This window comes from Rhineura floridana, chromosome 16 (genome assembly GCF_030035675.1).
Source record: "Rhineura floridana isolate rRhiFlo1 chromosome 16, rRhiFlo1.hap2, whole genome shotgun sequence".
Classification (NCBI taxonomy): Eukaryota; Metazoa; Chordata; class Lepidosauria; order Squamata; family Rhineuridae; genus Rhineura; species Rhineura floridana.
Genome location: NC_084495.1, coordinates 33,748,746 through 34,037,103, shown reverse-complemented (window position 1 = coordinate 34,037,103; position 288,358 = coordinate 33,748,746). Strand labels below are relative to the sequence as shown.

The 288,358-nt window shown below is 43.8% G+C and overlaps 1 protein-coding gene across 6 annotated transcripts; it reads right to left on the bottom strand.

Moving 5' to 3' along the window:
* Positions 1 to 91,072: 91,072 nt before the first annotated feature.
* On the bottom strand, positions 91,073 to 274,479 carry FGF13 (fibroblast growth factor 13). 6 transcript variants are annotated; one of them, XM_061598690.1, is made up of 7 exons: positions 274,166 to 274,479; positions 265,418 to 265,624; positions 181,992 to 182,159; positions 119,750 to 119,860; positions 112,732 to 112,835; positions 95,523 to 95,721; positions 91,073 to 93,392 (listed from the first exon to the last, which is right to left on the bottom strand). In XM_061598690.1, the coding sequence occupies exons 2-7, from the start codon at positions 265,464 to 265,466 to the stop codon at positions 93,256 to 93,258; spliced, it is 768 nt and encodes a 255-aa protein (XP_061454674.1). In that variant the 5' UTR covers positions 265,467 to 265,624; positions 274,166 to 274,479; the 3' UTR covers positions 91,073 to 93,255. The 6 variants fall into 6 exon arrangements, with proteins under 6 accessions (XP_061454674.1, XP_061454673.1, XP_061454675.1 ...); XM_061598689.1 differs by lacking the exon at positions 274,166 to 274,479 and adding an exon at positions 266,113 to 266,297; XM_061598691.1 differs by lacking the exon at positions 265,418 to 265,624.
* Positions 274,480 to 288,358: the final 13,879 nt, after the last annotated feature.

Genomic DNA, 288,358 nt, shown 5'->3' with positions numbered 1-288,358 from the left:
CTGAAATCAATGGATTGTATGACTAACACCCAGTCCTATCTGGTTTTTAAGGTGAGTCACTTTGGGCCATTTTAGTGATAAAAGTGTATAATAAGCATTTCAGTTTGCAATGCTCTTCTGCTAAGCTGGAGACAGCCCATGAATGACTGGAAGGGGCCATCTAGTTGACAAAGGGTACCTTGAGATTCAAGGCTGAGTAAAGCACTCCTTTTGAAGACCCTTCACTGTCAGCCAATTACAATTCTGGTTATTACCTACAAAGTCTTAAATGGCTTGGGACCAGGTCATCAGAAGGATCACCTCCTCCAGCATGAACTGGTTAACTGCAGTCTTTTGAGAAGCTCTGCTTTGTGTTCTGCCACCAAAACAGATCCCAAGGAAGCCTAGCCCTTTTCAGTGGAAGTGCTATGGTTGTGAAAGGTCCATAGGAAGGAAGGCAAGACTGGCCTCTTCTCTGTTGTCCTTAAGGTGCCTGACCTTGGGCCAGTCACTGCCTCTCAGCCTCAGTGGAAGGCAATGGTAAACCCCCTCTGAATACCACTTACCATGAAAACCCTATTTATAGGGTTGCCATAAATCGGAATTGACTTGAAGGCAGTACAATTCCATTTTTCATCCTAATACCAAGGACACCCCAGTTCTCACAGAGCTACAGTTTGTCATAGTGATTCAACAGACAGCCTCTCTTCCCAGAGATTTCTGTGATTGTAGCTCTGTTAGGGCAACAGGAGTCCTCTAACAGCTTTTAGCACCCTTTGCAAACTACACTTCCCAGGATTTGTTGAGGGAAGCCATGGCTGTTTAAAGTGGAATAATAGTGGATTAAATGTCTGGTGTGAATGTGGCCTGAGTCTTAGCAAGTGGAGGAAGTAACTCCTATTGAGTTCTATGGGGCTTAGTTCCTTAATAAGCATGCTTACAGTTGCTGCCTTCAGGGGCATCTATCTGTGCTCCCATCTAACCTCTCTGCAACACTAAGCTCCTTTCTTCCAATAATGGCCTGGCCTGAGGGCATGTAAACCCTTCTTGCCAGAAGCAAGTAGGCTAGATTAAATGTTCCCTAAAGGTGTTGAACTGTGACCTGGCAGACCAGGGTTTGAATCCCCACACAGCCATGAAGCTCCTTGGGTGACCTTGGGCCAGTCACTGCCTCTCAGACTCAGAGGAAGGCAATAGTAAACCACCTCTGTCTGAATATTGCTTACCATGAAGACCCTACCTGGGATCAACTTGAAGGCAGTCCATTTCCATTTTGCATCACCCTAAGCTTGTGAGAAAGAATGACCTTGTCACTTCAGATGGACCTAGGAACACCCTATTTTAGGTAAGATTTCTATTTTAATCTCCAGAGAATTTTTTTTTGAATGGTATGCTCCAAGCAACTGTGGTTGATACAATGTATCATGTTTAATGATGTCACTAGGGCCCGCCCCATGATGTCACTAGGGCCCGCCCCATGATGTCACTAGGGCCCACCCCGTGATGTCACTAGGGCCCACCCCATGATGTCACTAGGGCCCGCCCACATTTTCTCAGGTTTTTGGATGGTTCCGACCTGGCAACTCTATCCGCCGACTGGCTTGCAATGTAATGAGGACCTTCTGCACACTTTTAAAAATGGAAGCTTCAGAACTTTGCCACACAAAGAAATCCCTCGTGTTACAGAATTGTTTAAATTCTGGATATTTTCTATCCTTGAACCAATTTGGAAATGATTTTGATATCCTCAGAGCTCAGGGTTCTTTCGCTTCCCCCACCCACACCTCCTTTCCCCATTCCCTTCATATAAAAATGTCTATTCTCTGTGATTCTTCTTAAAGCGTTAGGAATGTAAATGTCACAGACTTAAAAGCTGTCATACAATAAGGCGGCCTCACTAAATTGATTTCAGGGTTATGTGGGATGTTCTCAGCATGGTTAGACAACAGCAAATTGGAAGTTAGACAGGGAAAACATTTAGGGAAGGGACTTCAAGCAGAACTGGAGCAGGCTAAGGAAATGGATTTCTATGCAGGTGAGACACCTAGCTGTCCAATTTAATTATATTCCATGGGTGGAACATATTTATACCTTGTGAAATGACGCAAAGTGTTTTTATACCAGTACGATCATAATACCATTCTATAAGCAACTAGTAGCCTCATAGCCAGCGTTAATCAGGAATTCTAAGAAACAAACATTCACCAGAAAAGACAATAAGGCTGGGAAAACCAGAAGGGAGTAGAAAAAGAGGAAGGCCAAACAAGAGATGGATTGACTCCATAAAGGGAGCCACAGACCTGAACTTACAAGATCTGAACAGGGTGGTTCAGGACAGATGCTCTTGGAGGTCGATGATTCATAGGGTCGCCATAAGTCGTAATCGACTTGAAGGCACGTAACAACAACAAAGAAACAAACAAATGAAAAACACGACCGAAAACAAAATCAGGGCAGTTTTGAAAGTTCACCATCTTGATTCAAAATGGTAACCGATTGTATTCAAACATACATGAAAAACTGCTCCTTGATTGGTTCAACTCGCTCATTATCATCTACACTGACTGGAAGCATCTCTCCAGGTTTTCAGGAAAGGGTCTTTCGTAGCCCTAGCTGGAGATGTTGGAGACTGAAGCTGCAGTCTTGTGGGTGCAAAGCTGACGTTCTACCACTGAGCTATGTCCCTCCCCCAGTTACAGAGTTTGAGCCCTCTGTTTGCAGAGACTATGAAACTGTTCACAATGGCAGTGTCTGAGAAACAAAGCTATGAAAAAATACTTCTAAATTAAGATAAATGCTAGTGTTTTTATTATTATTTGACGCTGCAAAGAGTCTCTTTCAGGAAGAGTCTTGCATCCCATTGGCACTTCCTGGGTGAACAGAAGTTCCTATTGTGGCCTGTCTTTGAGTGTGTGGAGAAGGCCAGCAGTTTTTAAGAAACAGGAAATAAATACATTGGAGAGTGCAAAAATAGCCTTACTAATGAGTTAATCAGCATATTTAAATGAGAATAGGCACAATTTAGAAACTGGAGCCTTTCTTCCCCCCTCATTGTCCATCAGAAAAATAGTACTTACCAAATCCAACAAATATTCTTGTTTTCTCCATTATCTCAATGCATTTTTAAGTGTGATGGTTAAATCTTTTGGGCAGTGTTGCTATTCAAGTCCTATCTTTCTCTCACTTTGTCTGCACTAGTAACTGCTGCACATTTAATAAATAAGAGGACAAAAAACCCCCACTAATTCTGAATTTAGGCACAGCCTGCAAAGTACCTCATTAAAGCCAGTGATCCATGTTTTGTTCTTTAAGTAAATGCCTTCACATTCTGAAGATTCTTTTCTTTTTTTTACTATTTGAGTGAGCACAATCCTGCTCTTGATACCTCTCTATTAGGAATCGCTCTTACTGCCTGGCGTTAAATCCTGAGCAATGGCCAATGTGAATTTGTGGGGAAGAGTCGTGGCTCAGTGGCAGAGAATCTGCCTTGCATGCAGAAGGTCCCCAGGTTCAATCCCCAGCATCTCCAGGCAGGGCTGGGATAGACTCCTGTTTGAAACCCTGGCAAGCTGCTGCCTGTCAGTGTAGCCAATGCTGAGCACAATGGATCTATGGTCTGCCTTGGTATAACCAAGCTTCCTAGGTTCCTATAAATTTAACGTATATGGGGTGGCTACACTTCCACTCCAGTCAGGGCTGGCACCAGGCATGACTGGGCTCTTGGGCACCAGCCTGCCCTGGGCCCATGGTGCTGTAGCCCCACCCCTCCATACAGGTGGTGTGGGGCTAATAAGGCCGCACGCACACTCCACCTACCTCTCCTATCCCTGATGTGCATGCTGCATGGACACGCCTGCCATCAACCAAGATGGCGGGTGTGTGTGTCAGCCCCTTGGGAAAAACTCCACCACCATCTTGGCTGATGGCAGGCATGTGCGTACAATGCACACTTCATTCACAGGGATGGGAGAGGTAGGCGGGGTGTGTGTGCAGGCTTATACACCCCTCTGATTGTGTGTGTGTGTGTGTGTGTGTGTAGGAGCTCCCTCTCCATGATCCGTGGCAAGGTTAGGAGCTCCGTGATCCGTGGCGAGGTTCCACGACCCATGGCATGGGAATGCTACCCTCCCACCCTAAGGAGGGGCCCTTCAGGGGCCCCTCTGGACCACAGGGGCCCTTGGCTAGGGCCCAACCTGGCCACCATCTGGCACTGGCCCTGCCTCCTGTTCCAGCCTCTACCCAGAGAGTGGCACACAGCCTGAAAAACATAGGGGTGGGGTTTTTTTTGGATGTTTTATCTTTTTATTGAATTATTGTATTGCGCTTTATTTACTGCAATTGTATTATATATTGATTTGTTTATTGCTTTGGGAGCTTTGGCCAAAAAGCAGTAGAGAAATCAACCAATGATGATGGTGATATAAATCTAAACCCTCTGCTGCACTGCTGTCAAACAGACATACATTTGCATGCACATACCCTTCCCCCCTCCACATTCTGTTTTATGTTCACCGCCCAGAGAGCTATTGCTAGTCGGGCGGTATATAAATTTAATAAATAAATAAATAAATAAATAAATTCCAGTGCAGCTGGTGAACCCGCATACCTACGCATGGCAGATTGGTGCATCCATATTTTAAGAACAGTGCCAAACAGCAGCCCATCCTGCTCTGTGCCTACTTCACTCTTTCCCCTCTGCATCCTCCAGCCCCCTCCCCAGCAGGAAAACAATGTCGCTTTGCCACTTAATGTTGTTGATGCCATTAAAAGCAATACTGCATTGAATGTTATATCAAACCCAATTACTTCAGCTTGCTGCTTTCTCTGTGCGTCCCCCCCTTTTCCCCCTGCTATGGCATTTCCTTTCCCTTGCAAACACTCCTTCACTCTGTCTAGCAATTAACTGCTTGAACAGTATAATAAGGAAGCAATTAAGAGGTGACAGAAAAAAAATTAACACTCCATTTCACATTAAAGGCCAAGTGAGTACCCGTGCCATTGTGAGTTAAATGTGTCTTTGAAAACCTGTAGTTTTGAATGTATTTTTTCCTTTTGAATAAGAAGCTGGCTCTATGGCATCCCTCCACCTCTCTCTTTTCTCTCTTTTTTGTGTGTCTTGAATCCCAGTCTGAAAATGGATGATAACTAATTGGGTGCTGTCTGCTTAAACGAGCTGTATTAATTGCAGTTTGCTCTCCTGTTAAAGTGTCAGGGAAAACAAAATCTTTGTAATGTGTAGGAAGGTTTGTACCCAACCATACTTGGAAGCTGTGCTGTGTATACCAGGGGAAAATAAAAGACCCCCCCTCCCTGAAAAGCTGGAGTGATGTTGCCTTGGTAGGAATGCTTGCATCATAACTAGCAGAGCCGCAAGCCCTCATGGAATCCTGGCTCCTGGTTGTAGTGCCAGCTTCAGATACCACACTGCAAGGACGCAGGCCACAGCTTTGGAAATGGGTCCTTTATGGGTCATGCAGACAGGTGGTTAGCATGATTCCACCAGTGTAGGCACAGAATGCACGTGTTTCCTTGGGATTTGTTCGATGGCGCTGGTTTTTTAAGACAGCAGTTTCCCTATTGGATTCTGCATAGGGGTGGGTGAATCTGTCATTCCTGGTTTCTCTCAGTCCCTCATTTTTTCTAATCTTAAACCCAGCTCTCCTTTTCATATCAGTTTGCTTATTTTTTTTAAAAAAATAAGCCCTCATGAAAATCCATCAGTGAATTTATCCTAATATGCACATGTCTGTATGCAATTTTGCCTAATATACACATTTTTGCAAAGCAGTTTCCCTGAATATCCTGCATGTAATCATGCTAGTAGCCTTCTCCCCCATGAATTTGTCCAATCTTCTTAATTGCTGGCCATCACTGCCCCTTGGGGGAGCGAGTCCCACAGTTTACCTCTGTGCTCTGTGAAGAAGTCCTTTCTTTTCTCTGTCCTGAATCTTCCAGCATTTAGTTTCATTGGATGTCCATGAGTTCTAGTGTTATGTGAGGGGGGGGGACTTTTCTTTACCCCCTTTCTCTGGGTCTTGCATAATTTTATATTATCATGTCTCCTCTTAACTCGCCTTTTCTCTAAAACAAATAGGCCCAAATGCTGCAACCTTCCCTCGCAGGAAAGGAGATGGTCTTCAAAGTCCCTTCCGACTCTAAAATCCTTTGATTGAGCAATATGATAAGGAAAGCAGTGGTGAAATCTTGGTCCCTTCTCTTGCCTCAGTCAGTGCATACCATAACCCAGCCTGGCTGGGGCTGATGGGAATTGCAGCCCAAAAGATCTGGAGGGCACCAGGTTGGCAGAGGCTGCCATAAACCTTTTGGCCACATCATCCCTTGTTCCTGAATAAAGTTATATAAGCAGGTTGGTTCTATTCAGTAGTGTAGTGGCAAATTCAGAAGTGCAGGGTCCCTTCACAATAGTCATGCCACACCCCCTCACACTTTTTCTTCATCTCCCTTGCTCTCCCTGTCGTCTCGTGAGTCCGCATTCCACTACAACAGGCGTCCCTAGGAGCTAATCAGCATGAAAGGGGAGGCTGTGTGTTAGCTACTGAGAAGAGTCTTCTCAGTGGCTGGCTCACCTGCTTTCAGTCTGTTTGGCTATGATCAGCATGAAAGGACAAGGACTCTTCGTGGTGGATAACACTCTCCCTTTTCATGCTGATTGGTTCATACATAGGGAACTGACTGGGACCCTGCTCCTCCAAAAGTAAGGGGTCTATGACCCTCTGGAATCCTGGATGACTACATTCCTGGTTCTATTTCACTCATGCAGCAAGGGTGGTAACTGTAATGAAGGGTCCTGATTTCTTGTTCTCCATTCTGCTTAGTAGAGAAGTCATGTCTGTACCCCAATACAGACCAAGATAGCCATCTCTCCAACTTCCAAAAGGTGGCAAACAGTCTATCTGACCAATGTGACGTGACTTGTCATTGGCTGGGCTGGACACAGCCAGCTGTCAGTCAACACCCGCCTGGGTCCCAAACTCTTAAAACTGGACTGGGTTCCTCACCCTCCATCAACTGACCGTCTACTCTGCTTCTATCCTGTGCATCCACTTCTAACCTGACTGCCATATGTCCAGCCACCGTCCAGCAACAACCTCTTTAACACACTTGAGGAGACCAGAAGCCAGTCTGTACGCTTCATTAAATGTCACTGAGTTCTAGTGTTATGAGAGAGCGAGAAAAACTTTTCTTGAGCCACTTTTTCCACACCATGCATCATTTTATATCAATCAATCAATCAATCAATCAATCAATCAATCAATCAATCAATCAATCAATCAATCAATCAATCAATCAATCAATCAATCAATCACTTGTGTCATGTCTCCTCTCTTTCGCCTTTTCTCTAAGCTAGAAAGCTCCAAATGCTGCAACCTTTCCTCACAGGGGAGTCACTTCAACCCGTTGATCATCTTGGTTGCCCTTTTCTGAACCGTTTCCAGCTCTACAATATGCTTTTCGAGGTGAGGCAACCAGAACTGGACACAGCATTACAAATGGAGTCACCCCACAGATGTATACAACTGCATTATGATATCAGCAGTTTTATTTCCAAGAAGAGCCTGCTGGATCAGGCCAGTGGCCTACCTAGTCCAGCATCCTGTTCTCACAATGGCCAACCAGATGCCCCAATGGGAAGCCCACAAGTAGGACATGAGTGCAGAAGCATCTTCCCCTCCTGTAGTTGCCAACACCTGGTATTTGGAAGTATATCATCTCCAGCTATGGAGGCAGAGCTAGTAGCCACTGATAACCTTACATTCCATGAATTTTTCTAAACCTCTTTTAAAACCATCCAAGTTGGTGGTCATCACTGCCTCTTGTGGGAATGAATTCCGTAGTTTAACTATGTGTGAAGAAGGACTTTCTTTTGTCTATCCTGAATCTTCCAACATCCAGCTTCATTGGATATTCATTGGAATTTCTCTCTCTCTCTCCACTTTTTCCATGCCATGCATCATTTTATACACCTCTATGATGTCACCTTTGACTGACTCACCTTTTCTCTAAACTAAAAAGCCCCAAAAGTAATTGGACTGTGATGATACCTCTTGCTTATAAGGATGGACACTACGGTGCATCTGGCAGGCCACATCCACCATTGGCATGTGGCCCCCAGAACATGACCACAAGGAAATGTGGCCCTTCAGCTGAAAGACGTTCACCACCTCTAATGTAACAGACTCATGCCAGTTTTGACATCATCATTTGCTGCGCCTTGGTAAGCGATGACCAACCCACCTGAATACATTTGCTGATGGATCAGCTCACGAAAGGATAGCCTATCAGTGGCATAAACCCTTGGCATATATCTGCTATCTTTCCTTTTATTTAAGCAATGAGAGATCTAATGCAACAGCACAGCGTGTGTCTGTTCACACACTGGGTCATGTGACCGAGGAATTGCTTAATACAACCTGACTTAAGGTGGTGCTGGCATTGTGTGTGCAGAGCACCGAATCAAGAAATAGCACTTGCTCTGACAAGTGAGTAATTATCTTTGCCAGTTGATAGTGTTTTGTTATTTGCAGGTCAAAATGGAAAACAGGTGCTCTTTAGCAGGTGTCTTTCTCGAAACAGTACCAGGGCGAAGGGGGGGAGGAGCGAGAGAGGTGTCTAACTGCCGACTGCGAAGGGTGGTGAGCGAACAGGCCAGAGGAGCAGAATAAATGGTTGTGTCAGGGAAGAGGATGCTTGCAATATAGGTTGCTGGAAAGAGCTTGAACTTGGCATAAAGGAAAGCAAGAGAGGGAGGCTATAGCAACTGAAAACCTGCCCGTGCTCGAGTCTGGCTGAGCTAAAAGGCATCCAAGAGGGATTTCTTTCTTTTTCTTTTCTTAATGCAGAAGAGAACACATGAGAAAACTGGAATTTCAAAATATCTACGGCGTTACACATAGGAACATAGGAAGTGGCCTTATACGGAGTGAGACCAAGGGCCCATCTAGTTCTATATTGTCTGCACTGACTGGAAGCAGCTCTCCATGTTTTCAGGCAGCAGCCTCTCCTAGCAACCTGCTCATGCATTCTCTTGCGCAATCATGTTCTTCTAGTGCAAAAGTTTTCAGGCAGGAGCCTCTCGCAGCCCTTCCTGGAGATCAGTGGTGGCTGGTGGCTCCATGTCAATGGGAGAGTGGAATCCGCTCTGGGTTTTAGTCTGAACTTTCAAGGAGCTGTCCGAGGTGCTTTCAACTTGGACTAAAACCCGGAGTGGATTTCACTGCCCCACTGACATAAAGCCACCAGCCACCACGGCTGGAAATGCTGGGGACTGGACCTGGGACCTCTTGCATGTAAGTCATGTGGTCTAGCATTAAGCTAGGGCCTGTTCCCTAAAATTAAAATGAAGATTCCAGTCCTCACAATTCTAAATAAAGGGCTGGTTTAAACAGGAACATAGGAAACTGCCTTATACTAAGTCAGACCATTGGTCTCTCTAGCTCAGTATTGTCTGCACTGACTGGCAGCAGCTCTCCATGTTTTCAGGCAGCAGCCTCTCCCAGCAACCTGCTCATGCATTCGCATGTGCAGTCATGTTCCTCTAGCGCAAAAGATTTCACCAGCAGAACAAATATACCACTAAGTGACTTTAATTTAACGTTATATTGGATGCAACCGCTTGTGTTCATATAGGATCAAAGCCAGCGCACACAGCCATACAATCAGAGCGCATTTCTCTACCCCCCCAAAGCAGCAACCATTTTGGCCCGGCCTGTGAAACAAAACCCACTTGGCAGGCCTCACTTTCCCCGTCTCCACCTCCCTTTCCCACAGACTGGCTAAGATTCCGAGCACCCCATTCAACGGGGGCTGTGTCACCAAACCAAGCACTTCAGCTGACTGCTGCTGGCCTGCCAAGTGTCATGCCTTTCTGAGTGATCCTTTTGTTGCATCCCCGTTTCTCAGTCATGCATCCTCCCCGGAATAATTCATATATGGCTGCAGAAATAAATAAACAGTAATAAAAAAAGAGCAGGAAATGGTTTGGCTGGGCTCGAGGGCTCATTTTTATTCTTTCTCCTAAGGACAGGGAAGAATTCCTTAAGGTATGAGTCCCAAGGCAAATTCACTCATCTCAGAGAGAAATCTGTCTAGGATGTGAATGTTTCCCAAGTGTCACCTTCACATCAGATTTCTAGTAGGAAGAGAGAGGATCCACCAGCCTACCCCCCCAAGATGATGCCATCCAGATGCTTTGGAGCCCTCTCTTGTTGGCTCTCAACCAACTAGTAGAGGGAATGGGTTGATTTGGGCTGCATTCAGACAGCAGTTTATTCCGTTTTCCTGACTTTCCTTACCTGATAATTTCCATACTTTATTTGATCTTTCACATGACCTGTAAAAGCCACTTCTAGAAATCTAGTGGAATCTAGTGGAAGTTTAGCACTCATCTGCGTGTTAATTGCTTCCAGAGAAAAAACCTGTTGCAACCCCATTAACCATGAAAATCACGGGAGTAAAGTGGTGAAACTTGGGGCAGTATGCCAGCATATAGTTCCTTCCTCCCATTTTCATGGGGGGGGGGTCATGGCCAGGAAGAGAAGTGCACAAATGCGGAAAGGGTGGGGGCTAGTGAGATGTTGAATGACATTTATTGTTGTGTCACATCAAGCCCACTGGTGTATATGAGTCAAAAAGCCACAGTTCCATAATGCAACAGGAACTGCAGTGTGAAAGGAATGTTAGAAATTGGGATTGAAGTGCAACCACTTTAGTAAGTAAAACTAACCTAATAAACCCCATGTCTGAATGCAGCTCTGGTAGCCGACATGTACTATAGCTGTTGTTTTTATAGCCTTTGATAGGTAACATGCAAAGGTAATTGATATCTGGCAATTGCCAGCTTATTTTTCTTAGGCTGTGTAAACACACTGACCCATTTATAGCAGGAAAATGGAGTTTTTCTTAATCCAGAATTGTTCATGTTTGTCTTCAACATGCTGCTTTCCATCTAGATTGATTCTATATCCTGCTGTCCACAAGGATAGGTGAGGTTACTTGATATGTGTTTTAGAAACCCTGCCCTTGATTGTTTATGCCTTTTCCTCCCAGCACATGACCCAGGTGAATGAAGAAAAAGTGGTACATGTCCACCTGAAACGTCATTGGGTAGGTGTTATAACATCCGTTTTCAAATGGACACACTGTGGGGTAATGTATGCAGTGAGCTTTCATTTTCAGACGAAAACCAATTTCTCAAGAAGTGCTTTTCAGGGGCAAAAATTATGCAATAGATCTAGACTGTGTGTGGACTACATAGAAAAAAGAAGCATTTTGTCTCCATTAATTCTAGAATAAAATGTCGTGTGTATGCAGCCTGAAACTCCAAGTCTGCCAAAATCAAACCAACCAGCCAAACAAGAGAGGCCAGGAAATCTTAATCATTCAGACTGTGAGTTGCATTTTTCCATTGGGAGCTGGTGGCCCCATGTCAGTGGGGCAGTGGAATCTGCTCCTGGTTTTAGCCTGAACTTTCCAGGAACTGTCCAAGGTGCTCTTTGACAGTTCAGACTAAAACCCGGAGTGGATTCCACTGCCCCACTGACATGGAGCCACCAGTCACCACTGCATCCCCCCTCCATAACGTGGAAATACAAATTTGAATGTTGCAAATTCTCACATTGGCTTTAAGGATTACTTTGCCTGAAACACTGACACACCAGCTAGGATCAGGAAAAAAAGTGTGTGTATGTGTGTGGGGGGAAGCAAACCAAACAAGAATCAGTGAGCGAGGGTCACATGACGGCCTCCCAATTTGTTTCCAGCTGTTTCCTAGTCATTAGCTTTTAATTTCAACAGCTGCCTCTTTGTGCCTCTCTCTCTCTCTCCCCCCCCCCCGCCCTGTTCAGGTATTTTGTGCTGTTACAGTGATTGTCAGTTCTGTTCTGCTTGAAAGGTTTCAGTGTATGTTGCCATGACCACGGGTGCCAGAATTGGAAATAGATGAAGGGGGGGAAATCTAGGAATCGACATGGTGCCGATGGGGAGCTGAGAGCCAAAAGGTTGCCTATTACCTTGGCAGATTCTGCAGTGTCTGCTGGCAAATCTGTTTTAACAGAATATCTAAATGCTTCCATGGAACGCAGATGACATCCGAATGGATTTATAATAAATGCATATGCTTACGAAGAAAAGGGTCTATAATTTATGGGAGGGGTGAGGAGCCTCAGGGCTGGTGTGTGTGTGATTGTGGCCCTCCAGGCCCCTCTAACTGGTCCTCAGAACTCTCACACTATGCCCCTCACAGACCCTTCTTTGCACCCTCCCTGAGTGTTTTTGCTTGGCTGGAACTCTGATAACACTTCTTGCTTGCTTGAATGGAAGACAGAAAAAGGGGTGTGGGTCTGTGTAAAAACCAGCTGACTGTAAAATGTACATTTGCTATCCCGCCCACTTTTGCCTCTGGCCCCGCCCACCACCCCGGAAGGTTGCCTAAAAGGGAATGCAGCCCTTGGGCTGGAAAATGGTCCCTCCCCTCTGATCTATGGTGACGACATGAACAAATTTCCACAGGCACGTCCCTGTGCAGAATCACTATCTTAGCCTGATAGCATGGGCAGACCCACAAGATTGTTTGGGCAGTGAAGGTGATATGGCTGGTTCATTGCTATCTGCTTTGCTATGGATAAACTTTCAAGCCTGTGCCTTTGCTTTTAGGTGAAACTGACGATCACGTGTCTTTGCTTTGCTACCAATAGACTGATAATCCTGTGCCTTTGCTTTGCTAGGGTGAAACTGACAACCCTGTCTTTGCTTTGCCTTAGAAGAGATCTCTTGCTTTCTCCCAGGGCTGGGGAGAGAAGGATCCAATACGATTCAGAGGAGGAGAAGGAGGGGGAGTAGGTGGGTGTTGGGTAGGGTGAGTGAGAGGGGGAGTGGGTGCCCTATAAAGCTCCTGTTGAAGCTGCCCCCACCATCTATGAGTGGGTGTAGGAGCCTGTCCTTATTCTTTCCATGTTATTCCTACCTCTGGTACCAAAGTGTCTGTTAAAGGGGTAATGTCCAGGAACGCATCTACTTTATTAACTGAGGTATTACTGCATTGCCTCTGACCATATGGGCTTCTAGAACAGGGTGGTTCATGACAGATGCTCTTGGAGGTCACTGATTCATAGGGTTGCCATAAGTCATAATCGACTTGAAGGCACATAACAACAACAGCAAAGAAGCCCCAAAGCCCCCTTAGACCTGAAAAAGTAGTGGGGATGAAAGGGTTCTACCAGGAATGCCTCAGTGGCTGAGTCCAGCTACAGTCCACATGATTCTTTGGGAGAAGCCACCGTGGCAGTTAAAATGCACAAAAGTGATATACATTTGTAGTGTAGATAGAGTAGAGGCTACATTGTGGGGCCTGAGGCCCTTTAATGACTCTGGCTGAAGCACAAAAGCTGGGTCTCAGGCAATAGTGTAGTGGCAAATTCAAAAGTGCAGGGTCCCTTCATGTTAGCAGTCACCCCCTTTTTTGCTGCTGGGTTGAGAATGAGATCCTTGTTAATGCCTTCTCCCACAACAACAGACATCCCTATGAGCCAATCAGCATGAAACAGGAGAGTGTCAGCTACTGAAAAGAATCTTCTCAGTGGTTGACTCACCTTCTTTCACTCCAGCTGGCTGCAGTCAGCAGGAAAAGACAAGGAAGCATGTTAGAAGACTCTTCCCAGGGGCTAACACACTCTCCTTTCATGTTGATTGGCTCATAGGATGACATAGGGACCCTGCTGGGACCCTGCTCCCAGAAAAGTAAGGGGTCTAAGACCCTCTGAGACCCTGGACGATCACACCACTGCTCTCAGGTATCAATCTCCTCCTTACTAGCATCTGATTGGCATGGCATGTCTGGAGGTTGGACTACAGCCTTTTATAAGGAGGCTTCTCCACCAGCAAGGGCAGTATTACGAGTGCTAGAGTATGCTTTGAAGTGGATGGCTGAATAAAGAAAACTAAATAGACATCTGTTTCCCCATTTTTGTGTTGTGTGAACTTGTTTTCACATCTAATTCTTTTTGAAATTCTCTAGCATCTATTCCAAGGAATCCCTGCACCCTCCCTTCAGCCAGAACGATGTATGGCCCAACTTCTTGACTCTTTCTCTCTGAGGCATCCCTTAGACTTCAATTAATCAGAGCATTGGTCCATCTACTCCAGCTTTGTCTGCTGTGACTGGCAGCAGCTCTCCAGGTTTTCAGGCAGAGAAAAATCTTTCCAGTCACCTGCTAACTGTCAGTTTAATTGGAGCTTCTAAGAGCTGGATCTGGGACCTTCTGGTTTCAAAGCTTGTCCTCTGTCACTGAGCAATGCAATTAGATTGACACTCCCTTCAAACCGTCCTACTCAACACATGAAGGTTGAAAGTAGACCCGGTATAGGCTGGGATATTAGGGGCAGGACCTGAATGCACACCCTCCCCTCTCTACTTTGAGGCCACTCCTATTCATGCAGTCTTGAATTGGGCTGTTGAGAAACTGCCCTGCCTTCTGGAAAGGTGTTTAGGCTGCAGTCCAGTGCATATCTACTCAGAAGTAAGTTCCATTGGGTTCAATGGGACTTACTCCCAGATAAATATGTATTGGATTGCAGCCGTAGTCCTTTTAAGATAGTGAATGGCCATCACCAAATCTTATGGTAGGGAATTACACAAGTAAATCAATCACTGCAGGAAGAAATACATCCTCTGGTCAGCCCTCAAGCTACTATCCATTTCAACGCCTGACACTGAGTCCTGGAACTGTTTGGAATTGAGCTTTGGAACTGTTTGACTAGGAACCAGACTTCCTAATTGGGGAAATAGAAATGTTGTTGGAAGGTCAACAGCGACCACTTGTGGAAGAAAATATCTTGACAAGAAGGAGGAGGAGGAGAAATGTGTCAGGTGTGCACTTCCAGTCACTATTTTCAGGTGGGATTCAACCACATACCAGCAAATCCAGGTTGCACAATTAAAGTTGCTCTTGCTCAAGAGATCTGCTCAGCCCTCCAGTGAGGGCCAACCCAATGCACCCACTGAAAAAACTGGGTGGAAGCTACTGGCAGGGGCATCCCTGCTGGGAATACCTAGCAGTTTATTATTATTATTATTATTATTATTATTAATATTATTATTATTATTATCATCATCATCATCATCATTTATTCATTTATTGATTAGTTTTTATCCTGCCTTCCTCCCAGTAGGAGCCCATAACAACAACAACAATAATAATAACAATTTTTCCCACCCTTCACCCTAAAGTCCCAGGGCACATCCTGACAATTTGAAGCACAACTTTAAAAGTCTAAAAACAAATTTCAATCACAAGAAAAGGGTAGCTCTGAAAAATATCCATTTCCTGTCAAAGGCCAGGGTAAAGAGGTGTCAGAGTAGCTGTGCTGTACATCAACATATACAACAGGCCCCAACTCTTCTGCATCAAGAGAATCTTGGCCTAAGAGCAGATCGTACTGTGGTGGACCTATAGCAGGAAAGGGTCTGCTTAAGGGGCATGAGGTGAAGGAGGTCCAAAGGGCTCTTCCTGTCTGTATCAGAGCAAGTGGTAAATCTTGGCAGTTTGTAACTGAAGGGAAGGCAAATGCATGGAGCCAATGGAAAGAGGGAAACATGATGGTTGCCACTTTCCCAATGGCTCGGCAGCTGCTAACTGGGAGTTTCAGGAAGTCATAAATATGCAAAGATCAGCGGCACCATTTTTGTGTGGGTGGGTACATAACAGTGTCAAATCCTGCCTGTCTGCTGCAGCATATTATTTTTTGACATCCGCACTCAGCCCTTTAAAATCCAGAACCAGCAGTAACGTAACATGTGGAACACTTTGTAGATCTTGTGACTAAGCCAGCCTAGAAAGCAGGAAATGGCCTAGGGCTGCTTCATATCTAACAGACGAGACTCAACAAATTGCATTCTCTGTAATGCTTTAGTGATGCCTCCCACTCTTCGAAAATGGAAAGGGAGATGATTTTGCAGGCTCTTATGCCAGGAACACAAAGCCTTCTTGTTGCACAACTGTCTGGTGCCCAGACTGGTGGAGCCCCATAGCCCCTGACATGAATAAGCTATGGGAAGGGCTGCTGTAGCTCAGTGGTAGGGCACCTGCTTTGCATGCAGAAAGTGGCAGGTTCAATCCCCGCCGTCTCCAGCTAGGGCTAGGAGAGACTCCTGCCTGAAACCCTGGAACCACGGTGCAGATAACACTTAGCTAGATGGTCCAATGGTCCAATTTGGAATACAACACTTTCCTATGTTTCCTATGTTCCACCTGTCCCTATCAGCACTCTCCTCTGTGCGTTCCAGACCCAGGTGCTCTGGGGCCAGGAAACCTCCTGTCAAGAGCAGAAGAACATAACAGAAAGACATAAGAAGAGCTGGAACAAGTCATCTAGTCCAGCATTCTGTCCTCACAGTGGCCAACCCATAGGAATGTAGGAAGCTAATTTATACCGAGTCAGGCTGGAGAGCTGCCAGTCAGTGTAAACAATACTGAGCTAGATGGACTGATGGCCTAACTTGCAATCAGGAAGATTCCTGTGTCAGTGTCTCGGGGCTCAAGAGGGAGAATTAGAGAATGCTGCTTCTGCCCACCCCAGCACCTGCCGCCTCAGGCAGTCACTTCACTCTCCCCCAAAGTAGGGCTGGACCTGTAAATGTTGGAGCGTGTACCTGAGTGAGCCAGCCCTCAAATATGGCAGCAGCTGTGATATCAGAAGAGCCAATCTGGGCATTTATTTTTGAGGGCTTTAGACTTATTATCTTCAGATACCACCCACTCACTTCTGCACGCCGCAAGGCAATCTTCTTTTGAGATTATAGGGGAGTTTCACAAGCGGCCTGCTAAACAGCGTGAGTATTGCATGTTTCATTTTTACACCTCCACCCCCGAAAGCAAAAAATCCCACTAGTTCAAACTGCTCGAATCAGTCTAAGCAGTTCTTTGGATCCTGGTCAAGATTACTATTTATGAAGGGTAACTGATATATGTGGTGCTTTTCTTTTTAAATTTAGTATTCTTTATTAAGAGAAAAATTAAAAATACATATATTACCAACTCAGGGGAAAAAAGGCATAAAGCAAACATATTTTGACTGCATTCAGACAGCAGTTTCTTCTGTTTTCCCGATGTTTCCTTACTTGATAATTTCCACATTTAATTTGATCTTCCACACGATGTGAAAACCACTTTTGGAAATCTGGTGGAATATAGTGGAAATTTAATGCTCATTTCCATGTTAATTACTTCCAGAAAAAATGAATTTGCAACCCCATTAACCCAGAAAACCAGGGAAGTAAAGTGACAAAATTTCCTGGCATTTTGAACCAGAGCTTGGAAAAGTTACTTTTTTGAACTACAACTCCCATGAGCCCAATCCAGTGGCCATGCTGGCTGGGGCTGATGGGAGTTGTAGTTCAAAAAAGTAACTTTTCCAAGCTCTGGCATTTTCATGAGGGAATCATGGGGAAAAAGAAGTTCTCATATGTGGAAAGGGTGGAGGAGTAGCAACATGTCCAATGATGTTCATTGCTGTGTCACATCATGCCCACTGATGTGAATGAAATTTAGAGCGACATGGCAGTATATCGGTCAAAAAGCCACAATTCCATAATGCAATAGATACTGCAGTATGAAAGGAATGTTTGAAATCAGGACAGAAACACTACCGTTATAATAAGTAAAACCAACGTAATAAACCCCATGCACTTTATTCCATTATTCCAATGATTTCTTACTTGGTAATTTGTGCATTTCATTTGATCTTTCACATGACGTAAAAGCCACTTCTGGAAATTTGGCAGAATATAGCGATAGTTTCTTGCTCAGTTCTGTGATGAATGATTCTAGAAATAATCTGTTTGCATGCTTGGGGACCTGGAAAATCATGAGCATTTTGCACTGGCTGCAGCAGCTCATGTGACAGGCATCCCAGAATGCAATGTGTTCTTGTTCTTTAGGCGCGCATCAATTTTGTTTTGCCTGTGGAAAATTGTACTGGTATTATGCCATAGGTGCTGATACCAGCTTCCTCTTCTTCCTTTTCCCACACACACCCCTGTGTCCAGACACCCCACAACAATAATGTCAGATGCTAAAGGGAGAGGGGTTTGCATGAAGACAGGAAAGATCTCAGATCTCCTACACTTATGGGGGGAGGAAAAAATCAGCTTCAGTTAAGGAGCAGTCACAGCAACAGTGATATACTTGAAGACTTTTCGAAAGAAATGATAAAGGTCTGCTCATGACTGCAGACTGCTAATTTGAGCAGTGAATTATGGGGGAACTACAGTGCACATGAGTGTAACGGGTGAGGGACGAAAACCAGATGCTGTTGTTGCAGTTGTGTGAAAGACATTTGCATGAAATGCTGGTAGATCAGCCAAAAAAGCCACGGTCCCTTAATGCAACAGGCACTGAAGTGTGAAAGGAATTTTAGAAATTGGGACAGAAGCGCTACCATTTTAATCAATTAAACCAGTGTTTCCCAAACTTTGTTTATTTTTGTTGTTGCTGGACTACAACTCCCATCAGCCTCAGCCAGCATGGCCAATGGTCAGGAATTATGGGAACTGTAGTCCAGCAACAAAAAAATAAAAAAAAGTTTGGGAAACACTGCATTAAAGTAATGCAATCAGCCCCATGTGTGAAAGCAGCCTTAGTGATTGCACACACTGAATTAAGTAAAGAAACTAATTTATATAGATACTTCTCCTGACGAAGGGCTGTAATTTAGTGGTAGAGCATCTGCCTTGTATGCAGAAGGTCCCAGGTTCAATCCCCAGCATCTCCAGATAGGGCTGGGAGAGACCCCAGTCTGAAAACCTGGAGAGCCACTGCCAGTCAGTGTAGACAATACTGAGCTAGGCGGACCAATGGTCTGACTCTGTATAAGGCAACTTCCTATGTTCCTATGATGTATTTAGTGCTTTACAGTAGCAACAAACATAGCATATCCCTGCATCAAGAGACTTCCTATTTGAAGTTTGACAAGGAGGACAAAATAGAAGTTAAAAGTAAGAGAGTAATTGCATTTGTTTTATTTGTTACGTTGATATACTGATCATCCAAGCAAGTTCCCTTCGTGGTTATATAGACATAATATAGTATGAAGAAAGAAAAGAAAAAACTGCTATTAGTCTCTGTGGTCATTTTACAGACCTTCTGCATATGATTGCTTGGAATTAGGTCTCGGGGAGAAATTTGGTTCAGTCTGCATTTAACTACAACCAATTTTTTCAAATTTGCACTTTCTGGAACAATATGAGAATCCAAACACAGCCATCCTTCAAAATTCACACTTATCTAAATTTTGTGATGCAGTTCTCCAACAAGCAACATTTACACAAATGCATATATAAGGGGGAAATGTGCATAAAATGAATATATTGCCAAAAATAACATAAAAATGCCATGTATTAGGAAAAATTGCTTGCAAAATTTGTACATCGCTCAAAACTGCATATAAAAATTGATACTAAAATGTTGAAAAAATTTCATTTGTTTTTCTTGAAAAAAATGCAAATTGCTTCAGAAATGTGGAGAACTGAATTTAAGATTGGAAAACTGAGAAACTTGACAGATCTTTCCATCCCTACTTGGAATATGCCAGTTTCAGAAAGTATGGCATTATGCTGTTGTTGCAGTGATGTTGCACCAATACCACAGGCTGATAACAGAGAAGACAGACATAACTGAGTGGGTTATATTCAGCTCATTTATACTGAGAGTAAACCCACTGAAATTAATGGACCTAAGTTAATCATGGCCATTAATTTCAAACAGTCTACTTTGAGTCTGACTAACATTGGATAAAACTCCAAACTCTTTTACCCACCTGCAAACAGATGGGTTTGGGGAGGCTTTTGGTGACAACTGTCAGCCAGCTATTGTATTTTGGTGGGCCTTTTCTGCTGCTGTGATGGGACTAAGTCCCATTTTATTGCTAATTTCTTTATCTGATGATGATTTATCTCTTTGGTCTGTATCCAATATTAAGAATATAAGAACATAAGAACATAAGAAGAGACAGCTGGATCAGGCCAATGGTCTACCTAGTCCAGCATCCTGTTCTCACAGTGGCTGACCAGATGCCACAATGGGAAACCTGCAAGCAGGACCTGAATGCAAGACCATTCTCTCCTCCTGCGGTTTCCAGCAACTGGTATTTAGAAGCATTCTGCCTCCTTCTATAGAGACAGAGCAAAGCCATCATAGCTAGCAGCCACTGATAGCATTTTCCTCCATGAATTTGTGTAATCCTCTTTTAAAGCCATCCTCTTTTGAGAGTGAATTCCATAGTTTAATACACTGCTATGTGAAGAAGTACTTCCTTTTGTCTGTCCTGAATCTTCCAACATTCAGTTTCATTGGATGCCCATGAATTTTGGTGTTACGAGAGAGGGAGAAAAGATTTTCCCTATCCATATTCTCCATGCCATGCAGTTTTATAGACTTCCATCATGCCACCTCTGACTCACCTTGTCTGTAAACTAAAAAGCCACAAATGCAGCAACCTTTCCTCACAGTGGAGTTGCTCTACCCCTTGATCATTTTGGTTGTCCTTTTCTGAACCTTTTCTAGCTCTACAATATCCTTTTTGAGATGAGGTGACCAGAACTGTACACAGTATTCCAAATGCTGCCACACCATAGATTTATATAACAGCATTATGATATCAGTAGTTTTATTTTCAAAACCTTTCCTAATGATCCCCAGCATGGAATTTGCCTTTTTCACAGCTGCTGCACACTGGGTCAATATCTTCATTGAGCTATCCACTACGACCCTGAGGTCTCATTCCTGGTCGCTCACTGCCAGTTCATACTCCATGAGTGAATATGTGAAATTAAGGTTTTTTTGCTGCAATACGCATAACTTTATACTCGTTTACATTGAATTGCATTTGCCACTTTACCACCCATTCACTCAGTTTGGAGAGGTCCTTTTGGAGCTCTACGCAAACCCTTTTTGTTCTAACAACCTTGAACAATTTAGTATCATCAGCAAACTTGGCCACCTTACTGCTCCCCCATAACTATAGATCACTTATGAACATGTTAAAAAGTAGAGGTTCCAATACCAATCCTTGGGAACTCCACTTTCTATAGCCTTCGATTGGGAGAACTGTCCATTTATTTCTACTCTCTGCTTCCTGCTACTTAACCAGTTCTTGATCCACAAGTGGACCTCTTCTCTTTTTCCATGACTACTAAGCTTACTCAGGAGTCTTTGGTGAAGTACCTTCTTGAAAGCTTTTTGAAAGTCCAAGCACACCATGTCAACTGGATCACCTGTATTTATAGGCTTGTTGGCACTCTTGAAGAACTCTAATAGGACAGGACTTACCCTTGCAGAAGCCATGCTGGCTCTGTTTCATGTTCCAGTCATGACAAAGAAGCAAAGTTTCTAGATATTCTAAATGACTATTCCCTAGACCAGTTGGTCATGGAACCGACCAGAGGAACGGCAACCCTGGACTTAATCCTCAGTGGGGACCGGGACCTGGTGCGAGATGTAAGTGTTGTTGAACCGATTGGGAGCAGTGACCACAGTGCTATTAAATTAAACATACATGTAACTGGCCAATTGCCAAGAAAATCCAACATAGTCACATTTGACTTCAAAAGAGGAAACTTCACAAAAATGAGGGGATTGGTAAAAAGAAAGCTGAAAAACAAAATCCAGAGGGTCACATCACTCGAAAATGCTTGGAAGTTGTTTAAAAACACTATATTAGAAGCTCAACTGGAGTGCATACCGCAGATCAGAAAAGGTACCGCCAGGGCCAAGAAGATGCCAGCATGGTTAACGAGCAAAGTCAAGGAAGCTCTTAGAGGCAAAAAGTCTTCCTTCAAAAAATGGAAGTCTTGTCCGAATGAAGAAAATAAAAAAGAACACAAACTCTGGCAAAAGAAATGCAAGAAGACAATAAGGGATGCTAAAAAAGAATTTGAGGAGCACATTGCTAAGAACATAAAAACCAACAACAAAAAATTCTATAAATACATTCAAAGCAGGAGACCATCTAGGGAGACGATTGGACCCTTGGATGATAAGGGAGTCAAAGGTGTACTAAAGAACGATAAGGAGATTGCAGAGAAGCTAAATGAATTCTTTGCATCTGTCTTCACAGTGGAAGATATAGGGCAGATCCCTGAACCTGAACTAACATTTGCAGGAAGGGATTCTGAGGAACTGAGACAAATAGTGGTAACGAGAGAGGAAGTTCTAAGCTTAATGGACAATATAAAAACTGACAAATCACCGGGCCCGGATGGCATCCACCCGAGAGTTCTCAAAGAACTCAAATGTGAAATTGCTGATCTGCTAACTAAAATATGTAACTTGTCCCTTGGGTCCTCCTCCGTGCCTGAGGACTGGAAAGTGGCAAATGTAACGCCAATCTTCAAAAAGGGATCCAGAGGGGATCCCGGAAATTACAGGCCAGTTAGCTTAACTTCTGTCCCTGAAAAACTGGTAGAAAGTATTATTAAAGCTAGATTAACGAAGCACATAGAAGAACAAGCCTTGCTGAAGCAGAGCCAGCATGGCTTCTGCAAGGGAAAGTCCTGTCTCAGTAACCTATTAGAATTCTTTGAGAGTGTCAACAAGCATATAGATAGAGGTGATCCAGTGGACATAGTGTACTTAGACTTTCAAAAAGCGTTTGACAAGGTACCTCACCAAAGGCTTCTGAGGAAGCTTAGCAGTCATGGAATAAGAGGAGAGGTCCTCTTGTGGATAAGGAATTGGTTAAGAAACAGAAAGCAGAGAGTAGGAATAAACGGACAGTTCTCCCAATGGAGGGCTGTAGAAAGTGGAGTCCCTCAAGGATTGGTATTGGGACCTGTACTTTTGAACTTGTTCATTAATGACCTAGAATTAGGAGTGAGCAGTGAAGTGGCCAAGTTTGCTGATGACACTAAATTGTTCAGGGTTGTTAAAACAAAAAGGGATTGCGAAGAGCTCCAAAAAGACCTCTCCAAACTGAGTGAATGGGCAGAAAAATGGCAAATGCAATTCAATATAAACAAGTGTAAAATTATGCATATTGGAGCAAAAAATCTGAATTTCACATATACGCTCATGGGGTCTGAACTGGCGGTGACCGACCAGGAGAGAGACCTCGGGGTTGTAGTGGACAGCACGATGAAAATGTCGACCCAGTGTGCGGCAGCTGTGAAAAAGGCAAATTCCATGCTAGCGATAATTAGGAAAGGTATTGAAAATAAAACAGCCGATATCATAATGCCGTTGTATAAATCTATGGTGCGGCCACATTTGGAGTACTGTGTACAGTTCTGGTCGCCTCATCTCAAAAAGGATATTATAGAGTTGGAGAAGGTTCAGAGGAGGGCAACCAGAATGATCAAGGGGATGGAGCGACTCCCTTACGAGGAAAGGTTGCAGCATTTGGGGCTTTTTAGTTTAGAGAAAAGGCGGGTCAGAGGAGACATGATAGAAGTGTATAAAATTAGGCATGGCATTGAGAAAGTGGATAGAGAAAAGTTCTTCTCCCTCTCTCATAATACTAGAACTCGTGGACATTCAAAGAAGCTGAATGTTGGAAGATTCAGGACAGACAAAAGGAAGTACTTCTTTACTCAGCGCATAGTTAAACTATGGAATTTGCTCCCACAAGATGCAGTAATGGCCACCAGCTTGGATGGCTTTAAAAGAAGGTTAGACAAATTCATGGAGGACAGGGCTATCAATGGCTACTAGCCGTGATGGCTGTGCTCTGCCACCCTAGTCAGAGGCAGCATGCTTCTGAAAACCAGTTGCTGGAAGCCTCAGGAGGGGAGAGTGTTCTTGCAGTCGGGTCCTGCTTGCGGGCTTCCCCCAGGCACCTGGTTGGCCACTGTGAGAACAGGATGCTGGACTAGATGGGCCACTGGTCTGATCCAGCAGGCTCTTCTTATGTTCTTATGTTCTTAAGGTGTGCTCTTCTATATGCCTGGTTATTTGATCTTTAACAAAATTTCCTACTGGTTTTCCAAGGACAGAAGCTAACTGGCCTGTAATTTCCAGGATCCCCCTTCCTGCTGGAGCCTTTTTTAAAGATTGGCATTACACTGGCCACTTTCCATTCCTTCTTAATGTTCTCTGTCTGCTAGTGCAAGGAATCTTGTACTAGTGGCCAGGTGAATTTTAATGTTGTGCAGCAGAAGAATTCAGTGTATCACTGGTGCTAGCAGAAACTCATTTCATAATAACAGATTGTGAAATCTATTGTGTAACACAGCTTCCAGTAACCTGCTTATGAATTCTTTTGTGCGACTACATTCCAATGGCGCAAAATATTTGAGCAGCAGAACAAGTATACCATTAAGTGACTTCGACTTAGCACTGCACTGAATGCACTCCTCTCTGTTTTTTTTAAATGTTACACCATAGTTTTTATTGTGTAATTTTTATTTGCTTTGGTTTTGTTTCTTTGTTTACAGAAAAGTGGAATGTACATAAAATAAAAATAAAATAAGGTAGTATCCGAAGTATCTGACTCCCTTTTATCACTGGGGAAAAAAAAAAGAGGCTCAACATTTTTGGCACTGATGCTCCATGTTAAGTAGGTGGCAGCATTGAGCCATTTTTTCAAGTTCAGTAACAAGCCGAAAGAAACCCTATCCTGTAAGAACTTAATAGGCCTCACAGACTCTATTCTCAATCACATTGGTATTTTTACAAATTTGGTGCTTGATTAGTGGCATTCACTCATTAGCTGGGGGAAATTTGAAATGACCAGGCTATTCAGGGGAGAACTGGTTCACCTCAAGACCACTTCCCATTACACCCTCCTCCAGCAACTGGTATTCAGAGACAATATCCGTTTTCCAGGAATTTGTCTAATTTCCTTTGAATAAACCTGAAACATGCTGTAAATGTCCCCCTTGCTCAGATATGCCATTCTGTGCTGACGCTGTGAAATGTAAGACTCTCTCCAGGGTTTAATGACAAGAAGCAACATTGCTAAAAGTTGATTGCTAGTAATAAGGAGCTCAGTGCAGTCCTCAGAACTAGGACCCAATCCAGCTAAGAGGAATTGTAACCTACAATGCCGTCTGAGGCATGTTTACTCAGAAGTAGGTCCCTCTCAGGTATAGTGAACTTACTGTTTAACGAGTGTGTTTAAGGTCACAGTCTAAGAGTTGTAGCCAACAAAGTTCTGCTCAGAGCAGACCCATTGAAATTAATGAACCTAAATTAGTCATGTCCATTAATTTCAATGGATCTACTCTGAGTAGCACTAACACTGGATACAACCCCACTGAAATCTGTGGGAGGTAAGTCATGACTAACTGCTCTATTAGCTTCAATAAGATTTAAGTCATGAGCAATTTTAGCTACACTGGGGCCGCTGCAATTCCCACCCCTGCGCCATGTCTGAGATCAAATATAACTTTCTGGTTTTATTTGAATGTGGTCATTTCAGGTGCATATGACCCTTTGGCATATTAGAAGTGAATTCACATACTTTGGATTTAGACATCATCATTTACGTATGGCAGAAGTGGTTCCCAAGAGGTCTCCCATCCAGGCATCAACTAGACCCGCTTAGCTTTAGCAGTGCCTCATGTGCCTTCAGACCATACCCTGAGATGTATAGGACACACATTCTAGGCACATTCTAGGCACAATTGGCCCTTGTAGCAAGCCTCCAAGATTATAGGTTAGATGTAGGGATGCAGCTCAGTGGTAGAGCATTTACTTTGAATGCAGAAGGTTGCTGGTTCAATCCCTAGCACTTCTAGGTAGGGTTGGGAGACAGCCCTGCCTGAAACCCTGCAGCACTGCTGCTAGTCAGTAAAGGCAATACTGAGCTAGATAGACCGAGGGTCTGACTCAAGAGAAGATAACTTCCTGTGTTCCTACTTCAGATTAGAATTCCCAATCCTATGCTGGGTTTGATGGGTTTACTTTCAAATTAGGAAACAGAGGATAAGGTTTTTTTGGTACTTATTTATTTATTTTAGAAGGAAAGAAAAACAGATTGGGATGCAATGACACTAACTTCCCCAATACACAATACTGCATGTACTGCGTCCATGGTAAGTCAAGTCTCTGTCATCATCCAGTATCTGTTGTCACACTCCTGGTTTTGTAGACTTGCCCTTCATTCAGTTTGATGCTCCTGCCCATTTCCACCGGAGTCTGCTATATGAAGAAGGGCAAGATCTTCCTAACAGCCTCTTTCCCAGAGCCCCCCCCACAGAGGATACTTCAAAGACCCTCTGAAGTTGGTTTGTGTACTATATAAAGCTATACTACATGGATTGCCATAAATCTTTCTCCTGCCTGGCAAATGGTTCTTCTAAATAGGTACCCAGGTAAGCAATGAGCATTAACACCAGATGTGCTAACTTAATGGTTTATTAGTTAGCAGTGGCACCACAGCTCAACACTACAGATATACTTCAGCTTCTCATAGACTTAACCCTACCAAACAGATTTTATATAAGCCGATTCTGTTACTGAATCCCCCTTATAGATGGTGTCATTAGCAGTTGCTGGTTCACACATTCCCGCCTGCCTGGTCTCTTAACAGTGGTATGTGGAATCTCAACAGTAACATATGGAGTCTCAATTAAGCAATGGACTGTCAGCCCTGTTTACACCCACTGTGCGGTCCCCACTTCCCAGGGGCTGGCCTCCTCTCCATTGGTTGCTTCACAGGGGTACGCCCAGCCATCTGTCATTCTGGAAGCCCTTATATGGGCCTTCCTGCCTGACACTGCCCAGCAACATGAGTAATTGCTTCATAGTCAGCCCATCAAAATCAGCACACACAGGAATTTCCGGGCATGCGGTCAAAGGAGATATGGCTTCCTGTCTCACAGATCCAAGGCTTGCCCATATTGGTGCTTCCTGTTGACACTCCTTATATGGTTCTTCCTGTCAGATGTTCGTGACGATGACATGGAGCCTCTAACTCCTCCCAGTCTATTCTAATTAGACTCCTTTTACCCACCCCAACTTATGACATCAGGTGACATCATCCATTCTTACACAGAATCAATAAGCTTCTACTTATTACCAAGACATATGCCTATATCATATAAAAGCATATTATTAAGCCATTTCAGACCCTTATCTAGGCCCCAATAAGGGCATTAAAGGGGCAACTTCTGGATTCCACATAACTCAATGAGACACACTCCATATGGCATTACACCATATTGCAGAAACTAGTTTTTACTAGTTTTAGGAAGCAAGTGAAAGTAATTCCTTTCTGACTTTAGTGTGCACTATTCACACTTGGCAGAAGGCTATGCATTTGTGGCCAACCTGCAGCCTGGGAGCTGCTTGCAGCCTCTTACCTCATTTTATGTGGCCCCCAATGCTTCCTGAAATTGTCCCTTCCTTTGATCCTATCAGAGTTCTTATTATTCCTGGCTTTTAAGTTTTTAAAGTATTTTTCCACCTCCTCTTTTTATGTAATTTCAGAACAACTGGAAGGGACAATTCCACTCTGAAGTACCCATGGTGAAGACTGAAGTATTGTTATTGTTCTCGTTGTCATCATCATCATTAAATTTATTACCCACCCTTCACCAGTAGGTTCCAGGGCGGGTCACAACAATATAAAATACATTACCAAAAACAGTTTAAACCAAATTACATTCACCACTAGAAGGGGTCTTAAAATATACATCTCAAGTGTCAAAAGCCAGAGGAGCATGGCTGTTTTTATTCTGGATTAGCTAATCCAGAACACTTTTCAACTCTGGTTCCACCCATCATCTGCCCCGGCTCCACCTACTGCTTGCATGAAGTTCTTGAGCAGAAAAAAAAAGGTTGCCCATCCTGATGTACCAATATGTGTCCACGTGAAAGTTCTACATGTTGGCCATAATCTGTCAAAATTATTGGTGTTTATCGAATTTAAAGGTCTGATTTGTTTCAACAGCATTTAAGAATAATGACTTTTTCTGGACTGGGGTGGGGGATGTCTGATATCCAGTGTGCACCAAATTTATTACACAGTTTTTGACATTTTTGCTCCATGTTGCAAAAGAGAAATCTGTCCCCCCTCTTTTACTTTCCTCTGTTAGACATTTTATGCTTGCTATTAGGACAGGATAATAAATCTAGGATGACATAATCAATTGGTCAATAACAAAGGGAGTTTGCATCCAAAAGCATCAACAGCTATCCCTTCCTAATGTTGTGCTACTGACAGAACCATTTGAGAAGGCCTGAATCACACCTCCTTCAGGTGGAATTCTAAAAATAAACCCAGTGAAGTAGAAAAGGGCAGGGCAGCTCTGCAAGAATCATCTACTCCTCTGATTAAGCGTTAAGTCAAAGTCCCTCTGGACATTAATTGGCTGAAAACAGCTCCCACAATAAACAAGTTTTATTCCCACCTTCACTGAATGGTGAATAGAAAGGATATCTTCAGCACAGTCAGGATATCTCTGACGTTCTGCCCACATCTTCCACTAGCTGTGACGGCTGGTGGCTCATGTCAGTGGGGCAGTGGAATATGCTTTGGGTTTTACTCCAGACTTTCAAGGAGCTGTCTGAGGTGCTGAAGCTTGAACTAAGTTTGGCCTAAAACCCAGAGTAGATTCCACTTCTCCACTCACTTGGAGCCACCAGAAGCCACTGTCCACTAGGAATGGGTGTGTGTGTGTTGAAATTGAGTTTGGTTCACATTTAAGGTGAACACAATTTATACTTTCTGAAAAAATATTTGATAGAAACATAGCTACCCTTTGATGCAGTTTTCCAGACAAAAAAAAGAGGGTACCAAAATGTTAATATTAGGGGAAATTGTTCATTAAAAATAATATATTCACCTAGCCTTTGACAGCCAAGATATGTATTTTTAGGACCCACCCTATTTTTGTGATAGAAATTTGTTTTAAAGGGCTTTCGGTGCTTTATTTTAAGTTGTTCTAAGCCTCCCGGGGACCTTAGGGAGAAAGACAGATAATAAATAAATAAATAAATAAATAATAAAGTGCTACAAATTGCTTGCAAAATGTGTATATTATGCAAAATGTCTATTAGGGGAAATGTGTACTACCTTATAAGGTGGTTGTGAGAGTAAAATGAAGGGCAACCATGCTAAACCACCCTGAGGTCCTTGGAGGAAAAGCAAGATACAAATGAAACTAATACTTCTGGGGAATGGGTGCAACTGCATCTCCTGTATGCTTCCACTGGCCCTATTTCCTTAGCACTTTCTGATTCTTGACCCAGGAAATTTACTTGTCCTATTTTTGCCTGTAGAAGATGCTTTCTATTTGTTTTGCAGTGTGAGTTGCTTGAGCTGTCATTCCTCACACACACATGCACATGCACACACACACACGCCTTCCCCAGTTTCTTATGAGAGAGAATGCATTCTGTCTCTAGCGCACATACATGTAACAAGCAAATGAACAGAAAGGCATTCTCGCAGTGTGCATTCTGCCATTTCACACACTGCAGCTGCTGAGATATGCTCTGAATTGTCAGCAACATTATGTCTTTCTAGTATAGCTTTAACCAGAATAGTCACTACTTTCTTGGCTCTAAAACAGATGGAAGACTAGTGATTGCAGAATATACAGAAGAGACCATAGCCTTCAGCAATGGGTAATGTTGGAGGGAGGAGAGAGTCAGGCAAGGCTCTTTGGCATGAGAATTGAGAACTGCTTGCTTGCCTGTTGTTTCAACACTTATGCAGTGTCTAGTTTTTCCTACATGATTTACAGAGATGAAAAGATAAGACAATCCATCCCCAAAGGCTCACAATCTATTAGATGTGGGTGACATAAAAGGAAAAAAGAAACGAGGGCAGAGGAGAGCAAGCACTGGAGAAGTCACATCTTCACTAGATGGAGCCAGGATGGTCTCCCCCTTCCTATGAATGATGCCCTTCCATGGACGGAGGGGTGTGTCTCTGTCTCTGGCCAATAGCAGAGGCCAGAGTGTGCCTGCAAAATATGGAAGAGTATGATACTCGCCCCCTTATCCTTACCCCCTATTTCTTACTCTTTCCTCTCTGTGGGTCCTCTACTGTCAAAATTTAGATTGTGAGATTACATGGGCAGGGACTTGTTGCCATGGCTATCTGTGGTGCTATGAAAATACTAATAATATTAACAATACTAATATTACTACTATTACTAATGCAGAATTCTCAACAGAGGACTTTTCAAACCATGTTTGTGCAGTAATTCTATGCAGACCCTCCCTATGTATTCGGTGAGGGAACATCATCCCACGTTCCTCCAGCTTTTCTTTTTATTCTGCTGTCATGATGATTTGTGCTCATGGTGCTATTGGGGCAGTCACACACGTGATCCCGCTTTCAATACTATTTGCGCCTGCAAAAGTTTTGGGCGGTCGCACTGCTTCATTTCCACTCAGTGCCTATCCTATAACTTCCTGCTGAAATCTGTAACTTGTTATACCAGTTTATTTTTGTCCCACTTTTGTTGCATGATAGCCCTTCAGCAGAGCTTGGAAAAGTTACTTTTTTGAACTACAACTCCCATCAGCCCTAGGCAACATGGCCACTGGATTAGACTGATGGGAGCTGTAGTTCAAAAAAGTAACTTTTCCAAGCTCTGCCCTTCAGACAACAATGGCATGGTAGCATTGGGGAAGCATTGCAGAACAACTAACAAAGCAGAATAAATCCACCACGGATGTGCTGTCATGGTGTCAAAAGCAGAGCTTGGAAAACTTACTTTTTTGAACTACAACTCCCATCAGCCCCAGCCAGCATGGCCACTGGATTGGGCTGATGGGAATTGTAGTTCAAAAAAGTAACTTTTCCAAGGTCTGGTTAAAAGCATGTTGCAGAATACACCTGCGGTAAAACACTGGCCTGGAGAGGCCTTCACTCTTTGCCCTGCAGGCTCTGCCAGCAGTGCATTCAGCAGTAGCGAGAAAGTGGGTCTATGCATGTGAACTGAATAACCTGCTGGATCAGGCCAAAGGACCATCCAGCATCCTGCTCTCATAGTGGTCAACCAGATGCCCTAATGGGAAAGCTGCAAGCAGGACATGAGCATAACTGCGCTCTCCCTACTTGTGATTCAAGACACATACAGCCTCCAACAGTTGAGGTAGGACATAGCCATTGTGGCTAGTTGTTACTGATAGCCTTATCCTCCATGAATTTGCTAAGCCTATTTTAAAGCCACCTACGTGTACAGACATGTCTCCTTCCAGCTAATTAGGAGTTCTGTTTGTGCGGAAGAGACCTACGTGGGTTGATCTGCACCTACCTAGGCCACCTTTCATGCTTCTGCAGAATGTGTGGCTGTCAAGGGGGCGTGGGTAGATCAGCTTTGGAAGAGGGCATGGCTAGCAGGCACAATGCCACCCCCGCTTGATGTGCTTGCTGAAATCGCAGGGGTGGGGGTTCTGCACTTCCTGAGTATTGTTTCAGAATAAGTTTCTTGGAGGTGCTCAATGCCGAAATTTCTGCACTCCTCCCTTTTTTTGCTATCCAGCCCAGACTAATTGCTCAGCAATCAATGCCTTTCCTTTGTATTCTCCTCTGTCTTGATTTGCAAATGGATTTCTATTCTGCAGCCATTGTCTAACTGAGATTGGCATGTCTGCTCATTTAAGCAAAATATTCATATTAATCTGTCCTAACCGTATTAAGCAATGAACTTTGATAATGCTAATACATTGTGATAATTTTGTGGAAGGCTGGTGAAGAGGAGAGGAGTGCAAAGTACCTCTGGATAAATATTTAATGCCAAATTATTGATTTGATGTTACTGGAGAATGTTATCGTAAGCACTCTGAAGCTACCCGCAGGTTGGGCAGCAGCTCGGCAGAGCCATTTTCAGCCAGAGGTGGGTCCATTTCATCAACACCCTTCTGGGAAATCTTCTTTTCAAGTGATAAAACTTTATGGTTGGGAGTGAGAGGGAAGAAACTGATTTCTGCAGTCACGAGCAAGGATAGTTGGATAATCCCTCTTTTCCTCTCCCTTGCTGAAAATGAAAAGGGCAAGTATTTTAGTATAGCTGTTCTAATACAACTGGAATCACCAACCTTTTATAGGCATCTGTAATGTAGGCACACCCCCTCTGGTCACGTTCAGTAATCTGAGCCTTGAAAAAGACATAGAGCGGAAAGAGGAAGTGGGAAAGACAGTCACTCTGGCCACTTCCACACCATACATTTAAATCACTAGACCTCTTTAACAGTCAATATTGCTTCCCCCAAAGAATCCTGGGAACTGTAGATTGTTAAGGGTGCTGAGAGTTGTTAGGAGACCACAATTCCCCTCACATAGTGACAATTCCCAGAGTTCCCTGGGAAAAGGGTTTTATTGTTAAACCACTCTGGGAACTGTAGCTTTGTGACGGGAATGCAGTTCTAAGGGTATACTGTTAAGATGATACCTGCTAATTAATCCAATAACTATGGCATCCCTAATAAAGAGTTTTGCTTATCTCTAGAATAGGATATGGGCTTTTTAAAAAAAATCCCTGTATCTAAGGCATTGGGGTGTGTGTGTGTGTGTGTGTGTGTGAAACCATGGCTTTCAGAATTTAACCTCTGGTGCCTCATCTCCTGCGCCACCAGTGTTCTGATTCTTCAGCAAATCAGCCAGACCAAATTCTGTGGGTCAAAGGTTCCCTGTAGACTTCTGCAACAGGCTATTGTCAGCTGGCTGCCGCAAGCCAATCAGGACACACCAGGCCCTATAGAGCCCTAATGTCTGAGTCAGTTCATCAATTGCTGTTTTGGAGGATTTCAGAGTGTTTCATCTAAAAGGGCAGCAGAGACAAGTCAGTCTCTTTAGAGTCCTAATGGGGCATTGCACACTTCTGAGTGGCTTGTACAAGGTTGGAAGACCTTGAGACCTTCTGAGTGTTGTGAGCTTTGCAGAGTGATGGACACAGCAGATCGCACCATTTGGGATTGCAGAAGGTATGTGGAAGATAGCAAGCATCTCCTTCATAGATTTAGTGACTTGGGGATTCCAAAGTTGTCTGTGGAATCGGCCCTTTGAGACAAGAAACTTTGGGGCTTGGCGTTGGAGATTCTTTGGCAGTTTGTTAAGGCTACAAAGCTCTATGAAAGGCTGTGAGTGAGGTATGCTAATTTTTTCTGCCAGTAGCTGGTGATAATGGGGCCTTTCCTTGGCCTTGATTCACCATTAAACCTGAAAAGAAGAAGCTCATCAGTCTGATCAACCTGTCCTTTGGAGAAGGCATCCCTCCAACTTTATTGGCTCTGGCCCCTGACCACCAGCCCATCTTTGGCCATCTCCCTCAAGTGATCTCATCTTCCCCATCACTGATCATCTTCCTCTGGCTTGCCTATGCTGAAATCAGACCCAAGCTATGGCCTGGCTCTGAACACTGTGCTTCTGAGAATGTTCAGTGGTTTAAGATGGATGCTCACCCTCCACTGTCTGAGGCAGTATGCTTCCATATACCAGTTACTAGAAACCTCAGAAGGGGAGAGTGCTCTTCTGCTCAGGTCCTGCTTGTGGGCTTCCCATGGACATCTGGTTGGCCACTGTGATAACAGGATGCTGGACCAGATGGGCCACTGGCCTGATCCAGTGGGCTCTTCCTATGTTCTCACATTCTTATGTTTAAGAGATGGTTACTTTTCTTGAAAACACTCTTCTCTTTCCATAAACTGAACCAACTATTGCTCCTGTAGACTGGGGGGAGAGGGAAGTAAGATGATTTTATTGCTCTTAAAATCCATCCATGAAGTTCAGAAAGGTTGTCTTCGAAGAGCCTATTGTGCTTTGATGTATCCTGTAAGTGTCTATTTTGGAGTTTCTATTATTATCTTATTCCAGAAGAGTACACTGGTACATGAACACCTGCTCAGTGGAAGTGGACCATCCCATCACTAGAAAGATGATGCATTTGCCGATAAGACACCTGCACTCCCATCTACATCTGTACTTTTGTTGACATCATCTGACTTTAAAACAGGAATCAGAAACCTAAGGTTTCAGGATATTTGGGGCCTAAGTCATTTAGGGCTTTAAATACTAATGTAAGCACCTTGAATTGGGACTGAAAATGAACTGGCAACCAATGCTGCTCTTTTAAAACAGAGTTATGAGAGTTCTAGATGGAACTCTAGCCAGTAATCTGGTTGCTCATTTTGGACCAGTTGAAAATTCGGAATCATCTTTAAGGACAGTCCCATATGGAGCACATTGCAGTAGTCTAGTCTAGGACCCCATGCTTCTGTTGTTACTACCTATCTGCTTGCTGACTCCCTTTGGGTCCAATCTGTCCAGAGGGAGAGGAAGAGGTGAACAGAGGCTGTAGGTATTCAGAGCGTCCTTTGAGCTGATCCTGATAAAGTTGTGATTAAAAAATGGCTTCCCCCAAAGAGTCCTGGAAGCTGTAGTATGTTAAGGGTTAATTTATTTTAATGGTTTTGTGATTTTATCGTTTACAATTTTATTATGTACGTGTTTGATTTTATTTTTGTAAGCCGCCCTGAGTGCCCTGTTATAGGGTAGAAGGGCGGGATAGAAATATTATATATATATATATATATATATAAAATTACCTCTTTTGCTCAGCTTTCCCCAAAAATCAGTGCCTGTTTGCAGCTGCCCTCAGTGCCATTTTGATGGTGTTTTACTGTCTTCTTGTGTTTTAGCTTGGTTGCTTTATGGCATTGATATGTTTTAATCCACTGTTGCAAACTGCTTTGGTTTTTTGTTTTTTTTTTAATGAAAAGCAATCCAGAAATGATTTTAAATAAACAAATGCTTCTCCTGAAATTGTAAATTTGCAGGATAGGAGGCCATTTCCTCTAAGTAGTATCAGTAATAGTAGTTTATTCAATTTATGAGTCACTTGACACATAGGGAGACTCCAAGCAACTTACACAATTTAAAAAGCATAAAGCATGGCATAAAATCACAGAAAAGAACAACATATTCCAGTTAAAGCCATACAGTAACCTATAAAACAAACAGAAGCACAAACCTCAGCACCAAAACACACAGTCAACAGAAAGCAAAATCATCATTGGAAATTGAAGTTTGGACCTGAAATGTCCAATCCAGGGGATTGACTGGGATTCAATTATTGTGCATTTCCCCCACTTGTTCAGTTTTTTTAAAAAATGCAACATGTGCAAGAAGAAACCAGTGGTGGCTGGTGCCCATTGGGACTGGCGGAGCAGAACACAGGGAGCCCAACAGTAGGTGGCGCTAGGGCCAACGACACGCAAAGACAACTCATTCTAATTTTGTCTTCATCCTCCTCCCTGCTGAGTTCTACAAAGGGAACACTGAGACAAAGGAGGAGAAAGCAGGCAAGCAGGGCTAGTTCTAAGAGAGAAGGCAGGCCGGTGGGGGCTGGTTGAGGGCAGGCTGAGTTGGGTGGGGCAGAGCCCCATCAGCCCTTATGGACCAGCCTCCACAAAAAAATCATTTCATAATCTGTGTGCTTTCAAACTGGAGGACTGTGCTTGCTTGTGTTTTTTCCCCCTTTGCTGGTGCCTCTGCCAAGCTTGCAAAGAGGAAGCTCTTTATCTATCATCTGCTAAATTCATTACAGTCCACAGTGACACTTGCTTTTTTATCCCCCTCCCCCAACAATTTTTAAATAAAGGGAGAAAGGAGCCGCTTTCCAAACATTGTTATTCATCAATGTTATTAAATTGCTGTCCCATTTCCCTCCTCCTCCTTCTGGTCCTTGACTCCTGAAGCTACAAATGGCAAATATATAAAATTGTTCAGGAAGAACACGATTTAAATCAGGCTGTCAAGCAGAGACACTCTGAAAAGCATTTGTGTGTGTGTGTGTGTGTGTGTAGGGTAATGGCTCATAAATCAACAAAACAGAGCACTGTGGAGGGTGTTGGGTGTTGGTGTTGTTATACTTGTAATAAGTAAGCTGAACCAGTGGGGGGAGATAGACAGAAAGGCAACCTATTCTTCCCTCCTCCTTCTTTGTTATCCTCAGGCTTCTTTCCTTTCCCTTTCTTTGTTCATCTGAGAGATAGTGGCTGACTGCAAGCCTCATGCCTCTACAATGGCCACATGTATGTCGGTAGTCAGAATGACTTTATTTCCCAGTAGTAATAAACCTTATGTCTCTTTATTCTTTCATCTACCAGTGTTACCAGACTATTCATTTCTGCACTCCGGTGCTATATATACCAAACTCTAGAACTCTAAAGATATGTCTTTTTGCACAGGCTTTCCCTGATCCGTAAGACTTGAATTGCTTTACTAGTTTTCAAGTTGTTTCTGTTTTTATATTACCATTTTCTTGTTTTTATGCTGTGACATTGAATACTGCTTAGAGAGGTTTTAAAATTAAGTGGTGTAGAAATGCTTTAAAATAAATTAATAAAGAAGTAAAGCCTCTCTGGTGATCTCAGGGGCCGGAGCAGCTGATAAAACAAGCACCATCACAGAGGGTGGTTCCAAGATGTATATTTTATTTATTTATTTATTCGGAGTTCTTGAATGATTTTTTTTTTGGTTGTGTTCGACCCCCAAAGCAGTTTACAAAAAACCCAACAGCAATAACCATTACAAGATTCATAAAAGGCAATTAAAACCAGCGATAACGCCATGCCAATCAATATGAAATGCAAAAGAGACTAGAGGCTGAAATAGTCAAAAGATGGCCTCTGAAAACTTTGAAAAACAATATATATGCATATATTCAGGGAAAGTGTGCACAAATTGGTGAAAAGTACACACAAAAATGCATTATATTCAGATAAACTGCTTGCAGAAATGTGTACATAAGTCAAAACTGCATAAAAATGTATTTTAGGAGAAATTTGCACTAAAATGCTGAAAAAATTTCATAAAGGTTTTTTTTAAAAAAAAAAATAGTGCACTGCTGCAGAAATGTGGAGAACTGGATTTAAGATTGGAAAAATGAGAAACTGAGAGAAAAAGTTGACAGATCATTCCATTCCTAATATACACATACTTTAAAAGCACATTTAAAGTGCATCATTATGGGTGCTGAGTATTGTAGCTCTGTGAGGGGTAAACTACTGTTCCCAGGATTCGCTGGGGGAAGCCATGTGTTTAAAATGTATGGTGTGTATGCACAGCCTCTCTTTTTATGGCTGAAGGCCTGGGTAAAAATGCTTTAAATGCAAGTGTTTCTGTGGGGAGCACCTCTCAGGGCCCCTGATCAGCTTTGAACACTGAAAGGAGTTAACCTGACTGGAGGGACATCTGGGCACTTTTTATTCAGGTCTCTCTTTTATTTATCTCCTCCTTTCAAGAAGGCACACAATGTTACATGGTGCAGCCTTTGCTTCGTGCTGAGATAGTGCTTTTGCCCCATCTTACATCAAACACTAATGCAGACAAATTATTCTGTCTGGAAATGCATCAAACGCTACCTTCAAAGTATGATACATCACGCCTGCATATGCACCCGCACATTCTTTTGAGGCCGTCACAGAGTCATTAGACTTTAATGATGTGATTGATGATGTTACTTCCACCAACAGTTGCTAAAGGTTTTGGTTTCTTAAAAAGAAAGAAAGATTTTGCAAGCATATTGCATGGCTTCAGATATCCTAAACATGCCCTTCAACATCTATGGCCATCACTTTCTTTTCCTAGCACATCTTCTGTAAATTCACTTAGTGGCACAATTTGTGCATTGGCAGGGCCAGAAAGAGCTACCTTTTAAGAGCAGCATATTGTCTGGAAACAAGATACCTTAAGGACCACCTCTTTCCGTATGGACTTTCCCATGCATTCTGATCAATTTCTTGCTGCCTGCAAAGATGCATTTGAAGTCACGTGTCATTTGACCCTCAGCCTGGCAGGTAAGAACACAAGAGCAAACTTTCTAGGCACCAAGAAAGGATTCTCTCTCTCTCTCTCTCCTCCACCCTCCAATTCTAGCTTCAGAAGAGGGATTTTCCTCAAGATAGCAGAGATGTAAAAGATTAAATTCCTCCCTCATGCCTGTTTCTATTCTGATTCATCCCTTCCTAGCTGATACAATGTACATGTTTGAAAAAAAAAGAGAGGCTGCATATTAAATGCAAAGATGTTAATGTTGCCTATCATTTGAACCTTAGTACAGGGTGCTGTTAGGGGGTGGCCCAAGGACCCTGTGTCCTTCAGATCTCCTGTCCATTTCCATTCCTGTTTAAAAACTTAACAATTCCCCAGGAACAGGGATTGATTGTTAAACCATTCCGGGAACTGCAGCTCTGTGGGGGAATAAGGATCTCCTAACAACTCTCAGCACCCTTAACAAACTACAGTTCTCAAGATTCTTGGAGGGGGGGGAATCATGAGTATTTAAAGTGTTCTAAGAGTGCTTTAATGTATAGTACAGATTGGGCCTGAGCCTGTGCAGTTTCTTGGAGGGGACTGAGGGGACAGTGCAGGCTGGTGGTTCTGAAGTCAGCGGGCTAGTGAATCTGCTGAGAGCACCTTGGACAGCTCCTTGAATGGTAAAAGCTGAGACACCAGGCTAAGATGCATCCAGACTCAGAGAAAGGCAATGGTAAACCACCTCCGAATACCTCTTACCATGAAAACCCTATGAACAGAGTATCCAAAATGCAACAGGAGATAGTGCTGGAAGATGAGACCCCTCCAGGTCAGATGGCCCTCAGCCAGCTACTGGGGAAGAACAATTGACAAGTACAAGTAGCACGGTGACTAATGATGTCACTGTGTCAAAGCTGAAAGGAAGCCAGAGGCCGAGGCGCACAGATGTGAAAGGAGAGTCTGGAGTTGAATGATGTACACAATAGAAACATGAAACCTGAGAAGCATGAACCAGCGAAATCATACTTTGGACACATCATGAGAAAACATGATTCTCTAGAAAAGACAATAATGCTGGGAAAAACAGAAGGGAGTAGAAAAAGAGGAAGGGCAAACAAGAGATGGATTGATTCCATAAAGGAAGCCACAGACCTAAACTTACAAGATCTGAACAGGGTGGTTTATAACGGATGCTATTGGAGGTTGCTGATTCATAGGGTCGCCACAAGTCGTAATCAACTTGAAGGCACATAACAACAAGGAAGGAGAAGGAAGGAGCAGTGAAGGCTGGCCCATTTGGGCAAGTGGGGCATCGCCCACCAACCTCAGCCTGCCCCCCTTCCTTCCTATTTACAACCAATCCAGAGGGTGGCCCTGATGCTCAGCTTCCTCCTCCTCCTCCATCTCAGTGTTACCCTTGTAGAGCTCAGCAGGAAGAAGTCTGGGGGCAACATTAGAATGAGTTCTCTCTCTCTGTCATTGGCTCTGGCCCTGCCCATCATTGGCTCTGGCTCCACCTACTGTTGGACTCCCTGCCTTCCTCTCTGCCAGTACCAGTGGGCACCAGCCACCACTGGGAAGGAGAAATCTGGAGACTTCACAGTTAATCCGCTGCACCTGAATACAGCCCAGAGAAAATGTTGTGATTCTGGTTTGAAGAATCATGTGTAAATGAGTGAGTGGAATATGCCAAATCCTTTAGATCCAGAACACTCTTATGAACCATAGTTGGCAAAGTTGACTGTCTCCAGTGGAGCCCTTAATGACAAAGCAGGAAACAAAACAGCTGGGCGTATGGATTTTCTGTGACCTACAGCACCCAACATTGGGAGGTGACATGCAATTCCTTAATGAGATCCTGCCTGAGGAGGATACGGTAGCTGAATGAGACAGCTGCAGCAATTCTGGTGAGACTTAATCCCATGCAAAATGATTTGGATATGAAAGATGAAGCAGCCTACTGGATTCAAGTCACCACTAAAGAGTTTGTGGGCTTTTTATTTATAAGTTGTCAGAGGTTTTAACCCGTCTCCTGCCCTCCCTCCATGGGATAGGTAACTTGGAGTAACATTGATGGAAACAACTCATAACTATCTTCTTGGGGGTCTGAATTTCCCTCTCAGGTGGAAACCATCGATGTTGTGGAGTGCTCAGCCCCAACTGGGCTTCTTTAACTCATTCCCTATGCCATTCCTTGCAGGTGCACAAGTCAGTGGCCTATAGCTGGGGGGGGCTTGTTCACTTCCTCCCCCATAGTTCTTTTTCAGTGAGTTTGGGCTTCTTCTCGCTCACATCTCATGTACAGTTGTAAGAACATGAGAGGAGCTCGACTACTGGCCCCTCATAGTCTGGCATCCTGTTCTCATAGTGGCTAGCTAGTTGTATATCAGAAGTCCATAAGCAGGACCTGCGTGCACCTGTGATTCCTGGCAACTGGCATATTGCCTTTGACAATGGAGGATTGTACAAGACTAAAAACAAAACTAAAAATATTCGTTTTATTAAAACGCAGATCCTCAGGTTGCTGTTAGGGGTAACATCACAATATGTACCTGGAAATGCTTGGGTAAACAAAAATGTCTTCCATTGATATCTAAATCCCAGCAACAAAGGGGATCATTTCAAGGGGAGATCATCCCACTATAAAGAATGTTATTCTGAATGTCCCCTTGCAACAAATCCTCATGGGGACCACATGCAAAGCACCCCCTACTGATCTTAGGGATCGAGTTGGTCAGTATTGCAACTACAGGACAGGCCATAGCTCTGTGGCAGAGCCTCAGCTTTGCATGCAGAAGGTCCCAGTTTCAATCCCTGGCATCTCCAGGGAGGACTGAGGGAGCTTCCCTGTCTGAAACTCTGGAGAACATTTGCCAGTCAGTATAGATAATACAGAGTAGATGGACCTCTCATCTGACTCAATATTAGGCAGCTTCCTATTGAGCAGGGGGTTGGACTCAATGGCCTTATAGGCCCCTTCCAACTCTACTATTCTATGATTCTATACCAGCTCTTTATTCAGAAACATGAGGACTGGAATCTTATTTTATTTTTAAGGGACGGGCCATAATTCAGTGGTAGAACATCTGCCTTGCACACAGAAGGCCCCAGGTTCAATCCCCGGCATCTCCAGGTAGGGCCTGGGATTGTCCCCTGCACACAGTTTATTCAAAAACCCTCTGTTGTTTTTGTGACAATGCTTTCATGGACCGGTTATTCAGCATCCCAAACAGAAGCTTGCAATCTCTTGAAATTCTGGCCCCGGCTTTGAAGTGGAGGATGTTTTGGAAAATCTGGCTTAAAGAGTATATGAATAATTAATACATTCAAATGTCACAAAATTATCATTTCTCCCCTAAACAGCTTAATTCACCCTTGTATCAAATGTGCACCCCCCCATCCCACTTCCTACATGTTCTAATTAAAATCAAAATCTGGGGAAGAGGGGAGGGAGGAGACTCATGATGTATGATATTGATTATGCGTTTGGCTTGCAAAAGTGAAATTGGAGGTGGGGGGTGGAATTAGCTGGTTTTAATGCTGTCCTGGACAGTAAGTGGGGAATGATTAATGCTTACTAACACTTGTTGCCATTAATCCCCATTAACCTAAAATCTTTGTCATTTGTTCTCAAACGGTATTGCATCCCGTTGTTTTTAATGAAAATTCATTGTGTTAGATGTGGCAATGGCTCTTCCTCCCTTTAAGGGTTGCGTGGGCAGGAAATATCCTCCAGGTTCAGCTTCTCCAACCCCATGGGGCCAGCATACGGAGCTGGGCAGTAGCCCAGGGTGGCCACTGTGTCATGTTCCTGACAAAGAGGAAATGTGTCACTACCACTCCAAAAAGTACACCGATTTCTATACAATTTGGCATGCACTAATTTATGTGTATAAATGCAAGTTTAGAAAGAGTAGCTGCGAGCTAAATAGAAAAGCAATCCATTTCACCATAGTGGGGAAGACTGTGACCAGGTGACCTGAGGCCTAATCAGTCTTCTGCCCAGGTGCTCACTATGGATGGGCAACTTTAAGGCTCCCCTATGTTCTCCCTTCTTAGGATTCTCTCTATATAAACTGGACTTGGACTGGACATCCCTTCAAGCAGAGGACTCCAAGTGGAGGATTGTCTTATGATAGTCTTTTGGAAAAAAGGACTGTTCTCTTTCATGTAGGATACATGGACAACCTAGAGCAGTAGCAAGGGCCCCCCCACTCAGGAATAAGAGCACCCTGACAACATCTTGACTCTGGGCCCCCCAAAACCTGGAATCCTTGCTCTCTTCCCCATCACAGACAAAGCTATGGAAGGCCCATTCTGCTTTCTGTGCAACTCTTTGAGGTACAGGAGCTCTCTTGGTACTGTAGCCGGCAAAACCATGTTCCACATGCACATTAGCTGTGATGTGGTGGAGTTGCTACAATGCTCTGTTTACCATGTTGGTGTGCCTGCTCTGTGTGTCCCTAAGCAGTGAGGACATAGGAAAAGGGGAAGACTCTTAATATTGAGTCAGACCATTTATACAGAGCTTGGAAAAGTTACTTTTTTGGACTACAGCTCCCATCAGCCCCAGCCAGCATGGCCACTGGATTGGGCTGATGCAAGTTGTAGTTCAAAAAAGTAACTTTTCCAAGCTCTGCATCTAGCTCAGTATTGGCAACATGAGCTGGCAGAAGCTTCCCAGGGTTTCAGGCAGGGAGTCTTTCCCAGACCTGCCTGGAAATGCTGGGGATTGAACCTGGGACCTCCTGTATGCAGAGCAGATTCTCCACCACTGAGTGACAGCCCTTCCCCATCTAGACATATGCCTCTAGATTTCAGTTGCTGGGGAACAATAGCAGGAGAGGCCCCATGTGTGGTCTTCCTAAGAGGCATCTGATTGGTACAGGACCCTGGACCAGAATGGCCTTTGGTCTGATCCAGCAGGGCTTCTTCTTACATCCACAGCTAATGCTGCTCAGGTTTTTGGATGAGAGCACACTGGAAACTTCAGCTGCCTCTCTAATATTTGCTTTATTTATGAATATACCAGCTGAGCCTAAGCAGAAGGGTCTCATGTGAGTGTATACAGGACAGCAGTTTTTATGTGGGGTCCCTACAGTGATTGCTCTTGTTCCTGTGGAGACCTGTCCTTTTTATTGTTTCATTGAACCTGCAATGTTGTGCCATTTGGATTTGTAATGTAAAGACTCCTTGGGCCAACTATGACGTTAAGTGTGTGAGTCATCAGCTCAGTAACCTATCACTCCCAGACGTTATTGATATTATTGGATTTAGTGGGGGATCTCTTTGGTTGAAGAACACTGAAGCTTTAGCAGCTGTATGTACCACGAATGCGAGTAAGGTGGCTGATGTGCTGTGCGGCTTGCAAGGGCGAGAAGGCAGGGGGAGGGTGTGTAGCTGGGCAGCTAGGCTAAGAGGTACAGATGGACAAATCTGTCAGTTTCAGTTTCTCATTTTTCTAATCTTAAATCCAGTTCTTCACATATCCACATCAGTTGGGGATTTTTTTTTAAAAAAATGTCCTCATGAAAATTCATCAGAATTTTAGTGCAAATTTATCCTCATAATATGCACAGTTTTGCAAAGCAATGCCCCCCTACAATAATGCATTTTTGTATGCATTTATGTGGACACCTGCTTAATCTACACAATTTTGCAAAGCAATATTCCTTAATATAAAGCACATTTGTATCTTTTTTCATGAATATATGCATTTTTATGCACACTTTTATCCAGGTGTATGCATTTAATGTACACATTACCTGGCTGGAAAACTGCACTGCAAAATCTGGAGAAGTGCAAATTTCAAAGGACAGCTATGCTTTGGTTCTCATATTGTTTCAGAAAGTGCAAATTCAGTAGATTTGCCTTTAAATGCAAACCAAGTCACATTTCTTCCCATCCCTACAAAGAAGGTCCCAAGCTTGCCAGACTGTCTACTTTCCTCTTCCACCAGAGTTCACCTGTGGAACCAGCTTTCCTGCTGTATTAAGAGGAACAGGTTAGGCCCTTTTAGTGGTCCCACTACCAGGCAAAGCATGTGATCTGGGCTTCAGTCCTGGTACCTGCTTGAGGGCTACCTAACTCTGATGATATGACTGTTTGCACTGGAGTTAAATACTGACAGAAGCTGAACTGTAACAGAATCCCTGCTGAAGAAGACACTTTACCCTGGATATAATCCCTCTGGGTTTCAGAAAACAAGAAAGCTTATTTTTATTGTAAGAAATACATACTGGATAGGAAAGATCCTAGTTTTGGCTAACTAAAGTTAACTAAAGATGCTCAGGTTGCAGCGGTGGCCAGGAGTGCATTGGCACAGTTAAGCACACTCGACATGGGACTGCCTTTGAAGAATGTTCAGACACTTCAGCTGGTCCAAGGAGCTTCAGCCAGATTGTTAGCTGCTTACAAAAAGCACATGGCTCCCTTGTTATAACAGCTCCACTGGCTCTACTGGTCTGAGCACAATTCAAAGTGCTGGTTATGACCTATATGTCTCGGGTCCAGGCTATCTCAAGGACCAGATCTTCCCAGATGAGCCTGTCTGAGCCCTGAGATCATCAGGGGAGGCCCTTCTCTCAGTCTTGCCACCTTCACAGGCACGTCTGGTGGTAACATGGGAAAGAGCCTTCTTGGTGACTGCCCCCAGACTCTGGAACTCCCTTTCTCAGGAGGTTAGACTGGCTCCCTTCTTGCTGTCCTTCCATTGGCAGGTGAAGACTTTCCTGTTCTGACAGGCTTTGCGGAACTGACTGCAAGGGGTATTAAATAGGCGGCTGTTTTTACTGATTTGTATTTTGCAGGGTTTTTTAATTGGTATTTTTAAATTGGTTTTAATTTTATAGCTAGTTTAATTACATTTTAATTAAATCCTGTATGTTTTATTTATATGTTTTAACTGTATTTATTTTAAATTTTGTAAGCTGTTGAGTCCCAGTTCTGGGGAAAAGGCAGGATATAAATGAACAGTCTAGGAAGCATGGAGGTTCCCCTTTCCCTGTGCAGGCCCCAATAATCTGAGTTGCATCCCAACATTTCCAACAATGACACGGAGGGCTTGAAAATCACCAGGACAATGCCGGGAGGGGGGGAAGCATAGCTCAGCGTTAGAGCATCTGCTTTTCATGCTGAAGGTCCTAGATTCATTCACTGGCATCTCCAGGTAGCAATGGAGAGACTCCTTTCTGAAACCCTTGCTAGCTGCTGCCAGGCGGTGGAGACAATGGGTCTGACTCATTATAAGGCAGGATCCTATGTTGGATACCAACCATCCATGCCAACAATGTTGACTTCAGGATATATTTTTTTAAAAATGGATTGCAACAATCCTCACGTGGGCACTTCTAGGATGCTGTGCTGCAACAACACTTGGACAACAACATTTCTCCATGTTCTGGTAATCCCCTTTTCCCCTGGAGACCTTGAGCAAGCAAAATCTAAGGAACAAGAGCCAGCACATTGTTCACCACAGGGAGTTTAAATGAGGATTTGGCTTCCCCTCTTAATGAGGAGAATCAGCTTTTGTCATGTTAAGCTCTTCAAATGGTCATCCTATGAGAGAGAGAGGCTGAAATCCTAAGGGTGATTACATGGAAGTTAGTCTTCCAAATCCAAGGGACGTTTAGCCATATTCATACATTACTCATGGGTAGAGCATTACTGTGGTTGCTTTGGGGTGAGAGTGTGATTTTAGCCTCATCCCAACATCATGTCTCCTTCCTCGAAACAACCACGGGCTGCCCTACGGTTATCTGAAATGAAGGCTCAGGCTAGAAATATTCCACAATACAAAAATAAATACATATATTAAAATCATCTCCCTGGTGGGGAGAAAATCAAGTGGGGCATGTGATTTTATTTGTTTTGTAAATGTCTGTTCCACTCTCCTCCCACTGGACTAAGAGCAAAACAGATATAATCATCAAGACCATGTAATTGTCTAGTGTGATGAGTACATAGAATTCAGCAAGCAGGACAGATAATTGGTTCAGCTCCCTCCCACAGGCCTTTTTTAACACCAGACATCAGAAGGTGTACAATGATGGGATCATGTGGGCCTTTCTAGAGAGGGCATTCTAGAGCATTGGCACCACAACCAAAAAGGACCTACTACTTGCGCCTACCTACTGAACCATATTTGGCAGAGGGTTCTGAAGCAAGACCTGAGATGTTGCACAGTTCCTATGGGTGGGCATGTATTAGAGAAGGTGTTCCTTAAAGTGTGGGAATGGACCAGTGGTAAAACAAATGATTTCCACGCAGAAAGTCCCAGATTCAGTCCTTGGCATCTCCACTTTAAAAGATGAGGTAGCAGACCTCTGCCTCAGACCCTGCAGAACCACTACCAGTCAGAATAGCCTAGCAGTGGGAACCCTCTGGCCTGCAGGCCTAATTGGACCTGCCTAACCTCTGAATTTGGCCTGCAGGGCCAATTTGGGCAAACCACACCCACCTGCCAGTCACCTGACAAGAAGTGTGGAAATCTGCTCTCTCTGACCTAAGCATTAAGTGCTTAGGGATCTCTGATCTTAGTGCTAAGCACCCTAGCACTAGACGAAGAGCAAAAAAAACCCTGTGACATATATAAGGAGGAGCACATCTCTATTCAGGCTGTACACCTAACCCTGGATACTATTTTTGTTTACATTTTGTGGATTTGTATACCACCCTTCGCTATCCTCCCACGGCGGTTCACAAAGAAAAGAGATGAAATACCTAATCAAACAATGCCAATGCAACAGCAGATTTAAAAACAGCAGTACAGAAGCATAAAAGAGAAGAAGTTGATTAGCATCAAGCAGTTGCCCTTCCCCGATTTGTATTCTTCCCTTGCTAATAAATGGTCCCCAGGTTCATGATCTAGAAATTGTCATTAGGAGACTAGTTCCAGTAGGCATGTGGATGTTATTTCCCCGGCAGCTCCATCAGTTCCCAGCAATGCTTTCACGCCTCCTAGCTTTCTCTGTCTCTCTTCCCATCTCACAATGGTTCTGTTGGTTTCCATCGGCATGGATTAGGAGCTATTTATTTCCTTTTTCTTTCCATTTTTTTAAAAAATAAATGGCTTCTGAATTATTAGGAGAGTTAGCAAGGGAATGCGTACATTTTGCAAGCTCAAATTGGTGAGGAAGTTTGAATCCTCTGTGGGGAAGCTTTATGTACACAGGGCTTAGTTTGAGGGCCATTTTACACAGCAGGTGTGAGCAATTTTGGCCCTCCAGATGTTGCTGAACTACAAGCCTCACCAGCCCCAGCAAACAGAACCAATGGCAATGGATGATGGAAGCTGTGCTTCCGCAATATCTAAAAGGCCAACGCTATACCTGTTATACAATTTGCAACCTGCTCCCAGTCTCCCAGCCTAACCTACCCCACAGGGCTGTGGTGAGGATAAAATGGGGAGGAGGAGAACTGTTTATGCTACCTTGAGCTTCTTGGAGGAAAGGTAGGATATAAATGAAATGAATAAATAAATATTTTTTTAAAAAAATATTGGGGGCACAAAAAGCCTAGTGGCATCACAGCAAGGGCAGTCAATAAATGGGAAAACATGTATTTTTATTTTTTAAAATGACAATTGGGGAGGGAAATCTTGGTGGGACACAGAAATCCTTTTGGGATGGCCAGATACGGCCCATGAGCTGCAGTTAGCAATCACTGCTGTAATTCTTATTTTTGATGGCTGAGAATTATTTTGCCAACTCTAGCTGTCATTCCTTCCCTACCACCATCCCTCAATGTTCTGTTCTTTGTGGCATATTCTTAAGAACAAACAAGAGCAGAACAGTCAGGATTTTGTTTTTTAAAAAGATATTTTTAAGCTGTGCTTTCTAATCAGAAGTTGGAGTTTCCTCTGGCAGGCCCCTTGTGGTGATCTTGGGGAGCTAATGGGCAGGCAGAGAGCTTCTTCCAGAGATATGGCCCCCATATGTAAGATGATCACCTTGCAGAAAACAATGGCTTATATCCTGGAATATTTTTTTTTTGCGTTTGTCTACATCTGGAATAGAAGTGGTCAAATAGCTTGCAGACTTCTAAAAACAGGACATAAACAGCTAACCACAACGTTTTAGAAATCATTAGACAGTATGCAAGAACCGAGGTACACAATCCTGGTGCTATTTTTAAGCCGGGGAATGGATTTCGAATACCATGGAGCAGATTTAATAAACTTGCTCTTGTGTCCATTTATAAGGAGAGTCAGCTGAAACTAGGAAAACCAGGCTATTCCACAAGAGCTGAAAGGGAAGAGAGTGAACCAGCAGAGGTAGCAAAGCATTGAGGAGAATACACGACATACAAAAATAGGGATCCAAATACACAATGCATAAACCAAAAACATCCATTCACAACAGGAAGCTTGCTACCAAAGAATTAGCTGGTTAGTCTCTTTGCTTCTACAAGTACCAGAGACTTTAACACAAATGAAAGCTAGGAATCCAGGCCATATAATGGGGCAAACAGGTGCCGTGTGGTGTGGCCAGACTATAGGGAAAACCAACTGAATTGGACAGTATGGCAATCTTACCCTGTGTTAAGACTTTTTCCCAGTCTTAAACCTTCCCATATACGGTATTAATTGCTGTCAAACTGATAGTTTTCCATTCCCCCACAGAAGCTGGACCACAAACTGCTCTGTTCTTGGAGCAACAAAGCATTCCATGACATCACATAAGCTCTCTGCCAATCAGCATCAAAAGCTTCACCACAACAAATGTGATAAAATTTATGTGGAAGATAAAAGCTGTTGAAAATGCCTTTCATGAGGTACCAAAAGTTCAGTAATGACATTAGAATAACAAAGTGGTTAGTGGATACCTAGCTCATATGAGAGGATTCTTTCTTATGTCCCAGAGCACGGGATATGAAGGAATATGAGGCTACTACTTTGCTGAAGCTAAGCAGCTCTGGATGGGTGACCATTTTGGAACCACATGTATTATTAACAACAGATTTATATACCACTTATTTGCCAAAATGGCTTCTAAGCAGTTTACAGCACAAAATCAATTATAAAATACATACATTATTAAAATGCCCAATTACAAGTCAATCAGAACATTAAAAGATACAGTACTTAATTAAAATATACAATTGTTGGCAGCCCAGGCAGGCACCTGTGGACTTGTCGCTGTCATCTGTCAGCAGGTGCAGGTCATTATTCAGCCACTGGAGCTGCACAAAGGCAAGAGAGCTTTGACAGGATCGATCAGCCCAGCCCTTGCAGCAACACATCTGAGTCTACTCTAGGGCCAACTACGATAAAAGCAGGCTGGGAGAGCAAGGAGGGGCTCTTCTACAGGGACTCAGCCATGGGTGAGGACCGAAACAACAGCCCAGGATGACAGAGGGGGTGGTTGTCCCCCCTGGCTCACCATCACACCCACCGGCTCTTCGCCTAGAGAGACACCGGGGTGAGAGGAGGAAGAGGAGGAAGAGGAGGAAGAGCAGATCCCCAGCCTTTATGGGAGCTGGTTGAGGGCAAGGCCAGTGGCTGACAGCGGAGAAGGGCTTGTAGAGAAAGGAGCAGGTCCACTGGATAGGTTGAGGTTGACACGGACTAGCTGTGGGAGCTGCCTGAGGGCAGTGGAAGGGAACAGGACTCCAAGGACTGCTAGGGGCCAGACCCCAAATTGTATAGCACAGCCAATAAAAGAGCAATTGTAGATGGCAACTGGGGTTTGGTGTCTTTTTGGTGGGAACCAGAATGGAGTGTGCCCCTCCCCCCAGAAGCCACCACAAAAATAAAGCATGACAAATTAAACCAGTTAAGAACAAACAATCAAACCAGTTACTAAAATCAGAAGTTGAAGTGCAGGGGGATGCTTGCCTAAACAGGTGTGGCTTCAGGAGCTGGCAGAATGCCAGTACCAACGGGGTCTCTCTTATTTCAGCAGGGAGGGCATTCCACAGCACCGTTGCCACCAATGAAAAAGCCCACCTCCATTTACCTCAAGCTGCCTTGGGTTCCATGATGGAAAAGAAGCAAAGTACAAATGTAAGAAAACGATGATACATTTCCAAAACTTTAGCAATGTATAATCAGATATTATCATAAAAAGTGCATCCCTCACAAGGGGAAAATGTGAACGAGTGGATTTACAGACCTCTATTACATTTTTTTGGTGGAGTACCTTTGAAAGTGCTCCTGCAAAGCCAGCATAGTGTTTCCTAGTATTACATTCTCAAGGTTATTTTCATCAGCCTTGCCTGCTCTCCACCGTCAGTGAGGCTTTTCCTTTAGTGTTGTTCTTTCCAGTTTAATCAAGGATCCAGGGAAAAGGTTTTCTTGCCCATAATCAATCCATCAGTCATGTCTAGCTTGTCACATCTCAAAACGATAGTAGCTTCAGAATCCATCCATAGCTGCAATATTTTCCAAATTAGCCTTTGGTTATATCATAAAGCATAAGAGAGGTGTTAAAAGTGAGAATGTTGTTGGTTTTCAGCATGTTTATATGACACCTTATTTATTCATAAATATCCTGCATTTCAAATAAATTTCCCAAAGAATGTGGCGTTAAAAACAACACAAAACATAACTATATAAAATTCACATGAGAAATTAAAAGTATACAGCAGTATTTTTTAAAAAAAACTTATAAAAACAACAGAAAATCAGGAAAAAAAGCTAGCCTAGTCATAGAATGCCTTCTGGCAGAATAATAATAAAATCTTTAAAATGCCATCTATGAATGAGGAGAGAGGGAGCTTGCTGGACTTCCCCAGGGGAGAGATTTCTACAAATGTGGAGTCACCACTGAGAAGACCCTGTGTCTAATACCCTGCAGCTGGCTTTTAGCTAAAGGCAGGCCTCTGATGTCAATCTTAAGGCTTGGACAGGTTCATATGGGCAAAGATGGTCCCTGCAATAACATTCCTCCGCCAGCAGCCTGCTTGTGCATGTGTGTGTTGGTCACCAGCATCCAGTGGAAACTGGTACGTAAGGGCATGTGGGGCACTGCCTCACCAACCTGAGTCTGCCCTCTGCCAACCCTCACCTGTCTTCCTGTCCAGGGCACGGCACTTCCTGTCAGCTTCCTCCTCCTTAGTCTCAGTGTTGCCCTTGCAGGAGGGAGGAGGACAAAACTAGAGTGAGTTGGCCTTGCTTGTCATCGGCTCTGGCTCCACCTACTGTTGGTCTCCCTGCCTGCTACCCAAAGGGCACCAGCCACCTCTCCCAGCATCTCCCTGCAGGCCTCGTGTCCTTTCTCTCTCTCCATGTGGGTTTGGTGGCCGAGGAATCTTCCACTTCATTGAAGCTAATCAGCAATTGATGTGCTCCTCCACCCCTCCCCCAAAGTTTCTGCTGCCATCTGTCTCATCCATATTCATAAATCTGATAGCTTCACACTCTCCAAAATTGAATTGCCAAGTCTCGCAACCTTAGCTAGATATGGCATGCAGTACTGTTTGATTTTAACAAGGCTGATAAGACACAACGTGCTTCTGGTAGCACTCGGTCTGCTTTTCATTCTAAATAATTTTTATGCTTCCCTTTTGACAACTTAGCTCATCCTAGGGTGATAATTAAAACGCCCAGTGTTTTTTTTATTCTGTTGCATGAAGTCTTGAGAGGGCAAAATACAGTCAAAATTCCGTACCAGCGAAATCCAGGAAAGCTATTGGTAACCTAGTTTTATATCATTTGGCAATTAAACTGATCTATAAAAAGAAAGACATAGTGAACTCAAGTAACATTGGGGCAGAAAGAACATCATTGGGTGCTTTAATTAGTAACCCTCCCCCCCCCAAAAAAAATCTGCCACTTTTTACAGTTTATGATTACAAGATACCTAGCTGAAACGGCCAAAACTGGAATGTGAGCTGAATGTCTCCTTTCAGATTTTGCCAAGAAATTCACATTCTGCCTCAAACATTTGACTACCATACTGGAATTTGCTGTGGTTTGACAAAGTCTGTCAAGCCCTGTCTTCTCTCTTTATTTTATATTGTTCAGATACCTTCATATACTGAGGTTGGGTCAGATGTGATTAAGGTGTTTTCACTGGCTGAGGTTAACATAAGAATGTAAGAAGAGCCTGCTGGATCAGGCCAGTGGCCCATCTAGTCCAGCATCCTGTTCTCACAGTGGCCAGCAAGATGCCCATGGGAAGCCTACAAGCAGGATCTGAGCACTATAGCACTCTCCCCTCCTGCGGCTACCAGGAACTGGTTTTCAGAAGCATGCTGTGTCTGACTGTGGTGGCAGAGCACAGCCATCATGGCTAGTAGCCATTGATAGCCTTATCATCCTGAGTCAAACAGCATCTGGAAGGCCAAAGGTTACCTGCCTTAGGCAGTAAAAACAGAGAGTTTATTGAGCCCTGCTGGGTTTCTGTACATAACAGGTGGGCTGCGTTGGACAGATCGTAAGCCAAGTAAACTAGGTTAGTTTCCAGACTGCCTATTTATTGAGCATTCATTCTGATTTCTCTGCAGGGAGCAGAGCTTGGAAAAGTTACTTTTTTTTAAAGTACAACTCCCATCAGCCCCAGCCAGCATGGCCACTGGATTGGACTGATGGGAGTTGTAGTTCAAAAAAGTAACTTTTCCAAGCTCTGGCAGGGAGGTTAGATGAAGTTGCATCAAGCAAATGATAACCCACACTTTCCTTATCACAAAACATCCAGTTTGGTGCTGGTGGTGGGGAGCAGGTTTGTTGCACAAGAGCCCCAAATCAACTTTAATTGTATAACCTGGACATGAATCCGACCCCAAAATAGCGAGAGACTGGAAGCAATTATGCCTTGCTTACCTTTTCCAGAATTGCCCCTGGTTTTGTTCTTTTGCAGCATCCCACACTCCATTTTGTCTTTTTTTTCTGACTTGAAAAACTCACAATCTTTTTACCATCCCCTTGTACCCAAGGGATTTCGTTCTCCATTGTGTTCTTGGTGCTATTCTCTAAGCTGGTATTTGCTGACCTGAGGTCCTCCAGATGCTATGGCTGGGGCTGATGGGAGTTGCAGTCCAACATATCTGGGGGGCACTAGGTAGGTGAAGGCTACTTTAGTCTCTTTTCTTGCTCTACACCAGTGGTTCCCAAACTTGTTTTCCCATGGACCATTTGAAAATTACTGATGTTGGTGGACCTTTTAATGATTTTTCTGCCAATTGTAGCAATTGTTTAGCCTTGAGAAAAGAAGACTGAGGGAAGATAGGATAGCACTCTTTAAGTACAGAGGAAGGCCAGGATCTCTTCTCGATCATCCCAGAGTGTAGGACACAGAATAATGGGCTCAAGTTACAGGAAGCCAGATTTAGACTGAACTTCAGTAAAAACGTCCTAACTGTTAGAGCAGTGCGACAATGGAGCCAATGACCCAGGGAGGTGGTGGGCTCTCCAGCACTGGAGGCATTCAAGAGGCCGCTGGACAGCCACCTGTCGGGTATGCTTTAATTTCGATTTCTGCATTGAGCAGGGGGTTGGGCTCGATAGCCTGATAAGACCCTTCCAACTCTACTGTACTATGATTCTGTGATTATGCTGTGCTAGATGCTGTGTGATTTTTAATTGTATTTTTATTGCTTCTTTTATGTCTTATATTGTATTTTCATTGTATTACAATTTTCATTCCATACAGGTCAGAGTTTGATACAACAAAATACACAATTGAAAAAGTAAAAGAAGCAATACAGAAGCAGTTAAAAATCAATATGAATATTTCATGTGTACATGTCGCAGACCGCCTGAATGAAGCTCAGGGACCACTGGTGGTCCAAGAACCACAGTTTGGAAATCCCTGATCTACACCAAAGGCACACAGAGACAAGTGTCAGAACGTCTTCTGTTTTTCACTTGCAAAGCTGCACAAGTCAGCCTGAATCTCAGTTTGCCGGGAATGGGCAGGAAAGGACAAAGCAACAATGTTGTTGCATGGCATGTGGTTCGCAAACAAAGAAATTGGAAAAAATCTGTTGACACTGATTTTTAGGGTTTTTCTTTTTCTTTTCTTTCTTTCTTTCTTTCTTTCTTTCTTTTTTTTTTAAAAAAACACCTGTCTGATAAAATTCGACTACTGGTACCTGCTTTTTGCCAGTCTTTCTTTTTCAATGCACTTCAAATGTCCCTGTTAAAATGAATCTGTTTCTCATAAGAATGTTGCCGGCCTAGCCTCAGAGCTTGCTCCTCAGTCATGGTTAACTCATCTCTTGGGTGAAGGAACTGCCTAGTCTCCTTGTCATGACCCCCGAATCCTGCAGCAATCTGGATACAAGGTTGAAGGCTGCAGAGGCACCAGCTGAGGAGCCAGATCAAGTTCAGGGCTCTGAGCTGGCTGCTAGAGATCAGGCAGCCACTGTGACTGCAGCTGGCAGACAGAAGCCCCCAGAGGAACCTCCTGGATTGCCAGAGCCCAGATGCTGGCAGGCGCCTTCCCCTGAGGAACCAGATGCTTCCCACCACACTTAACCAGCCCAGCGGTGCAGGGACGCAGCAGGAAGGAGGCTGTGGAAGAAAGGAGGAGTGCCTGTCCTCAGGCCTGAGGGCTGCCCCTTGAAGGTCCTGAAGTTCCCCACCAGAGGGCGGAGGCTGGAGGATGTAATCCGGAGGCAGAGGCTTTAAAAACCTCACTCTGCTCCTAACTGTTGTTGGAACAAGTTGCTCACTCAGACATATCTGCAGTCCTGCGGCTTCTGACCAGCTTTGTCCTGCCTTGTATCCAACCTTCTCTGTGGGATCCAGAATCAGCCTGGAACATGACACTCCTCCGCTGCCTTGATTGTTTCCCTTGGATCTTGACCCCTGCCTGGCTCTTGGCTATGCACCAGCCTCTGGCCCTCCAGATCTTCAAGCACTGCTCTGTAAATTGATCCCTGCCCGTGTTGTACTATTGCCCACTTGGGATGCCATCCAGCTTCTCTGGAACCAGACAGCCTGGAGCCTGGTTGTTGCCGAGACCTGACAAATCCAGCAGTTGGCAAACATTGGTGGCAACTGAGGGCTAGCCCGCAAGGACTTCTGCTATGCTAAATGTGTTAGTTTTTAAGGTGGCTGCTGGAACTTACTGTTTCCAACTCTACTATTTGATGATTCTATGATTCTCTTGGGGCATCTGGTTGGCCACTGTGAGGACAGGATGCTGGCCCATATTGGCCTTTGATTTGATCCAGCAGGGTTCCTGTGATGTGTGTGGGTTTTATCTGTCTTGTGCCATCACTACACGTGGTACTTGATCAAGGAACATAAAACAGAGCCACCCTTCTTTTCCCAAGAAGCTTCCAGAGTCAAATTTGTCATTGCTCCCATGCCTTGTAACTGTTTTTTTAAAAAAAATCCTTCTTATTTCTGTTTATTTTTTATTTTATTAAATTTATATCCCGCTCTTCCTCCTAGAAGGAGCCCAGGGCGGCACACTGGAAATTGTGGAAACCAGTCCTCCTTAATCTAGTCTACACAGCAGGGTTGTGTGTGTTTTTTAGGGGTGTGTGAAGCTAGATGAGATAAGAATGGGAAGGAAGGTTGTACACCGCAAAGTTCGGTAGAAGAGCAATCATTTTTACTCTGCACTGAAAAAATAAATTCACAGTTAAAGCTAGCAATTCAAATAAGGCAGCACGAGGCACACAGAAAAATCTTCACAGGGAGAACTCTGTGGGATTCTGCACCCGGCATAACAAGCAGGTTCTGCTGACATCCCCCATTCATTTACAGCACACTGCTGGCAGTCGCAGGTGCCGTTGCCATGGCAACATACTAACTCTAGCCTATATCTGAGGAGGTCCCCTCAGCCGGCATCCCAAGGTTTCCCCCGAATGCTTGTAGGGAAGCGGACATGGCTTCTGAATGCCAATGAACAATCTGCTACTGGTCGGGTGAGGGGAGAGGAAAATAGAGCGAAACAGTGCAAAGTGACTCGAATAATAATTTTGGATGGGGAAAAAAAATCCCCCAGTGTCACGACACATGCATCAACATTCCTCTGTCCTCCTGCAGGATCATAAACCCTGGAAGAGCATCCGTTAATTCAGAGCCATCTTGGTGTACAGCTGGGTGGGCTGCAATCGCAGCCATGCCTACAGACTCTTGCCTCCTTCCAAGGAGGGAGCTGTTATTTTTAATTGCCCCAAAATGCAACCATGAATGCAGCTCAGTGCGGCAGAGAAGACTTGTTCTGGGGAGAACCTCTTGCCAACCTCCTGCGCAAAGCATATTCAAGCATGCTCCCCATGTCGATACAGAGACTTTGCTGTTAATCTTTTTCCTTATATGCTTGGATTGTTTTTTTGACAACACCCCCTCCTTGTGCTGCAACTCCAGTTACTCACCAAGGGAGTTCCCTGCTTCTTGGTTTCTGCCTTGCAACAAATTTGCGGGGGGGGGGATGTGTCCCTTCAGCATCACCTCAGCGACACTGGTAAGCTTGCTTCCAGGGGGGTGGAGAAAAGGGCTGCGGAAGTCCTTAAGTGTTGGAACTCTTGTGTGTGATGTGATAAACATCTGGGGTCAGGTTACCTTGGGGGCATAGGAAACTGCCTTATGCCAGGTCAGACTCTTTGTGCATTGATCCCAGTGTTGTGTACTCTGACTGGCAGCTGGTCTCCAGGTTTTTGGGCAGAGAAGAGTCTTTCCCATCACTTTTAGGCCAGGAGTAGGGAGCCTTTCTTCAACCTGAGGACCACCTTCCTTTCTGAGCGCCCCTCTGGGGACCACATGCCAGTGGTGGGCAGGGCCACAGGCAAAAGTAGGCAGAGCGATGCATGCCATTTTTTTTTACCTTTGCACAGTAGGCTAGTTTCTGTGCACACTCACACCCCCGTCTCTCCATCCAGGCAAGCCAGAGGCATAGCCAGAGGTCAAGGGCACATGTCAGCCAGGCAAAAACATTCAAGGAGGGTGCAAAGCTGGTCTGGTCAGGGGTCTGTCCTGGGGAGGGGATGTGGCCCAGATGGAGAGGAATGGAGGACTGCATTTGGTTCCCCGGCCTGAGGTTCCCTAACCTGTTTTAGGTGGAGGTTGAACCTAGGACCTTCTGCACAGTAGAGGCTAGTCCATAAAGCAGCCTTTCCCAACCAGTGTGCCTCTGGATGCTGTTGGACCACAACTCCCATCAGCCTCAGCCAGCATTGCCAATGGTCAGGAAAGATGGGAATTGTGGTCCAACACCATCTGGAGGCACACTGGTTGGGAAAGGCTGCCATAAGGGCTGATGGGGCTGTGCCCCACCAGCCTCACTCTGCCTTCAGACAGCACCCACCTGCCTGCCTTCTTCCTTACAACCAGTGCAGAGCGTGACGTTGCTTGCCAGAGTCCTCCTCCCTGTTAGTTCCAGTGTTCCCTTTGTAGAACTCAGCAGGGAGAAGGAAGATTGGGACAAAATTAGAATGAGCTGGCTCTGCCTCTCATTGGCTCTGGTGCCATCTGCTGTTGGGCTCCCTCCCCGTCAGTCCCAATTGGCACCAGCCACCGTTGCTTCTGCATGCAAACAAATCACATGCTTTCCTACTGAACTGTGGCCCCTCTGTATGAAATTATCACCATCCATTTATTTGTGTGCCACTTCCCCCCAAATTGTGTCCAAATTGGCTTACAGTATGTTATGTGAACAACAGTAACTATAACAACTAAAAAAGAGCAATTAGAAATAATTAAGGGGTTGTATCTAATCTAGTACTAAGTTAAAATCACCCTAGTGGTATACTTGTTCTGGTAGTGAAATGTTTTGTACCAGCAAAATGTTGTTGTGCAAGAGACTGCACAAGTAGTTTCCTGGTAACTTCTCATTATGAGTCCAAAGTCAGATAACCTCAGTTTCATCATTTTAGCTTTTACTCTTCATCAAATGGCCCTTCCAGCACAGGTGAGATTCTATTAAGAAAGAACAGCTAACATGTGATTAACTCACAGGGAACTGTCCAGGGTCCTGATGTCTAATTCTGACCTTCCTTGTATCCATGGACCATCCTTGTATCCATGGATGTGATGAACTGGTGTCACAGACTGAATTTGAGACTGTCCATACACCAAGCATGCAGGTGATGGTTTATATCCATTTTTTTCCAGAAGTGCCAGAGCCAATTGTTTCTTGGCCCTGGTCAAAAGCAGCCTTGAACCAAGAGCTTAAAATATAGGAAAACTCAACCTCTGAGTAGCTTCTTATTCTGAATTAGACAACTGACAGACAGCGGCTCTCCAGAGTTCCATACAGGAATCTCTCCTAGCCCTATCTGGAGATGCCAGGGGCCTTTTCCCTGCAACACAGATGCTCTACCACAGGTACTTCACCATCTGTACCTGACTCTTAGCTGCTGTTCAAGGCCCAGGTCAAGATAATTCCAGTGGTGTCCTTCTTTATGATCCCTGTGCTTCAGAGTATGTGCAGAGTGCCATTCAAGGATGTTGTGTGTGTGTGTGTTTAAAAACACAACTTATGGAAAACAGGGGCATAACAGCAAACACATTCATTTTCCCTCCTGACTTTATATCCTGACAACTATCTAAGAGGCTAAATATTTGGCTGGCCCTCCCATCCAGTACTGGTTTGCTGGCAATCTTACATCTATTGTGTGTTCCATTTTCTTCTCAATCACAATCAAAGCCTAATCAGGGAGGACAATTTGCTGCCATATTACACATTTCTGGGAGGCAGAGCCTTGACATAAGGTAGCATAGGGTTGCTCTATATACTGATGAATATGATAAATGAAATAGTTGTCTTGCTCGAGGGCACTTATGGGAAAGCTGTTTTTTAAAATAAAAAATGCCATATCATGGAATGTAAGTTAATGATGAACCTCTTTTCCTCATGCCCCCCCATAGGTTTGTTTGTTTAATTTACTGGGGTGTGGTTGGGGAAGTGATACTGGTCAAATTTTACTATGAACATTAAATTAATGCTGAAGCCCCATCTGCATTACACATTTGGAGCAGTATCCAGAGCTTGGAAAAGTTACTTTTTTTGAACTACAACTCCCATCAGCCCCAGTCAGCATGGCCACTGTATTGGCTCATGGGAGCTGTAGTTCAAAAAAGTAACTTTTCCAAGCTCTGTATCATACCACTTTAAACAGTTATGCCTTACCCCAAAGAGTCCTGAGAACTGTAGTTTGTTAAGGTTGCTGAGGTTTGTTAGAAGACTGAATTCTCCCCACAGAGCTACAATTCCCAGAGTGGTTTAACAATTAATCCCTCTTCCCAGGGAACTCTGGGGATTGTAGCTTTGTGAGGGGAATGGGGTGTCCTAGAAACTGCCAGCACCCTTCATAAACTGTAGTTCCCAGGATTCTTTGGGGGAAGCCATGCCTGTTTAACGTGGTATGACACTGCTTTAAATATGTAGTGCAGATGGCGCCCAAGTCTATATCAAAATAGGAGCTGTTTGAAGCCAAGGTACACAAGACAGAATTAAGGTCATGAACATAAAAAAAGATAGACATCCCATTACTCTGATGCTCTGTCCCTCTTACATATGCATTTACTGTATCTATTCATACATGGATGTGCAACAGAGATGCAAAACACAGTGGTGAGGAACCTGTGGCCACCCATACGTTGTTGGAGCATAGCCAATAGTCAGGGATGATGGGAGTTGGAGGCCAACAACATCTGTAGGCTCACAGGTCCCCCAGTTCATGCATGAATGTATCTGTATTATATGTCTGTATTGATGTGTAGTTGTAAGCCGGGACTTTGTGGTGAAGGCAGGCTAACCTCAATAAATAAATCCCATAAATAAATAAATAAATAAATGTGAAAGGGTCTAAACCTTGTTGAATTTACCTTGTTGAGGTCTTAAGGTCTCAGGGAGCCAGAGATAATGACCTTGGTAAGTGGCCAGATTTCACCTTTGTTGCTATCATATAGTGGTAAAAGACATCATTTACAACGACCTATATGTAAATGGTGAAAATATACCTTGCGAAACAATCATTTATAAGGTTTATTTCTTGAGTGCCACCAAAGGCCTCCAGTAAATGGCTCAATTTCACCCTCATTTCTCTCACTTACCAGAAAACATATCATGCTCAGCTTCTGATATTCCTTCCTCATTCTGGTCTGTACACCAGCAGGCTACTAGAACACCAGTGTTAGGGCAGGAAGCAGAAGATGATGCACATATCTAAAACCTCAGAAGAGCCCAGTTGCTGGATCAGGCCAAAGGCACATATGATCCAACGTCCTGTCCTCACAGTGACCAACCAGATGCCCCCAAGGGAAGCCCATAAGCAGGACCTGAGTGGAATAGCACTTTTCCACTTGGGTTCACCAGCAAGTGGTATTATCACGGCATCGCAAAGCAGGGCACTGATGTTGGAGGGAATCTACTGAACCATTTCTGTCAAATCAGTGCAGAACCGGGGTGTGTGTGTGGAGCTAAGAAATTGGCGTACAATGTTTGGTTGATTATTCAGCTGATTATTTCTTGATTGCAACCCTTTTGATTAAAAATGTGTTCCCAATTAATCATGCTTCATATTAAAAAAAAGCTGTATTTAATATAAGTACTTATAAAAACTGCAGATAGCAAGTGCCAGAAGCAGGTGGAATATCTTGTCTAATTGGAGACTGCAGTGGCTGATAGGTACATAATCTAAAACAGGGATCAGGAACCTCAGGCCTGGGGGGCCAAATGAAGCCTTCCATATCTGTCCAGCCCCTGTTGCAGCCCCTTTCCCCAGGCTACCCTCCTCAGTAGCCCTGCTCCACACCCTCCTTGAGTGCTTTTGCCTGGCTGAAATGCTTTCTTGAACTGTGATCATGCCTCTTGCCTGGATGGGGATGGAGAGAATTGTGTGTGTCTAATCCTCTGACTTTTGCATGGCTGGGCTATAGCCAACTGTACAAAGATCAGAGTCACATCTATAGCTTCACCAACTTTTGCTTCTGGCTTCACCCACTTTTGCTCTGGCCCTGCCCACCACTGGCATGCGGCCCCTGGATAGTTGCCTATGAGGAAGTGTGGCCCTCAGGCTTAAAAAGGTCTGTACGCATGAACTAAAAAGAAAAATGTTTTTCTTTGAAACTATTGTTCTTTCTCATGTGCAAAATCATGCAGATTTAATGGATCACAACCGTACACAGTTAAACGACTGCAAATTTTTTGATCAGGTGATAGCCTTGCTGACAACTGTTCAACATTTCATATCCCATACAAAGTCATTCAGTCAATATTCTGCTAAGATCAGGCATTCCTTCCCTCACTCCCTTTCCATCTATAGGCCTATAAATTGTCGGAAAGGGACATGCAAAGTTACTGCCGAGCTAATGCACGGAGTTATTCTCCTCATTATTTGGCATGTGAGCAAAGATAAAAAACTCAAGTTCAATCAATGGGAAACATTCTTGTATCTTAGAAATTCGAGCATATATCAAAGTCAAACAATATTTGAAATAATGAGCTCTTCAAAGCTGGAACAATTCAGATTTCCATATGCCTTTGCAGCAAGCATGCAAGCAATCAATGGCCTCAATTTTCCCGGGGAAGAGCGTCGGAAAATCTGAAATAATTTCAGAGCACAGGAGTAAACAACTGCAGTCAGACAAGAGGATGCAAGCCTTTCATTGCAGACTCTTTGGCCAATGCGTGCATCCCATTGTTCATGGAGAGATGTGCTTTTTAAATATATACATATATACATATATATGGAAATGGCATTCAGCTAATGCTCAGATAGATGGCTAAGGTGAATAGCAAGCACAACTATCTGAAATAACAATGTCCTACACATCTGGAACTCTGTCTCCTCAGCTTCTCCTGATCCATTTGCTGGAGCAGACAGGAAAGGTATCACCTAAGAGTTTGGAGGGAGAGGGTTCTAATAGACTGGATTTGTGAATCCTGCAACTTTTCATTTGGGAGACAATCTTCCCCTGCCTCAAATTACCCTCCTCCAAGAAACTGCAAAGGGAACAGACACTGCTTATTCCTCATTTATAGAACCATTGCAACAAATCCTATCTCCTCTTAGACCTATTTGCATCCTTAGAAACTAACATGGCACAATCAGGAGCAGAGACTTGAAACAGAATGTGGGCAAAGGAGGCGAGCACTAGTCCACTTAGCTGTGTCAGATACACCGCTACAAGTGATGGCTGTTTTGCTGACTGTAAGTTAAGTTTCAGACAGCTCTGATGTTTATTTGTGGGAAAGGATGAGAGAGAGAGAGAGAGAGAGAGACAGAGAGAGAGAGAGAGAGAGAGGAGTGTGTTCTCCAATTGGAGTCAACCTCTTTCTGAGTTGTTCACATCATGCATTAGTAACTTTGTCTTCTTTCCTCTAAGGCATGAATGGGGAACCTGCGGCCCTCCAGATATTGCTGGACTACAATTCCCATCATCCCTGACCATTGACCATGCTGCCTGGGGCTGATGGCTGGGGCAAATGGGAGTCCAGCACCTTCTCAATCCTGGTCTAAGGGCTTGGGAGTCAACTGAGCCAAGCATTTTAGGATGATGATCCTGATTAGAGTTTCATTGAATGTTTTCCAGATTCATTGTTCACACTGATAATAGAGCAAAGGTGGGTGGACAGAGGGACATTCCCCCACCTCAAACAAACTTTTGACTGTCAGAATATTCATCTTTTTGAAATCACTGTTTTATGCCATTGCTTCCCTTCTCTGCTATGCTTTCTGCACCATCCTCCTCTCGCCACACATACTTTCCAGTTGAGAACTTCAGAAAAGTCTGCTGGATCAGGCCAGTGGACCATCTAGTCCAGCATCCTGTTCTCACAGTGGCCAGCCAGATACCCCAGTGGGAAGTCCATAGCAGGACCTGAGTGCAGGAGCATCTTCCCCTCCTGTTGTTTCCAGCAACTGGTATCTGGAAATATATCACCTCATGCTAGTAGCCATTAATAGCCTTCATTTGTCTAATGGCTTTTAAAGCCATTCAAGTTGGTGGCCATCACTGCCTTTTGTGGGAGCAATTCCATAGCTTAACTATGTGCTGTGTGAAGGACTTTCTTTTGTCTATTCCGAATCTTCCAACATTCAGCTTCATTGGATGTCTGTGAGTTCTAGTGTTATGAGGGAGATAAATGTTTCTCCACCCACATTCTCCACAACGTGCATAACGTTATACACTTCTATCATGTCATCTCTTACTCTCCTTTTCTCTAAACTAAAAAGCCCCAAATACTGCAACCTTTCCTCATAGTGGAGTCACTCCACCCCCTTGATCGTTCTGGTTGCCATTTTCTGAACCTTTTCCAGCTCTACAACATGCTTTTTGAAGTGAGGTGATCAGAACTGTACGAAGTATTCCACAGTTACTGTACAGAGTTACTGCTTCTTTCTTTTTCTGGATTTATATACACATTACCAGCCAATCAGGGATCATGTCATGGATGGGATGATGCCACAACAATATGTAGCAGATCTAGTTTAGCTGCAAGATGATATCCAGTGTGTGTGTGGGGAGCCAGTTAAGCATGAGGAAGCAATGCCTCTTGCATCAGTTACCTTGGCTGTCCTAGCCAATCAGGGATTATTTCATGACTGGGATGATGTACCTGCACCACATATCTAATCAGTTTGGCTAGGGGATACTATTGAAAGGAAATAGAGCAGAGAGAGAGAGAGAATACAATATACTGTAAATGCAAAGGCAAACCCTTTTGTAGCCTTTGTGGGAAAGAGGGGGCACTTTTTGACACAACCAAAAATGTTCCAGTGCAATGTTTGGGCTCTGGCCTAACTTGCTCATAACATAAAGCTGGGGGAAGGGGGGAATCCACTGAAAGTGAGATGTGAAAAGCTTAACAAAATGCATGGCTCTTCCTCCTGCCCTCTGACCATTAGTGTGCAAAATGCAATTTAAAAATCATTCAGCAAGTACATAGATGATTTCCATCGGATAACAAAGGGAAATGAAAGCCCCAGTGCTCTTATCTCCATTTGCCCATGGAAGGAAAGGAAAGGAAATCTCACATTTTCACCCCAGCATCACAGCCGCAGCCTTGTAAACAAAAGTCAATAGAAGGTTTCATTTGATTACAGGCTTTGATCCATCAGCACTGGATTCTGATTTGCTCTTAACGCTGGCCAGATTGCTTTCATCTTATAAAATATATGAGGAAGCAAGATGACCCAAACAGATTTGCTGAAATTGGATGCTCCCTCCCCTAAACCCCCCACTGTGCCCCCCTCCTCTTCACAAAAATGTTGTTTACATGAATAATACTATGAGACACAGTATGCTATGAGCTAAAAGGGAAAGTCATCTCAGTGAATTTGGAACAGAATGTTAAAATTCTTGGTGATGATTTGAGATGGAAGGATCTGTCCATTTCAGTTTCTCTCTCTCATTTTTCCGTCTTGAATACAGTTCTCCACATTTCTGCTGCAATTTGTGTTTTTTTAATATATGTGCATGGTTCCCCCCTCTCCATTTTATCCTTACAGCAACCCTGTGAGGTTAGGCTAAGAGACAGTGATTGACAGTGAGCTTCATGTCTGTGTGGGGATTTGAACTCTGGTCTCCCAGGTTCTAGTCCAACACTCTAATCATTACACCACGCAGGCTCTCACTATTTTAGGCTGGCTACAGGAGCTGCAAATGAAAAAGAAAATATTCTTCCCTTCAGTATCTCAAAAAGGGCATTATATTGAGGTTTAGGGTAATACGTGCTTATCTGCAAATTTAATCAATCTGTTGAGAGCATATAACATTTTTTAAAGATCATCAGTTTGACAGTCTCAATTGTTTCCTGCAAATGCTCAAGGTGGTAGAAGGAAATCTCTCTCCTTTCCACTCTGGTACTGCAGATAGCTATGTTCAGAGAGAGGAAACATTGGATGGGGTGGAATTCTACTCCTCCTGGGTGCCATGGTCTAACTCAGGTGTGGGGAACCTGTGGCCCTCCAGATGTTGCTGAACCACAACCCCCATCATTCCTGGCCATTGGCCATGCTGGCTGGGGCTGATGGGAGTTGTAGTTCAGCAACGTCTGAAGGGCCACAGGTTCCTGACACCTGGTCTAGCCGACTGTCCTTTTGGAGTTAGGAAGGACTATTCTTGTTCCTAGTTATTCTGTGAGTTCTATGAGAGAGGAGGCAGTTTGGAATTCTTCTTCTTCTTCTTCTTCTTCTTCTTCACCATCATCATTAGGCTTCTTTTGTCGCATGTGTCATGGTCTCTTGGTTTGCACATCAAACTGAAGCCACATATCATGGTGAATACAAATGAACTTGAATTCTAATGACTTGAAATTAGCAAAGGTCCCCTGCTGATGAGAAGACAGTCTATTTTGGGCAGATTGTGTGGGCAAATCAATTCTGAGGTGGAAGTGGAATCAGTGATGCGGGCAGCTTGAGATATAATTACCATGGAGATAACATTTGTATCTCATGTGAAGCTGCCTAGCCCAGACTACAGTAATAATATTGTGGCAGGCAGTGTGTGTGTGTGTAGTCCCGTAATGCTAAGAAACTGAAATTTTATCGGCAGTAGATTAAACTCCTTCTTCGCACCACACACAATTATTTTATGGAATTTGCTACCTACAAAATATGGTGATGGAGCCATTAGTTCCGATGGCTTTAAAAGAGGATTAGACAAGTACATGGAGGATAAAGCTATCAATGGCTACTGGACATGATGCCTGTGTTCTCCCTCCATTGTCAGAGGCAGTAAGTCTCTGCATATCAGTTGCTGGGAATCACAAGTGGAGAGAGCACTGTTGCGCACAAGTCCTGCCTATGGGCTTTCCACAGGGATCTGGTTGGCCGCTGTGAGCAGAGGATGCTAGACTGGATGGGCCTTTGGCCTGATCTAGCAGGTGGGCGCTTCTTATCTTCTCCAAAAATGGTCAGGCCAGAGATGAGGAGCCTGTGACCCTCTAGCAGATGTTGTAATCCACCTCCCATCTTCCCTGACCATTGGTCATTCTGGCTGTTGGGCTGCTGGGAGTTGGAGCCTAACAGCATCTGGAGGGCCACAGGTTTCCCATGCCTGGTTTAGATATCTGAAATATCACCTTATCCATTACATGCCCAGTCAAAACAGAGCCTCCTGCAGATACCATCTGATCAGGAGGTCCATTCCGCACAACATAGGAAGCGGACCTTTAGTATTGTGGCACCGAAGCCTTTTAAGCTGAGACATTATTCCGGTCTGCATCTGTGTTGGAATTGCTTTTTAATATGTTTTTTAAACCTTTTCTTTTTTTAAAAAAATGATGTCTTTAAAGCTTTTAAAAATGTTTTTAAAGATGTTTTGTTTTAATATATTTTAAAGTCTGTTTTTATGATGTTTTAAAGTGTTGTAGTGCTTTTGTTTGCCACCCTGGGCTCCTACTGGGAGGAGGGGCAAGATATAAATATAATAACAGATATATAAATAATAAGAGAACAGTGGTTCCCAAACTTTTTTCCCCACATGAACCACCTGAAAATTGTTGATGGTCTGGGCAGACCGCTCAATGATTTTTCTGCCTGTTGTAGCAATTGTAATGTGCTGTGCTAGATGATGCACACTTTTGAATTCCATGGAACTCAAACTGTAATGCGATAAAACACAATATAAGAAATAAAAGGAGCAATAAAAATATAATTACAACCAATATGGATATTTAATATGGTCATGCCGTGGACCACCTGTAGAAAGCTCATGGACCGTGGGTGATCCACGGACCAGTGTGAGAACCCTGCCCTGGAATATAGCCCTGGTGGCTAGGAGCCATTGATAATCTTATCCTCCATGAATTTGTCTCATCCTCTTTTAAAGCCATCGAAGTTGGTGACAGAGCTTGGAAAAGTTACTCTTTTGAACTACAACTCCCATCAGCCCCAGCCAGCATGGCCACTGGATTGGGCTGATGGGAGTTGTAGTTCAAAAAAATAACTTTTCCAAGCTCTGGTTGGTGGCCATCACTGCTTCCGGTGCGAGCAAACGGCATAGTTTAATGATGCCCTGAGTGAAGTTCTTCTATTTGTCTGCCTTGAATCTTCCAACGTTCAGCTTCATTGGACGGCCATGAGAGAAGAAGAAAAAGTCTCCCTATACATCATACATAATTTTGTGCACTTCTATCTTGCCTCCATTTTGCTTGCTTTTTTCCTACACTTAAAATGGCCCAACTGGTGTAACCTGTCCTCACAGTGGAATTGCCCTGACCCCTTGATGTTGCACTGGCAAGAGTCAGGCAACAAATGAACCGCTTTATTGCTGGCCATGCCACCTTATCACTTTGTGGAGCCTCAGTGAGGCCCTGGTTTGGAGGTCATCTGGATTTATGTGTTCTCCTCCTGAGTAGGCCTCAGACACAGAAGGCCTTGTGCTGCCTGCCATCTGCTGCTGGCCTGGGCTTCAGTTCAGACTAATTGCTTCAGGGGTACCTCCACTGTCAGAGACACTACACCCCTGAACACCAGCTGCTGGGAATCACAAGTGGGGGGACGCTGTCACACTCGGGTCCTTCTGGTAGGCTTCACATAATGGGCACCCGATTGACTGCTGAGAACATGAGGCTGGACTAGATGGACCTTTAGCCTGGCCCAGCAGGGCTCTTCTTATGTCCCAGGCTGATTCTGGCAAGCCTGGAACTGGTAAATGTGGCCCATCTTGGTGCACTGTATCTCCTTACTCTGCAGACTCTCTGGGTAGGTCCTAGGACCAGTATCCCCCCCCCGAGTGTGTTGGTTTCTTTTGGCCCTGTAGTTTCTGAGGTTTGTGATCAGGTCTTCCTCCACAATCCAACCTATGGGGTCCACACCGGTGTACAAGGACTTCTGCATCAGGCTCTGGATGATATGACATTATATCAGCTGCGCAACTACTGCAGAGCAGAGCTATCAGCTTCTAGACTATTTGTGGGCTTCCCAGAGGCATCTGGTTTGCCCCTGTGGTAAGCAGGATGCTAGAGGAGAGAGACTCTTGATTTGACCCAGCAGGACTAGTCCTACATTTTTATTAGCCTTGATAGTTAGGAATAGAACTTCCATGTATAAGGGCAGTATATTTCTGAATATTAGATGCTGGAGACTTTTGAAGGAGAAGGGCTGTTGCTTTCAAGGCCTGCTTTTGGATTCCCAGTTGGTCACTCTGATTGGCAGACACCTGGTTCTTCCCTGTCAGAAAGAGGACACCGTACTTGATGGACCCTTGATTTAATCCAGCAATCTTATCAATCTTTATACATTTTTTAAAATTTTATTTGCAGTGTCCAAACTTGAAATATAGTTTTTCTCCCCATCAACTTCAAATAGGAAAAAAAAAAAAACTTACCAGCACACATAATCTTGTTGTGAGCCAAAATTAGGCAAACATGTCACCTTGCACCTAAGTTTTATAGACAGGAAGTTACAACGTTTTTGTAGACCATGTAAATATTGCGGGCTGACCCAGTGGCAGCTGGTGCCCATTGGAAATGGTAGGGAGCCCAAGAGTGGGTGGAGCCAAAGCCAATGATGGGCAGAGGCAGAACCAAGGAGAGGCGGAGCAACTAATTCGGGTTTTGTCTTCATTCTCCTTCCTGCGGAATTCCACAAGGGCGGCAGTGAGATGAAGGAGGAGGCTGACAGGTGTGCCATCACGGGACTGGAAATCAGAAGGCAGGCAGGTGGGGGCTGGCTGAGGGCAGACTAAGATTAGGGGGCACTGCCCCCTTTGCCCTAATGGAGCAGCCTTCACTGGGCTGACCCACGCAGAGCACTAAGCACCAGTAGTTGTATCTTGGTAGGGGAAGAGAAGGGCCGGCAGGTGGTGAGAGGAGAGGGGATGCTATGGAGCTTCAAGGTTGTGATTGCAGTCTCACCCTGCGAATGTGAACAGGTGGCCGTTTGACACATAATGACACACACTCGAGGAATGTTCGGCCCCTGCACGGCATAAAAAGAACAATCAGAATATGCTATTATGGGTGCCAGAATCTCATTTAAAACCTAATTAGGTCTAGTCGAAAGCTAGAGTAGACTTGTCGTAGGATAAAGAGATTGATGTGTCTGCATGAAATGTGTGGTGCCTATTCATTCCTCTTCTCTGAAAAGAAAAAAAAAGGTTGGTTAAGAAAGTAGCATTCCTTTTTGTGAACTTTTCAGTTGGATGTTCCTATTATTCCTCTGTTGGGTGCTAGAGCTCTTGATGAAAAGGATAATAGCATTTGTCTAGAGCCAGTGTGGTGTAATGGTCAGACTGCTGGACTAGGACCTGGGAGACCAGAATTCAAATCCCTGCTTGGCCGTGAAGCTCATTGGGTGGCCTTGGGCCAGTCACTGTCTCTTAGCCTAACCTAACTTGCAGGGCTGTTGTGAGGATAAATGGGGAGGGAGAGAACCTTGAGCTCCTTGGAGAAAAGGTGGTATATAAATGAAAATGATGATAATGATGTTTTCCCCTTCCTAAGCCAGAGGTATCTAAAGTGGTGCCTTCCATATGTTTTAAACTCCAGATCTCATCAGACCCAGCTAACAAGGTCAATGAGATGATGAGAGTCAGCAATGATTATGAAGGTCCATAGCTCAGTGGCAGAGCATCTGCTTTGCATGCCGAGGTCCCTGGTTCAATCCCTGGCATATCCAGGTAGGACTGAGAATGTCCTCTGCCTGAATCTCTGGAGAGCTGCTGCCTGTCAGTGCAGACAACACTGAGCTATACATGGACCAATGGTCTGACAAGCATAGGGATGGGTGAGAATTTTGATTCAGTTCACATTTCACGCAGAATTTATCAAAGTTGCAATTTCCAAAACAATATGAGAACCAAAACACAGCCATCCTTCGAAATTCACATTTCTTAGAATTTTGGGATGCAGTTTGCCAACTAAACAACATTTACAGGAATGCATATGTGAGGGGAACGTGTGCATAAAAATGAATACCTGAATGAAAATAACATGCAAAAGGCATGACATGATGAGAAATGGCTTGCAAAAATGTGTACCTTTGTCCAAACTGCCTACAAAAATGTCTTTATTTGGAGAAATTCGCACTAAAATGGTGGAGAATTTTCATGAGGATTTTTTTTTTAAATTGCAGATCACTGCAGAAATGTAGAGAGAGACCTCAATTTAACACTGGAAAAATGAGAAACTGAGAGAACTGAAACAGGCAAATCTTTCCATCCCTAGTATAAGGCAGGTTCCTCACTTCGGTTCTACAAGGCCAAGGTAGGACTGCAATAATGGGATACAGGAAGCTGCTTTAGACAGACCATCAGGCTACCCCCGTGGAAGTGACCCTGGGCGCCAGTCTTTGCTGTGACAGTTTGTCTATTATAGGCAAATAGACCAACGTTCCAGGTAAGTGTTTAATTTCCCTTTTGATTGTGCATTCTCACTGTTTCTCCCACTTTCCCCTTTTTATAATTTTCCTATGTAAACTTCTTAATTGGCTGTCTGGGCAGTACTGGTTTATTCAGCTAAGTCCTATTCAGAGCAGACCCATGGAAATGAATGAACCTACGTTGGTCATGCCCACCAACTTCAAAGGGTCTACTCAGAGTAGGACAGCAATGAATGCTACCCATAAGAAGCTGCCATATACTGTGTCAGAACATTGGACCACAAGCTCAGTACTGTCTACCCTGAATGGCAGTTGCTCTCCAAGGTTTCATGCAGGGTTTCTTTCTCCCAACTTTACCTGGAGATGCTGGGGATTGAACCTGGGACCTTCTGCATGCAAGGCAGGTGCTCTGCCATGGAGCTATGGGCAGAGAAACCCCTGTACACATACACATACCTCACCTGTTTCATAAATAATCCAGCAAAACCTCGTAAATTGCCCAGGAGCCCAAAAGATATTTGGAAACTAATATGCTTTCCCCCAGATGCGTTGTGAATTGGCCAAGTCATACTCTCAATGTCGCCAGGCGCTGAAAGAGGCCCAGAGGCTTTCTTTCACCCTGCACCTTTCCAGGCAAATGAGGCCCTCCCTGTTGCACCCTGAAATGAAAATCTGTAGTGACTCTCTCCCACTGCCAGGTGATGCTTTCTTGAGAACAAGCCAGCCAGCATGTACTCAATTTCAAGTGAGGAGAGACAGACAGACAGTCAGGCAATCAATCTTTAGTCTAATGGCTGCTTGAGCAGTATTTCTTTATGGATTGAAACAGTTACGATGCCCAATTAATTAACAATGATAATGATGAATAAACGAAGTCACAAAAGAACCCAACCTGAAATCACTGTTGGTTACATGACAAGGATGTCACAGATTTGCCACTAATTGGATTGCACTCTCTTGTCAGAGCAAGTTCCTTTTAGTACTGTTGCTATGCACCCACTTTCCCTCATCTTTGCTGACTACTTTTCTCTTTTTCTTCCTCTTTTCCCTCAGGTCTCTCTTTACCAATTTATTTTTTCTCCCCTTGATTTTTCTCAACGTGTACTTGCATACACTCAACGTGCTTGCCACATGAGCATTACAGCTATGCAGACAAGCATCAGTCTCTCTCTCTCTCTCTCTCTCTCTCTCTCTCTCTCTCTCTCTCTCCTTACAGTCTAAATTTATATCACTCCCAAAATGTGCATGGTACGTAAGGTCCTGGGTTCAACCCCCAGCACATCCAAGGAAGGCTGGGAGAGATCTCTTTCTGAGAATGGCTGTCAGTCAGTATGGACAATACTAAACAAGACTGACCAATGGACTGGCTCAGTATATTTCAGCTTCCTGTATTCCCCTACCACTTTGTAGGCTCGGTGGTAGAGCATCTGCTTTATAATAAATTTACAATAATAAGTCTGAAATCCTGGAAAACTGCTGCTAATCACTGTAGACAATACTTAGATCAATGAGCCAATGGTCTGACTTATTGTAAGGTTGCTTCCTAGGTTCCTAGTTAAATCAGCCCTTTATTCAGAACAATGAGGACTGGACTCTTATTTTAATTTTAGGGGACAGGCCATAGCTTAGTGCTAGACTACATGATTTGCATGCAGAAGGTCCTGGGTTCAGTCCTCAACATCTCCAGATCGGAGAAATTCCTTTCTGATCATCTGGAGAGCTGCTGACAGTCAGTCCAGGAAATAATGCGCTAGATGGTCCAGTGGTCTGACTCAGTGCATGGCAGCTTTCTACATCCATATGCTTCTGTGTTCCAGTCACACAGGAATAGAGAGCTCCTAACCCTGGGAATTATACAGTCTATTCCCAGTGATAAAGTCTATTCCCAGCAACTGGAACTGTAAACAGCATTCTAAGTGTGGTCCCATTATAGATTTGTACAAAGATATTAGGATATAGTTGTCAATATCATGGAGGTCTGATCAAACCGAAAGCCTGATCACCATACTGTATACAGTTCTGTTCACCGCATCTCAAAAAGAATACCGTAGAGGTAGAAAAGGTGTCGGGAAACAGCAACCGAAATAATCAAGGGAATGCAACAGCTCCCTTGTGAGGAACGAATGTAATGTTTGGAGCATCTTTAAACAAGGCGAGTAGGTGGGAACAGTACTAAAATGATGCATAGTATGGAGAAAGTGGATACAGGGCAGTTCTCTCTCGTTCATAATAGTAGAACTTGGGGCCATTGGAGATTCAGGACAGACGAAAGGAAGAACTTTTTCACACCGTGGCACATTGTTAAGCTGTAGAAAGGCTTTGACAACCTGTTGCTTTCCAGATGTTTTGGGCAAGTTTCCCCAGCAAATTTCCTATGGGGAGCACCCTGGCAAAGAAGACCCTTGCAGCCAGCAGGATTGCACCCTTCTCTCACCAGCAAGTGAACAGAGGGTTCAGTCCTGCTCAGTTTGACTGCATATGTGTGTTCCTCTGCTGGGAACAGGTGCATGCAGGTAAACCTTCTTCCCACCTGCCACCTGAGAGCCCTGGATCACTCCAATCTGGGGCTATCTCCACCTGACTCAGCCAAAGCCAAGATCCACCCAAACCAGCCCAATTTGGTTCAGGCTTCAGCCAAATCCAGTGCGCAGCCTTACACATTCGCATTAGAATGAGACCCTTCTCCTAAATTCTAACCATGTGAGGCAGGATGTGGTTGCTTGGTGGGGAAAGAAACTCTACTAATCCATTTGTTTCTGTTTGGGGGCATCTCCAAAACCAGGATGGATGGGGTTTAAAGGTCCCCAACCAACCAGTACCTGCATGAGAAATGGAACGGAAATGCTTCTGTCAATTTCAGCAGGGCTCTGATTGAAGCTGCAAAAGGGCATTTTAATTCACAAGTTAACATTTTGACACCCCCAAAACTCTGCCCAAATGAAAATAGTAAGAGCCAGAAAAGATCATGCTGCTTCTCTTTATGATAACCTCAAGCAACCACTCACAAATCTTGGGCCGCCATGGAACTGGTAATGCCTCAATGCTTGTTTAGATAAGAGAGATAAGAGAAGTGTCCGCAGACTGCATCCTTCCATGGGTAGGGAAGAGGGGCCTTCTTTCCAGAGGTTGTCTTTATTCACTCATTCTACGGTGTAAGGAAATTCCCCCTCTACCCTTCAGCCCTAGCTAGCATGGCCAACAGAAAGGCATGATGTGAGTTGGAATCCAGTTACATCTGGAGTGGCACAGGTTCCCTGTTTCTGATGCAGTATTTAATCTGATGGCTCACTGCTCTTGGGGGAGTCTTTTTCATTCCAAAGGCAGAATATAATATTTTAATACATTGCAATTTTAAATGGCATTTGCTCTTTCAAAACTTTGCAATGTTGCGATGTGCCCATTTCGGCATTTCATCACATTCTGTTCTTCATCTGACTTGGAATCAATATATTTTAAATGTCAAAGTGGGAATGAATTCAGATCAAAGGAGGGCAAGATAAATATGAACATAGAAAGTTGCCATATACCACGTCAGCCCACTGGTGTACCTCCCCCAATACTGTCTACTCTGACAGGCAGCACCTTTCCAGGGCCTCAGGCAGAGAGACTTCTCTTCTAGCCCCACTGTCTGAGTTCCTTTTTAATGGAGGAACCTTTTACATGCAAAGCATTCACTTGACTACTGTGTAGGAATGAGTGTTATCTGGAAAAATAGCCTGGGAAGAATGTGCATATTAGGGTGCAGGGCACTCTAATCCCAGAGTGCAGGACACGGATTAATGGGTTTAAATGACAGAAAGACAGATTTCTCTGTTTTTTATTGTCCAGTTCTTCAGTTCTTCATGTACCCACATCACCATGATTTTTTTAAAAAAAGTCTTCATGAAAATTCATCACCATTTTAATGCTTTCTCCCAATATACAGATTTGTGCCTAATATGCAGATTTTTACAAAGCAATTTCCCCTGATACAATGCATTTGGTATGTTATTTTCACTAATATCTATCTTGTTATGCACAGTGTCCCTTCATAGATGCATTTTTGTATACATTACTTGACCAGAGAACTGCACTGCAAAATTCAGAGGAGTGCAAATTTCAAAGGATGTCTGTTTTGGTTCTCATATAGTTTTTGAAAGTGCAAATTAGGGCTGCAATCCAATACGTGTCTACTCAGAAATAAGCTCCCTTGGGTTCAATGGGACTTACTCCCAGGTAATTGTGTATTGGATTGCAGCCTAGGTCAATTTGCTTTTGCATGCAAACGGAATCGAATTTCTCCCCTGCTGAGCTATACCCCTTCCTTTTGATGTTAAAAAAGATTCAATCCTGCCCCCTAGGGATGGGAGAGAAATTTATTGGGTTTACATTTTAATATGAATCTGCCTAATTTGCAATTCCTGAACTAATACGGCAACCAAAATCCAGGTATCCTTCAACATTCCCACTTTTTAATGTTGTGATGCAGTTCTCCAACCAACCAAAAAAAAAGAGTATAGCAAGAAGCATATATTAGGAGAAAGTGTACAGTGAAATGCATGTTTGTAGAAATATAACATGCAAAATTGCATTGTATTAGGGAAAATGGCTTAGGAAGAGTACAGGACACTCTAATCCCAGAGTGCAGGACACGGAATAATGGGCTCAAATGACAGGAAGCCAGATTTTGGCTGAACATCAGGAAAAACTTCCTAAATGTTAGAGTAGTATGGCAATGGAATCAATGACCTAGGGAGGTCATGGGCTCTCCAGCACTGGAGGCCTTCAGGAGGCAGCTGGACAGCCACCAGTCAGGTTTGCTTTAGATTGGATTCCTGCACTGAGCAGGGGGTTGGACTCAATGACCTTATAGGCCCCTTCTAACTCTATTGTCCATGATTCTAGGCAAAAATGCATACTTAAATATGTATATTAGGAGAAATACATATGAAAATGTATACACATTTTGTGCATATATAGCATTCCTTCTGATTTGTTCACTGTCCCTCCACTCATGGGTTCTCCTGTTCTTTTTACCTGAATGTGAAGATAAAAGAAGAAATGTGGCTTGCTTATCCCCTCCACACCTTTGAAAGCACTTTGTGGGGTTGAAGCCACCAGCATTTTATTTGGGATGTGCGTGCATGTGGGGGGGGATTTTTTGTTCCTTAAGCTTGCTTGAGGAAATTAGCTAACTTCACTGTTGCTAGTCCTCATGAGGTAGGAACACAGGTGAATAAGTGGGCCACTGCTCAGTATCTGAGTACATGTGTTGCATGCAGAACAGAAGGTTCCAGGATTAGGCAGCCGGTGATGGGAAAGATCCCTACCTCAGACCTCAGTCAGCCATTTTTAGCCAGTGTATACTATACTGGGCTCAACTTGCAAATAAACTGACATAACACAAGGTAGTTTTCTATCTTGTCTTACAGATCTGACCAAGGCATGGTGACCAAGATGATGTCACCTTTAGGGTTTCTGCTTCATGAAATTTACATACCTAATGCCATCCTGGAGGTTCGACTCCAGCAGCACCAGATGATGATGATGATGATGATGATAGGATTTATATACCACTTAATATTTCAAAATCCTCTAAGTGGTGTAAATTGGCTTGGATGTTCAATTCAATGGCACATGCATTTCTGGGGCTTTTGCATTTGCAAAGCTGCCTTCTCAACCAATTTTCACAAGGTAGGTTGGTTATTCCCATTTTACAGCTGGGTAGATGCAACTTGCGCAAAGCCACAGCACAACAGCCTTCATCCAATTTTGTGGGCAAAAACCTGGTGCAATTTTCATTGTGCAGTTTGCACATAAGTAGACCTACAGGGCCGTCCTTCTAGGACATTGATATAATTTGTTACCCGTACAACATCCCCAAATTTCAGGTAGTTACTACTTACCATTTTTCTTCTGGGGAAAAAGAACCCCAAAATCTTGGACATAAAATGCCCCAGAAATGCATCGCAGTGTATTTGCTACCCCAGCTAATGCTAGCGGATTGGGATAGTGAAAACACCCCATCATTTTCTCATAGAAAAATGGTCAGGGACAGGTCAACAAAGAGCAACGTTCTACCTCCTCTGAATGTTTCTTCTCTGGCTCTGGGTATTTGGGGTTTTCAAGCATGCTTGTTCTGTCACCACAGACAACAATGTTATCTGGGGTCAAGATTTCAGCCCACCATACATTGAAAATCTCACTGGGGCAGAAAGCACATCCCCAAAAATGTTAGCGTGATATTTTTCTTGACGTTGGTGAAGGTTACAGATGGCGTACTTTGGATACAATTTGCAGCACCAAATCCTTTTTCTTTTCTCTGTTTTTCCCTCTTTGCAATGTTCAGCTGAACATTAAGTTGGCAGCAAAATCCATCACCAGACCCTTACAGAGACTCATTAAAGGCCCAGATAACTCTAGCAATGGCTCCTGCTTGGTTGGCTGTGCCAATTTCTCAGATATATGGAAGGTAAGATGAGAAACTTATTTCTTATTAGGGCACTCATGCAACGAGGCAATTGCTAAAATACTCTGTACACGTCTACCTATGAGATGTTTCTTGGCATATGACTTCTTGTGACCAAGTGGGCTTCAGCTCAAGGGAGAACAAATGGACATTTCAGCATGGGAAGTTGCCTATGCTGAGTCAGACCATTGGTCCATTGAGCTCAGTACTATCTACACTGACTGGCAGCAACTCTACAGGTTTTTGGACAGGGTTCTCTCACACCCCTACCTGGAGATGCTGGGGATTGAACCTGGGACCTTCTGCACGCAAAGCAGATGCTCTGCCGCTGAGCTGTGGTCCTTCCCTAAAAAGTGGTTGGTGAGTATAGGAAGCTGTTTTATATTGAGCCAGACCATTGGTCCATCTAGCTGAGTGTTATCTACACTGACTGGCAGCAGCTCCGGATGAGTTCCAGAGAGGAGTCTTTCCCAAACCCACCTGGAGATGCTTGGGACTGAATCTGTGACCTTCTTCCTGCAAAGAAGATGCTCTGCCTCTGAGCTTCCTGTAGACAGGGAGAAGGCTTGTGATCCACTTAGTGATCACTCCCCAAAGGGAAGCCACATTCTCCTGTTACAAAAGCAACAGCAAAATCTAGCAGTCACCTTTAAGATTAACACGTTGAACCTGGGACCTTCTGCATGCAAAGCAGATGCTCTGCCACTGAGCTACGGCCTTTCCTCTGTTGATATTGGTAGCAATTAAACATGTGACCCAATTAAAATTCCATGCTTTCAAAGGTCCAGGTCCTATGGCAAAAATGGCCGGTTTGCACGTTGATGTGCTTTCTGTGCTTTTGGGGCTTCATTGTGCATGCATGAAGTTTAGCAGTTGAGCTCAGCTAAAGCAGAGGTTGGAATATAATCGTTACTTTTTATTCAGCTGGGTGGTTGTTTATTTCTTTTTAAAAAGTCAAGTTTCTAGCACTCTTGATTGCAGGGGAAAACCTTTGAAAAGTGTAAGCAGTTTCTGATGAAGGCTCAGAGGCTACGCAGAGGCATTCCACGGGTCAGAAGCCAGAAATTCTGTGCCAGGGATAGACCCATGAGAAAGGGCTGTAGCTCACTGGGAGAGTGTTTGTTTTGCATCCAGAAGGTCAATCCTCCACATTTCCAGAGAGGGCTGGAAGAGAGCCCTGTCTGAAATCCTAGAGAGCCGCTGCCAGTCAGTGCTAACGATAGTGAGCAAGATGGACTAATGGCCTGACTTGGTATAAAGCAGCTTCCTTTCCTCTTCTTCCATAGCTCATGGAAACTGAGCCAGGCGCTCACAGACTGTTTCCATCTCGTCGGCCACTTATATCCCTGCATCCCTCTTAGAATGTCTGCTCAAACAGAAAAATATTTAATTTCGATGCAGGGAAAACAAATGCAATTTTTCCCCCTTCCTCCTTCCTTCTCTCAAAATGGTATCTGAATCCCCCGATAGCCATCTGCTTCTGTCTCCCATCTGGGATGGATATAGTGGTATAATTGGACACACGCTTTTGACACCTACTAAGAGAAGCTGCCGGTTTCTGTTGCCAACTTTAAGCCGAGACTTCTTCGTCATCTTCCCATCCAGGCACCTTATTAAGGGGTTGTCAAAAGGCAAGGTAAAAGAATGGTTATTGAGGATTCTTGTCTGGGCTGAGAAGAGAAGAAACAATTGTCCCCACCAACACCAACACCACCAGTCCAACATTTATTGTGATAGACCCTCTTGGCGGCTCCTCTTGCCAAAGAAGAGTATGGAGTGGGGAGTGTTCCTGCTTAAGCCCCATTGAAATTAATGGGGCACTACTGCATTGACTCACAGCGAATGGCTGCAAAATAACCGGGAATTATGACTACTATTTAGCAAGGAAGTAAGGAGAAATCATTTTCTGTTCTGCCCTGCATTTGTCACATGCAGCACTGTTTCCGTTCTGCTGCAGTTTGTCTTCTGATGAAAACTATGTTATCCGTCTCGCTGCCCACTGTGGTGAAATTATGTCCCTGACACAATTTACGTGATGAATTACATAAATTACATTGTCAAGACATTATCCCACCCTGTTCATTTCAAAGGCAAGGCAATGCAAATGCGAGGAAAAAGGTAATCAATTATGTGTTGTTTGGGGGCTAGAAATGACAACAGCGAATACTGATCATATTCACTGGACTGATTTCCATTCCAGACTTGAGGTGAATAAGCGAGCATTTGCAATTTGTGCTCCCATTTCCATTTTTGTCGGAATTTACTGACATCCCTACTCATTTGTTGTTGTTGTTATGTGCCTTCAAGTCAATTATGACTTATGGCAACCCTATGAATCAGTGACCTCCAATAGCATCTGTCGTGAACCACCCTGTTCGGATCATGTAAGTTCAGGTCTGTGGCTTCCTTTATGCAAGCCATCCAACTCTTGTTTGGCCTTACTCTTTTTCTACTCCCTTCTGTTTTTCCCAGCATTATTATCTTTTCTAATGAATCGTGTCTTCTCATGATGTGTCCAAAGTATGATAACCTCAGTTTCATCATTTTAGATTCTAGTGATAGTTCTGGTTTAATTTGTTCTGACACCCAATTATTTGTCTTTTTCGCAGTCCATGGTATGCACAAAGTTCTCCTCCAACACCACATTTCAAATGAGTTGATTTTTCTATTGTTCACTTTTTTCACTGTCCAACTTTCACATCCATACATAGAGATTGGGAATACCATGGTCTATAGACCACACACACAAAAATCCATTGTCCCAAGCTTGTGAGAGCCTGGGGCGTAGATCTGTATGAGGCATCAAATGCCCTGAGTTGTCTGCCATACTCAGAAGGCCTTAAAACAGCCCTATCGATTGTGGCGTACAACATCCTGGCTGGGAAGGCAAGTGCTGATGGAGCTCCAGCCTGCGTTACCAGGAGAGCAGGAAACCAGCTTTTAATATGGTGTGCTTGGCCGACTCCCTTCATGTAATATTGAAAGGGCGCTCTCAGCAGTGCATCACCAGCTGGGCTGTGGCCCATAATGGATTACTGATCTCTCTTAAATGCGACAACTTTGCTCCCATGTTCTATTATGCAGTGGCTGGTTCCCAGACAGTTCAGGTTCACCAGTGGGCTTGGTTTAATTACAGGATGTGAGCTTTGCCAAGCGCAAAGACTTTTTGGCACGGGAATATTCATGCTGGGCCAAGGTAGTACTTGTTAATTTATTGATCCATTAATTTGAAGACTAGGAGGGGAGGGGCAATGTGTGCAATACCTATTACTGGGCACTTTGCATTCCTAAAAGTAAATATGCTGTAGCTAGATCGAGTAAAACCCTGGCATGCAGAATCTGTATCTGGACATTTCCTCCTCCCCCCTTCCAGTTTGAGTGGCAACTGGATTTTGTCTTCACTTGGAGGGGCCCCAGATTTTGTAACGCAAGCTGGAATGGTTCAAAGCTTAGGCTGATTTTCAGAGCCAAGCTTCACAATCAGGAAAATCATGTGATGCTAATCTGGCAGGACTGTACCGCTTCAGACTGTAGACGGTGAATTATTTATTTATTTATTAAATTTATTAGTTGCCCATCTGGCTGGCTGTCCAGCCACTCTGGGCAACGTACAAAATAAAAACATACAAATACATTAAAACATTAAACATCTCAACAATCTCAACAATAAAATCTAACCCACCCCAAAAGCCTGCCTGAAGAGCCAGGTCTTCAAGGCCCGGTGGAGGCTCATCATAGAGGGGGCATGTTGCATGTTAGAATGCTCCCTGCATGTAGAAAAGCAGTATTTCAGGGAGATGGCTAGGCTACAACCCTTCTCCTTGACAGGAGTTCCTCTTGGTGAATGGAGGGAGCTATGGGTTGATGTCATTTAGACAGGTATTTTCACCCATCTGCAATTCAAAATGTGAGGGGTCTAAAGGGGTACTCACAGGCATTGACTTTTTGCTTCATGTGACTGATCCCCATCGCTGCAAGCAAAGCTCCTGGCTGGTATTTTACACTGTGTTTCCCAGCCATCATTGACTGGGCAGAATTGTGGGGCATTGATTTCATGAATATTTATTTTATTATTTATTTATTTATTACATTTATATACCGCCCCATAGCTGAAGCTGTCTGGGCAGTTTACAGCAATTAAAAACAATAAAAACAAATATACAGATTTTAAAACACACACATAAAACAATTTAAAAACACAATTAAAAAAATAAATAAAAACAATTAGAAACAATTTAAAATGTATCTCAGCATTGCTTGAGTTTCTCTACAGCACCCAGTGTTTGAACAATGGGGCAGGGGGCAGGAGCATAGAGGACTGCCCCCCTTATCTTTAGGCCAAGACATCTTGCCTCCACCCACTTCCAAATAAGAGATGCAGATTAGCCATAGTGCATGTGTCTTGCATGAAGAAGACCCCAGGTTCAATTCTCACCTTCTCCAGGGAGGCCTTGGAAAGATTCTCTGTCTGAAACCTTGGAAAGCCACTGCCAGTCAGTAATGGCAATACTGAGCGAGATAGACCAATGGGTTGACTCGATGCAAGGCAGCTTACTGTGATCCTGTGATCAATATTGATTAGATCAGAGGCAAAACAGCTGAACTGGGTCTGTATTGAGTCTGAACGCTGAAAGTAACTCATGAGCTTGAAGCTCAATTATTAGCAGATGAAAGAGGTAGATGCTCTGTGGTAGAGCATCTGCTTTTGTGCAGAAGGCCTGAGGTTCAGTCCCTGGTATGTCCAGGTAGGACTGGAAGGGACCCCTGTCTCAAAACCTGGAGAGCTGTTGTCTGTCAGTATGGACAATATAGAGCTGACTCAGTAAGAAGGCAGCTATCTGTGTTTCTACAGAAACTGACCAGACTGTCAGTGGAATCTTACTTCAACTCTGGTGATGTGTCAAAACCCTCCACTGTACCCAAGGGCAGCCCTCAAGCTTCAGGGGTACCAGGCAGGCCAAAAGGAATCACAGTCTTGTCCCCCAATATCTTCCCACTTCTACTGCTCTCCCTTTAAGATACAGCCACCCCCACCAAGTCCTAGACATGGGGCTTGTGTATTTCATTCAGCTCTCCACTCTTCCCCACCCATAACCTGGGCAATGATTCCACCCTGCTTATGCACACCACCTAACCGCAGACTGGAAGGATCTGTGTGTTTCTGTTGTCTCCATTTCCCATTTTTCCAATCTTAAATTCGGTTCTCCACATTTCTGCAGCAATCTGCATTTGAAACAAAACTCATGAAAATTCTCCAGCATTTTATTGAGAATTTCTCTTAATAGACACATTTTTGTATTCAGTTTTGAATAATGTGCACCTTTTTGCAAGCAATTTCTCTGAATGGCATGCATTTTTGTATGATGTTTTTACTAACATATTCATTTTTGTGCACACTTTCCCCTAATATATGCATTTTTGCAAACATTGCTTAGATAGAAAACTGCATCGCAAAATTCGGATATGTGTGAATTTTGAAGGAGGACTATGTTTCGGCTTTCATCTTCTTTCGGAAAGTGAGGATCTGATCAATTTGGCTTCAATGCAAACTGAATCAAATTTGTCTCCCATCCCTACTATATATAACCCCCCGGCATTTAAAGCACATCTTCCCCTTAAAGAATACTGGGAACTGTAGTTTCTTAAGGTTGTTGGGATTTGTAGCTCTCAGAGAGGTAAATTACAAAGCTCAGGATTCTTGGTGGTGGCAGTGGGAATGTGTTTTGAATGTATGGTATGTACACAGCCTCTGTATGTGTGCGCATGTGTGTGTGCACTTGCACGGGGGAACTGAGATTAATATGCTGACCAGTCATTATCAAAGGCAAAAATGACACCAGTCTTTTCCAGTATGAATATGATGGTTTGGGAGACATGCATTCTCCTGCTCCATGAGCTTTTATCACCTGTTTCTTAAAGGGAGCTTAACATATGATAACAATGAAACTATGATGCTAGAAAAACAAGCCAGATTATCTCCCCCACACACACACACTTATTCTCAGACCATGAGGAGTGCGTAGGTTGAGGTCTGCTGCATTGCCGAAAGGGGCTTGTTTCTGCTGCTTTCATTTAACTTGTTATGTTTCCCCAATTGCCTCAAAATACCCTATTAAAAATACCCTTGCAACTTTGGTTGTTGTTGCTGCAGGGTGAGTAAATGTTCTGAACCATTTAGGATTTGGGATGGCTGGTGGCTCTGATGGGGAATAACCAAAGTCTAAGCAAGGAGCCTTTTAAAAAAAAAGAATATAAAAACAAGGACACTCATCAGAGAAGCTAAACTGCTCTGTTCTGGAAAAAAACACACAAGCAGTTCCCTTCAATATGAAGGCAGTTTGTAAAGGTTTGGGATATCCTAACAAGGCAGTTTCTAAAGGTTTGGGATATTCTAACAATATCCTAACAATTAGGGAAGGATGAATCTGTCAGTTCTGGTTCTCTACGTTTCTCATTGTTTTCCAAATCTTAACATTCAGTTCCCCACATTTCTGCAGCAAAGATTCTTCAGTATTGTAGTGCCAATTTCTCCTAATAAACACATTTTTGTATACTAACAATGGATAAGATCTCTCCCAGGAGAAAGAGAATGTCAAACCCCAGATATTCTGACCACTCCCTAGAAAAACAACACCCATTCTTAACATACACAGATTCAGCAAAACCGTTTAGTAAACAGAGAAGTTTAGCGGAGTCTGTGATGTCTTATAGGATATATGTTTTTTATTTATGCATATTCACAACCTTTTAAAAAGGCATCCCCACCCTCCAAAGGGACAGCAAGGAGACAGGAGCTGCGGCAGCATCTGGTGCAGGTTCTACTGACTTGCCTGTCCCCGTGCCATGTTTCATTGTTGGAAAAGTGACTGTCCTGCCAACCTTGTTGCATCACCTTCTCCCCACTCCTACTTTTGTTTCACTGGCTGCCTTCCTCCATCTGTTTTGGACTCGGACTCCCCATGACTGTCCAGTTTGGAAGCAATAGAATGTACCACTTCAGGGTCAATGTTGGCTGTGTGTGGAGGTCTGTGAATAGATCTCTTGAGACCTTTTTGTTTGTTTAAAGGCATCTGGGGAGGGTGGAGTGGGAGAAACTGGGGCTGAGTTAATCCTAGTTTCTTGCTTCTGACTGAAATTTCTCTCTCTCTCTCTCTCATACACACATACACTCTCATACACAGACACATGCACTCACAAACACAAGAGAGACCAACTCTCACCTACAAAATCTCTCTCTCTCTCTCTCTCTCTCTCTCTCTCTCTCTCTCTCACACACACACACACACACACACACGGGGTGTAGTTGCCCAGGGTCTTGGGGGATCTTAGACCCATACTTTTTTGGGAGCAGGGTCCCTATGTCTCCAGCATCCTATGAACCAATTAGCATGAAAGGGTTGTATGTTAGACACTGAGAAGCATGTCTTCTAACATGCTTGCTTGTCTTTTCCTGCTGATTAGAGCCAATCAGAGTGAAAGAAGGTGAGTCACCCACTGAGAAGACTCTTTTCAGCATCCCTGCCTTAGACTGACAAGGGCAAAGAGGCAGATGAGTTTGCGTGGAATGGCTTAATAGAAGGATGGGAAACATCTGGGGCCCTCCAGATGTTGTTGGGCTCCAGCTCCCAGCCAGCATGGCCAGTGGTCAGGGATGATGGGAGTTTCAATCTAGCAACAATCGAGCAAGCCACGGGATCCCCACTCCTCGCACAGACCAATCCTCACAAACAACCAATGTAATGGTAAGCCTGTTTTGTGACTGTAACACTTCCAGAAGCAGTGCAGGAAAATCCCTGCACACAGAAACCTAGCATGCTAAGGATAAGGCTAGGTTAGACACCTTCTTCCTGACAGGCTTGTTCTTAATGGGCAGGGAACTTGTCTTGATTCTTGGTTTAAAATGTTCCTTTTTTGCTTTTAAACATGCATGCCTGTGTATTCCCTCCCCGGATACACAACCATCTCCTACACACACACACACACACACACAGAGGGGGGGGGACTGACAATCCAACAAGCTTTTCTGATTATTTTCCCCTCAACTCACACACCACCAATTAAATTTGCCTAAAAATAAAACCTCCAATCAAAACCCAACCTCTTATGCAATTAACCCGGCTGCCTGCCTCCTCTCTCCCACAGAATGCCAAATGAAACCAAAGGGTGTTGTGAATCTTCTGGAAAGGGCAGCGAGTAAGCACAAAGCCAGTCTTTTGTGGTCCTGGAAGTGCTGAGTTACCTCCTGCTTGTAACCTGGTCAACCCTAGCCAGACCAAAGCTCACGAAAAGGAAATACAGTGTGTCACATTTTCCCTGTAGAATTATGAAATGTTGACAACTGTAAGATCCTGACATACACCCTTTGCAGGGTTCATTGCCTCTTTTTTTTATCCAAAGCCAGCTTGGGTGGCTTTAACAGAGGGTTCTGAAAGAGTATGCTTCCAAAGACCAGTTGCTGGAAACCACAAGAGGAGCGAGAGTCCTGCTTGTGCGTTCCCCATAGGCACTGGGTTGGCCATTGTGAGAACAAGATGCTGGACTAGATGGGCCATTGGCTTGATCCAACAGGCTCTCCTGATATCCTTGGGTGCTGAAGCAAATGGACCCTCTAAGCATAACCTCTTAAGCCAGACTCCCACAAACCCTTTCTCCTTTAGCCTAGAAAAGAAGTCTGTCGTCCTTTCTTTCCAACTAAACTATCTGTATATTTGCTCCTTAAAAAAGCACAAACAACCCACCCAGTCTTTTGTCACCTACCTCACTAAGAAATTCCCTGTACATAGATTTTATATCACCTGCTCAGGGCTTTTGAATGCACATCTGTTTGGACCCCTCCCCCCGCCCCCTCTCTGGGAAGTCAGCTAGAAGAAACTTATGCATTGGGAAAGATGCTCAGAAAGATATCCCTTTTAAAAAGCAAAATTAAACTCACACATCTGTTTCTATGGAAACCGCTTCCCTCGTGCCCTTTCAGAAGTACCCATTCAACAGCCACACAGGTGTCAGCAGAGATGCTATCATTATGCCAAAACAAACAAAATAACAGCAAAGGCCAGGGAACCTTTGCAAGAATATATTGTTGGTACTGCTATTATTAGTAGTAGCCACTTTTTTAATATTGAAAACTCAAAGCAACCTACATTAAAAAACAAATATAAAAATGAATAAAAACATCCTAAAATACGTAAACTACACAAAAACAAAATCCAGCTTCTGAGTACTGAGCATGAGTACTGGCACCTCACTTTGTATCTAGAAAACAGAAAAATCCAAACAAAAACCATGTCTACTGGATTTTTCTGTTTTTGAAATAAGTAGGTACACATCCTTTGCCTTTAATTGTCTTCAGATTCTATAGAAAACTAATTTATATTTCAGATTTCATTATGTTTCTTTGTAAGAGTCCATTTTTTGATCCCAGTCTTTGTTTTATCACGGGTGCAATATGACAGCCTAAAGGACAGGAGTACAGAATCACAACATCATAGAGTTGGAGGGTACCTCTGAGATCATCTAGTCCCATCCCCAGGAAATCTTCTGCTACAGCACCTCTGATATTTATTTATTTAGCTAGGGCACTTCTAGACTGTCACTATTTTCAGGTGTGATTCACATACTGGCAAACTGGCAGTTAAAGAGAATTTGAAGCTCTTGCGCAACAAACCCACTTCCTTGAAAAACTGGATTTTTTACAATAAGCAACGTGAGAGGAAAATGCAAGGGTGGGAGAACAGTTGTTTTTCACACAATGTTGTGAATGCTCATTAAATCACCAACACTGTCTAATCTTCCTGCAAAACAAATCAGGTTGAATACTCACTAAACAGGTCATGTGGAAGTGCTGTTAGCTAGTTAATTAATTAGCTAGTCTTCAGATTTATATACCATCCTTTGTCCCAGAAGGGCAGCTAACATTAATAATAATAATAATAATAATAATAATAATAAAAACAATCAACCCAGCATGATTTTAAATGGCAGTATCTGATACTTCCAATACAAGACTGTTGGCGATCCTCTGGTTTCTACAGCCAGTGTGGTGTGATGGTTGGATTGTTTGACTAGGACCTGGGTTATACCCCCTCAGCCATGAAGCTCACTGGGTGACCTTGAGGGCCAGTCACTGTCTCCCAGCCTAACCTACCTCAGAGGGTTGTTGTCAGGATAAAATGGAAGGGCGGTGATATCCTTTGCCCAGCAGCAATCCCTGCAACAATCTACAGGTGTAGAGATTTCATAAAATACATGGAACAAGACTTGCTGCTTAGAAGTTGCAAGCCTTTGCCCTAAAACAATTCCCGACAACTTAGCCTTCTCTTTAACTCTGAGATGTTTTGAGGGTATGTGGTTATGCATGCACGGAGGGGGGATCATTTTTTATATTCTATGGGGCATTGCTATCTTTCCCCATGCTCGGGTGCAAATGTCTGCGGCTCATGGCCCAGCTGTGCACAAAAGCCAGGGTCAGGTGCTCCCAAGAGGGGAGGGCTCCTCCAGAGGCTTTTCTGTGAATTATGGGTGGGGGGAAGCCTGTGGGACAATGAATCACTATGGCACTCCGTTGAAGACTGAGTGGGGCTGACAGGCAGCCACTGATATGTTTTGCAGACCGTATCTGATGCTAATGTTCAGCCACCAGAAGGAGCAACCAGGTACGCTGCTGTTCCGGTGTCTTAAGCACCATCCTTTCCCAACATGGAGACCCGCTTTAATCTGCCCTGGGATTTGGCTGCGTCTCTAAGCAACAGCAAGGATGGATTTGCTGAGGCTCGGTATCTAGGCTTCTCTCCCTCACATCGACATTACGGTAGCCTCAGATGCCACTGTTATATTCTCTGCCTTGATCAAAGGTGTGGAAGATCAGAACCTTTCCCCTCTTTCTTTGCTTAATCACTAGGTAATCCTCCTCAGCATCATGACTGCTGGAGCAATGGGGGCAGAAGATGGGGACAAATTCAGAAGTGCAGGATTTCTTCATGTTAGTCACAGCCATGCCCCCGCACCCCTTTTTTGAGGGGTTGAGAATGAGATCCTTGTTAATGCGTTCTTCCTCAACAACAGACATCCCTAGGAGCCAATAAGCATGAAAGAGGAGAGGGTTCTCAGTGGCTGACTTACCTCCTTTCACTCTTTTTGGTGCCAATCAGCAGGAAAGGACAAGGGAGCATGTTAGAAGACTCTTCTCAATGGCTAAACACTCTTTGATGCTGATTGGCTCATAAAATGCTGGAGACATAGGGACGCTGCTGGGACCCTGCTCCCAAAACTGTAAAAGGTCTAAGAACCCCTAAGGCCCAGATGACTACATCCCTGGATGAGGGCATGTAACATATAATGTTAACTTGCAATTTAAACATGTGACTTTATTATGTTTAATGGACTGTATCCCAACAAAATTCTACCCAAGCCCATTGGGTGGTATTCAGTGCTTGGTCCTACTCAGAGTAGACCCACTGAAGTTAATAGACATGACTAACTTCATTAATGGGTCTACTCTGAGTAGGATAGTTTAATACAACCCATTGAAATCAATGGTCATCCTACTCAGAGTAGGGCCACTGAAGTTAATGGATATGACTGACTTACACATATTAATATCAGTGGGTCTACTCTGAGCAAAACTTAATTGAGTCATGTCACGCCCATCAGTTTCAATGGATCTACTCTGAATAGGACTAGCATTGGGAAGGACAGTTCAATCATTTTATGACTGCCAGTTTTATTTTTATTTAGTGATTAAGTTAGCTTGTTTTTAATGTTTGTTTTAATATGTATGTTAAATTAATATTTTAGATTATCCTTTGTAAACTGCTTAGAGATTTTTTTAAAGCAAGTAAGCGGTATACAAATTGTATACAAATTAAAGCAAAATAAAATAAAATATACCTGAATATGAGTAGGTAGAGTTTTCACCTTCCCAGTGTGTCACTACATTTAACCCATATGTGTTTTCATGCAGTGGCACATTGGTGAGGTCCAAGCACTCTGCATATGCTCAGAGGCAACTGGAAGAGGGCTGTGAGGGCATCTGTTTCCTAGAAAGGGAACGAGTCATTATTCTGCAAGTGGATTGAATTGCAGCATTGGCACTGTATGGCCAGAACTCACCAGACCCCCACACTTTGCACCCGATGATGGCCCTGCCCTGGGCCTTGAGTCCTTCAGCCAGCTTGTGTTCAGACCGGGCAGAAGACTTGGGCGATGGAGGACAGACAAAAGAAAGCACTGTTTCACACAATAGCACATAGTTAAAACTATGGAATTCGCTCCCTCAGGAGGCAGTGACAGCTACTAACTTGGATGGTTTTAAGAGGATTAGACAAATACATGGAGGAAAAGGCTATCAGTGGCTGCTTGCCATGATGGCTACACTCTGACTCCAAAATCGGAGGCAGCATCCATCTGAATAGAAGTTGCTGGAAACCGCGGGGGTGTGTGAGTTCTGTTGCACTCAGGTCCTGCTTGCAGGCATCCCGTAATGGACATCTGATCGGCACTGTGAGAACAGGATGGCATGGACTAGAGGGGCCACTGGCCTGATCCAGTGTGCTTTTCTTCTGTCCTTATGTCCATCACACTTAGATGCCATTCATCTGAAGCACCCCTTAGGTACATACTGCAGGAACCTGTCTTATACCAGATGAGACTAACAACCTTGCTCATTATTGTCTCATCTACCAGAAGCTCTCCAAGGGATCAGTCAAAGAAAGGTCTTTCCCATCATTGGTACCTTAATCCAGGGCTGACCCGTCCCTACCACTAGGCAGAGTGAGGTGTCTGCCTCTGGCAGCAGATGTTGTTGGGCAGCATCAAGGTGTTGGAGGACAGGGCTGGGTGTGCCACGCAGGGATGGAGGAATCTGACACTTTCGATTTCTCTCATTTTCTCATTGTTTCCATTCTTAAATTCAGTTCTTCACATTTCCACAGACCAATGTGGTTTTATTTTATTAAAAAATCCTTACGAATATCAGTGTGAATTTCTCCTAATAAAACACATTTCTGTATGCAGTTTTGATTTATATGCAAGGGGTTTTTTTTGGCACGCATTTCCCTGAATATATTGTGTGTATGAGTTTTATTTTCATGGGCACAGAAATGCAGGGAACTTTTCTTTAAAAAAACAACAACCATGTCACACCATTGGTTCACCTAGCTTAGTATTGTCTACACTGACTGGCAGTGGCTCTCCAGGGTTTTAGAGAGAGGATATTCCCAGCTCTACCTGGAGATGCTGAGGGCTGAACCTGGGACCTGAAAAGCAGGTGTCCTACCACTGAGCTACAGTCCTTTCACCGTTATTTACAAGCATGAGAAGTGAACATGAATGAAGGCAAAGGGGCCACTCTTGGCAGAAAAGAAATATGCTACCCTGCATCAGATTCTGAGAGCAAGAGATCCTGCTCACTCCAGCTTTCAGCCACCTCACCGCCCTTTCTTTTACCTTCCATCTTTCTGCTCAGTTGGGGCCCTGCCCTATTTTTTCAGAGACCCATTCTGGGGGAAACCTGACCCTCCAAATGTCCTACTATTCAGGAATCACTTAGAAAATGGGCCCTGAAGTTTGCTAATGAATGCAAGGCATGGCGTGCTTATGATTCCTTCGGGGACACCATGAAGCCAAAAGAAGCGGAGTCCCATCAGCAAACAGAGACATGGATGGGCTCATCATGCAAATGAGAGAGAGAGAGAGAGAGAGAGAGAGGAATCTTTTGCTGAAAGAAATATAGAGGCACCTTTTGCTGAGAGATGAGCTCTAATGGCTTTCTAGGCTGTGCTGACAACAAGATATTGATTGGTCTTGACCAGTGCAGGAAATTAAAAAAGAAAGAAAAAAAAGAATAAGGAGGGGGCAATTAATCTTTGTCAGCCTCCCCCCAAAAGATGACACACAATTTCTCATTTCTAGGGGAATCTGTAGGACTTGCTCTGTCAAAGGCCGTGTCTCATTTAGAAGCAGAGCTGCTGACATTGGAGGTGAACAGCAGCAGAGATCCCATTGGGAAGGGATGTATGGGAAGGTGCCGAGCCAGTCCCCCACTCCAAATCATCTCCCCTCAGCAGTTCCCTCTCCCAGTTTTAATTGTAGGAAAATACACCTTGATAAAGTTGTGGTAGTCATGGTGGTGGGGACATAGAATGAGGGCAATGAGGGAAAGGATTAAGCACCTCTCCTCTTGCAGTTGCACTCCCCTCCTCATGATGAAAGAATTCCAGTTCTCTCAATTTTCTCACTTATCCAATCTTAAACCTAGTTCTCCACATTTCTGCAGCAATATGATTTTTTTTTTTAAAAATTCTCATTAAAATTCTTCAGTGTAAATTTCTCTTGATAAACAAATTTTTGTAGGTAGTTTTGACTAATGTCCACATTTTGCAAGCAATGTCTGCTGTTATAATCATTTTTGCTTGCAACTTTCACTACTACATTTGTTTTTATGCACACTTTCCCGTAATGCACATTTCAAAGGATGGCTGTGTTTTGGTTTTCATACTGTTTCAGAAAGTGTGATTTTGACAGATTCAGCTTGAAATCCAAACTCAATCAAATTTCTCGCCCATCCCTACCCCTGAGTAGATTTCAACTCTCAAAGGAAACTCCCCAAGTTTTCTAGGCCTGCTCACTCTGAACCTGATCAACCTTCAAGGGAATTTCTCGTGTGCCTCCCATTTCTCCAGATAAGCCAGCCCAAAGGATCCATTTCGAACAAATTCACAAGCTGTTTTTTTTTTAAAAAGTACATCTTAATATAAATTGGTTTATTCAGTGCATGGTTGTATACAACAAATAATAAACATCTCCTTTGTACAAAGCAGCCAGAAATAGCTCCCACTGATCCAAGTCCGCTTTGTACATATCTGCAACAGATTCTGATGCTGAGCAATGCACGAAATTGTAACATGTCATGCAACTCTTAAACCAATAGTCCAACTTTCTCCCATGCAACAGATATGAGGAACTAAATGGAAACCTAACAAAAGAGTTTTATTTTATTTTTAAAAAGTTTTTTTCTTTCAAAAAAAAAAAGGACAAGAAGGGCATGATCCAAACTCTCCTGCAAGAAGACAGCAAGGTGCATATGGGCTCCATGCAGGAATGCACCAGATCTCTCTCCCACCAGGCCATCCCCACACCAGAGTGAGTGCAATGCATGCAAGCCAAGACACACCCTAAACATTATCCCACAGCTTGTTCCTTTCCAAGGCAGGACTACAATTCATCTCCCCTTGAACTTTAAGCCTCTTCAGGCATTACAATTACATTAATATGAGCACATGGGGGGGGAGATGCAGGAACAAGCATGCCAGATCTAACCTCTCTGCCGCCATCATTGATCTCATTGCCTTCCAATTTGAGGAAGGTGAACTTCTGCAGGGGTATGTGTGCCATTTGTATTCATGGATGCTCCAGATACATTTCAGAACTATGATTTTTACAGGGGAGCCTCCAACAATACAATAAATTGATTTTAATTTTTTTCAATTGTGTTTTTAAATTTTTTGTGTGTGTTTTAAAATGTGTATATTTGTTTTTAATGTTTTTAATTACTGTAAACCGCCCAGAGAGCTTTGGCTATGGGGCGGTATATCAATGTAATAAATAAATAAATAAACAGGGTCCTTGTTGCAGAAGTTTGCTTTCCACGGGTTGGAAGGAGAGAAGCACAATGGCACAAGGGTGAGGACTGTGACCCTGCCCCCTCCCCCCATGTTTTCATCACCCTAATTGTAACACCTGAAATTGGTTTTACTCTCTGTGGGCAGAAGAGATGGATCATGGTTCCCTTTCCAACAGCATGTAGATATTCTTTAGGGGTTGTATGTCATAATGCTTCTTTTCTACCCCAATTTCATGTAAGTAAAAGTTTTTTTTTTTACAAACAAGATTTTTTTTCTTATAAAAAATTAAGTCACCTTAATTCCACAGTTTCTGTCTTTAGAAAAAAGAAGCCACAATGACAGTTTGTGTTTTTTTATACACAACATGTAATTAAGAGAAAGTGGAGTGCGGGGAGTGAGAGAAAAAGAAAATCTACATAGTGTGGATAATTTCATCCCCTCCTTTTCTTAAAAACAAAAGAAAACATTATCTTCCATTGACTAGAGGGTTAATGGTAACACCTTGGTTCCTACAGACTGGGGTCAGCACAAGGACTTTAAACAGAATACTACAAATCTATAAAAAATTGTATATATTTCAGCGTGTTTTAAAATCACAAGAACACTTTTCGCTGGAGCCTGAGATACTGAGATTCAGCTCCAAACCTGATTTTTTTAAAAAATATGATACTACTGTTACCATTATTTTGCTTGTAAAGACACAGCTCTGAAGAAGACCCATTGGAGTTAAGGAATCAGAAAGTTGCACTATTCCAAATTAAAAGAATACCTTGGATTTGTTATCCTTATCAAGCCTTAAGAGATATAAAATGGAAAGCTGAGGGAAAAAAACTATGAAGTGCACATATTCTATTTGTTTTAAAAAAGTGGTCTTTGATTGGATTTCTGTCTTGGTTGGAAAGCAAATTCAAATCAGCCGTCAAGAGCTGTGAAAATGTTTTTTTTCCTGGTTTTTACTCCCCCCCCACCACAAAGCACAGGTGAGAATAAAGAAAAAAAGAGAGTGTGAGCAAGATGGACATTTCTGCTCTGCAATGTTATGCCACAAGTTATGTTTTGTCTGACTATCCTTGTGTGATTGCACAAGCACATTCTACATTTTTGGGATCTCTCCTTTTTTATTATTAATAAATTTTAATTATTATTTTTGAACAACCAGAAGGTCTAAATGACTGATGAGACAATGTGACCTATGCCAGTTTGTTGGCTCGTCCAGTTGGACGGTAGACAGGTAAGAAAGTGTTTTCAACTGTGATTCCAGAGGTAAGATTCCATCGACACGTCTCTCCTGTTGCTCCTTCAACCTGGCTACGTCGATTCGTTTTGACTCATGGATTTTCCACCGTTTAGCGCTCCTGAGACACTTCTGCTTTTCGTGGGGGTCCCACTGCCAGACCGCGAAAATTCTGTAAGATCATGGAGGGAAGGTTCTTTGTACATGGCCACTGGAAGGAAAGGGGAAAAAAAATAAGAGATTGTATTTATCTAAGAACCAGAGTGACACCATTCTGATCATTCCTTCTTCTTCCACTTTCTACTTCCACTTTGCCTCCCTCTCCTCCCCTCCTCTCTGCACCCCTGTACTGCCCACATATCTGCTCCAGAGGGTTGGGGGAAACCCCAAAGGATTGGGGGGGGTCATGGGGGCACATGGAGGAGCACAGGGAAGAGAATGTCCATTGCCTGAGTGGAAGTTGTTCCACTCGCGCAATGACTGATTTAGATTCAACCCTATGTTATTCTCTCCAGCATTTGAAAGTGAATACTTTCCCTCATCCTGCTGATGTTGCTGCTCCATGAGTGCAAGGCTAATACTTCCATAGCAGCCCTTTGTTTTACTGACTTATTTGCAAGGTTCATATAGGCAACTGGGTATTCTGGGAAGGCTCACAGCAGAATGAAAGCAATTTAAAATTCAGTAGCCATAAAAGTTGTCCCGCTCATGCAATGACTTAGTTAAATACAACCCATGGCCTTAAGCTGGGTTCTCAAAGCTGTCCATTTTCATTCCCCTCCACGTGAACAGAAGATGCTCAGAGGAGGAAAAACTGGAATGCCGCCTGCTAGCTTTAGCCTTGATGTATGTGCTTGCAGGAGAACATGTGAAAGATAGAACTCCTCCATGCAATCAGAAACCTCAGGGTGATCACGTGGAGAAGCCCTTTCACCCAATCAATCAAATGCAAGGCATTGGGCGTATGGCCATTGGGCACCCCAACACCACTGCCCCCAGATGTTTACTAACTGCACAATGAGTGAATGTGTGCATATCCTGAAAATCAGTGCCAGATGGCTGTTTTGGGGAAGGATACTCAAAAAAATTGGGTGCCATCATCAAGAACGGCCTGTCCTGCTGGAGTCACTGACTGAGACAGGTCTTCATAGGGTCACAGGAATCTATCTTACAACAAGTCTGACTATTGGTCCAACTAGCTCAATACTAGCTGCACTGACTGGCAGCTGATTTCAGGCAGGAGTATTTTCCAGCCCTACCTGGAAATGCCAAGGATTGAACCTGAGACCTTCTGCATGCAAGGGGGATGCTCTGCCACTGAGCGATGGCCCTTCTCCCACAGTCTGATAAGAGGAGCTCAAATAATAGGTAGGTTTTAACCTTCAGTGTTGGGAAACAACACTGGAAAGAAGGGAAGCAATAAACAAAGATTATTAACCCCGCAGACACAGTTTAATGTCAGGTTTGGTACTTCTGAGGCTTTTCCTATCCATTATGACCATCATGTTTTGCTGGTTGAGGATGCTTTCCTGTCATCTGATGCCACATCATGATTTCCAGCATAGAAAGACCAGGAAATTTCCCCATGTCACCTAGACAACTGGGTGGCTCTTCCAACACTGCACTGCTCAACATAGCACTGGAAGAACAAAATGGCAGCAATCACCATGTCTAAGTGAACCATTACAGGGGAAAATAAGGTTGCTAAATTGGGTAAGGAAGTGGTGCTTTCAGAAAGCCCAACTGGACAACCATTATCCATCACACTGTAGCACTGACCAAAGACAGCCTGCAGACAAGGCTGCAAAGCTATTAGGTTGGTCTGGATGAACCTGTCAGTTGTGGTGTCCTTCAATTCCTTATGCTTTTACCATCTTAAGTTCGGCTCTCCACTTTCCCACATCAATTTGCAACATTTTTTTAAAAAAAAGTTTCACCTTATGAAGATTCACCTCCTAATTTATACATTTTTTGCAAAGCAATCTTGCACTTGTGTATGATATTTTTACGAACATATGCATTTACCCTAGTATATGTAGTTTTGTACACATGACTTGGCTGGAGAAGTGCACTGCAAAATTTGTAGAAGTACAAATTGTGAAGGACGGTCGTGTTTCAGTTCCATTTCATTGGGGAAAGTGCAACTTTTGCCTTTAAAGGCAAACTGAATTGAATTTCTTCCCCATCTCCACTATTGGGACGGTTGCATCTCAGCCATAGAGAAAGATCCGTTTCAAGCTAATGTCACAAAAGCCTACAAGCAGACACCTTGTCACGGATGCAGGGCGGCCTGGCATTCCAACCCGCTTGTGGATCTCTGAGCAAGTCTGAATATTTTTACCTTTTAATGGTTTGGGAAGGAAATGCGCGGCAGGTCTGTTTTTCTTGACATGGTTTCCTTTCATGATTTCTCCCTCCTTGTTAAGACCCAAATACCAGCCTCTTCCTGACTGCTGTTGTCTGTAGATCATAGAGGAGTAGGTCACGTAGTAGTTTTCAAAAACTGATTCTTTGAACTTGCATTCTGGCGTGAAATGTTCCTGCAAGGAAAGTGGGAGGAAGGAAAAAGGCCAATAAGTGCCAAACATCATATCTACCAATGCAAAGGCGAGAAAAATAAGATGATGTTGTGCAGGCTTCCACTGGCCAGCAGGCCTCTTCTCCCTTCCATTTGGAGAATGGTGGCTTTCAAAAGAATTACTGCAAGAAATAATGTAATTTTGAGCACATGGAACAATTCTGGGAGCAGCGAGAGGGTAGTGTGATAATCAAGTCTGAAGTGAAGAAATATTGAACAGAAAGACAAGAATCCTGTTATCACATCATGAGTGCCAGCGAGAAAACACGGGTGAACAGTTCTGTATCGAGGGTGGGAAATGCCTAGACTGGAGAGGGAAAATTCAAAGGAAGAACGCAGAGAGTAAATGGTCTTTTACCAACTGACTGATGTTAAAACAATGGCTACCTCATTATATTGCAATTATTTATTCATACGCTTTTATCAGCATGCTGCAGGCTGGATGCCCTTGGAAGCCCATAACAACTGCTGCAAAACCCACGCTGCTAAAGAAACGAAAAACAAACCTCAGGGTGAGCGACAGACAAAATGCTGTCTCTCAAGGGTTCCTTATGTTTCAAAGAACGTCCTGCCCCCACTTTTTTTGCCAAAGGCCTCTGTGATCTGTTGAGAGTCTTGGAGAAAAATTGGGGAGAGGGATGTGGCTGAGTGTGAAGAGCATTCCGCCTTTGCAAAACCAAGTGAAGAATGATGGAGAAGTGTCAAAGTGAAAAACAAAGGGAAAGCTCTGACCGGACTTTCTTTTGCAAGAGACTCGTGCTGGGGTCTTGTAGGTCATCTAGACCATCCTCTGCTTGATGTAGGAAATCCAGCTCAAATTCATTCCCAGCAGAAGGCTGCCCAGTGTCTGTGTGAAGATTTCCAGGGAGGGGAAGCCCACCACTGGAAGAAATGGAAGCCCTTAGGGAACCTCAAGTCTGGGCCCAAATGTGGCCCTACAGATCCATTTACCTGGCCCTTGTGATTCTCCCCAGGCCACACCCCCTCTCCCCAGGCCACATTTGTCATGTACCCTCCTTGAGTGTTTTTGCCTAGCTGGATCATGTTCTTGAACTCTGACAATGCCTCTTGCTTCTCTGGCTGGAGGATAGGAGGAGTCTGTGAGTGTGTGTAGAAACTAGACTACTGTAGAAAGGTAACGTGTACATCCATTGCTCTGCCCACTTTTGCCACCACTGGCAGGCTGTCCAGATGTGAATGCAGCCCTCAGGTTGAGAAAAGGTCCTCCACCTATGCTTTACGGTATCCAGGACTCCTCCAGAAACAGCCTTATCCTCCAGAAACAGTCAAGGGTATCTCTTAGGAGAAAACGGCAGAGCAATGTAATAACGAGAGGCTTCCTCTTTCGGATTTTATAAAAATCATAAATTCAGTGAACTGCAAATGAGGAAAGAATGCACAGCACTGGTGTTGCGGAATGCTCTCCCTGTCAAAATGATGGGAGGCCACATCAATATTACCATTCTGCCGGCTGTTGAAGACAGCCTGGTTCCCTGACTTGAATCTCTTGCTTTGATTGTTGTTTTAACTGTTATGCTGTTTTAATGGACTTGTTTATTATATATTGTAATTATGGATGTTTTAAGGTAGCTGTTTCACTATGGATTTTAACTAGGGGTAGTTGTATTTTTATAACTGGTTCTATTCTTAGCATTTTATTTGTTTATTAACCATCTTGGTATTTCTTCTTGGAATGGAGGGCAGTATATTATTAGCATTGTCCCAAGTAACTGTCCCAAACAGGCATTTGCTGCTGACTCACTGATTTAACCCCTTTTTAGTCTGCTGTTGTTTCTCTGATGCGACTATGTTTACACTGCAATCCTATCCATGTTTTCTCAGAAGTCAAGCTCATTGTGTTTAGTGGGCCTTACTTCACAGTAAGTGTGCATAGGATTGTGGCATCTGACTTATATTTTCTGCATGAGATTATTTTATTAGCTATGGTTTATACTGTTGTTCTGTATTTTCTGTTTATTGATGATATGTTTTTGCTGCTGAAGTTTTTGCTCCTATTTTATTGGTTCTGGTCTACCAGTGATTGAATGGCTTTCATTTTATTTTATTTATTAGTTAAAAGTTCTCTCCTGCTCTTCCTCCCAAAGGAGCCCAGGATGACAATGTACTGCTATTTTTTCTGATTTTATGTCTTGCTTTCTGTTCTTAAAAATTTGTAATCTGTGTAGGGACTCCTGATATAGCAAGCAACTAAATAATAATAATAATAATAATAATAATTGGAGTAACAGAAAATGACAAAAATCATTACAGATTATTTTGGTATTACATGATCAGATTTGATTAATGGTTATTTATGTATCAGCTGAATACTGCAAGTGAATATTGCCATGCAATTTGTATGGAGTGTGACATGCATATGCAGTAATCCATATAAAACATATGCTCATATTTTGTGCCTATCTATAGACACACAATTTGTGCACGTTCAATTTATTAAAAAATAAATGTGTGAACAGGGCTCACAACATCCCACAAGGTTCAAACTAAGAGCTTCGGTTTGATGCTTGCTGGAGTGAGCTGGCGCGAATGAAGAGCAATGCCATGAAGTATACCATCCAATTAAGAGCAGTAAAAGCGAAGCCTACAGTGTGCCGCGGGTGATTATAGCTTATGTACCGTAATTTGCTGCTGTTTAGGGAGTTCAATGCTTGCTCCATTCAGAGATGAATGATCAAATTAGGAGCCAAGCCACACCATCGTCATCTTGCTGTTTCTTCTTACGGCTCCTTGCTTTCTCACGCTCAGCCGCAATTGCAACTGGTGGATGCTTCCACAGGCCTGCATACATTTAGGCAGTGGTGGCTGGTGTCCATTGGGACTGATTGGGCGGAAGGCAGGAGGATCAACAATAGGTGGAGCCAGAGACCATGGCAGAGATTGCCGACCAATTCTAGCTTTGTCCACATCCCCAATGAGTTGCACAAGGGCAACACAGAGACAAAGGAGGAGGCTGACAGGCAGTGTTATCCACTGGACTGGTTTTAAGTAAGAGGACAGGCAGGTGGGGGCTGGCAGAGGGCAGCCTGAGGTTGTTGGGGCAGTGCCCCACTTACCCTAATAGCCCAGCTTCCATTGCATTTAGGAGACATGTGTAGCCTGTGACTAATCAGGTGATTTCAACCCTGGTCTCCCAGATCCTAGTCCAATGCTCTAACCACTATACCACACTGGCTGTAACCACTACACCCCAAACACATGGTGCTCTCTGTGTCTTCCTTGTTCCCAGCTTCTCCAGAGTAGACTGGAAACACACAAGCCTCTCCTTGGCTCCAGAACATGGGGAGGAGGGCCTCTCCCTTGAAAATAGTTCCAGTAGTTCCCTTTGGATATGCAGATTGACCATTCAGTAACTCCATTAACTCATAGGCTGACTTGGCTAAACTATTAGGTTAGCAAAAAGAAAGAAAGAAAAAGAAAATCTAGCCTGACCAGTAGAGCAAGTTTCTTGCTTGCATATCCCAACTTTAGATACACAGACTTGAAGGGGACACAAAGAAATCATCTATCTCATTCTTCAATCCCATAACATCATCCTGGATTTTTTTATTCTGTGTTTTTTATAAGGCCGCACACAGCCGTCCCGATCTGGGGCCTTAGATCAGGCTGAACTGGGGACCACCCACCCTTTCCCAAATGTTTGCAGGCTTTCCCGTTAGGGCATCTGGGTGGCCACTGTGAGAACAGGATGCTGGACTAGATGGGCCTTTGGACTGATCCATAAGGGCTCTTCTTATATACTTGGATAAACAACTAAAATGGAAGCCACTGACGTGACAACAATTAATGTAGAAGCTGTCATAAGACACCCCCCCCCGCTGCTGCCTTGCAATATCAGAGAGATCAAGCAGAGTCCAATATTCAAAAAGATAAAGGCTTATTGTGGCAAAAGCCTCCAGTGACACCTACAAAAGAATATTTATAAAAAGGGGAAGAGATGAAAGATAGTGGCGTTGATGTGGCGTGCTTCTGAAAAATGGGCCAACGGGTAATTAAGCCTTCAAAAGGAGAGAAAGTAACAGTGGCTTGCAAGCTTTGCAAGATATAGCAATCTAAATAACATATGACTTGTTTACCCTCCCCCTGGGGCTGCTGCTCAAAGCTCCTTAAAGATTAATCCAGAAAGCTCACAAACAAAACATTTCCCTTTTTGCCGGAGAAAAGTGCTTGCATCTTCAACCATTTTTCAAAAGGTTAAAGGGATAGCCTGGGAATCCTTTCCTTTGGTTCTCAGGTAGGCTCCCCACTTTGTAGACTTAAATGTGGCTCAACTCCCCCCACTCCCAATTTGGCTACTCTGGGGGTCTTCAGGACTGGGAACTGAATGTGGCCCCGTGGACCTCTCTGTGTGGCCCTTGGAACTCTCCCAGGCAATGCCTCCTTCACAGTCCATGTCCCTTTGGGGAAGGGCCATAGCTCAGTGGGTAGAGCATCTGCTTTGCATGCAGAAGGTCCCAAGTTCAACCCCCGGCATCTCCAGGTAGGGCTGGGAAAGACTCCTGCCTGTAACCCTGGAGAACAGCTGCCAGTCAGTGTAGACAATACTGAGCTGGAGAGACCAATGGTCTGACTCGGTATAAGGCTGTGTTCCTCTTACAGGTGGGGGACAAATTCAACTCAGTTCAAATTTGCACTTCCCAAAACGACATGAGAACCCGAACACAGCTATCTGTCAAAATTTGCCCTTATCCGAATTTTGTGATCCAGTTCTCCAACCAAGCAAAATTTCCAAAAATGCACATATTATGAATGAAAATAACACAAAAAAATGATTCTGTGTTGAGAAATGGCTTGCTAGGTTAGCCAAAACTGTTGACAAATATGTGTTTATTGGGAGAAATTTGCAATAAAATGCTGGAGAATTTTCATGAGGATTTTTTTTAAAAAAAACCAACAACCACAAACTGCTGCAGAAATGTGGAGAATCGAATTTAGGACTGGAACATGAGAAAGTGAGAGGACGAAAACCGACAGATCCTTTCGTCTTTAGTTCCTGTGTTCCATCACTGCATCGTCCTTGAGTGCTTTTGCCTGGCTGGAGTGTTGAACTGTGATTGTGTCTTGTGTTTGCTTGGATGGAGGATGGAGAGATGTGTTGGTATGTGTAGAAACCTCTGGCTTCCGCACAGCTGGAAATGTGCAAAGGCAAGGGTCACATCCCTTCCTCCACCCACGTTTGTCTCTGCCCCTGTCCATCATTGCTTTGTGGCCCTCTGAAGATTGTAATGTGGGAATGTGGTCCTCAGGGTGAGGGGGGAAAGTTTCCCTACCCATTGCCTAGTCTTTCAGCCCTTTATTAGTCAGGTGTCAGACCAAGAGGATTAATTCAAAATGTCACAGCAGTTGCTAATACTTTGACATACTAATATCAATGCTGCAAGGTAAATGCCGGATACGATCATTTCATAAAGCTGCAAAATTAGAAAATGTCCCATCCTACAGAAACTGATAGATCTTAATTAAAAGCCATGATTGTGATAAACCAAAAAAGAAAAAGAAAAACTAAGATTACCACTCACCACAAACAGAGAGTAGACTGAAACTTTAAATGAAATGTCAATAATGAGAACTAGGCCCTTGATTTCAAATTAAAGTTGAAGTTATATTGGCGAGGATCCCAACTTTGCTTCCATGAATGGAAGAGCATTCACAGGAACATAGGGAGATGCCTTATACTGAGTCAGACCTTTGACCCATCTAGCTCAGTATTGTCTACACAGACTGGCAGTGACTCTCCAGAGTTTCAGACAGGAGCCTTTTCTCAGCCTTGCCTTATATTGTATTACAATTTGCATTCCATAGAATTCAAATCATAATACAATAAAATACAATATAAGAAATAAGAAATAAAACTACAATTAAAAATCAATATGAACATTGAATGCAGACATGCTGGAGACCACCAGAATGAAGCTCATGGACCACTGGTGGCCCATGGACCACAGTTTGGGAATGCCTGAATTACAGAATTTGCTCCCACAAGATATAGTGATGGCCACCAACTTGGATGGCTTTAAAAGCGAATTAGGGACAATCCTGGAGAATAAGGTTATGTTGTCCCTCCACTGACAGAGCCTCTGGATATCAGCTGCTTGGAATCACAAGTGGGGAGTGCACTGTTGCGCTCAGGTCCTGCTTGTGGGCTTCCCATAGGCATCTGGTTGGCACTATGAGGGCAGGACACTGGATTATGATGGGCCCCCTTTGGCCTGAAACAGCAGCCAGGCTCTTATGTTCTTATTCTGTATTTTTCCCTAGTTCTCTCAATGCTCCAAGGAAAATCAGCCCACCGATATGAGTTTTGAAGCCCAAGCGACAGGCTCAGAGCCTATCTCTGTGTGGAGCAAATCTGTTAATTGGCTTCCCCACAAGAGCTGCATCTGCACATCATAGTCTCCTTCTGTCTTAATCACCATCCCACTCATTTGCACATATATATACTTTTGGAGGGCTGTGATTGTCAGAAATGGTTTCAAAAGCAAAAAAAAAATTAAAGCCACCAGAAAAGCTGGCATTTTTTAATTTATATTGGAAGCCACAGCAAAACTTAATTTCAAGGCAAACAAGATTAAATGGAAGACGGATGTGCATGCATGCCAAGGGGGGGTATATATCAACAGGACAGAATTTGCAAATACCAAAATATGTTTTTCTCACTTAATTGGGCAAATCAGCATTATTAAATTAATGCTTTCTCGAGCTGAACATTGGAGATTTTACCCCATCCCTTGCCAATGTGTAATTATAAAATTAAGCGAGAGGATAAACTTTCCAGATCTGCCTTCATGCTACAGAAAAGTCAATATCTTTCAACAATACTGGCGATGGAAGGGCAACTTGCAACACAATCCTACACATGCCTACACAGAAGTAAGTCCCACTGTGTTTAATGGTGCTTCATAACAGGTAAGCCTGGATAGCATTGCACTATTGGGTAAAGGAGGCGTATACCCTTATACCAAGTTATACTGTTGGTCCATCTTTTAATTGTCATAGCCCAAAATTGTGGACAATGGCAAATCTGGCCAATGACCTCTGTGCTTGACCCTTGCCCTTCATGGCTTATTACATGGCTTATTATTAATAGGGGTGGGATGTTCAGCCGGGTCCAGACAGCTGTAATCCCCCCTTGAAAGTGGTTGTGGTACGGGCCTCTTGAAAGTGGTAAGTAGTCAACTCCTGAAGAAACCTAACTCGGAAGATGCAAACAACTATAGATCTGAAACAACCCCTTCCTGGGCAAGATTGATTGATTGTTTGATTGAATGATTGACTGATTGATTGCATTCATGCCCCACCTTTTCTCCAAAGAGCTCAAGATGGCATATATGGTTCTTCCCCTCCTCATTTAATCCCAATAACAACCCTGAGGTAGGTTAGACTGAGAAGCAGTGACTGGCCCAAGGTCACTCAGTCAGCTTCATGTCTGAGTGAGAATTTGGATCCTGGTCTACAAGGTCCTAGTCCAACACTCTAACCATTACACCACACTGGCTCACAAGATACTCAAGACACTGTCGGATGAAACTGATTTTATCCACATGCATAATCTGGGGGTGCTCATGGATCCATCACTGGAGGCCCAAGTGGCCTCGGTGGCAAAGGGAGACTATTACTAGCTTTGGCTAGCATGCTGGCTAACACCATTCCTAGACAAAGCTACTCTAGCTACTGTGATCCATGCACTGGTAACCTCCACAGTGTGTCACTGTAGCATGCTTCATGTGGGACTGGTCTTATAGCTGGTTTGGAAATTGCAGCTAATGCAGAACGTGGTGGCCCAACTGCTTAGTGGGGCTTCATACCACACACATATTATGCTTGTCCAGGAGAATGGCATCCAGTTTGCTACTGAGCAAGCTTTTAAGGTATTAGTCTTGATTTAAGGCTTGACTTAAGCTTGAGACCAGGCTATCTGGGAGACCATCTGCCCTGCTGCAGGGCCTTCTCGGTAATGATCTTCTGGCAGTGATCAGGTGGGTACTAAGACTGGATCGCTTCTGCCAAAAGGGGAAGGGGCATCTTCAGTGGTAGAGCTGAAGGCCCCAGGTTCAATCCTTGGCATCTCCAGTTAGGGGTGGGAGAGACCCCTACATGAGACCCAGAGAGCCACTGCCAGTCAGTGTAGACAATACTGAGTTAGATGGATCAAAAGTCTGACTCAGTTTAAGGCAGCTTCCTACGTTCCTAAGTTAAAAATGAACTTGTTTGCTCACTTGAATCCCCCCTGCAAACTACAGACAGACAGGAGGAACCCTGTGATTATTCTTTCATAAAAAACAAAATCATATTCCAAAAGAAAACAAAAATTTCTTCAACGCAAAAATGTGTTTGAAATAGGGTGGAGGTATAAAGGCAGCACCAAAAGGTTACCACAAGCACAAAGCAGGGGACAGAGAAATAAGATTAATTAAAAATAAAAAAGATAACAATGGACACAGTCCAATACAGAACTGGATAGCGGCTCAAAAAAGATTGAAGCACACACATACATACATATATATAGAGAGAGAATCAAAGACCAATATGGCAATTCCTTCCACGTCTCAAACACAGCAACTGTAATCAATGTTGTACACTGGCTTATGTATTCAGTGTGAAACATTAGCATTTTTGACACACAGGAGTCAGAGTCTGATTTATGCAGAATTTGGATATGTTGGGCAGGGAGGATGAAGACAGCCACCTACACAAACACCCCACAAACCCATGAGATTGTTCTCCTTCTGTCCTCCATGCTGTATTGCAGCGGTAGCTCTTATCCAAAGGAGATTTCAAAGCCGTGCAGATGCCACCTTACAAAAAGCAAGAGCTGAGATGAATTTGCAAACATGCAGAGAATGAAAACAATGGTCCTGGTCAGTTGTCCGAGCTTGGCAATTCAAGCTCCCAGTTGCCTAATTGTCTAGGACATATTCTCAGCCAGCACAATCTGTCTAGCGGAGGAACTGAGCTCTGGCCGATTGCTACTGCCTGAGCATTCCCTGGGTAACTGACACAGCTTCTCAAGAGCAAGGCCTGACAAATCATAATGCTAGCACCTGACAAAATATCGGCGAGAGCTCAACTGCAACCCCTGCCCTTGCCGCAGAGCTTAAAGGCATGCACAGGATGCAATGTTTATCCACGGACGACACACTGAGCTTCAAGATTCTGTGCAGATGTAATGCTAGCAGGGATGGGCAAATCTGTCAATTTCTCATCCTGTCTCATTTTTATAGAGTCTTAAATTCAGTTCTCCACTTTTGCGCATCTCTATGTGATTAAAAAAAAAAAATCTTCATGAAAATTCACCAGCATTTTAGTACAAATTTCTCCTAATATACATATCGGTATGCAATTTCCCCCTAATATACACATTTTTTTTGGCAAAGCCATTTCCCTCAACATAGCATATTTGTTTGTTATCTTCACACTTTACCTCAGTGTATGCCTTTTTTTTTACACGTTACTCGGCTGGAGAAGTGCATTGCAAAATCAGGCGAAGTTTGGATTTTGAAGGATGGCTGTGTTTCTGTTTGTTTATTGTTTTGGAAAGTGCAAACTGGGCAGGCTTGCCTTCAAATGCAGACTGAATTAGATTTCTCCCTCATCCCTGTAAGATACTCAGGGGGGAAGGAAGTGTCACACTGATAGATTCAGCCAGCAGGTCAATGAAATGAATCCGGCACCCACTTGTTTCATGTTGCTTTCCTTTGTATCAGTGGTTCCCAAACATTTTCCCCCACTTGAAGATTGCTGAGGGTCTTTGCCGATGCTACATTATTTTTCTGCCTGTTGTAGCAATTGTTTTAAGTGCTGTATGGTTTTAATTACATTTGTGTTGCTTCTTTTATTTCCAATAAATTGTATTTTATTGTATTAAAATCTGAATTCCATAGAAGTAAGATTGTAAAATACAATATAGGGAATAAAAGAATATAAATACAACTAAATATGAGCATGCAATGGATGTGGCATCTCCTATCTTCAACCACAAATCCACAGATGTGCTGCAAACCACCTAAATGAAGCTCACGGACAACTGGTGGTTCATGGACCAGAGTATGGGAACCCCTGTTTTCGATCCTCCAGATGTACAAGTGGGAAAAAAGTCAGGGATAACCCTCGCTCCCACAGTTCACAAAAGGCCTAGAGCCAGGGTGGGGCACTCAGGTCTCTCTGTCTGCCTGTCAGGACTCTTCCCAGGCCCCACCCCTCACCAGCCCCACTCCACGCCCTCCTCATGTGCTTTTGCCAGGATGGAACATGTCCTTGAACTGTGATGTTGCCTCTTGCTTGCCTGGGTGGAGGTTGGCAACAAGGGAGAGGGCCTTCCCAGTGGTGCCCCCCAAATTATGGAACGATGTTGCCGATGAGGTGCGCCTGGTGCCAGCACTGTTATCTTTTCAGTGCCAGGTCAAGACTTTCCTCTTCTCCCAAGCATTTTAGCATGTCTTTTTAAATGGCCTTTTAAAATGTGTATTTAAATTTGTATATTTGTTTTTAATGTTTTAATTGTTGTAAACCGCCTAGAGAGCTTCAGCTATGGGGCGGTATATAAATGCAAATAAATAAATAAATAAATAAATAAATGCTTTTGTAGACACCTCTGACTTTTGCATGAATGTTGCCTACTGTGCAAAGGTAAGAGTCACATTGGCTGTTCTGCCTGCTGCCACCTCTGGCCCTGCCCACAATTGGCACATGGCTCCTGGAAGCAGGGCTGGCGCCAAGTTTGACTGGACCCTTGGGCACCAGCCTGCCTCGGGCCCATGGTGCCTGCCCGCATGTGACACCTACCTCTCCCACTATCGTGAATGTTGGCTGTGCTGCATGTGCATGGCTGCCATCAACTAAGATGGTGACAGGGTTCCTTAAGGGGCTGATGCCTATGCCGCCATCTTGGTTGATGACACGTGGGCCTGCATGGTTGTATGAGGGATGCCTGGGAGTTCCCTGGAAGCTGTTGCTGCTGTGGATAGTGGAATTGACATGCTACCCTCCCCCCTAAGGAGGGGCCCTTCAGGGGCCCTTGGCCAGGGCCCAACCTGGCTTCCCTCTGGCACTGGCCCTGCTTGGAAGGTTGCCCCTGAGGCAATGTGGTCCTCAGGTTGAAAAAAAATCCCCACTCCTTGCCTAGAGCTTCCGTACGGTAAATGACATTGGGTTGTAGCCAACTAAGCTCTACTCAGAACAGACCCATTAAAATTAACCGGCCTAAGTTAGTCATGTCTATTAATTTCAGTGGGTCTACTCTGAGTAGGGCAAACACTGAATACAACCCTTTGGTTTCATCTTACTGAAAAGAGAATGGACGGATTCTAAGTATGCCCACTTGAACCAAAATGGGAGGAATTCGTAGCAGAGCTGAACACGACTAGGCACAGGGCTGCTCCTTGTCTTTGGTTTTGCACCACGTCCTGCGTGATTCACTCCCAGTCAGATCCCTCTTTTGAGGCCACCCGAAGCTGCCACGGTAAGGCAGTGGCAGAACGAGGTTTGTTCTCTCTCGTATGTTAGATCTTTATTTCCTTTGCGCAAGCTCCGGTTTTTAGAAACCGTTCAAAGGCTGCAAGCGTCAGTCTCGCAATGACAAAAGGAGCACATGGGCATGCAGGTGATCAAGACTGTCACTGGCTTTTCATTTACTACCCCGAATCTGATTGTTGGGGTGTTTTTTTGAAAAAAGAAGTTGCATGAGAAAATGCAACGGACGGAAAAAGACAGAAAGTGAAGGAATAATCCAACGGGAGCTTCTTTTTTGCTAATACCACTAAAATTATGAAAACTACTCAAGTCCCAGGATAGTAACACACACACACACACGAGTTTATGGGAATTTGCAGCAGTTTGAATCTAGAGTGTCTGCAGACCGTTAGGGATACTCAGATAGACTGCTTCTGTTCAAAAGCTCTGGTGCAAAAACACTGGCAACAATTGTTGCTATCTAATGTTACTCTGCTGCCAGCAGTTTTGACTGCGGTCTGCTGTGTCAAGCCACAGGTTGCGGTCCATGGGCAACTGCAGTAGTGAGAACTGTGGCAGGCTCGCTACCCTCCCTAACCGTCAGTGGAGGCTAGTCCATTAGGCAAAGGGGGCCCTGCCCCATCAATCTCAGTCTGCCCTCTGCAGACCCCCACCTGCCTGCCTTCTTACTTTCAGCCAGCCAAGGGAAGTGTGTGAAGCACAACGGTGTCTTGGATTTTAACAGGAACAATGTACGGCATGCAGCTGCAAAATAAAATCCTAGGTACTTAGGAAGCTGCCTTACACTGAGTCAGACCACTGGCCCATCTAGCTTTGTATTGCTGACACAGACTGGCAGCGGCTCTCCAGAGTTTCAAACAGGGAGTCTTTCTCAGTCCTACCTGGAGATGCCAGAGATTGAACCCACGGCCTCTGCATGGAAAGCAGATGCTCTACCTCTGAGCTACAACTTTCCCCCAAACATAGGAAGCTGCCTTATACCGAGTCAGACGCTTGGTGCCTTTAGCTCAGTGTTGCCAACACTGACTAGCAGCAGCTCTTCAGGGTTTCAGACAGGAGATACCAGGAAATGAACCTGAGACCTTTGGCCAGGTTCAGTCCCCAGCATCTCCAGACATGGCTGGGAGAGACTTTATCCTGAAACCCGGGGAGCCCCTGCCAGTCAGTGCACACACTACTGAGTGAGATAGATCAATGATCTGACCCAATATAAGGCAGCTTCCTAGGTCCCTATGATCATTGTTCCTCCAAAATTGAGTCAGCTGCACTCAGGCTGCCTGTCTCTGCTGAGGAGCTTTCTGGCGGCTCCAGCAGCGTCTTTTCCTGGCTGCAATTTGCAGATGTTAGAAAGCTCTAGAAAGATCTCTCTGTCAAGCAGGAGCTCCAGCGGCCCACACACTCGTCATGCTCCGCAGCCTTAATTCCACCCCGTTCCCGATTTATGGCTCAGCAGCTCCACACCCGGCCACCACACTGCTGCTCGCGCTCAGGCTGCGAGGGTCCTTGCTGAAGCCCAGCTTGCTAATTGCTGTGCATCAGGGCATGGGACGAGTGGAGCAAACCGCTGGAATGGAACAAGAAATAAACTTCCAATTAGCAAGCACGGCGGGAGGAGATCATTTCCTCAAGAAACTCTAAAGGGCAAGATCATTTATTTATCAAGCCCCTTTCCTTAAAAAGGCAAATATTAAAGTTACTGAATGAAGCTAATTTTTTTTTAAAAAGTTCGCAAATAAGCAGATTCCATCTCTCTAAGAATGAAAGAACAGCCCTGTTAAGGACTAGCACCCATCTAAGTACAACAACATGTTTCCAATAGTGGCCAGCTGAATGTCTCTGAGGAGCCCATGGAGGCAATCACCCTCTTCTGTTGTCTATCCCTAAAGGTATAGTATTCAGAGGTAGATTGCTCCTGCACAAGGAGGTTCCATTTATCTATAATGTTCTGAAAGCACTGCACTGGCAACCAGTTAGCTACCAGGCCCAGATCAAGGTGTTAGTACTAGCATATAAAGCCCTACATGACTTGGGGCCCAAGTACCTAAGAGAACAACTTTCCCAGTATCAGCCATCTCAGGCCGTACAGTTGGCAGGCAAGGCCTTGGTGGTGGTTTTCTGACTGAGCTCTATCCAGTTGGCACTGACTGTGACAGGGCTTTTTCAGTGGCAGCTTCCCATTTGTGGAATGCCCTCCCCCATGGGTGTGTCTGTGGGGTGGTGGCTTGACGTTTTGGTGTGTATCTTGAGAACCAGACCACCTAGAAACTTTTTTTTTAATGAAAGCTGAGAGTCTAGAGATTAAGGTGACTTACCTGGAGAGGACCCCAAATATCTGGAGTCTCCAGGCAAAAACCGGACATCTGGCAACCGTAAGGCGACAGTCCCTGGCAACCCAAAAATCACTGATAAAATAATATTTCTAACTGTGTTTTAAAAATTTTTAACTGTGATTTGGAATGTTTTAATTGTAATTGTGTTTTGGAATGTTTTTAACTCTTTTTGGTATGGTTCTCTTTTGCTTGTTAAATTGTTTAGTTATGTTTGCCACCCTGGGCTCCTTCAGGAGGGAAGGTGGAATATAAATTCAGTAATTAATAACGGCTAATAATATGTATTAATTTATTGTATTTTTAAATCCAATCCTTTCTCTCCAGGTGCTCAGGGTGGCATACATACCCCATCCCTCCCCCTTTCCATTTTATCCTCACAACAACAACCCTGTGGTGTAGATTAGGTTTATGTGGCTGAGTGGGGCTTTGAATGTCAGTCTCCTCACTCCTCCTAGTCCAGTACTGTTGCCCTGGGGTGGGGAACCTCTGACCGTCCAGATGTTGTTGGGTTGCAACTTCCATCAAGTCTGGTCCTTGATTGATGCTGGCTGCCACTGATGGGAAGGCCACAACATCTAGAAGGCCACAATTTCCTCATCCCTGCATGAGCATTTTCCTCCTCTCCTACAGCCTACGAAAAGAAGTGCCTCCATACAAGACCAGACTGGCATTCATGTGTTCAGTGCACCTTGCGATGCACAAAAAGGCAGTGGATGGCTGTCCACCCCACCTCCCACCTCTGCAGATGTGTTCCCCAAAAGGTTCAACAAGGCCCAAGTCTCTTCCAAGGTGATATTAGAACATGGATTAAGCTTTTGCCCAGAAGCAAGTTGCATGTATTTGCAAGTCACTGCAAAGAATTGATCCTGTCTCTGAATGCTATATCTGTGGAACTCCCTGCCTATTCATATTAGACAGAAACCATTCACTGTCTCGTTTTCGGTGCCTGTTCAAAATGTTTCTGTTTAGGCAAGCCAACTCAGACATGTCATTTTGTTGTGTGCATTTGTTTGAAAACTGCTGATTTTATCTATATTTTGATACTATGTCTATTTGTTTTAAAAGTTTGATTTTATTGGCACTTCCTTATCTATCTTTTTATATTTTTTAGGTAAACCTCTTCAAATGTTTGGACAATCTAGTGGTACAACAATCTTGTTAAGTAATTAAAGAAAATAAATGTATTTTAAGCCGTCTAGTTTTCAAACACAATACCCCACTCAAATGGAATGTGATCCAGTTCTGTATATCTGTGAATTTCATTACACCTCCCTTCCCTTACACGCCAGCAGCAAATAAAATGGTTTGGTTGCAATAGTTTGTTTGGGTGCAAAGAAAATACTATCTACTTTCCAAAAAGTCCTTCCAGCCTGACTACATATTTGCCATTCACTGTCATAAAGAAGTGCCTCATATTTTATGGATAAGGACCTGATCAAGATCACATTCGTACCATACATTTATTCCACAATTATTCCAAGTCATGGCATCCCACAAAGAATCCTAGGAAGTTTAGTTTGTGAAGCGTGCTGAGAGTTGTTAGGAGACTTTTATTCCCTTCATAGGGCTACAGTTCTCAAAGTTCTCTGGGAAGAGGGCAGGCCTGGCACCAGCAAGCAGCCAGATTGGGCACTGGCTGAGGGCCCCTGCAATTGAGAGGGGCCCCTGCTGCTGAGGCTGGGTGGGTATAGCTCCTGCTCCGCTATACACACTAGCATCAGGTTACAGAGCATGTGCTTCATGACCCAATGCTGGTGCAGATCACAGCATGAGCCACCCTCCCAGGTAACACCCCCCCACTGGTGGTATGGGCTGCCTGGACCACTTCCCGTGTCACCACGTTGCCTTCACTGGGAGAAATCACAGGAGACTCACCCAGATTAATTGTTACTTTTGAGCTGCAGTCTTATACATATTTACCTGGAAGTGTGTCCCATTTAACTCAATCACTAGACATTTGTAAGATTGCCCTGTGAGAGTATTAACAAGGGGATTCCAGAAAATGTTTGCAAGCTCTTTTCATTGGGTATGGGTAAGGAATCCACCTCTGCCGGATTTTTCCCCTGGATTTTGAGGTTCTACTTTACAGTGTACTTTTTCTGGAAACAAACTCAGAATGCTATAACCTGTGTTTTTTCTGGAGGGATATTTCAGGAATTTTGCAAGTCATTTAGAATATAAATACATGTATGTTTTAATCAGAGCTTGGAAAAGTTACTTTTTTGAACTACAACTCCCATCAGCCCAATCCAGTGGCCATGCTGGCTGGGGCTGATGGACAAAGTAACTTTTCCAAGCTCTGGTTTTAATTGTTATTTGGAATTGCACAATTCTGCAACTGTGCCCCCTTTTTTGGTGCTTTGTTTTTTTTTTTTTAAATAGGGTTTTTTTTAAGTTACTTTTATACATTTTTTAAAAAGACAACCTTTCCATGCAAGTGATTTTATTTTTTGTTTTTCCTTTATTAAATATTGCAGTGAGGACCCATGCTCAGAAACCATACACCAACATTTCAAAACCCACAATTCCTGCCAGAATTCAAACACAGAACCCAAGGAATATCAGAAGAATAATGGAATATGAATCCATTCACCCCTAATTCCAATCTCTGTACTTGGCATATGGCAGCATAAGCCAGATGCTGCAAATGGCTGGCTTGCCTTTTACTGACTACCATGGGTTTTTATAAATGTAACCACTCCCCAAATGCCTATTACTTCTAGCCTGAGACAAAGTAAGAAAAAAGCACCAGACATAAGGCATGATGTCCGGGGGGGGGGAGAATCCAGTAGCCAATACACATTTTTACTAGCCCACAGAACAATGTTAGTCATCATAACAGCCTTAAAAGCAACAACATACAGCACCGATTTATGAAGTTCCTCTGCTTAGTTTCCTGCATGTTATCCAAACTTGCCACAGGCGACCAGGTAAATGGATTTACGTAAGCTGCCTGGCAAAGGATTCAGCCGTAATTCTTACATAGCTTTTGCACTGACCGCAGAATCGTGCTTCAGTAACCCAGTTTCAAAGAGCCATTTCCCTTTTCCACAGCTTTGCCAAGGAAACATCATTACATTGTTTCAGGCTGTGGGTTTCTCACACACACTCAAGACAGATAAGCAAACCAAAAAACATGGAAGGCAGGCACTTACCGATGTGTACAAGTATCCTTCACTGTTCATTGCTAAGTACAATTTTGTTTGGACGCCTTGAATCGCCACCACTCGTAAACCCACGGGTATGAGGTTAAACAAAGCTGGGGGAAAACACAAGGAAGGAAGGAAGTCAACCTCTCGTGATTTCAACAACAACATCAATTTTTCCTTAAATAGAGACATTTTGTGAAATTTTAGAGTATTTTTTTAAAAAGAGAAAAATGTATTACTAGTATAAATGATAAATAAAAAAGACCTGCAAATAAACCAATAAACCTTGTATCTCAGCCCCACTGACACACAGTTAACCAACCTCCCAATCATGACATCACTGCAAGCGAGCACCCTTGCTGGGGTGATTCTACAACCCCTTCCTGGCAATCACCAAAAGCAGCTTCAAGCAGCAACAAGTTTGCTTTGCGGTCTAATGGTGTTCCCCATTCCATTTTTGTTCTTGTGTTGTTGTTTTTTCACGTTCGTTTGTAGGCCACTTTTCCACACTGGTGTGTCTGAAGCAGCTCACAACCCAAAACCAGCAATCCAGGGGCATTGTTAGTAGGTGATTTGGGGACAGGGGGCAGGAGGAAGCCCCTGATCCTAGATCTCCTGTCCCTTCCCTGCCGTTTAAAAACATTTGTTTTTGAAATAACTTTGCTTACAGGCATACTGTCAAGCACAGTGCCAGTGAGATCTAACCATCTGCCCTCTAAGTTGCCTACAGCAGGGACAAGGAACCTCCAGCCCAACAGTTCAACCCATTTGACATAATAGACCATTGTGGCGAAGCCATGCCCACCTGTAAAAAGGCAGCTGGGCTGATCCAAAATGAGCTTCTGAAATGCCATCGATCAGCTGATTGGCAGTGCTTCAGAAGCATCAGGGCACTGTGCTTCTGATCATCAGTTGATTGGCGGGGCTTCAGAAGCAATGCACACCTCAATCCTGAAGCAAAGACCCCTATGCAGTGCTTTGAAGTCCTCATGATCAGCTGATTGTCACGGCTTCAAAGCATCGCATCACCTGACATCATTGTGATATCAGGTGACTGACAGGTGGGAGGCACCACTCACCTGCCAAATTTGGCCCCACATCTAGAGTTGTATGTGTGAGAGAGTGAGCAAACAAGCGAGATAGGTCATGTTAGACATCGGGCAAGACTTGCTCTTGTTTTAGTATGTACATATGCAGCAGTTTATTTATTTAGGAAAAATTTATATATCGCTTAATAAGCAAAAATAATCTCTAAGGTGTTTACATAAAATCGTATGAAGCCTTAGTTTAAAAATAGCAATAAAAATGGACTTTAAAAAACAGAAGGCATGATAAAATGATCAAAATATAGATAAAATGAATGATTTTAAAAACAAATGTACATAATAAAATTATATGTCTTATCAGTTAATTGCAGGCGGAGCACAGGGGGCAAATCACATATAGTGAATCGGATCCAGAAAACCCAGCTGACACCCCATAACTCAGAGTCACTCCTGACTGCAAGAGACAGAGTATGTTCATTTTTCTTTAAAAGTTGACCTAAATCTGCATCTATACATAAAAATTAGCAAATGCTAAAAATTGTCCCATGGCCCTGTATTCCAAGTCTTTTCAGCACCTAGCAGTGCCCCTGACAGCAAGTCAATAACAGTAATAGATATCAGAGCATCGCCCTTACAGTAACAGTCTCCAACCAATTCATTTTGAAACATAATACAGCAGTCCAAATAAATGACCCAATTCTGCAACAGTTCATTTCAATAATGCTGACATTATAACAACGTTTTCAGCCTCACTAGAAGACAGGCTGTATCAGTCAGTAAAGCTAAATCAATTATTATTTATCAGTTGCTAAAATACATTTTGTTAAAATACACAAGCCATGCGTCAGACACAGTGGCAGCTGAACAGCTCCTTGAAAGTTCAAACTAAAACCCAGAGCAGATTCCACTGCCCCACTGACATGAAGCCACTAGACACCACTGATTGGGTACAATAAAACTTTCCAGAGCAGCCAGATATGAGTCAGCTGTCCGTTACTCAAAAGAGCCAAGTGCTGGGAAAAGCAGCTAGACATAGGGATACATGAAGCTGCTTTATAGAGAGTCAGATCATTGGCCTATCTAGCTCACTATTGTCTACACTGACTGGCAGCAGCTCTTCATGGACTCAGACAGGAGCCCTACCTGGAGATGCAAGGGACTGAACCAGGGACCATTTGTAAGGAAAGATTGCGCTCTACCACCCAGCTATGGTCCTTCTCCTAAACATGAAGTAAGCTCCCAGTCCTCATGGCTCAGAATAAAGTGTTGAGGAATGCTGAGATGTTTGCCGGAACACTCAAACTCTGTATCCATGGACAGGGATGCACACATAAGCCCCGTTCCCAATGTGCATTTCCTTATGCGCAACTGTCCCCAACCATCCCTGTGTTGAGTTGGGAATATCTGCAGGATGAGTTCTGTTCATATGTGCTTGAACATGAGACCCAGATAAATCAGGGTCCCCAACTGCACAAGGCATGCTCAAGTGAATGTGAGCAGAAGCCCCCTACAGATCTTAAGAACATAAAAAGTGCCCTACTGGATCAGGCCAATGGCCCACCTAGTTCAGTGTCCTATTTTCACAGTGGGCAACCAGATACCTATTGAAAGCCCACAAGCAGGACCTGAGTGCAACAGCACTCTCGCCTCTTGAGATTCCCAGCAACTGGTATTCAAGGGGATATTCACAACAACCCTCTGTGGTGGGTTAGTCTGAGAGTTGTCAGAGTGGTACAGCAATGGAACCAATTACCTAGGAAGGTGATGGGCTCTCCAACTCTGGAAGCATTCAAGAGGCAGCTGGACAGCCACCTGTTGGGTATGCTTTTATTTATTTATTTATTTATTTATATCCTGCCCTTCCTCCCAGTAAGAGCCCAGGGCAGCAAATTCAGATTCCTTTAATTTGGATCCCTGCATTGAGCAGGGGGTTGGACTTGATGGCCTTATAGTCCCCTTCAACTCAATGATTCTGTGTTTCTATGACAGTAGAGGTAGACTATAGCCATCATAGGACATAAGCATCTCCATGATGAGCAGAGAACATGGCTGAGGATGTAGGGTACAATATGTGCAAAGTCACTGGGGGTGAGTCTTGCAGGCTTGTCCCTGTCCTGTCCATACTTTAAACATTCACAAGTTCAGGTGAATGCCTGAACATATCTTTGATTTAAACAGAAAAACAGAAAGCTGCATTATAGGTCCATCGAGGCCAGTGGTTGTCTACTCTGACGCAAACTAATGCAAAAATATGGTGAACTCAGTTTAAGACTGTAAACCTGAGAAACCGAAATGGACAGATTTATCCATTCCTGCTGCTGAGCTATGATTCAGATACAGATGTATCAAAACAATCTTACTCAAAGTCAGCAGAGGGGCCATCTTCAAAAAACCCATACATGTGACTGGCTACTATTTACTCCTAGGAGACAGTATTACACACCATCAAGATGGGAGTGAAACCTTCTCCCTGATCCCTTTTTTTTTTGGAGCGGGAGAGGAGGTGGAAGCTTCACTGATAAGGGCCCCCAGGGAAGTGCAATGTGCCCACGGTGTGACCTCCTGTTGGCAATTCACCCCGCCATTGTTATGATGGCCATTTTTTGCTAGTTTCCAATAAAGAAGGTTATGAAAAGTTCCTACATGAGGTATGGCCACAATATCTTCTATAGAGTGTATCATAATTTCAGACCTTGGGGAAGAGATGGTTTTTATTATTATTTTACAGCAATATATTTTGTGGTTATAACAAACTTGTCTTCAAAAAGAATCCAATTATTTACCTTTGCGATCAAAGGGTCCCTTGAAAAGAACACACTTTGTTGCATACTGTTTATTTTGTTTCACTCCCAACGACTGCTTTGGCTACTATGAGCATTTAGCAGCCACCAGATTCAGACCACCAAGAGCAACATCTAGGGGCCTACCCATCTAGCTTCCACCTGCCTCACCCAACATGCATGTGAGTGTGATGAAATTTGGCTCACATGGATGGAAGAGCATACAGATGTGCTTCCTAGTGGTACGGGATCATCCCAAGGAGAAGCAGCTCCCATAATTATACAAATGAAGTATGGAGGCATGGCCAGAAGGAGGGCCCTTGTTACTGAGTGATGTCATGACTCTGGAGTCAAACTCCTGTTCTTCAGGGGATGTGGCTGGGGATTCAGAGGATGAGGGGGAAATTGCCCTCAGATCTAGCCTTGGAAGCATTTCCATAGAGTCCATGAAGCCAGTACTCCTTCACCCTGAGAACATCACATTGCCCTCCACTGACTCAGAAGACTCCATCTCAAAAGCCCCAGTACATATGGAGTCTCCCCAGCTCCATCAAAGTAAACAGTTGTCGGAGAATGCTGGGCTCCTTTAAAAGAGACTCCTCTCAGTGAAGTTGGAGCTAGCTCCTGAGACACACCTGCAGCTCCTATATAAGGCTCAGCCTGAGAGTAATTGTTGCTGAAACAACATCTAAACTCTCTCCTCATACAGTATTTAGCCTAAGCCCTGTATGGAGTTATCCAGGATATATTTATCCTGCCTTGCCTCTGCTGAGATCAGTGCATGCATCAGAACTATTAATTCTTACAGATTTAATAGATTTATTCTATTAATATTTTGATATGACTGTGTCTTTGAATTACTTTACATTCTGATTTATGCTATTTATTACTATTATTATTCAGATATTTTATGTTGTTTTCTGTTAGCAGCATTGAGCAAAACTGGCATATAGAAAAACAGAATGAAGTGAACATGAATGAAAGCCAGATAGCAGCACCTTTCAACCCCTATTTTCTTCCATCCACACAAGATTTTGTTTAATGTGTAACCCAAAGGGCTGGTTCACACATGCAAACAAACTGACAACTAAAATCAACATAAAGCAAAGCCACCAAACAGTCAAACCCAACTTAAAATCCAAAAAACGTAGGGCAAAAATTGAAAGAACTGACAGATTGGAATTAAACAGCCTGAGAGAACAGGAAGGTCTTCACCTGGTGCCTAAGAATTCCATAGCATGGGTGCTACGTTAGCCATTCTGGGGAGGCCATTCCACAACTAGGGCACCCCCACCAAAAAGACCCTCTTTGTAGCAACCACTCAGCTCACTTCATTAGGTGAAGAAACTTGGACAAGGACCACTGAAGAAGGTCTCAAGGCTTAGAGGCACGTGAATATGGGACACTGACCATGATCAATAGACAGGATGTTGAAATGGATGAATCACTTACATATAGGGATGGGGGAGAAATTAGATTCAGTTCACATTTAAAATGAATCAAACAAATTTGCACTTTCCGAAACAATATGAGAACCGAAACACAGTCATCCTTCAAAATTTGCATGTATCCAAATTTTGCAATGCAGTTCTTCAACCAAACAATATATGGCTAGAGCATGGGAAAGTGTGCATAAAAATTAATATATGAGTGAAAATAACATACAAAAATGCATTATATTTGGATAAATTTTTTGCAAAAATATGTATATTATGCAAAACTGCCTACACGGATGTGTTTATTAGGACAAATTTGCACTAAAATGAGGAAGATTTCTTGATGACTTTTTAAAAGAAAAATCTGCAAATTACTGCAGTAATGTGGAGAACTGAATTTCATGTGGGAAAAATGAGAAACGAAGAGGACTGAAATGGAATATCATCTCTACTGACATGGGGCTTGAATAGATGAAAATGCATCACTTTATCTTAGCCTTTGACACTCAAGATGTATATTTTTATGGCCTACCCTATTCTTGTGATTGTAATTTGTTTTAAACAGTTTTTTTAAGGTTCTGTGGGACCTTACGTGAAGGACCGGTAATAAATCAGAACAGTAGTAGAAGTAGTACTCTCTGTAGTAACAACAACAACAACAATAATAATATGTTTATTAAATTTATATCCCTCCCTTCCTCCCAGAAGGAGCCCAGGGTGGCAAACAAAAGCACTAAAATATTGTATTTTACTGTGTTATGTATGTCGCCTAGAGTGGCCGTTCATTCGGCCAGATAGGCAACTCATAAATAAAATTTTATTATTATTATTATTACTAAAAGCACTTACAACATCTTAAAAACAAAACATTTTAAAAAACATATTAAAACAAAACTTCTTTTTAAAAAGCTTTAAAAATATCTTAAAAAGCAATTCCAACACAGACGCAGACTGGGATAAGGTCTCTGCTTAAAAGACTTGTTAGTAGGCACGAAAAAGACAACAGACATGGCGCCCATCTAATATTTAAGGGGAGGGAATTCCAAAGTGTTGGTGCCACAACAGTAAAGGTCCGCTTCCTATGTTGTGAGGAACGGACCTCTTGATAAGAAGATGTCTGCAGGAGGCCCTCACCCACAGAGCGCAGTGATCAGCTGGGTATATAAGGGGTAAGATGATCTGAATATCATTGGAATAATAATGATAATGTCTGACTAAACTAAAAAAATAAACCAAACACTCAAAACATAGAGGGAAGATTTGGAAGGTGAAGGCATAATTAATCCTATCACCAGAGAGTGTGGAACAAGCAAATTTTACAAAATGGATTGTTTTGTCCCCCCCTCCCCTTGTTGGGATAATTTGTTTCTGGTAGTTTTGGAATGGTGATGGCATGGATTTATTTCATGCAAAATGAGGGGGTGAGAAAACTTTCCCTGGCTGGAGAGCAAAAAACCTAATGAGATTCAAAGCAAAGTGATGAAACCCTCCAGATCGCCATGGAGATAACATTTGGACAGGTTTTTCAGAAGACACCACTACCTCCGCCAGTTGATCTAGTGTTGGAGTGTTTTTCTACTGCTCAGTGACAAACACGCACACAATGATAATATTGCCTTGGCTCCATCTGTCACACACACACTCCAAAACAGCCATTGTTTTTTTAAAAAAAGCCATTCATATGGACTAGTAGACTGCACAAACAAACCAGACTCTTTCTCCCTCTCTCACCCCCTCTCTTATTTCCAGGGTGAATACTCACTATAGGTGCTCTCTTCCTCTTTGGTGCCATCGATAGTTCCATCTGCTTGTAGCTGCAAGTGATACCCTTGTCGGCTGTACAGTTTTGTTACAATGCCTTTAAGCTGTGGTTCTGTAAAAAAACAAACAAGTGAAAAGATTAAGACTGGAATTCCAAACCTGGTATTGCATAGGCTTTTGGTTAAAATAAAAGATTTGTCTCATTTTTCTAGAGAAAACACTCAAGTGAGAAGTTTGACAACTATTTGTGAGAATACAGATCCAAATCAGCAGCTAGAACATTGGTTATCACAACAGATTGTTTCACTTGGGGTAAGAAATGCAGGCGACTTTCAAAACACAAATTTGTGCCAGTGGATCAAAATTCCAGCAGCATGTCACATGGCTGAAGAAGCTAGATCTGATTTCTGTTAAGATTAGAAATGAGCTGGCAGGGGAAAGATTCTGCTTTTTAATGAGCTTGCAATTTGTCAACACAGCAGAAGAAAAACATTTGTTAAAATGAAAGTAATAATTTAAAAAGAGGACTTGTGTGATGACCAAGAACCTGGTTGAGATAGGTATAGTTAGCATCACTGCAGTTGCAATAAGCCACAGGGCCTCAAGAGACAGAATAAAATATATGGTAGACATAATCAACATAGGAGAGAAGGTAAAGGTTAACAACAGAGCAGAATTAAACCCAAATTATGATTCTAGTTGGTTTCAGATGGAGTGTGTATGTGTGTGTGTGAGTGACAGACAGACACGTTACAATGAATATCTGAAATTTGGCAGGTATTGATGATTCCAGACAAATATTGATAATTTCCAAAAACCCCAGGGATAGACTAGCAAATGCCTTATATTTTTAAAATGTCAATAAAGTTCCCTAAATTGTTTAAACTGCTTTTAATGTTGTATGTTTACATTGCTGTAACCTGTTCCGGAGCTTTAAGGTGAAGAGCAACTAAGAAATCAAATAAGTAAAGAAGAAATGTGATAGTTGGTATTCACTTGTGCATATCCAAAGAGTACGGAAATCTATCATCTGCTTTTGGATGTTCACCAAATTCTTCTGGTGTTGTCAGCGTTCATGTGAAGATGTGAACAAGTGCTGCATTTGGGTGATTCACTAGAATGTCTACACAGAGCACTAGGATCTGGGCATCAAGAACTCTCTGAGGTCACATCCACACCATACATTTAAAGAACATTTAAAGCACATTTAACATGCATTTAATGAACATGGCTTTCCCCAAAGAATCCTGGGAACTACAATTTAGCCCTCACAGAGCTACAATTCCCAGCACCCTTAACAAAGTACAATTCCCAGGATGCTTTGGGAGAAGCCACGTGCATTAAATGTGAGGTAAATGTGCTTTAAATACATGCTGTGGATGTAATTCGACTCTTGTTTCCAACCTTCCCCGTTGCCTCTGGTTGGAGCACAGAGCCCCTTTGCCGGAATTGCAGAGACCAGCCAATGCACAACCTTGCTACCCTCTGGAGCCAGCCATACATCTAAGTATAGACACAGAAGTGTTTCTGAAACAAACAGGTACACAAATACCTTGGCCATCTTTATGGGTAAATGAGTAGGGATGGGGGAGAATATCCGCTAAATCGGACTTAGTACCGATTCCAGTTGAATTTGACAGCATGCTATCTGTTTGGACCAGCATGGATTTCTTGTGGTAGGCTGCGGCTGTAAGCATGGATTTTTTGCAGCAGGTGCGGCTGTAATCAGCACGGATTTTTCCCCTGATTTCCCCCCTAATTTTACATAATTATGTTCATAATTTCCTCTAAGTTGATCCATTCATAACAGTGTGTCGGTGTGATAGATAGGAAAAATTCAACCACATGGAACACCGTGATCATTTACATAGGCATTTACATTAAAAATTATGCAATCATTTTCCAAACAAAAACCAAAACAAAAAACCGGCAGGTTGAATCAGCAAGCACCAAAGCAAGCAGGAACAAAAAAAGGGCAGATTGGGATGGAACAACAGACTATCGGATTACAAACAGATCAGAATTAGGCAGTGAATCCCATCCCTATCAATGAGCTCCTAAGGTTTAGAGCTTCAAGGAAACAGGATGACTGAATGAAAAATGTGATCAGTGGAGGCTGGTCCATTAGGGCAAATTGCCCACCAACCTCAGTCTGTCCTCAGCCAGCCCACAATTGCCTTCCTTCCTATTTTCATCCAGCCCATTCCTGTCCGGCTTCATCCTACTTAGTCTCCTCGTTGCCCTTACAGAACTCAGCAGGAAGAAGAATAAAACTAGGATTAGTTGGCTTTGTCTGACATTGGCTCTGGCTCCACCTCCACTTGGCCACCCTGAGTCCTGCACTTCCAGCAAGGTATAGTCATCCAGGCTCTCAGGGGGTCTTAGACCCCTTACTTTTGGGGGGCACAAGGTCCCAATGTTTCCAGCATTCTATGAGCCAATCAGCATGAAAGCGGAGTGTGTTAGACACCGAGAAGAGTCTTCTAGCATGCTTGCTTGTCTTTTCTTGTTGATTGGAGCCAATCAGAGTGAAAGGAGGGGAATCAGCCACTGAGAAGACTCTTTTCAGCAGCTAACACTCTTCCCTTTCATGTTTATTGGCTCCTAGGGATGTCTGTTGTTGTGGGAGAAGGGATTAACAAGGATTTCATTCTCAACCCAGCAGCAAAATGGCTGTGACTGTCATGAAGGGACCTTGCACTTCTAGATTTGCTACTACACTACTCCCTACCAGTTCCAATGGTCAGCCAGCACTGCTTGCGAGACAACGAAACACAGCCTTATGGATGGCACAGGAACACATTATCTGCCACAAAGGGTCAACACCTGCATTATAGCCAGCAGTGCATGGAGATTTGTCCAGCTTCAACAGTTTTAGTTAGTTACGGAACTCTGCAGTGAGCTACTGAGAGGGGAGTTGGCTGCCATCCTGAGCCACAGCAAAACAGTAATTTACATTTCATTCAAGCAGGATCTGAATGTGGGTGCACTGCTTCCCATAAACAACCTTATATCGTTAGCAAAGCAGACCAACCAAGTGATGTTGATAGTCTTATTTAGGGCTTCTTCACACAACCCATCCCTTTTTAAAGTGTGCACCTAAATGGTTGCGGGGTTTTTTTTGCAAGTGTACACCTAAAAATGTGATATATTGCTATCAGATATAGGGGGCTGAAAGCATACACAACATACAGGCATTTATCAGAGACCAGGTTTGGCTACCACTCCTGGTCAATTGTCCTCTCAATGGCAACAACTCTTGTTGTTCCATAATATTTTAAAGGGGCTTTAGTTGCCATCATACCAAGCAGAACCCGTGTTCAGATTGCTGATCATTGGTCCAAAAGGCTATTAACAAGTTTACCCACCACACAGCTACAATTCCCAGCACCCTGCACAAACTATGGTTCCCAGGATTCTTTTGGGGGGAAGTCATGTGCTTTAAATGTATGGTCATGGCATGTGTGAAATAACCCTTAGTTCTTCAGCTGGTTAAGAACAACTTCCAGATTTGATGGTTATGGGCTTTGACGTTTCAACAAAGCAAAACCAAGGGAGAGGAAATTTGCTCATTCCCTTTTCCAAAACATGCTAGAGCATTTAAATGCTTGCCCATTGCTCTCCATTTCCCTGTGTGCATCCTTGATAGCATACATTATATATAGCCCAACCTTACCAATGTGCAGTAGGAAAGTCCTTGGTGACAATAGCAGCATGAACAAATGCACAGATTTTCAGAGAGAAGCTAGTGATAGTCTTGGAGAAGAGCGAGCTCTGTCAGCGCACTACCACTGAACCAAACCTAGCTCACAGGGTTGTTGTGAGGATAAAATGGGATGGGATATGTGGCCCTGAGCTGTTCAGTCACGGCTCAGTGGGTGGCTTAAAATAAGACAGAATTCACATAAAAAGTGGGATGCAACAATGATGCATTAAAAAAACCAGATTGAGACTTGGATATAAATCAAATAAATAAAAATAGGTTATCCCTACCACCACCTAAATTCTTCATTCTCATGTAACATATCCTGAGTGGGTATGCTGGGGGGTTATGAAAGATAGAGAGATGGCTCATGAATACTGATGACAGGGATGTGTGCGGAAATAAATGGTGCCTATCAGCCAAATTGTATATACATATGTACATTATCTGAATAGGTCACCAATGATGGGGGGTGGGTTAATAGGATGGCAGCTCAGTCTCAGAGGATCTGCTTTGGATACTTCCAGGTTCAATCCCCAATATCTGCAGACAGAGCTGGGAATGTCCCATGCATGAAACCATGGACAGCCACTGGCAGTCACTGAAGACCAAAGAGCTTCTTATGTTATTGTGTCGATGCATGCACAAGCATCAATCACAAATGAATGCAAAATAAATAAATAAAAACAGCGTCCTCGACACACCCAGGATTTCTGGATGGTACACGCACAAGGGGGAGACAGAAGATGCCATTTGCCATTGTATCCATAGTGTTGGGTGGCACTATGGAGGGAGGCAAATAAATTGCGGGTGTGCCAGTTCGTTTTTGTGCACAAAAATAAATGAAGGAATTGCAAACCATCCCTTGTCAGAAAGAAGCAGGAACTGAGGAAGAAGAACAAGCTTAGGAAATCACACAGTTAGTTGCAAGTGTGTGAAAAAGGAAAGAAAACTAGCGCGTGTCTATGTAGATGAGTGTGTAAGATGCTCAAAAGGCATAGCAACGAGTCCTTTAGTGAGCATAAGAAGAGAGAGAAAAGAAAGGGCCTGCAGATCTGAGACAGAGCAACATGAAACGGAAAAAAAAAAAAGAGATCAGGAACTGGGATGTTTAAGGCACCGGAAATCAAAGAAACGCCAGAGTAGTGGAACTAACAGAGTCTTGAACTTAGAGTAAGGAGACAAAGGTTCAAATCCCCATACCTCTGTGAAGCTCACTGGGTGATCTGAGCCAATCACTCTCTCAGTGACTACCTCACAGGGCTGTTGCAAGGATAAAATGAGTTTGGCCATATGCCCTCCCCTGGGAGAAAGGCCAGGGTACAAATACAGTACTCAGATAAACAAAAAGGGTGATCTGGGTGCTTAGAGATGAAAGGTAGAACTGGTGTTTGCATGGATGCCTTTCTAAGGTTTGACTTCCCTCTTTAGGTTTTGTCACATGCAAGGGCATCATGCTCAGGCGATCAAGTGTCAATTGCCACATTTCTGTCGTGATACAAGGGACAAGAAACAGAGATGCAGCAATAAACTTCCTTTCACACACGTCGACCTGCAAGCTTGATGTAGGAACTGGTCCCTTAGGGCTGCTTCATATGTTTTGGGCTTCCCTGAAGCTCATCTGTGTTGGAAAGCACATGAAAGCTGTGCATAGTTCCTCACGTGTGGTTATGATTGTGTACTATTGCTGCACGCATGGCACCCGTGGGGATCTACACATCCTGGCTTCATGGTAGAACCCAAGACGGAAGCACTGTCCATGTTGGGGGCTTCTAAGAACACATCAGTTTCCTTGATTCATCAGAGGTTCGCCTGAATCAACAGTAGGGAGGGAAAGGTCTCATTTCTCTCCATTACTCATTTTTCCAATCTTAAATTCAGGTCTCCACATTTCTGCAGCAGCTTGCATTTTAATTTTTTTAAAAAAACCTTATGAAAATTCTCCAACATTTTAGTGTGAATTTCTCCCAATAAACACATTTTGTAGGCAGTTTTGACTAATGTATACATTTTTGCAAGCCATTTCTCATCATATAATGCAATGCTGTATGTTATTTTCACTCATATATTCATTTTTATGCACACTTTCTCTTCATATATATATATGCATTCTTATAAGCATTGCTTGGTTGGCGAACTGCATTGCAAAATTCACAGAAGGGCAAATTTCAAAAGATGGCTGTGTTTCGGTTACCATATTTTTAGGAAAATGCATGTTTGATAGAGCTGTCTTGAAATGTGAACTAAATCAAATTTCTCACCCATACCTATCCAACAGCAAATCAATCAGACACCTCTGGGTCTCACAGGCGCTGCAAGGTACAGTTTGCTCCTGGGGTCTGATACTCAGTGGTATACTGCCTTTGCACATGGAAGTTCACGTTAGGTATTGTGGTGAATACCCACTTACTACACCTGTTTCCCATATATTTGCTGGAACCTTCTGAAGAGCCATGAAAGCTCTTGGCCGCCACCTCTTACGGTAGCCAAACAATGCACAAAGAGGCAGTATGCAACCAGCCAACACCCAGAGAAGCCTTGAGTGTTCCATAATACATAGGGAATATAGGGGGCTGCCTTTTACTGAGTCCACTGGCCCATCTAGCTCAGGATTGTCAACACTGACTGGTAGTGGTTTTCCAGGGTTTCAGGCAAAGGTCTCTCCCAGCCCTACCTGGAGATACTGGGGACTGAACCTGGGACTTTCTGCATGCAAACCAGACGCTCTGCCACTGAGCTACTGCCCTTCCCATGCCACAAAGGGCTGCAGCTAATCAGGAACTGTTGCAAAAAGCGCCCCGTGTTGCAACCTTAGCAAGCATGTCACCTCCTTCGAGTCCAATGTGTGAAGGAGGTCTCAGTTAGTGTTAGGGGTAGGGCTGTAGACCAGCAGCAGAGTAGAGGCAGAAGATCCCAGGCTCACTGCCTGGCATCCCCAGCCAAAAGGGAGAGGAAGCAGAGCAAAGACAAGTGGGATGGATGGATGAACGGTCTGTCTCAGTATAAGGCTGCTTATATTCCTACTGTGTTTGTCCACAAAGGGTCTTTTACAGCCTGAAGATGATGGTGGTGATTATTAATTGATTGGTTGGTTGGTTGGTTGGTTGGTTGATATCCCCTCCCTTCCTCTCAGCAGGAGCCCAGGGCTCCTGGGTTGAACCTGTGTCCTTCTGTGCATGGGCAGATGCTCTACCATTGACCTACAGCCCTTCCTCTATGTAGGACCACAGCAAAAAGGTCCACCTACTCTAGCAACCCATTTCCCAGCAGTGGCCAATCAGATCCCTGTGAGAGGCTCACAAGGCAGGGCACAAAGGCAATAGCCCTCTCCTTCAATGCACAGAAGGACCCAACGGGGCCCACCAGCTGCCTCCCTGAAGCAGGGGCTTCCAGGGAATCACCTCCCCAGCCTCTCCAGAGGCTTACACCCCAAAGAGCCCTCACAGGGAATAGAGCTCTCCTTTCTCTAGCGATAAGATCATCAGAGGAGCCCTGCCGAAATCAGCCCAAAGGCCCATGTCAGTTCAGCATCCTCCATGCCACAGGGGCCCCCCAGGTGCGTAAGGGAAGTGCACCAATCGAGCAGGGGATGAAGAGCCCGCTCCCTAACGTAGCCAGGGCGCGCCTCGTCAGCCAGGCCCCCTTCTGCCCAGCCCGGCCCCTTCCCCAGGTCGGCCCACCTGGTTTTCTCCTCCGCCTCTTCTTGGAGCCGAAGAGCTTGACCCTGGAGAAGACGCTGAGCTTCTTCTTGTCGGCGCAGCTGGTCTTGGTCTTGCTGGGGCTACTGACACATTTGCACGCGTTAGACTTCTCCCGCTCCCTGGCTTGCCTCTTCTGTCGGATCAGGGAGCTGGCGATGGCTGCTGCCATGGCCGCCACCCTGGAGGGTCACACGGCGGGGCTGCGGGGGCTGCCTGCGGGGGGAGCCCCCAGCATGCTGCTCTCGCCTCCCCACGGAAAATGGAGTCCAGGCAGGACAGGAGGTCGGGCCACTTCCCGCCGCGCAAGGAAGCTCCGAAAGAAGGGGATAACAGCAGCCAGTGGGTGCCACAGGGGGCGCGCTAGACGCGTGCGCCTTTTGGCTTGGGGAGCTCCGACGACGACGACGAAGCCGCCGGGTCCCGATCCCTTCGTGTCTGTAGAGTGGGGGGGGGGCAGAGAGAGTTGAATCCTCAGTCTCAAACTTGGCCCCGGACTGGAAAGTTGCCTGCCCGCTCAGCGAAGAGCGACGAGAGGCAACCAACAGGTCCCTCGACGACGTCTCCAAACGCGCCTTTGGCGCAGCACCGGCGCTGCCCGGCCCCGGCGGCGCCCAGCCAAAGGGTCCCCTTTCCTTCTTCTCGACCTTTTACAAAACAAGCAACCTGTTAGGCACTCGAAGGGGGACGAGGGAGGGGGAGGGGAAGACGGGAGGAGGGGGTCTGCGGTTGCCCGCTTCCTTCTTGGACAGGCGGTCACCAACGGTGGCGTCTTCTTGTCCAACAAGTCCTCCAAGCTGCTGCGCCCCGGGGCTGCTTGGATCGCCCCAGGGGGAGCGCCCGCTTGGCAGGGCTCTCTCCTCAACGGGGAAACCTTAGCCGCATCTTTTCCCGTCCCTCCTCCTGGAGCCCGGCTTTGGCGTGTTTTGGGATGGCACAGAGAGAGCGAGAGGGGCTGGGCTTTCCTTCGACAGCAGCACCTGCAGAAAAAGCAGCAGCAGCGACAACTGAGGCTGCGCTCTCTCGGCCAGGAACCGCACGGCGAGCAGAGAGGCGACGCAGCAAAGCCCCTCCGCACAGCCCCCCTCCTTTTCAGCAAATGCAGAAATCGGACTCGGTGGGCAGGGAGGCGAGGAGAGAAGAAGGGGGGGGACGCGCGAAGCAGCTTGCAGGCAGACGCAGCTGTGGCTAGAGGCGGCGGCAATCTCCCTGGGTAGGTGTGCAGAGGCGAGGCGAGGGGTGGGGAAAGAGGGGAGGACGCCCCCTTCTGAGCCTGAAGCGCCTCTCCGGGGAAAGAGGCGGCAGCGAGCAGAGACATCCAAACAGACGTGACTGGCGTTGGAAAGCACTCGGAAGCCAGCGCGATGCGGGGAAGGGGTGGGGGTGGAGCAGGCGACAGGGAGGGGACCGGCCTCGTGAGAAACCGATAGGCGGACACGTGTGCGGCGCGGTGCGTGGGTGGGTGGCCGGGAGAGCAGAGCTGGATGGAAACGAAAAGGTCCATCTCGCTCCTGAATCTTCCTCTCCCTCACCGTCTTCTGGCCATCCAGATGCCTCCAGGAACGTCGGGAGCTGCCTTATACGGACTCAGGCCCGCTGGTCTATCTTGCTCAGTATTGTCTACACGGACTGGCGGCGTCTCTCCAGCGTTTCAGAGTCTCTCCAGCCCTACATGGAGATGCCTGGGGGGTGCACCTGGGACCTTCTGCATGCAGGCAGAAGCCTACAAGCAAGGCAGGAAAGCGCCAAAGCCTCCAACTGGATCTTGAGGAAGACCATTTGAAAAGAAAAATGAAGAGAGAGAGAGAGAAAAGGATTTTGGGGGTAAAGGAGACTCAAATGCCATCTGGGGCCACCCACACATCATCACCAGTTCTCAAGCCCTCTGAATAGAGAGAAAAGGGAGCTACTTGCCCTGGGAAGGGAAGCCAATCTTGGTCCTTTTGGGTTTGAAGAGGCAAGGAGCTGGTCCCTGGGAAAGTTTTCCTCCCAGAGGGATGTCACTACACTATGACATCACTATGTGATGGTAAGCTCCTAGGAGCAGAGACCTTTTGTTCCTCCTCTTGTTTGTTTGCTTTTGGATTTTCTCTGTACCCCTGCAGAGTTGACTCGCTTTCCGTTCTGACCTGTGAAAAGTGGTCTTGTGTTTCATTCCCAAATATTCAGCACGTAGCCAATAGGAGCAGTTTAGAAGAAGCCCTTGGTGGTTTATTGAATTAAGGCAGAATTTCCATCAAAATATCCAAGCCACAGAATTGGAATTGGATAGCATGGTTCTTCTGATAATTCAGAATCTTGATCAAACAACTGATGGCCACTCCAAAATCAAGCATGGTGCTTTTAATGGATCGGCTGCGGGTTCATCCAGAAGTTCTCACTCTTGTCACATGCACATTAATGAGTCTTAGACTTTCTTGCTATATCTGTGTACTCTCTCAAATATCGTAAGTCCGTCTTGCCAATCCATCTCCTGAAATGCCACCACAGTCAAATATGCAGGAACAGGGGTGGATCTTTGGCCATGTGGATTTAAGACTACCAATCCTGTGATGCAGTGCAATGTTGGACAAAGTATACATAAGCCAGGACAATGTTTCTGCGGTATCTAAAACGACAGAACCCATGATGCACTGTTAACACCAAGAAGAAACTCATGGGTGACAATAGCAGGGGCCCAAATTACAATGAGCAACTGAGAAAGTAGGGAAATAATGGGATTGTAAATGGAACTGGTGTTGGACTAATTTAGCTGAGTTAGCAGTAGCACACACAGCTTGGAAGGTGGCTGTGTGTTGAATGCTGTGTGAGCAGACTTGTTTCAATCGTGCAGAGACTTTTGTCATGGAAGATAAGAAAGATTCATTTATTTTAAGAAATATATACTTGGATAGAAAAGAGTTTCTAAATCTGATTAACTAAACTGGAAATGCAAGAGCCATGATTGCTCCTTTGATCTCAGCAGAGAGAGAGAAAGAGAGAGAGAGAGAGATGTCTCCTCCCCCAAGGTGGGTTGAAGAAGAGAGGAGTAGGAAATGAGGACAGCAATCCTAAGAGTACCTGTCTAGCACCTTATATACCCAGTTGATCACTGTGCTCTTCAAGTGAAGGCCACCTGCAAATATCTTACCAGGAGCTCCATTCCACACAACATAGGAAACGGACCTTTACTGTAGTGGCACCTACCATTTGGAATTCCCTCCCCTTAAATATTAGACAGGCGCCATCTCTGTTATCTTTTCTGCACCTACTGAAGACCTTCCTCTTTCAACATGCCTTTTAAGTAGAGACCTTATCCCGCTATGTGTCTGTGTTGGAATTACTTTTTAAGATTTTTTAAAAGATTTTTAAAAAAAGATGTTTTGTTTTAACATGTTTTTAAAGATGTTTTATTTTAACATATTTTGAAGTCTGTTTTTATGCTGTTTTAGAGTGTTTGTTTGTGTCTTTTGCTTGCCACCCTGGGAAGAAGGGTGGGATATATTATTATTATTATTATTATTATTATTATTATTATTATTATTATTATTGATGATCATGATGATCATGATGATGATAGCACATGAAGGAAGGTCAGCTCAGGTTAGGTCAGAAAGACAATCTCGGAAGCTTAGAGGTCCCCCTCTCTCTATTTACTTTAACCCCAAGCAAACCCACCAGCAAGTTGAATTGCATCCCACCTCTTCCAACTGGGGCATGGGCTTCAATTCCACTAATAAACATCCAGTTGAATTCTCTTGCTTGGAGCCCTGATAACACTGGTGATCCCTCCTGCTGTTTGTGAACATGCCTAAAAGTGGGTTGACTCATCTGAAGTCCTCTCTGTTGCCATATGACACCACTGTTGCTAGAAGCCTCTACTACAATCAATAGTAGCTCCTTTCCTTCTTAGGCCTCTTCAGAGAACCAGTGTGGTGTAGGGGTTAGCATGTCAGACTAGGATCCGGGAGGCCATGATTCAAATCTCACTTAGCCATGGAGCTCACTGGATGACTTTGGGCAAGTCACCATCTCTCATCCTGACCTACCTCACAGGATTGTTGTAAGGATAAAATAGGGAGGAGAAGAACCATGCATGCCACCTTGCCTTCCTTTGGAGGAAAGGGTGGGATAGAACTGTGATAATAATTTAAAAATATCCTAGATGGAAATCAAGGGATCGGTAAGTTCTGGAGATCTTCAGTGGAGGATTGGGCACACCAGAGGGGAACCATTCGAAAGCACAACCTGTCTACCCACGCCTGAGAGAATAAACAATGGCCATACCATGGCTTGCAGTTGGTACCACTGGTGGCTGGTGCCCAGTGGGACAAGTGGAGTGGAAGGCAGTGGTATGTGGAGCCAGAGCCAATGACAGGCAACCAATTCATTCTAGGTTTGTCTCCATCCTCCTACAATGTCAATATTGATACTAAGGAGGAGGAAGCTGACAGCCAGTGCCACCCCCTTGGACTGGCTGTTAAGTAAGAAGGCAGGCAGGTGGAGGCTTGGTGAGGTCAGACTGAGGTTGGTAGGGTGAGCCACATTGGCCCTAATAGACCAGCCTCCATTGGTTGGTTCTGTCCATGGGGAAAATCTGTAGTTCAGCATTCAATGGTGCTACTCAGAAAGAACCCCAGTCAAGTACACGGCCACTGCCCGAAGCCAAGTACTTTTCTTCAGTTGTTGCTCACAAACTGGGCAACTGCCAATCACATTGCAAAATCCAAGACTTGTCCATTGGTAGACGTGTGTGCCATCTTGTTCGTAACGCACAGGAAGAAGCTTACATTGATAAAACCAGCTACTCACATTGCCTTCTCTGAGAGCCAGCATGCTGCAGTTTTTGGACCAAGGAGACTGAGAGGCCAATCCCTGCCCAGATGCGAAGATCCCTTGGACAACTCTACAGTTTTTTAGTTTGACCTGCCCCACAGGCAGAGCTTGGAAAAGTTACTTTTTTGAACTACAACTCCCATCAGCCCCAGACATCACGGCCACTGGATTGGGCTGATGGGAGTTGTAGTTCAAAAAAGTAACTTTTCCAAGCTCTGCCCACAGGGTTGTTGTGGGATTAAGCTGGAGTCATCGTGAGCACATCAATGAAAGAGTCTGATATAATATTCAACAAAGCAACGGCATTATACGACCCTTCCTCCACAATAAGCCCAAAGCAGCATACAACTCAGTCAAAACTGCTGTCATCAGGCCCAGGGGCTAAATGTAGCCATCCAGGTGCCTCTATCCAGCCTCCAGAGCACTCCCCAGGCCACGCCCCCTCTCCATAAGCCACACCTCTCCCTAGCCTGCTCTACACCTGCTTCGAGTGCTTTTGCCTGGCTGGCATGTGTCCCTGAACTGTGATGATGCTTGCCTGGATGGACAGAGAGGGGTGGGTGTGTTGACATGTCTGGCTATTACTACTACTACTACGTTTATATCTCCACCTTTCCTCCAAGGAGCTTCAACTCCAAGGTGGCATACATGGTTCTCCTCCCTCTTCCTTTTATCCTCACACCAACCCTATGAGATCGGTTAGTTTGAGAGGCTGTGACTGGCAAGAGGTCATCCAGCAAGCTTCATGGCTGAGTGGGGATATGAACCCTTGTCTCCCAGGTCCTAATCCAACACTCTAACCATTACTCCCCACTGGCTCTCACACTTTTCATGTTCTCCTGCTTTTGCCAGTCTGGAACGTAGCCTTCAGTACAAAAGTGAAAATCACATCCTTTGCTTTGCCCACGCCCACCTCTGGCTCTGTCCGCTTTTGCGTGGAAGGTTGCCCACAAGGGAAGGCAGACTGAAAATGATCCCTTGCAGCTGATTAGCAACAATCTTCAAACCATCTAACACCTCCAGAACAAAAACTTCAGCACTGTAGCACTCTTCTTCAATCTTGGGTCCCCAGATGTTGTTGGACTACAACTCCCATCATCCTCGGCCATTGGCTAAGCTGGCCGGGGTTGATGGGAGTTGTAGTCTGACAACATCTGGGGACTCACAGTTGAAGAACAGTGCACTATAGTACAGCAATGGAGAGCCTGGCACCCTCCAGATGTGGCTGGACTCCAACTCTCATCAGCCCCAGCTCCTGCTGGGAGGAAGGGTGGGATATAAATTAAATAATAATAATAAAAAAACCAAATAAATAAATCAGCTAGCCTGGCCAATGGTCAGGATGATGGCAACTGTAGTTCAGCAGCATCTGAAGGGCAAAAGGTTCCTTGCTGCGGAGACTCTCAAGGGCCAGATAGGGAGGCCTGGAGGGCCACATTTAGCTCATGGGCATGAGGTTCCCCATCCCTGGATTAATTTGAGTTCCTGAACTCTTATTGTTTTTATATTGCATTCTTTGTTGTATACCACTTTTTAAGGTTAAGCAGCATATACATTTGTTAAATAAATAAATAAATAAATAAATAACGTAAGGACCAGTAGCGTAGTGGCAAATTCAGAAGTGCAGAGTCCTTTCACGATCATCACACCCACACACACCCCTTTTTTCGCTGCTGGGTTGAGAATGAGATCCTTATTAATGCCTTCTCCCACAACAACAGAAATCCCTAGCAGCCAATAAGCATGAAAGGGGACTGTGTAAGCTCCTCAGAAGAGTCTTCTCAGTGGCTGGATCACCACATTTCACTCAGATTGGCTCCAAAACGCAGGAAAGGACAAGGAAACATGTTAGAAGACTCTTCTCAGCGGCTAACCCTTTCATGCCGATTGGCTTGTAGGATGATGGAGACAGAGGGACCCTGCTGGGACCCTGCTCCCAAAAAAGTAAGGGATCTAAGACCCTGGATGACTACACTCATGGTAAGGACAGGCTGAAAGGTAGGGATTGACAGCTCCCGGTGGCACCTCATGGTTCCGTAAAAGCAGAGCTTGGAAAAGTTACTTTTTTGAACTACAACTCCCATCAGCCCCAGACAGCATGGCCACTGGATTGGGCTGATGGGAGTTGTAGTTCAAAAAAAGTAACTTTTCCAAGCTCTGCGTAAAAGTGGGGGGTGAGCCCCAGGCTGTCATTCCCTGCAATTAAAGAGATCCATTTCAAGATGCCAAGTTCTCTTCCCTGCTGGCAGAATCCCAGGGTCATCATTGCTACATTTGCGAGCCTGCCAGATGCCGAATGTAAGAGCGCAATGCCAAACCCCTTTCTGTTTGCTTGTTTTGTTCACAGATAAAATGAAGCGCAGTAAATTCAGCCTCTCATTCCAGACACAGGTGTGGCTGTTTCACTGAACAACAGCCCTGTTCTAAATATGTTGGCCATGATTCAGGTGCATGCATACTTGCATGCACCGATGGATTTCCCCTTTGCTTTTGGAGTCATCCTGTTATGTAAATTTGTATAGATATCAGCAGAGATTGTCAACGGTCTGAGACACTGTGTGCCAGTGTGTGGGTTCACCGAAGAAAGCAGGCTTTTAGTCTGCATTGAGATCACTGAGACTTCAGACTTAGTAAAATAAGAAAAGCTACTTTATGTATAGAAATACATAGCAGATAGAAAGGCATACCTAGTTCTAAGAAGGGAAAGGGCGGAAGGAGGAGGGGCAGATAAACTTCCCTAAGCATATCAGTCTAACAATGGAAGGAAGTCAGTCAGAGCATCGCAGGTAAAGGTAGTCAAGCCTAGCCATCTGGGGGACCCTAACTCCCTTCTGGAACATAAACAAAGTAACAAAACAGGAGTTGCTCTTGCCCCACTTCCAACACATCCTGCCCCACTTCAAACAGGTCCAAATTAAAGGAGTAGCCATTTTTAGAACTTTAGTTGTGTATCTATGGCAACTGAGAGTTGAAATGGGCTGAAGGGGAGGGTGGGACGGTGGGGGTTGTTAGGAAACATACACAGATCCTCTTGAACATTCTGGTGAAAAAATGAATAGCAGTCCACAACATTTATAGCAGGGGTGGGGAGTCTTTTTCAGCCTGAGGGCCACATTCCTTTCTGGGCAACCTTCTGGGGGCCACATGCCAGTGGTGGGTGGGGCCAAAGGCAAAATTGGGAGGAGCAACAGATGCAAATCTTACTTTGTACAGAAGGCCACACAAAATTCGTAAGTTTCTACACACTTACACACATCTCTGTCCATCCACCAAGAGAGGCCATCCCAATTCAAGGATGCATCCTTGCCAGACAAAAGCACACAAGGGAGCTGGGGAGGACCACAGCCTGGAGAGAGTTCCAGGGGCTAAAGAGAGAAACACAGAGGGCTGCATTCTGCCCCCGGGCCTGAGATTCCCTACCCTTGATTTACAGAGTACTTTCAGACATTTAATACACATAGAATCATAGAGTTGGAAGGGTCCTATAAGGCCATCAAGTCCGACCACCTGCTCAACACAGGAATCCAACTTAAAGCACATGCAACAGGTGGCTGACCAGCTGCCTCTTGAAGGCCTCCAGTGTTGGGGAGCCCACCACCTCCCTAGGTCATTGGTTCCATTGTTATGCTGCTCTAACAGTTAGGAAGCTTTTCTTGATTTTCAGCTGAAATCTGCCTTCTTGTAACTTGAGGCCATTATTCCGTGTCCTGCACTGAATATACACTGAATATACATCATCGTGTAATCCTTACAACAACCCTGTCCAGCAGGCCACTGTTCTCCCCATGTTGCAGATGAAAGTAATTAAATTTTAAATCAGGCAGTTAGGCCTCAGATGGTATACCCCCCATATAAATAATAGTGTGTTAAAAAAATGAGCATCTAATTGCAAGGTGTCACACACCAAAAGAGAACAGTGGTGCGTTTGGTGCACAGGACAACATGCATGTACTTTGCAGCCTGTAATCTACACAGTGGATGTTGAAATAAGGGGAAAGGATTTTAGTTTATTACATAGCGGGCTCCCTTTACACAAGGAAACATCTCCCGGTTGACCTTCTGCTATCCCACTTTCCAAGTCAGAAGCTCATTGGAGGTTTGTTAACTGGTATTAAGAAGATATACAGATATTGAGATATTTTTTTTAAAAAAAAGCAATGTTGCATTTCTCTTTTCCTGTGAAATCAAGGACAGAATATTTGTTCTCAAATGATGCCATCAATTTGGCATTTAAGCAGGTAATGGAGAAAGGCTGTATGCATTCTGGTATATTAAACTTTGCTATGAAAAAGGACTCACTATAATATAACGGTTGAAATGTTATGCACAAAACACAATGCAACTTTTACACACACACACACACCACACACACACACACACACACACACACACAGAGAACTAATCAGTTTGCAGTACCTCCCTTGTGCCTGCCTCTTCCCTTGTAAGTTACAAATGTAGAAACCACAGCCACAACAGAACAACTTTTGCTTGGGAAAAGAACAAGCTCTTAGAACATTAGTGGCTGTCCAGATGTTGTTGGGCCATAGCTCCCATTAGCCCGAGCCAGCATGGCCAATGGTCAAGGAGGATGAGATTTGAAGTCCAGCATCATCTGGAGAGCCACAGGTCTCCCATTCCTGACTTTGGCTGTGTACACACCATACATATTTCATATGCATGGCTTCCCCCAAAGAATCATGGGAACTGCAGTTTACCCTTCACAGAGCTATAATTCCCAGCATCCTTAATAAACTACAGTTCCCACTATTCTTTGGAAGAAGTCATGCTTTATGTATGGTGTGTACGCAGCCTGTAAAGTTTCTTGCTAGGAAGGTGCCAAATAACCCATCATCCTTTGTCCTCTATTCTGCTTTCAAGTCTGCTTTTCTATTTCAAATAGGGTCAATGCAACAGCCTGTGGCCAATTTATGGAAACATTCACAACATTCCCTTCAAATGTCTAACATCCATCTGTGGTTTTGGTGATACCAGAGGCTCTACAGAAAAAGAGAACAGCTCCCCACCCCCACCTACAACAATTGCATGTTACAATATCACCACGTCACATCTCTGCACACCTTGTCGGTCATTTGAATGGCTTTTGTGTTATCTTCCTGCATTCTGTTCTGTCCTAGATCAGCTGGGTGGGTCTGTTATGATTAGGCACAGCCGTCTACAACACAGGCCCCATCTGTGCGACACACTGAAAGGCGTAGCATATCACTTTAAACAGTCCCAAAAGAATCCTGTAGTTTAAGGGCGCTGCAGGATTTATTCTAAGCCTTTTTCCCCCACCGCACAAGCAGCCAGCACACTGCGAGCCCCAGAACTAGTCAAGTAATTTGCCCCATACTATAATATGAGCAGTGCTTGTGTGTGACAGTGCTCACCAGCACATAATATTGGCACCTTGTCTTTTGCTGCCTGTGCCAGGCATTTAGTGCAAGCACCCACAGTACTTTTATCAAGCTATGAGTACCTGACACCTCTTTTTTTTTTTAACCAAAAAAAGGCTGACTCAGTATAATGTTATGAATATTTGAAAAGAGCCAGTATTTATCTCCATGTTCTATTTCTTTTTATCTTTTCTCATTTTTTCATGGGCTCCTGCTGGGAGGAAGGGCGGGATATAAATAAATCTATTAATTTTTTTATAAGCTACCCAGCACCTTGTTAAATTCCATATACTCAATTTACTCCCCCCCCAAAAAAATCCTAGGGGAAGTGAAGCACCCCCTCCCAGCTATAGGCCTGTGTTCAAATGCACAAAAACTTATTTCACATTGCACAGGGGGGGTTTTTTTGGACACTGCACAAAATGTCACTAGCTGTGTGTTAGAATAAACCCTGGGGAGACCCTTCACAGAACTATAATTCCCAGAGTTCTCTGAGGAGGGACTGATTGTTAAACCACTCTGAGAACTGTAGCTCTGTGAAGGGAATAGGGGTCTCCTAACAACTCTCAAGAAGCCAGGATGGTTTAAACTGTTACAATAATGTTTTCGATGTATAGTGCAGATGGGGCCGCTGACTGGGAGTGGAGAACCTAAGTCATTAAAAAAAAAACAGTGTAAAGACTAAGGATCTTTAAAGATTGTATGTTTAATCCTGGGATAGGATGTACTCTTTGGCAACAATATGGTGTCCTCCAGGGTCTTCAAGAAACTGCTATTTGATACAGTAGAACAAGGATGGAACCGTTTTCAGATCGAGGGCCACATACCCTCATGGGCAAGCTTCTGGGGGCCGGTCAAAGTGGGTGGGGCAATGGGTGGGATTCTAACCTTGTAGAGTAGATTACATTCTAGCTGCACAAAAGCCAGAGGCTCCTACACTGCCATACACACAGTAGAGGCTGGTGGCTCCGATGCCAGTGAGGCAGTGGAATCCGCTCCGGGTTTTAGTCTGAACTTGAAGGAGCAATTCAAGCTGCGTCAGCTTCAGCACCTTGGACAGCTCCTTGAAAGTCTGGATTGAAACCTGGTGCGGATTCATTGTCCCACTGATGTTGGAGCCACCAGTCTCCACTGCATATATACACAAGTCCATCCTTTATCTAAACAAGGAAAAGGTGTTATCACAGTTCTAGGACAAATTCCGGTCTGACAAAAGCACCCAAGGGAGGCACTGGGCCTGGCGGATGAGTGGTATGCCCTGGGAGGTGGGGGTATGGCCTGGACAGAGTCCCAATGGTCCTTCAGAAAGTCCTGGCTGGGCACATTTTGGGCCGTGGACTGAACTTCAATAGCTGGAATGTTCCTTCAAGCTATGGCATTCCCTGGGAAACGTCCATTTGGTCTACTGGAAATGTATCCATATATTTTGTTGTTCTTAAAACAGTTAACCATTTTACATGCTGCTGGTGAGAATGGAAAGGTAGTGGTGTGTGTGTGTGTACACAAAGACACTCTCAAACTACTTAGATACCAAATATCTGAAAGACCACCTCCTTCCCTACAGACCCTCTCAGGTGCTGAGATCAGCAGAAGGACCCTTTTCGTAGTTCTGCCACCCTCAGAAGCTCAGGGGGCAATGGCCTGGGAGAGGGCATTCTCTTTGCTGGCTCCTAAGTTGTGGAACTCCCTCCCCACTGAGATGTGCCTGTCACTGTACAGTTTTAGGTGAATGCTGAAGATGTACCTCTTTACCCTGACCTTTGACACCTGAGACATGTATTTTTAGGATGCACCCTATTTTGGGATTTTAAGTTGTTTTCAGATGGTTTTTAATGACATGTTTTAAAATTGTTGTGACCCACCCTGGGTGGGCCATAAAGCTAAATTTATTATTATCATTATATGCTTCTAATTACATTTACACAGCATCACTTTACCTAAAAATAACTTAAAACTGTGGGGAACCTTTGATTCAGATCCAAGCTGAGATATTCAGAAAAGGAATGTGGTACAGACAGCATGGGACTATACCATTTCAGAATGTAGCAGGGAGGGAATCACATGATCAAAGGCTTCCTCATGTAAAAAAATAGGCTTGCAAATCAGAGAGAAGGTTAAGCAGGAATCCATCTCCTTGACTAGTTTTCAGTGTGCAGGGCCTTCTTTTCAGATATATATCTGAAGTATATCTGATATATATCTGTCAGATATATATGATAAAAGTATTAGTTTGTATGACCTCCCCAAGTGAAATCTTTACCACTTGGATTGTGCTGATTTTATAAACACAAGAACATAAGTTTAGCTCTCCCCATTTCCACATCAGTTTGTGATTATTGTTCTTTGTGGGGTTTGTTTTTTTTTAAAGTCCTCATGAATACTCATCAGCATTGCAGTGTGAATTTCTTCTAACATACAAATTTTTGCATGCAGTTTCTCCCAATGTATCGATTTTTTGCAAAGCATTCCCCCCTAATATAATGCACAATTGTCTGTTAATTTCACTAATATATCATTTTAATATGGTCAGTTTACCCCTAGTATGTGCATTTTTGTACACATTACTTGGCTGAGAACTGCATTATAAAATGTAGAGAAGTGCTAATTTTGAAGGATGGCTATGTTTATTTATTTATTTATTTATTAAATTTATTAGTCGCCCATCTGGCTGGTTGTCCAGCCACTCTGGGCGACGTACAAGATAAAAAACAATACATTAAAACGTTAAAATTTAAAACCATAACAGTAAAAACCTAACCCACCCCAAAAGCCTGCCTGAAGAGCCAGGTCTTCAAGGCCCGGCAGAAGCTCATCATAGAAGTTTGCATATTGTTTCGGACAGGGCAAATTAGGTAGACTTGCCTTTAAATGCAAGCTGAATCAAATTTCTCTCCTGTTCATTCTTGGAGGCCACAGTTCATAGCTCACTTACACTAGCATAGCCCTTGTGACCTTGAAGCTGACATGCACCTTGCACCTTGATGCACCTTGCACTGCTATCAGCTTAGGACTTTGAACAGACATCCAGGGACCCGCACAGCAGAAGAAGCAGGAGGACTCTCAAACACAGGCGTGCTGGCTTACTACATTTTGTAATCAAGGAAATAATGGCACTTACCATTTAAAGGGACCAACCCCTCCCCGCCAATCAAACCTGTAAGTCCACATGAATACAAAAAGCCATCATACAACTTCAAAGCAATGTTAGTTCAAACTAGCTTGACATGCAGCCTAACTCTTTGCACATTTAATCAATGGGATTTGCTGGTCGTAACCTTTCATAGGATTGCAGCGGTATTACATATGTTTAATCAGAAGTAAGTTCAATGGAGCTTACTCCCAAGTAAGTGTGTTTAGGCATAGGGTTACTCATCAGGTGGGGACTAACTCCCATTGAACTCAGTGGGATTGGCTTCTGCGTAGACATGAACAGGATTGCACTGTTTGAATCCAATCTGCTGATCTTTATTGTGTTTAACTTTTTTTTTTTTAATAAGGGAAAAATTAAACTAAGTTCAGCTAATCACTTTGGTTCTCTGAGAACAGTTTACTTTTTGCAGACAAATATTCCATTTAAGAGAATTCACCATTTCCTTAACTGCATTTTTAACGTAATGATGGCTCTATGAAATATTTTTGTTAACAACTAACAAAGCACCCATCTATGCTACTGATATTAAGCCATTTTCTATTTAATAGTGTCATTTCAGTCGCTAGAGATTACATAGGGAGATTCCAGTCACTTTGCCAATGCATTTGGCCCTGAGTATTCCGTTTTCTTAATAAAAACATGGGATCGGGGGGGGGTGTTTTTTCTCTCCAAAAAACTCAACTGCAGATTTATTTTTAAAAAGACAAGAAAATAACAGATTTGAAAATAGTATCTATTATTTTTCTCAGGAGAGAATATTCCTGTGGTTATATCAACAAAGAAGATTGTTGTAGGAATTGTTGGGGTAATTTTACCTTCTCTGCAGCAGGGCGTTGGTTCAGCTGGTAATTTGATCATTTCACATAACCAAATGGGGTTATTTTTCGCATTAAGGGAATGTAATATGTGTTAGCCTGATGTTGCGGCAGATAAATCTGTATTAAAAGGAACATTTGCCTGAATACATCCTGTTTAGTTTATATACAAGTGTATTTAAATTAAAGTTGTTGGGGTTTTTTTTAGTCTTGCAGATACCAACATAGTTTCTGTGGCTACATTCCTAAAATATGCTTCCTTATTAACTCATGAGACTCCCAAATAAAAAGACAATGGATCAGACTCTTGATATAATTGGCAGCGATTTCATGCAACAAGAATTAAAATCTGAGAAAGCAACTCTTTTGGTTTGGTCCCAATCCCTCCCTTATGAAAGAAATTGTTCACCAGCATGCAAACGTCATGTGTTGACAGAGCTAACAATATCTGTTTAGCAAAACTAGAATCCCATCTTGGGAAAAGAGGGCATGTTTGCATATTGGGGAAACAAATTTGCCATCTCATCAGTACACACAGATAACCTCTGCCATATAGTCCGTAACAATGACAGTTTGTATGTGCAATGGTAAGAAACAATTTTCACTTACAGAACAGGCTGATCAAACAGATGACATTAAACGCACGCACAAGCACAACCAAATATGCTGTATATGGTTGAGGATAGGAGTTAATTTCCACCACCTCCACCACAACCACATTTCTCTTCCGCTTTTCAAAATCAATGGTTGAGCCCAATCCACTTCCAAAGTTTTCCCCTTCCAAATGCTGTCTCCCTCCGTCTTACCTGAATAAGACTTTCTTAATCCCAAAGCCATTTTTCTTTAGGAGCTGATGCTTCCCTTCTCAATCCCCGCTAGCATTTGAGAGCAAGCTCAGAGAAAGTTTAAAGGCATATTTAAAGTATTCTCCAAGGTACTGGCCAGAAACATCTTTGTGGTATACACAGAGATCATTAATGGGCATTAGAAGCAGTAGACCATTACGACTTTCAGCAGTCATTAAAAATGCATAGCCTCGAAGAGTCGTTTTCTGGCAAACTTGGAAACATTTCTTGGGCATTGGTCGGTGCTTCTCCTTCTGTGATCTTTCACTTAAATGTGTTATTTTGCAAATGGCAGATGTTTTTGTTTCCTAGGATGATGGAGGGGGGGCAGAAGGAGAAAAATACCCATCATCTGTAACCCAATCCCCACTTACATTAGGCCTGTCTGATGGTGTGTGTCTGTTTTTCCAGCTTACATGGCTTTTTAGAGACAAAACTGTGTATTCCTTTGGTTTTGCTTAAACTGAATTATTGATGAACAGCAAACGCTACCAGGGTAATAGTAAACATTGACAAGAATCTTGTTTGCTGAACGTTCTGGCTTAATTACCACCTGGGCAGCTCTTTCTCTGTTGATGCTGTAGAGCAGCCTTTGCCAACCTGGCGCCCTCCAGACATTCATAGAATTATAGGATAATAGAGTTGGAAGGGGTCTGTAAGGTCATCAAGTCTAACCCCCTGCCCAATGCAGGAATCCAACTTGTTGGAGTCCAACTCCTACCAGCATCGCCAATGATCAGGGATGATAAGAACATAAGAACAGCCCCACAGCTGGATCAGGACAAGGCCCCCCTGGCATCCTGTTCCCACTGGAGCCAACCAGATGCCTATGAGAATTATACAAGCAAGAGCTGAGTGCAACACTACACTCCCCATTCGGGATTTCCGGCAAATAAGAACATAAGGAGACCTCTGCTTGATCAGGCCAGTGGTCCATCTCTTCCAGCATCCTGTTTTCATAGTGGCCAACCAGATGCCTATGAAAAGGCCGCAAGCAGGACTTGAGTGCAACAGCACTCTCCCAGCATGGTACTCAGAGGCATTCTGCCCCTGAGAATAGAAGCAGGACATAGGTACCATGGCTAGTCGCCATTTATTAGCCTTCTCCTCCATTAATTTGTCTAATCCTCTTTTAAAGCCATCCAAGTTGGTGACCATCGCTGCCTCCTCTGAAAGTGAATTCTATAGTTTAACTACACACTGTGTGAAGAAGTACTTTCTTTGGTCTGTCCTGAATCGTCCAGCACTCAGCTTCCTTGAATAGTCTCAGTTTCTAGTATTAATTATGAGAGTTGCAGTCCAGCAACATCTGAAGGGCATCAGACTGGGGAAAGCGGTTGTAGATTGTTGGCCTGAGACAACAGTATAATCTCACAAAGATCAAGGTGCACTTTGTCATAACTAGTAAAGTCCCGTCGCTTTCAAGGGGCATTTGAGTTCTAGTGAAAGTCCTGATCCATCAGGTCAAAGTCCCCAAAGGTGTGGAGATGGCCATATGTGTAGATAGCTTTGGAAGGGGGTTAGGCAAATCATAGGCGAGATGTCTTATATATGGCATCAGAGTTCAACAGCGCCAACACATCTTCTTTGACTTTATTGCTTGGCCATAGCCTGTCGCATGTCACACAACATATACAAACTTCTTACGTAATATTAAAATTATACAGTAAAATAGCTGAAATACAAAACGTTTAAAATGCTTAAAAAAGTCCTAGTTACCAGTACCGACAGGACCTAGGTTACTTAACCAGGACTGCCCCATCAGGCATTTGCCCCCTGTGTAACCCCGGGACGATTTGACTCCTGCTCTGCTGAGAACTTCGCCCGAAGCTTTTGTGCCGCTAGGGCAAAAAGGGCAACCCTGTACGTGACCGATGAATCATTGTCAGAAAGAAGGCAGAAAATAATGTGGGGGACCTGAACCAGACCCTGCCGTGGCAACACATTTAGAGGAAATATTGGAGTCAGAGGAGGGACATAGCCTTCATCCCCTGCTTGTATTTGGTTGTTGTAGGACCCATTGAGAACTTGGACCCAAGTTCATTATGGCTATTCATTTCAATAGGTCTACTCTGAGTAAACATTAGTTGACAACAATCCATAAGAAGCTGCCATCTAGCCCAGCATGGCCCACCCTGACTAGCAGCAGCTCTCTCTGGGGCAGGGATGGGAACAGGTGGCCTCCTTAGCCCTTGTTAGCATGACCAACGGTGAGGGATGATGGAAGGAGTAGATCTTCAAGCCATTCCTCCCAGAGACGTATGGGTTGAAGAAGCGGCACTTACGATATGGACACACATGCAGTTATCCTGGTTTCCGTGTGTCTCCACCTCTGCGTTGTGAATCCAGGGACATATGACATCAGTTAAACTCCACCCCTTTTTACTCAACATCTGGGGGTTTTGAGATCAGATGCATTTTGCCTCCAAGACAGCTTCGCACCAACTTCAAAACTGTTCAGTCAGTCAGCCTATCACGACTCTGAGGTATGTCCAATAGAAACGCTTGGCTGTGGGCAGACCTGAAAGACCTGCTATGAGCAGTGGGGCTGGGTGTATTCCATCACAACCATAAGGATGTGTACAGCCGGGTGTAGATTCATTTCAAACTGCACCCAGATGAAAGGGTCTTGCTGCTTTTTAAGGAATGAGCAGAGCTTGGAAAAGTTACTTTTTTGAACTACAACTCCCATCAGCCCCAGCCAGCATGGCCACTGGATTGGGCTGATGGGAGTTGTAGTTCAAAAAAAGTAACTTTTCCAAGCTCTGGGAATGAGCGTGCCTGTAAGTTTGCTGGCAGGGCAGATGCATATTCAGAAGATCAGAGTCAAGTCCAATAGCCAAGTCAAGATAGACTATGTTGGACCACAAGCAACAAAGCCAAGCCAAGCCAAGCACCATCTTCCAGGACCTTGGACAGTTCACAGTGGGAGGTGTTGGCTGGAACTCATCCAAGGAGAGATTTTGTCTCAGCGTCCCAGGGAGCTCTGATGACAGCCGGCTAATCTAGACTGGCTGTTGACCCTGCCCCCTCTGAGGAGCTCCTCATTTCTCAAAGGGACATTGCCCAATGACTCCTCAGGTGCTGTCTCCTCCTTTCTGAGCCTTCTTATAAGCCAGAGTGGAGATCGAGGGCAGAAAACATGACACCCGCCTGTTTACCTGCCCTCTGTGAGGATCCAAGGAACGACAGCACTGATGGAGAAACCACCTCCACTTCCCTTTGGGTAGTTATGTGGATTGGGCCCAAAAGGAAAAGGCCAGCAACTACACAGCAGCATCTTGGAGAGGTGATAGCCTCCTGGTAGGCCTCTGGCACAAGCCGCCCCCCAAACTACCCTGGAGCCAGGATGAGTTCCTTCACCCAGCCTCTCTGCTACACAGGGATGGCCCTACTGTGAGGCAAGGCAGGGTATCTGTCTCAGGTAGGGGGTTCTGTTTGCCATCAATGGAGGAAGGAGTCAGAGGCTGTCCTGGTTCGAGGCACAATCCACTGGGAGAATCTCTTATGCTTGCTCCACTTAAATGAGGGATGTTGGTGCATTTGCACAGCACCCATACATTTTCACAAAGCATGCACAAGAGGACATCTTGATGGGTTCTTTCTTTGGCCAGTTAGCTGGAGGGGAAGGGCCTTCACGTGGTGGTTGGAGCACCTGCTTTGCACATCAAAGACCCCAAGTTCCATCTGCAGGTAGAGCTAGGGAAGTCTCCTGAAATCCTGGAAAGCCGCTGCCAGACTGTGTAGGTAACACTGGGCTAGATGGACCAATGGTCTGACTCGGTATCAGGCAGCTTCCAGTGTCCCGATGGGTTGCCTTGCTCCTGCCTGCTGTGGCACGCTGCGCATGGGGTGTGTGTGATGTGCAGCAGTTGCTGGATCCATTTCTGAGCATCCCTCCAGCCCATCATACCAAAGAAGCTCAGTTTAGCTGGCCTCAAAGCACAACCCAGCTCAATTCATTTCACTTCCCCAAGCTGTTTTATTAATAAGGCGAGTAACTTTTCCCGACCACGGTTTTATCCTTTCGTTTGAATCGCTTCACTTTCACTTTGGTCGTCCAGTCAGCAATGGGGCAGAGTCCCGGCTGGTGTAAAATGGGTGTGCCTCAGCCTTTTGCACCAAGTTAACATCTGGCTCTGTGCTGTGCTGGCCTAAGGGCTATTGAAATGCACCACTGCATCAGTGGGAGAGCAGCTGAAAGCATTGGGGCTAAATGGCTCCCAGCAGCCAGAATAACTCAGAAACAATGTAAATAAAATCTCCTTTGTATCAGAGCTGGCATAAATGGCACAACTGAGAAAGCCACCATAATGTAATGGTTAGAAGAGGGGAGGGAAATCAGGCCAAGGATCAAATATGCCCCCCCCCAGCCATTATATCTAGCCCTTGGGACTCTCTCCAGGCCACACCCCATCCTCAGCCACAGTCTCTCTCCCCGGACCACACCTTTATCTGCAGAGCTTGGCAAAGTTACTTTTTTGAACTACCATCAGCCCAATCCAGTGGCCATGCTGGCTGGGGCTGATGGAGTTGTAGTTCAAAAAAGTAACTTTCCCAAGCTCTCTTTATCTGCCCTCCTTCATCCCTTCATGTTGCCTTGGGATCCTTCTGGAAGGTAGGGTGGGATATAAATTAAAATTTAAAAAATACAATCCTTGGTTGTTGTTTTTTCTTGCCTGGCTGGAATGGATGACAGTGTGTGTGTGTGTGAGAGAGAGAGAATGTGTGTAGAAAGGTAAATTACATTTGTAGCCCCACCCACTTTTGCCTCTGGTGCCCCCAACACTGGCACATGGCCCCTGAAAGTTTGTCCAGATGGGATTCATTCTGAATCTTATTGTTTTTATGGTTTATTATATTTATATCCCACTTTTCCTCCAAGGAGCTCAAGGTAGTGTACATGGTTCTGCCTCTCCTCAATTTATCTTCACAACAGCCCTGTGAGGTAGGTTAGGTTGAGAGACAGTGACTGGCCCAACATCACCCGGTGACCTTTATGGCTGAGTGGGGATTTGAACCCTGGTCTCCCAGGTCATAGTCCAACACTCTAACTATTACATCACCTTGGACAGTTCCTTGAAAGTTCAGACTAAAATCCAGAGAGGATTCCACTGTCCCACTGATATGAAACCACCAGCCATCACTGCTGTAAATGAGTGGTACTTTTTGTTTACTTAATTGCAAAGTCACTTAGATACAATTCTTTGGTATCTAAAATAGGCAGATGAGTTTGCCATCCTTTCGCTCTAACAGGTACTCTCTCTCTCTCTCCCCCGTCTCTGTCTCTCTAACACACACACACACATTTTGTTCTGTGTGGAGCCTCACACTCACACAGAAGTATGTGTGTGAAGGTGTCATTTCTGTTCACTTGCAGTAAATACATCCAGACCATCAGGGTTCTTGAAAGCCAAATGGATTTCCCCTGCAATGTCCCTTGCCATCTGTGAAGAGAAATGGCGAGGAAGCATCAGATCAGCTCCAGCCTCTCACATCAAATGAAGCCCCCCCTTAGCCAGCAGATTTTTTGCAGCCCCTGTGAATCAGCTGGGAAGAGAAAGAGCCATCGTCCCTTGGCCAGCAGAGCTCCAAAGGCTGGCAGCAGATCTACCACCTCCAACCAGGTCCATTTCAGGTGAGAAGCTGAAGTTCTCCAGGCTGTTCAAGCACACACATACCTGGCTTCAGTGAGAGGAGACGGTAATGTGCTTGCTAGCCATGCCTGCTGATGCCACCACATATCCAGATACTGGCTATCTCCCCAGAGGATGCTCTTTTGGAGTTTGAATGAAATGGGGGGGGGGACAAATGTACTTACATAAGGTTGCTTCATGTGAGCAACAACCCTGATTGGGCAAGAGCTCCTCCACATGTGCAGGATCCCTGACTGGCCATCAGCAGGCCAACTCTGTGGAACTGTTCCTTGTAGCCAGGGTTTCAGGAAACTTGCAAGCCTCTAAGCCAGCCTTAAGTGATAGTGTTAGGTTGGCGGCGGGGGGGGGGTAAGTTTGGACTGGTGCAGAAATAAGCTGAACAATTTTTCATTTGGAGAGGAGGGGAATAAATCTGTTTTTTTCCTCAGCCAATCTGACATGAGTCATGGGAAGCTCATTCATCTTTAACTGACTTAATTAACTAAGCCTATATATGTGTAACTGAAATCAGTGCAAGACCTTCTCTGGCATCTTTGCATTCATTTCTCTCCTCTTCCTCTGCTGGCCCTCCCCCCCCATGTTAATTTTTAAATGGTAAGCTCATTAAGAAGAGACCTGTTCACTTGTACAGTGTAAAGAATCGCTGACACTGACAATATTACTAGTGATGATAAGACTATAAAACAAATCATAGTCTTTCCTTTATTCAACCACAAAACAAAATTAAAAAAATAGAATTCATGTAGCTAGCATTTTCCTCCATCTCATCTCCTCCTCCACTTGCCCCAATCCTACCCTACTGGGGGAAGAATTTCAACCAAACTCAGTGCTGGGTACAGTTTGAATCAGCCGTTCATTATGTAAATAAAAAAAAAAGAAAATCCTAAACTCAGTTCAACTGGGAGCTGATCTGCTTGTCTCACTCTGCTCTCTGGTGGTGAAATGGCATATAGACACAAAACAAGGCATTTCTTTGCATTTTTAATCAATGTGTTCCATAATGTGCAACTGATGCTTATTTTGAAAAGGGGCAGGGGCTGTCAATAACACATCATCAGTGGCATAAAATTACTTGTGATTTGTATACACGGAGCTCATGAACACTTGAACACATTGCCTGTGGTTATCGAAATCCTTTCTTTTTCTTTCTTTCATTCATTCTTTTAGGGAGCAATCCAACTTGAGTTTACACTGGGCTGGGGCAGTTGGATGTGGCAGCCCCCAAGCTGCGCTGGCAGGCTCCTGGAACTGCTGGACTCCACCAGCAGAAGCCCCCCATCTTGGCTGAGCCATGGTGGCACCAGGAGCCTAGTGATGTTGCTGGGGATGGCCACAGAGGATGGCCAGCCTGGCGGACAGAGAATTGGCAGTAGCCCCCAAAATGGCACATTCCGGGAGCATTGCAGAGGAGGAACCATGGGGAGGGGGATGTACGCAGCATCCAAGTCCACCTCAGAGTGCTCCCATGGGTCCCCTCCAAATGGGAATTCTACAGGCAAAAAGGTTGGTGGAGGAAAGCAATTGAACTGCGGGCCAGTGGGGACTGCTTTCTCCCCAGTAGTGCTATTCATGGGAGTCAGCTCCGTTCTTCTGGCTCCTGCATGCAGCTCCCAATGGAGCCTGCGTTCAGTCAGGCCAGTGGCTCCCAAACTGGAGTGGATGCTGGAGCTTCCTGCCAGCTCCTCCTCCGCAGGGCCCCTCTCTGCCAGCTTTCCATGATTTGGATTGCTCTGCCAGGTTACTGTTTCAGGTTATAACCCTCTTTTCCTCATGTAACACCCAGGGTGGTGAGCAAATGATGATAATCAAAATAACATGTTGTAAAAAGTCAATGATGATTGTTTTTAAAAAGTCATAAGTTCTTCCCGGCTCTCCCAGAAACATGTTCATATTCAGAACCACAACTGGAAATGCAGCTTTCAGGACTTTGGATGATGAGTGGGAAGAAATTTGGCCCAGTTCTCATTTAAGCCTCATTCCTGCTTCCCAAAACAATCCCCAAACTGAAACGCCGCTGTCCTTCAAAATGTGCACTTTCCCTATTTTTGCAGTGCAGTTCTCTAACCAAAGAACCATATTAACTATATTAAGGGGGAATTTGCATAAAAATGCATGTATTAGTGAAGACAGCATAGGATAATGCATTATATTATGGGAAGTGGTTTGAAAGTGCATAACATGTCTATATTACAAGAAGCGTTCACTAAAAGGAGGATTTTTTTGAAAAAAAAATGGCAAACTGATGCAGAAATTTGGTGAACTGAATTTAAGATTGGGAAAATGAAGAACAGAGAGAAACAGAAACTGACAGATTCATCCATCCCAATTTTGAGCTGCAGTTGGTGGCTGTTTTTACTAGCCTGATGCCTTAGTAACACCCCAATACGCCATACAGACAGAAATCAGCCTAGTCATTGCTAGTCTAAGGTGGGTATAACCTTAGCGTGGTTTATAAACCCATCTTTCTCTTTTTAATATTTCTTTTGAATTTTGCAATAACTGGATTTCTAACAACAAATGTGCTTTTTTTAAAAAAAATCAACAAAGAAAGGAAATATGGGCCTGCCCTAGATTTGTTTATTTATAAAACCAGGGATGAGGAAGTTGTTGGACTCCATCTCCCATCAGCCCCAGCCATCATGGCCAATGGTCAGGGCTGATGGGAGTTGTAGTCCAGCAGCATCTGGAGGGCCACAGGTTCCCCATCCCGGCATAACACTTATATCCTACTTTATAGCTCCAAGTGGCTCTTGAAACAGCTTACAAAGAATTCCCCCCCCCAAATCCCACTCAAAATCTAGGACTGGGACAGAAATTACTGCCCTGAAATGTGTTCCTCTCTGGTGCCATAGCAGGCAACAGCTCCCACTGAGGACCTCTGCAGAAAGGAATCGGGGCTGAGCAGCTGGATCTCGCGAAGTCCATGATGGAAACAGGCTTCTCTTATTATTTTATTTATTTATTTAGTTTAATTTATATATAAATTAAACGAATGATGTCTACTCTACTCGCAGCCGCTCTCCAAGGCCCCTAGCAGGGTCTCTTCCCAATGCCATCTACCTGAGATCCTTTTGACTGGATATGCAGTGAGAACATGCATGCAAGGTATGTGCTCTTCCATTGAGTTATGGCCTTTCCTGGGCATGCCCTTTCTCCTTGATTTGTAGGTAGTGGTTCTGACCAGAAGTGCATTTCCCAGTTTCACTTGGTGCACCTACTTGACCTTCTCTTGGATGATCTAGAACAGATGTGGGGAACCTTTGACTCTCCAGATGTTGCTGAACCACAGCTCCCAGCAGCTCCAGCAAACATGATCAATGGCTAGTGATAATGGGAGTTGTAGTTTAGCAACATCTGGAGGGCCAAAAGTTCCCCAGACTTAATATAGAACTTGTGTGTACATACACACCTTGACAGTTAGATTGCTGTAATATTTTCTGCATGGTGCTGCCCTTGAATCCTGTTTAGAAGTGCCTTCTTAAAAGCACAGAATTGTAACTAGAGTATACCGTAAAGATCTACTTCTGGAGTTTAATTTTACCTTGAGGATGTTGTTTTCTTACAGTGTTTTATTTTATGGATATTTTATTATAATGTTTAATGCAGTTTTATTGATTTGATTATAAACCACTCACATTTGATTTTGTATTGTAAGCAATTAATATGTTGTACATTCATTTAATAAATAGTAACCACAGTATAAAGAAGATGATAATAAAGTGGGTTGGGAAATATTGTGGAAACGACTGGGGTATTGCAGGCAACTAGGTGAAATATGCTTCTTATGAAACTGGTGAATCTAGCCATAGTTACATCTTGGAACATCTTGCAGATCACCGATGAACAACTATCAAAATGTAAAAGCTGTTCATCTAAACAAACGTCTGTAAGTGAGAGTCAAATGTCCAGGTGAATGAGGGCCCAAGTATAGCAAGAAAGGGCCAAATGTCTAGGTCGGTGAGGACTGCAATGTAGTAAGTGAGGACCAAATGCCTAGGTAAGTGAGGACAAAAATATTGTACGTGAAGCAAGTGCCTTGATAAGTGAAAACCAAATGCAATAAATGAGGATTAAATGTCAAGATGAGGGGTCATATAGAGTAAGTGAGGACCAAATTCCAAGGTTAATAAAGGCCAAATACAATAAGTGAGGACTCAGTAAGAGTCCTCTTCATTATGTGTTTTGAACATCCCACGCTTTTGAATACGCAACTTATATACCAACCCCCTTAACTACCTATTTTCTCTGGTTTATTTTTTTAAAATAATTTACTTGGCTTGTGAGCAAATAAAACCAGTTGATTAATCAAACATGATGAAAAGTGAAATACCCCTGTACTGCGGAGTGACGCATTGCAGCTCAAGACCAGAAGATGGCAGCAATTCCTAACCATTAATGATCCTGAACTTTTCATGGTGCAGAGAAGACTTTTCAGATGAGCGACACATTTTTTTCACTGGGCTAATGCAACATTGGTTCATCTCTCTCTCTCTCGTAAATATGTACTTGAAGCTCTCACATTCCTTTCCCTAGGATATTGATTCCCCTTTGTAAATACATTTGGGGGGGAAATTAAAATCGCCACAACAAAAAGGTTTCAATTTTGAAAACTCCCTAGGGAAATTCAGGAATTTTGCTTTTACAGAAAGCAGTGTCTCTGCCACCTCTTCTGTCTCCCCATATAACCAATCCTCTTCAGATATCTACATTTCCTTAGTCTCCCTCCCCATCAATTGCTCTGGGGTTTATAGGTATGGCTGTATGTCAGAGATAGAGTCAAGAGTCAGCATGGTTGGGCATCTGCTGAGGGCCCACACCCTAGCAGGGGGTCAGAGACAAGAGCCCCCTAGACCTGCGTGTCCTCCTCACCATTGCATCTGCTTGCTTGTTCACTCATCTCTCATTCTGGCCCAGATAACAGTGGAGCAGGAGTCAAGGGAGAAACAATAGTCATTGCTGTCTGCTTTCTCATTAGTTCTCTGTCTGGCAAGCAAATGAGTGGTAGCAATGATAAGAAAGAGAAGCAAAGGTTGAGAAAGACAATGAGGAACTGGACTCACTAAGAGAGGGGTAACATAGAAGGTGTCTTGTCCAAAGGCCCTCCAGAAGCTGGATCTGGCACTACCCTCTCTCTCTCTCTCTCTCTCTCTCTCTCTCTCATTGTGTGTGTGTGTGTGTGTGTGTCTGAGCACGCAAGATCCAGGTAATGATACCTTCTCTAGGTTACCACATCTGGTAGAGCATGTGTCTTGCTTCAGAAGGTCCCAGGCTCCATCCCTGGTATCTCCAGGTAAGACTGGGGAAAGCGCCTGCCTGAATTCTGCTTCCAGACAGTGTAGACACTACTGAGTTAGATGGACCATCCTTAATTATCTCAGAGGCACCTCCTTGAAGGCGATCTGGGATGGCCTGATGCAGAGGTGGGGAACCTGTGGCCCTCCAGATGTTTGTTGGCCTTCTACTCTCATCAGCACTAGCCAAAATTGCCAAGAGACAGGGATTATGGGATCTGGGAGTCCAACAACATCTGGAGCCAGGGACCATCCCTGTCCTGCTAACAAGGGTGTACACAAATTGAGGCTATTTTTCAGAGAACATTCCAAGGTACAGCCTGAAGGCATACAAGGCCACCACCTTGCTGTTTCTAAGCAGGTCTGGGTCTGGTCAATGCTTGGATGAGTGGCCATATGGGAACCACATGTACACCATCTTGGGTCCAATGGCTGACATTTTAAAAAACAGATAAAACCCCCTAAACAAAGAATGACTTGATCACGTATGTTTCTTTTTAGCCAAACATGTATAGTTTTTCTAACATCTGTGAGTCCATAACATGCCTTTTACTTCTGAGTAGACAGACTGACTTGGCTGTAACAATGGGCTGACTCAAACACTAGGTTTTTCAAAAGACGTGTGCACCAAAAAGTGTGAGTGAGGTATGTGCAGACAGGTGCATCCAATGGATACATTTGCCAAAATGCTGGGACAGGGTTTTGCCACTGTGCAATGTGGGATATTAGCCTAAAACAACATCCACTGCTGAACCCAGAGTAAGATTATTCTTTGTATGCTGTAACACAGAAAGGCCAACAGAGGGAGCCATATCACTATCCAATGTAGCCAATGAAACTTCCTCGCTAATTATAGATGTTAACATAATCCTTTCCTTCAAACAAGTAAGTTTCCTTCATCTTAAATCCCCACTGATATTTAAGGAAATGTGGAACTCCTTGCTGGGTGGGTCCTTCAGAAGAAGAGTCCTGTTAGATAACAAAAACAAGATCCTAGCGTAGGGGATCTCAGGTCTGGGAGATGAATGTGCCCCCCAAGCCCCTTTGTGTAGCCATCAGGACTCTCCCCAGACATACGCCATATCCCCAGGCCACACCCATAACTGGCCCTGTTTTACATCTCCATTTGAAGGGCTCTCAACAAACTACCTTCTGTTCAATGGAATCCTCTTGTTCAGGGATTCTTAACATGTGGACTATAGGGGGGTCTGTGAACTGGGTGCAAAAATTTTTTTTCCCAATGCAATAAAATAAATTGTGTTTCTTTATTCATGGGATCCATTGCTTTCATCAGATTCTCAAAGAGGTCTGTGGCCTAAAAAAGTTTAAGAACAACTACTCTAGTTCAAAGGTTGTCTGGCCCATGGCCTCACCTGCATTTCATTACCCATTTAAAGAAGCTTGATACCACTTTAACAGCCACACCTTCCCTCAAATAATCCTGGGGATTATCGTTTGTTATGGGTGCTGAGAGTTGTTAGGAAACCGCCTATTCCCCTCACAGAGTTACAGCTTCCAGAGGTCCCTGGGAAGAAGGACTGATTATTAAACCACACTGGGAATTGTAGCTCTGTGCATTGTAGCTCCTTGAAAGTTTGGACTAAAATCCAGAGTGCATTTCACTGCCCCACTGACATGGAACCTCCAGGCGCCACTGTCTCAGTCATATTCCGTGCCCTCCTTGAATGTTTTTGCCTGGCTGGAATGTGCCCTTGAGCTGCTGCAATTATGCCTCATGCTTACCTAGATGGAATCATCATAGAATCATAGAACAGTAGAGTTGGAAGGGGCCTATAAGGCCATCAAGTCCAACCCCCTGCTCAATGCAGGAATCCAAATCAAAGCAATCAAAGGAAGAGCTTCCCACAGGGAATTCAGCTGACAAGCCTCTGACGAACTATAAGCCATAACATCTAAGGGACACCAGCCTCAATTTTTCACCAAACGCGGCTTTAGATGAACTCTATGGCTTCTGTCACCGTTAATGATGTTAACTGGGTTGTGCAGAGATGTAGGGGGTGGAGGTGGCTGAAGAATACCAGGCGAGTTTGATAGGGAAGTTAAGATCAGCAATGCTCAAAGAGCTAAATGCAATTTAAAGGACTCGCTCTTTTGTTGCCAGCAGTTTCTTCAGTCCTACTGTAGGACATAAATGGGGGGTAAAGGTGAAAAAATTATCCAAAGTGTTAAGAGATGACGCATTGTCGAACGAGAGCCACATCACCACCACCCTGCTGCGCTTTACAGAAAAAAGACACTTCATCGAGAGACAGTTACATATAATAAAGTGCAGCAGAAATGTAGCATTTTGAATACAATGGGGTGGAATCAGGAAGGATTTGTTAATGAAATCATGTCTGCCATCATCAGTTTGTCTTTCGGAGCATAAGGAAGTTGTCAGGCATAAGTGGCAGAAGATCTCAGCCCTACTCTTGTAATTCACTGAATGGGCAGGACACGGATCATGTCTACTTACATAGTGTTATGGTGTGTTGATCACATTGCGAACTTTGACCTTTCTCCAAAGAGTTCAGGAAAGGCAATATGAGCTCCAGTGGAATCATAAGGACATAGAAGAACCCTGTTGGATCAGGTCAGTGGCCAATCTAGTCCAGCATCCTGTTTTCACAGTGGCCAGCCAGATGTCTGTGGGAAGCCCACGAGCAGGACCTGAGCACAACAGCATCTTCCCCTACTTGCGATTGCTAGCAAAACAAGAAGAGCCTGCAAGAAGACCCATCTAGAGCGCATCCTGTTCCCACAGTGGCTATGCCTATGGGAAGCCCAAAAGCGGGACCTGAGCGCAGGAGCACTCTGCCCTCTTGTGAATCGATAGAACTGTAGAGTTTGAGAGTCTTATAGTCTGTGCTTTCTTTGTGACAGGACTCACCAGTACGGAGTACCAGCACCTCGATTATTTATTTATTTATTTTGCTGCCCATGACAACCATTGGGTGCTGGCATCTACAGCGCTTTTATCAAGATATGAGTACTGGCACCTCATTTTTCACTAGAAAAGCACTGCTTGGGGATCATTTAGTCAGCCTTTCAAAATATCGATATTTCCTTTATCAATATGAATATCATTTAATATAGCCACTGAAGCATGTCCAAGATCAGGGCCTTTGAAGGCAACCAAAGGACTCAGGTAGGGTCGTATGAACAAAAGTGGTCCTTCCAGTAGCCTGTTCTCAGACTATAGAGGGTACAAGTCCCTATTTCAGAAGGGATACAGCCAATGGGCAAAAATGTAAGGAGGGGAGATATCAGCAGAGGTGTATTCATCCAGGGTCTCGGGTGGGGTCTTAGACCCCTTACATTTTTAGGAGCAGGGTCCCAGCAGGGTCCCTATGTCTCCAGCATCCTATGAGTCAATCAGCATGACAAGGAGTCTGTTAGCCACTGAGAACGGTCTCCTAACATGCTTCCTTGTCCTTTCCTGCTGATTGGAGGCAATCAGAGTGAAAGGAAGTGAGTCAGCCACTGAGAAGACTCTTTTCAGTAGCTAACACTCTCCTCTTTCATGCTTATTGGCTCCTAGGGATGTGTGCTTTTGTGGGAGAAGGCATTAACAAGGATCTCATTCTCAACCCAGCAGCAAAAAAGAGGGGGCATAGCTGTGACTATCATGAAGGGGTTCTGCACTTCTGAATTTGCCACTATGCTACTGGATGTTAGTGTTGCTGGGTTGGTGAAGCAACAGCTGTTCAGCTTATCCCCCATCGTACATGAAGTATTGACAATGAACCCATGTCCCCAAGAAGAAAGAACTGCCTGTTTTTAACGAGGAGGGACAAATCAATAGCAGGCTTGGGGAGACATTGCAATAAGCTGATGCTTCCTCCATAGGCGTCAACTATGCCATTTCAGTCAATAAAGGGGTAGTGATGAGGAGCGCTACATGGAATGACGACTTCATGCTCCATCATGCATCCTTTGCATCTGGACATCACATCATTCAGAATTAGAGTCCGCCGGCTGCCGTATGTCCCCAGGGCGCTTCTTCCAGCCAATCTGTCAAATCCTTTGCATGAGCGTTACCACTACGATGTATCAAAACGACAGACAAAGCTTCTGTTCCCTTTCTCCGCATTGGCCTCAAATCCCAACAATACGTCAGGAGTATCTCAGCTGCTAAGCAACAACTTTTAGGGCTATGAATGGGGAGGCATTGACATGATGGGGAAGCAGCCATCAGCGCATGAAAACAAATGGGTTTTTTTTTCACTCCATGTTTTACAAAGTCTGGGGTTGAAACACCTGGAGTATAACCGAGGCACCGTTCAGCACTTTGAAGTCCTGTACAGGGATGGGGGACAGATTTGGTTTGGCCTAATTCACAGCTCCAGAAACTATACTTCAACAAGCCTTTTAGGTTGAGACCTATCCCAGTCTGCATCTGTGTTAGAATTGCTTAATATGTGTTTTAATAACGTTTTTAACCCTTTTTAAAAGTTTTTTTTAAAAATGTTTTTAACACTGTTTTGTTTTAATGTATTTTAATATCTGTTTTTATGATGTTTTAAAATGTTTTTAGCGCTTTGTTTGCCACCCTGGGCTCCTGCTGGGAGGAAGGGCGGGATACAAATTAAATAAATAAATAAATACTTGAACCAAAACAGAGTTATTTTTCAAAAGTCACACTTCTCTGAATGTTGCAGTGCACTTCTGCAACCCCAGTAATGTGTACGCAGCCATATATTTGGGGGAATTGTGCATAACAATGGACATATTTGTAAAAACAGCACAGAGAAATGCATGGCATTAGGAAAACCTGCTTGAGGAAATGTGTAGTTTAGACAAATTTGAGTTAATTTTGTATATTAGGAGAAATCCACACTTAAATGTGGACAAATCATTATGACTTTATTTTTTTTAAAAAAAAGAATGCACAATTAAAAAATTTTTTTTGGGAAATGTGGTGAACTGTACTTAAGATTGGAAAAATGAAAACCGGGGCAGACTCATCCATACCCAGCCCTATAGAAACACGGGAAGCAGCCTTATATCAGGTCAGACTATTTGTCTATCTATTGCAGCAGCATCTGCTCGGACTGGCAGTGGCTCTCTGTAGGAACTCAGGGAGACAAGGCCTCCCCCATCACCTGCTCCCGGTTCCTTTTTTAACTGCTGATGCCAAAGATCGAACCGGAGGACCTTCTGCATGCAGATGTTCTACCACTGAGCTGCAGTCCCTCCCACAATGTATTCCAATGGGAGAATTAAGGATGTGCTTTGGCATCCCCCGTTGAAATCAATGGGGTGTAAAAGGGCCGACCTTTGGCTGGAATGTGTTCCCTAAATATATTTCAGATTCCGTGAAGAGGCAGAGCTCCGAATCGTCTTTGGGTCCAGCTGAGCATAAAACCACACAGTCTCTTTCACACTGATATGCCTTGTAATTCTCTCTTGAAGGACATGATACAGCTCTTTGTGTGGTTTTATTTCAAGCACATTTTGTTTTATTGTTGTCTTAATGTCCTGTTTTGCTAAACAATAAAATCTGATTTTGATTAGAGTATACTGATACCTCTGACAAATGACAAACCTTTGATCTACCATTTTCTTCCTTGACTCTGTTCCGTACTTTCCCCCCTCCAAAACAACAAATTAAAACAAGGGGAAGAGGAGGAAGGGCTGACTGATAAATTACTCTTGCCAGGAGCAATGTGATGCCAACACATCATATCTTCCTGATGCATTTCCTTGACACTTGTGTTGTCTCACTTTGAAGCTTCTGGGGGGGATAAGCAGATGGAATGGAACCCCAGTACAAAGGTTCTTTGGAAGAACTCTGATTTGAATGTCTCCTAACATTATTTCTCTTCAAGACTGACAAGTATGTTTAGCTGTTTATTGTCCTGCAGGGAATCAATGCAAACATTTAGATAATTTGCTATGATGGGAGTCAAATGTATTTGCCGGCTGGAGGAAATGTTTTAGAGGCAGATTTTTTTTTTTAAAGAAGTCCATTTTCAAAAATAGCCGTGGAAATTTGCTACATAAACATCTGATCTGCAGCAAGAGAGTATAAGTGAATTAATGGAAAATTCTGTACCAAATCCAAACTGGGCAGAATTCCAGCACATCCCTAGCCACCACTGCTTGGGGGGTCCAATGCAGTCCTCCATGTCTCTCAATTTCTTCCCCATTCTACACTACTTCCACCCACTTGTCCCTGCCATGATCCCTCTCTGAGTATTTTTTGCTGAGCGCGAATGTTTTCCTGAACTCTGATAATGCCTCTTGGTTGTCTGGATGGAGGATAGAGGTGTGTGTGTGTGTGTATTCGTGTGTAGAATCTACCACGCTATACAAAAAGCAACATTTATATTCATTGCTTTGCCCACTTTTGCCTCAGGCCCCGGTCACTGCCAGCATGTTGCCCCCAGAAGGTTGTCCAGGTGGGAATGTGGCCCTCAGACTGAAAAAACGTCCCCAGCCCTGCTCCGTCTACTAGGCAGTCTTGTCTGTCACAAGCAACTTCCACCAACATAGCTAATGAGTTGTATTTAATAGTAGTCCTACTCGGACTAGTAGTTAATAGTAAAAATGTAAATGTGCTGCCTTCAAGTCGATTCCGACTTATGGCAACCCTACGAATAGGGTTTTCATGAGGCTGAGAGGCAGTGACTGGCCCAAGGTCACCCAGGGAGTTTCATGACTATGTGGGGATTCAAACCCTGGTCTCCCAGGTTGTAGTCCAGCACCTTTACCACTACACCACACTGGATCATAGTAGTTAATAGACATAACATTATTATTACTACTACTACTACTACTACTTAACCGTCCTTCGCCCAGAGGTCCTAGGGAGGGTTACAACAATTTTAAAACACATAATTAAAACAGTTAAAAACAACCTTAAGAAATCACAAAAAATAGGGTGGGTCATTCATTCATTAGGTTCATTCATTTCAGCGGCTCTGCTTTGAGTAGAGCTCAGTTGAATACAACCCAATATAACAGCAACACACACTCTTTAATGTGTACTTGGTCTTTCGTTAATGCAGAAATGATGTATAAAGACCCAGCGTGCCTGTTTTCAGCTTGCAGAGATGGCCATTAGCTTGTTTGCGACTCTGTCCTTTCAAAGCTTTGGAGATGCTGGCTCACATCAGTAGCTACAAGAGCATTCCCCCCTCCACTCTGAAAAAGTTGATACATTCTTATTTAAGAGTTGTCAAAAGAAAGATGACATATTAGTCCAAAGGACTATCTTGGGACATGTTGGACTTGCAGGAACACCAAAGAGAGAGAGAGACCAAGCACAGATGTGAGGGATGAAAATGTCACCATGCCAGTCGGCAACTTGCCTTCCTTTAACATATGCATATCTGCCACACACACGTGCCCACATACACTTCCATATTATATAAAAAGTATCACAGATTTGTAGCTGTTGCTTATGCATGTTGGCGTCCGGGGTGGTTTATATAGGAGCAACAACGTCTTGACTGTACCACAGGCAAAATGATATTCCTGGAGACCATTTTGGTTCTTAGGCCTTCAGATCACCAAATGTGAGACACACCGCACATATCCATGTGTACACACTTATTTTCCCCACAGCAAAAGGCAAGCATTTTAACCTGCTCATTTCCTCCCTTCTGGGGATTCCTCTAATTACACTTTTGCCACACCAGAATTAGCATTTAGAAACATGGAGGCAATTGCAAAGGCCGATTGCATGCATCTGTCTATTTCGGTTTATCTCTGATTCTCATTTTTCCAGTCTTTCATTTCCCACAAATGTTTGTGATTTTTTTAAATAAAAAAATCCTGATGAAAATTTGTCAGCATGTTAGTAAGCATTTCTCCAAATCTACAGATTTTTGTATGCAGTTTTGCTTAATCTGCACATTTTTTCAAGTGATTCTCCTTATTATAATGCAGTTTTGTATGTTATTTTCACCAGCGTAAGCAATTTTATGCACACTTGCCCCGAATACATGGCTTTGCACATATTTGGGGGGTTGGTGAACTGCATCAAAAAATTCAGAGAAATGCACATTTTGAAGGATAGCTGCATTTTGGTTTGTGTATTGTTTTAGGAAGTGCAACGTAGGCAGGTTCACATTAGTAGTAGTACATAGTAACAGCTGCCTGGTTGGTGCTGACCCATGACAGCACCTTTTCAGCAGTGGCTCCCCATTTGTGGAATGCATACCCCTGTGAATTGTGTCCATCACTATTTATTTATTTATTGAATTTCTTAGTCGCCCATCTGGCTGGCTATCCAAATAGGCATACAAATATAATAGACATTAAAAATCTGAAAACAATGACGATAAAATCTAGCCCACCCCAAAAGCCTGCCTGAAGAGCCAGGTCTTCATGGCCCGGCGGAAACTCATCATAGAGGGGGCATGGCGGAGATCATTTGGGAGGAAGTTCCACAGGGTGGGGGCCACAATTGAAAAAGCCCTCTCTCTCGTCCTCACCAGTCTGGCTGTTTTGACTGATGGGATGGAGAGAAGGTCTTTTGAGGCTGATCTTGCTGGGCGGCGTCGCTGATGCTGCTGGAGGCGCTCCTTCAGATAGACTTGCAGGAAGAATGTGAAAACATTCCTGTTTATCCAGGCATTTGATGGCTGAAGTGGACTATTCCTGGCAACCTGAAGATCACTGATGAAAGAATGTTTCTGTGTTTTAGCATATTTTTAACTGTGTTTGAAAATATTTTTAGTTGTCATTATGTTTTGGAATGTTTTTCACTGTTGTTAGTATGCTTTTCTTTTTCTTGTTAAATTGTTTTCTTTATGTTTGCCATCCTGGGCTCCTTCGGGAGGAAGGGCAAGTTAGAAATTCAATAAATCATCATCATCACCATCATTAATAATAATGAGGAGGAGGAGGAGAATGTTGGATGAGATAGCCTACAAAGAGCCCTCCATTTCTGTGATTCTAACTGTGACTTTCATTTGGTGTGGTCTGGAATCTCCGGGGTTCACTGGAAACTTATTGAGGGTTCTTCAGTAAGGAGGATCAGTAACACTGAACAAGTTTGTCTCAAAGAGAAGTTGGTCATAACTACTGACCTCCCCCTGAATCTTTCCCAGGAACAAGTTCATGGGAGTGATGGCTGGGTTCTAGCAAGGGCTCTCATCTTTACTCAGGGCAACGGCAAAGTTAATGAAGGCTAGACAACCATCTGCATGTTGTGAGTGTATCACCTTGAGCAGGACTGGTGAACCGGGATTACAACTCCCATCATCCCTGACTATTGGCTATGCTGCCTGGGGCTGATGGGAGATGGAGTCCAACAACATCTGGAGGGCCAAAGGTTCCTCATCTCAGACCTGGAGCTTTTCTCAGTATCCCCTAGTCAATGCAGGTGTTTCTCCCCAGACCAACTAACGTGGGAAGGATTCCCTGTTTGTAGAAAACCTTTAAACCAGTGCAGTAGACCAGCCTTCCCCAATCCTGGTGTCTTCAAATGCATTGGACTCCAACTCTCATCAGCTCCACCCAACGTCAGGGCTGGTGGGAACTGTAGTCCAGCAACTTCTGGAGGGCACTGTGTCAGGTCCTTCAGATTAGACTGTGCAGAAGAACCGATGTTTGATGAGATCTGCAGAGTGAACTCCCCTGGTTCTTCACAGATGTTCCTCAGCAGATCAGATGGTGTGAGAAGGGCTCCCTCATGGGAGACAATTTGAAAAATATTGCTCTGCAGAGTTGCATTATTTTGGATTGTTCAATTTGGGGATATTAATGCCTTTTAGCCATGATGGCTATATGGAATAGTCCATTTCAGAGGTGGCATGCTTCTATTTGCTGGAAAGCAACAACCAGCTTTCTGGAGGCATCTGGTTGGCTGCTGTGGGAACATAAGAAGAACCCAGGTGGATCAGACCAAGGGCCCATATATTCCAACATTATGTTCCGACAGTGGCCAACCAGATGCCACTATGAAGCCCACAAACAGAACAGAACACAATGTCCCTTTCCTGTTTGTGTTCCCCAAGAGGTACTCTATAGTAGCAGTGTGCATTCAAATGAATCATGAATTCCTAGGAAAAGAGGGGTACCTCAGAGGAATTTGGGGTATTTCAAAAGCAAAGTGGCATCTGTAAAAGGTTGCAGGAGTCAAACCAGGGATCCACTTCCTGGTGCCTCAGGGATCCAGATATTAAAAAAAATGCTGCAAACATGCATCTGCTAAAAGTGGAAGTACAATATGTAAACCTAGCATATAAATAGAGCAAACACTGGAATGGGGAGAGGGTTGGAAGGAGAGCTCTCTTGTGATTGCCAAGGTCAAGCCTGTGATCAGAGAGAATTATTTTACCTGGAAAGTGAATCCCCTTTCATTTTACCCCCCCCCACAAAAACCTTTATTAAAATGCCTAGCACAAAATCCATTTGTCTGCAATTAAGCAGGTTTCTTACATAAAGGCACTTCTCTTATGTCTCTAATTTTCAGACCAATCGCTCATAAAATACTAGGGAAGATTCAGTGATTTCGTTTTTTAATCTACCCCAAAAGTGTAGCAGCTAAGCAGGAAAACCACAGCACTTATCCTTCTGAAATTTGGCAGGATTCATGCCCTCAGAAGGAGCGACATTGTCTGAAAATTACACCAAATTCTGTTCCAAAATTTAAAAAAGTTATAAATAGTTCCTTTTTGGAAAAAAGGTTAAAGCAAGCCCATCAGTAATGTCCACAAACCTGCCTGCAGTTTGGCCTGCTTTATACACTCTGATAGGGCTAGTATGCCTGTGAATTCCATCTAGTTTTGTTGAAAGGAGAAAAAGCTATTGCCATCTTTAAAATTTCCCAATAGTAAATGGAGAAAACAAAGGAGATACAAATGCACCCCGTGCCAAATCGGACAACCTATGGCCTGAGGTGGGCCAGTATCTGAAGCACTGAATCAGAGTCTGAACCCAATCCTGTGGTCAGTGCACACCCCTAATATATAGCCATCATGACTAGTAGCCATTCATAGTATGCTGGACTTGGTGGACCTTTGGCCTAATCCGGTAGGAGTCTCCTTATCCTCTTAATTTAGCTGTGAGCAAACAAATGATTCTAAACAAAAATTTCCTTGCATACTGATTTCCTTGCTCTCGACTTCTTTTTTCCATCAATTATTTTTTAATAAATTCACATTTTTTAAGAAATGGCACTCAGTTCTGGGATATCTTCATATTTTTTTAAAAAAGCATCATTGTCATGATACATCATGCAAGTGTGTCCTCATTTCTAAGTTCTTTCTCCCCCCCCGCCCAACACTGTCAGTTTAATACAGTCTGCAAGCTATTTTTAAAGTCCCTGTTTCTAAAATATTTTATTTTGCAATTCAAATCTTCAAGCCTGTAAATCTAACAGATAATCTCGCAGCTCCTTGGCAGTCTTGCATTTCAAACTGTGGAAGAGAAGGCTGGCAAGCACAGTCTCGTCTGTCATTAAAACTTCCCTCTTGGTAGTGTTTATTTCAAGATGAGTCTTTTTTATTTTCAAAGAGGGAAGGAAAGAAATGCATTAAATGGGAGCCCCTGGTCACACCAACCATTTCTTTACCCTTGGGATCTGCCCCCTTCTATTCTGTCTTCTCTATCCGAAATAACAACAGAGCCAAAGCTCAGCAGTAGAACTCTGCCTCACATGCAGAAGGTCCCAGGTTCAATTCCCAACATTTCCAGGTAGGGTTGGGAAGGGACCCTATCTGAAACCCTGGAGAGTTGCTGCCAGTCAGTGTGGACAGTGCTGAGCTAGATGGACCAGTGGTCTGACTCAACTTCCTATGCTCCTAGCAATGTTAATCAGCATTTCATAAAGCAGAGTGTTTTGCAAAGTGCTTCATCTTCACCTGCTACAGCAATACTAACATTAGCCCTGTAAGGTAGGGCAGTACCATCCACATACAAAGAACTTTAGAGTCGAACTGAAGAGTCTTTGTAAGGCAGGGAGTAGAATCACAGCAGATTCTTAGTCTATGGGAAGAGCTGCAACTCGGGGTAAACCATCTCTCTAGCAGTTCAATATCTTACTCCCCATCTTCTGCTCAACCAACCAATGATGTTTTTTTCCTCCCCCTCTCTCCAGACCCTCCGGCAATCCCTCCTTACTCAGCTTCCTGCAGCCTTTCCCCACTTTTCAGTCATTTACAAGAGTTCCTGACTCCTGAACTGATTATCTCATTCATCACTATCTCACATTCATCAGTTCTGAGCTGCATCACTCAACCACAGAGCAGGTATATGCATATTAATCCCCTTCATGGATCATATTAAATTGCTTCTCATTATCGCCTCTGCTCTCAGTTCAGTACCATTTGTAAAACTAAAATCTACTGTGCTGTTCTATATACTGTAAATCAAAGCCTTTCGTACGAGAGGGAAGGGAGCATGGACAGACGGACCAGGTAGCATCTACTTTCGTGCTGTGCTGAAATCTGTCCTATAATTTCTCCAGGCCTCTGCAGCCTCCCCAGGTGCCCTCACTGCCTGATCTGAAAGAGACCCATGGGAGGAGATAACTTCATGGTGTCTTTTCCTGGGACTTTCACTGGAATGTGGACACCCAGGAAGAGTGCAGACCACTGGTGAAACGACTGTAGAACGAAAAAATAGATAGTCACAAACAACCCTTGACTACCTCAAAATCAATCCCCACAAAAAGCCTCCACCCATGAGAATTTTCACTCAGTTTTTCTCTCCTCTTTGACAATGCTTATATATTTCCTCCAAGGAGCTCAAGGTGGCATACATGCGTTTCCCCACCCCATTGCATCCCCACAACAACCCTGTGAGGTAGCTTTGGCTGAGAGACAATGGCTGGCCCAAAATCACACATTGAGCTGCATGGATGAGTGGAGACTGGTATAAAAAAAATAGATGAAATGCTGTACTGAAGGTCTATCTAGCTCAGGGGTGCAAAACACTTTCAGCCTGACGGCTGCATTTCTTTATGGGCAATCTTCCATAGTGTGTGTATGTTACATGCCAGTAGTAGGTGGGGATGAGAGGCAAAATGTGATTGGGCCAAAGGAAAGCAGTGGGTAGAGCAACAGATGGGACTCTTGCCTCTGTGCACCGGGCTACAGTCTAGCTATGGGAATGTCAGGTTTGTAGACACACCTCTCTCCATCTTCCATCTAGACAAGCAAGAGGCATTGTCACAGTTTAAGGACACATTCCAATCAGATACAGTAAAAGCACCTGAGGAGGGCAAGGGACAGGGTTTATGGCAAGAGGAGCACTGTGTAGGGAGAGTCCCAAGGGCCGCAGATGCCTGGAGGGGCACATCCCAGAGGCTCCCCAGCCTTGACCCAGATGCTAGTTCTTCTACTCTAATCATCATGTTCTTGCCTGCAAGTTGACGTCTTCCCTTTGTCTTCCCTTCCTCCTTTGCAATCAAGCTGTTGTGACAATTCATTGGTTTCCTGAGTCAAAAGCAACTGTTGCCGTGGAGTTTAATGATAATATATTTTCCAAAGTCTCCGTTTGTGGATGCCTGAGTGAGAAGTAACAGAACAGAAACAATCTGTGCAAAAGTGATTTTCTTAGTGTGCCATTGCTTTCATGAGTGGAAATCAGAATTCATAGCAGATTTCAGTCAATTAATGCTAGAATTTTTTTCCAAGCAGACAGTAAGGATGGGTTCTCCAGTCCTCAGGTTTCTAAATGTGACCTTGAAATTGCCACAAGAATCCCAGCTCGCCATTCTGTGCCTATTAACCCTTGGCCACATGCCGCCTCTAGCAGCAGCATATATTTGTAGTCTACCATTTTGTCCTCATTGAACTGGGCTTTATTTAACTATGTATTCATAGTTATTTTATTTATTTCCCACTTTCCTTCCATGGAAGTAAAAAATAAAAACATATGTAGAATTCCCAAATGGTTGCCTGTCTTGGCACTGATCGGGCCCAGACATACATAGCATTAGCTCTGTGTAAGACAATGCCCTAAATATAGGTTCTGTTGGAAGCGTGGCAACAGCAACTCTTGTTTGGATTTCTTTTTGCATTCCAGAATGAAGATAAAGTCAGGGTCCTCCAGCTGGCTAGGGTTTACCTGTGCTCTTCTCTACCTAACTTCCTTCCATTGTAAACTGATATGCTCAGGGAAGCTTATCTGCCCCTCCTTCCTTTGTCGTCTTCTTCTTCTTTGACCCCCCCCCAAGGAGAGAGGAGACGTCTTTGTCTTATGCTCTCATCTCCTGAGCCATGAGGGCAATACCCAAGTATGGGCATTGTGCCTCCAACTTAGTTAGTTAGTCAGAACCAGGCAGAGCTTGGAAAAGTTACTTTTTTGAACTACAACTCCCATCAGCCACAGCCAACATGGGCACTGGATTGGGCTGATGGGAGTTGTAGTTCAAAAAAGTAACTTTTCCAAGCTCTGGACCAGGTATGCCTTTCTTATCTACTATGTGTTTCTATAAATAAAGTAGCTCCTTGAAAATTCAGACTGAAACCCAGAGCAGATTCACTGCCTCACTGCCAGTCTCTGCTGCTGTTCCTACTAAATTAATATAGTTCTTTAGATGTTTGCTAGGTGACAGATTTTGATGAAAAATATATGTTTCATATTGGAGTCATTTGATATTGGAGTCATTTTCTCCAAGGAGCTCAAGGTGGTGTACATGGTTCTCCACTGCCCCATTTTATCATAACAACCCTGCGAGGTAGGTTAGACTGAGAGGCAGTGACTGGCCTAAGGTCATCCAGTGAGCTTTATGGGTATGGGGGGATTTGAACCCTGGCCTCCCAGGTCCTAGCTGACACTCAAACAGCTATACCATATTGACTCTGATTCACACAGATTTACCTTCTGCTTAGTTAGCTTTTGCCTTAACTTTTGCCTATTGAGCTCGGTCCTTTGAGCAACCTGTCCTCCTAGTTTCCTTTTTGCCAGCAGGGCAGGACCAAATGTCCCCCTGTAGCTCTCAGCAGGATTTGATAAAGAGCAATGCCTTCAATGAGATAGGGTCAACAGAGAAAGTTAGTCGGTAGTTATCTTCCTGGATAAAAGAGAAATTCTTATGTTTGATGACAACAGAATGAACAGGGATGAAAGAGGTTAATTATAAATCTGATTTAGGAAACGTATAGATCACACGCTAAAGAACAAAACAAATACCAAAATGACCTTCAGTAAGGGATGGGGAATCTTTTGCAGCACAAGGGCCACATCTCCTCCAGGCAACCTTTGGGGAGGGTATGTCAGTGGTGGGCGGTTCCACAGGCACAAGTGGGTGGAGCAATTAATGTAAATTTTATCTTTTTACAGTAGGTTAGTTTTTGACACACCCCTCCCTATCTTCCATCCAGGCAAGCAAGAAACATGATCAGAACATAGGAATCTGCTTTATATTGAATCAGGCCAATTGGTCCACCTAGCACAGTATTGTCTAGCCTAGCCTAGCACACTGACATCAGCTCTCTGGGGTTTCAGACAGGGAGCCTCTTTCGGCCCTACCTGGAGATGCCAGGGATCGAACCTGGGACCTTCTGCATGCAAAGCAGATGCTCTGCCACTGAGCTATGGCCCTCCTGCAAATTCAAGGATACATTCTAGCCAGGCAACAGCAACACTAGTGTGCTTCCTGGATGAATGGAATTTGAGCAAGAGAGATCGTACTTGGAGAGTATTGAGCACTAAAATAGAAAGAAAAGGCTAGGAAACATCGAGCAGGTGCATCAAAACAGGCTTTCCAGCTTGCAGGACTGATTCCTGGCGCAACGGGGGAACCTGGTTTCTGAAGGTTGAAGGCAAGGCAGCTGTCTCCAGATGGCCTGATCATTTGGCCTTTAGCAGATGCATCTGCCAGCAAGAGCTCATTCCAGAGTCTTCAAATGCAAGGTTTTGGTCCTGGAGTGGGAGCATATTGTCGATTTTGTTTTGCCTTGTCTGTTTTGAACTCTATTTTGTTTTCTTTGTTGGGAAGCACTGTTGATTTTGTTCTAGATGGTGGTATGCAAGAGTTGTTCTTGCCACCTTTCCAACATGATATGGAGCCCTGGAGGGCTACACTTGGCCCTCTGGGCCTGAATCTCCCCTTGCCTGCTTTGAAGTAATAGAAGCCGCACAGTCTTTACAAAATGACTTTGAGAAGAATCAGACCCCGAAACAAAGGAGGCAATCATGGAAAGTTAGTTGGATGCAAGACAAAGAATGAAGATGGAGGTCTTGGCACCTGAACAGGAAATAACTCTCCCGAACAAATAGTGCTAAATTTAGCACTTGCTGGCAACAGAAAAGTCAAGTTGCTAGTGCCTTTCAAAAGCCAGTAATGGTCTCCAAAGCTATGTTAAAGAACTTGGAAGGTTCAGCAGAGCCTTTTGCCAGCTAGCAGCAAGGCTGCGTCTTTGGGGGGGGGGGGACAAGCATCAGTTTTATCCAGAAATAACATTCTAGCCGAGAATTTGCAAGCAAAAACACGGGCAGGTCTCCATCTCAGTGTGCTTTGATTGGAAACAAACTGACCTTAAACAATGACAAGGGATAGAGGAAAAACGTTTGTTAAAATTTTTGGTTCTGGCCTGCAGCACATCTATCTTTACACATGTGACATCCAGAAGTTGCCTTTTTAAAAGGCACCTTTAAAAGTTGTGCTAGGTGGAAAGGATCCCTCTGACAAATGATAGAAGGGAGGGCAAAGCATTTTACAAGCGCTTCAGCCACTTCCTTCATCCTGTAGATGAAACAAGACGGCTAGGATGCTGTCATGAAATTATTCCATGCCTCATTTTGTTGCAATACATGGATCTTGCATTTGGGATGCTGAGAAAGTGCCACGGGCATGCCACAAAATAACCTGACCCCTGTAGTCCATGCGTTGGTAACCTCAGGGCTGGATTACTGCAATGCACTCTATGTGGGGCTGCCCTTGGATCTGGTTTGGAAGCTCCCACTGCTGCAGAATATGCAGGTCAGGCTGCTGATGGCGGCACATGCCCGACAATATATGAGACCATTGTTAAAACATCTGCAGTGGCTGCCATCCACTACTGAGCCAGGTTTAAGGTATTAATTTACAAAGCCCTGGACAGCTTAAGTCCAGGGTATCTTAGGGACTGCCTGAACCTTTATATACCAGCTCGATCAATGAGATCATCTGCAGGAGCATCGTTGATCATCCCCCGAGTTGGCAAGGCTCATCTGACAACAACAAGCAATTGAGCCCTTCGTGTCATTGCCCCAGTGCTGTGGAATGCTCTGGAAACAGAGATTCAGCAGGCACTTTCTGTTTTGACTTATCAAAACCTACTGAAAACTTGTCTACCAGGCTTATAGAAGCAATTGAGAAGGCATCTTTCTGCAACAGGTAGTTAATGAGTTCTGATTTTTTTTAAAACAGTTTTATTCCACATCTATATATGTTGTGATATAAACCACCTCTTAAGGTCTGCCTGAAAAACAGTATATAAAATGCCTGAAATAAAATAAAATAAATAAAATGGGTGACATGGGGTGTAAAACAAACTGGCTGCCACATCTAAAAAAGAAGAGACAGGGTGTGGTATCCAATGTTAGTCCTACTCAGAGGAGACCCACTGAAATTAATGGACATGATGAACTCAGGTTCATTGATTTCAATGGGTGGACTCTGAACAAGACTTAGTTGGGTAAAACCCAGGGACAAAACCCGGTGCAGACATTCTCACACACAACCCACACCCACTTCATGGGAGAAAGGCACCTATGTCAGCCACCGCTACACTCGGTCACAGATGGAAACTCTTTGCACCTCTCCTCTGTCCCCAATGGAAGGGAGGTTAGGTGTCCATCCCTGACATTCAATGAAACATAGGCATATTTAAGAGTACATGTTCAATGTAGGAAGGGCTGAGACATCGCAGAGAGGAATTAAGCAGGAAGACCAAATAGTTTGTTGTTGTTGTTGTGTGCCTCCAAGTCAACTACGACTTATGGCGACCCTATGAATCAGTGACCTCCAAGAGCATCTGTCATGAACCACCCTGTTCAGATCTTGTAGGTTCAGGTCTGTGGCTTCCTTTATGGAATCAATCCATCTCTTGTTTGGCCTTCCTCTTTTTCTACTCCCTTCTGGTTTCCCCAGCATTATTGTCTTTTCTAATGAATCCTGTCTTCTCATTATGTGTCCAAAGTATGATAACCTCAGTTTCATCATTTTAGCTTCTAGTGATAGTTCTGGTTTAATTTGTTCTAACACCCAATTATTTGTCTTTTTCGCAGTCTATGGTATCCGCAAAGCTCTTCTCCAACACCACATTTCAAATGAGTTGATTTTCCTCTTATCTGCTTTTTTCACTGTCCAACTTTCACATCCATACATAGAGATCGGAAATACCATGGTCTGAAATAGTATCTTGTGCATTATGGTTTTTTTGAGGGGATATTTACTGAAATCATTTGCAGGCACCATAGGAGGCATTGGTGGGCACATTTGTGCCCAGGGGTGTTGGGTTGGAGATCACTGTGCCAGAGAGAGGCAGTGGACCCCCTGGAGGGGTGTGGGCCTTGGCAGGTGCTGAAAAATGTCTTGCTGTGATGCCAGCTTGATTGATGGACCCCTCCCTCTGTCTGATCCTCCTTTAGAGCCATCTAGACAAGTGTTCATCCCCACACTTTGGGACAGTGAATTCCAAAAGTTAGTTGTGCAAAGCTTCTTTTGCTCATCTTCCTGAATCCTATCACCAAGCACAGAATCATAGAATTGTAGAGTTGGAAGGGGCCTATAAGGCCATCAAGTCCAACCCCCTGCTCAATGCAAGAATCCAACTTAAAGCATCCCCAACAAGTGGCTGACCAGCTGCCTCTTGAATGCCTCCAGCGCTGGAGAGCCCACCACCTCCCTAAGTAATTGGCTCCATTGTTATACAGCTCTAACAATTAGGAAGTTTTTTCCTGATATTCCGTTGAAATCACACTTCCTGCACTCTGGGATGATTGAGAAGAGATGCTGGCCCTCCTCTGTTTGGCAACCCTTCAAGTACTTGGAGATTGGTATTTCATTGCCATATCCAAAGCTCTTTTTAGAATTATGAGTGTGTGTGTGAGAAAGTGGGGGGATTCTTCCTGTCTATTCTCCACACCATGCCTAATTTTATAAACTTCCTTCACGTTCTTCCTTTCATTTCAATCATTTGAAACTCAGCCCCCCCCAAAAAAGTCTGAGTTTGTACAGTATTCCAAAGGCTCAGCAAAAGTCATGACGTCATTAAAACCAGCCAGAAAAGAACTGCACAACAGAAAATGCAATCTAAAATGTTTAAAATAAGATGTGTGGAACTGAGGATGACGGATATTGCTGGCTCAGACCATGGACGAAGGGAGGCTGGCAGTTTGGCAATAACACTTCCATGAATCATCATCCAAGAAATGATTTGGCAACCTTGTTCTGTGCTTATAATTAATCAAACAACATCAAACGTGGCCTCTCATATTATGGAACAATCATGGCACGCTCCCCTTTCCTGAAGTGTATTAGTGTGTGTGTGTGTGTGTGTGTGTGTGTGTGTGTTTGGAAAGAGCAAAAGTACAGCACAGGTCACATTTCCTACAAATATAAATTACTTCTCACTTGCACAGAATTCAGCTGTTTGCTGACTGAAGTGTCCTCTTGGTGTTCTGAGGTAACATTCATCCAACACGCACTGCAGATACTAGCCAGGAAAAAAGCACTTCAAAATCTAAGAAGAGCCCTGTTGGGTCAGGTCAAAAGGCACATCTAGTCCAGCATCCTGTTCTCACAGTGGCCAACCAGATGTCTCTAGGAAGCCTGAAAGCAGGATGTGAGCACAACAGCAACTCTCCCCATTTGTCCTCCCCAGCAATTGGTATTCAGAGGTGTACCACTTCTGATCCTGGTAGTAATACATAGCCATCATGACCAGTAGTGATTGATAGGCTTGTGTTTGTTGGTGTGTTGTGGTTTTTTAAATGCAGCTCTGTGGCGATGCTGTCATCCTCCTTCTACAAAGGGAAAATAAAGGTGCTGAGAAGAGCTTCAGGAAGCCAGCTTAAGTATTTTTACTGCTCTATATGGGGTGCGGCAAAGGTGCATGCCTGGTGGCAGAGGTTGGCACAACCGGGCATATACCAGGGCCCATAGGCTGAGAGCTACAATTTCCAGAGTTCTCTGGAAACAGGGATTGATTGTTAAACCTATGTTGGAACTGTAGCTCTGTGAGGTGACTTTGGGGGTCCCTAACAACTCTCTGTGGCACAGAGAGGTAAGCGGCGGTAACGCAGCCGAAAGCTCTGCTCACGGCCGGAGTTCGATTCTAGTGGAAGAGGAAGTTGAATCTCCGGTAAAAGGGGTCGAGGTCCACTCAGCCTTCCACCCATCCGTGGTCGGTAAAATGAGTACCCAGCACATGCTGGGAGGTAAAGAAAGGCCGGGGAAGGAACTGGCAATCCCACCCCATATATACGGTCTGCCTAGTAAACGTCGCAAGATGTCACCCTAAGAGTCGGAAATGACTCACACTACAAGTGCGGGGACACCTTTACTTTAACAACTCTCAGCACCCTTAACAAACTACAGTTCCCAGGATTCTTTGGGGGTAGTGGTATAATACTACTTTAAATGTATAGTGTAGATGGGGCCTTAGGCTACAATCCAGTACATTCTTACCTGGGAGTAAGTCCCATTGAACCCAATGGAGTTTACTTCTGAGTAGATATGTATTAGATTGGTAAGGGCAAGGAGGCAGATGAGTTTGTGTAGAATGGCTTAATAGAAGGGATGAGGAACCTGTGGCTCTCCAGATGCTGTTGGACTCCAACTCCCATCAGCCCCAGGCAGCACAGCCAATGGTAAGGGATGATGAGAGATGTAGTCCAACAAGAACTGGAGGGCCACAAGTTAGACACCCCCTGATCTACATTGATGCCAGGCTGGAATAGAGGACTCAAGCAACAAAGAAGGGCAATCCCTTTACATCAGGGCTGGAGAACCTTTGGCTCGCCAGTTGTTGCTGAACTACAACTCCCATCAGCTCCCTCAAGCATGGTCAATGGCCAGGGATGATAGGAGCTGTAGGTCAGCAACACTGAGAGGACCAAAGGTTCCCTGCACCTGCTTTATATTGATAAATCTGAGACTTGTGGCCATTCTCTTCATTGACCTAAATCTTTCCTTTGGGCGGGGTATGGAGAACTAGCTTTTAAGAAGAAAACACTCCAGTGTGTGTGTGTGTGTGTGTGTGTGTGTGTGTGTGTGTGTGTGTGTGTGTGTGTGTGTGTGTGTGTGTGTGTGTGTGGGAAAACACAACACCTCATTTTTAACACTGTCGTCTGAGTTATCCCTGGGCATGCTAGCAGGCTCACACTAAGGCTTCACACTTTAAAAGGAATGTGTGTACAACTAAACTGTTTCTATCAAAGACTGATTGAAAGAAAACACCTTTGACTGGAGAATTATTTCAGTCAGAAAAAAGAAGATACGAGATTCTGAGCATCTCAAGGCAGAGAGGAAAGCCGGATTCAAGCAAACTGATCACACAGCACATAAACTATGGGATTTGCTCCCCCAGGAATGTAGTGATGGCCACCAACTTGGATGGCTTTAAAAGAGGATTAGACAAATGCATGGAGGAGAAGACTATCCATGGCTACGAAAAATTCCGTTTGCTGAGCGTGTATGCCCTTGTGATGTGGGAGTAGTAGAGTCTGTGGGCCATGTTTTACTCTACTGTGTTTTTTATCATGACCTTCGACTCGCGCTAATTACCCCGATTTTACAAAAAATCCCGGGCGGGGACGAGGCATTTTATGTCAAATACCTTTTAGCCGACCAAGTTCCCCAAGTCTCAGCCAAGGTTGCTAGCTTTTGTGCTGCAGCCATTACATGCCGAAGAGCACTGTTAACCCAACAGCTCATACAGGCATGAGAATCGGCTTTTAAATAGAGCTTGTTTTAGAATTGTTAATGTTGTATTGTATTGATATTTTGATATTCTGATGTTTTGCATTTGTATGCTGGTCTTTGACCGTAATAAATTTTATTCATTTTTATCCATGGCTACTAGCCACGATGGCTGTGTTCTGCCTCTGCTGTCAGAGGCAGTATGTTTCTGAATGCCAGTTGGGAATCACAAGGGGGAGAGTGCCACAGCACTAAAGGTCCGCTTCCTATGTTGGGCGGACATAGGGACCTTGCTGGGATCCTATTCTCAAAGAAGTAAGGGGTCTAAGATCCCCTGAGACCATAGATGACTACACCCCTGTGTGTGTGTATTTCACAAACTGAAAGACTGGAAAAATAAGAAAAAGAGAGAAATTGCAACTGGCAGATTCATCCATCCCAATCCCAGGTGAATGGATTGGCTGTTCCCTGCTTAGCGTCCTGAACATTTCTCTAACCCATCATGCTTTCCTGTTGCTCTTTAAAAGCTTCCGTTCCTCATTACCAGCCTCTACTGCACTCCAGCTTGGCCACGCTTGTCTGCTTTTTTGTGTAAAAAGGTTATGAGTGCCTTGAGGAAGACGGGCTGTTGCAGAGGAGGGGAGGGAGAGGAAGTTGGGGGGGTTGCATCAAAACCAGAGGCACAGGCATTGTGCCAAACACATGACTCCATGACTGCAACTAAACAATGGGTGTTTTTTAAAAATAAAAAGGACGAAACACACACACACACATGCAGAGTCTCATTACAGCCTTCCTCCTCTGAATGTACCAACACAAATTAGCTTTCATCCTTTTCTTTTCTTTTCAGAAACGGTCTTTTCTTTACGTCACCCTGTTTTGGAAAGAGAGCAGCAGCTTATGTTTAAACTATTTAGGAGCACAAATAGCTGCGACATGCGTCTCTGATGGCCTTTCTGCCGCAAGAATCAGATTTCCCTGCTGGAGCAGAGTGAGACATATGTTCTGCCTGGCTGTTTTGGAGAATGCACAAAAGCCTCTGGGGAATCTCCTGCAACCATATGGACCCTTCCAGTGGAGGTTAGTGACTCCAATATCAGTGGGACGGTGAATCTGCTCCAGGTTTTAGTCCGAACTTTCCAGGAGCTGCCCAAGGTGCTCAGCACCTCGGGCTGGGGAAAGTTGTTGTACACTTAGCAGATACTGGTCCAAAACATGTTTCCAACTATTCTCAGTGAACTGAGGCCACATCTGCACCAAGCACTATTATACCACTTTAACAGTCATGGCTTTCCTCAAAGAATCCTGGGAAGGGTAGTTTGTGAAGGGTGCTGAGAATCATTAGGAGACCTCTATTACCCCCATAGAGCTCCAGTTCCCAGAGTGGTTTAACAATCAATCCCTCTTCCCAACTCTGGGAACTGTAGCTCTGTGAGAGAAATAGGGATTCTTGTGGGGTGCATGTCTGCTTCAGTGGTATGATACTACTTTAAACATAATGCAGAAGGGGCCTAAGATTTGGAAAAAATGTGAAATGGAGAGAAACCAAAATGGATAAATTTTCCCCCATCTTTAATCTGGAAGGAATTCAGTCAACCAGTGACCATCACCTCAAGAGTCCTGTTTCTAAGAAGACTAGCATGGAAGGCTAGCACAACATGGCAGAACATCAGGAAAAACATCCTAACTGTTAGAGCAGTACGACGATGGAACCAATGACCTAGGGAGATGGTGGGCTCTCCAACACTGGAGGCCTTCAAGAGGCAGCTGGACAGCCACCTGGAGGGTATGCTTTGAGTTGGATTCCTGGGTTGAGAAGGGGGCTGGACTTGATGGCTTTATAGGCCCCTTCCAACTCTATTATTCTATGATTCTGTAATTCTAAGGAAAAAGAGTTCTTGCCTAACCTCACTCTGAAAAAAAATAGGCATATACAAAAATTGTATAATAGTGCTGTAAATGTATCGTGAGGATTTGGCCTCAATCGTAGTCTACATTATTCACCTGACAGCATAATTTGGATCATTCCAACCTCTATGCAAGCACAACACTTAAGAGGTCACATGTGCTTTTGAATCTTACAAATCAAATAACTCCTGCCACTCAAGTCCTGAATCACAGAGAGATAGATTGGAGCTGGGGGAATGTCTCTACTAACATATTCCCAGACTGCTTGGGAAACAGAAAACATGAAGAGTAATCATCAACACACATTTTCACACTAAGCATCCTTCTTAAGAAAATGTAAAATGTTCATGCAATTGACATCAGTCAGCACTATTGTTTCCAACTGACGTCCTCTCCACGTTTATGGATTAGGTAACATAACATTGTGGTTTCTTATCTCTTGCCTGGATGTCTCTTTGTAAATAGAAATACAGATCCTTGGGAAGGAGAAAATGGCATTTGTCCTTTGTTATTAGTGTTTGCATTAGAATGAAGCAAAGCATCTGGTCTCTTTGATTCTAAAACATTTTCTGGAAGAATGACTTAATGATGAAAATATGTCACTGAAGTGGAGCAACAGAGCTCCCGTGCTGAATGAAATGCTTCCGGGGGAGGGGAGAAGATTTTTTACAAAGAATATAACCTCCCTAGAAGTCAGGAAAAGAAAAGCATTTGCTATTGGTAAGTGCCCATCTCAAGCTCAATTCTACAAATATCCCAAGGACAAGAAATTACTAGCACCATGTACAATTGCATTTGGCTTCTGAGGAAACAAGTGGGCCAGTTGGTGATACCTCTTCACCAGTCTGACCCATCGCATGGGGAGACACTGTGCCTCTCTACCCCCTAGCCCTACATATGTAGTCAGGGAGAAAACATCTGTGTACAGTCAATGTGCAATAAAAGCCAATCTAGGTAGGTTAGGGATGGGATTTTCTGAAAATCTCTATGTCAAGCACATCCCCATGTTTCTCCCCCTAATTTCCATCTTGCTTCTTCTCTCCCGATATGAACCTACCCGCTCACTACGTTCAACATCAAAGGCCCTCCTCCGAGTCCCGACCCACAGAGAGGCTCGGAGGGTTGTAACAAGATCCAGGGCCTTTTCAGTAGTGGCCCCTGAATTATGAAACAGTCTCCCCGATGAGGTATGCCTGGCGCCTACACTTTTATCTTTTCGGCGCCAGGTTAAAACCTTTTTATTCTCCCAGGCATTTTAACTTAATTTATTTTTTAGCTTTCAATTTATACCAGGCTGTTTTACTGTTTAATATGTATGCTTTTTACTGACCTTTGTAATTTTATTGTATTTTACTCTATGTTGTGCACCGCCCTGAGAGCCTTTTGGCTGTGGGCGGTATAGAAATTGAAATAAATAGAAAAAAATAAAATTCTTAATCTCAACAAAGGCTTAAACTCAAAGCATGTTTTCTCCCTTTTCTGCTAAAAGTATAAACAATTCTCACATTTTATATGTAGAATCGTATACATGTAATGGGTTTATCCAACTAAATTCTACTCAGGGTAGACTCACTGAAATTAACAGACCTAAGTAAGGGTTGCAGTAAGTCAACTAAATCCTGCTTAGAGGAGACCCATTGAAATTAATGAACCTAAGTTAGTCATGTCCATTAATTTCAATGGATCTACTATGAATAGGGTTAGCATTGGATACAGCTCATTCTTTCCAGGTTCTCTAAAGTAACTAGCACATAAACAGATACATACAACAGTGTATATAACAGTATAAAAATGAGTATGTACTAATATACTTGTAAATTATACTGCAGAAATATAGCACAAGATGGAACTTGACTCTTTTATAAAAAAATTTGCATAGAATTTTGCATTGAATTAGTTGGGCCTTTTTTTTTTAAAAAAATAAACAATTACATAAGAAGCTCAAATGTAAGCAAGAACTCAGTAAATGAGACAGTTTCATGTGAGCAAGACTTGATCAGGTTTGAAATACCAAATCCTGTGGGGAAAAACACAATTAAAACGGAGTCTTTTTCAACCCTAGCACAGGCCATTTTTTTTAAACCAGGTGATTGCTACATGATCTTGACCTACACACCTTGGATTTTTCACGCATAAGCACACAATCAGACTTCCTAACCCAATGTGGGACAGTGAGGCAGTGAATCCACACTGGGTTGTAGTCTAAACTGTCAAGGAACTGTCCAAGGTGCTGAACAGTACTCAGCAAGCTTCCCATATTCATGTTTCCCATACCCAGTGGAGACTGGTAGCTTCAATGTCAGTGGGGAGATGAATCTGTTCCAGGTTTTAGTCCAAATTTTCAAGGAGCTGTCCAAGGTGCTCCCTTGGACCCAGAGCGGATTCACTGCCCCACTATGCAAAAGTTAGGATCAGCAAAGGGTTATTGTCTGATCGGGCCCCACATACATTACGGAAGGGCACTACTGCCTCCTATAAACAGAAATTTCTCAGTTGTAGCAATAATATCGCACATGCAAATCTTGCTATGCATTTTGTGAAAGGAAAAAAGTCATAACCAGGAGAGTGGTCACACCAGATGGAATGCTTGTGAATAAAAGACCTAGTGCTAAAAATTCTACTCAAAACAGTTAATACATCTGTCATTTCTGAAACAATGCATGTGTCTCTCTGACTTCAATAAGATTACTTTTTTAAACTGAGCAATGCAACAGTAAGCAGTGGACAATTTTCTAGAAGTTCCATGCTTCTCCTTACAAGACACCATGTACGAATACAACAGAACCGAAAAATAACCTATACTTGGTCTGAAATTGTTAACTGACACTTGCAGCTGCTGGCTAGGTTGCCTGAACACGTACACACATGACTACACATGGCAGGGCAATTATTGTTTTGACCATCCAAACCTTAAACCAAAAGGCATTGCTTTTACATGAAAGATATTATAGTTCAGTGATTCATCAACTGTACCATTTTTAGGGACGCTGTCCATATACCTGACATGTCTGTGTCACTGAAAGCAATAAACAGAGCTACAATCTTCCCCAAAAGAAACAAAATTTCACTGTTCCTTTTCCAAAGCTGTAAATGGTATTCTTGCAATACTTAGCAATCAATTATCTATATTTGTGGGAAGCAGCCACAATCCTAGACAAACATATAGGCAAAAGACAAGCTCATCTACCTCTGGGGGTGTTTATTGCAGCCAATCACTCAACAGAATGGGCAAGCAGCTTTCCTATTTAAAACTGGAAACACCATCATGTTACATATGCAGTCTTCATGGGCAAGTTGTGAGATAGATGTATGACTATAGAAAGAGATAATGCAAAGAGGAGTGCCATTAAGACTATGGAAGCTCCTTGAGGTCAGAGACCTGTCTATTTTGTTGATGTAACTGCAAAACACCATGTATTATACACAGATTGGTTCAAACGTATAAACCCACAATAAGTTTATTTTGGAAGACACAGATACACTGTGAATCTACAGAGTTGGATAATGGAAAGAGGAGCACCCTTATGAGTAAGGAAGCTCATTGAGAGCAGAGAATTAGGGAGCAAACATCAGATTCAAACCCCTTTCAGGAGTGAGGCGACTGCTGGCTGAGCTGGCCCAAACCTGGCAGAGGGACAGCAAGCCTTTGAAACAGAGTTTGACTTACACCATCCCTTTTGCCAGTATAAGTTCTGCCACGTTGTCAGGTCACATGACAGAGCTGAACAGAGTTAGGATCCAGCATAAGTCTCTCCCCTGCCCATTCCCACCCATGCCATACCTCCTTTTTTGACTTACACTGGCCTCAGCTGTGTCTTGGCTGAACCAGTATGAGAGGCTGACATATATCCAGGTGAGCCAGGATTGGAGAGTTATGCTGGCATAGGTCCGGCTGAGCCGGGGTTCAGCCGGCTGAGCTAGAGATCTGCCAGATCCTCACTCACTCATCCCAGTAGATCTTGGATTGCTCCCTAAGTCTGTTTTGTTGATGTATCAGTGAAGCATCACATACACTGATGTGCACTTTATACACACACAGAAACCAGTTTATTTGGATACGGTAATGGTATGTTACATGAACCCTCATTTTCTCACACCTGCATCAGTCAAAGCAGGATCCAGTCCTAAATACTTATAACCTCTGAAATTCACTCTTTTGCTGTTGTTGTATAAAGACATCTGCTATTGGACTCTATGTAGAAGCTCAAGTAAAACGTGCAAGGTCTTACCAGATAGGAATTGAGGCAGTAGTGGAAAACATATAAAAGAAAGCATTACAGCATATCATGAGTCAGGCCAGGGGAAAAAAGATGTTTATCTCATATACCAAAAAAACATCAGGCTAACAAGACAAATTTCCTCATTAACAGTTTCTAGGGAATAAGCAAGCAAGTGGTCACCCATATCTTCTTACCGTCTCTGGAAAATAAAAGGGAAACATTCCACTCAGACATTAGCTCGATATAGCATGCACAGAACTTCTCCAAAATGCAACCAGGCGTGCATCACATACAACTTATCCTGCTTTGCCAACTACACTTTTTATTAGCAATTTTTGTTTTTGGACAGCAATGCGCAAAAACTTTATGGATTGTAAAAATGTCAGAGAATTCAGCTTGAAGTGCATTCTAATACTTATTCCCAACTCAGTGCAACTTTCAAATATTAAGGTGGAAGACAACTTCTTGGGCGAAAAGAGAGAGAAAGAACGGGGAGCTATTAAGATGCCGTTTTTTAAAAGCAAGCAAATTTTGGCAGCCAAAAGGCAAGTGTAATGATGAAAATGGACAGAAATAAAAGTTTTGCTTGAGAGTAATAATAATAATGATGATAATGATAAGCATTGTTATGATTATATATATATATATTTTAAAAAAAACATTTTCCTATGTCTGTAGCTCATTTCATAGGGTGGCCCATGACTGATTCTATCAGACATTAACAAGCAAGCAAAGGGCCAGAGAGTGGCTATATCAACCCCAGGCAGATTGTTGCATCCAGTTGCATTATATTCAACACAGGCCAAAGAACATACAAGACACAATCCATAGGACAGGCACGCTCTCGCCGGAAAAAAAAAAAGTAAAGAAAAATATTTTTTTTAAAAACCGGGAAAAAGAAAACAAACATGGATCTCGTGGTGCACAAACCTTCAGGTTCTGTGTTCTCTTTGAGGTGCACTTGCTTCAGAGGACAGCAGAAGATTTCGTGACACTTAGCACGAAAGGGGGATTCTTTTTTCTTTAATTCCGTAGATTGGATGGAATCTTGCCGTAACATAATATATTCCTGTGTGCCAGGGAGCGCGTCATCCATAACTGTGGTCACCACATAACAAAATGAACTTAAGTTAGAACGAAAGGAAAAAAAGAAAAGAAAAACAAAGAAAAAAAATCTAGAGAAGCAAATCAAGTCTATGATGATACAGGGATGGGCACAGGGAGGGGCAGGGAGGAGAGGGGCGGGCAGACACTGGCAGAGAGGAAAAGAATAAATGGTGTGAGTTAATGTACTCTGGTTGTGATGGTGGAGGAAGAGGAGACAAGAGGGTGGGAGTATTTACACCTATATTTCCATGCTGACATCCGTCTTGCTAGCAATTGTCTAGGAAGCGTTATAATGTTAGGAAAGACAGCTTACATATTTTAATAAGTTTACTCTGGAGAAGACTGAATACTAGCTATCTGCAATGCATATTAACTTTTTATTTTGCTACTCCTTTTGTGAAAGACGTGGTTACATTTTGCATGCAGATTACTAACAGTAAGAGATAAGACAGCATGCAGTGTTTAATGGTTAGATCCACTGGTTTTATATTCAGAATAGCAATGAGAGAGCTGTACAGAGCCACATAATCGCAGGCATTATCGCTATTAGAATCTATAGTCCAAGATCCTTTTTTCACAAGATGGATTGTAATGCAATCACATTCAGCATTGTGGTTCATTCCAGAAAGGTGCAAATTGAGGGGTGGGGTGTTGCGGTGGGGTGAGGGGCTTGAGATCCCCTGATTCCCCCCCCATAAATCTAACATTGCATTCTCCTTTCAAGAAAACCTTTGCTTATCAGCTCATGAGTTGAGGAACCCCTGGAAGTCTACCTTGAAACCAAATAATGTTTCACAGGATCCTCAGAGACTTCCCAAAGTACAAGCTAGGCCCTTTTCAGTATCAACACTGCTGTTAGCAACCTAGGGCATTTCCAAATGACCTATTTATTGAGCCTTCACCCTGTCTTGTTTGCAGGGCAATTAGACAATGTTGGTTATTTAATAAGCATTCACTCCGATTTGTTTGTGGGGAGGTTAGATGATGTTGCATCAAAGCAAGTTTGATCCCACACTTTCTACTGCACTTCCTCCGTCACTTTTCTTATCACAAAAAGTCCACTTTAGGGCAAGGGAGTGGGTTTGTTGCACACAATCTCCAAATAATCTATCATTGCACAACCTAAATTTGCTGGAATGTGAATGAAAGCACCCCTTGCTACAGTCTAGATAAACATTGTTTTTCCTAGCAGATTAGGATTAAAATAGGGTTTTCTGGAATGGCATATTGTAACGTTGCGTTTCTAACAAGCCAGCTTCCATTGGTATCTTTTCATTAGAGGGATAATGAACATTGCGCTTTTCAAATAAAGTAAGCTGCTGTAGGAACACCCACCCTGCCCACTCTGTGAAAGCATACACCTCTCTGCAGATACTCATCTGCTGCCCGCTATGACATGGCTCTCCAATAAACGAGGCAGCCATGCTTTTATAATGGCAGTAGACATGCTGAATTTTCCAAAATTCAGAAAGCACCTCAGAACAGGGCTTTCTGGTAAAAACAAAATGGTGGCCACACCAAACCTCTCCCCACTCCCCCCCCAAAATTTGATTTCTCCCCCAAATTATTGCCTCGACAAAACAATCCAATTGAAGGTGAGAGATGGGCCTTGACAGCCCAGTCCAACTCTAGTTTTTCTTCTTCTGAGGACTCAGGTGGTATTATAAGATATATCTGATAAGGAATACAGACACTGCCACTATGTTGTCCCAAGCAAGCTAACTTCAGGTAACTTAACTTCTGCTAGGCGACCAAGTAGCAATCACATGACTGATATGCCTCATGAAGCACGGCTGGCTTCAGAAGGCCTGAAGGAGGATATCTGGGCCATCTCCACTATGACCATTCCAGCATGCCATGCTCTTTCTGCCACCTGACACTGTGTTATATGCCCCGTATGACACACCAGCTCCACCAATGTCACTGGCACCAGTGGAGACTAGTGGCTCTGATGTCAGCGGGGCAGTGAATCCGCTCTGGGTTTTAGTACTAAATGTTAACGAGCTGTCCAAGGTGCTATTCAGGCTAAAACCCGGAGTGGAATCACAGCCTCACTGACATTGAAACCACTAGTCTCCACTTATTGACACAGTAATCCATTTTGCTCAACCACTGCAACATCCCAGGAGAGCCTGCGCCCCCCCCCACACAATCTTTTTAGGATTAACCAAACAAAATGACTGAAACTAGGACACTTGCAAGAAAAAGAGCCTTGGTTTCTGTTTCTTTTCTTTTTTGTGGGGGTATTTGAAACCTTCTCATTTGCCTCCATGCATATTTCTGCCTTTTGGAAGAAAGGCATCATGCGATCGGGACCATTTTGGCAGGGAGTTTGATTTTTGTTCTTGCTCATTGATTTTTCATTCAAAGCACCAATCAGCTATTTGACATTGTGTGGCGCTACTGAGCTTCGGATCTTCTATCTCTTTTGCAGCCAGCCCTGGCTAGCCGTTCCACATCATCTCAGGCTTTGGTACATCAAAGCATAGGCTTGGTAGGCTATTCTGACTTAGGCAGGGCTATTGCCCTCCCCTCCCCTCCATTGATCTGCCAAGATGTATGCAACCCTGTTGCTTGTTTGGGATGCTTCTCCACAACAGTGAATACTCACTTTGGAAGTGGTAAGACAGGAGGGAAGGATCTGTCAATTTCAGTTCTCTCACTTTCTCATTTTTCCCATCTTAAATTCAGTTCTCCACATTTCTGCAGCAATTTGTGTGTGTGCTTTTTTAAAAAAAATCCTCATGGATTTTTTTTTTAGCTTTTTACTGCAAATTTCCCCTAATAAACACAACGTTGTAGGCAGTTTTAACTAATGTACACATTTTGAAAGGAATTTCTCCTAATATAATGCATTTTTGGATGCTATTTTCCCTAATATGTTCATTTTTGTGCATGCTTTCCTTTAATATATTCATTTTTGTAGACACTGGTTAGCAAACTGCATCACAAAATTCAGAAAAGTGCAAATTTTGAAGGGTGGCTGTGTTTTGATTCTCATATTGTTTCGGAAAGTGCAAATTTGATAGATTCAGCTTTAAATGCAAACTGACTCAAGTTTCTCCCCCATCCCTATAAGACACAAATATTCATTGCTTCTCTGTTTGTTCAGCACTTGTATCAGCCTATCTGCTCTGTCTCAGCATTCATTTCCAGGATGCGATTTCTGTCCGCTGTGCAACCTCCTCACTGGCCAGTGTAGAGGCAAATGAAGCATGGAGAAGCTGCCACTGGAGACAACAGACCTTCCTGGCAAGACATTTCGAAGAATAACCACATTCCACTGATTCTCTGTGTCATATCCACTGTATGTTGTCATAGGGACACACAAAGCTGTTTCATACCAAGTCACACCATTGGTCCAACTAACTCAGTAGCACTGTCAACACTGGTTGGCAGCAGCTCTTTAGAGCTTCAAGTAGGGGTCTTTCCCAGACCTACCTTGAGAGATAACTGGGGATTGAACCAGGGCCTTACCATTGAGCTATGATCCTCCCGCCCAAAAAAGAAAGCATGTTTCCAGTCCATATGATTCTTCATCAAGGGCTGGTTTATATAGGAGCATAGGAATCTATATTACACAAGCCATTCTACAATTCATCCATCAAGATCAATAGTGTCTATACTGACTAACAGCAGCTCTCTATAACTTCAGAGAGGGGCTTCTCCCCGTCCTATCCGGAGATGTCAAGGATTTACCCTGGGACCTTCTGCATGCCTTGAATATAACAGACAGAAAAGCATAGAACAGACAGAACACTATGTAAGACGCTGCCTTACACAGAGTCAGACCACTGATCCATCTGGTCCAGCACAGTTTCCTCTGACTGACAACAGCCCTCCAGGGTTCCATTCTGAGCCCTGCTAAGTGAGATCCTTTTAATTGGCGATGCCAGGGCTTGGGATATATACCTAGAGAAAGAATGCAGAAGATCCCAAGTTTCATCCCCAGCATCTCCAGGTAGGGCTGGGGAAGAAGCCTGTCTGAATACCTGCAGCACTGCTGCCAGTCAGTAGATCACCAGTGGGGAAACTGAGGCCATGGGGCCAAATGTGGTCCTCTGGTCCTCTTTATCTGACCCTTGGGGTTCTCCTCAGGCTATACCCCCTCTCCCAGACCACACCCCTCACTGGCCCTGCCCTACGGCCTCCTCAAGTGCTTTTGCCTGGCTGGAATGCATCCTTGAACTCTGAGTATGTGTCTCGCTTCCCTGGATGGACGCTGGAGGCATGACTTTTGCATGAATCGCATAATGCCTACTGTAAGAGACACATCACTTGCCCCATCCACTTTTTGCCTCTGGCCCCACCCACCACTGTCATTTGTCCCTTGGAAGGTTGCTCACAGAGGGATGCGGCCCTTATTTATTTATTTTATTTATTTGACTTATTAGTCGCTTATCTGGCTGAATTGTCAGCCACTCTAAGCAACGTACAAAGCAGAACATGCAAACATCAAAACATTAAGAGACTAACAATAAAAACTAACAATAACGGAAAAGCTAAAAAAACAGGAACAGCAAACCAAAAACATTCATCTTCCTGGTAAAGGACAGTCCCCAAACAAATGTCACTAAGAGCAGGGGTGGGGGGCAAGGCAGGTGGAAATGCTTGCCCCTTGATGGTCCCAGCACAGTCTCATCCCTGCAGCAGCACGACTCAGCCTGCAGCTCCTCCTGATAAGGCCCAGGCAGAGGGGTGGGGCAAGGCAGGTGGAAATGCTTGCCCCTTGATGGTCCCAGCACAGTCTCATCCCTGCAGCTTAGGCTGAAAACGTTTCCCTACCCCTGCAGCAGATGGAAAAGTGGTCTGATTTGGTCAAAGGTGGGTGGGAGGAACCTGTGGCCCACCAGATGTGGCTGAACAACAACTCCATTCATCCCTAACCACTGGAGCCATGCTTGCCAGAGCTGATGAGACTTGTAGTTCAGCAACATCTGGAGGCCCAAAGGTTCCCCACTCTTGTGGTAAGCTAAACTTACTATGTTCTGTTCCCTTTACCAATAACTATCTCCACACCTGCATTCCAACGTGGTACAGTTCCCAGAGGGCTGTACCACACAGTTCTTCTCAACATGTAAATCAGCTCTGTGTTTGCACCAGTCATTCATGGAATCTGAAAACAGTAACAAAACCTTATGTGAATGTGGAGAGGGGCTGCCTCTGTGCATGATTGATGCCATCCTTGTGAAAGAGCCGTAAAAACATTTCTTAAGATGATGAATGGTCCAAAGCCAGGAACGGAATTGATTAAAGAACCCAGAATCACAATAATTTTCTTAAAAATCATACACACCTGTGGAAGCCTCCTATTTCTTGACGTGATGACAGAGACGGACAACTTAATGGAACCAAGGGAAGGCAATCTATGGAAGCAGACACACACATCCGGGACCTTAATTACAACTCCAGCATACCCATTAGCAGGAAATGTTTAACAGCCTTCCATCAGAAGACAGCATCTGGAGGCACAGCAATTGTCTGGTGCAGTGGCAGCCAGTGGTCACTGCGACTGGTGGGGTGGATTGCAGGGAGCCCAACACAGTAGGCAGAGCCAGAGCCAATGACAGGCAGAGCCAACTCATTCCAGTTTTGCTACCATCCTCCTCCCTGCTGAGTTCTACAAGGAGCAACACCGAGGCTTAGGAAACTAAAAACTAAAAAAGCAGGCAGGTGGGGTCTGGGCGAGAGGAGACTAGCCCTGGTGGACCATCCACCACAGTCTGGTAAACTAGGAAGCAGAGGGCAGAATGTGTGCCACGAAGGGGTAGCTCACTGGAAGGATTTATGCAGGGGTTTTTATGAATGGAGTGAGTGAATGAGGAACGTAGAGATAGATTGCTTCAGAGCAGGGGTGGAGAACCTCAGGTTTAAGGCTGAATGTGGCCCCTGAGGCCTCTCTATCTGGCCCCTGGGACTCTCCCCAGGGTTTGCCCATCCCCAGACTACCTCCCACATTGGCCCAGCTCTGTGTCCTCCTTGAGTTCCTTTGCCTGGCTCCCTGCTTGTGGAAGGAACTCCCCAGTGAGGTGGGTTTGTCTCCATCACTACTGACTTTCAGGAAATGGAAATGGGCTGCCTTCAAATCGATCCCGACTTATGACGACCCTATGAATAGGGTGTTCATGTTAAGCGGTATTCAGAGGGGGCTTACCATTGCCTCCCTCTGCGGCTAGTCCTCCCCAGCTGGCTAGGGCCTGCTCGGCTTGCCACAGCTGCACAAGCCAGCCCCTTCCTTGTCCGCAACTGCCAGCTGGGGGGCAACTGGGCTCCTTGGGACTATGCCATTTGCCCACGGCTGCACAGGTGGCAGGGCACATAACCCCTGAGCCACTCTTTAGTTGACACCCAGGAGACATAAGCAGGGATTTGAACTCACAGACTCTGGACTCCCAGTGCAAACATTCCTGTTTACCCAGGCATTTCCTGGCTGAAGGGGACTGTTCCTGGCAAGTTGTGGATCACTGGATGGAAGAATGCCTTTAAACTGCAACTGTGTTCTAGAATGTTTTAGAATGTTTTTATTTGTTTTTAGTATGCATTTCTTTTTGCTGCTCTTAAATAGTTTTGTTATGTTTGCTGGCCTGGGGTCCTTCAGGAGGAAGGGCAGGATATCAATTTAATCAAATAACAATTACAAGAATGGCTCTTGCTTGCCTGGAGGGAGGATGGAGGGGGTGTGTGTAACAGGCACATTCATTGCTCTGTCCATTTTTTTGCCCCTGGCCCTGCCCACCACTGGCATGTCTGCCCCAGAAGGTTGCACATGTGGGGATGTGGCTCTAGGGCTGAAGATTGCCCCTTTCCCCTTTAGAGTAAAACAAACCAGGAAATATTGGCGGGGAAACCAACACACTAACTCAGTGAAGGAAGGACTGCAAAATATCATCCAAACAAGAAAGGGCATCATTGGAGTAAATATGCCAAGATGAACACCCAGCTTGCACAATGATTTGACGAGTTCACAAGAAAACAGAGAAGGGGGCGGGAGTTGGCTATAAATACTCTTCTGGACTATGCAGCAGTTGGGCCCAAACCTTCACCCGCTATGGACACATCTGCACTAAACATTTAAAGCACTCTTACACCACTTCAACCGTCATGGCTTCTCCCAAAGCATCCTGGGAACAATAGTTTATGGAGGGTGCTGAGACTTATTAGGACACCCCTATTTCCCTCACAGAGCAGCAATTCCCAGAGTTCCCTTGGAACAGGGATTGATTGTTAAATCGCTCTGAAAATTGTAACTCAAGGGTCTCCAAACAATTCTGGGTACTCTTAACAAATTGCAATTGGGGGATGCATCGACTATTAGAGTGGTATAAGAGTGCTTTAAATGAAAGTTGCAGTTGCTCTCTCTCTCTCTCTCTCTCTCTCTCTGACGTATATATTTGTACGCACACAATTCTTTTACAGCACCCAGAGTAACACATTTGCATTGGAGTCGACTGCCATAAATGGCATGAAATATAACTCAAAGCAGCAAGCACCACTGAGAGCGAAGTGTATGTGTGTGGGTGTATGTGATTGGGGAATCATTACGTTTCCCATACCGGTGCACAAAGTTAATACTACATCACTCTTGCTGATAACTGTATATCAAGACTGCTAAAGATAAATGCCTATCATGAATGAAAGATATTACTGCTTCACTGAGCTATAAATTACCCTCACTTTGGAAAGTGGGAGGCGGGGAAGTCTATATTTCCAGGTGTTCTGAAGTTTTCCAATCCTGTTAAGCTATTAGGTAGCGGGGAATCTGCTTTTAAAATATCCCCACTGAAATTGCTAGCATCCGGTTAAGGTGGGGGTGTGCTGCTCCCCATCCAGCTCAGAGTTGGAGAACATATGTCCAGTAGAGACTGGTGGTTCTGATGTCAGTAGGGCAATGAATCCGCTCCAGGTTTTAGTCCAAACGTTCAGGCAACTGTCCAAGCTGACACACTGTCTCTATGTTTTTAATTTTTAACTATTTTTTTAATTTTTATCTAATTTATTTATTACTATGGTTTCCCCATATATGTACCCATATATATATACACGTAGGTTTCTCGGTTTGTTTGTATATACATGCTTATTGTATTTTATGTATTTTAACTGACCATTTTGTCTTGTGTTTTTATTCTGTATAATTTTATTACGTATATGTGTGATTTTATTGTAAGCCGCCCTGAGTGTCCCATTGTGGGGTAGAAGGGCAGGATAGGGGGGAAAATCCTGGGAAATATAGTTTGTTAAGGGTGCTGTGAGTTATTGAGAAGTCCCAGTTCCCCTCACAGAGCTACAGTTTGCAGAGTGATTTGATAATCAATCCCTCTTTCCAGGGAAATCTGGGAAATGTAGCTCTATGAGAGGAATAGGGATCCCCTGCCAAGTCTCAACCCCCCTTCCTTTCATTTTCTTTCTCTCTCTTGCATTTATAGACTTATGCATTATGGATTAAATGGGGGGAAAGGCAGAGGCTGTATATCATTGTACCAGAGCCTCTCAGCTGAATTTGGGTCAGAGAAAAACCTGTCACCAGTTATCCTTTGGAGCTCAGCAGGTGGAATCATCATTGATCATCTCGTAGTTTTCTACAAGTTGAGCCTGTGTGCCTGGAATGAGAATAGGAGCCAACTGCAACACCGGGCTCCCTCTGGTATCATATGCCAATAAACAAAGAGGGAGGGGGGAATGCTGCAGAAGTGATAAACAGAGCCGGCCCAGCCATTGGGCAGAATGAGGCAGATGCTGATGGGGGTGGAAAGCAAAGCAGGCAGAACCCTGTGCCCCCTAAGCTAGACTACTGTCCTTCGGTGCAGTGGAGGGCGCTGACCCATTGCCAGCGCTGAAGTTAATGATCAAGAATGACTCCAGTTGGCTTTTTTATGTGAAATTGAGGGGGGAGCTATATTATCCTCAGCTAAATGTCTGGGGCTGGCTTTGTTGATCTGGTTTCCTTACATCATAAAAAGGATGGGTTGTATCTAATGTAGCACTAAGTTAAAGTCACTGGGCCGTATCCAGGGCACTGATTCCATTAATGTGAGGATGTATGCTTGCACCATAGAAATTCCCCCCTCCTCTCCCCATGTGCACCCCACAACCTCCCCAAATCTGCTCCACAGGGGAAACTCCGGAACAGATTTTGGGGAAAGTTCCATTGCGGTATGCCTCTTCCACTGGTGAAGCATTTTGCAGGTGCAAGAGAATGCATTAGCAGTTTGAGGGTAATTTTGTTGCACAACAGCTTGCAGAATCTGTTGCGCAACTGGTGTCTGCTAGCACAGCTGTCGTGCTGGATTCCTCTGTTGCGCAACACACCTGTCTACCAGTGCAAGAGCCCTTGTGCTAGCAGACAGACAAAGCTTGATACAACTCAATCCATTCTTAAATGTGTCCATCAAATCGGAGATGTTTCCCTGTTGCCAACTGATTGAGGTGAGGCAGCTGGGCTTGTTCGTTTGCCTTTAAGACGAGGAGTGGTAACCTCAGGCCTGGGGGCTAAATGCTGCCCTCTCTGGCCCTCAGCGTTCTCCCCAGGCACACCTCTCACTGGCCCTTTTTTGCACCCCCCTTGAGTGTTTTTGCCTAGCTAAAATGTCTGCTTGAACTCTGATAAATGTCTCTTGCTTGCCTAGATGGAGGCTTGATCGACAGAAGCCAACAGGTAAGGCTTTTCCCAATTGATTTATTTATTTATTGCATTTGTATACCACCCCATAGCCGAAGCGCTCTGGGCAGTTTACAATAGCTAAAAACATTAAAAACAAATATACAAATTTAAAAACACATCTTTTAAAAACAATTTAAAACAATTTAAAACACATGCTAAAATGCCTGGGAGAAGAGGAAAGTCTTGACCTGGCGCCGAAAAGATAACAGTGTGGGCACCAGGCGCACCTCATCAGGGAGATCATTCCATAATTTGGGGCCACCACTGAGAAGGCCCTCTCCCTTATTGCCATCCTCCGAGCTTCCCTTGGAGTAGGCACCCAGAGGAGGGCCTTGGATATTGAGCGCAGTGTACAGGTGGGTTCGTACCGGGAGAGGCATTCCATCAGGTATTGTGGTCCCAAGCCGTGTAAGGCTTTATAGGTTAAAACCAGCACCTTGAATCGAGCTCGGAATCGAGCTAAGCACCATCCCCTAATAATATCAGGACATATACCAGGAACTGCTAAAAAAGTTGGCAACCTGATTGTCAGCATGCAGTATAAACACACTATATTTGATCAAACCTTTTGTAGAAGTCGTATATTTTTAATGTCTTGAAATTGATGTGCTTTTGCTTTGTTATTACAAAATGGCTTACCACATTATTCTGTTTATTGATATACTGTACTTACAGATTTAGTGCATTGACTAAATATCATGATGATGATGATGATGATGATGATGATGATTCATCTCAAGTGTCTGTGGCCAGGTTAAAAAGGCATGCCTTCGGCATAAAACGGATACTGTATATGAAGCTGCTCGATGCACTTTAGTGGGGAGGGGGCTCCTCACCTTAGAGGCTGCCACAGATAATGCCCTCTCCCAGGCCACCCCCCCCAGCTTATGAGAGCTATGGAACCACCAAGAGTGCCCCCTCTGCTTATCTGAGCATCTAAGGAGGCAATGTTTCAGATATGTAGGGGGCCAAGTCATTTAGGGCTTTAAACACGAACATGAACACCTTGAATTAGGCCTGGAAACAAACTGGCAACCAATGCAGCTGTTTTAGCACAGGGGTTATATAAATGCATCTGTCTAAATGACACTCGAGCCAGTAATCTGGCCACTGCATTTGATGAAATGTTTATAATGAATTGGTCTTTGAACTGTTCAATGCCAGTATTGATTATTTACTTTTTTTATATTGTGGTTTGCAGGTCTGCTCACATTCAGGGAAGCCATGTACCCTAATTTACAGAAGACAATCCTTTATTTGAAGGCCTCTCAGAAGACGGTCCTCTGTTTGAAGGGTTGTCTGGTCTATTTTAAAGATTAAAAAAAAATCCCTAAGAGGAGAGAACAGGAGCACTGAAGATGCCTATCCACAGTTAGCCTCTGGACAGCAGAATGAGGCACAGGGACCATCTGGTTCACGCTGAGATATGTTTCTATTTAAACTGCAGCAGTTTATTTGTGAATTTGCTCCTCAGGCATATCCATTAGCAAATGGAAATTTTATGCAAACTTGTGCCCTCTTTTTTGGTGCTATGTAAATAGCCACCCTACTGACAACCCCATAAAGACTAGGGGTTTTTTTCCCCTTTAAAATGAACGCTGAGACTGAGAGTTCTGCACATTGAATCAGATGGGCTTGGATGCAGTTGCAGCAACACAAATGGTTACCTCCACTGCTTACGTGAGAGATGTACATTATCGCACTCATTACTGTCAGGATCATGAGGATAAAGTGACTGCCAGAGAGAAGACTTGCTCCCTACTTCCTTAAGTTAGAAAGCTGGGACTAAGATGATGCAGCTCCATCAAGTTGCCAGGACAACCCTTCCAAGTAAAGCACAACAGTCTTAACCTTTCAGGTTCCATGGTCTCCTCCCCCTCCCCCCTCCCCCAAAAGATCCATAGCATAATTTCAGTACCACAGTACATTAGATGTAAATTTGGAGCTGGCTTCATGTTTGAAGGGGTCACTGATGTGGGGCCTGGTGGGCTTCCCCCCAAGGTGGTGAGATGGCAACTCCATTCTTCCTTCTTAGCACCACTAGAACATAAGAAGAATCTTTCGGGACCAGGCCATGGGCCCATCTAATCCAGCATCCTTTCCCTACAGTGGCCAATTGGATGCCTATGAGATGCACGCAAGCAGGACCTGAAGGCAACAGTGCTGTCCCCACTTGAGGTTCCCAGCAGCTAGTATTCGGGATACTGCCTCCAACAGTGGAGGTAGAATATAGTCATTGTAGGTAGTAGTACTGATATCCTTAACCTCCTTGAATTTGTCTAATTCCCATTTAAAGCCATCCAAGTTGGTGGCCATCACAGCCTCTTGTGAGAGCAAATTCCATAGCTTAACTAGATGCAGGACTGTGTGTGTGAATGGGCTTACCAGAGGAGGAGGAAGAGATCTACTGTAGCGTAGGTGCAGCTCCTCCACTGAGCTCCAGAAAAGGGCCAAGGAGGAAGCAGCATCAACAGCAGTGGGGCCTCAGCAATGCCCCAAGATGTTACTGGCTGTAACCGGGCTTGTGTGAACTGGATACTTCTATATATTTTATGAAGTCAGGTTTGCCTGTAAAGTGTGGATGCAACCAACCAACACCTGCACCATGCACTCAGACAGTAGACTCGTCAAAGAATCATGACTGGCTGAAGTTTCCTATTGAGTGTACACTCAGTATCAAAGCTTGGCTTGCCTCTGCTAGTGTCTAGGCTAGTGTCTAGAGCAGCCTTTTCCCAACCTCTGGGTTCCCAGATGTTGCTGGTCTACAATTCCCATCATTCCTGACCATTGGCCATGCTGGCTGGGGCTGATGGAAGTTGTAGTTCAGCAACATCTGGGGACCCAAAGGCTGGGACAGACTGGTCTACATGAGAATTTCTCCCACCCCTCTTATTTATTTATTTTATTTTATTATTTGATTTATATCCTGCCTCTCCTCCCAGCAGGAGCCCAGGGCGGCAAGAGCCTTGGATGTCTAATGCATGAAATCTCACTATCATCATCAGCAACATCTTATTAAATTTCTATCCCACCCTTCCTCCCAAAAGGAGCACAGGGCAGCAAACGACAAACGGGACAGTTTCTGCCTTTGGGGTTAAGTTGAAAGGCTGTGACTCAGTGGCAGAGTACTTGTTTTGCCTGCAGAAGATCCCAGGTTCAGTGACCACCAGCTCCAGGTAGGACTGAGAGAGATTCCTGTCTGAAATCCTGGAGAGCTGCTTCCAGTCAGTGTGGGCAATACTGAGCTAGATGGACCAGTGGTCTGACTCAACATAAGGCAGCTTCCTATGTCTCTAGGCCTTCACATCCTCAGGTCTGTATACTGCTGCTGCTGCAATTTCCTTCATCCCAAGCTGAGAAACTTCATCTTTCCCTTGTTGGAAGCAGTCCTGTGCGCGCTTGATCAGCCTCAGAAATAAATGAAATTCTCAGAAAGCCTAAAAGCAATTTGCTGCCTCCTTCCTGCCCCCAACTTTTGCCTTCATTGCCACCCTGTTTCTTATTCAATGCAAATCTCAGTAACCAAGATGAATGTCAGAAGCACCTAGTGTGGAAATGGGAAATTCCTTCTTCTCAGTCTGAGCCCCTCCCACCCACAAACATTTCCATTTCCCATCTTGACTTGTGACTTCACAATCTGTTACCACGGCACTTGGGGAGATATCAAAACAATTACATCCGAGGCCATAACCTTTTAGCAAGGTGAAGTCCAGTAAACAGATTTGGCTGTCAGGGAGTGGAATTGACAAGGTGGAGATGGCTTTGAAAGAAAGTGATCGCCAAAGAGAGATGACCACATCAGACACAAAGGATCCCTTTGGTTCTTCCCATCTCTTTTCTCCATCAGGCTTTGATATATATATATTCTTTAAATAGAATCAAAAACAAGTGTGAGAGAAAAGCTCTGCTGAAAAGGAGAGGAGCTACTATCCAAAATGTTTAGAAAATCCATTAGTGGAAAACGATCCTTCATTAGAATTAAGTGAGGGTTTTTTTCTTAAAGACAGAAAATATTATTCCGAAGTCAATGCATCTCCTCCATTGTGTTCAAAGTGTACTTAACTGCAAAATGGCAGGGTGGTTGAGCTTCTAGCTGCGGGGCTTTATTCTGCTGTGTTTTCCCTCCGCCGAAGGAAACAGCAGGCTTCTGATTCAGATTATGAATTGGGCGCCACTAAGCCTCTGAAGAGGTTGATTATCGAGTGTTACTTTCATTTCAAAATAAATTTCTAAAGGAGACGGGGGGAGAGGAAAAATTAGAAATAAAAGAACGTTTTTTCCTGTAAGATGAAATATGCTGAAGCTTTATTTCATCAATATATCTACCGCTTAATTAGTCATCTCTAAGTGGTTTGCAGGAGACTCAGTATCATGAAACTAAAAATGAGTTCAAATGATGAAATCAGAATTAAAAAACCAGCTGGAATAATTATCTTCAGTAGGTGCTGGATGTTCAACATGGAGGGGGCCTGTTGGATCTTAGCTGGAAGGGTGTTCCATGAAATTGGGTCCATAATACTGAACACACAGCTCCTGGTGGACACAAGCCATGCATCTGAACCATGGGGGAACCCTAACAGTAACTCCCCCCCCCAGTAATTGAGCAGGGATATAAGGAATTATTACTGTTATTAATTGTATTTATATTCCATCCATACTCACAAAGGAGCCCAGGCATCAGGTGGACCCTGAACTATCCTGGACCGAAGTTGTTCAGGGCCTTGTCAATTAATACAAGAACCTTGAACTTGGCCCCATAGAATATGGGCAGCCAGATTAGAGGCTAGCACTGTCCTTCCCTCTTTGTGTTTATAAAACCTAATACACTACAAGATTTTTATTCTTCCTTTCCTCAGAGGGGATTAGCACAAAAGGTTCTCCGCCACCACCACGTACACACACTCCTTTTCAATCCTCATAACAACCCTGTGAGATAGGTTTGGCTAAGAAAGAGCAACTGGGCCAAGGCCACCCCAGGGAGAATTTGCCTGAGTGAAGATTTGAATTTGGATCTCTCCAGTGCCTTGTCTGACACTCTAGACACTGTACCAAATGGGTAGGTAATCCCTTACAACCCAAGGGGCAGGTTCCCTTGTGGACATCCTTCTGGGGTCTGCATGTCAGTGGTCAGCAGGGACAGAAGCTATAGTGGGTAGATCAATTCTTACCATTGCACAACAGGCTACATACATTCCAGTCACACAAAAGCCAGAGGTTTTTATACCCAACACACAGCTCTCCGTCCGGCAAGCAAAAGGCATTTTTACAGTTCAGGGAAATGTTCCATCCACAGAGCTGCAATCCTCAGAGTGGTTTAACCATCAATCCTTCCTAGGGAACTCAGGGAATTGTAGCTCTGTGAGAGGAAGGAGGGGTCTCCTAACAACTCTCATCACCCTTCACAAATGACACTTCCCAGGATTCTCTGGGGGAAGCCATGACTGCTTAAAGTGGTATCATAGCACTTTAAACGTATAGTAAGGATGGGGCCTTGATATACAAGTCACACTCCAGTAGAACAAGATGCAGCCAAGGGCAGAAAAACTGAAGAGCTGTTATTGGCTGCAGGAGTCAACATCCAGCGAATATCAACTTTCATTTTTTAAAAAAAGTATCTGGCCCTAAGTCGGAAAAAAAAAAGACTTAAAAATGCATGGGCAGAGCCGCGAAACTTGGAGGGGTTATATCTCAGAAGTAGAGTGCATGGTTGGTATCCAGAAGGTCCCAAGTTCAGTCCCTGGCATCTCCAGTTATAGCTAGGGTTAGGGTTATGCACTGCCCAAAAAGAGGATATGCATCATCCCCCATGAGAAAAGGACCAAAAAAGGGGTACAGAGTTGCATATTATTTGCAAATACAAATTGATATGTATAGATATAAATCTAGAAACAGTGGCTATAACTGAAATAGAAACAGGGTATATCATAGGATACTGTGATCAGGTGGATTGTGCCCAGAGGCTGGTGATGGGCAATTTCTGATTTCTTTAGCTTTAAACTGTCCAGACTTGGACTGGACAGCCATTCAAACAGAGGAGTATCCTCTGTAAAGTAGGGCACATGGCCACCCTAGTTACAGCATAAGAACTTGGGGTGGAGGAAGGAAAGAATAGGACACGTCCAGTTCCTAGTTATGTATTTCAGGTGGAAGCTGAACACAAAAGGAGACATGCACTCTCACAGCCCAGATGGAACAGGTAAGACTCATATCATCACCATCATCATATTTATATCCCACCTTTTCCCAAGGACCTGAAGGCAGCGTGCAATCATAGTGCTCCCCCTCCCAATTTTATCCTCATAACAACCCTGTGAGGTTGGTTAGGCTGAGAGACAGTGGCTGACCTAAAGTCACCTGGTGAGCTTCATGACCAAGCAGAGATTTGAACCCCGGTTTCCCAGGTCCCACCCTGACACTCTACCCAGTGCTCCGCAGTGGTTCTCCAATGAAACGACTCATAAGTAGATTTGCTCCCACTTTGCCAAGGGAATGTGCTGGAGAGAGGGAAGGGTACTTCACCTGTCTTACTCTTTTCTTGGAAATGCCCCCACTCCCTGCTATTTTTCTCCTTGCTATCTTTCAGAGCCTGGCTGAGGGAGAGGGGAAATGTCTGAAAAACAATCTGGGCAGTTAAAGGAAGCTGAGCAGCTGGACATGTGGGGAGCACATTTTGATCAGAATGTCATGCAGATGCCTTTGAGGACTAAGGTTCTTCCTCAAATTCAGCTGTGTTCATTTAATGTCACTCCACTACTGAGATCCGACTTACCTGGATCTTTCCCAGACTTATTACCTCAAATTGCCCATTTTAGCTTTCAAAACCTCATTATTATTTCAAGTGGGGATCAGAGTCTTTTTCTTTCTTCCTCGCAAAAAAGAGGAATATAGCTTCCTGTTTGCTGGATAAGGAGATGGACCTTATTATGTAACCCCAGCCAGCTCTCATTTTCTGTGGGTCCTCTGACAAATTTTTGCTTTCTTAGGTAGCTACAGGCCCAATATCTTTCTGCTCAGACATATTAATTGCATTCCGACTTACTAATTCCGACTTACTCAACCGACAGCAGACAGTAGAATCTATTTTTAGAACTTCAGGTGACCATGCTTGAGTTGTATAAAAGAAAAACAAAAAAAGCAAAGCATTCACCTATGCGAGCAAATTTCTGTTAATTGAATCCAGATGAGAGGGTGCCAAGACATTGTTCATACGACTGTGTCAGAGATGAAAGGAAGAAAAATGGGGGGGGTAATCAGACAGGGAAGAAACTGGAACGAAGATCAGTCAAAAGAAGTGCCATTGTTCATTATTTAGACACTTTGGAATGTCCTTTAAATACAGAGGTGGGGACACCTGTGGCCCTCCAGATGTTGCTTGGCTACAGCTCTCATAAACCCTGGCCATTGGTCAGGCTGGCGGCGGCTGATGGAAACTGGAGTCCAATGACATCTTGAGATGTTGTAGGCAAGGGACATCGCTCAGTGGTCAAATATAGCTGGTTTGCATGCAGAAGGCCTCAAGTTTTTTATTTATTTAATTATTATTATTATTATTATTATTATTATCTATCCCACCTTTCCTCTCAGTTGGAGCCCAGGATGGCAAACAAAAACCACTAAAAACACTATAAAACATCATAAAAACAGATATTAAAATATATTAAAACAAAACATCTTTTTTAAAAAAAAAAAAAGCTTTAAAAACATCTTAAAAAGCAATTCCAGCACAGATGCAGACTGGGATAAGATCTCTACTTAAAATGCTTGTTGAAAGACTAACGACTTCTGTAGGCACCAAAAAGATAACAGAGATGGCACCTGTCTAATATTTAAGGGGAGGGAATTCCAAAGGGTCAGTGCCACGACACTAAAGATTCTCTGCCTATGTTGTGCGGAATGGACCTCCCGATAAGATGGTATCTGCAGGAGGCCCTCACCTGCAGAGTGCAGTGATTACCTGGGTATATAAGGGGTAAGACGATATTTCAGGTATCCTGGTCCCAAACTGTATAGGGCTATGCACACCAAAACCAAACCTTGGACTTAGCCCGGTAGCAAATGGGCAGCCAGGTTCAATCCCCACTGGCATCTCCAGGTAGAGCTAGGGAAAAAATCCTGCCTGAAGCCCTGCAGAGTCCCTCACTGCCAGTCAGTGAAGACAATATTGATCTATGTGGACCGATGGTCTGACTTGGTATAAGGGAGGTTCCTGTGTCCCTGAGATTTAATTTCTAGAAAGCCTGGGGAGGGAACTGATCCTTGGAGAATGGCTAGCAACTCACATTAACAGAATTTTAACATGATGTCCTCCAAAGTAGAAACAGAAAGAGGATCTGTCCCTTGCAGGATTGGTTAATACTTCCTCTTTGAAATGGGAAACAGGTGTCTGCAAAAGAGTAATTTTTCATCATAAACCTGAAGGATTTTACAGTCTCACAATTAAAGAACAAAAAAGAAATCACACACACACACACACTAGACCCCCTAAATTGTTCACCCACGTCCGCAACAGCAGCATTGGAGAAAAGGTAGTCGTGAATACTTCAAGCCATTTATGTGCTGCACCTGTCTTGGCAGAACGCACAGTGCTCTCGCCTGGGGGGGGGGGGAGAGGGCAATGGTGACAAACTGCAGATAGACACACTAAGCACACAATTAAATCTACACCATGGGGGGGAGAAGAAAGGTAGGGTTGCTGACATGCCTGGGATATGGCAGAAGGGTTGTAAAGTACATTGCTCACATGGAATGAAACGTGGATCCCATTTCACTCTTACACCCAGAGTGATTTGTTTTAGAGTGTGAAATGAAGATGCAAAAGGCTACAGCAATGTAAAAATACAATATTCAAACCAGTTAAAACAATTCAGCCCCCCAGGCATCCCCAGGTGGCCCATGTGGTTGTTTTGGTCAGGCCACGCCCACCTGCCCTGCCCGATACCATACATGACGTCAGGTGTGTGAGGCCAATGAAGACACAGGTGGGCCGAAGGGGCTTGTGCAGCACTACACAAGCCCTGAAAATTAGCTGAGCGTAAGTCCAGGCAAACAAAAGCTCACCTATTGTCATCGTGATGTCAGGTGATTGATGGGTGGGTGGCCCCGCCTACCTGTCAAATGTAACCTGCAGTGGACAGGGGAGATAAAGATTCAGCCTGGGGAGAGCCTGAAAATCAGGGCAAGCCAAGAGGCAGGGCAGAACTAAGAATCTGGCACAGGAAGATGTTGCTCTAGCAAGGCCCAAGTGGAACAGGTAGCCTTCTTCTCTTACTTCCTGTCCAGGACGACTAGTGTTTAGCCTGGGTAGGCAAAATCAGTCTAGAGCCACTGTGATTCTGCCATCTGCAGCTCAAAAGCCCCGCCATACAGGGAAGCTGTGCCTAGATCCATAAGTTCCTGACAGCTCACTGGTAGGAGGCAAACCCAACACAACAACTCATACAGTGGCATAACAGGCAGCCTCCTTCAACTGGATTGTTGAGAGCGCCTTTTGCTGAGCCTCTGTCTCGGGAACAATTGAATGATCCAATCAAACCCAGTGGAGGGATGCAAGAGAATAAAACATGTTTTTATTATGGGTTTTCATTCTGTTGCCAGCAGCCTTGGGCATTTTAATGAGAAAATGGTAGAAATATACACAAATATAAATAAACCATCCCTCCCTTTCTGCCTAGACCAGAGCCTGATTGGGAAAGGAGAACAGCAACTCATTCAGAGATGGTATTTCCTCTGTCCCTCCCAACAATCTGAACAATTTCATGAATATGGCTTGGCAAGCCAGTCCCTCTTTTGTTGTGGCCTGCCTTTCAGGGATCCGCTGCACTAAAGATGGACTCTGACCACCAGCTGTTGCTTCCTGGAATTAACTCAGCATCCATTCTTGTGCACTAACATTCTTGTTCTGTGCTGATTTATGTCGGGATTATAGAGTATTTCACTCCAAGATGGCAGAGCACAATGATTGCAAAATATATATGGATAGGCAACTGGAGCTGAATCTGGCCCCCATCAGATCCTAACGATACTCCTCTAACATAACTTGCTTTAGCCCAAGATGAGCTGTTGGCAAAGCCTCTCCCCCTCTCCTGAGTGTGACTTTCAAGAGAGGCCTTTGCAGAGCCATTTGTACTTATGTTGCACCTCCTCCACCAAATTCCTTGGCACCTAGGCTGAGTGGAAAATGGCACTGAGCCGCTGAGGTGCCCAAAGGACGGGTTGCCTGCCAGAGCCCCCCTGGCTGTTCACACTGGCAGAAAAGGGGTTAAAGAGCCCTTTGCCTGTGTCATCTAGTTTGAGAGTGAGATCAAGAATTTCTGCAAAAATGTGGAGAAAATTTAAGATAAGAAAAATGAGAAACTAAGAGAACTAAATTGATAGATCTTTCTATCCCTATTCCCAAAGAGGCACAGGGTTCAGGTATGCTCTGGAATTAAGTGAAATTTCAGAAGTGCAGAAAGTAATGCTCAGACAGAAAAATGCAGAAAGCACTATAGAATATGTTCAATGACAGGTACAGTTGGAAGAGGCACTAGGATTAAATGTAAATTTGATAAGTAAACATAAAATGCCTCCACGCCTTCCAGCCCCATTTTAGAAAATCAATTACTTATAGAACTTGCTGGTTAGATGAGGTTAATCCATAATCTAGTACCTTCAAAATTTAAGAGTTACCTCCATGATCTCCCTCTAAACTCCGCAGCTTTGTAACAAGGGTTGGCTGCATTGCTTTACACTCTCCAGATTAAACATCCAGCTCAAAACATCAAATGAATAAAAAAATGAGTAGAGGGCCAAAGGTTGAGAGGACTATGATGCCTTTTGCAGCACCCAGTGCAAAGCAGTGCTGCAGAGCACACATTTAGGAATGATTTTGTGGTTATGTTTATACCTCAGAGAAAGAAACGGCAAAAGGCAATCAAAGCCTGCTGCATGGCCCTACCTGCTGTCGATACAGCTGATGTTGGAAAGAGGCTATTTATAGCAAACTAACTAAAGATCAACCAGTCTGGATGTTCAGTCTACAAGCGTCATGAGCAGGCAACAGCTCAGGATGGTGGCAAACAGGAAGGGGAAGGAATTCTATTCTGTCTGCATTTAAAGGCAAATCTTCCTAGAACACTGCAGTGAACCAAAACAGACTCATCCATTGAAATTTTTGTCTCTGAATTTTGCAGTGCAGTTCTCTAGCCAAATAATATGTGCACACATGTATCTACCAGGGTAAAATGTGCATAGAAGTGCATGGTATTAGTGTTGATCAAGAAAAGAGCTTAAACAGAAAAAAGTATTATATGAGTGAAAATTACATGCAAAAATGTATTACATTAGGCAAAATTGTTTTGTAAAAAAATGTCTCTAGGGCAAAATTGCACACAAAATGCTGATGAATTTTCACGAGGACTTTAAAGAAATTGCACAAACTGATGTGGAAATGTGAAGAACTGGGCTTAAGACTGGAAAAATGGGGAACTGAGAGACATCAAAATGGACAGATTTGCCCATCCCTAGTTGCAAACCAGGCAACTACCAGACACCGAAATGAGAGATATCTGCATGTACAAAGCATACAGAGACGTGAAACTCCTTTCTGCCCAGTCAGACCATTAGTCCATCTTGGACTGTCTGCTCTGATTAGAACTTAGATCCTGTAACACTCTAAGAATGATAAATGAGAATGATGATAATGACTGATGAAGATGTCCTCTGATTTACCTGCTTTATGGCTCTTGGGTTGCGGATTGCACTGTCAGTTGAGCAGAGGCTGTGGCTTTTTAAAATGCAGCAGAGCAACTGAATCCAATGTTCTGATCGCAGATGTTAAAAGAAAACCTGAACTCATCACAATGATTTACCCCCAAAGCCTTGTCCCACTGCATCTCCCTTCCAGATGCTGGCCTCCTTGTCTCCAATTTTATGACAAGGAGCCAATGAAGTAGTGAACTGGCAATGAAATAATAAACTAAGGACACATCATTCATCCCAACCCAATTATAGTAATTTCTCAGATGCGATGGATGCAAATTGGCATGTCTGCAAGAGAGACGCGAGGGAGAATAGGAGCAGCCCTTGCAGGGCCGACAATTTGAAATCGGTACAGTCTCTGATCCCTAAAGAAGGAAAAGAACGGTGGTTTGGTGTGGGCTTGTTTTGTTGCTTTAAAAATTAGTTTTTTATAGTGTTTCCCATAAGCCGTTAAAGGATGACAGGAATCAGAGAGACTTGCCAGGAAAATGTTACTCCCAAAGAATAAGTCAAGTCCCCCCTCCAAACACACATGCAGACACCCAAATAAGGAAGATGTTGTACACTCAGGGATATAGGTGTCAGGGGCTGGACCAAGTAGGCTGCTTCAGGCATCAGGGTTTGTCAATGTGATGCCCTCCAGATGTTGCTGGACTACAACTCCCAACATCCCTGACTAGGGACAGAAAGCTCTGTCAATTTCAGTTCTCTCACTTCCTTATTTTTCTCATCTTAAATTCAGTTTTCCACATTTCTGCAGGAATTTGCAATTTCCTTTTTTTTTTAGAAAAAATATAGCAGCTGTAGTGTCGCTGTGTTGCCACCACCACTGCCTTCAAGGGCCTGTTGCAGTCTGGTGCCAGTCCTGACCCGGAGATGTATGTTTTCAGTATCCACCTTATTCCTGTGATTGAAATTGTTTGTTTTTAATATTGAATTTTAAACTGTTGTAACCTGCCCTGGGCCCCGCTGGTGGGGGGTGGGTTTTATGCTGACGTTATTCTACTGCTGCTTTATGTATGGTTTGTTTTTATGTACACTGCGTAGGCATTCAATTATTAAGCGGCAGATAAAGGTTTTAAATAAATAAATAATCCTGAATTCTTTTTTTAAAAGACTGGATCTATGCATTTCTGGTTTTTGTTTGCTTGCTTGTTTTATTTTATCTCTCTGTACAAATTGATTGTGAATAGTGCAATCAAAGAGCAGGATGTTCCATTGTATTTTCCTCTTTCAGTTTTGGGCTAGTATGTTCTCCATCTAGCAATATCCACACTGGCGAACCCACCTGGTAAGCACAAACAAAAAAAGAGGGAGAAGAGAAAAGGCAAAAGGCAAGTTATAGTTCTTCTTGTCACCTCTGACCGCTTTGCAAGCTTTACAGCAAACATGTTTTGTGAAGAACAATGAAGGAAGAGCTGGGCACGGGGAATGTTGCTGAAGAAGGAATAATGCAATTTGACGGAATTAACTGCAGCATGATTGTGAAAGCTATTGGACTTATCCAACGCTCTGGAATCAAATGGCACAGTTTAAAGGCTTTAAAAAAAATCCTTTCCATATATAATTAAGCACTTGGCTGTCATAACACAGTTTCAAAGGTGTTCTTTCTTTTTAAGAGATGGATTCTGCACTGTGATCTCTTGTAGGGAAAGAGCAGGTAGGAAATTCTGTCTGTGCTTTATTTATTTATTTATTTATTACATTTCCACCCTGCCTTTCTTTTTCATGGTTGAAACGCAAGGCAGCTTACATATGGTTCCCAGGCGGTCTCCAGACACTGACCAGACCTGACCCTGCTTAGCTTCAGCAGGGAGCTGGCCACATGTGCCTTCAGACCATAGCCTGGGAAAGCAGCCTGCATGGGCTGGGCAGGGGGAAGTTGGGAAAGGAATATTTATATGAACGCATCATGATTCATTTCTGGGCAGAGTTTTACCCATGCACACGCACACCACAGCACATCAGTAGGAATTTGCACAGAAAGGATCTTGATGCTGTTCCATCTAGTCAAATGCTTTGCATTCTAACTGGCAGTTGACACTCCAGCATCTTAGGCAGCTGTTCTTCCAACTGTTTCGCTGTGTCCCAGAGGTGCTGGGCATTGAACATGGGACCTTCTGGTCGCAAAGCACATGTTCTGTCTCTGAACAATGGGCCCTGTCCTCTCCCCTTCTAGAGTGCCCCATCCAAAATGGAAGGGGAGGGACACTGCCCACCCTTATTGCTCTGAACAACACAAAAATAAAGGAGATTTCACCAGCCAATCACAAGTCGTGCCCCTCTGTAACCTTCGTTAAAGATCCATTTTTTAAAATGAAAAAGAAAAAAGACGTTTAAATTGAATTGAAGCTAAACTAACCATGCATTAGCCTTGCATTAGCAATTTAGAACGTAAGAAGAGCCCTGCTGGGTTCAGGCCAGTAGCCCATCTAGCCCAATGTCCTGTTCTCACTCTCACAGAAGCCAACCAGGTGCTCCAATGGGAAGTCCACAAGCAGAACCCGAGTGCAAGAACACTCTCCTCACTTGGGATTCCGAGCAACTGGTATTCAGAAGCATACTGTCTCCAACAGTGGAGCCATCGGGGTTACTAGCCATTGACAGCCTTATCCTCCATTAATTTGCCTAATCTTCTTTTCAAGCTAATTGACTCAGTGACTGCATTCATCTTCATTCCTTCATTCAACAAACCACATGGTTTAGAAGAAAATGGGGGGAAAAAACCTCCATCAAGGGAGGCTGCCAGATTGCTAGCTGGCACTGAGCGATAATATTTAGTGAAAAGAATGGGCAACAGCTGGGCACGAGCTGGTCTGGGGCCAAGCTAAAAGCCAGAGTGATAACATATTGGCAACAGTCAGCACCTTTCCCTCTTGGTTCTCGGATATTTATTTTGCAACAAATCCACATGGCTAATATTTCTATGTAATGCAGTGGGTTGCTTAAGAATCTGGTTTTTAAAAAAGGCAAGAGAACACTGATATGATTTGAGGAAAGGTGTCGCTGTGACGGAACAATGAATGATGACTCAAGAGTGCCGCTGTTGGAGCTAGACACTGCCTGTCTCTTAATAAAGTCCCTCCTGGGGCCGGATGGAGGGTTCTTTTAGGATTGCTGTTCCCACCATTAGCCACATTGCCTCAAAGAAGGCACATTAATCTGGGAAGCCACCCAGTGACACTGCAGAGGGCATGATTGCCACATCAGAGAGCTGGTGTCAGTTAGTGGCCAAGAGTCCGAGCTATGCATAAGCCATGAACTCACTAGGTGGTCTTAGGCAGCTGCCTCTTCCAAAATAGGGCAGCTTTAAGGGGACATCCATAAGAATAGAAGAGGAACTCTGCTGGATCAAACCGAAGGCCCACCTAGTCCAGGATGCTGTTTCCCAAAGTGGAAGTTGATGGAGGGGTCCTCATGGTCTCACCTCTTCCTTGTCCCAGCCAGGAGGGGGCCTCGCTGTCTCACTTCTCCCTCTGATTCAGTCCAGTGGAATAGCCACTGACGGAAGCTGTTCAGTAGGGATGTGCTCACGTCGCAAAATTCAGATTTGGCACAGGGTTTCCCATTCATCCACTTTTTTTGTCCTTGCAGATTGGGTTTCTTTCTAGTGGTTTTCTAGAAAGAGGTTTCCTGTGGCTTCAAGCAATTGTGCGATCATCATTTACAGATGACCAATTTCTAGCAGAAGAACAGAAAAAGAGGCTGAGGCTGTGGCTTGGCAGTTTTGTTGGAAATCTCCAGGGCTCTTGAGAATAGAAAGCAAAGTGTAATTATAATGTTGGGGATAATTTAAAGTACAGTTGGGGATATCTTACAGTCCTTTATATAAGGGATGAAGAATGTGAGATTTTGAAGAATTCATTTGTAACCTACTATAAAAATGGCAAGATCTAAAAATGTTATCAGTTCTCACCCTGTGGTTTATTCAAGAAGCCTATTAATTGCACTCCCTGGGAGCCCTCAAAAGCTAAAGGTGCTGGTCAGGTTACTCAGCAGTTTGTCATGAAAATATATCTTTCTGAATGCCATCTAGATGTAAATATATCAGTTTTGCCTTCTAAAAAGAAAATTCTGCAAAACAGGGTGTGTATGCATGTGTCTTTATTCTTTCATCTTAGGCCAGCAAGCTGGTGAAACTTTCAGCTTGTCAAAAATATGCAGATCCCCAGCTCTAAGCAATCTGATAATGAAGCTCATGATGTATTTTGTACTTGCTTAAGAATGTGATTTCATCATTAATTTTATGCTGCTCGCTGCCATTTGCAAATAAAATGAAGAATTTGGATCACAGGCCTAGTCTGGTGGTGAGCACACAATTTGGCGTCACCATCCAGAAACTTGTCTTTTGCACCCATGAAAGAATGCATGGAGATGGCCCTCTGCAGGTGTTCCCCCTCACACAACTGAGAGGGAGAGAAGGGTCGTGCTCCCTGGCCCTATCCCCTCCTCACCTCACCTTCCTTCCCCGAACTGTGCATGGGGGAAGAGGAGAATGCCTGAATGGGGCTGGTATGTTGGCTTCCTGTAATCAACCCAGAATCCACGATGCCATCATAGAAGAGGAAGACGCATGTCAGAGGAACATGCATAGGAACAGTTCTACTGAGTCCATCTAGCTCAGAATTATCCACACTGATTGGCAGCAACTCTCTGGGATTCTTTGGTGTAGGGATGGGGTCTGGTAGCTGGTTCCTATCCGTTTGAATTCCAACAGTCCAGCTTTCAGTAGCGATACACCATTTATTTATTTTTTTGTTCCTGATTGTTTGCACAATTGCTGATTCGTGGTTTTTTCTAGGAAAAACAAAAAATACCCCAATTGCTAATGAAAATGCTAATAAAATGCTTATGCTTTAGGCACTTGTTCCATGAATTAAATTAAGAATGCATCAGCTTAGAGGAAACTGATTAACGTAATAATGTAAAATTTGGAATGGATTTTTTTTTAAGTGCCAATGACAGCCACTACCTGCCGCGAGAAATCAATGCTGGTCCAAAAATGATGCAGGTTGACGGATGATGTCAAAATCTGGTAATAAATCCAATTTAGCGACTATTATCCTCCATCCCTAATCTGGAGATACTGGACATTGAACCTGGGGCCTTTTACAGGCCAAATGGATGCTCTACTTTGCACAATAATCCAGTGGAGCTTTGTCAAACTTGCCCCCTACCAAACCAAACTCAGAGCTTGGAAAAGTTATTTTTTTGAACTACAGCTCCCATCAGCCCAGTCCAGTGGCCATGCTGGCTGGGGCTGATGGGAGCTGTAGTTTAAAAAAGTAACTTTTCCAAGCTCTGACCAAACATAACCCACCAACCATAGATGGAAGACCATCAGCGGCTAAGTAAACCTTTTGGGTTTGCTACTTCTCTGCAAAAACTGGAGGTGGGGTGGGTGGAGAAAGATATTCCCTCCAACATTTCAGATGCAAAGATAGGTGCCCACATGTAACATTCCATTTCTCATATCAAGGATCACTGTTACTGGATGGAAATGTAAAATGGGGAGAGGTGAGGGAATGGAATGGAGCACCTTGGAAAAGGGCATGGCTGGCTGGAATCCTGAAGAGGAACACTCCACATGGTGACACTTGGTGGCAGGTCTCACTTGTGCTTCCCCTATTGGCTAAGGACATTCCATATTTTCTGGTCCATGATAAATCACCATCCACATTTTGTCTTTCTACTGCCTTTGGGGGGATGTGGTAGGTCCCAGAAGGTCCCAGGTTCAATCCCTGGCATCTCTGGGCAGGACTGGGAGAGAGACACCTGTTTGAAACCCTGGAGAGTGACTGCCAGTCAGTGTAGCAATAATGAACTAGATGGAGCAATAGTCTGACTCCACATAAGGTAGCTTCCTATGATCCTATAGCTTATTAAAAATTTTGCTAGCGCAAATTGCTAGACTTGCTGTGCTGCACAGTTCAACTTTACACATAACAATAAAAACCAAATGGGGTGGTGGTGGTCTAGTTGCCATGAGAGCCGTTACCATTGGTGGCAATTCCACCTGACTTCTCTGAGAGAGGGATGGATGCCCCCTTATCTTTAGTGCACATGCATGTAAACACATGCACACCAACACTACGGCGCCATGCAGTGCGCAGCTTGCCATTTCACACATTGTGTGCATGTTTTCAGTGGTTAAGAACATAAGAACATAAGAAAAGTCCTGCTGAGTCATCTCATTCAAGATCAAGATCGAAGGCCCAAGCAGACCAGCACAGTGGCCACCCAGACGCCTATGGGAAGCCCACAAGCAAACTGTTGATAACCTAACACTCTCCCAGCTTTCACACGCACTCTTTTCTCAGTCTCCATCCTCTATATGTCCAATTTTCCAAACGGAGAATTACTTTCTGATTTTTGCCATTCCCTCCCCCCTTCCTTTGGTTTTTATCGCTATGTATAAATCTTTACACTGGAACTGTTTTCTAGTGCCGTTTGCAAAGGCATCGCATACATTAACGTCAGAGGAGAAATTAGCCAGGAGATCAGAACGAGCCCATCGTCTGCCTCTTCCTGTTTCCTTTGATGAATATTTAACTTCAAATCCACTCTTCTAAGAAGCTGTGAGGTGGCTTCTGCCAACATCAGAAAAGCAACACTGCTTTTGTTCCCAGAACTCCGAGATAAAAATTACTCTGTTGATAAGACAAATCAGCTATGTCCTGTTTAGTGAAGGAAAAGGGAAGAAAGGATTAATAAATTCTGACAGGGGTTAGCACTGCTGGGGTGGATGAATCTGTCAGTGTTGTTTTCTCTCACTTTCTCATTGTTCTAATCATTATTTTATTATTACATTTATATCCCATCTTTGCTCCAAGGAGCTCAAGATGGCGTACATGGTTGCCCCCTCCCCATTTGATCCTCGCAACAACCCTGCAAGGTAGGTTAGGCTGAGAGGCACTAACTGGCCCAAGGTCATCCAGCGAGTTTCATAGCTGAGTGGGGGTTTGAATCCTGGTCTCTCAAGTCCTGGCCCAACACTCTAACCACTACGCCCCTTAATTTCAGGTTGTCACATTTTCACATCGGCTTGGACTCGTCTGACCTTTCGCCTAATCCAGCAGGGCTCCTCTTATGTTCATATGACAACATGCTTAGAATTAGAGACGTATGACCTCATCGCCTTCACCAACCTAGTGCCCTCAAGATGTGGTGCTGGAACTGATAGGAGCTGTAGTCCAAAATTTCTGCAGGGTACCAGATTGGCAAAGGTGGTGATATAACCTGAACGACCGAGAGCGATGCTCATCAATTTAAATCTTAAACACTCCTCCTAGTCATAACTGGGTCAGGTCTTCGGTAAACCCACTTCCTTGCTGTTTATAGCCAGGCTCCGTCAACCTCTCTTTTCTTCCCTCAATGTGTAGCTCAAGTAATTGTTTTGGGTTTCTGCCTGAAGCATTGCCCTTCAGTAAGTAACGTGATTTAAACCTCCCAGACTTATTACTGTTCTCTGTAATTTGTTTCTCAGCAGCCGCCACAAAAAAAGAGCCCAGGCAGACAAGAGCATGAGGGTGTGGGCGGATGTCTCCTCCCCAGAGCTGCTCTGTGGCAGTTCCATGTTTTGTGGGTTTTTTTTAAAAAAAAAGTCCTTTCCTGCCTCTTTCTCCTTACACTTGATCCCCTTTGCTTGGGGAAGGGTTGAGGTTCAGTAGCAGAGCATCTGCTTTGGATGCAGAAGGTCTCAGCTTCAATCCCCGGCATCTCCGGGCAGGGCTAAGAGGGATTCCCTGTCTGAAATCCTGGTGTAGACCAGGGGTTCCCAAAATGTGGTCCGTGAGCTTCATACAGGTGGTCCGCGGCAGGTTCACATGAAACGTTCCTGTTGGTTTTTAATGGTATGCTTATTAAGTCTTTTATTTCTTACATTGTATTTACGCGATCACAATTCAATTTCTACGGAATGCAAACTGTAATATCATAAAATACAATATATGAAATAAAAGATCAAAATGCAGTTACAAACCACAGAGCATCCAGCACTGTGCATTTAAAATTGGTGAAACAAGCAGAAAAATCATTAAGTGGTCCACCAGCACCACTGTCAATTTTCACATGGTCTGTGGGGCAAAAGGTTTGGAAACCCCTGCTGTGGACAATACTGAACTAGATGGAGCAATGCTCTGATTCGGTATAAGGCCACTTCCTAATGTTCCTGTGTTCTTAGTGATGGGTAAACCTGTCCATTTCAATTTCTCTCAGTTTCTTCTTTTCCCCATCTAAAGTTTGGTTCACCCCTTTTCCAGATACATTCGTGTTTTTCTTTTTCTTTTTTAAAGCGAGCATGAAAATTCATGGGATTTTTATGCACTTTTTTCTAAGTGTGTGTGTGTACATTTTGCACACAATTTTTCCTGGTATATGCATTTCCCCCAAGCAGAATGTGCTTTTCCACATAATTTTCCATGAATACACAACATTTTTGCAGGGACTTTTCATTAATATATACATTTTATATGCATCCTTTGATGGGAGATCTGCATTGCAAAATTCAGACACATGCAAATTTCAAAGGAGTGCTGTGTTCCAGTTCATGTATTAGTTCAGGAAGTGCACATTTGGAACCAAATTAATTTCTCCACCATCACTAGCTGACACATTTGCAGCATGCAGAAAGCTATTTTTTTGGGGGGGGGTTGTGCATTACAATGTGTGAGAGAAAAGTACATGGACAAGTGACTAAGGATGGATGAACCAGTCTGTTCCAGGGATAGCACCCATGGTGCCCTACAACTGTTGTGGAACTACAACTCCCATCATCTCTGACCCTTCACTATGCTGGCTGGAAGACACATTGACTACCCATGGTCTATGTCATTTTTGCATGTGTTCACAGTTAACTCCATTCCATTCCCGTTTTCACATTCATCTGCATTTTTAATAAACAAATAAATAAACCAGCCTTTCAAGTAATCGTGGAGAGGTGCATCGATGAGGCCAAAAGGATAAGCTTTGCCAATCACTTTTGTGCCATCCTTGAGTTTTAAAAAGTAGATAGGCTGGTCAACAATAATACTGCTACCACTGCAAATTGAAGAGCGACCCTAAAAAAAAAAAAAGGAGGTGACAGTCAAAGAGAATTATTTGGTTGGGGGGGGGGAATTCTGATGCTAACAGCTTTCCCCAGTGGGGCTGATGAGAGCTGTCAGCCATCTGGAGGGCACAAGGTGGGGGAAGGCTAGCTTAGAGGAAAAACCCAGCAGGTCTCCAAAGCTTTTTCTGTCCTGCCTCAAGTGAAACTGGTGAATTAGCTACTATGATTCAGCAGACATTACCCATAACATTATGCAGAGTTCAAGCACCAAAGCTCAGGATGATCCAGAAAGGAGCTGTACATTTTTATCCAAAGGGTCTCTCTCCAAAGGTAACCTTCACTATGTCCATAATATATCTTATCACTTTAAACGTTAATGAAAGCTAACGCTCTAGACCTTTTTTTGTGTGGTTTCCACTATATTGCAGATATTCATCTTTCACCAGACTCCTTTCCTGATTTTAAATGAGAATATCTGATTAAAAACTTGGTGAGTTGCTATGGTCTTTGGACACAACCAGCCTCATGAATTCAAATGACATTTATTACTGTTGCACAAGTGTCCTCTTTGGATATACCAAATGATGACCTTCTATAAAAGAAGCAGATAGATTTGACCAGCTGGAGGTGCTTTTCTCTCTTGATTGATTGCCTTTCTGTATCACCTTTCTACCAAGACGCTTGAGGAGGTTTACGATTTTAAAACATGGGAAACAAAGAAATGATATAAAATGCAGAGCAACAGAGAACATAAGAAAAGCCTGTTGGATCAGGCCAATGGTCCATCTAATCCAGCATCCTGTTCTCACAATGGCCAACCAGATGCCTTTGAGAAGCCTCCAAGCAGGATTTGTGGTTTCCAGCAACTGGTATTCAGAAGCATACTGCCTCTGTCTGTGGAGGCAGAGCATAGCCATCATGGCTAGTAGCCACTGATAGCCTTCTCCTCCATGCATTTGTCTAATCCTCTTTTAAAACTGGCCAAGTTGGTAGCCATCACTGCCTCCTGTGGAAGTGAGTTCCATATGCGCTGTGTGAAGAAGTACTTTAGTCTGTCCTGAATCTTCCAACATTCAGCTTCATTGGATGTCTGCAAGTTCTAGTGATGAGACAGGGAGGAAACCTTTTCTCTATCCATTTTCTCCATGCCATGCATAATTTGCATACTTGTACACATTTCTATCACGTCACCTCTTACCTTTTCTCTAAAATGAAGAGACCCAACTGCTGTAATCCTTCCTCACAGGGGAGTTACTGCATCCCTTTGCTCACTTTGGTTGCTCTTTTTTGAACCTTATCCAATTATCCAATATCTTTTATTTTTTAAGTGAGGTGAGCAGAAATGCATACAGTATTTCTAATGTGGTCGCGTCATAGATTTGTATAACGGCATTAGGATACTGGCAATTTTACTTTCAATACCTTTCCTAGTGGAGTTTGCTTTTTTCACAGCTGCTGAACACTGGGTCAGCATTTTCATCGAGCTGTCCTCTACAACCCCAAGGTCTCGTTCCTAGTCGCTCACTGCTAGTTCAGACCGCATGAGCATATATGTGAAATTAAGATTATTTTTTTTGCCCTGACATGCATCCCTTTACATTAGTTTACATTGAATTGCATTTACAATTTTACCGCACATTCACTCAGTTTGGAGATATTCTTTTGGAGCTTTTCGCAATCCCATTTTGTTTTAACAATCCTGAACAATTTGGTATCATCAGCAAACTTGGCCACCTCACTGCACACCCCTAACTCTAGATCATTTATGAACAAGTCAAAAAGCAAAGGCCCCAATACCAATCCTTAGAGGACTCCACTTTCTCCATCCCTCCATTGGCAGAGCTGTCCATTTATTCCCACTCTTTGCTTCCTGCTGTTTAACCAGATCCTGATCCACAAGAGGACCTCTCCTCTTATTCCATGACTGCTAAGCTTACTCAGGAGTCTTTGGTGAGGTACCTTGTTGAAATCTTTTTGAAAGTGCAAGTACACTATGTCAAATGGGTCACTTCTATCTATATGCTTGTTGACACTCTCAAAGAACTCTAATAGGTTAGTGAGACAGGAGTCACCCTTGCAGAAGCCATGCTGATTCTCCTTCAGCAAGACTTGTTCTTCCATATGCGTTATCCTAATGGTTAGAGGTGTTTGACAATGGAACAGACTAACCTGGGGAGGGAGGTGAGCTCTCTTTTACTGGAGATATTTGATCAGAGCCTGGGGGTCATCTATCAGGGATGCTGTAATTGCATCCTGCACTCACCAGGGAAGGGTTGGATTAGATGACCTCCAGGATCTCTTTCAACTCTATGAATTTATGGCCCCATCTGTACTATACTATTAAAACATTATCATACCACTTTAAACAGTCACAGAATCCCCCAAAGACTCCTATGAACTATAGTTTTTTATGGGTGCTGAGAGTTGTTAGGAGACCCCTATTCCCCTCACAGAGCTACAATTTCCAGAGTGGTTAAACAGTCAATCCCTTTTCCCATGGGATTCTGACAAGCTCCTGAGAAGTTTTTAGAGGGTGTTTTGTTCCGCTTGGGGATTTTTGATGATTTTTTAGATCTGCATTTGCTTTTAGTGACTTATTTGACATTGTAATTATATTATGCATTTTTGTATGCTCCTTTGGGAAAATTAGTTTGGAAAGTGGGATATAATAAATAAATACATGGCCAATACCTAAGACTATGCTGTGTTCATGGGCATGTGAAAAGCTTGCACGTCCTCAACAGAAATTCCAATTAAATGTTCAATTATATGGAATGAGTATTCCACTTTTTACTACTGTTATATGCAGGGCTGTCTGCATGCTGAAATGCCATGGGAAAGCAGAAAAGCTGCAAAAGGGGCACAGTATTCCACTTCTTGCCATTCTCAACATTCTTTTCCTTGTTTTGAAAGAGAACGTTTCTAGTCCTCAGGGTTTGCTGCAAAAATATGTTTGAAAGCATGTCAACTACAACTGCAGAAATCTCAGAAGAGATGGCTGAACATGATTTACCAGTGACAAAAGGTGGGGTGTTCAGTGCCCTCCATATATATATATATATTTAGCTATCTAGACAAAGAAAATTAAGGAAAGACCAAGTTTAAAAGAAAAAGGGAAAAAGGAGGCACAACCATTTACACATAAAGACCACATGCAAATCGGAACAATTTGCAATAATTTATACTGGTGGCAGAATTGACCTTTTGTTGGCACAGGCTTTCACACATATTGTAGCGCACGCTGGCCATCCTGGTTCTATAACAAGCGCTAACCCTCCCTTGAATTCCACTCAGAGTTTTCAATACCCTTACAAACACCTCCCCCCCAGCAAGTCTCACTAGATCCTTCACTTGTGTTTTGTTCTTAACCAACCCAATCCACCCCCCAGTCATCTGCCGCAGCACTTGCATTTGTCAGCAGACCCTGAGCACACTTTGTTGCCTCGCCTGAGTTCCTAAAGAAGGCGAAATAAAAACCTCCTTCCGAAGACAGTATCAAGGAGCCTGTCCAAAGCTACGAGACAAAGGAGGGAGGGAGAATATAGAGGATGCTTCACAACATGATGGGATTTCGTGGCTCAAGAATGAGCCAATCAAGAGAGAACACCACAAATCCTTGCGCTGTTACCAGCTCCAATAACCTTTTTTCTCCCATTCTTGTCTTCCATCCGCCCCCCTCCCCGTCACCTACACTAGCTCACGTCAGTTGTCATAGGAGTGATCTGGCTTTGCTCAACTCCAGCAAACAGGGACATTAAGAACTCCTTGACTGGATTAGATCAAGAGTGCATGTCGCTTGCTGTTTAATCTCTGGATCAAAGCCAGGTACTACAGAGCAAGCAAGCACAGTGGAAATCTGCTACCATCTATGTACATATAGGGATGGAAGGATCTTTCCATTTAAATTCTCTCATTTTCTCATTTTTCCAATCGTAAATTCAGTTCTCCAGCAATTTTTTTTTAAAAAAACCTTATGAAAATCCTTTAGCATTTTAGTGCTAATTTATAATGATAAATATATGTTTGTATGGCATTTTGACTAACGTACACATTGTTGCAGCAATTTCTCCTAATATAATGCATTTTTGTATGCTATTTTCCCTAATGCATTCATTTTTATGCACACAATATACGCATTCGTTTGAGGGAGAACTGCGTTGCAAAATTCAGATAAGCGCAAGCTTTGAGAGATGGGTGTGTTTCGGTTCTCATACTGTTTCAAAAAGTGCACATTTGATAAACTAGACCAGCCTTTCCCAACCAGTGTGCCTCCAGATGCTGTTGGACCACAACTCCCATCAGCCTCAGCCAGCATTGCCAATGGTCAGGAAAGATGGGAATTGTGGTCCAACAACATCTGGAGGTACACTGGTTGGGAAAGGCTGGCCTAGACAATAAATACAAACCAAACTGAATTTCTTCCCCATCCCTGTGTGATATATATTTGAAAGCCAACAGCTGAAAATGATTTGGGAAAGGCAAGCTGTTGAGAGGCATCCAGGAACATATCTGTCTGTGAAGAATGCAAGCTGTGTGTGCCCATACTTTATCGTGAATCTTCACAGGAACACAGGAAGCTGCCTTATACTGAGTCAGCCTGTGAGTCCATCTAGCTCAGTTTGTCTACACTGACTGGCAGCTGCTTTCCAGGATTTCAGCCAGGGGTCTCTCGCAGCCCTTTCTGGAGGTGCCAGGGGTTGTAATCTGGGATCTTCTGCATGCAAAGCAAATGCTCTACCACTGACCTATGGCCCTTCCTTTGTTATATTTTTTCAGGCATCATTTGACTATGACCTGGGAGACCAGGGTTCGAATCCCCACACAGCCATGAAGCTCACTGGGTGACCTTGGGCCAGTCACTGCCTCTCAATCTCAGAGAGAGGCAATGGTAAACCCCCTTTGAATACCGCTTACCATGAAACCCTATTCGTAGGGTCGCCATAAGTCGGGATCGACTTCAAGGCAGTCCCTTTCCTTTTCCTTTTGTTTCAAGTGCAGAACTTGTGCCAACCATGGCAAACTCTTAATACGCAGATCCAGGGAATCATGAAGTTCTCTCTCGAGCAGTTGTTGCAGGCTACCAGGTTGCCATATCTTGCTTTATTCCTCCACCCTGCTTGGATTTATTAGCAGCTGGGTTTATTTCTAGCTGAAGATGACAAAAGGCTTCAAAATGCAATATAGGTTTTGCCCAAACTCCTACCAAATCCGCTTGCTGTGCTCTGTGGCTGCTGTCAGCTGAGACCCGATATAGCAAAACCCTTCATCTTGCACTGAATGCTATTAAATTATAACAAGGATTTTGCTGACACACCACCAAGCTCTTCTGTGTTATTCTACAAGCAATCTAATGATTCTAAAATGGGGAGGGGAGGAGTCAAAAAACGAAACAGCAGTGATCGTATTTGCAGTGTTCCTATGTAACCTCAGGAGGGGCAAGCTTGTTTTGCTTTTCAGTTCTTCCAACCATCTGGTTTTAATCTGCATGCAAATCAAGCATTAGTTGTATTTATTGGCTTGTTCGTTATATTGCACTCTGGCAATATTGTCAGATTACAATAGCAAACCTTTCCAGCGTGATCAACACTAAGAGCCAAAGTAGTCGTAGTATTAATCACGTAATTAGCCCTTGCGCAGATGCTGTGCAGAGCAAACTGGATTGGGACCACAGTCTAAGTCTGACTCAGATATAGCCTTCCACGGGATAAGACAACCCCATCGCTCAGCCTTCGCCAGCCTGGTGCCCTCCAAATGAGATTTGGATTACAACTCCCATCCAGCTAGCACTGTGCTGGGTAGGGCTGATGGGAGTTGTAATCCAAAACATATGGAGGGCACCAGGTTGGTGAAGGCTGCCTTAGCATGGGCTGGTGTGGAAAAGGCACAGGAAGGAGGAACATGGCAGAATCCATGACATGCATTGCAACTGTACCCAAAGCTATATTTCCTAGGATGATGCTTGACAAATTCGATTTCTGTGAATTTCAGTGGGAACACACCTGATTTGCATACCTAGACTAGTGTGTGGATCGGGGCGTAAGTCTTCATTGGATTTCACACTTCTCCAAATTTTGCAATAAAATTGTTGGCATTACACACACACCCAAATGCTTTAAAACATTTTTAGAAATGTGTACATTGATATGTATTTAAATGTGACTTATCATGAAGATTTTTAAAAATCTATTTTCCAAATTACTAAAATCAGTGCAGATTTTAAATTGGTGGTTAAAAATCAGTGCAGCTTTGAAAGGTTCAGTCTGCCATCTTGATTCAAAATTGTGTCCAATGGTATCCAAACATAGACAAAAACCTGAGCCTTGGTCTCCAGAACCATCACACAAAATTTGGTTACGGTATCTTACAAGGTATCCAAATGCATAGCTAACAAACAACTTTCCAAAACATATAGTACAAGGCTTTTACAGTAATGTTATTGTCCTTTTTCTGATTTTATGTCATGCTTATGCTCTTAATTTTTTTTTTAAGTTGCTTGGAGGCTCTCTATTTGACAAGCAACAGTCTGCCTCTGTGTTGCAATTGTTTTTAGATTTTTTTAAATATGTTCTAAAGATTTATTTTTAAAGATGTATTAAAGATGTTTTTAGTGTTTTTGACTGCTGCCCATGGCTCCTTCTGGGAGGAAGGGCAGGATTTTATTATTATTATTATTATTAACAACAACAACAGCAGCAGCAGCAACAACAACAACAACAATGCCGGCCCTTGCATTAGGCAAATTGAGTCAATTGCCTCAGGAGGCAGAGGTGGCAAATTAGTGCCTCAATGCCCCTGCTCACTCGCTTTGTCCACCACCACCACTCCTCTTTCTCCCCTCCCCTTATTTTAAGTAGGTTTTGTCACTACTAATGTGTCAGCAGCACACTTCCCCCTCCATCTCTTCTCTGCCTCACTTTGAGGAAGGGAAAGGGTCATTCCTCAGAGTGAGGCATTCTGGGAGAATGCCTGTCCCTTCACCACTTTTCTGTGGTAAAGTGGCTAGAGATTCTCTTTAAGTTATTTAAAAAGTTAAAGTAACTCAGAGAGAAAGGCAGAGAGAAAGGGTTAAAATTAAGCAGAGATTAGGGGAGAAGGAGGGACAGTGATGTCAGCAGTGTCTTGGCCATGCCCGTTGGAATCAGACTCTGCCCCACTGGTATATTTTTCTCTGTTATGTTTAATATGAAACACCAGTCCAGAGCGCTTCATGAATCAGCTTACAGGTTACCCGGGATTCTGCATCTCTACACAGCATAACTAGGTGTGACTACTCAAAGCGAAGACATTGCCGCAGCAACTAGACACACACTCCTAAGTATGTTTGGGGCAGGCTCCTACTACTTGCATGAGGAAAATGTCACAAAACGGGAATGTGTGGGCCTCGGAGTTGGAAAAGGGCATCTCCTAGTTGGAGTGTACCTCCTAGTTGGAAAAGTGGGGGCCAGCTGAGCCTGCCAGCGCAGCTGTCTGCATGTCTGGGGCAACGACAGTGGTGGCACCTCATCAAGATCCCCCTCCTCTAAAGGAAGTGTGCATGGCGGCAGTGTCTTGAGCAAAGAGGAGGCGCTCCTGGTCAGCCATCATTCCCTCTGTTGTAACTGGAGCTGTCACTGTCAAAAGGGCGGAAGCCTTCTGCTTCAGCACCTTCTTGTTGCAAGTCTCTGGGACCATCTCCTGGGTCCCATTCTGTATCATCATCATCATCATCATCATCATCTTCTTCTTCTTCTTCTTCTTCTTCTTCTTCTTCTTCTCCTTCTCCTTCTCCTTCTCCTTCTCCTTCTTGATCACTCCAGGAACGTTCCACGGAGCTCGTGACAAGTGGCAGGAATAAGATGGGCATCTGTGGCTTGCCTCACCTCAGAAGGCAGCATTTCTTGAGCCAGTGTTGGGAAATGAGATGGAATGGGTTGTGGACAATGCTAGGTTAACCCAGAGTAGACCCACTGAAATTAATGGCTATGATGAAAGTCTACTGATTTTATTGTGTCTACTCTAACCAATGCTCTTATGAATGAATCCATCCAATATTGACATGGGCAAGAAATAGATTCATTCATGCATCTCTCTCTCTCTCTCTCTCTCTCTCTCTCTCTCTCTCTCTCTCACACACACACACACACACACACACACAAACAAACACACAGCGTAGTTTGGTTGCCCTTCACGTCTTGCAGTGTGTCTCCTAACAGGGAGTTGATCTGTGTCTAAGAGTAAAATATGGAACAACCCTCATGTTCAGTAGGGACAACTTCAAAGTCACATGTGCGTCCATGATCTATTCTCTCTCATCCATATAGATCCTTGGAACGAATCCTACCATGATATTTAGATGTGGGGGTGGGAGAGAGTGAAGAAGCAAAGCATCTTGGGACTTGATATGCATGAGAAATCAGTTCCTCATCACAGCAATTGCATTGGTTTTAAATGTTACTCATCTGACTTACTAACTGTCGTTGACACCAATTTGCGTAGATGATAAAATGAGGCACCCACTTAAATGCTTAATTGTGATTTTTTTAAAAAATAAACAAGCCACAGTTATGATATACTCTGCTTCTCTGTGGCAAGAGCAAGCCCAGAGGCCAATCCTTCTGGGAGATTAACAGGCAATTTGCCCAGGATAGCCAGCAGGATAACAATATTCTGATACCCCAGCAGGAACCCATCTCAGACTGACAGCCCACAGCCAGCCCTAGCATGGGGCAGAGCGAGGCAGCTGCCTCAGCAAGCTGATGCTGAGATGTGGGGAGTAGACAGAGCTGCAGGTCCTCACCCGTGGCCTGCCCTGCACCCCCTAAGCTGTGTTGTTTTAATGGGATTGTTTTATTGCATATTTTAACGACAGATACTTTTATGTTAATGCTTAATTGGATTGTTTTATTGCATATATTAATTATGGGTATTTATATTGCCATGCTTGTGTAATTGGTGTTTATACTTATTAGCCTATTTTGGCATTAAGTGCTATATAGTTGTAATTGTGTTTTGCAATGCTTTTAACCATTTTACTCTGCTTTGTTTTTCTTGTGCAATTGTTTTGTGTATGCTGTGCTGGACTCCTTCAGGAGGAAGGGCAGGATATACATTCTAATTCTAATAACAACAACAACAGCAACAAAGCTAACCTGTTGCCCTAAGCTGCAGTGGAGTATGTTCTCATGTCACCAATGTCACATACAATGCAACTGCCAGCTGGGTTGGCTTTTTTTGTAAATGGAATGGAGGGAGAGGCCATCTTGTCTTGCACCCTGCAAGATCCATGGCCTAAAAATCTTTATTTCCTCAAGAGCCATATGAACATACAAAGATCTCTGCTGGATCAGGGCAGGGGCCCATCGAGTCCTCCCAGTGGCCAACCAGATGCCTATGGAAAGCCTGCAAGCAGGACCTGAGTACAGCAGCGCTCCACCCACTCGTGATATCCAGCAACTGGTCATTATCATTTCATTCACTGGCGATCACTCGTGGCTGAGTAAGATTGTCTTCCAAGATAAGGTCTTTAACAGTGGGTCCGTAAGTGACTGTGGAGGCCAATTCTGGATCCACACAGCCTCCCACAGTGAGGACATAGGTTTCCAGATGGATTTGTTTGGAAGACGCCTATGCGTGAATTTGTTTTATGTGAGGAGATCGGCGCACGATGATCAACACACAATCTTGACAGAAAAAGGCTTTGATCCGATGGCATGGATACCACGATGATTGGAAGTCTTTTATCTGCTGCAGCCTTCATCCGCCTTCACAGCTGTTGTAATGTACACGTTGTTATCCTCCGCCTGTTCTGCTATTGAAGACTTTCTTGGATCGTTCTTTGTCTGGTTCCTCTCCCTTGACCTTACAGCCATGGGTGACCCTGCTGGGAGTACATGACTCCCGACAGCATTGCTCACAGGGTTCATTGGAACACGCAAGCCCACTCACCACTGCAAGGTGAGAAGAGGCACACTGCCTGACAGTGAAGGTAGGTCACCACCATTGCTAGCTTTCTCCTCCATGAATTTATCTAATCCTCTTTTAAAGGTATCCAAGCTGGTGGCCATCACTGCCTCTTGTGGGAGCAAATCCCATCGTTTAACTATGCATTGTGCGAAGAATTACTTTCTTTTGTCAGACCTGAATTGAGGTCTGGTATTACAAGTGAGGGAGGAAAATTTTGTCCTTACTTAAAATCAGAAAAAAAAATCTGTATTCAAGGATGCAACGGCTGACAGACAAGATCAGAAGACTTCACCAGATTCTTCCTTCAGAAACGCTCCAAGGTATTCCTTGTCTCTCTCCCCTGCGCCCCTTTAACTCAGCTGTATAAATAAATTATTTGAAGCCGATTTTTCAACAACAAAAAAAGGAAAGAAAAAGATAGTGTGACATTTAAATATAGCACCCACCCAAGTTGAAAAATAGGTTGGACTGTGATTTCCCCCCCTCCCTGAAAGCCCCAAGATTAATAATTGAGAGGCTCCAGCTGAGCTCAGACATTTGCAACAGTTGGGAATGCTGGGTTTAAAAAAGGCACAGAACAAACTTTGAAGACATGTATTTAAAATTTAATAAAAAGGATAGAGACAGTGATTGATTTTCTCCTCTTTTTCCAAAATAAAAGAATAAATCACACACTCTAGGGACAAAGCTCTACCTACCTTCTGACACAGGGTTTTTTTTGTTTTTTTTAAAATGAAGTGAGCTTTAAGTCAATATCTGTCATGACCCATGGAAAGGCCTTGGAGCAATGAGGACCCGGAGGAGGAGACAGACTTGGACTTGGGGGAAGACCCTAGTGACATGCATTCAGACCCAGTTGAGCTTGAAGGCTCCTGTGCCACTGACAGTGACAGCTCCGGCCCCATAGATCCAATTACTACCAATGACACACTGCTTGATCAGGAAGTTGCCTCTTCCCCTTCCCTTCCCCTTCATTCCTTGCTCATCCCAACATCCCTGCTGCCTCACAACCCTCCTCCTGAGAAGAAGGACTTTACTAAAGTGGTTTAGCCACCCTCTCCTGTGGCACCACCAGACTCAAAGGGTTCCCACTGTCCCACTGAGGAGGAGTGCTCACATGCGCATGCACTCCTGACTGTGACACTTTTCTCATGCAAGTAGGGAGCCTGCCCATCCTTACTTAAGAGTGATAAGGGGTGTGTGTCTGATTGCTGCAACAAGGTCTTAGTGCAGTACAGTTATACCTGGTAAAGATGCTGAATCCTGTGTAATCTGTAAGCTGATTCATGAAGTGATTGAGACTCAGTTTATTGGCCCTCATCCAGCCCACCACCGAGTCTAGGCACCGGTCCAGGCCTTGTATGGCCTCTCCCGGATCCAGATGTTACAGAGAAATAGAGCTGGATATCATCAAAGTATTGCTGACACCTCATCCCAAATCTCCTGATGACTGCTCTCAAGGGTTCCATCCCTGCTAGAGTAAATGCCTCAAACCGCCTTGTGTTTTGAACAGAACAGGCCCTTTTTGTGTAAATAAGAGAGTTCACATCTGACTTGGCTGGACTCCGCCTATCTTCTGAGGTCTGATAGCACAACCAACGCAAGTCGATTCTGCAGACCAAATGTTTCCAGGTGCAGCCGTTCTTTTTGCAAGAAGTTAATGAATTTTGCAAGTCTAATTAGTTTTAATCCGAAAGTCAGGGCCTGCCTGTCGTGAAATCCCGGAGCCTGTGACATTACAAAAGGAAGGCGGGTGCCCACAGCTCCCATTATGAGATCATTAGATAATTTGTGAATGTCAGCCTGGAATTAAAAATCTCGTTAAATGGAGGCTGCGATTCAACAAAGAAGAATGCGGGGTGGGGGAAGCATATATGTTTTCTTTGCCTGGCTATACCAAAGGAGAACTGCTGCCCATCTTTGCATCATGTGCTCTTGCTGAAAGAAATCCATTGCAATCCTTTCTTCAGCTCAGTCTAAATCAGGGCTAATCAGAAGAGCCTGAGGGCCACATTATGACTGAAAGAACAGGGCAAGTTTAGCCTTCAGAAGAGAAGAGTGAGAGGAGATAGGATAGCACTCTTCAAGTACTTCAAAGGTTGCCACACAGAGGAGGGCTGGGATCTCTTCTCGGTCATCCCAGAGTGCAGGACATGGAATAATGGACTCAAGATACAGGAAGCCAGATTTCGGCTGAACATCAGGAAAAACATCCTGTTAGAGTGGTACTACAATGGCACCATGCAATGACCCAGGGAGGTGGTGAGCTGTCCAACACTGGAGGCATTCAAGAGGCATCTGGAATGGCCTGTAGGATGCTGGAGACATAAGGACCCTGCTCCCAAAAAAGTAAGGGGTCTAAGACACCCCTGCTCTCACACAGATACTGAGATCACCTTATGATGACATTCTGTGGGCCTCCTTGGCATTGGAAGTGAGGCAAGTGGTGGCCTGCATCAGGCCTTTGCAGTGATGAAGCCTCATTGTTGGAATGTCCTTCTGAGAAAAGTTCATGCGGGACCCAACATTGTTATCTTTTCAGCACCAGGGGAAGACCTTTTTTATTTGCTAATATCGTTCTAGGTGCTTTTAGATTTAAAATTGTTTTAGATCTCTGGCTCTGGTTCTAAACTGTATGGTTTTTATTGTTCTCCGGTTTCATAATTATTTGGTGTATTGGTGATTTTATTGCTCTAACTTGTGCGAACTGATCTGGAAAGGGTTGAAGAGCTAGGGGAAAGGATATGAAATAAATAAAAGCATGAAATACAAAACACCTTCTTAAGAGCACAGAGGAAACCAATCTGTACGTGCAAAGGCACAGCAGTTTCTAGGCATGGGGGAGAAATTTGGTTCAGTTCTCATTTCAAGGCAATCCTACCCATCCTCACTTCCCAAAACAATAAGTGAACAGAAACACCACCATCCTTCACAATTTCCTCTTCTCAGAGCTTGGAAAAGTTACTTTTTTGAACTACAACTCCCATCAGCCCAATCCAGTGGCCATGCTGGCTGGGGCTGATGGGAGTTGTAGTTCAAAAAAGTAACTTTTCCAAGTTCTGAATTATTGAAGTTCTGAAAGAAAATTAAAGTGAAAAAGTGGATAGCAATACTTTCTGGTGCCCTTACACGCCACATCCATCACACATTATACAAGCCCATAAAAAATTAAAAGTGACCATGTCTACACAGTTACACCTAACTTGGCGGAGAAGAATTGAAATGCTAAATGAAATCAATCACAACATGTTGTGGGGTTATTTGCACATAGATATTCAAATGTGTGTGTGTGTGTGTGTGTAAATCCTCTCTGCTCAGAGACACAAGAAGACCCCCCCCCCCACACAAAAAAACCTTCTGCACCACTAAATGTACAGCTTTTATTTCTTGGCTATTATTTAATCATTCAGAGCAGCAAGTATAGTTTCAGATTTTGCGAGGGCTGCCATTTGACTCCGTTCCTTGTTATGCACAGCGGACAAAGAGTGATGTCACATTTATTTATTTCCATTTGAACTTATCTTTCCAGCTCTCAGCATATTACATGCATTAAACTGAAGCAGAACACAATCAAACTACAGCCAGCAAATGATGAAGAACAGACCACCTCTGGGAGCGGAGAAACTATTGCCAGCAGGGCTTTTTTTTACCTCTTCCGTTTGATATATCACCCACCAAAAAGATATAATAAGATAAGAATGTCCCTTACATTGAATGAGACCACTGGTACATCTAACTCAGTATTGTTAGTGCTGACTGGCAGCAGCTCTGCGGGGTTTCAGATAGCCTACCTGGAGACTCTGGGAATTGAACCTGGGACCTTCTACATGCAAAGCAGTTGCTCTCCCACTGAGCTACACCCCTTCTCCTCAACCAATACCTGGAGGGGAGAGTCTTGCCACCACTTAGCAAGTAAGGCACCACATCCAAAGCTAGCTGCTGCTTCCATTTGGTTAGAGAGTGTGCCAATACACATGAGAGGGTGTGTTGCCAGGGACTGAATCACACCAGCTTTCCAAACAGGGGTCTGTAGGAAAAGCGCATGCCTTCCCCAACTCTCCTAAGCAGACTCGGAAGGTGAATGTGACGTGCAACTCTCTGAAAGCAACCAGGGAATGGAGAAGAGACGGGTCTGATATGGTCTCTGAAGGTCTCTCATTTGATTGAACACAAGAAGTCCCCAAGTCTGCACATCAGTTGCTCTCTCTCTCTCCAAGCCTGAGCCATCTCTTCACCAGGGCAGAAAGGAGCCTCAAGGGGCTGCTGAACTACAAGTTACTCACCAGATGGGGTGGAGCCAGTTTGCCAGCAGATGGGCCGCTGCAACTTACCAAGAGAGACAAGGAGGTGAGGAGGTCAGCAAGGTGCAAATGCACTGGCAGAGCCAATCCAGTGCTCCTGCCAGTGCATTGACCCACCACCTTGGCTTTCCCCCTCCCGGTAAGCAACAGCAACTCACCTGCTGGGAAGCTGGCGAAGTGACGCTGCCCTACTTGGCAAGCCACTTTTATTTATTTGTTACATTTAGATCCCACCTTTTCTCCAAGGAGCTCCAGGTGACATACGTGGTCCTCCAGCTCTCCATATTGTCCTCACAACAATCCTGGGAGGTAGGCTACCTGAGAACTGGTGACTGGCCCAAGGCCACCCAGAAAGCATCATGACTGAGTGGGGATTTGAACCCCAGTCTCCCAGGTCCTAGCCTGACCCTCTAACTATTACCCCTACTGTCTTTAACCCTCTCTATACCAGTGTTGAATGGGCTCTTTAGCCTACTCCTTCCTCACTGTAGGAACCCTTTCCCTTCATTTCAGTCTGTGCAGGAGTCAGTTAATGGGTGGACTGAATGTTGGTGGTCCCCTTGCTTGTTTTTTAACTTAACAAGAGCTGTGTGCAAACTCCCCTTGGTGTGCCTTGATTTAAAGCTCACTTTCTGCTGTCTTTCCCCATGAGAGTTTAAAAGAAATCCTCAGGGTTTTTTTGAGTTCTTGCAAGACCACAAAAAACAATTCCCCCTTTCCAGCACTTGTTAACACCCCTGCCTCTAGATAGCAACTTCCCTTCCACTTCCCCCAAATTTGCTTGGGAGTGGAAGCAGCAGTAGAAGCACCGACACTGGCAATAGGAAGTGCATCCTCCCCACCCCCAGTATTCCTGCCTCCCTCTGTCAGGGCACCGAGAATAAAGGTGAAAACAGCAGGGTTCCAGATACAAGGAGCCATGGGAAATGGCGATCTCCAAGGCTCCCAAATCCAGTGGTGCTGGATTGTGAACACAAGATGAGGCAAATTGATCCCAGGCCCAAATCTCAAAGGGTCTTCACTCACCTTGTGTTGACATAAGGCTTTTCAAATGGACAGAGTCCACATAATGCCTCATCTCTATTCAAAATAGTTGTCAAGCAAGGAAGTTGGAAATAGTGCATTCACTTTGTAGCATAATGATCTTTTTTTTGTTTCAGTTCCAGCTGCTTGATGATGATATTAATTTCTGTGTTCTCGGAGGCTTAACAAAGCAATTACTGCAACACACTTACTTCTTTAGAGACTTACAAAGGAATTACATTTCTCATGAAGCCAGCATCAAAACCACCATCCAGCAGAACAGCTGGAAGTACTTCCTTTCATAAAATGATGACTCTTTCCTTTAGCGAGAGGCCTAATATCTGTCCCTGATCCACAGTGATACCAATTTTTAAAAATCCTCTTGAGAACAAGATCTCCATCTCTCATTCATGCAGTGCCGGAGGAGAAACTACCTTAAACCACCAGATTGGTCCAGCTACCTCGGTATTCCAGGATTCTCTCCCACCCGTACCTGGAGATGCTGGGGATTGAATCTCGGACTTTCTGCTTACAAAGCAGATGTTCTACCACCATCCTACAGCCCTTCCCCAAACCTTCCAAACTTATAACAGTGATTATGATGGACAAACCTGGATGGATGTTCCACCTAAAAATAAAACATATGCTTTTTTAAAAAAAAAAATCTGAACCTCTGAACCATAAACACTGAAAAATGTCTGACTGAAAATGTTGGCAAAAGAGAAAGCTGGTTCACACTAGGGATGTAAGAAGGCATCCATTTCTGTGTTCGTCACGTGCAACACTGTTTCTGTTCTGCTGCAGTTTGACTTCCAGCAAAAACTACATTACTCATCTTGCTGTCCATTATCATTACATTATTCGGCACCATTCAATTCAGTGCAAATGGGGGGAGGGAGCAATCAGTTATGTATTTTTTGTGGACTGAAAACAACAACAACAGGGAATGTCAGTAATGTTTGCTGGATTGATTTCCATTCCAGACATGGGGCAAATAAGTGAATATTGCCGATAAGGACATAATAAGGACAGCCTGCTGGATCAGGCCAATGGGCCATCTGGTCCGGCATCCTGTTCACACAGTGGGTAACCAGATGTCCCAATAGGAAGCCCACAAGCAGGACATGAGCACAAGAGCACTCTTCCCATTTGCAGTTCCCAGCACGTAATATTGAGAGGCATACTGTCTCCGACGCTGAAGGCAGTACATAGCCTTCATGGCTACTAGCCGCTGATAGCCTTATCCTCCATAAATTTGTCTAAACCTCTTTTAAAGCCATCCAAGTTGGTGTCCAACGTGTGGCAGCGAATTTCATAGTTTATGTGCTGCATGGAGAAGCGCTTTCTTTTGTCTGTCCTCTCCCATTCCCACTGGAATTCTCTGACACCCCTAGTTCACACTGACCGGCAGCAGCTCTCCAAGGTTTGAGACAGGGGTCTTTTCCAGTCCTACTTGGAGATCTTGAGGATTAAACCTGCTACCTTCTGCAACAAAGAATGTGCTCTACCTCTCAGCTATGGCTCTCCCTGACAATGGAAGGTACTTGTAAATAAACATCTGGGTCTATTTCTCCCACTCCAAGAAGCAATGCATTGCTTTGTAACTGGCCCTCTTAGTTTCAATAGTACCAGGCAGCTGACTAGAACCTTCACAAGAAAAAAGAACAGATGGCTTGAAGGCCGATCTTAGCAGCAGGAAGCACCATAAACGCCAGCAAATGTACCACAGTGGGGAGCCAAGGGAGATAATTAAATCCAAGATGGTTACAGTGGAATAGCAGGTGACTGATGCAGCTACACAGATGCCAGGTATGTTCCCAAAAAGCTGAAAACATAACACAAATCACAAAGTTCTGCTGTAGAGAGACTGGAAACCAAACAGGCAGAAATAGGTTGGAATGTTATCCTGGAAAATTATCTCCCCTTTTCTAAAAAGAGAAAATGGGGTGGAGGGGGGGGGAAAGAGTTATTTATTTATTTGTTTGTCTGTTTATTAAATTGATATCCCACCTTTCCACCTCAAAGGAGCCCAGAGCAGCAAACAAGTGACAAAACAATAAAAGTGTCTTTAAAACGTCTTTTTAAAAAATCTTAAAAACAATTCCAATACAGATGCAAACTTTATTGAGCACAGGACACTGTCTTACACCAAGCCAGACCATTGGTCCATCTAGCTCAGTATTGTCCACACTGACTGGCAGCGGCTCTCCGGAGCTGTACGAAGGAGCCTCTCCCAGCCCCACCTGGAGATGTCGGGAATTGAACGTGGGACCTTCTGCATGCAAAGCGGATGCTCTACCACTGAGCTATGGCCCTTCCCCAAATTTGTAGTGAAGCTGCAGGCAGAAAATGCCCATGTTTATTCTTCAAGATGGTCTGATTGGAAAGTTGCATTTGGCACTTTCCCCATTAAATACTTCTTTTCTATAAAAAGCAAATACAGACGCCAGGATGGTTCAGCCAAACTGTCTTTTAATGTTGCTTTATTAGCTCATTAACCATGATTCCTTTCTTTTTTCTCTTTTTTATCCTCTCCTCTTGACTCTAATTCACAAGGCCTGCTACTACATGAAGGAGCAAAAATTAACCATGGCGAACCTCCAAAACAGAATCTCTTCCCGTATCAGCTTCTCTATGGAACAATCTGAATACCCCTAATGTCAGTAAGGAAATCAACCTGCATCTTGATTTCTACTTTCCTTTTACAAAATGCAACATCAAGTAAACTGGGCTTTCAGAGGTGGTGTGGTGCAGTGCTTCAGAGGGTGGAAGGAAAGGAATTCTGGGTTCAAATGTCCCCACAACCACAAACTCACCAGTTTATGTCTCCATACAATACATGATCTTCACAAACTTGACCTTGCTTCTGTGAAATGGGAATAGTATTTACCTACTTGTTAGGTAGAGGTAGTGGTTAGCAGTATTTATTTATTTATTGGATTTCTTAGCCGCCCATCTGGCTGGCTAACCAGTCACTCTAATCAAAACTCAGGCCACATTCACACCATACATTTATTCCACTATTATTCTAGTTTAAATAGTCATGGCTCCCCCCCAAAACAATCCCGGGAACGGTAGTTTGTTAAGGGTGTTGAGAGTTATTAAAAAGCCTCCGTTCCCCTCACAGAGCTACAATTTGCAGATTAGTTTAATAATTTATCCCTCTTTCCAGGGGAATCTGGGTATTGTAGCTCTGTGAGGGGAATAGGCATCCACTCACAAATCTCAGCACCTTTAACAAACTGCATTTCCTGGGATTCTTTGGGGGAATCATCATCATCATCCCTATTTTTCTTTTTCTTTTTTGCAAATAGCCATTGATAGAGCTATCCTCCATGAATTAATTAAATCATAAGAACCTAAGAAGAGCCCTGCTGGATCAGGCCAGTCTTGTCCAGCATCCTGTTTTCACAGTGGACAACAAGGTACCCAAATAGGAAACCTTCAAACAGGTTCTGAGTTCAACAGCAACTCTCCCCACTTGTGATTCCCAGGAACTGGCATTCAGAGAGGCACACTGCCTCCAACATTGCCACCATAGCTTGTAGCCACTGAAAACTTAAACCTCCATGAATTTGTCTAATCCTCTTTAAAAGCCATCCAAGCTGGTGGCCATCACAGTATCCTGTGGAAGGAAATTCCACAGTTTAACTATGCACTGTGTGAAGAAGTACTTTCTTTTCTTGGTCCTAAATCTTCCAACATTCAGCTTCATTGGATATCCCCATTGAGTATTATGAGAGGAGGAGGAAAACCTCTCTCTAGCCACTTTCTCCACACCATACTGAACTATCACACACCTCTTTCATGCCCCCCTTGTGGGTTCCCAAGGCAGCCATCTATGTTCCCAGAGCTGTGTTGCAAGGTTGCCGTAAGGATTTCTGAGATAAAATATCTGAAGGCTGTTGAACACTTGAACTGTGCTATATAAACACTGCAAGTTGTTATTATTAGCCTCAACAAATTAAATAAGCCACACTAATAAAGCATGCTTGGTGATTCATAGTTGAACAGCACCATTCTGCAATGAGGCAACATGATGGTGTGGTTTTGCCACCAGACAGGATTCCAAATTTCAATCCAGAGTGGTGCCCAAAAGGGAATGCAGCTCTCGGGCTGAAAAATGCCTCCATCCTTGCTTTATGTGTAAAGGGGATTTTGTTTTTTAATACATCCAGTGATGTGATTCCCCCACCAGCGTTCTGAAGTGGTACAGTAGGCCCTACAATGTATCCAAATACAAAAACAAAAAATAAACAGGTAAAAGGTTTTTAAAAGCCCCCTGCTGGTTTTATCTCAAAAATTGCCTGCCCTTACCCGCTTCTGAATCATCAACAGCCCTTAGTCACGGGTTAGGTCCAGGCAAGCTGATCTGTTAATCTGTTTGAGGACAAGATGTCCATTTCAAATTCGCAGGCAGAATTATTTCTGTGGCCTGAGGGGTTCAGCGCTGTGGCTTTGACTGCAGTTTATGTATCAAGCTCAAAATTATGCACCGCTCCACAGCCATGCAACACTCGCTGCTTGGACTTAAAAGTTAATCCAGATCTCAGCTCGTCACCTGCCAGATGACAGGAAGTCGGTAATTAGGAGTACTGTTAAAACAGCCGATTTTGCTAAAAATAAGCATCTATATGAGGCATGCTCAGCCCCCAGTTAGCAGTGAATCAGGGTCCTTTCGAAGGATGAGTATATATGTTAGGGATCATACACATAAATGTCTCAAGAGATGTGATCAGATGCAATCAGGATCTCACCTTTCACATCCTTCAGAGACAGTCAGAGTTCACATATACCAAAAACATTTGTGAAATGTCTTTGACTGTTAAGTTTCCAGTCCTCTTCAAAAAGAAGTTTGATGAGAAATGATGACAAGCTGATCTGGATGGGGATATAAACACTGGGGAATTGTAAATCTTCACTAGGGCCACAACTGCACTATACATTTAAAGCACTATGATGCCAACAGTCATGGCTTCCCCCAAAGAATCATGGAAATTGTAGTTAAGCGTTCTGAGAGTTGTTAGGAGCCCCCTTTCCCCCGCACTGAGCTACAGTTCCCAGATTCCTGGGAAGACTGATTCATTGTTAAACTACTCTGAGAATTGTAGTTCTATGAGGGGAACTGTCAGCACCATTAACAAACTACAGTTCCCAGGATTGTTTGGGGGAAGCCATGATTGTTAAAGTGGTATAATAGTGTTTTAAATGTATGGTGTGGATGTGGCCTAGGCATCTACAAGTCATAACTAGGGTTGCCATATTGCTCAGTTAGCTGGGTTTTACCTGGATTCTAGCCATGCTACCTGGTGGCCACTTAGTCTCTTAGGCACCCTGGATTCCCAGCTTTCATTTTTTTCAAAAACAAGTATCTAGTCCTTGTAGATCCAGGGATACAAGGCAAAACGTGGAGGCATTTTCTGCCCAATCATTTTGTAAGAAATCAGCCTACCCTTGCTTTCCATTGTTCTTAGCCAATGAGGGACACCACAGCTGTCTTGGGAAATCAAGAATTCTAGCCAGTCTGCCTGCTGCATATGCAGAATCTAGGCAGTTCTGAAAAGTGCACCTGCTCACTTGATCAACACATGCGGCTCTGCCCCTTATCCATAGACTTTCTGGCTGAGTCAGCAAGGAGAAGCAGCCTTCATCTCAATTGCCTCTGTGTCTCAGGGTATTCATCTTAAGTGGTGAATGCAATGGGAGGGTCTGCCTGCCATCATGGAGGATAAAGGGTTTGAATCCATGAAACGCTCCCTCCCCTGAACAAATGCAAGATATAAAAGTAAACCTCTCTGTAGAAAAGCTAAGGTATTAGAATTTCCATTTTTCGGCCCAGCCCCCACCCTGTTAAATGGTGCTTACTCCCAAGTAAAGCTGTGTTGGAATTCAGTCTCACTCACCCTGTTGCCTGTGGTTCAAAGTCCAATTCTTGTTTTTCCAAGGACTGGGGAGTATTTCTTTTATTTTAAAAAATGCAATGAAAACTATTGGTTTGTAGTGATCTTCTTTTATACAGCCAAATTTCAAACATTATACATTTTGTTATATAAACCACTTTGGAAACTTTTTGGTGAAAAGTGGCATATAAATATTTTTACTACTACCACTTTTTGCAACCCTCCCTATACACTGTATGCTCAAAGTACTCTGAAGTTCAGGCAAACCTTGCTGCACACCAAGATTCTGTTCTTTCTAGTTCCATATTAAATACAGAGCTTGGAAAAGTTACTTTTTTGAACTACAACTCCCATCAACCCAATCCAGTGGCCATGCTGGCTGGGGCTGATGGGAGTTGTAGTTCAAAAAAGTAACTTTTCCAAGCTCTGATTAAATACTGTAAAGATAGAATACATCATTCTTATTTACTTACTGATCTTTAGTTTATTGCTCAGTATAAGCATGTTCTGAACACCGCACTTTAAGAAGGATGCAGACAAACTGGAGCAGATGATGCTAAATTGTTTAGGGTTGTTAAAAAGGGATTGAGAAAAGCTTCAAAAGGTCCTCTACAGGCAGATATACTGCCTTTTAATATGGAGGTTCTATATAGGAATGGATAAGTGAAGCAAGTTTCTCCCCCATCCTTAGTTCTATAACCATTGCTAACCCTCTCCTTCTCCATGTAGTGGTTTAATTCCCTTCTAAAGGTATCTTAAATATCAGCCATCCTATCTTGCAGCAGTGAGTTCCATAAGTTAATTGTGGGTTATACAAAGTGCCTTGTTTTCTTTGACCCTAATCCCCTGCCACTCACTTGGATTGGGCGCTCCCAAGTTCAAGTGTTATAAGAGAGAGAAAAAGTCTCTCTAACCACTACCCTATATCATCCCTCCTAAAGGACTCAACAATTATGAAATGGGTTTTTTAAAAAGAAAACTGTAAACCCCATCAAGCTTTCTATACACTATTAAGTCACTAGAGGGCTGCTGCAACCCAATTAAATAATTTTTAACTGATTCATTGTGTGAGCATTAGTTGATTCATTTAATGATTAAATTTGTTTATGGGCACAACAATGTTTCTGAAGCAAAAGGAAAATGTTTTTTTAATGATGTACACATGTATTGTAGGAAAGATATTTATCTTAGAAGCAGCATCCCCATACAAAGTAAATGAGAAAAGGAGGAAAATGCCCTTTTAAGAACAGTGCTTGGCATAGGCAGTGTTTTGTTTTTTTAAAGTACTCGTATTTTTTTTTAAAAAAAAAATGTTGTGAGGGTAAAATAAAAATCTGCAGCCTGATTACTTGAGGGGCATCTTTACACATGATCAAAAGTTTTGAACTGATTGACCCAACCAAATGAATATTGTGGCCCCATTTATTTATTTATTAACAGTGAGGAAGTCAAAGTCCCCAAAGAGAAACAGACCTCAAGGGCATTCTAATTTAAGAATTAATTTACAGGAGAGACTGATTTGAGCTGTTCCCTTGAATTTTCACCTTCTGCAAGTGACATCTTGTCCAAGTCTGCCACATCGCTGAAAGTCAAACCAAGCAAGCACATGTCTAGAGGCTCAGTCTATACTTAGGCTTCTATCTCATCGGTAAAAGAAAAGGAGCATATAAGATGGTACTTATCATTTCCAAAGCATGTACAGAAGGCCGGTTCCCACATGCATGGGAACCATTTGATTCCTGTATACCACCCTTGCATTTAACAACTCACCTGGTAGTCACAGCCAACCAGGAACTCTATTGTAGGGGAGTGAGTTGACCTATGGAATTTACTCCCCCATGAAGCAGTGATGGCCACCAACTTGGATGGCTTTAAAAGAGGATTAGACAAATTCATGGAGGAGAAGGCTATCAGTGGCTACTAGCCATGATGGCTATGCTCTGCCTCCACAGACAGAGGCAGTATGCTTCTGAATACCAGTTGCTGGAAACCACAGATCCTGCTTGGAAGCTTCTCATAGACATCTGCTTGGCCATTGTGAGAACAGGATGCTGGATTAGATGGACCATTGGCCTGATCTAACAGGCTTTAAGATTAGACAAATTCATGGAGGAGAAGGCTATCAGATGCTCTTGGAGGTCACCGATTCATAGGGTCGCCATGAGTTGTGATCAACCTGAAGGCACATAACAACAACAAAGGCTATCAGTGGCGACTAACCCTGATGGCTATGTTCTACTTCCACTGTTGGAGGCAGTATGCTTCTGAATACTAGATGCTGGAAACTACAGGAGCAAAGAGTGATGCTGCACTCAGGTCCTGCTTGGGGGTTTCCCATAGGCATCTGGTCAACCGCTGTGAGAAGAGGATGTTGTACTAGATGGGGCACTGGCCTGATTCAGCAGGCTCTTCTTCCGGTCTTATGTACAGAGCAACACTCAGTTATGCGAGCTCCCGCCTATGGTCTCAGACATAGGTTGATTTCTGTCGGTGAGAATGAGGCTAGAGTAGATCACCCCAAAAATAAAGGGATAAACTTCAAGGTTCACTTGGATGTTGACTGCAGCACCAAGTGATGCCGCCCCACCCTGCCTGAAATGCTTTGGCTTTCAGCAGAGCCTGAGCATCCTTTTCGCTGATGGTCATCAGAGGTGCAGGGTTGCCACCAAAGTTACCAGCCTGCCATTACTTTATTAGCCTAAGAGGCTAGCAGTGTGCATTTCCGTGTTGGCAGCAGAGGAGAGGAAACTCCTGCTTCACATCCAGTGAGGAAATACAGGCTACGAGCTTTGTAGAAGGCTACTTAAAAAAAAAAAGGACTTCTGTCAAGCAGACTGGAAGAAGGACTTGTGGAAGAGGGGCAGGAAAATAGGAAGTTGACTTACACCATTTGCAGCTGGTATTCAGAAGCATACTGCTTCTGACAGTGGACAAAGAAAAATCCTTCCGCACAGAAATCTAGCACCTGAGGGAGAATGGATTCGGCTTTGCCATCTCGTAGACATGCTACTTCTCTATCTGCAAGGGGAGTTTCTTTGGTGGCACAGGAGAATGTTCAGTCATGAAAGTCTGTATCTGCACTCTGGGGAGGTACAGCTTAGGAGCAGGTGTATGCTGCAGTGAGATCAAGGACTCAGGTGTCAATCTACTGGCAGAGATTAGGATATATATTCCAACATGTTTATTATCTGGAAGCAGCACTCCAGAGTCTTAGAAACACACACCTGCTTCTTAACTGGAGATGCCAGGAATTGAACCGGGGACCTTGTGCATGCAAAGCAGGTGCTCTTCCACTGTCCTGTGAGACATCAGAATAGCCTACCTAGCCCAGCATCACCTACTCTGACTGGCAGCTGGTCCTGGCTTTCCCATCACTTTGCAACCTGAGCCTTTTTAACTGGCAATGCCAAGGACTGATACCAGGGCCCTCCGCATCCAAGCTAGAGGCTCACCTGATAGAAATGTATATGCTAAATATATACTTAAAAAAAATAATGGTGACAATCCATATTGCCCCATTTTTCTGTTCAAAAATATTAAAAGCAGCTAATGGGAGTCTAACTGACCAAACGCAGAACACAAAACTATGCAACGTTATTAAAACAATGTTATTAAAGAAAATGTAAAAGAAAATGAGAGCGTCTGCAGATCAAATTACCAGTATTGCAGCAAGTTGCAAATCAAGTACCTGCTGGAATAAATAGACATGCCTTAAGAACACAAGGAGAGCCTGGCCGCTGGATCAGGCCAAAGACCCATCGAGCCCAACATACTGTTCCTTCAGTGACCAACCAGGTGCTCCAATGGGAAGCCCGCAAGCAAGACATGAATGCAACAGCCCTCTCCCTGCCTGTGATTCCCAGAAACTGGAACACAGAGGGATGCTGCTTCCAAAAGTGGAGGTGGAGCATAGCCATTACTTCTACCGGGAGGAAGGAAGGAAGGAAATAAATAAATAAATAAATAAATAAATGCCACTGATAGCCTTATCCTCCATGAATTTGTCTTAATTAGGCACCACCTCGCTAAGCAGGTCTGAGGCTGTGGGCACACTAGTCGCTTGAAAAGCAATGAGAATGGTTTTTCTGGCTGTGTGTTACAGAGGTTCTCCCCTGGGCTGGACACATCGCCCTTCCCCACTGTTTATTTCAGACCTTTCAGGCCCACCCACAGCAAAGTGTTAGGCCAATCACTGTATTTGCCTCAGCCTACAGCAAAGCGTTTCCATGTTTCCATCGGCCACACCTGGAGTTGCAACAGGTTGATCTGCCAATCAGCTGTGAAATCTGCCTGAAGCTGAATTTTAAAAAGCAGCAACACTTGAGCTGATCCAACCAAGTTGTAAAGTAAAAAAGGGGAGGGTTTTGACTAGCTGTTGTGTGCTCCTGTTTTCAGAAAACAGAGGTGGAGGCGCACTGGAACTGGCAGAACAGCAAGTGTGTCCCTACCTTGGGTCTGGCAAGTATCCAGACATGTAACCACCTGGGAACTACATGTACCCTGCCTTGAGTTCCTCCGTGGAAGAAAGACGGGGTAAAAATTGAAGACAAATGACATTAAGAACATAAGAACATAAGAACATAAGAAGAGCCTGCTGGATCAGGCCAGTGGCCCATCTAGTCCAGCATCCTGTTCTCACAGTGGCCAACCAGGTGCCTGGGGGAAGCCCGCAAGCAGGACCCGAGTGCAAGAACACTCTCCCCTCCTGAGGCTTCCGGCAACTGGTTTTCAGAAGCATGCTGCTTCTGACTAGGGTGGCAGAGCACAGCCATCATAGCTAGTAGCCATTGATAGCCCTGTCGTCCATGAATTTATCCTCAGAGATCATTATTATTTATTAATAATTAAGTTTATATCCCATCCTTTCTCCTAATAGAGCCCTATATTCATGCCATAACAGGAAAAGTGGCGTGTTTCATGCCTGCCCAAGATACCACTGAAGTTTTAAATGTTGCCAACATCCCCATTAATGAAATTCACAAAGCACCAGCTTATGAAAATGGGGGGGCAGAGAGATTTAAGTAGAAATATTCCAGCAAAATGCATCACTTTGCTTTATATATTTAATTTGAGAACTTGGGGAGGGTGTCAAATAAAGTAACTTAAAAACTCAGGTTCAAATCCAGGCAACATTGGAACTGTAGCCAGGAAAGATGAGAGGGGGAATAGGATGAGAGTCAGCATATTACACATTACTTTGTTCTTTCAGGAGGAGTGAAGGGTTTTGAAAGAAATCCACCTCCATGCAAGTTAAGTAATAATCCTCCGTCTTAAAAGAACCCATTTCTGAACGTTTAACGCAGGAGGAGGAAAAGGGCTGTGATCTCCTCCTCCCCTAACCCAAGTCAACAAAGAGAAATGCAAATTTTAAAAAGGAAGGTTTCAGGCTAGGGATATTGGAGTGAGAGAGCACCACCTACACCACAGCAGCGAAATCTGAAATTATTATATTGAGGGAGGGGGGAATGATTCCTACCCTGTGGTTTTCTTTGCAACAGAGAAGGCAGCCTGGAATACAGAGGGGAGGTTTCTGAGTCTCTCAGCCCATTTGTCTTGCAAAATATTAAAATAAATGTACCAGCTCATCTCCAGTTCTGCATGCTTTGTTTAATAAATGCATTACTCCATGAAAGCGCAAGCTGGGGAAAGTGAAGGAGTGGCAATGGCTGATGTATGTGTGGTTTTTGTCATTGATGGGGGGGCATTCTTGCACTATGTTGGGGTCCTGTCTTTTGTTTTGCTCCTTTAGATGTGGAAGCTATTTTGTGTTATGCTACACCCCCATGGAAGCAATTTTGTAGCTGATGCCCATGCCATATTCTTAACATTCCAAATGGATCCACTGGTCCAAAAGGCTAGCATTCTCCAGACTGCTGCCACTTGCTCTTTTGCATCGAGGCGGGAGCGAGAAGAAGGCTGCAGGGTCACTGCCATCCACTTCTAATAGCTCTGCTGGCCATTCTCACCCTTGAGTTGCTTATAGCAAGGCCCTGGCCCCAAAGTCCTGCTTTCAGAAGAGAATGTGCAAGTGTTCCGACTTCAAGACGACACTGGCTGTTTATGACTGCACAACGAGTTCATTTCCAGGGAACGCTAAACTGGCAACTCAACCACATCTTTCTGCTACATTGACTTCTTTCCATTATTACTTTTTCTTCTTTTTTTTTGCCTCCTTCTCCCACACTTCCCTTCAAAAAGATTTTAAGTCGAGTGACGTTCAGCCCGCATAGAAGGTTTTGAAGATAATGGACATTGGCAGCCCTTAAATGATCTGCCCACATTCTACATCTCTCCTATCCAAAGGGAGGGTGGCTAATGCTTAATTCATGAGCAATGTGTTCCATGTGAGATATCATGCACACAAGATTACCTTGGCATAGATTTGGCTTTGGCCACAATAAGATAAACAGCCTGCACATGGTTGCTCAGAATGGAAGCCAGTCCCTGCTTCCGGGGTTTGGAGTGCTTCTTCATGGATCCCCTCGCTCAGTGAGTCTACCTTCTCATTGCAATAGGTGCAGGGAGCTCTTGGCAGACCTTTGATGCCAAACCTGATGCAAACCAAATAAACTTCTCCTGTTTCTCGTCAGCACAGATTCCTTGTGAAGCAATGAGGCTGTCACTTGCAAAGCCGAAGGTCTTTGTGACAAACATCTCAATGAACAAAAGCATCGGTATAAATATAACATGCTGTCACACATGAAGCCATCTGCGAGAGAGACTCAAGGAAGGGGGGAGGAGGAAGAGGGAAAGATATGACAATGCCTAAATATTTATATCTCAACAGTGCAAAGTAGTACCAGAGGCCCAGTAGGGAGCCTGGGCTGTAAAAAGAGAGGAGAGATTCTGCTCAAATGCTTTGCGAGGGCAAGAAGAGTAAGTGTTGGCAGGATGCTGGTGAAGAGACAGAATCATGTGATAGATCATAGGTAGGGAGCATCATCATCAAAGGATGATCAGGTGACCATAAACAAAGCCCTATGAAGAGAGACTGAAAGAGCTGAGCAGGTTTAGCCTTGAGAAGAGAAGACTGGGGGGAGATATGATAGCACTCTTCAAGTACATGAAAGGTGGCCACACAGGGGAGGCCCAAAATATCTTATTGATCATCACATTATTCTGCAGGACACAGAATAATGGGCTCAAGTTGCAGGAAGCCAGATTTCAGCTGAACATCAGGAAAAGCTTCCTAACTGTTAGAGTGGTGCAACTATGGAACCAATTATCTAGGGAGGTGGTGGGCTCTCCACCCCTGGAGGCCTTCAAGAGGCAACTGGACAGCCACCTGTCAGGTACACTTTAATTTGGATCCCTGTATTGAGCAGGGGTTGGACTCAATGGCCTTATAGGTCCCTTCCAACTCTATGGTTCTATGATTCTGTGAAACGATATAATCCTCCCAGTCTCACCTGGACCTTTGCTGGGATAACATCTGCCCTGAAGGCTCCCATTGGCATCTCCAACCTATCCTAGCTTCAGCCACCATGTATCATTGTCCCAGGTATGGGGGTTTGACAACAGACAATGCTATGCATGCCCCCCAACTCTATGACCCAGCAAAGCAATTCTACTATCTTGCCAAACAAGAAACAGGTGAACTGGTTCCAAAAATTATGGACTCAAATAGACACACAGTATAGACATCCAAAGTGTCCAATCACAAGTCCAAGTCAAGCAGAGAGCATATAGAACATTGGACAGCTCACAGAAGCCCTGCTAAAACAATTACCAGATAAGCTATCTCTAGAGAGAGCTAGCATCAACTGAAGCCTTATGTACGCTGACCAAGCCTGAGGTGTGATAGGCTCCACCTTCCCGGAGGAGCGGTCTGGCTGGTTAAAGGATCCTCCCCTTATTTTGCAGCCTTTGGCTTTTGCAAGATCAGGAGACATGGGTATTGTAGCAGACTCATCCCCTGGGTAAAGGGGTGGTGACAGGGCTGTGTCCTGCAGCCAGGAGGGGCCAAATAAGGTACTGGTGGTCCTCCATCCTGAAAAGTAGTGTGAACCTCAACCAGAGCTTGGAAAAGTTACTTTTATGAACTATAACTTCCATCAGCCCCAGCCAGCATGGCCACTGGATTGGGCTGATGGGAGTTGTAGTTCAAAAAAGTAAATTTTCCAAGCTCTGACCTCAACCAAGTCCTCAGCTGTGCACTGCAAGGTCTCCAGGCCATGACAGTTTATATACAGAGTCAGGCCATTAGTCCACCGAGCCCATTGGTGCCCGCTTCTACTCACAGGAGATCTCCAAAGTCTCAGCCAGATGTGCCACCTGCTATTGCATTTCATTCTTGCTAAATTTCAGGCCATGTGTAAGGGACGATTGTGCTATTTACTGAGATAACCTTAGAAGGAATGGGTTATTGCTACAAAGATTGCAAATGATCAGATTTTACAAATTGGGGTGACTGTTTACACATCACCAAAAGAAAAGAAATGCATCAGGAGAAAAAGGGGGCAGGAGAATACAGATTTGCAGGAAAATCTGATAGACACTCTCCCAATTCAAACTTTTCTTCTGCAAACGAAACAGACCCAGTGCCTCCTGCAAGCTTTTCCCATAAGACTTGTTGTCCATTCACTTCTGGCCATCTTAGTTGCCTTTCTCTGAACGTACTCCAATATGGCTGCATCCTTCTTAAGGAATAAGAATATAGGAAGAGCTCTGCTGGATCAGGCCAGTGGCCCATCTAGTCCAGCATCCTGTTCTCACGGTGGCCAACCAGATGCCCACGGGAAGCCCACAAGCAGGAGCTGAGTGCAAGAGCACTCTCCATTCCTGTGGCTTCTGGCAACTGGTTTTCTAAAGCATACTGCCTCTGACTATGGTGGCAGAGCACAGCAATCATGGTTAGTAGCCATTGATAGCCTTCTCCTTCATGAATCTGTCTAATCTTGTTTTAGAGTCGTACAAGTTGGAGGAAGTGACAAGTGATGGGAAAGATCTCTCACTGTCACTCTTGCTCTCTGCCCGAGAGCCCATGGAAAAGTCACACTGCCACTCAAAGCACAGACAGTACTGGGTTTGATGGGCAAATGGTCTGATCTGGTACAAGGCAGCTTCCCATGTATTATCTATTTATGGTTTAAATTTATGCCCCACTTTCACTTCCTAGATGCCCAAGGCAGGTAAAAATATTAATATATAAATCTGGTGTATAGCTACTGCATGTTGGGCATATTTACTCAGCGGTAGCAGAGCATAAAGCAGCTTCATACATTGTACTTGGTGAAACAGGGCCTTCTGAGTGGTGTCACCACCATTGTGGAATTCAATCCCACATGAGATCAGTCAAGCCCCATCCCTTGATACTTGAAGGCCTTGAAGACCCACCTTTTTGTCATGGGCTTCAGTGACGAATTATAAATCCAGTTACCTCCATCGTCAGAGGCAGTGCTTCTGAATTCCAGTTGTTAGAAACCGCAGGAGTGGAGTGTGCTGTGGGGTCAGGTCTTGATTGCGAGCTTCCCATAGGCATCTGGTTGGCCACAGTGAGAACAGGATGCTGGAGCAGATGGTCAACAGCACTCTTATGTTCTTAAATGGTCTTGTAATCTGTTTTACATATGTTTTAAGTTATCCTGGGATGCCTGTTATTTCTGTGCTGACTTTTAGTAGCATTAGAACGTAGATGTTTTCAATGGTTTGAAAAATGTTTATTTTATTGGTTATGCCCTGATGTGTTATTTTCTAAGCCACTTTGTACAGAATGGTTCTTCTTAGAAAAAGTGGATTATAAATCTCTCAAAGAAATAATAAATAGATATGACTCCCTTGGGGAAAAATTAAAGCTGTGCACTTGGGGATTGCATTACCATAGGGATAAATAAAACCTTCCCTTTCACTGCCAGCACCCTGCTGCTTAGTGAATCCCACAGGGGCGCAACAAGGACTGCAACGGCATCAGTTCAATATGAAAAACTTTTCCCCACACAAAGACACTGGTCATAATGATAGAATGTGGACTAGCTCTTAATTATAACCAGTTACAAATGCCCATGCAGATCTATTTTTGTCTAGTCAATTTTTTTTATATAAAAAAATAAAAAATAGGTTCTTTCATACTTGCCAAAAGCTGTTTGAAATGTTTCTCCCCACCCCTGCTGAATAAGCTTCTCAGTTTCTATATTCAGAGCACAGCTGAGGCCAAAGTCTCTTAACACCCACCCAACTTGAATAATTTATGCCCGTTCCATCTTGTATGGAGAGATACAAAGCAACTTAATCATGGGGACTCTTTTCCATGGGGGTGGAGGATACGAAGAAGGGAACAGAGATGGCTGGGTGAAGAAAAAGCAAAGAAAAAAGTAACAGCCCCAATGTAATCATCAGGCAGTCCACTCCAAGGATACACTGTTGGAACACACATAGGCCAAAAACACACCAGGCAACTACCAACCCAAATTCACACTAGCCTACGTCTAGCAGACTATCTTTGAAGAAAGCAAAAAAATCAGGGTCCATTTCTCAGTGTCTTGATAACAATTAAGCTTCTTCAGTGGTGTAGCAATTGTTTTGCATGCAGAAGGTCCCAGGCTCAGTCCTCGGCATCTCCAGTTAAGGCTAAGAGAGACCCCCATCTGAAACCCCAGACAGCTACTGCCAGTCAGTATAGACAATACTGAGCTAGATGGACCAATGGTCTGTCTCAGGATAAGGCAGCTTCCTCTGTTCTGTCATGGGAACCCATCATTCATTCAACATTCTGCCTCCTAACACAAAGCCTTCAGCAAATAAGGGTGTGTTCACGCATTAAATTTAGTGAGTGGACAGTCTGTGTACCGGTGTCCACGACTGCAAAGCTATACAAATCAGCAAGTGTACACAGTTTCCCACAAGCACTTGCCTATGTGTAGCAACAGTAATGTGTGAACAAGCTTAATATGTGCCTCCCCCCATCATGTTGGGATCGCCAAAGTTGATGCACAAAGTGGGGGAGGGGGCCGCCATCTGAATCTGCTGAGAATAATGCCGGGGAATGTATTGTTGCAGCACGATGGATGGTGACTTTTAGTTTCTTTTATTGCACACCTTTATTTTTCTTTATACAGTATTTCAACCCTTATGCCTTGAAGATACAATTTCTTTCATTCTTTTTTTCAGGGATGGAAGTTGCAAGAAATCAATGCTACCGAATTTCTCCTAGGAGCCACACATTTCTGATAACTAAACCAATGAGACAACTACAAAAGTGAGGGCATTGCTGTTTGTGCTGAGTGCTACTGCTTCTTACCAGGAGAGATTGAAAGGATTTGGTGCCACTACAGTCTGAATTCTGCCATGAGGCCTTCTGGCTTTCAATGCATATGAGCTTTTCTTTTGGTCTTTGGCCACTTGCATCTCATCTTTCCACATGGTCATTACAAGAACTCCCTTAGGAAATAAACCCTGAGGTTTTTTCCTCCTCCCTGCCAATTCCCTTTCCTTTTGTGACATGCCTCTTTAGATTGTAAGCCTGAGGTTAGGGACTCTCTCCCCAATGGCATTTGTCAGCTGCTCCGGAAGCCCCATTTTACTGGCTGAAGAGCAGGATAAAAATGCTTTCAATAAGTAAAATAATATTTGGCACATGCACGTTGCAGTCCTTTTCTATAACGCCAAATTCTCTTGGGCAATATTTTTTTTTTAAAAAACTGGATCTTTCATGCTGACTTCTGCATGTTGGAGTTCAGAAATTAAGGATGAACTGTGGGAGGGGGATTATTAAGACTTCCCATTGAAATGAAGCAAGACAAGAACTGGGGGGCGGGGGAGCAGAACACTCCAAACCTCTTTTGGAGCTGTCCTGGTTTCCAAGTGTTCAGTGGATGGTGCCTGCCCTCATCATGCAGCTTTCTTCCATTGTCATGAGGACTGGAAGGCTGATTTGCAGGAAATGGAAAGCACTCTTACCCAGAGCCATCCTTGCTTATGCAGTCAGTTGACAACCTGTTCCCAAAAAAAGTAATGCTGAACTCCAAGAGAAAAACTAGGCGGGCTCCAACGCCTCCCCACCCCATTCCACTAAAATGTGAACTGAACAAATTTCTCCTCCATCCCAAGGCCATTGACAGATTTATTCTCTATGAATTTCTCTGATCCCCTTTCAAAGCCATCTGCACTAGTCACCATCTTTGCCACATCCTGTGACATGTAATCCCATAAATCAGTTCTGTGTCTTGTGCACTTTCCTTTGACTGTCCTGATGAATCCTCTGCCAGTCAATTTCATTATTTGCCCCCAAATTCTGTGATTATGAGACAAACTTCCCTCTATCCGTGTTCTCCACACCGCCCACCATTGTTTATTTATTAAATTTACATCCCGTCCTTCCTTAGATGCATTTTTTTCCTTAACTACAACATCCCAAACACTTTAACCTCATAAGCAGAAGGCTCCAATCCCCTGATCCTTTCAGTTTGGCCTTTCCAGTATCCTGTCCAATTTTACAATATCGTTTTTCAGATGGATCAGTCAGAATACACTCTATGTGGGGCTACCCTTGGGCCTGGTCTGGAAACTCCAGATAGTGCAAAATACTGCAGCTAGGCGGTTGGTGGAGACAAGCTACCTCCCGCACATAACTCCAGTGCTTAAAAGCTTGCACTGGCTGCCTGCATGCTACCAGGCCAGGTTTAAGGTTCTTGATTAACGTACAGGGCCTTTAACAACTTGGGTCCAGGAAACCTTAAGGACCCCCTGGTTCTTTATATCCCTCCCTGATCACTGAGGTCTTCTGGGGAGTTGCTGTTAGGGGGTTCCTCATGGCTCAGATTCATTGCACAGATCCACCAGGAGCCATGCGTTCAGTATTGTGGGCCTAATTCTGCAGTATTTGCAGTGTTTGGTGAAGACCTTTTTATTTCAGCAGGCATTTTAAGTAATGTTTCTGATTTTTAATCTGAACTGATTTTATCTTTATAAATTTTGTCTTTTGTGACCTCACTGCGTACCCCTTATAGACCATAGTGTTAAGCAATATATAAAGTTGTTGAAAGAAATAAAGAAAATGTGGCCATACCTTAGATTTGTATAAAAGCCTTACCACACTGGATTCTGTTCCCTAATAACCACTTGGTGCTACTGTCAAACAGTGCATAAGCAAAGGGAATTCAGAGCCGATACATGTGCATCTCCTGTTTACCAATTCCCCGTAGTATCGCATGCTAATTTCCAAACTCGGCAGATGCTTCTCTTGAATGCTGGTTTGACAAGAGGTCTGGATTTTAGTGTTAGGGAATGTGTTCATGTGGCAGACATTGTGCAAATGAAAATATATTTGCACTGCTGTTGTGGAGAGTGATCTGAAGTCTGGATGTGGATCTGATTCTGTTTTGAAAGCAGGGTTTGCCTGGATGGCTAAAGGCAGCCCAGCCCAGAGTGGTTTAACTATCAGACCCTCTTGCCAATGAACTTCAGGGAATTTAGCTCTGTGAGGGGAATAGGAGTCTCCTCTCAGCACCCAAAACAAATGACAATTCCGAGGATTACTTGGGGGAAGCCATGACTGTTTAAAGTGGGATGATAGTGCTTTAAATGTATGGTGTGGATGAGGCCTCAGTAAATAAGTGCTGGATGCTTCTAATTCTTAAGGTGCTTCCATTGCCACAAGGCCGTGGAGACTGGTGATTCCAATGCCAGTGAGGCAGTGAATCTGCTCTGGGTTTAATACGAACTTTCAAGGAGCTCAGCATCTTGGACAAGTCTTTGAAAATTCAGACTAAATCCTGGAGCGGATTCACTGCCCCAATAACATGGGAGCCAGCAGTCTCCACTGCACAAGGTCCTTTCCTGACGTTCTGACAAAATCTGCACAAAGAGAGAGTGTCAAATCCCCTTTTGCTGTGGCACCTGTATGGGAAAATGACCGCAAGACATCTTGATGTAACGAGGTATAGGATGGTGTGCTCAGTTCTCCTGTCCCATGCTCGTCTCACGATCCTGCCTCCCGGCCAGGTGAGCCTTTGGCATGCTGTCTCACCTGGCCTATGTAGAATACAATAGTACATAAGTCTGAGAAGCTTTGTTGATGTAAAACAGATGAGGTAAGAGAGGCTCTTAATTGGCAAAAATAGACAGTGGATGCCAACAGATCACTACACACTGCTAGGTGCTGGGGACCTGGCCTTCAAAGGCAGCTGCAATGAATCGGGCTGCTACAAAGCAAGGACACTGACCAACAAAATTGATAAACAAAGGCAGAAGCATGAGACCCCCCCCCCAAAAAAAACATCCCCACAGGCATAGCTAGTTAAAATCACAGGTGCAAACCTGCACCCAGGGCCAGGGGCTCTTTGGGGTATAAATAAGGCTCCCTAACTCCTGCTCAGAGAGCCTCAGCACAGACCCAGGCCAGTTGGGGGTGCTGTGTAGGGGCCAGTTGGGATCTCTCCGTCGTTGCTTGTCCAGGGCTTCCAATGACTAAAGGAGAACGTGAGATAACTGCGCTCATTAGCTGCTTTGCCTGTTATTGCCTGCCTGCCATAAACCACTAGCTGCTATCTCAAATAAAGCACTGTAAATTTTCTTTCTTCCCAAGTGTGTTTCATCGCCTTTGAAATCAATCACTGCACTTTCTTGCCTCTGGGAAAACAGAACCCGATGATTTTGTTATTGAATAGCAATGTTCGTCTCCACTGGTCTCGTCTACATTTGGTTTCTAGATGTCTTTCCAGGTAAGGAGAGGATTCAGGCATTTTGAAAAGTGCCTCTTGGTAATTAATTGTTATTTTTGGAAAGCCCCTGGAGGGTGGAAATGGCATGCAATTTCTTGGGGCAAAACTCCAGGTCGATATCGAGCAGCCAACGAAAGTAATTTCCAAATAACAAGGATGGGATGGATGGCCAATTATCGATTGTTGCTAAATAGTTCTGTAATTTTGTAGAATTCTACATAGGAACGGAATGCTGTAAGGTGTTGTCATAACCAGGGTGGGTTCCCCCTTCTAAGCATTTTGTAAAAGGACCCTCTTGGGTACCATTATCTGTTTATCCAAGAATGGTCATTAGACCATCTGCTTTGTATGCAGAAGGTCCAAGGTTCCATCCCCAGCATCTCCAAGTAGGGTTGGGAGAAATCCCAATGAATCCCTGGAGAGCTGCTGCAAGTCAGTGTAAGCAATACTGAGCTAATTGGACAAATGGTCTGAGTCAGTATAATGTACCTTCCTATGTTTCCTATGTAGCTGCACATATATTTACTTGAAATATCATCTTATCCCTTCTATATCAGTTGATCACTGCACTCTGCAGGTGAGGGCCTCCTGCAGATACCATTATCAGGAGGTCCATTACAATATAAGATGCAGACCTGTAGTGTTGTGGCACCTCCTCTTTGGAATTCCCTGCCCTCAAATATTAGACAGGTACCATCTCTCTTGCCTTTTCGATGCCTCCTGAAGGCCTTCCTCTTTCAACAAGCCTTTTAAGTAAAGGCCTTATCCCAGTCTGTGTCTGTGTTGGAACTGCTTTTAAGATGTTTTTAGAGATTTTTTTTTAAAAAGATGTTTTATCTTTAAGATTTTTACAGATTATTTGTTTCAAGAAGTTTTAAGGTATTTTTTACTGTTTTGCCCCTTGCTTGCTGCCCTGAGCTCCTTTTAGGAGGCAGGGCGGGATAGACATTTTATTATTATTATTAATAATAACTTTGATATCCTAGTATTTTTTTAAGTGGGTGGGATTCTATGTGAGCAAAAGCTGTTACAGTGCAGATACTTCCCTCATGCTCGTATCAGAAATTAAAACATAGCTCAGTGCATTTAAGACTTACCTGCATATTTCAGAAAAAGCACATGATACAGTCCCACTTCAAGTGTTGTGCAGTGGTTAGAGTGTTATACTAGGACACGGGAGACCAGAGTTCCAATCCCCACTCTGCCATGAAACTTGCTGGGTAACCTTGGACCAGTCACAAACTCTAAGCCTAGTCTACCTCACAGGATTGTTGTGAGGATAAAATAGAGAGAGAAGAGAACCGTGTATGCCACCTTGAGCTCCTTGGAAGAAAGGTGGGATATAAATGTAATAATAAAAAAATAAGACTTCTGCCCCTCATGTGCCACACTGAAGGCCCCACCTGAGCCCCTTCCTCAAACATAGAAATGAAATATGGTTACAGGAGAGAGGATCTTTTCAGTGATGTCCTAAAGAGGATCCCCAGACATCGACTTCAGTATCTTATTGGTGCCAGGGAAGGTTTTTTCCTCCTCCAAGATTCTCAATCTAATTTTTAAGAATAATTTATTCCAACGTTTTAAATCTCTGCATTTCACAATGGTTTACGTTTGGGGGCTGTTGTTTTGTCATTTGTTTAGTCTACAAGAATTTTTCTTTTCTTTTTTGTGAATAGTGTTTTGTTGAGATTTCTAGTAAATGTAACAACAAACAAGTAAAATAACAATCAAAGTACCATAAACATGTCACTCTATATAAAATAGAAAAAAAGTACATTCAGCAACAGAAGCTTGATACATAAAAGAGAGAGAATACCAGAAAGCAGAATAATAGAATTAAAAAGCGGGGTACACATCCCACCAAAAGGAAGTTAATGATGAGGGTGGCCTCGCTTCTGCCACATCAATAGCATAACATAAAAAGGGATACCATCTTGGAATAAATTTATCGGAGGATGTCTCCCTCCCAAGCTTTTCCCCCCGCTTGAGTTAATTTTTCATCTAGTGCTAGTTGTCTACAAGACTGCTCCATAGTTCTCTGTACCATGTCTGAACAGTGTGTGAAGAACATCAGAAGATCTCTGATGGATCAAGTCAGGCCAAAGGAGGCCCATCGAGTCCAGCATCTTCTTCTCACAGTGGCCAACCAGATGCCAACTGAAAGCCTGCAAGCAGGACCTGCGTACAACATCGCTCTCCCCAACTGTGATCCCAAGCAACTGGTATTCAGAGGCACACTGTTTCCAGCAGTGGAAGTAGGCCATAGTCTATGAGAAGTCTGCAAACAGGGCCCAAGTTCAACAGCGCTTGCCCCCTCGTGATTCCCAACAGCTGGTGTTCCAAGGCACACTGTCTCCAACAGTGGAGACAGAACATAGCCATCATGGCTAGTTGTTCTGCCATGGCTGCTTTTGTAGGCTTGTTGTGCTGAGGTTCTGGTTTTGCACAATGGGTTTCATTGGCATTGCAAGTTGCATTATGGAGGTCAACGTATGTGGTTTGGGTTTGATTTTTTTTCTTGCCAGGAAAAATTATTGCCTAATGATCTCCCTCTTTGAGTTTACTGGTGTCCTCTGTAATTAGGATATTTAAGAACAGATGAGCTGTGTTGTTACAGGTAGTAAAAAGCACCTTCCCCCTTTTGTCTTTGACACTGCATTTATACCAACAAGAAAAACAACAAAAGAATTATCTCCCTGCCATGTCACAGGTATGTTAATTACTCCTTTTGTAAGAGGAGCCCAGCAAATGAATCTGCATCAGGGATCCAGATGAGGACATCTGTGACTTTGTCATTTCAAACTGAGGTTAATAAGGCCACATCCCAGCAGGTGGGATCAACTGGCTGTCCTCACAGTAGGGTCTGAGCTCAACACCAAAAGGTGACGAGGAAGCGCCTGCATTCTGGTTTACTTGCATCCATTCTCTACCTCAAAATTTAGTTCTCTTGTTGCTGTGGAGGTAGGCTTCAAAGATTCCTGTCACTGTGTTGACTTTGCTGCTGATTAAGGTCTGCTAAGGTCCTCCGTGGCGCAGAGTGGTAAGCGGCGGTAACGCAGCCGAAAGCGCTGCTCACGGCCGGAGTTCGATTCCAACGGAAGGAGGAAGTTGAATCTCTGGTAAAAGGGGTCGAGGTCCACTCAGCCTTCCATCCATCTGTGGTCGGTAAAACGACTACCCGGCATATGCTGGGGGGTAAAGAAAGGCCGGGGACGGAACTGGCAATCCCACCCCATATATACGGTCTGCCTAGTCAACGTCGCAAGACGTCACCCTAAGAGTCGGAAACGACTCGCACTACAAGTGCGGGGACACCTTTACCTTTTAGTGAAAGAAAGAACCTTCCCTATCCAGCCCAGCATGGAAACAGATTGGTCAATCGGCAGGTGAGGCAAAGTCATATTGCAAGGCATTGAAGACATTTGGCTGTGACATTTAGGCCCTCTGGTGGCGATTGGCTAAGTTTCACTGATGTCACAGAAGGGCAGGGGAGTCGGAGAGTCTCATTGGCTGGCATGCTCAGTTAGAGAGAAGGAAAGGCAGGCAACCAGGTGCAGGAAAGGAGAGAGCGAAGAAAAGGATGGATCAAATGGGGCATGGTCTAGGAGCAGCACATGAATTACTGGGGAACATTTGGGTGCCTTATTGAAATCCAAACCCCGATTGCACAGGTCAGGGATGAGGAACTTTTGGCCTTCCAGTTGTTGCTGAACTATAACTCCCATTATCCTTGGCCACTAGCCATGCTTGCTGGGACTGATGGGAGCTGTAGTTCAGCAACATCTGGAGGGCCAACGGTTCCCCACATCTGCTGTTAGTAGAAGAGGATAGCTTTCCCTTCACCTCATGCTATTATTAATTGGAAGATGTAGAAATCATCTTATCCTTTTGTTGTTAGGGTCTCCTAACAATTCTCAGCTCCCTTGACAAACTACAGCTTCCAGAATTCATTGGGGGAAACCATGACTGTTTAACTGGTCTAAGAGGGCTTTATGTGTGTGGTATAGATACAACTTAAGCCTGGTCAGTTTTTAGTGTGTCTGACTTATTCCATTTGGATTTTCTACTTTCTCTTTACTGGGTTTTTTTTTCATGATTGCCTGCATAATAATGAGCTATTGCTCAACCTTTTGGGGGAGGGGACATTCTAAGACTTCACAGGGAGGAATAAGTTCTCTTTGCAGAACATGCCATCCTGAAGCATTGAGTGGAGAATGACTCCCCAGATGCATGAAATATTAACGTTTCCTCCTTCATCCAAGGCAAGTTTTCTCCACCTTGCGTGAATCATACCCTGGATGAATTACAGCTTTTCAAGGTGGCTACTGCATTTTGAGTGGTTTGGAAAAACACTGGCTGCCAGTTTCTTACTTTCTCTCGGCACTTTTGTCGTGATCCTCTCCCTCCATGGCAGGTCAAGACCTAATCATAGCAAGCTTGCAGGAAGTCTGAAAGTGATAGACCCCCGTACGGCCAGGAATGAAGCTAGCAGTTATAGAAGAAGCCAACAGGGCCATAAGCTCCATGGCAGAGCATCTGCTGTGCATGCAGACGGTCCCACAAGAACATTAGGAGATCCTGCTGGATCAAGCCAATGATCCCTCTAGTCCAGCACTCTGTTTTTACAGTGGCCAACCAGGTGGGAAATCCATCCCCTCCCCCAAAAAACAGGTCAATGAGGATTGAGCATGCTCAGTGGCCACAGAAAGCTAAATGACTGGGGTGGGGGTGGGGAAACCAGAGGGAGAAGGAATGGAATAGAATATAGTGTCCTGAAGGAAGGCATGGGTGGCAGGCTGGCTAGAACACTAAACAGAAGTGTTCCATACTGCAACATCTTGTTGCAGGCCCCAGTTGTAGTTTTCTGTTTGTCAAATAAAGAGTTCTATGCTAGCCTTTTCCTTTGTATTCTTTTTTTATGCACAAAGGATTTGCTTTCATGGGAAAACAATCAGACAAACAATCCCTAATCTTCTGCCTGAGTTTATACAGTCCAGGGACAGGTTTTACTCCCTCACTTGCTATTTGTGTGATAGCAGCTCCAGAGACATCAAGGTGGGGCTGTCACTTCATTTAGGAACTTTCTGATGGATTAATTTTCTGCCTTTTAACCAATTCTTTCAATTTCAAAATTGTAGGATTTGGGGAGGAGGTAATTGATTCAACCTACAAAAAGTTACATGGAACTGCATGATCCTTGGTAAATAATGAAAAACAAAGACAGGTGAGTCACAGATGAATAATTCTTTGGATTTTCAAGAGCTTTCATGTGAAAATATAGTTATCCCCACACACACAAGAAACAACTCAGTTATCCAATTAGCATACCTAACGTCACAGCACCAGCTGCATCTAAAAGAAATAAATGGCAGAGCAGTTTTAACAAGCCGATTGCTTAACTTTCTTAATTAATTGTACAATCAATGATGCCAGCTTCAAATTTTCAGAAAGAAAAGAACAAAAGTCATGCTACAAACTGTCCAGACATGGACAACTGTTTTTAAGGGTGCTGAAAGTGGTGGAAGAGCCATCACTTCCCATGGTGTACAATACAGCTCTGTTTTGCTCTATTACTAATTTCGGTCAAAGACGTTTGGAAGGTTTTTGAAAACATACATACCTCACCAACCTATTTAACCTGAGGCAAAAGTGGGATGAGTGTACACAACACAAGCAGTTATCTCTCTCCCAAACTCCTTTTTTTAAAAAAGCCCACCTGTTCCCCAGGTGACACCTTCTCTAAAGCCAGATATTCATGTTAGTTCCTCATGTTCTCATCTCACCCAGAAACAACATTAGTAAATATTTAAGTAAGGGCTGTAGCTCAGTGGCAGAGCATCTGTTCTATGTGCAGAAGGGCCCAGCTTCAATCCTCCAACATCTCCAGGTGGGACCATCAGATACCTACTTTCATAAGTGATATAAGATACTTTCATATGATACCTCTTTCTGAAATCCTACAGAGAGACTAACAGTTGACATTACTGAGCTAGACTGAACTGCAAGGGCGCCCTCTGCAGTGCAATACCAGCCTGCCGGAACATTTCATCAGCTGACCCCCCACAAAAGCCAATCCCTGACCACCAGCCCCTATAAAACTTTGGCCTCAGAGCTCCTACTCCCTTGAAACTTGACCCCTTGGATCCCACAAATTGCCTAGAGATTGACTGTTGCTCAGGGCCTGTCTCTGAATCTGTCAAGCCAGGTATCTCAGTTTTTGAAATCAAATGTTGGCCACCCAACTTCTAAATGGGTATGTCAAGAGCAGCACACTTGCCAATGTGACTTCATCTTTCAAAGCAACAAGTAATTTGATATTGGCAGCACCATCAAATGCAATTAAGGGTGATGAATCAGAATACACTGTGCCTGTAAATACTGCAAGCATCAGTATGTTAACAATATATCACTAATTAAGGGGAGGATCCTAGAGAGGCTGACATTGAGCACTCCCGATAACTTCTAAGGGAATTTTGGATGGATCTGAATTTCATATTGCAGAGATGAACATTTGTTCTCATTGCCCACAATGTTTAATATTCAACGTTTGCCAACACGGGCAATGGTTCCACGGACCAAGTGCCTAAATCAATACCAGCAGCTACCAATCACAACTCAAGACTTAGCTTAGATGTCATACCCTTGTCACTTTTGAAATCTGCCTGCTTAAAAAAAAATTCCCCAGGTTGCAAAACCCACAAGCAGCAAACCCTTTGACAAAGGGAAAGTTGACGAAACTTGTGCACTTTTCACCTGCATTGTCCAAACAAAAGACCAGTCAACGGGATCAATGGAAGGGCGTAATTCTCCGACCAGACCTGCAGCTTATTATCTACGCAGCTGTGACCTGGCCACTGTATTTCTGTCCATCATCCATCATGTGTTTACTAGAGCTGTCATCTGATCAAAGAGATCTGACTCAGTCATATGAGTTTTGTGGTCTGTTCATCAATTTGCTAAATTGGTAAAACAATCTGCACCAATTATATATGAGGAGAAAAAAAATAGTTCTGAGTGAGGGAAAATGCTTATAGATGGCGCATCTCTACAGCCAACATATTAGAAGAGGCATTTTCTCTTCGCTGACAGAAATGTCTCTTCCATCTGCAGTTCGCCAACCAGTGTTTACAAAAATGCATAAATTAGGGGGAAGTGTGCATAAAAATGAACATATGAATGAAAATGACCTACAAAAATGCATTATATGACAAGAAATGGCTTGCAAAAATGTATATATTAGTCAAAACTGCCTACAAAAATGTGTTCATTAGAAGAAATCCACACTAAAATGCTGGAGAATTTTCATGAAGATTTTTCATTTAAAAACATCGCAAATTGCCACAGAACTGAAAATGTGGAGAACTAAATTAAGACTGGAAAAATGACACACCGAGAGAACCAACATTGACAGATCTTTCCATCCCTACTCTTGTGGGAGCAAATTCCATAGTTTAATTTTGTGCTGCACGAATCTCTCAACTTTCCACTTCACTGGATGTCCTTGAGTTCTAGTGTTAAGTTCCTCTTTGTGGGCTTCCCATTGGGGTATGTGGTTGGCCAATGTGAGAATAGGATGTTGGACTAAATGGGCATTTTATCATATGTGGTGGGTGTGCCCTGTAGTGCAGTAATTTTGGGTTAATTTTTTTCCAAGAAATCTCATCAATTGTGTGCCAAATAATTCCACTCAACCCTGGTTTGGCTCTCCTTTCTATTTTCCCAGAGGAATTCAGCCAACTCCCTCATAAAAAACATTGTTTTCCTGCTAATGGTTGCCAAAATGGAGATTGCCACCATTGGAACCACAGTTCAGTTTTTACCCTTGGTGGTGTAAAGTTTGGAATCTTGTGCTGAAGGAAAAATTGACTCAGTGTAATCAATTAAGTAGGGGAGTAACAAAATTGGACACTGAGTCTGGTGGCCTTCCCTGATTTACCAGTCCAGGCTGTATTAGACATCCTCCAGATAACCACTTACCTTTTTGATCAGATCATCTCCTGCCTTATTGACTTTTAAGTATTTGTATCTATCTTTTACTCTGGTCTATACCTATCTATGCTGTGTTAGGGCTTCACTGTATATGTTTTCTGTATCACACTTTGGATATATATTTGTTGCTCCCTAGTTCTTTGTTTATGGTTACTGTAATTTTATTTGTTTTATTGTACTTTCCAAAATTCAGTAAAAAAGATAGCTAAATAAATAAAAATAAATAAACTTAGGAAGCAGACCTTTAGTGTGGTGGCACCAACCCTTTGGAATTCCCTCCCCTTCAATATTAGACAGGCACCATCTCTATTATATTTTTGGCACCTACCTTCCTTTCAAGAAGCCTTTTAAGCAGAGATCTTATCCCAGTCTGCGTCTGTGTTGGAATTGCTGTCTAAAATGTTTTTAAATCATTTTTTTTTAAAAAAAGATGTTTTTAAGATGTTTTGTTTTAATATGTTTTAAAGCAGAGCTTGGAAAAGTTACTTTTTTGAACTACAACTCCCATCAGCCTGGCTGGGGCTGATGGGACTTGTAGTTTAAAAAAATAACTTTCCCAAGCTCTGTTTTAAAGTATTTTGTTTTTAAGATGTTTTAGAGTGCTTTTAGTGCTTTTGTTTGCCGCCCTGGACTCCTGCTGGGAGGAAGGGCAGGATATAAATCAAATAATAAATAAATAAATATAAATAAAATAAATAATAAATAAATGTCATTGCTTGGCCACTGAGAATGGAATGCTGAACAAGATAGACCTTTGGTATGATCCAACAGGGTCTCTTCTTATCTTAATTTTAGATCTTCTATAGCAACTTGTTATGCAAACAACCCTTAGTATTCTTACTGTATTTAAGCGCATTCAAAGTACTTTACAAAGATTAAGTGACCGGGCCAAGAAGTGTAATTTTGGGTTTTGAAATTCATTAGGTCAAGAGAACTGCAACCTGAGAATTAATATTACTTTAGAGGAATAGAAGCGGATACAGGAACTAATGGCTTGGATTCATACTAAGTTGAGGGGAATTTATATTCAAATGATATTGGACTCTGTATCAGAGATAGCCAATGTGGGGCCCTCTAGATGTTGTTGGACTACATCTCCCATCATCCCCAACCAGCATGGCCAATGATCAGGGATGATGAGAATTGTAGTCCAGCAACATCTGGAGGGTACCTCATTGGCTCTCTCTCCCAGCTCTATATAAACGATAACAAATATTCAATCTGGCAAAGAACAATTGTTGGGGCTACCAATTCCTTCTTCTCTGCTTATTTCAATCTCATTTTCTGGGTTTCCCCCTCAATCAAATTTTGGAAATGAATACTACAATTGCTTCATGAAATGGCAGGTTCTTGTATACCCTCCTGTTAATGTTTCTTTTTCCAGCAACATCCCATATGTCCTGGATCCCTAAGGCTTCAGTTCTATGTCCATTCATCTGTAAGCCCCGGTGGATTCAGTGGGGCACACCTCTGAGTAAACATGATAGGACTGCATGGTTAAACTCTTAGTGAGCTTTGCTGTTGAACCTCTGTGGAATGCTGTCTCTGCAATTAATTACAGCGATGCATTAAATGCTTCTAGCTTTAATGATAAACTGCCTATTTAAAACAGTGCACACACCCCTCCCAGCTTAGACATTTAATGCAAGTAGTCTTCACTGAATGGGATGTTCAGAGCTGACAACACACCACAGTTGAACCAGATTTATGCAGAACTTCTTGTGCATAATAAAGATGTGTGTTGCTTAGAGGTAATAAATTTGAAACGCAAATCAATAATTGTATGTTATTGTTCTACTAATGTTGTATTACTTCTGTGGACAAATGTTAAACTTGCATTAAAAAGACTGGCGGGGGAGAGAAGAGAATTTGGCCAGCAGTGTTGCAGTGCTATAACAGTTAAACTGACTGCCAGTCTGATTGTGGACACAGTTCAAAGTGCTGGCTTACTAAAGTAAGGGTAATGAATCTGTGGCTGTCCAGATGTTGTTGGATTGATGTCCCAGCTCCCGTTAATCCCAGCCAGCATGGCCAGTGGTCAGAGATGATGACAGCAGTGCTGGTTAGTGGCTCCACATCAGTAGAGCAGTGGAATTTTCTCTGTGTTTTAGTCTGAACTTTCAAGGAGCTGTCCAAGGTGCTTCAGCTGACATGGAACCACCAGCCACCACTGGAGGAGAGCTGTACTACAAGAGTGCAGAACCTCAGGTCTGGAGCCAAATGTGATTCTTGAAGCCTTTCCGTCTGACCCTCGTGACTCTCCCCAGGTTACATCCCCTCCCCAGCCCTCTTTTGCATCTTCCTCGAGTGTTGATGCCTGGCTGAGATATGTCCTTGAACTGCGGTAACACTGCTTGCTTGTGAGGATGGAGGATACAGGGGGCCATATGAGAGCGTGCAGAAACTCGCCTGCTGTACAAAAGTAAAATATTCAAATTCATTGCTCCAGTATATTTTGCCTCTGGCTCCACCCGCCACTGGCATGTGGCCCACAGAAGGGAATGTGGACCTCAGGCTGAAAAGGGCTGCCCACTTCTGCTGTAGTGCAACAACATCTGGAGCACCAATGGTTCCCACCTCTCTCCTAAATGGCTCTTTGACCTGCGGTGTTATTTTGATGAGAGTATTTAGACTGAGTGAGCCATTGCGCTGATTTTCTGCTTTGATTTTTCTATTTGAAACCTTGTCATCTGCCCCGAGGTCTTTTGACAAAGGGCAGAATGGAACGTGTGTAAATAAATAAAACCTGCCCATTGTCATGAAATTTTTGTACAAGTTTTAAAGGGGGGGGGAGAGAGAGAGGACTTGATTGACATGGAGACTAGGTTGCCGGCACCTCTGAAGACTATGGTCATCCCATAAATTGATAATGTGGGTTTATCTGCATGCTCTAAGCCCACCTGTGATGTTTGAAGTTCAAAGAACACAGCCTCAGTTGCAATGCTCTTTAAAATACCTGCCATTGTCTTCTTGGAGCTCTCTGTACTGGAGCTAATATGCTGTTGGATCTCCTTAGCCATGCAGGCTAGATAAAAAAATTAACCCCTGTCTCTTTGCTTTACCAAATGAGGCCATATAATGAGGTTGTACAAATGATGATTATGTCAGGACTAGCGATGCAACCAGCAGTTATTAAGATATCCTAAACGGTCTGTGGAACTTTGAAAAGTTCTCAACTCAAGAAGAACTTTCAGCTTAAGCAGAATTTAGTAATGGGAAAGACTACCCCAAATCACCCCCACTTTGCCTCACTATTCAGGGTACACATTGATCTATTTCACATCACCACTGTGATATATGCACTCTGGTACACATTCTTTGGTCGGAGAACTCCACTCCAAAAGTCTGAGGTGTGAATTTCAAAGAAGAGTTGTTTTTCACTTCATGCTTTGGTTTGGGAAGTCGTTTAAATATCTGTCCTGTCCTGGGAGGGTGGGGTTCAGTTCTTGGACAGTGCATCGAAAGTTCAGACTAAAACCCGGAGCAGATTCATTGTCCCACTGACATCGGAGCCACCAGCCTCCATTGAATGTAGAGTGATGCCAACTGATTTTATACTGCCCGATGGAAAACAGGTACAAAGGTTGACTGCTTCACATGACAAGATGATCTCTGACCACACACACGACTGCCAGCACTTGAGAGGGAGGGGTGAACCCATCCCACTCTCTGTGCATGTCCCTATCATGATGCCCATGTGATGAACTTTTGAAGCAGGGAGTCTATTCTAGTAATTTTTGAATGAGGCTCTCGGCATTTTTTATAACTCTGGCAGCTCAGGGTTCTAAATCATGGCAATCAGGGATGGGGGAGGGGAATTGGAAGTTGTATACATTTTAATGAGAAACCACCAGATTTGCGCTTCTGGAACAAATACACGAACTGCATCACAATTGTCTCCAAATTTTGCGATGGAGTTTTCAGCTGCCTCTATTTAGGTCAGGGTGATGCTGCATTGATTCAGATTTTTGGCATGAATGTTTCTTTCAGCCTTCACAAATCTGGTGCCCTCCAGATTGGCAAGGCTGGTTTGTTTCATGCCTCATCTCTATACCAGCCTGATAGCCCATTGCAGATCAGAGGTGTCTAACCTCTGGCCTTCCATATGTTGTTATCATACTGGGCCGCTTGCCAGGCTGGCAGGGGCTGATGAGAGTTGGAAGCCAACATCATCTGGAGGGCCACAGCTTCCCCATCTCTGCTGCAAATGGAGGACATTTTAAAAATGCTTTTCATAAATTAATATAATACTCAACTGCACCAGGCTCCCTACTGCAAATGTTCAGCCTCCAACTTGGGCTCATCTGGTAACATAACATATAAGCTGCCTTTTACAAAGTCAGGCCATTGGTCCATCTAGCTCAGTACAGTTGACACTGACTGGCAGTGGCTCTCCAGGATTTTAGCACTACCTGGGGATGGTGGGGACTACACCTGCAAGCAAAGCAGTTGCTCTTTCACTGAGCTACAACCCTCCCCTTGATTTATTTATTAGTTTTGCCCTGGGCACCAGCTCTCCCCACCACCAAGGCTGGCCGAATAGCTTTGCCACTGAAACTGACCAGACAGAGGTGGTAGTGATGAGAAGGACTGGTTCTGATGCCTTCTTTAGGTCACAGTAGCATTGTGGGTACCAGGGCCCTTGGGAAATTCCACTTCCCAGGCCTCCTGGGCCCTTAACGTCATTTCCCATGGGTCCCAGAATGCTGTTGCAACAATAAAAGTCACAGCAGCAGCAGCTCTACTCATTGCAAACCAATAAACATAGTTAAGTTTTGTGCAAACAAGGCTGGGAAGAGGTGACATAAAGGGCTGAGGTAAAGAGGCTTCAGAATGGTGTCTAGCTGGAGGGCAGCTTCCAAAGCAATGCATTCAGATGTCACTGCAGTTCTCCATAGCCCCATCAAGTGAGAGATAAGATCTGAAGCTCAGAAGAAGCCTGGACTTAAAATGAACTAATTTGGGCACGGCAATGAATTGAGCCTGAATGAGCTTGCCTTAAGCAAGGCAATGGTAAGAGGAGCCCAGAAAAGCTGCCGCCACCACCATCAATCAGTGGGAACATAGAGAGATGCCTTATACCAAGTCAGACCACTGGTCCATCTAGCTGACTATTGTCTACACTGACTGGCAGTGTCTCTTCAGGATTTCAGGCAGGAGTCTATCCCAGCCCTACCTGGAGATGACGGGGATTGAACCTGGGCCATCTGAATGCAAGGCAGATGCTCTACCGATGAGCTAGGGCTCTTCTCCAGTGTGACTAGCTGCATGTGTGAATGGGCCATTGTAGGTATATAACACCACACGCATAGCCTCATGTCACTTCAAATGCAGCACTTTTCTGCACGAAATCATTTCGCACATAATGCTGCCAGACATCAAGTGGAAGGTGGCGAAGTCTAGGGAAATGATGTGCTGTTTGTATTTATTGAAGCGTTTTACCAACTTTTCCTACTGCTCGACCTTGTTTTGATAGGATTTTGATGGAGCCCTTCTGGAAATCACAATACACGCAGTCAGCCCTTTGAAACTATTAGATGCTCCTGTGCTGTGGTTCCCAAACTTTCCCCCCCTATGGACCACTTGAAAATTGCTAATGATCCTCCAGGACCACTTGATGATTTTTCTGCCTGTTGTAGCGATTGGAACACACTGTGCTACATGCTGTACGGTTTTTAATTGTATTTCTATTGCTTCCTTTTTTTCTTACATTGCATTCCATTGTCTTACCATCTGCATTCCCTAGAAGAGGCATATATATAACTAATATAGCCGCTCTGGGCTCCTGCTAGGAAGAAGGGCGGGATATAAACCAAATATTATAATAAACAATACGAATATTTCATGCATACATGCCATGGACCACCTGAATGAAGCCTGTGAGCCCCTGGCGATCTGCAGACCACAGTTTGGGAAGCCCTGCTCTAACGCATGGGGTATTGAAATCTACTTTTTAAGGACTACAGGACTGGGTTTATTAGTGAGGATGTGCTGAGATCTTTTTTAAAAAATAATAATTAAAGGCACCAAATAATGTTTTCTGGACTTCACCGAAGAAATGATTACATTATGTTTCAAACAGGGCAGGGCAGCAGAGAAAATGAAGTATTGGACACACACACACACACACACACACACACACACAGAAAGCTTATCTGGGGCTAAAGAGAAACCAAAATCCTTGAAAAAGGCAAAAAGGAAAAGCCAACAGTCCAGTTCCTTAGCAAATCCCCAACCACCTGTGTTACTTCTTAGACTGTTTTAATGCAGAATTCCAAAAACAGCCACAACAACTTCCATGCAATGAATGTTATATTCAACAGGAAGGGGGGGGAATTATTCAGAGGTCTGAAAAAACTTGTGGGGACACACCTCAGTACTACTCAGAACAGACCCATTAAAATTAATGGGCCTATGTTAACCATGTCCATAGATTTCAATGGGTTTACTCTGCGCATGACAAATACTATACAAAACCCAAAGGGTATTGCTCGGTCTGTGAAAATTCTGGGCAGAATCATTCTACATTTTTTTTCTCGCCCAGTTTTTGAGATTGATACAAGAAAGAAAGAAAAATACCACCAGACAACTGGAATAGAAAACGTTGGCATCGCAAGGAGAGTCAGGCGAAGGAACCCCACCATGTGCAAGGGTTTTAAGACACATGGCTATGAAGAAACCAATATCAAAAGGATGGCATGCATTGGGAACTGAATGAAAAAGGCAAAAATCAAATTGTTCTGTTTTCTAAAAAGGTCACAAGAGGATAAAATCGAAAGCCAATCCTCATCCCCAACCCACGACACACACTCAACTTGCTCAAGCTGTCCATTGTGACGAGATGGATAAATGTTAATTCAACACATGCCCCCGTCGCTGTTTCTGACTTCATTTTAAAATGATACATGTGCTAACTTGATAATCATCTTCCCCCCCCCAAAAAAACAATAGCCTCTGTGGTGCTCAACATCAATCTGTTGATCCCTAACCCATTATAAACTAAAATGGGTTAAAATGAGGGGTGAGGTAACAGAAGCAGACCTGAGCCCAGTCAAAGTCTAGTGAGGATACTTTAGGCCATCCCTAAAGTCTTTTTGGACCTAACCCTGATGTAGACTAAGATGCGAGCAATCTTTGTTAGGCCCTTATTTATTTATTATTTTTAAGGAGGGTGTGTGAACCCTCCATTCCAGTTCACTCATGGTACAGAGTCCTGGATCAACTAACTGCTGCATAATCAGTGATAGCCCTGGCTAAAATAATCATAAACCCAATCGTGGAAGGGTTTCATTCCTAGATCCAAAATTTTAAAAGCATTTGTGTATGCATGTGTGGGTCTGCGGTATAAACAGGTGAAGCTGGAGGCTGGTGCGCAAACACATGTGTGTGGGCATGTTAAATTTAGTAATGTTAAATTTAGCAAGTAAGACGGCAATGGGCATCTTTGGCACCAACCTTGTGAACATGGAACAGATTGTTTGGGAAGCATCATTTTCTACTCTCCCACCCCCCAACACACACCCATATATAAATACTCCCCACATAAAGGCAGGTCCACACCATATATTTAAAGCACATCCAATACACATTTAAAGCACATGATGTCCCTAGCCTCCCCAAGGCCTAGCATAGGAAGAGCTTTGGTCTCAATCTTCACTGCTACAGGGTTGTCTATGAAAGTAATCCACTGGCGGTAACCTCTCAAAGTCCCCCCACTCCCTGTCTCCCCCCCATTTCATCTCCATGGCGAATTGTTACCCAGTTTATACATTCAGAAGCAAACCAGTCCACTGCATGCGAAAAGGCTTGGGTGTGTGAGGCTGGGGAGTGGCTAAGAGGGGCAATCTAGAGTGCAAAGCATCACTTGCCCTCTCGGGCACATGCAACCTTTGGTGGACAACCTATAAGAAGCCTTCCCCTACACGCACACACAAACGCCACCACCAGTTTTCCACACCTGTCCCTCTGCCCTCCCCATCCCTCCTTCGCAGGAGTGGGTTCCAAACAGCCAGACTCATAAGTCTTAAAGGAGTCAGAACAAGGCTAGCCTATTATTTCCATCCCAATGTGGGCTAGAGTGACCCACAGCGATAGATGCGACAGTAGATGGACTACTTAAATACCAGGTAGGTAAGGGACCCTCTTTTGCACTGAGTTGCCATGTGGGTGGGTTGGGGGGATCCATTGCCCTTCCTCCATCTGTAGCACCTCTGAAGATCTTTGGGAATCTTGCAGGGTTTGGGGGCAGGGAAACGTCTCAGGGTGAGAGGCATGAAGACTTCTGGCTATTGCCAAGAGGCGTATGAGAGAGCATCTCTGGCTATGCTTACTACAACCCACCCCGGGAGGAGGGGAGGGAAATGGCACGATGTTCCACTTGCGCGCACACATGCACACACACCCCTTCAGGCGACAAACACTGCCCCAATTACTACCAGCAAACCGAAAATACAAGAGCTGTTGTGTGTGGGGTTTACATTCCCACAACTCCCTGTGCCTTGAAACCTCCAGTTCTATGGCACAGCATGACAGCCGGCACATGCTGTCTCTCCGTGTCCGCACACAAAGAAAAGGACCCTGGACTGTCAGTGTCAAGGAAGGCACTGCAGTATCGAGAAAAGGTCTCTTTCCCAAAATGTAAAAAAAAACCCTCCCATGGTGGGGAGTGGGAAGCGGAGGATGAAGAGGATCTATCAAGCCCAGCCACCTTGGAAAGCCAGCCAAACATAAAAATACAAAATAAAAAAGCTTGAAGGGAGGTGAAGTGGGGGTGGGTGGGAAAAGAGGTCTCAAGGGGTCCCCAGTTATTCTTTCTTTCCAAAGCTCAGTTATGGGAAGGAAAAGCAGACAGAGAGAAAGACAAAGGATATTCTGGGGAGGAGGGGGGGCGTTTAGACAAAGGAGTGTTGGAGAGGAAGGGGGTTGAAGAATGCAGGAGGGCGGAGGAGGAGGGTTCCACAAAGGCACACACACACCTGGCTGGCTCCTTACCTTTAGAAGCATCTTTCTCATCCTTTGACTTGATCACCTTCCCGCTCATAGATCCCAGTTTGGATGTAAAATCCCCCCCCCAAGAGACCTCGTGGACAATCCGGCTGGACTTCCAAGAACACCAGGCAGGAGGTGGAGAGAGAGGGAGAGATTGTTTCCCTCCTCTTTCTTTTGTAAGGGAGGGGGGAAAGAGACGCAGGGGGGATCCTAGAAGCAAAAAAAAAATAGGGGAGGGGGAAAGAAAAGGAAGAAGGAATAAATAAAAGACCAAAAGGAAGTCTTTGCTAGCTGACTGGCTCCTCGCTTTTTTGTGTTTGTTTTTCTGGTGCAGAAGGGTGCTTCACACACACACCCCAGCACCACCACTGCCCAAGCCTGTCGTGCCGGTATTGGAGCGGCTTGCTGGTGCTCTCGCTCTCTCCCCCCTCCTGGCTAGTACAGGAGAAAGGGGGGCAGTGAAAGAGAGGGGGCTCCCCGGGACATCTGCAGGATTCTCCCTCTCCTGGCTGGGTCAGATGTGCAAGAGACAAACGCGGCGTGCTGCCTCGCTGCTGCCACAAATCCTCTCTGCTCCCCTCTCCTCTCGCCACCTTTCCCTGGGAGCAGGAGGGGGAGGACCACCCCCCCAAGAGCTGAAGCCCACCCACCCCCCAAACGCTACTGGCGGGTACAGAATTGCACGCACGCACACACACCTCTTTCCTGCCCGCTCCGGCCCAGGGCGGTTGGGCTGACTGGGGTGGGGGAGGCGTGCGATCTCCCTGCCTCCTCCCGCAACCCACAGAGAGAGAGAGAGAGTCCTCGTAAAGTCTAGGGAGGTGTCGGGGATTTGGAGGGGCTCATGACACTGCAGAGGGGGGCGTGGAGAAGCTGCCTTGCAAACGCAGGCGATTCTCCCAACGACCTGGGGGTGGGGGACGGCTTTGGAGAGAGCCGTTGCCCAGGTGAGGAGAGCAGCGTAGGGGGTGGGACAGCTGGAGCCAAAGGGGGAGAGGGCGGCCGCTTCCGCGGGGCCGTACACGGCGCAGAAAAGGAGGGCATGGCTCGTCGGCGAGGGACGGGACGGGAGGGGAGGGCAGGGCGAAAGAGGGTCCCGATTTGCGGACGCTGGCCGAGGTGCCCGTGTGGCAACCGCGGCTCTCGAGAGGCCAGGTGCCCCCCTCTGTCCTTGTCTCGCTTGCCCGCCAGGTGTGCGTCCTCGATTGGCAACTCCCGCCCCCTTTCCTCTTCGCTCTCCCTTCTGACCCGGACCGGGCATCCCTTCCATCCGAGGGCACCTTCAAAGGAGGGACCAGCTTCTGCTGAGGAAGGGGGAAGCCCGTTTTTGCTTCCTAAGCTGGGGTGTAGTCGTCCAGGGCCCGGGTGTGTGTGTCTTAGACCCCTTACTTTTTTGGGAGCCAGGTCCCAGCAGGCTCCCTGTGTCTCCAGCATCCTAATGAAAGAAAGGGGAGAAGCGAGACGAATCTTCTAACTGCCTTCCTTGTCCTTTCCCGCTGATTGGAGCCAGAGCGACAGGAGGTCAGTCAGCCACTGAGAAGACTCTTCTCAGTAGCGAACAATCTCTTTCCGTGCTTATTGCTCCTAGGGACGTCTGTTGTTGTGGAAGAAAGCATTAACAAGGATCGTTTTCTCAACCCAGCAGCAAAAAGGGGGCGGGAGTGGTGTGGCTGTGACTATCATGAAGGGACCCTGCACTTCCGATCTTGCCATTGCATTACTGTTCCTAAGAGAACTGAAATAGGGACCTCTTTGCCCTGGCCTTTGATATCTGGGGTGCAAAGCAGAGCAGGTGAGGGGTGCGGAGATGGGGTGTGACCTAGGGAGAGTCCTGGTGGCCAGACGAAGAGGCCTGGAGGGCCACATTCAACCCCCTGACCTGAGGTTTCCCCCCATTTAATGTGATACTCCCCACACACACAATGACCGTATGTCCTACTTCACAGGGATTCTTTGGAGGACCGTTGCTAGAAGAGAGTGCAGAAGCCTTGAAGTTGCCCAATCACAGTTAGCGCCCAAACAACAGACGGAGCAGGAGCCCCGCTCACCTTTTCATACTCTTTCTCACTATAGGGAGATGGACTGTATTCCTAATTACTGCATAAGAATGATTTCTAGATTTGCAGCCATACATCTAAATTACCGCATGCAAATCTGTGCCCCTTTTCATCCCCATTTTTAAAAAGATGTTTAAGTAGTCTGCCTAACCCTCCCCTGCGACGGTGACTTCTGGTTCAGCTTGACCCAAGGGATGTCTCCCTCAGCACATCTAACCCACGATTAGGGATGGATGAGAATTTCGATTCAGTTTGCATTTCAGTTTATCAAATCTGCACTTTCTGAAGCAGTATGAGAGCTGAAACACAGCCATCCTTCAAAATTCGCATTTATTAGAATTTGGGGATGCAGTTCGCCGACTAAACAACATTTACAAAAATGTATATATGAGGGAAAGTGTACATAAAAATGAATGCATGAGTGAAAAAACATGCAAAAAGGCATGAAATGATAAGCAATGGCTTGCAAACTTGTGTACCTTTGTCAAGACTGTCTACAAAAATGTTTATTTGGAGAAATTTGCACTAAAATGGTGGAGAATTTTCAGGGGGATTTTTTAAAAAACAATTCGCAGATTGCTGTAGAAATATAGAGAACTGAATTTAACTTTGGAAAAATTAGGAAGTGAGAGAACCGAAACAGACAGATGTTTCCATCCCTACCACGATAGGAGAGCTCTCTTTGCCACTGAAGTGTGCCAAAGGGAATCTCTTGCCATGGCAAAGCAATGTCCATACCAGCCCACATTCTGTGGGTTGATTCACACAATTACATTTTTACATGTAGTAGGCTCATCATCTGATTAAAGCAATCAGAGTTGATCACATTGGTTTTAAATTGTTTGATTCAAGCTGAATAAATGTGCACATGACAAAACTGGGTTTTTTAGGGGGGGAGCCCACCCTTTTTAGGTATTGTACATGATGCACATGTTACAGGAGAAGATATGTAGCTCGGTGGTATTGCATCTGCTTTGCATGCAGAAGGTCCCCAGGTTTGATCCCTGGTATCTCCAAGTAGGAGTGGGGGAGATCCCTGATATCTTGGAGAGCATCTGTCAGTCAGTGTAGACAATACTAAGCTAGATGGACCAATGGCCTGATTCAGTATAAGGCACTTTCCTCTGTTCCTCTGTATAGCAGGAGTCATCTTAAGAGAGATTTTCCCTCCTGCGGAAGAGAGGACCTCTTCTAAAATGGCACTTGCCATCTCCAGTTACCTTAGTCACACTTATACTAAAAATAATTACTTTTTATTTTAAGCAGTGTCACCTGATTAGTTGGGGTGTCTTCATAGTCCATGTAAAGTTTTTTTTGTTGTTTTCAATATAATTTTTATTAATTTCTTTAGACATTACAAACTCATAAAAACATGAGAAAATAAGGAAATATAAAGAAAATGAACATAATTCATCATTACATTTTCATATATCAATTCCATAAATTTGGGTGTTAAGTTGGGCCTTCCATTTATGCTATACATTAAATCAATTACATATTTATTGATTGCTAATATTTTTCCCTTCTGACTTCACAGGATCATTTCAGGGAGCTTGGTTCAACTTCCTTTTTAATTATGTGTCAACTATTCCACATCTGGGAATATGCCATTGGCACTATTGGACCCTCAGCCTGTTCACTAATAAATCTAATAAAATCAAACCAAGCCACTGTGAAATTGTCTCTCTTGCTTATATCTTGTGCTGTTCCTAACTTATCTTTAAGCTTTTCCAATAATGCTGTGTCCCGTACCATACAATATCAATATGCTATACTAGTGATGGGCTCCGTATCTTCAGGAATCGGAGTTGACATCTCATTAATTGTTATCTCCGATATTCTCTATCTTTGTGGAGAGAATGTTGAAGTAGCAATTCTCCATGCCTGTTTTCTGATTCATTCTTTTTTTCTGATTTTTTAAAATTCTTTTTGAAATCATTGATAGTGTGAGTGATACTTTTATTAATCTACTTTCTATGTAAGCTCTTCAAATATGTATTCCCTTTCACTGATGTCAGTGAGGTGTTGATTGTAACAGATAGACAGAAAACAGCAGGGGGGAATGAGGTTGATTGTAAGCAGAGGGGGAGATACTGACTTGATTATCTGCCTTAATCTGCCTGTAGTGCACTTGAAAAGGAATGTAAACAGGCAATAGTTACAGAGTTCAGAATAAAGATGGATACCAGTGGAGATTCATGAATAATTCACAATAATAATATTGATAATTTTCTGCAAAGCAAAAAAAAACACACAGAGGAGATTGGAAAAATGAAAAGATATCAGAGGAAAAAGGAATCAGATAATTAACAACCACCAGGGGGCCACACTTAAAAACAAAATGTAAAAAAGGAAACCGTTCCATCCCTACTCTATACTAACACTTGCAAGAGCCTTCCAAAATCAAGTGATGGTGAGTCATACTGCCAATAATAATTAAAAAAAACTGATTAATTTCTTATTCTGTAATTCCAAATCTTCATTCAAGCACAGGTTCAACAGCATCAGTTGTGGGGACAAATTAATCTGCTGTCCTATTTCCACCACAACTATTGCCCAGAACCTTTGAACATTTCAGCACTACCACCACATATGCAAATAGGTTCCTATTTCCATACAGCCCCTCCAACAGAGGGGTTGTATTGCTAGTTGCATAAATGAGATTTATCTAGGTGTCATATACCACTTGTATACCAATTTTACTGAGAGTTCTCTGTGTTTAGTGGATATTGAGGTAAAGTCACCCAGTCTTCTCTATTTATTTGAATCCCATTTCTCCCTCCCACCACATTTTTAAATCTAGGGTATGTCCATTTGTCTTATCTATTAAAATCTTATATACAGTATATTAGATATCACCCCCTTAAAACAATCAAAATAGTTCATCAGCAATTTTTCAAACCTGAAGGGTCTATGGATTACACTTTACCATCTGGCTGTTTAAAACGTCTTTCAGCTGCTTCCATAACAACCATGGGAGAGGGATCTCCCCCCTCCTTTTTTAATGATTACTCTTTCAGATTAAAAGTGTAGCCTTATGAGAGACAGTGAATATGTGGATTGATACTAGAAGATCTTTGTGGCGCTATGAATGCTCCAAAGCGGTATCATACCATTTCATAGAGCTATAATTTCAGAGTGGTTTAACAATCAATTCCTCTTTCCAGGATACTTTGGGAACTGCATCTCTAAAAGGAGAATAGGGGGTCTCAAAACATCTCTCAGCATCCTTTAACCAATTACATTTCCCATAATTCCTTTGGGGAAGCCACGACTGTTTCAAGTGGAATGGTAGTACTTTAAATGTATGTCAAACCTATGGGGCCTATAACTCAACCGTTCTTTTGAAGGTTTTTCAGGAGGTGGTCAGCTTGAGTTTTAAGAATGTATATCAGAAATTAATTGGAGCATAGCTGCATGCTTTTGCACCAATGCAGAAGGTTTGTAAGCAGTGATCCCTCAAACAGAGGCAAGGGAGTTAAGAAGAGCCTGGCTGCTACATCAGGCCAAAGTGGCCACCCTGATGCCTATGGGAAACCCACAAGCAGGCCCTGGTGCAACAGCTCTCTCCTGCACAGACCCATAACAGACCTGCACAACTAGCTGAATGCAATCCACCCCCTGCACCCTTCAGTCTGCCAAATGCAAGTCACCACATGTGGTTGGTGAGCTGTTTCATCGGTCACAGACTCTGTAGGTGTGCTGGAACTAGCCCTAGTTAATAGCTATTTGTGTATATCATAAATACTCTCTCACACACACAGACACACACACACATCCCTGCCTAGACTCTCAGGAAGCACCAGCACTTTAAGAGTGTCTGATGATGATAAGGAGGTGTGTGTTCCCAGCTGATGTCATCCGTCTCCTGTCCAATCATGATCAACAGAGCCTCTCTGCTTCATTTGTCCCAGATTTGCCGTTTCAAAGTCAGAACCTCGATAGTCTGACCCAGGCGCAATGTCACAGACAGAATTTAATGAGGAGGGGAAAATTGCCTTCTGGAGCTGTCTGGCTAGGTGGCAATTAATTCCCAGACCACGGCAGAGATGCATACAATGTCAGCCACCACGAGCCCCTTCAGATTGCTTCCTTTTTTTCTTTACTTTTACAAAATATTTAGCACACCCAATTCGTTTCTATACAGAGAGAGTGGTTTCCAGCAGGTCACAAATGCACAAAGATCGCAAAGGGGGGTTGTTTAAAGAGTCTAATTCTAGGAATGGTCAGAAGGCTCATGATATAGCCACCTTGCTGAAGCTCAGCAGGTTTTAATACGTGGATAGGAGTGCGTTAAGTTTCATAATGTTGGCAAGTTTGGATATTGTATACTACTCTTATATACTCAGTGCCAGATTTAGAAACAAGCCATTGCGTAGAGCCTCACAGTATGAGAAGCCTCTATAATACGCTAGAGATGACCAAGAAGTTGCACAAGCACTCTCTCCACCTGTGGGTCCCAGAAAAAACAGCATCAGAAGAGCCTGCTAGATCAAGCCAAAGGTCCATCTAGTCCGGTGTCCAGTTCTCACAGTGGCCAACCAGATGCCTGTTATGGGAAGACTGCAAGCAGGACCTGAGCACAGCACTGCTCTCCCTGTGTGTGATTCCCAGCAACTGGTATCCGGGGCATACTGCCTGCAACAATGGAGGTAGAACATAACTGGGCTGTGATCTGAAGGCACATAAGGCCAGCTCCCTGCTGAAGCTAAGCAGCGTCAGGTCTGGTCAGTGCCTGGATGGGAGACCGCCTGGGAACCATATGGAAGCCGCCTTGGGTTTCTATCATGAAAATAAAGGCGGTGTATAAATGTAATAAATAAATAAACAATAAAATAAGCTGTAGTTTACTCTCACAGAGCTACCATTCCCAGCACCCTAAACAAACTACAGTTCCCAGGATTCTTGGGGGGGGATGTGCTTTAAATGCATTATCTCTATTCAACCTAGAAGGAATTCAAGTTAGATTTTTAAAGGGCAGGGCAGAAATTGTACAAGTCAGGCCAAAAAAGGCACCAAGAAAGGGATCTCTCCCCAACCCTTAAATTCTGCATTCCAACCCTTTCGCCAGTCTTTCCCCCCATGATTCAACAGAAACCATCTGAATTAGGAACTGCATTCCATTTGCTGCCAGGGTGGGTGGGGTTGTTGACAAACACAGGGAGAGATCTGGAAGGCTAGGATGTCTCCCATAGCACAACCATGGAACAAAGGAGTATAAATATTAGAGCACAGACAGGGGTGGGGTTTTTTGGGGGGGGGTAGAGATTTCTCATTCCAAGCCCAGGATCTCCTGCCCACTTGCCCACCTTTTAAAATATTTTTTAAAAATTATTTTGCCAAATGGGCACTTGGGCAAAGTACTGGCAAATCTCCCCACCTGGCACCATCAACTTCTCCAGAGGCATCTATAGGTACAAATGAGCGTTTGTCAATTTTATGCAAATCTGTGTCATGAGCTTCTCTGCAGAATAGCTTTCTGTACCTAGCAATGCACACCTGAGTGCAGATCTCTAAAAAGGAGCAACCAAAAATGATCAAGTGGCTGGAAAGCCTCCTCCAGAAGAAGAGTTCAATGGGTTGGGGGACTTTTTAATTTTGTTTACAGGAGCATAGAGGGGCAGCACTCAGACAGCTTCTGTCAAATTTATTATTTATTTATTTAAAATATTTCTATCCCACCCTTCCATCCTATAATAGGCCACTCAGGGAGGCTTACAACAAAATCGCACACATACATAATAAAATTGTACACAATAAAGATCACCAAAACATTAAAATAAATTAAAATGAATACAGTATAATGCTGCCCTGGGCTCGTGCTGGGAGGAAGGGTGGGATATAAATCAAACAATAAATAAATAAAATAATACAATTAAAATACATCAAATACTATACACACACACACACATATATAAACAATGCTTTCAAATTTGCAAGAACTGTGTGTGTATGTGGGGGGGGAGGTCATCTGTTGAAACCTGAAGGAAGGGCAGGAGATTCAGGTCCAACACAAGAATTTCTTTACGTGGCACTAAATACAGTTTTGGGAATTCCTTGCCATAAGATGTGGAGGTGGCCACTAGCTTAGATAGCTTTAAAAGAGGGGATTTAGGCCAGCCTTCACCTACCTGGCACCCTCCAGATCTTTTGGACTACAATTCCCATCAGCCCCTGCCAGCATAGTTGTGCTGCTGGAGGTTGTTGGGAGTTAAAGTCGAAAACACCTAGACTGCACAGGTTGGCGAAGGCTGATACAGACAAGTGCACAGAGGAGGAGAGGTCTACCATGAGCTGTGAGAGTTAAGTGGAGCCTCCATATTTAGAAGCAACCTACCCCTGAATGCCACTTTCTGGAGTGGGCAAGAGCAAGAAAGGGGTTTTTGCCATCACTGCTGGAGGCCACTGTGGGAAGCTTGATTTGGTCTGACCAAACCAGGCTATCCTGGTGTTCATTAAAGCAGTTTTTCTACAGCAATAAGAGAACTGAGGAAGATATGGGAGCTTGAAATGACTCTCCCCAAATGGTACAAAAACTGGTGGTGCTTTCCCATGCCCTGTCTTGGAGGCAGCAGATCTTTTTTGTTCTCCCCCCTTTTTTGTTTTTCAAGGTTGGATCCGGTTCACCCAAACAAGTCAAGTTCGCTTTCCGTGCAACCTCCCCCCGCCTGCCCCCGATCACTGTGTCACCTACCTTGACCTGAGAGGGACGTGAACTGTGTGCTTTAGAAGCTATTCCTGGCCACGAGTCCCCAACACTCTAAAGAAAAATCCTTGATTAATCCTATGCACTTTTATCACGTGTGTGCTCTCTCTTTTTTGCTCCTTAAAAAAAAAACCCATCCACAACAACAAACAAACCACAAATCTCTGTCCTTAAAACTCTCCTCCTCCTAGTTTCCCGTGGATTTGGTGGAGGAAAAACCACTCTAGAGGCACAATCTGGAGATCACAGGGAGGACAAGGTGACAGAGCAATGCCCCACACAGTGACAAGTGTCATGGACTGCTTCAGAGGCCTCTCAGCCCAGCCAAAGAAGTGGCAAGTCACAGGGTGCCTCCTGCTGCTATTTTTAGCAGAACAGAATTCCCCAAGTTGTTTTGACTTCCCAAGTTGTCCTCCTGTAAGTGCAGGAGAAGGCAGCTGCGGGTCCAGATCGCCTTACAGCATCGAGGCTCTTTTTGAGAGTCAAAGAAATGTGTTAGAGAGGAGAGGCTAGAAAGAAACAAATGAGCACGGGTGCCATCAAGGAAGGACATTTGGCCCCATTTGGAGAAGGGCCCCTGAATGCATTCAGGCTTGTTTGCCACGTTTGAACTAACACACAAGTCCGTCTAACAAGGTCACCACTTGTAGGGATGGAGGTGAAATTTTATTCAGATTATATTTAAAGGCAAACTTAGCTGATTCACACTTCCAGACCAAGATGGGAATGGAAATACAATTGTCCTTCAAAATTTACACTCCTAATTTTGCAATGCAGTTCTCCGGGCAAGATACACGTACAAAAATGCGTATACTAGGGTAAAACGTGCCTATAGATGGATATATTAGTGAAAACAACATAGAAAAATTCAGGACTTCCGGGAAGGGTGACTTAGCCTGTGCCTGCTTTTGAGACGGGCTCCTGCCTCAAAAGAAGCTTATTCAGATATATCAGTCAGTTTTTTCTTTTTTTTTTGACTGATTAAACTTCTCCCGGGTAGGGAGAAACGAAGAGATTAACCTCAAAGCCTATTTTTGTTGGGACGACCAGATCTCATTAATTTATGGGACGAGGTCCAGCCGACGAAGGTGGGACGGATTTTTAACAGCAAGCTCTATCTGATAAAGCGAACGTTCACCTTATCTTCTAAGAGAGAACGCATTAACAGGCAAGCACCCTTCTTTCTATATTTTTCTTTTACTTGACTTAAATTGTTGCTGTTTAAAAGAGATTTGCCAGATTGATCAGTTTTTGACATCTCACTGGGGAGCCATAACTTCTCTCTGCTACGCACTAATTAATAGCTTATCTCTGTTTTTGTTGCAAAAAGCTGTCCTGGATTTGCATTCTAAAGATATACACAGAAGAGGGATTTCTATTCCAGATTTTTATTTTGAAAAATATTATACTGTTTTGAGACTACTCTCTTTTTGGTCTATTTTATTTTGACGAATCTGTTTCTGGACGATTGCCATTAATTGTTTCGATCCTGGGAACTGCATTTTGTTTACTTAACTATTGGAGAGATAAGGCTGTCTGCTCTGTTTATACTGTGATGTCACCAAGTTTGGAGTATTAACCCAATTGTTGCTGAAATAAGAAGTGGTTTTCCTATATTTTTCTTTTAAAATGGCAATTAAGAAAGTGGCTGAAAATCTGGAAATAACTATGTTTCAGAAAATAATGGATGAGATTGAGATAATGAAAATTGAATTGAGTAAAATGAAGCAGGAGATTAAAGATATAAGGGTCCCTGTGAGAGAGGTGACCCTGGAAGGGGTCCCTGTGAGAGAGGAGACCCCGGAGATTGGAACAGGGGTCCCTGTGAGAGAGGTGACCCTGGAGACTGGAATAGGGGTCCCTGTGAGAGAGGAGATCCCGGAGATTGGAACCAACGTGGAACAGGAACAAGATTTGGAGTCTATGGACTTTAGAAATAAAATCTATTGTTTGGAACTCAATGTTATCTCTGAAGAAATGAATGAAGATTCTAGAGATAAAGTTATCAATGGCATGGATAATCTTCTGGACTGGAATGATGTGATGGAGCCCAATATAGAGAAAATCTATGGAATTAACTGCAGCCATGTGACAATGGAAAAACTTTTAAGAGATGACCCAGTGTATTTTGAAAAAAAGAACAGAGATATGATTTTACAGCAGTATTTCAGCAACCTATTCAGAATGGATGGCAAGAAAATATTTGGGATAGAGGTAATCCCCATCAGACTCTTACTATATGACTATGGCTTTGACAGCAAGATTATTATGGAATACTGATAATGGAAGATTGGATATTGAAATTACTGGACTTAACAAGACTACTGAAGATGGAAGATGGAAAATGGAACTAATAGAGATAATAGAACAATGGCTACTGAAATTATTGAACCTAACAGATTCTGATGTGATGGATTAATTGAAATGTTTATTTTGACTATGGTTATGACAATAAGATTATCATAATTAGTAATGAGATGGATTAATCGATATGCTTATCTGGAAAAAAAAATTGATAGATATATTTCTTAAAGAATTGAAACCTCTCTTTGACTTTTTGTGGAAAGAATAAAGTAATGTTTATGAGATTTGATGATTAAGTAAGATAACTACTGGAGGAAAGTGATTTTATAATATGACTTAAGAGACAGGATTGTTATATATTATAGACTTATAACTGATTTGATCTTTGACAAATGGGAAGTCAATATTTTACTCTTTATTTTTTATTTTTGTTTTTTTTTTCTTTTTTTCTTTTTGTTTAACTATTTTTGATTTTGTTTTTTGTCTTTGAATGTTTTATGATTTTGTCTTGTATGTTTTATGAAAATCTGAATAAAAATTATTGAAAAAAAAAAAAAAAACATAGAAAAATTCATTAAGTTACGGAAAGTTGCTTGCAAAAATTTATGTATTTTTCAAAACTGCACACAAAAATGTGTTAATTAAGAGAAATCCTCGCTAAACTGCTGATGAATATTCATGAGAGTGTTTTTTTTAAAAAACAAAACAAAACAGCAATTGCTACAGAAATGTGGAGAAGCCTGGAAAAATGAGAAACTGAAAGAACCAGAACTGACAAGATTTATAATAATAATAATAATAATAAATTTAATTTCTTCGTCGCCTATCTGGCCAATGGCCACTCTAGGCGACTTACAAAATTGTTAAAATACAATTGATAAAATACAGTAATACAATATAAAAACAACACATCTGCAGCAACAATATTAAAACTGGGCAGGAGGTATTTCAGTTATAACAATTAACCCTCCCCAGATACCCCGAAGGCCTGCTGAAACAGCCAGGTCTTTAAGGCTTTCCGAAACACATTTAAAGAAGAGGCGTGCCGGAAATCTTGTGGGAGGGAGTTCCAAAGAGTGGGGGCCGCCACTGAGAATGCCCTCTCTCTTGTACCCGCCAATCTGGCTGTTTTTGTTGGCGGGATTGAGAGAAGGCCCTGTGTGGCCGATCTTGTCGGGCGGCATAATTGGTGGCGTTGAAGGCGCTCCGTGAGATAAACTGGGCCGGAACCGTGTAGGGATTTAAAGGTCAATACCAACACCATGAATTGGGCTCGGAAAACAACTGGTAGCCAGGTCGAACAACACTGGTGTGATGTGATCTCGGCGGCGACTATTCGTAAGTAGTCGAGCCGCCGCATTTTGTATCAGTTGTAATTTCTGGACAGTTTTCTTTTTTTTTTTCAATAATTTTTATTCAGATTTTCATAAAACATACAAGACGAAATCATAAAACATTCAAAGACAAAAAACAAAATCAAAAATAGTTAAACAAAAAGAAAAAAAGAAAAAAAAACAAAAATAAAAAATAAAGAGTAAAATATTGACTTCCCATTTGTCAAAGATCAAATCAGTTATAAGTCTATAATATATAACAATCCTGTCTCTTAAGTCATATTATAAAATCACTTTCCTCCAGTAGTTATCTTACTTAATCATCAAATCTCATAAACATTACTTTATTCTTTCCACAAAAAGTCAAAGAGAGGTTTCAATTCTTTAAGAAATATATCTATCAATTTTTTTTTCCAGATAAGCATATCGATTAATCCATCTCATTACTAATTATGATAATCTTATTGTCATAACCATAGTCAAAATAAACATTTCAATTAATCCATCACATCAGAATCTGTTAGGTTCAGTAATTTCAGTAGCCATTGTTCTATTATCCCTATTAGTTCCATTTTCCATCTTCCATCTTCAGTAGTCTTGTTAAGTCCAGTAATTTCAGTATCCAATCTTCCATTATCAGTATTCCATAATAATCTTGCTGTCAAAGCCATAGTCATATAGTAAGAGTCTGATGGGAATTACCTCTATCCCAAATATTTTCTTGCCATCCATTCTGAATAGGTTGCTGAAATACTGCTGTAAAATCATATCTCTGTTCTTTTTTTCAAAATACACTGGGTCATCTCTTGAAAGTTTTTCCATTGTCACATGGCTGCAGTTTTCAAGGGTATCCCCACGTAGAGCGCATTACAGTAGTCCAAACGAGAGGTGACCAGGGCATGTACCACTAGTGGGAGCTGGTGAACAGGAAGGTAGGGTTGCAGCCTTCGTATGAGGTGTAGTTGGTACCAGGCTGCCCGGCTCACTGCCGAAATCTGAGCCTCCATGGACAGCCTAGAATCAAGCACAACCCCAAGGCTGCGGACCTGGTCCTTTAGGGGTAGACTCACCCCGTTGAACTTCAGGTCAATGTCGCCCAACCTTCTCTTGTCCCCCACAAGTAGTACCTCGGTCTTATCAGGGTTCAACTTCAGCTTGTTCCTTCCCATCCATCCACTCACGGATTCCAGACAAGGTCTCCACAGCCAACTCTGGTGAAGATTTAAACGAGAGATAGAGCTGAGTGTCATCCGCATATTGATGACACTGCAGCCCAAATCTCCTGATGATTGCCCCCAGCGGCTTCATATAGATGTTAAATAGCATGGGAGAGAGGATAGAGCCCTGTGGCACACCACAATTGAGAGGCCAAGGGTCTGATACCTCCTCGCCCAACGCTACCTGTTGGTACCTATCGGAGAGAAAGGAATGGAAGCACTGTAATACAAAGATTTGTCCATCCCTTGCCGCTTGTAAGTACACATAGCAAGGTGCCTGGACAAAGAGAGAAGTATGAGTTACCCACAGCCACTGCTGCTCTGGTCTGATCAGGGCTGATGGAAATTGTAGTTCAAACCATCGAGAGGGCATCAGATTGGGGAGGTCTGGCCCACAGTGTTGCAGTGGGAGTGAACATGATAAGGACGTCATCACTGTCCTTGCAGACTCTGGACTGCTTTGCTTGTTACCTCCCCCTCCCCCCCCCCCTGGCCATCACAGAGATTAGTCTGAATGTTGGAAGACACAGAATGCTATGCAACATCTCAGGGCTGATAACTTCTGATAAGCATGCTTGTTCACTGCTACCATTGCATGCAAGAGCATTGAACTAGGACAGATAACAGCCTGATAAACAGAACCTTCTGATCACCTTCAGGCTTTTGAACTAGTCTGCTCTTAAAAAAACAAAACAACTCGGCAAAAATATTATACATCTTCTCCCCTCCTGCTTCGCTGCAGGGGAAGGGGAATTTTTTTGAGGCGAAAGGCCATATTTCATTCTAGGCAGCCTTCCAGGGTCGCATGTCAGTGGTTGGGTAGGGCCAGAGGCAAAAGTGAGCAGAGCAATAAATGTGAATTTTATTTATTAATGAATATATGTCCCACCCTTCCTTCCGAAGGAGCCCAGGGTGGGAAACACATCAACACATTAAAAAAAATTGAAAAACAGTTACAGATAAAAACATTCTAAAATAGTTACAAATGAAAACATCCTTTCGTCCACTGACCTCTGGGTTCCTAGGAACATTCCTCGTCCGCCATCAAATGCTTGGGTAAATAAAAATGTTTTTTAAATTCCTTCTGAAAGTCAGTAATGAAGGAGACAGACGCACCTCACTGGGGAGGCCATTCCACAAGCAGGGAGCCACCACTGAAAGACCCTGTCACAGGTCAACACCAAGCAGACAGCCACCAGTGGCAGCAGCATCAACAAGACCTCACCTGCCAGCTGTAAGGTACGAGATAGTTGATACCTTTGTACAGTAGGCTAGTATGTGTACAAACTAGCTTACAGTACAAAATTAAAATTTACAGTTGTTGCTCTGCCCACTTTTGGCTCTGACTTCCCTCACTACTGGTATTTGGCCCCTGGAGGTTGCTCAGAAGGAAATGCAGCCCTCAGGCTGAAAATAGTTTCCTATCCCAATTTTAAAGCATAAAATGTCACATTTAAATACATATTTTAAATGTATTTTCTCACAGAGCACATTTCTGAACATATCTTATCTCATCCTATGCATTTCTACATGCATTTTGATATTCTTTTCTGAACTAATAGGCTCCCTCAGTTTCTCTTTTTTCCAGTCTTAAATTCAGTTCTCCACATTTCTGCAGCAATCTGCAATTTTTTTTTTTTAAAAAAAATTCTCATGAAAATTCTTTGGCATTTTACTGCAAATGTCCCTTAATAAACACATTTTTGTAGGCAGTTTTTGACTAGTGTACACACTATTGCAAGAAATCTCTGCATTTTTTAAAGTTATTATCACTCCTATTTTCATTGTTATGCACACTTTCCCCAACATGCATTTTTGTAAGCATTGTTTAGTTGGCAAAAATTTAAATAAGTGTGAATTTCAAAGGACAGCTGTGTTTCGGTTCTCATATTGTTTCAGAAAGTGCAAATTTGATAGATTTAGCATGAAATGCAAACTGGATCAAATTTCTCACTCATCCTTAGCTGAGAACCGCATTTCAAAATTTAGAGAAGTGGGAAGTTCAAAGAGTAAATACATTCCAATCCACACATTAATCTGGAAGATGAGGGTCAGGTCAGTTCACATTGCAATTTACAAAAATTGAATTCTTCAACCATCCCCACAAGAAAGAGCTACTTACCCCCATGTACAGATGGGGGAGAAATTAGATTCAGATTGAAGCTGAATCTATCAAATCCGCATTTTCCAAAAAAATGTGAGAACCATAACATAGCCATCTTCAAAATGTGCATCTATCCAGATTTTGCAGTGTAGTTCTTCACCAGCCAATACTTACAGAAATGCATATGTCAGGGGAAAGTGTGCATGAAAATGAATATATTAATAGAAATAACATATTAAAATGCATTACACTGGGAAAAAATGCTTGCAAATAATGTGTACATTTTAATTTGTATAAAGAATGGTTTTAATTGTATGTTGATACTGTATTGGCCATCAGCAGCAATAAATAATAATAATAATAATAATAATAATAGTCAAAGCTGCATACAAAAATGTGCTTATTAGAAATTTGCAGTAAAATGCTGAAGAATTTCATGAGGATTTTTTAAATAAATAGATTAATACATAGCAAATTGCTGACGAAATAAGGAGGGCTGAATAAGACTGGGAAATGAGAAATGGAAAGAACTGAAATTGGCAGATCCTTGGAGAAAAAGACTCTCTCTCTCTTTTTTTTGGTGGGGGTAGTCCAGACAGGCTCTTGCCTGCTTTACATGAACCCTCCCTCCTATCTGTCCTTCAGTCAGTTTCCATACTGTCAGCTTGCTTCTATCTGAGCTGGAGAGCTATCTGGAGTCCTGACTCAGCAGCAATCTTTACTGTGCAATGGAGTTTCCTTGGCTGGCGCTTATCGTAACTCAATCAGATGTGTGACGTGAAGAGGCAAACCTGCCAACAGGTGGTGGCAAAGGGGGAGGGTGTACAAAAAAGATCCAGCAAAGCATCATAGCAGGGGAGGGGAGGTTGTTGTGGGTCTGTCTGGGAGCAAGCCAGCCACCTGTTATGACAGCAAAGACTGGGAAAGAGGAATAGAATTGCCATTTATACATCACCACAAAAGAGGAAATGCATCAGGCACACATCATACACTCCAAAAAAGGGAACACATATTTGCCTAATATTTGCATATGCGCAAATTTAGAAACCATAACTGTCATTTAAACAGAGAGCCAGTGTGATGCAATGGTCAGAGTGTCATACTAGGACCTGAGAGACCAGAGTGCAAACTTCAGACTTGAAATTGATCAGAGAGATCAGACTTCAGCCATGAAGCTCACTGGGTGAATTTGGGCCAGTCACCGTCTTTCAGCCTGACCAGAGCTTGGAATAGTTACTTTTTTGAACGACAACTCCCATCAGCCCCAGCCAGCATGACCACTTGTGTCTGGCATAGACAATGCTAAGCTAGATGAACCAATAGCCTGACTGAGTGCATGACACCTTCCTATAACCTAGGATTCTATAATATAGGCAGTTGGTTCCACTGGCACTTTCTCTCATCCTAATCTACTTCATTGAGAGCCAGTGTGGCATAGTGGTTAGAGTGTTGGACTATGACCTGGGAGACCAGGATTCGAATCCCCACACAGCCATGAAGCTAACTGGGTGACCTTGGGCTAGTCACTGCCTCTCAGCCCCAGAGAAAGGCAATGGTAACACATACACCCTGAATACCCCTTACCATGAAAACCCTATTCATAGAGTCACCATAAGTCAGAATTAACTTGAAGGCAGTCCATTTCCATTTTTCAATCTACTTCATTGAATGCTTGTGAGGGTAAAACTGGGGGGGGGGAGAGATGGAAACCACATACTGAATATGGATGGATGAATCTATCCATTTTGATTTCTCTTCTGTTGGTAAGTTCAGTTCCTCACATTTCCTCATCAGTTTGCAATTAAAAAAAAAGTCCCCATGAAAAATTATCAGCATTTTAATCTCTTCTGATGTATACATTTTGCAAAGCAATTTCATTTAATAGAATACATTTTGGTATGTTATTTTCACTAATATACCCATGTTTATGCACACTTGACCTTAATATATGCATTTTTGTAGAGCTTACTTGGCTCAAGAAATGCACTGCAAAACTTGGTGAAGTGCAAATTTGGACAGGTAGCTGTGTTTTCGGTCTGTGTATTGTTTTGGAAAGTGTGCCTTAGGTAGGTTCGCCTTCACAATTGAACTGAATTGAATTTCTCCCCCATCCCTGCCAGTGCCTCGCTCCCTTTTCGCTGTATTCCCTCTGTTCCAAGAAAATATGACGCACAAATGTTAGGCTTTCTGTGATGTTAGGAGGTTCACGCAGCGCAGCTGAGATGCCAGCTTCTCCCTGCAACAATGCGGCTTGCACTGTGTTTTGAGAATGGTGCCCTTGACTTTCTTGTAAGCCAGTGAGTCCCCTGCTGTTGCTGGCTGCCAAAGGCTTGTTTTTCTGCACAGGGAAAGCTAGCAAATGTCACTTTGCATGTTCCTAATTGGTTTCCCCGGCACAGGCGATAAGATGACTTCCCCACTGGGCATCTTTCTGTGCAAGCGATTCCCTTGCTTCTTCATTTTCTTTTCTTCTGATGTTTGCATACATTTGTCTGACAGGGATAAAAATTGATTAGGTGTGCAGAAACTGTGCCATCAGTGCATTGCCATCATCAGTAAGAAGAGGCAGGTGTGCTTCTTAAGGATATGCACGTTAGATTTTTCTCCAATTCCTGCTTGGAAGCCTTCCATCAACAGTCGCAAAAATCTTGAATCAATTAATTGGATAGATTAACGGATTTTTTTTAAAAAAAAGTTATTGAATAGGAAAGGGTCCTAGATTTATTGGCCAGCAGACTCGGGACTGATTAATTTAATAGCAGGTGATTGTATCATACACCCTTATATGAGGGGTAGGGGACCTTTTTCAGACTGAGGGCTGCATTCCCTTCTGGCAGCCTTCTGAGAGCCAAATGCCAGTGGTAGGTTGGACCAGAGGCAAACATGGGTGGAGCAATTAATGCAAATTTTATCTTTGCACAGTAGGCTAGTTGATGCACACACACCACCTCTCCCTTTGCCCAACTGGGCAAGCACAAAGCATTATCAGAGCTCAATCCAGACAAGGAGGATATGGAGTATGGCTTGTGAGGGGTATGATCTGGGGAGAGGATGTGGCGTGGGGAGACTCCCAAGGGCTGGATAGAAAGGTCTGGAGGACCTCATTTGATCTCTGAGCCTGAGACTTCCCATCTGTAGGTCATGCCTTGAGATCTTTAATCCTTTAGGCTTAGTAATACAGGGAGATGCCTTAGTAATACAGGGAGATGTTTGTCCATCTGGTATAGTATTGCTTACTCTGACTGGCAGTGGCTGTCAAGGAGGGCTCTTTCTTATTTCCTGCACCCTGGTCCTTTTTTAACTGGGGAATCCCAGGATTGAACCTGGGACCTTCTGCATGCAAGGCAGGTGCTCTCCCACGCAGCTATGGGCCCTCCTGAAATGGATGTTCCTCAGACTCAGTCATCCAACTCTAACATTGGACTCTCATCATCCGTGATCATTGGGCATGTTGGCTGGGATGGATGGGAGTTGGAGTCCATCAACATCTGGAGGACCACAGGTTCCCTAGATAAATGCCAAGTGTTAATACTGTAAGATTATTTCTACAGAAAGGTACTGTACAGCTGTTGTGGTCTAAGACACCAGACCTATCTGCAAGCTTACAATCTATGAAAGCTCTTAAGGCAGGGGTGGAGAAGAGCAGGCCCAGGGGCCGAATGTAGCCCTCCTCACCTCTCTGCCTGGCCACAGTCCCTTCCCTGTCCCACCCTTCCCCAACCTTGATTGACACCTTCCTGGAGTGCTTTTGCTTGGCTGTGATGTGTCATGAACTCTCACCCTGCCTCTTCCTTTGCCTGGATGGAGGATAGAGGCGGGGGGGGCTGAGAGTGTGTGAAGACACTAGACTAATATTCAAAGGAAATGTTTTGCATTTGATTTCTGCACACTTTTGCCTCTGGCCCCGCCCACCACCGGCATGTGGACCCCAGAAGGTTGCCCAGAAGGGAATGTGGCCCTCAGGTTCAAAAAGCTCCCCTACCCCAGCATTAAGATTTGTTTTGCGCTGGATGGTGGTGGCACAAGGACAGCTGACTGGCTACCTCTAGAAACATTGTGCCTCAGTGGCAGCTCAGTGGGGCCATGCGGAAGCCCTGCATCATGAGACCTCTTCAAGAGCCAATTAAAACAGCAAAGTTTTGGATGCTGACATGAATAGCGGCTGGCATTTGCTCCCTGCTCTGAAAGTGGCAATGTCAAAACTCCAGTCCCGGTTCCTTGCATGTCAGGAGTCTTCTTTGTTTGCCAGGAGACACATTCCAGAGCGGGGGGGGGGCTAGCTGTGGCAGTCAGTTGCAGCAGATCACAACAAAGAGGCCTGGTGCCTTTTTTGGTTACATAAGGATACACACTCCAAGAAGGAGCTTGCTATTAATATATACCAGCAGGGCAGGCAACAAAATGTTGCAGTGGTGGGATGCTCCTGTTCAGTATCCCAGCCATGTCCTTTTCTAGGATACCCTATTCCATTACTCCTCCCATCTCCCCATTCACAACCACCCCCCTCATCAACAGATACCCGAGGAGAATGAGTGCCTTATTGTTTTGGAGAATAAGGTTGCACACACAGGATGCATCTAAAGCACGTGCCTTGCACCAAATGATGCTGGAACGGAACTGTGGTTTACCCTCTAACAGAGCTACAGTTCTCAGCACTCTTCACAAACTACAGTACCCAGGATTCTTTTGGGGGGGGGAATAATGTGCTTTAAATGTATGGTGTGAGTGCAGCCTTAGTTCATTATCAGCATATATAGGGATGAGGAAAGGGCTCAATGGAAAAACATCTCCTTTGCATGCAGCAGATCCTAGGTTCAACCCCTGGTATATTCAGATAGGTTTGAGAATGGAGAGCTGTTGCCAGTCAGTGTAGGCAATGCTGAGCTAGATGGAGGCTGACTTGGCATGCGCTTCCTAGCTACCAACTCCTGTCATTTTGCATGTGGCAAAGTTCATTTTGATAAGTGATCCAGAGTACATCACTTCACCCAAAAGAATAAACACCTTCTTGGCTTTAAAAAACAGGGCAGCGTAAGACATTGCATGGTAAATGAATACGGCCAATGGAATAGAGCCTTCCGCAGTTTGTAAGTGAGAGGAAGACTCTGGCGCTGCTCCAGGGTAAGAGGCCAGCAGTACGACAAGCACATCCCTGTTTTCTCCTGTGAAATGTTGGAGGGCCAGTGGTCTCCTTTCAGATGATTTTGTTGCCTTCAAATGGAGCAAATGCCTGCAAATTGCCATTTTCTGGGAGAATAAGTAAAGCAAGCTGCAGCACTTGGTTTTCAGCTTCACCCATGAAAATATGGGATTATAGAGTTGGAGGAGGGTTCCTTGAAGGCCATCTACTGAAACTCTTTGTCCAACCCTTTGCCTCCAATGCAGAGAATCTGGAGCTATCAGTTGGGGAAACCCAACAGGCATCTATGCAGGCTCTGCTGGAAGACCTCCAGCAAGAAAGAGCTTTCCACCCCACTAAGCAATTGGTTCTAATCTTCTAACTGCTGTAGAACTGTTCCAAGTCTCCCCTGAAATCCAGCTGAAATCTTAAGACCTTTAGATCTAGAGAACCAGTCTTTCTCCTTTTCACTGCCACAGCCTTTCAGGGATTGGAAGAATGCAATTTATTTATTTATTTAAAAATACTTGTCTACCACATTTTTTTTTAAAAAAAATCCAAGCAGTGTACAAGAAATTGCTACCTTTGGGGAAAAGGGTGACAGTGAAGGACAGTGGGACAGTGAATCCACTCCAGATTTTAGTCTGAACTTTCAAGGAGCTGTCCAAGGTGGTGAAAGCTGAATAACACCTTGGAGAGCTCCTTGAAAGTACCTTGGAGAGGTCCTTCAATTACCTTGGAGAGGTCCTTCAAAGTTTGCACTAAAACCCTGAGTGGATTCACTGACACTGAAGCCACTAGTCTCCACTAAGGGGCAGGTTTTATTATTGTTGTTGTTGTTATAGATAATAAAAGCACACAGAGAGACACAAAATTAAAATCACAGATCATCAGCTAACTATGACAGAAGATGTTTTCTTAAGGGTCTGCATAAGCCTAGCAGCACAGAAAACTTCTCAGCAAATGTTTAAAGGTTTAATGCTCTCTTGGCAGAGCATTCCACAGGGCCTTCCTGAGAACACTAAAGGTTCAGTTTCGTGTTGATGTCAGATGAGCCTCACTAATGCAAGAAACGAGGAACAACCAGGAACAACAATGCTCCTACAGGTGAACTCAGTGATTGAGCTAGGATGGAAGGCAGTCCTTAAGGTACCCTGGGCCTAAGTTGTTCACGGCTTAGTAAATTTATTTATTTATTTATTTAATTTGAAAAATTTATATCCCGCTCTATTTTCAAAGAACTCAAAGCGGCAAACAAAACAATCACATACAAAAGTTAAAATTAACATAATAAAAACAGTATTAAACGTAATCAGCACAGAAACCTATCAAAGTTAAAAAACATTTTATACATCACTTAAACTAGACGCTTGACGAAATAAAAACATCTTAACCTGGCGTCGAAATGCTAAAAGAGAGGAAGACAGCTGTACCTCAACTGGTAAAGAATTCCAGAGTATGGGAGCAATCACAGAAAAAGCCCTTGTTCTGGTTCCCATCAGCTGAACTTTAAAGGTTGAAGGAATTACAAGAAGAGGATCACTAGAGGACCTCAAGGGCCGAGAAGGTTCATAGAAGGAAATACGATCAGATAGATAGAGAGGGCCCAAGCAGTGTAAGGCTTTGAAGGTTAAGACCAATATTTTGAATTGGGCCTGGAAGCAGATCGGCAACCAGTGTAGTTGTTGTAATTTAGGGGTTGTGTGGGCCCGTAGGCCCGCTCCTGTTAACATTCTAGCTGCCGCTCTTTGAACCAATTTAAGCTTCCGAGCTGTTTTCAGAGGCAGCCCTATGTAGAGCGTGTTGCAGTCGTCTAGTCGGGATGTAACTAAGGCATGTGTTACCTTCGTCAATTCGGATATCTCCAGAAACGGGCGAAGTTGGCGAACCAGTCTTAACTGGGCAAAAGCACTTCTGGAAACCGCCGATACCTGGGCCTCCAGGTTCAATGCAGAATCCAGAAATACACCCAAACTGCGTACCTGGGTCTTCAGGGGGAGTGCAACCCCATCTAACCTTGGTAAATTTCCTATCTATTAAGATATTAAAATTAATATCTTGTCCCCCACACTGCCTCTTGTTACACCCCCCAAGCACTCTTTC

Bases quoted from the DNA above. Each gene is read 5' to 3' on its own strand.
- FGF13 (XM_061598690.1), bottom strand. From the start codon at position 265,466: ATGAGCGGGAAGGTGATCAAGTCAAAGGATGAGAAAGATGCTTCTAAA. The intron at 182,160-265,417 runs GTAAGGAGCCAG...TGGTGACCACAG, and splicing joins TGAGAAAGATGCTTCTAAAG to TTATGGATGACGCGCTCCCT. The intron at 95,722-112,731 runs GTAAGTGCCTGC...CTTTCCTTGCAG, and splicing joins AAGGATACTTGTACACATCG to GAACATTTCACGCCAGAATG.